Here is a 285,794-nt window from a genome sequence, read left to right on the forward strand (position 1 = left end):
TTTGAAATAACAATGCAGGGGCACATGGGTGGCTCAGTGGATTAAGCATCGGACTTCAGCTCTGGTCATGATCTCAGCATCCTGGGATCAAACCCCATGCCCCCAGGATCTGGCACTCAGTGGTAAGTCTGCTTCTCCCTTTCCCTCTGGCCCTCCCCGCTCTCTCTCTCAAATGGAAAAAATCTTTTTAAAAAGGATTTTATTTATTCATTTGACACAGAGAGAGAGAGAGATCACAAGTAGGCAGAGAGGCAGGCAGAGAGTGAAGGGGAAGCAGACTTCCTGCTGAGCAGAGAGCCTGATGCGGGGCTCGATCCCAGGACCCTGAGATCATGACCCCAAGGCAGAGGCTCAACCCACTGAGCCACCCAGATGCCCCATCAAATGAATAAAATTTTTAAAAAATTTAAAGTAAATAATATAGTCTAATCCTCTCCTAACCTAGGTCTCCCATGTGTTAATGTGCATACTTTCCAGATTTGACCCAGCCCCAACATGACTCCACCCACAAATGTTCCCTAAACCACACACCTTAGAAGGAGTTGAGCTTTGTTTATATCTAATTTTGCACAGGAAGTTTTGTACAGAAAACAGGACAAGCAGTTTCTTTTTTTTTATTTTATTGCTTTAAGAAATCAAAATCCTTCTGGTAATGGGCAATTTCCATAAAGTGGGGTTTACTTATCCCATTTTCCACTCACCAAAGCCCTCAAATTCAGAACTTATTTCCCAAACTTGGAAAAGGCAACTAAAACAACAACTTGAGAATGTCTAGAACTAAAGTGTGTTAACTCCTGAAGCAGGTTTTAGAATGGCTTCTCAGCTGAATCGTTTTTTTCAGGTTCACCGACGTCCATCACATCCATGGGTACGGCAAGCTCCTTTCTGAGGGAAGAAAGTTGCAAATATTTAGTATCTGGAGTTGTGGATGAAATGAGATATACATTCATGCTTGTTTTTAAATTTATATTTTCCCCCAATTCCCGGGCACACATTTCTTTAATACCCAAGGCCAAGCTTGCTTTAGGGATAATCTTCCTCTATGTACAAAATTTAAGATTAATAATTTTAATGTAGTCAAAATTCAAAATTCAAGATTAATAATTTTAATGTAGTATTTAACAGTCAAGACTAATGCACAAAAAATTGCAGAATGACCAAATTATCCAAACGTTAAATATAGGCAAGATCCACCCCTGTCGCACAACAGCGTCTGACTCTCCATCCTCATGGCACTCTTAATCCTGATTACAATCCTGATCCAACAGAATGTTATTTACAAAAACAGGACCCCGGCCCGAGTTTCCTGACGATTCGTTTATATACTGCATGAAAATATTTACCTTGATGCCCCCACCGGGCATCTCCCCGACCTTGGACGGAGCTCGAGACCCCACCCCCCGGGTAGCTCTGGCTCGGGAGGGGAGAGAGAGAGACCTAGGCGTCGCAGCCGGCTGGCAGAGATCGGGTGCCTCCCGAGCAAGCCACTCACCGCTCAAACACGTCGGGGTACTGACTGCGTTGGAAAATGCTCTCCAGCTCCTTCAGCTGCAACCCTGTAAAGGTGCTAAGTTGGGAGCATTGCTGCTTGCCCTGGGGCTGCGGCCCTTCAGAGGCCCCCAGTGCCTCATCCTGCTGCTGCTGCTGCGGGGGCTCCTTCCCATCACCGCCGCCACCCTTCTGGTTCTCGTCGTCTATGGGGCCGGCAGCTCCCGCGCCGCCGTGGCTTTCTTCGGCCTCTGCTTCCTGCTCAGATTCGGCCCAGAGCTCCTTCGCCAAGTCTCCTCCCATGACGGAGACCACGGTAGGGATCATATCTGGAAAAGAAAAGAGAGGGCAGGGCGCTAGAGCCCAGGGTGCGTGGGACGGCGACCTGAGAGCAGCGAAGTCGGCCGCGCCTCTGCGGCGTCGCGTCCCCTCGCCTCCCCCGCGGAAAGGCCGTTTCCGAGGCTTTGCCAAACCGCGCGTCCCGGTTCGGGCACTCACCCGACGGTTCTCCTTGAAGCTCATCGACTAGGCTGTGGTAAGCGGTGCCTTCTTGGCTGCCTTCGGGCGGAGGATCCATGTCCAGAGCGCCTCCACAGACTCTGCGCTTCGTCCCCCGGTGACTTCCGGGTGGGGTACTGTTCCTGTGCGGGGTCCGGGTTACCGCGCTTCCAGCTCCGCTCCAACGTCTGCTCGCTCCTACTCGGACGCCGGCGACCTCCTTACTTCCGACGGCCCAGCGTGTGGTGGGCGGGACTTGTCGGGGCGAGCACGAGGCCGGGGCGTGGCCACGAAGTAGGCGGAGCGTTTGCCGGAAGAGCGCTGCCGCTAGGGGGCGCACGCGGGACTTCTAACTCGCCGCTTAGTCGACTCCCCCCCCCCCCCCCCCGCTCCCGCCCGGCACCGCTTTGGGGAAGGGGCTTTGGTGGACAGTACCAGCCAGCTGGGGGCGGGGACGGGGCGGGGACGCGGTGGGGAATAAAACTTCCCACCACTCCCCCGAGCCCTGGGAGACGGGTTAGGAGAACGTCTCACCGCCTCCCCTCGCCGCACGCGGGTCGGTACAGGGCGTCGCCGCAAGACCCTCCAGGGCGAGATACCCAAAGATAGGGATGGAGAAGGCGCGGGGGGCCTGGCAGCCCCGGCACGGAAGCGACTGTATCCCCCTCGCCGTGTGGGCTCAGAGCATGCCTCTCTCCTCCAACAAGTCAGTAACTAATGGATGTGACTCTCTGGTTGGGTTCCGTTCGTCCCCAGAGTCCACGAGCCGGGCTAGTGATTCGGACGAAACGATTAGCTCGGGGGCTGCTTGCTTGCTCTGGGTTTTTGCCATAACGCTCTGAAAACAAAGCCCACCAAGCTCCCCCAGGGGTGTTTGGGAGTGGGAGCTTGAGGCTGGGTTTGCAGAGCACTGTGGGTGCTCGGATGCATGCTCTAAGAAACCCAAACCCCTCTCTTGGGAAAGGAACAAATACTTCAGATTCGTAGTAAGGAACTCCCATCGAGAGTACAAGTGTAGGACCCTGCCCACTGTTTCGTGCATCCAAAAATGCTTACGCTGTACGCTGCACGCGACTGTGGGGCTTAGGACCTCTGCACGCTGAGCTCGGCTACCGCGCCTCCCGCCGCAGGTTCTCTGCAAAAGCGCGCGTGTTTCTGGGCTGGGCGGGTGCTGGGGACTTGGGTTACTTCCCACTTTTTTATTTTCCTCCTGCTCGTCCTGTTCCTCCTCGTTGTCTTCGTCTTTGTCCATTTCCCTTTGTCTAGAACTATCTTCCAGGGTTTTTGCTTTCCACTGATAAATATCAAATAAAAAAGGGCCAGGGCAGATCGAGCACTGTGCTTCTCCCTTAAAGAAACGTTTTGCATAGTGGTCAATACCGCTAAATGACAGCCCGTGCGCTCCCTGCTACTTCCCTCTGGCTAGGGTTAGAAAAAATATAGATGTATATACCCAGTGCCCAATAACTTTCCTTGCTGTGAAGGAAAGCTAACTTAAACCCTGGTGAAAGATCAGCAGTCCCTCAAGGAACATATTAACTAATCAGTGCTGCCCTGTTGGATGATAAGATCCAGAGTCATCGACTTCTCATAAACACCTTTCATTCATAAAATCCAAATTTTAAGAAGTCCAATTATTTTGATGGTTTTCAGTTTTACCCATTTCTCAAGGATGGGCAAAGAATTCATAGAATTTTGAAAATGATAAAAAGTCATTATTTTAATTGTGTCCCTATGATTTCTCTTTAGTTTTCATCAAGCCCCAGCAATCAGACCTCTGTCTCTGGAATTAAACACCATCAAGCTCTCCTATGAATAAACTTAATTTAGATTCCTCTCCCCAAAAGAAATGTTTTGCAGGTGGGAACATGTTAGTATAGCTTCTAATAATGGGCCCCATGTTTGACAATGCACATGATTTATCCTACTTTTACCTTCAAGTCCTTTGGCATCAGACCCATTTAATAAAATAAGCCATTTTCGTAGGCCCCTAAAAGTATGGGCATGCCCTATTCACCTCATCTTATTATTATCATTACTAATAATTATCACCTACTGTGCATGACAAATACTGATACATTCTCAATGCCTTTTGTTCCTGGAGGGCGAGTAGAAAAACCAGTTATTTGGTGATAGCAAGTGGTTGAATTCACTTTGAAAAATCTGTCAAGCGATTTCATTCACACAGCCTCCCCCTAACTAATCCAGCCTCCTCAGGCTGGCTCTTGCTAGATTCTGCTGGCCTCCCCCTCTCTTGACTAGATAGCCTGTAATCAGTTTTGACTTGGGATCAGTTACAACGTGAGGGAGCTACCGTGGTTAGGATCGCGGTGTGCGTTAGCCTGGCTAGAAAGTTCATTATAATTTATTTGGGTGGTGTGGTCTCACATTTGAGATTTCCACAGTTTCCTCTAGTGCTTTCTAAACTTCATTTATGTGCCCCGTAGGTGGGCGTTGCCTGTCTAGGCATCGGCCAAGGTAGTATTTACTTAAACCTTTCGGTTAAGTTGATGGATTCCTGAAAACCTCCCGTGCTTAACTGAGCCTCATCTAAGTAAAGACAGGCAGGAATTGTGGGTTTGCTGTACCAGATTTACGAGGGCAGAGACTCTTGGAGTCAGACTGCTGGCATTTGTATACCAGCTTTGCTTTGCTTTTGCTAGCTAGCTAACCTGGTGGGTCTTTTTCTTCCTATGCTTCAGTTTCCTCATCTGTAAAGTTGAGTAATAATAGTACCTACCTTGCAGGGTTTTTGTGAGGATTATTGGAGTTCATAACAATAGCTCACACTTAGCTGGTTCTGACTGTGTTCCAGGAATAGTCTAAAAGATTTATCTGTGTTTAATTCTCTTAACCCTATGGACTTAGAGCTGCTCTTATCTTCACTTTACAGGTGATATTATTGGGCACAGAGATATTAAATAACCTGCTTACAGTTGCTCACTCAGGAAATGTCCCAGCTGGGATTGGAACCTAACTCTGAATACCATCCCTCACACAGAGGATAAGCTCCATGACATTCGCTATTATGCTGTATGCTATTGTACTTTGGTAGTTAATAAGAGATAATCAGGGATGGGATCATTTTTCAACTCAAAATTCTCTTTCCTTGATTAACTAATGAATTAGTACCATGGGTATCTAGTGGTACCTCAGTCATTAGTAATCAAGGCATAAATGGTGGTATCCAGAATAATGAGCTGAAACCAGGATACTGAAGAAAAGTGGTTGAATTCAGGAAGCCAGATAACCCTTCTCAACACTACATTCTTGTCTGTTATTGATACCCGGGAAACCAACTAGCTGGAGATAACTAGAGATCTGTAGGCAGAGAATGGACAACACATTCTTCTCAGAACTAACTTTAAAGGGCGCCTGGGTGGCTCAGTCGGTTAAGCGTCTGCCTTTGGTTCAGGTCATGATCCCAGGGTCCTGGGATTGAGCGCCATGTGGGGCTCCCTGCTCCGTGGGAAGCCTGCTTCTCCCTCTCCCTCTCCCCCTGCTTGTATTCCCTCTCTCGCTGTGTCTCTGTCAAATAAATAAAATCTTAAAAAAATTTTTTTTAAAAACCCTAACTTTAAAAAGAAAGATTTATTTACTTGTGAGAGAGAGAGAGAGCGTGCAGAAGCAGGAGGAGTGGCAGGCAGGGGGAGAAGCAGGCTCCCTGCTGAGCAAGGAGCCCCATGCAGGACTTAATCTCAGGACCCCAGGATCATGACCTGAGCCCAAGTCAGTTACTTAACCAACTGAGCCACCCAGGCATCCCCTTTTTCTTCTAAAGATTAATTTATTTATTTGAGCGGGAGAGCACACGTGAGTGGGGGTGGAGGGGCAGAGGTAGAGGGAGAGAATCTCAAGCAAACTCTTCCCATCCCCTCCCAAGCGTGGAGACTGACAGGATGTGACAGGACGCAGGACTTGGTCTCAACCCTGAGATCACGACCTGAGCTGAAATCAAGAGCCAGATGCTTAACCCGCTGCACCATCCAGCCGCTCCAGAACTAAGTTTTTATATCTTGTTAGCATAATAAACTAGTTCTGTATAACTAGTAGTATCTGAGTAACTACTGAACTAGAAACAATTGGAGAAAACAAAAACAAACAAACAAAAAAAACCCAGAGAAGACCAGAAGCTGAAAAGCCCATCTTTCACTACTCTAAATTCTTACATTTGTTCAAACAATGAATTTGTACTGTAGACATTAAGTGGTACCGAGGTCCATAGTAAGTAGAGTTAACATGAAATAACCAAGAAAATAAATATCTGAAGCTACGACGTTTAAAAATCATTCTTTGGGGGCACCTGGCTGAGCATGGTACCATTGGTACCATTGACAGAGCATGCAACTCTTTTTCTAAGATTTTATTTATTTGGTGCCTGGGGGGCACAGTTGGTTAAGCCTCTGCCTTTGGCTCAGGTCATGATCCTAGGGTTGCAGGATTGAATTCTGAATGGAGTCCTGCATGGAGTCCCTCATCGGGCTTCCTGCTCAGCAACAGGTCTGTTTCTGCTCTTCCCCCTGCTTATGCATTCCCTCTCTTGCAAATAAATAAAATATTTTTTTAAATAAAGAGAGAGAGACAGAGCATAAGCAGGGGGAGGGGCGGAGGGAGTGGAAGAGGGACAAGCAGACTCCTCACTGAGTGGAGAGCCCAGCAGAGGGCTCCATTCCAGGACCCCAAGATCATGACCTGAGCCGAAGTCAAATGCTTAACTGACGGAGCCACCCACATGCCCCAAGCATGCAACTCCTGATCTCAGAGTAGTGAGCTCAAGCCCCCTGTTGGACACAGAGCTTACTTAATTAAAAAAAAAAATCATTCTTCACCACTCCAACTTCTAATCTCTTCTTAAAAAAAGAAGTTAGTAGCATAGAGCATAGATCTCCAGTGATACCCATTTCATTAGTTCACTAGAATAAACATGAGGTAATTAGAACAAGTATTTGAAACCTGTAAGCTGAAAACTGGTCTTACAATACTGGGTTTTTATTCCTTGTTTGAATTTTCTTTGAAACTCTAGATAAGGGCTGATACCTAAAACAAAACAAAACAAAAAAACCCTAGATATCTAGAGAAAACTTAGAATATTGACCAGCATAAGCCAGGAAGTCAAAACTCATTCTTCTGAACTCTGAAATCATGTTTCTTGATGGCACAATGAGTTAATATCATAGATAATTCAGGATTCCTAAGGAATGAGTGAACTAAAGATGACTGTAGTAGGTAGAATAAATAGTTGAATCCACGAAGCTGAAAACTGTATTTTCCTCACCTCTACCTTCTTATTTCTTGTTGAAATGAACACGTAATACTGCAGTTATTAAGTGTTATAAGTTATAAGTGTTCCTAGGGCACGAGATATCTAGAAATAAGCAGAGATAAGGAAGAAAAACTTGTAGACATCCAGAACCTAGAAGCCCCATGTTGGGTGTAGAGATTATGTAAAGAAACAAAACAAAATTAAAAAAAAATTAAAATTACTTGTGGAAAAATTAGGGAATGATACGGTTATTTACCTAGGTAATAAAATGAAAGTGACTTGCAATAACTGGAATAAATACTTGAGACAAGGGTGTTGAGGAAAACACGATTCTCAAATGTAAATTTTATTTCTTGTGATAATACTGAGTTAGTATTGGGGCTGAATCTGTGAAGTGTGCGACTCTTAATCTTGGGATTGTGACTTTAAGCCCCATGTTGGGGGTAGAGTTTACTTTAAAAAAATCAGTTAGTATTATGCATAAATAGTGACATTTATTTACTTATTTATTTAATGTGGCACCTATTTATTTATTTAATTAAGGATAGCTAGATATTCCTAGAAGAATACTTTGAAGTCATGAAACTGAAAACCCATTGTTTCACACTAAGTATTAATTTCTGTTGCAATAATAAGTTAGACTATAGATAACTACTGCTGCCTAGGTAATTTGTTTACTATTAATAGCTAGAGAAACCAGGAATTTATATAAATCTAGAAGATGAAAAACCATTCTTCACCACACTAATTCTTATCTCTTGTGGGAATAAAGAAAGATTTAGTACTATGGTTAACCACTTGTCACCACATAACTAGCTAACTACAGACAACTGCAGATAAATAATGGTAGCCAGAATGTGGAAACCACTATCTTCTCCACCAAAAATTCTTAATTCTTATCAAACTCATGCATTAGTAATATAGATAACTAGTAGTACCAGGTAACAAGTTTACCAGGTATCTTATAACACTTTGAATCTAGGACACTGGAAAACACTCTTCTCAATTCTTATTTTTTAAGAAGAATTTACTTATTTATTTATGACAGAATGAGAGAGAGAGAGAGAGAGCACAAGCTGGGGGAGCAGCAGGCAGAGGGAGAAGCAGGCTCCCCGCTGAGCAGGGAGCCCCATGTGGGGCTCAATCATGACCTGATCTGAAGGCAGGCACCTAACAGGTTGAGCCACCCAGGTGCCCCTCAATTCTCATTTTTTGGATATTCAGTGAGTAATGTAGATGATGGTAGTTACGTGAAAAGATTTAAATAGAATTAATCATATAAAAGCAAAATAAATATTTGAAGCCAGAAGGCTAAAAAAGTATTTTTCTTACATATTAGTCTTTTTTTAAAGATTTTATTTATTTATTTGACAGAGAGAGATCACAAGTAGGCAGAGAGGCAGGCAGAGAGAGAGGAAGGGAAGCAGGCTCTCCGCTGAGCAGAGAGCCCGATGCGGGACTCGATCCCAGGACCCTGAGATCATGACCTGAGCCGAAGGCAGCGGCTTAACCCACTGAGCCACCCAGACGCCCTTACATATTAGTCTTAAGCAGAACCACAATGAGGGGCGCCTGGGTGGTTCAGTCGGTTGAGCATCGGACTCTTGATTTCAGCTCGGGTTGTAATCGCAGGGTCGTGGGTCAAGCCGTCTCTACGCTCCCGCTCAGCGTGGAGTCTTCTTGTCCCTCTCCCTCCCTCTGTTTGCACACACACGCGCCCTCTCTCTCTGAGATAAATAAATAAAATCTTAAACACACACACACACACACAATGAGATACCATTTCACACCCAGCAGGATGGCTATTATCAACAAAACAGAAAATAAGAAGAGTTGGTAAGGATGTGGAGAAATTGGAACCCCATGCATTACTGGTGGGGATGTAAATGGTGTCGTCACTGTGGAAAATGGTATGACGGTTCCTCAAAAACTTGGAATTAACTTATAAGCCAGCAATTCCACTTCTGGATATACACCCCAAAAAACTGAGAGCATGGACTTAAACAGATATGTATATACACACACGTTCAGAGCAGCATTATTCACAATAGCTAAAAGACGGAAACAACTCAAATGTCCGTTGATGGGTGAATGGGGAAATAAAATGTGGTATATACATACAATAAAATATTATTCCACCTTAAAGAGGAATGAAATTCTGACACACACTACAACATGGATGAAACTTGAAGGCATCTAGCTAAGTGAAATAAGCCAGACACAAAAAGACAAATATTGTATGATTCTATTCATTTGTCATACCTGGAGTAGTTCAATTTATAGAAACAGAAGATAGGGGCACCTGGGTGGCTCAGTGGGTTAGGAGTTGCCTTTAGCTCAGGTCATGACCCTGGAGTCCCAGGATCCAGCCCTGTTGAAGCAGGCTCCCTCCTCAGTGGGGAGTCTGCTTCTCCCTCTGTGCCCCCACCCTGGCTTGTGCTTGCACTCTCTCTCACTCCCTCAAGTAAGTAAATAAAATCTTTTTTAAAAAGGAGGGGTGTGCCTGGGTTGCTCAGTCATTAAGCGGCTGTCTTCAGCTCAGGTCATGATCTCAGGGTTCTGCGATCAGGCCCCGAATCAGGCTCCCTGCTCAGTGGATAGCCTGCTTCTCCCTCCCCCACTCCCCCTGCTTGTGTTCCTTCTCTTGCTGTATCTCTCTGTCAAATAAATAAATAAATAAATAAATAAATAAAATCTTGTAAAAAAGTCATTTACTTAAAAAGAAAGAAAGAGAGGAAGAAAGGAAGAAAGAAAATAGAATGGTAGTTCCCAGGGGCTTGGAGAAGTGTTACTGGGTAGGTATTGTTTAATGGCTGTGGAGTTTCAGTCTGAGAAGATGAAAAAGTTCTGGAGATGGATGCTGGTGATAGTTGGACAACAATGTGAACAGACTTAATATCTCTGAACTGCACGCATAAAAATGGTTAAGATGGGGGGCGCCTGGGTGGCTCAGTGGGCTAAAGCCTCTGCCTTCGGCTCAGGTCATGATCCCGGGATTCTGGGATCTAGCCCCACATCAGGCTCTCTGCTCAGCAGGGAGCCTGCTTCCCTTCCTCTCTCTCTGCCTGCCTCTCTGTCTACTTATGATCTCTGTGTGTCAAATAAATAATAAATAAAATCTTTTAAATAATGGTTAAGATGGTAAATTAGCTTTATCTGTATTATCTGTATTTTATACCAATAAAATAATACTAGTCTTTATTCTTTTTAAAAAGATTTTATTTGTTTACTTGAGAGAGAGAGAGAGAGAGAGCACAGGCAGGGGGAGCAGCAGGAGAGGGAGAAATAGACTCCCTGCTGAGCAGGAAGCCCCAGGCAGATGCTTAACTGACTGAGCCACCCAGGTGCCCCTATTAGTCTTAATTCTTGCTGGAATAATGATTCTGTACTATGGATATTGACACTATCTGTCTAGTTACTTAGAGATAGGGAGAGATATCTAGAATAAGTAGTTGAACTTAGGAGTTTTTATGTAGGATCTTCTGGACTTCATAGTTTTTATTTTTTAAATGTTTTATTTATTTATTTGACACAGAGAGAGAGAGAGAGAGCATGAGCAGGGAGAGGGAGAGGCAGGCTCCCACCAAGCAGGGAGCCAGATGCGGGACTCGATCCCAGGGCCCAGGGATCATGACCCAAGCCAAAGGCAGACATTCAACTGACAGAGTCACCCAGGCAGCCCTCCCCTAGACTTTAAATTCCTTTTTTTCTTGTGGGGGATTAATGAATTAATAATGCAGATGCATAATGGTACTTAGGTAACTGATTACCTAAAGAATATTAGTATAAAGAGTTGAAGCCTTGAATTGGAAAATATTTCCTTCTTACTCTAACCTTATATTTCTTGTTTTTCTAACTTTATATTTCATGTTGAAAGAAGAAGAGATAACTAGTGATAACTAGAATAATTGGTCCAAACCACAATCATTTCATGTCTAAAAACCACAATGCAGCACCTGGGTGGCTCAGTCAGTTAAGCATCTGACTTCAGCTTGGGTCATGATCCCTCCTGCTCTGCAGGGAGCCTCCTTCTCCTTCTCTCTCTCACTCCCCCTGCTTGTGTGCTCTGTCAAATAAATAAGTAAAGTCTTTAAAAAAATAACCACAATCATTTCATGTCTAAATTCTTTTTTTTTTTTTTAAGTAGGCCCCACACCCAACATGGGGCTTGAACTCACGACTCTGGGATCAGTCAGATAGTTGCTCCACCGACTGAGCCAGCCAGGTGCCCCTCATATCTAAATTCTTATTCCTTTTTCTAAAAATGAGTTAACTGGGGGCACCTGGCTGTCTCAGTCAGACGAGCATGGGCCACTTGATCTCAGGGTCGTGAGTTCGAGCTCCATGTTGAGTGTAGAGATTACTAAAAAAGAAAAAGAAAAAAAAACTTAGAAAAAATGAGTTGATTGTGTAGCATCCAGTGAGATCTAAGTAAACCAGAAAAAAATGGGTTATAAATGTTCAAGAGATTTCTGGGCTGATGAAAGAAAGCTCTATGACAACAAGATGGCAATAGGATACACAGGATTTATTGGGGTGAGGCGTTTTGTTCTGTTTTGTTCTGTTTTGACAGTCTTGTGTGTGGCGTTTTGTTTTGTTTTGTTCTGTTTTTTTTTTTTAAATTTGCATGCTGGGTTTTTATTATTTTTGTTTGTATTCTTTTGTTTTGTTTTGTTTTTCTCATTTTATTTTATTTTTTATTTTTTTAATTTTTTATTTTTTATAAACATATATTTTTATCCCCAGGGGTACAGGTCTGTGAATCACCAGGTTTACACACTTCACAGCACTCACCAAAGCACATACCCTTCCCAATGTCCATAATCCCACCCCCTTCTCCCAACCGCCCTCCCCCCAGCAACCCTCAGTTTGTTTTGTGAGATTAAGAGTCACTTATGGTTTGTCTCCCTCCCAATTCCATCTTGTTTCATTGAGTCTTCTTCTACCCACTTAAGCCCCCATGTTGCATCACCACTTCCTCATATCAGGGAGATCATATGAAAGAAATGAAATCTTGCCATTTGCGACAACATGGATGGAACTAGAGCGTATCATGCTTAGCGAAATAAGTCAAGCAGAGAAAGACAACTATCATATGTTTTGTTCTGTTTTGACAGTCTTGTGTGTGGCCAAGGTTTATGTCTGGAGGCTAAGGCTTCTGGTTGCCACCATTTGGAAGGGGGCTGTCAGGGAAAGGCAAGTTAACTCCTGCAGGAGAAGGGAGTCAGTGGAGAGGGACTTAATGTTATTTAGCAGCACCTTGGAGAGAGTCTGGGTCAAAAACCACCAAAGGACAGCAGTGACTTGTGGTCTTTATGGCCCAGGGCTTTCTCTATCTCTGTGTTGGGCCCAATGTCATGGGGTATGTAAAGCAGCCAGACTCTAAATGGCTAAAAACGTGGTTGTCGCGTGGAGGGGAGGGGGTGGGCTGGCTGGTTCAGTGAGTAGAGCGAGCGACTCTTGACATTAGGGTAATGAGTTTGAGCCCCACGTTGGGTATAGAGCTTATTTTTCTTTTAAAGATTTTATTTATTTATTTGACAGACAGAGATCACAAGGAGGCAGAGAGGCAGGCAGAGAGAGAGGGAGAAGCAGGCTCCCCGCTGAGCAGAGAGCCTGATGTGGGGCTCAATCCCAGGACCCTGGGATCATGACCTGAGTGGAAGGCAGAGGCTTTAACCCACTGAGCCACCCAGGTGCCCCTAGAGCTTATTTTAAACATATATATGGTCATGGTTATTTCAGATAGGTTTAAAGCAATTGGATGCGTAAAAATTTAAGTTTGGCTCCAGCAGGCTTTTGAGGTAATGGGTCTCTGCCGGCAGTAAAGAAATAAGACAACCTAGGGGTCAATAGACTGAAGCTATTTTTGGCTCATTTGTATAATATAAATTGAAGTCATCAAGCCAGAAAAACATCATCTTCTGAACCCAAATTCGTATTTTCTGTTGGAATAAAATATTAGTACTGGAGATAACTAGTAATGCTTCAGCACCTACTTTCCTAGAGTTAACCAGAGGTGACTAAAAAAACTTGGCAAATCCAGGAAATTGTAAAATCACTCTTCTCAACACTAGCTTCTTATCTCGTTTGAATGATGAATATTAATACAAGGGATAGTTAATGCTATCTAGGTAACAAGTTAAGCAGAGATATAAGGTGATTATGACAGGAGACTGAGAATTGGAAAACATTATCCTCACATCTAAATTCTTCTGTGTTATTGAATTAGTACATTAGTCCAATAGGAGATTAATCATACATAGGTATCTCTTTTATCAGAGGTATCTAGATATAACAAGATGCACTGGTATATTGATGATGTTGAAAGAAAATATTCTTCTCACATCTAAATTTTCATAACTTTTTAGAATGGGGAAGTAGTACTATAATTAACTAGAATTATCGTGTTGGGTTTATATAGAGAATTATACACTCTCTGAATGAGGATGTGAAGGCAGGGAGCTGAGAAACAGATATTTCTCAATTTCTCTTTTCTCATTGAAATGCAATAGTAATATAATTAGTGGTAATTGGATAACTTTATCTAAAGACAACTGGAAAAAAACTGGAAAAGTAATTGAAATCAGGATGCTGAAAAACAGATTTTTCTGAAGTGCAACTTATTTCTTCTTGAAATAAGATATTGGAAAGGTAGGTAAATTGTAAATAAGTGAGTAAGGCATGGAGTGTTAGATAAAATTTAACTAGAGATAACTAGATACAACTGGAAAACTTCTTGAAGCCCAAATGCTGAAAAACACATCTCATCTCTAAAATCTTTTTTTTTAAGGAAGAATGAGTTATTGCTAGTAATAATTAGTAAAATGTAACTATATAGTGTAAACCATGGGTATCTAGAGATAACAATAACTAGTTAAGGGGTGCCCATGTGGCTCAGTCGGTTAGGCGACCAAATCAATTTAAGCTCAGGTCATGATCTCAGGGTCCTGGGATCGAGCTCTGCATCAGGCTCCCGGATCAACAGGGAGTCTCCTTGAGGATTCTCTCTCTCTCCCTCTCTCTCTGCTCCTCCCTCCTGGTCTTGCTCTCGAGCACGTTCTCTCTCTCTCTCAATAAATAAATATTTATTTATTGAATGGCTGAATGGCTCACTGGGTTAAGCCACTGGCTTTGGCTCAGGTCATGATCCTAAGGTCCTGGGATGGAGTCCCGCATCAGGCTCCTTGCCTGATGGGGAACCTGCTTTTCTCTCTGCCTCTGCCTGCCACTCTGCCTGCTTCTGCGCACTCTCTCTCTCTCTCTGACAGCTAAATAAATAAAATCTTTAAAAAAATCGTTTTTTAAAAAAAGAATAATTAAATCTGTGGGTGTGCAAAACACAACATTACCAACTACAGATTCTCCTCTAGGAAAAATGTATTACTTCTGGAGATTTCCATTGTACTTTTGTAAATACTTAATTAGAGACAACCAGAGAGAATCAGAATAACTAGTTGAAGGTAGGAAGCTGAAAATCAAGTTCTTCACAACTCTAAACTCTCTTTACACGTCAGTACCCTATATTTCTAATGGTACCTTAATCTTTTGTAATCTAGGGATAAATGATGATATTCTGAATAATAAGTCAAAACCAGGATACTGAAGAAAAGTGATTGAATCTAAGAATTTGATAATAATTCTTCTCAATACTACGTTCTTATCTAGAGTGTGAATAATGAGTTAGTACTACACATCACTACTTGTACCCAGGAAAATAGTTAATTGGAGATAATTAGAGAGATATGTAGATGAAGCCAATGAGTGAAAACACATTCTTGTTAAAACTAACCTCTTTCTTGTTAGCATAATCAGTTAGTTCTATGTAAACTGTACCTAGGTAACTACGAAACTGGAGACAACTAAAGATAACTAGAAAACAGAGAAGCCCAGAAACAAGAAAACACCTCCTTCACAATTCTAAATCCCTACTTCTTAAAAAAGAAAATGAATGTGTACTCTAGATCAAATATCTATAGTGGTACCTAGGTAGGTGACAAAATAAAGTTAATGGGAAATTACCAAAGGAAAGATTTAAAACCAGAAATTGGGGGTGCCTGGCTGGCTCACTTGGTAGAGCATGCGATTCTTGATCTTCGGGTAGTGAGTTCAAGACCCATTTTGAGGGGCACCTGGGTGGCTCAGTGGGTTAAGCCTCTGCCTTCGGCTCAGGTCATGATGTCAGGGTCCTGGGATTGAGCGCCACATCGGGCTTTCTGCTCAGCGGGGAGCCTGCTTCCCCCCCAACCCCGCCTGCCTTTCTGCCTACTTGTGATCTCTTTCTCTCTCTCTCTGTGTCAAATAAATAAATACAATCTTTAAAAAAAGGAAGACCATGTTGAGGGTAGAGTGTACTTTTAAAAAATTATATTGGGGCACATAGATGGTTCAGTTGATTAAGTGTCTGCTTTTGACTTAGGTCATGATCCTAGGGTCCTGCATCGGGCTCCCTGCTCAGTGGGGAGTCTGCTTCTCCCTCTGCCCTTCACCCTAGTTGTGCTTGCTCTTGCTCACTGTCTCTCTCTCAAATAAAGAAATAAAACCTTTAAAAAACAAAAATTTAAAAAACTGTATTAAATTAAAATAAATAAATAAAATGAGAAATTGAAAATTCATGGCTTACTACTTGAAGTTCTTATCCTCGGTATAATAATGAGTTAGTACTATAGATAGCTGGTGTACTTATTTTATCAGTTACCGAGAGGTAACTGGATATAATTAGAACAAATATTTGAAGCCTGAGAGCTGAAAAACACAGCTCTATAATGCTTTGTTCTAATTCCTTGCTGGAACACTGTCTTAGAACTATAGAGCCTAGAACTGAGACTATAGGACTATCACCTAAAAAACTAGATAAACTAGATATCTAGGGATAACTGGAGATTACTAGAATGACTAGATTAAGCCAAGAAGCAAAAAAGCATTCTTCTCAACTCTAATCATATTTCTTGTTGGCATAATGCATTAGTACTTTGATAACTCATGACACCTATGGAATAAGTAAACTATAGTTTGTGGTAATTAATTAGTTTAGATTAGATTAGATTTAATTAGATTTAATTAGTTGAATCCAGCAATTTGAAAATGTATTCTACTCAACTGTTTCTTCTTATTTCTCTTCGGGATAATGAGTTACTACTACAGATAGCCAGATTATCAAGGCAACTAGTGAATTAGAAATAAGTGAAAATAAGTAGAAAAACTGGTAGAAGCCAATAACCTAAAAAACATTTTTCTTTAAATTTAAGTTTTTTTAAAAAAAGATTTTATTTATTTATTTGACAGAGATCACAAGTAGGCAGAGAGGCAGGCAGAGAGAAAGGAGGAAGCAGGCTCCCTGCTGAACAGAGAGCCCGACGACACGGGGCTCGATCCCAGGACCCTGGGATCATGACCTGAGCTGAAGGCAGAGGCTTTAACCCACTGAACCACCCAGGCACCCCCAAATTTAAGTTCTTATTACCAGTGGAATAATGAGTGAGTACAATGGTTGCCTAGTGATACCTAGGTAATTAGTCATATAGAGTTAAGTAAAAATAACCAGAATAAATATTTGAGACCAGGAAGTTAGTTAATCAAGACATTATTCTCAAATCTAATTTTTATTTCTTTTGATAACATTATGTTAGTATTATTAATAATAGTAGAAACTATTTACTAAGAGGTAGCTAGGTATATACTGAGAAAAATAACTGAAGCAGGAAGTTGAAAAACATTCTTTAAAAAAATGAGATTTTATTCATTTATTTGACAGAGAGAGAGAGAGAGAGAGAGAGAGCAAGAGAGGGAATATAAGCAGGGGAAGTAGGAGAGGGAGAAGCAGGGAACCTGATTTAGGGCTCGATCCCAGGACCTTGGGATCACGACCTGAGCCAAAGGCAGATGCCCAACAACTGAGGCACCCGGCTGCACCTGAAAAAAATTCTTATCACTATTATGTATTAATTCTTACTATTCTATTTTTAAAAAACATTTATTTATTTGGGGGGACACAAGCCAAGGGGAGGAGCAGAGGGAGAAGTAGACTCCCTGCTGAGTAAGGAGCCCAACTCTGGGCCACGATCCTACTACACCAGGATCATGACCTGAGCTGAAGGCAATCAATGACTGAGCCACCCAGGTGCCCCTAATTCTTACTATTTTTTTTTAAAAGACTGATTTATTTATTTTAGAGAGAGCATGAGCAGGAGGGACAGAGGGAGAGAATCTCAAGCAGATTCCACAATAAGTGCAGAGCCCAAGGTGGGGCTAGATCTCACCACCCCGAGATCGTGACCTGAGCAGAAACCAAGAGTCAGTAGCTTAACTGACTGTGCCACCCAGGCACCCCAATTCTTACTATTTTATTTATATTTATCTATCCATCCAGTTGCTCATTCTTGCTATTACTTATTCATTTATTCTTGCCATTGTTTATTTATTTAGCACTATAAATTGCTGTTGCACCTAGGTAACTAGTTTACTAGGGATAGTAAAGATACCAGGATATTTGTTTGAAAAACCGTTTCTCACAATCCTGATTCTTATCCTTATGGTCATAGTTTTAGTACTATAGATTACTTAGCACTGGGCAACTAGTTAAACTATAATAACTACAGATAAATAGTTGAAGCTAGAATGTAGAAACCACAGTAAACTCAGCCATATTCACCATTGAAATAATACATCAGTTCCTCAATTTTCCAAGACCGGTTAGGGAAAAAGTCATCAGGTAGCTGAATTTCTCAGCCCTCTATTGCAAAAAATGTCTTCACTTTTGCTGTCGAGCTATTCAGTAAGCCATAAGTTAAAAAGAAATAAAAACCAAGAAGCAAGGATCTAGCTACGAAGCCAAAATAATTCCGTGGAAGACCAGTATGATGAGAGGGCAATAAGCACAGTTCTTATGAAACATTACAAAATGCCTTAAGAAGCACATAAAGTCAGGGGCGCCTGGGTGGCTCAGTCGGTTAAGTGCCTGCCTTCAGCTCAGGTCATGATCCTAGGGTCCTGGGATGGAGTTCTGCATCGGTTTCCTTGCTCAGCAGGGAGCCTGCTTCTTCCTGTGCCTGCTGCTCCCTCTGCTTGTGTGCTATCTCTCTCTCTGACAAATAAATAAATAAATAAGATCTTTAAAAAAAAAAAAGCACATCAAGTGAAGTTTCAAACTAAATGCAAATATGAATTGAGCTATGTCCAAGTGTGTACTAACGCAGAAGAGAAGTAGAATTTGTTACAAAGGGCAGTTTACTTATTTTTTTGAAGATTTTATTTATTTATGACAGAGAGAGATAGCAAGAGAGGGAACACAAGCACAGGGGAGCTGGAGAAAGAGAAACAAGCTCCCTGCTGAGCAGGGAGCCCGATATGGGGCTCGATCCCAGGATGCTGGGATCATGATCTGAGCTGAAGGCAGACACTTAATGACAGAGGCACCCAGGTGCCCTTATTTATTTTTTTAAAAAGATTTTATTTTTTCAAGAGAGAGAGAGAGAGAGAGAGAGAGAGAGGGAGAGGGTTGGGGGAGGGACAGAGGGAGAAGGAAACTCCCTGCTCAGTAGAGACCCTGATACAGGACTTGATCCCAAGACCCTGGGATCATGACCTGACCGGAAGGCGAATGCTTAAACCAACTCATCCACCCAGGTGCCCCAAAGGGCAGTTTATTTAAAAATTCTGGTTCAAGGCTGCCTGGGTGGCTCAATAGGTTAAACGTCTGACTCTTGAATTTGGCTCAGGTCATGATCTCAGGGTTATGAGATGGAGCCTGCATGTGGCTCTAAGCTCAGTGGGGAGTCTGCTAGAGATTCTCTCTCTCCCTCTGCCCCTCTCCCCTGAGCACAGTTGTCCTACCTTTCTCTCTTTCTTTCAAACAAATAAATAAGTCTTAAAAAATCTTTTTAAAAATTCTGGTTCAGCGTGGGAGGTGTTAAGCTTTCTTTCATTTCAGCACAATTCCTCCATCAACCTAGGTTGCTGGAGTTGACATTAAAATTGTCTTTAGTCAAAGAAAGTAGGACTAGATAAAGGACTAGCTGGATGATAGGGCAGTAGCCAAGAAAAGTCACCTTGAAATGTAAACTGGATCACTCAGGAAAGGGACAGGGATTCTGGGTCATTCTCCTGAAACTATACCTCCATGTAGATGCTATATTCGGCTCAAAATCAATGGATTCCATTATTGATATGTATTAGGTGACCCATAAAACATACTTGGTATTAAAATTAGCAATATAAATGACCCTGAGAAAACAAAGTACAGGCAAAGCAGAAGCCCAAAATGTCCTGGTCCTTCTAGTCAGCCAGAGTAAACCCATGTCTCCACGAGAATTAGGCAGACATTAAAAACAGAAGGAATGTGATTAATATGGAGGCAATGGAATCTGGTTTTGAGAAAAAAGAATAAAACAATTCATAGCACTCCACCTTTCCATTATGGTTGTAAAGAGTACTCCCAGAGGATTCCAAAACAGATAGTTTTTTTTTTTAAAGATTTTATTTATTTATTTATTTGACACAGAGAGAGAGAGAGAGAGAGAGAGAGAGAGATCACAAGTAGGCAGAGAGGCAGGCAGAGAGAGGAGGAAGCAGTCTCCCTGTTGAGCAGAGAGCCAGAATCAGGGCTTGATCCCAGGACCCTGAGATCATGATCTGAGCTGAAGACAGAGGATTAACCCACTGAGCCACCTAGGTGCCCCTAGTTTTTTTTTTTTTTTAAAGATTTAATTTATTTATTTGAGAGAGAGAGAGAGAGGCTGCACACATGTATGCACGAGGTGGGGGGCAGATGGAGAGGGGCAAGTAGACTCCACCCTGAGCAGGGAGCCTGCCATGGGCTTGATCCCAGGACCTGGAGATTACCACTTGAGGTCAAGTCAGGCACTTCACTGACTGAGCCACCCAGACGCCCCCTAACACAGAGCGTTTTGACTTAATATCTTGAAATGTGGTATTGCTCAAAGACAGAAGGGACTGTAAATTTAACCCTAGACCCCCCTGCTTAAGTAAGACTTGGAAGGAAGAAATAAATATTGAGTATTTGACTTTTAGAGTCTGCGGAGTATGTCACAATAATTACTATTCTCTTGTGTTCAATTTCTAAATCTTATAATTTGTTCAATTTATATTCTGTTAAAATGTAATGTCAGAATACAAATGTTTTAAGCAGTAGGACCTAGTGAAAACATAAACCACATTCTTACACCTTCTTTATGGAAAGAGTGAGAAAATAGTGCTCTTAACTTTCCACAAGTTTATACTTTGTGTACTCTGCAAAAGATGAGGGAAAACCGTTTTATTTCCATATCTTGAGCAGCCAGGGTTAACTCAGTTTTAATATAAACTTTATATATAATATAATCCAGATGCTGTCAAGAACAGCTCGATGGGTTAAAGCCCCTGCCTTTGGCTCAGGTCATGATCTCAGGGTCCTGGGATCAAGCCCCGCATCAGGCTCTCTGCTCAGCAGGAAGCCTGCTTCCTCCTCTCTCTGTCTTCCTTTCTGCCTACTTGTGATCTCTGTCTGTCAAATAAATAAATAAAATCTTAAAAAAAAAGAACATAGGTACTTTGGAACACCCAGGAAGATCATACAACATGATGCATTTTTTTTTTTTACATCTAGACAAAATAGAGTATTGGACAAAATATTTGTCTGTAAAATTTTATCTGTAAAAAAATATTTGTAAAAATTTTTCACACCTAGGGGGTGCCTGGGTGGCTCAGTGCGTTAAGCCTCTGCCTTAGGCTCAGGTCATGATCTCAGGGTCCTGGGATCGGCCCCGCATCGGGCTCTCTGCTCGGCAGGGAGCCTGCTTCCTCCTCTCTCTCTGCCTGCCTCTCGGCCTACTTGTGATCTCTGTCTGTCAAATAAATAATATCTTTAAAAAAATTTTTTTTTACACCTAGACAAAATAGAGTTATAGACAAAATAGAGTAACTTCTTTCTCTAAAGCCCTACAGTCTCTCCTTTCCGGATGACTCCTCTGCATAGCTTTGTTTCTTTTCCACTCTACTACACTAATGTGAATCCAGCTTTGCTGTGTGTTAAGCTGGCCTGAAAGTTATTCAGAACAGCCCTTCTCAGATCCAGGCAACTCCTCTGGCTCGAGAAGGAGAGATTACAATGAGGGCAACGTCTCATAGATGATACCTGTTGTACACAGTGACTGCAGTGATGGGTCAGGGATATTAGTCAATTTAAGAGATGCTAAATTCAGGCTGTCTGGGTGGCTCAGTTGTTAAGTGTCCTCCTTTGGCTCAGGTCATGATGCCAGGGTTCTGGGATCTAAGCCCCACATCGGGCTCCCCAGTCAGCAAGGAGCCTGCCTCTCCTTCTCCCACTCCCTTGCTGTGTTCCCTCTCTCACTGTCTTTTTCTCCGTCAAATAAAAGAATAATATCTTTAAAAAAAAAAAAAGTTTGGGGGCGCCTGGGTGGCTCAGTGGGTTAAGCCGCTGCCTTCGGTTCGGGTCATGATCTCAGGGTCCTGGGATCGAGTCCCGCGTCGGGCTCTCTGCTCAGCTGGGAGCCTGCTTCCCTCTCTCTCTCTCTCTCTGCCTGCCTCTCTATCTACTTGTGATTTCTCTCTGTCAAATAAATAAATAAAATATTTAAAAAAAAATAAAATAAAAAAATAAAAAGATCGGCTTCCTATTATACTGCTTAAAAATGTATGCTGCCCCCCCACACTGGACTTCCAGGACTTCATGGCAGGGCTTGTTGGCTCACACTCTCTTATATCGTGCCCATCCCCCAACAGGTAATGTTGCAGAGGTTCCATACACACACACTGTTACTCCATACACATACTCCATACACTGTTAATACACCCAGTGTCACCAAAGCACGGCAGTTTGGAGCAGGGACTTGATGTCAGACAAACAGCCACGTGAAGATTCAGCTCTATCACTTTTCAGGTACAGGGACCTTGAGCAAATCTCAAAGGGACATTTGAGCAAACCTACTCTCTCTAACACACAGTTTTGTCATCTGTAGGCTGGGAATAATTACAGAATTTAGATAAGACGTTTAAAGAACAAGAGATGTCGTCCTTCCTCACCTCTCTGTCCCAAGAATGAGATGTAACATGGGCCAAATCACAATTCCTACCAAAATAAGCTACATACAGAAAGCTTATGAAATTATCTTAAGCGGTTTTCTCCAGGTTTCAGCCTTAAAATGGGAGCTGACTGTCATTTAAAAAAACAGGATTACTGATGTCTCTAGTACCTTCAAGATCTGGCACATGCCACATTGATTAGGTATTTTATTTACTGCCACTACTCTAAATCATAGATTTGGAACACATGGCCAAGGAAGCAAAAAGCTTGAGTGAGTGAAGAATAATTATGTTAAAATTGCAGTGCTGTAGGAGGCACTGTGTGATTTGGTTTCACATACCTTTGAACTAGGACTACTGGAGCGCCTGGCTGCCAAGGTCGCAAGACCATGCAAACTCTTGATCTCCGGGTGAGAGTCTGAGCCCCACATTGGGTATAAAGATTTAAAAAAAGAAACTTAAAACAATAAATACGAGTACTGACATGTTCTAAAATAATTTATTTCTGCCAAAATCTTGGTTTCAAGGTGCTATTTCTCATTAAGGAATCAGGGTTCCTTGGTAAAAGGGCTGATCTTAGGTCTGGGACAGGAAAAGTAAGAGTTGTTCAGGAAATCTTTGCTCCAGAAAACAAGTACCTGCTCAGAGACTAGTAAGGCCATGCCAGAAGGGATCACAAGTAGTTTAAAGGAACTTCTATTAACAAATATGGGACTCAGCCATCAGAAAGAATAATCAAAATAAAGAATATAAAATAATGGGGGCACCTGGGTGGCTCAGTTCATACCTTGGGGTCGTGAGATGGAGCCCCATGTTGGGCTCCATGTTGAACACAACAGTCTGCTTGAGATTCTCTCTTCTTCTCCCTCGGCCCCTCCCACCTGTGCTCTCTCTTTCTCTCAAATAAAGAAATAAATCCTTTTTAAAAAGATTTTATTTATTTATTTGACACAGAGAGAGATCACAGGTAGGCAGAGAGGCAGGCAGAGAGAGAGGAAGGGAAGCAGGCTCCCTGCTGAGCAGAGACGCGGGGCTCGATCTCAGGACTCTAGGATCATGACCTTAGCCGAAGGCAGAGGCTTTAACCCACTGAGCCACCCAGGCGCCCCAGAAATAAATCCTTTAAAAAAAAAGATTTAGAGAGAGAGAGAGATCGAGAGAAGCAGACCCCTGCCGAGCAGGAAGCCCAGGGGCTCCATCCCAGGACCTGCAGATCATGACCTGAGCTGATGGCAGATGCTTAACTTACTCAAAAATAAATAAATCTTTAAAAACTAATTTAATTTAAAAAATAGAAGAATACCAGCTGAGATGGTGACTGCTCTTACCGTGGTGAGCATTGCATAATGGATGGAATTGTGGAATCACTATGTTGTACACCTGAAACTAACATAGCATTGTCTGTCAACTATGCTTGATTTTTTAAAAAAAATTGATACGCTGGGAAAAAATTACATTACTGTTAATAAACTCTAGGTAGGCATTGTTGACTGTCACGGTCTCTAATCTTCAAAAAACAAAAAATATAAAAATATTTTTTAAACTACCAGTTTATAAAGGAGAAATTTTATACCAGTTTATAAAGGAGAAGTAATCTTGTCAAAATTTTTAACCTGAATTGATTCAATTACATTGATAGAGTACCCTGCAGTTGATGGGAAATACAGGAAATATGGGAACAAATTAAATGACACCATAATCAAACAGAGTAATCCGGAAGGTGGGACAATCTACAAGACAACTTTTCAAAAAGCCAATGTCATAAGGAAGAAAGGTGGGAGATAGATGTGTCATAGAGTAAAAGAATCTGAAGAGACATAATATCTAAATGCAACATAAGTGCAATGCATGACCGAGATACTTATTTTGAAAATAGCTATAAAAGACAGTTGAGACAACTGGGGAAATTTGAATACAGACTAGGTATACATGACATTGCTGTTAGTTGTTTTTAGATGTGGCAATAGCATTATGTTTATGAAGGAACATACCCTTTTTAAAAAAAGATTTTATTTATTTATTTGGCAGAGGTCACAAGCAGGCAGAGAGGCAGGCAGAGAGAGAGGAGGAAGCAGGCTTCCCACTGAGCAGAGAGCCTGACGCGGGGCTCAATCCCAAGACCCTGAGACCATGACCCAAGCCCAAGGCAGAGGCTTTAACCCACTGAGCCACCCAGCTGCCCTGGAACATACCCTTTTTGAAGGAGATGTCTAATGGAAATATTTAGAGTTACAAGTATTGAAACAACTGACTTATTTTCTCAAGGTTCAGGAGACACAGAGAGAAAACAAATATGACATTTAAGTTTCTAAAAAATGTGGGTGAAAGATATGCCAGTGTCATTATCCTAGTATTTCTTCCTTTTTCCTGAGTATCTGAAATGATTTGACAATAAAAATAAGCCAGGCAAGGAGCCCCTAGGTGGCTCAGTCTTTTAAGCGTCTGCCTTTGCCTCAGGTCATGATCTCAGGGTCCTGGGATCGAGCCCCACGTCGGGCTCCCTGCTCAGCGGGGAGCCTGCTTCTCCCTCTCCTCCCTACTTGTGCTCTCTCTCGAAATCTATGTCTCTCTCTCAAATAAATAAAATAAAGTAGAAATAAAATAAAATAAAACTGGGCAAAGAAAGGATATAAAAATAAGTATTTCTAGACATGGTATATGCTCCCTTCATAAAATTCATTTTCCAAGAAAATTATATAAAATATCACTAATACTTGTAACACATTTAAGGGGGTTTCTAAATAAATTTGAGGACTTAGTTAAGCACCAGATTTATGTTCTGCAAATTACACATCCTGAAAAAGTTACTCTTGTACCTGGGAAAGTCTGTAGACGATACTGGTTAAAACAGGCAGAGGCAGGATCACTAAAATGCTTCTGAGGGTTTGGTCTCGACAGAAAACCCAAGCAAATCCTGCAGAAATATCGCATATAGCTAGTACCTGTCATCTCATCTTGTTATACCCACCAATTTCTGGAGGGAAGAATAGAAATGAAAAACATTGGGACTATAAAACCAAAAAGAGGGGTGCCTCGGTGGCTCAGTGGGTTAAAGCCTCTGCCTTCGGCTCAAGTCATGATCTTAGGGTCCTGGGATTGAGTTCGGCATCGGGCTCTCTGCTCAGCAGGAAGCCTGCTTCTGCACCCCCCCCCCCCCCGCCTACTTGTGATCTCTGTCTGCCAAATAAATAAATAAATAAAAATCTTTTTAAAAAATAAATAAATTTAAAAAATAAAATAAAACCAAAGAAAAACTCACTTCTCCAAAGAGATTCAGTACAACCATTCCCTTTTTTCATGAACAACTGAGATAGACAGGAAGCATGACAAATACCTTTTTATTTCATGTTTAGTAGTGAGGCTAGTAAAACAAAATACTTAGCAGGTATTCCTCAGCTAAATAATTAGCAAACCATCTTTTTAAAAAACATTTATTTATTTGAGAGTGACAGAGAGTGAACAGAGGGAGAGTGAGAGGGAGAAGCAGACTCCCCGTGACAGAGAGCCTAATGTAGGGTTTGATCCCAGGACCTTGAGATCATGACCTGAGCGGAAGGCAGGCACTTAACCAACTGAGCCACTCACGCACCCCATAAATAACTAGCAAACCTTCTGATAAGTAATAGGTACAAACTAAACACAGATGCTCCAAGTGGAGTATAGTAGTTACATGTTCATGCCAAAATTGAAAAATTGCTGAGGCGCCTGGGTGGCTCAGTCATTAAGCATCTGCCTTTAGCTCAGGTCATGATCCCGGGGTCCTGGGGTCGGGCTCCCTGCTCAGCGGGAAGCCTGCTTCTCCCCTTCCCACTCCCCCTGCTTGTGTTCCCTCTCTCGCTATCTCTCTCTAATAAATAAGTAAATAAAATCTTTAAAAAATAAAAAAATTGAAAATTTTATTTTCAATGTGCAATTTAAACTAGTAAATGATTTTTTAAATTCCCAATCAACACCTGGTGCCATGCCCTGCACTCTATCACAAGGTCTGAGGCGTGTCATGAAATGATTAAGTATAATAAAAATTTCCTCAGTTAAGTGGTTAGGGACTTATCACTAGGTTAAATTGTCATAAACACAAGGGACAATAAAATCTGAAGCAAACATCATTGTCTCTCTATTGAAAATGTTAAGATTCTTCTTTTTTATTTTAAAGATTTTATTTGTTTATTTGGCAGAGAGAGAGGTGGGGGAAACATAAGCACAGAGGAGCTGGAAAGGGAGAAGGAGGCTTCCTGCTGAGCAAGAAGCCTGACTTGGGGCTTGATCCCAGAACCCTGGGATTATGACCCCAGTCGAAGGCAGCCGCTGAAGGATTGAGCCACCCAAGTGCCCCAAGATTCTTCTTTTATGCAGCAAAAGATTTACCTACTCAGGTTAGTAGAAAAATGTCTACATTTCCAGGGCTCCACATCACGGTGCTGCATCCCACGATAAACTGGTCTGAGGACAAAATTAGAAATGTGTGCGTGTGTGCGCGTGTGCGCATGTGCGCGCACGCGCACGCATGCGCTTCTGCGCAGTTTAGTCTTACAAGCCATTTGACTTTGAATGGGTATGATGTTAAGAACAATCAATATGAAATTAACAGTTATGAAAGCATTTTGAGGGACGTCCGGGTGGCTCAGTTGGTTAAATGGCTGCCTTCGGCTCAGGTCATGATCCCAGGATCCTGAGATTGAGTTCCGCATCAGGCTCCCGCTCAGTGGAGAGCCTGCTTCTCACTCTCCCTCTCCCTTCCGGTCTGCCACTCCACCTCCACTTGGTCTCTGTGCTCAGCAGGGAGTCTTCTTGAGATTCTCTCTCCTCTCCCCCTGCCATCCTCCTCCTCCCTCATGCTCTCTCTTAAATAAATAAATCATAAAAAAAATTTTTTTAAAGGACTTGGCAGATAAGGTTATGGACCTCAACAGAGGGAGATTATCCTGGGTGGGCTGGGTGGGGCCCGTCTAATCACAGCAGCTTTAAAAGCAGAGAACTTCACCTGCCTAGAGACAACAGACGTGAGGCCAAAGGAACAACTGGGAGAGATTCCGATTGTGAGAGGGACTCCGCCAGCTTTTGCGAAAGGAAGGGTACACAAAAAGCACGAGAAGGCAGTTTCTAGAAGCAAAAAACTGCCTCCCAGCTGACAGACAACAAGGAAATGAGGTCCGTGGTCCCCAAAAAACAAGGAATCGAATTTCACTAAAACCCTGAATGAGCCTAGTAGTGAATTCATCCCCAAAGCCTCCAGAAAGAAATACAGCCCTGCTTCTATCTAGATTTCAGCACTGCCGCATTGTAAACGGGCTCCAGCGAAGCTACCTATTACCTAGACTGCTGACCTACAGAACCAGGAGATGAGAAACTTGGGTTGAGGGACAAAGTCTATAGTCATTTGTTATGGCTGCAGTGGTCAATTCATCCATGCTAAGTTGGGGAGGCTTCTGAGTCTAGATCTGGGGACTGTGGGAAAGCGTTCATTGACTGATCAAAGATACACGCCATGGAAACAACACGGAGGTGGCTTATAGGGTTCATCATTTGTCACTCGTGATGGACATGCTGTGCTCAGGGGTTGAAATGACCTATCTCTTCCTTCTGCCAGGAAAGCCCTGCACAGCGCCCCCCCCCCCCCCCCAGAAACCTGTAAAGACTTGTTCTCTCACTTTCTTCTGGCCTAAACTCAAAAATTTCATCTTTTACCCTTCTCCCGGAAACATTTTACACCATGTCCCTGCTCCATTTTTTTTTTTTTTAAGCTTCGGCTGTTACCACCTCATCATACCTTATTTACTTGGCTTACCCCCTGCGTCCCCACCAGTAGAAGCAGGGTCCGTCCAGTTGGAGGTTTCTGTGCCTTCTGTTTGACGATATATTCCCAGAACCTAGAACAGTGCCCAGAGCCTAAATAGCTGTTGAAATGAACATTAAAATGAAGAAGCTTTTTTTTCTGGTTTGTCAAGGTCACACATCCCAGCACACAACGGTCACCTTATATGGAGGGACTGGAAGTGGGGGTCGGTCGGCACACAGTACAGAAGGCATAACCGTGGCGGACACGTGTTCCCGTGCTGGAGCTTGGCTCTTCCATCACAGCTGGCGGCCTGGATGGAGGCAAGTCAGCACACCCCCATCCCGTTCAAGGAGGCCTGGAGGAGAACGTGGTCACACTATGCAAATGATTCCTCTCGCACTCTTTCTTTCACCTGGAAGGAAGCAGAACACACATGACCAAGCTGGATGTCTTCCCATCCAGTCCTCCCCCTGATGCTATCACACAAGGAAATCCTTCAGCTTCTGGGCCAATTTCAGTGCTTTGATATGTAAAACTGGGTCACTTCAAGAGCCAACCAAGTGTGGCTGTCCTTTGCTTACCTGCTATAAAAAAAACCAAATTAACCCATCTCGAGGATGTGGGCTGCAGACAGCAAGCTTGTTGAATCTGATCCATGTAGTCTTGGATTTTGATCAGAATCAAAAAAAGTGCTTTAATGCAAGAGTGTACCCATGTCGTAGCAGTTTCTGGGTCAAGCTCAACAGCGAAGGCAGGTGTTTCTTGAACTGTACACATGGATGCTGCAGGGCCCATCTGAAAGGCTGCTTTGGAAGCCAGATCATGGATGACCAAGTTCACTGCCTCAATTGCCCCAAACCAGAGTGCCCTTCAGTGACCACCTGGAATCACGTAACCGCTTACCCGTCTGGACCACACTTCCCAATTCCGCTTCCCCTCAGGAACCTGTTTCTCAAGGACTTCATTTTAGCAGCTCACCAGGACATTCCCAGGCCTGGAGCCAGGCCTTAATCTCTTCTCTGTCCAGCAAGAATGCTGCTTGTGTCTCACTTTAGGGTTCAGCAAGTCAGAACCCATCTCTGCTGACCCTGAAATCAGCAGTCCTTGGCAGGGCAAGTGCTATTTTGTAATGCTGGCCATTTACTTACCTTGTAAACCTGCTAAAATCCCATCATCCTTAGGAATGTTCTAGCCTTTCTTTTTGCGAGCTTGCTTTTGGCTCGGGTCACGATCTCAGAGTCCTGGGATGGAGCCCTGCATCTTTGGGCTCTCTGCTCAGTGGGATATCTGCTTCTCCCTCTCCCTCTTACTCTGTGCTCTCTCTCTCTCTCTCAAATAAATAAATAAAATCTTTAAAAATAATAAATTAATTTTAAAAATAATAAAATGCATTTTTTAGGGAGGAGGAAGAACTGTGGATTGGTAATGAAGTGTTTCTGATTCTCTACAAGCCCATCCATGTAGATACTCCACAATAATTATTAGAAATAGAAAGGTACAAATACTGCTATCATGCTTATACCTGTTACAAGCCCCCAGAAGAGTTTGACTATCAGAGGGAAAGCTCACATTCCTCAAGTTTAAGCAATCAAAGCATGAAGAATTTGATCCTTGGGGCGCCTGGGTGACTAGTCAGTTTAGCCTCTGCCTTCCACTCAGGTCATGATCCTGGGGTCCTGGGGTCCTGGGGTGGAGCCTCACATGGGGCTTCCTGCTCAGAGCCTGGTTCTCCCCTCCTGCCGCTCTCCCTGCTTATGCTCTCTCTTTCTCAAGTAAATAAATAAAATCTTAAAAAAAAATAAAGCATTTGATCCTTTCTTCCTTTGAAGCAGTCTGATCAGTTTAATTTGAAAAGGAAATATGGAGGATTTTCCACTGAAGATTTATTTTTATTTTTTAAAGATTTTTAAAGTCATTTATTTGACACAGAGATAGAGACAGTGAGAGACAGAACACAAGCAGGGAGGGTGGGAGAGGGAGAACCAGGTCTCCTCCGACAGGGAGCCTGATGCGGGACTTGATCCCAGGACCCCGGGATCACGACCCGAGCCGAAGGCGGACGCCTAATGACTGAACCACCAGATGCCCCTCCACTGGAGATTTAAAATATTTTTCAGCAGAATAACTGTGATTAGAAAAATTTTTTAGGTAAATGTATAAAAAATATACCTCCCATAGGACAACTTCTTTTAAAATCTGATGATTTAAAATTAACAAGGAATAAAAAAAGAAAAAAGGGGATAATGGTGGACTAGGTTATATCCAACTAACCCGTTTGCCAAAATAAGTTATAGCCAACTAACCCATTTGCCAAAAACAATGATAAATTCTAGCAAAAATGAAAAACTGCAGGCCTTGACGAGTGACCTAAGAGAGGGAGAAACTGAAGGGGATCAGGCCATCGGAAGAAGGGAAACATTACCGGTCACATCCACATCTAGCAGGTTTGTCACCCTGCAGTAACCCCCAGGCTGTACGGCACATGGTCACAGAAAGTGAGCAGAAGCTGTAGCGTTCAGGGGTGCTAGATTGGCTGTAAATGTCGAGGATAAACTAGGAAAGGGAGATTCCACGGGAAGTCCTCAAATCTGCATATAAACTTCTCTCAGATTCTTGAAAGACTTTAAACTCTGAAATTGTAGGCGTGTGGGCTTCAAATCCAAAGAGCGCAGGGGCAAAGCGACAACTGGAAGGTTAAAAGATAGGCACCAAGAGTCCAATGGTGTCCACTGCTATGGAGACAGACACAGGAGTTTATTCAACCCAAGTTAGGGGCTCCAGACAAGACATCACGGTTCCCAGGGAAACCACAGGAAGGCCGCATTTTGGGATTAAAGAGTGCATACGTGGACCAAGAGATTCTTCCTAAAAAGAAAGGGAAAACTGAAACTGACAGGTACTAAAAAAGGATAAAATCTGTCAGTAATAAAACTACTTGCTAGAGGGGCGCCAGGGTGGCTCAGTGGGTTAAAGCGTGGGCCTTTGGCTCAGGTCATGATCTCAGGGTCCTGGGATGGAGCCCTGCATCAGGCTCTCTGCTCAGCAGGGAGCCTGCTTCCCCCTCTCTCTCTGCCTGCCTCTCTGCCTACTTGTGATCTCTGTCAAATAAATAAATAAAAATCTTAAAAAAAAAAAAAACCCAAAACTACTTGCTAGAACAACCTATAACATGGTTTAGAGGAAAATAATAGAAAACCCAGACTACCAAACACAGAGTTTCCACAATTGTCAGGGAATGAATGAAGGAATGAATAACTAATGAAAGTAAAACAGTAATCACCAAATTCCCTTAAGTTGATCTGTTTATTTAATGCAAATCCTATAAAAATCCCAGCAATGTTTGTTGCAGACATAGGCTAGCACATTCTAAAGTTTATATGGTGGGACACCCGGGTGGCTCAGTTGGTTAAGCGTCTGCCTTTGGCTCAGGTCATAATCTTGGGGTCCTGGAATTGAGTCCTTGTGGGGCTCCTTGCTCAGCGGGGAGCCTACTTCTCCCTCTGCCTGCTGCTCCCCCTGCTTTACTCTCTCCCCTCTCTCTGACAAATAAATAAAATCTTTAAAAGAATAAAATTTATGTGGAAAATCAATTGACCTAGAAGAGCTAAAAAAATTTCTTAAGTAGGCTCCTTGCCTAATGTGGGGCTTGAACTCATGACCCTGAGATCAAGAGTCACATATTCTACCAACTAAGCCAGCCAGGCACCCCAAAGCTAAAAGAATGTGGAGGGAAAAATGAAAAGGGGTGGAATTATTCTGTCAGATGTTAAGTTTTATTACATGCTGAATGAAATTTAGAAAGTGTGGTATTGGCAGAAGGAAAGAAACAGATCAATAGAACAGAACTGAGAGCCCAAACACAGACCCACACAAATATGCTCACATGTTTTTGTCAAAGCTGCAAAAGCAAGTCAGTAGAGGAAAGATAGACTTCTAAAAAAAATTTTTTTTAATTTTATTTATTTTTTTGACAGAGAGAGACACAGTGAGAGAGGAAACAGAAGCAGGGGGAGTGGGAGAGGGAGAAGCAGGCTTCCTGCTGAGCAGGGAGCCCAATGCGGGGCTTGATCCCAGGACCCTGGAATCATGACCTGAGCTGAAGGCAGACACTTAATGACTGAGCCACTCAGGCGCCCCAGAAAGATAGACTTAAAAAGTATATTTTAGGGCGCCTGGGAGGCTCAGTTGGTTGGGCAGCTGCCTTCGGCTCAGGTCATGATCCCAGAGCCCTGGGATTGAGTCCTGCATCAGACCCCGGCTCCACAGGGAGTCTGCTTCTCCCCTCTCATGCTCTCTCTCAAATAAATAAAATCTTAAAATATATATATATATATATATATATATATATATATATATATATATAATTCATTTATTTGTCAGAGAGAGAAAGAGTGAGCAGAAGAAAGGGGAGCGGCAGGCAGAGGGAGAAGCAGGCTCCCTGATGAGCAAGGAACCCCAGAACCCCAAGATCATGAACTGAGCCAAAGGCAGACACTTAACTGACTAAACCACCCAGGTATCCAGGAAAGATAGACTTTTAAGCAAATGATGCTGGAGCAATTGGACATCCATAGGTAAAAAACTGACCTTGAACTAGACCTCATATCTTAAGCAACAATCAACTCAAAAAGGATCATGGACTTAAATGTAAAATTTTAAAACTTTAGGAAAAAAACATAGAACAGAGTATTTGGAATTTAGAGCTGGGTAGGGGGGCAGGGGGGAAGACCTTCCCACTAACTGCGTAAAAGAATTTAGAGAACCAGATCCAGGAAGGGAGTGATCACCATAGACAATGACATTATAGTATGACCGAACTCCAGTCGATAGGGAGGAAGTTAGCAAAGTCTGTTAGAATTTTCTCTTTGAATAAAATCTTAAAAAAAAAAAAAAAGAATTTTCTCTTTGTTCCATTGTTTCTCTATGACCCTTAAAGATCTGTTACCAGACATTTACTCTTTCTAGTCTTCCTGTGAATTGTCCTCCTTCCCTTTGAAGACCCAGACTCCTACCTCCTCCTCCTTAGTGCAGAAAGACATTTATACCTCATTTCCCCTGACAGTCTTTGGAATCTCTCACGCTTATGTGGGTTCTCCCTGTATATGCAATTTTGATTCTCCTGTTAATCTGTTTCATGTCAATTTAATTCTTAAGACTGTGAAGAGTACCTTGAAGATTAGAAGAGACAGACTACAAAAACAATTTCCAAGTTCCACCCACCTCACAAAGGTGGAAATGTTAGGTGAGAATTAATTATGTCTCAGGGATATCACACACATTCAAAATTCTTTAACTACCAAATACTTTAGTCAATGTTCTATTGAGACATTTCTAACATCTCAGATTTTGATCTTCCTTTTTGTGGTCCTATTATGAAGACATTGTATGGAATTTATCACTAGCTGGAGATGACCCTAACCTCAGGCTGGATTCTTCCCTGTGGTCATTCGAAATACTTTTTCATAGGCTCAGTCAGTGATGGCTAACTTGTGCCTCCATAAGATCAAGGGGTGATTGACTGAGATCATAGAAAAGCCTCAATTATCCTAAAAAAGATAATTTGAAAATAACAAACGAAACAAAAAGAGTAAGAAAAGGGGTTCCTGGGTAGCTGAGTTAGTTAAGCAACCAACTCTTGATTTTGGCTCAGATGGTGATCTTGGGGTCCTGGGATGGAGCCCCACATGGGCCTCCTCCATCAGCGGGGAGCCTGCTCCAGACTTTTTCTCTCCCTCTGCTCACTCCCCAGTTTGCATGTGCGCTCTCTCTCTCTCTCTCTCTCTGTGTGTCTTGACAATAAATAAAAAAATCTTTTTAAAAAAATAGTAAGAAAAGAAAGAGAAAAAGAAAAGTCAGAGTGGGTGTATTCGCTTCGCTGCCCGCACAGAGCATCATCTGTGATGGAGAGGGGCTGCGGACCAGAGGTAGGGAGCTCACACAGGCAGCCTACAAAGCAGGCCCCCGGGACCAGGGGCTGGGCTCCCAGACAGCTGTGCCCAGATCTGGAGAGGCCCAGGCCTCTCTGCCCTGTGGAGCAGGCAAAGCAAGCTCAGAGGAACAGGTCCCCTTAAGTTTGGGTGAGTTGATGTTCCCCAGCTTGGGCTGGCACCCTGCTCTCTCAGTCGGGTCTGAAGGGAAAAGGAGTCAGAAGACGCAAGTGAGGAAAAACATATAAGGTTCTCCTCTGTTTCCAAACTCTACAGCGCTTTGAATTTCCTTTTTAAATTTTTAAAAAATTTTTTAAAAGATTTTATTTATTTATTTGACAGACAGAGATCACAAGTAGGCAGAGAGGCAGGCAGAGAGAGAGGAAGGGAAGCAGGCTCCCTGCCAAGCAGAAAGCCTGATGCAGGGCTTGATCCCAGGACCCCGGGTTATGACTTGAGCCGAAGGCAGAGGCCTTAAACCCCTGAGCCACCCAGGCACCCCTGAATTTGCTTTTTTTAAATATTTTATTTATTAGAGAGAAAGAGAGAGAGAGAGAGCACGGCAGAGCACGAGCAGGGGGAGCGGCAGGCAGAGGGAGAGGGAGAAGCAGGCCTCCCACTGAGGGGGGAGTTCCCTGTGGGGCTTCATCCCAGGACCCTGGGATCATGACCTGAGCTGAAGGCAGACACTTACCTGACTGAGCCACACAGGTGCCCTGAAGTTTTATTCTTTTATTTTATTTTTATTTATTTTTCACTTTTTTATACTGAAGTTTAAAAAAATGAATATGTATATTACAAAAATAGCTTAGAAAGTCACTAAATAGGCAAACCTGGATTGTATGGTATTTCTATTCTGTTTAACCAAATAGGAACAACACTTAGGAGAGGGGAGAAAATGTGATTTCCAAGTTGTCACATTCTAGCATTCAGAATGTCTGGTTTTCAACAAAAAAAATACAAGGAAAAAGAATTCTAAAAATCATATAGAATTACAAGGGAATCTAAATAGCCAAAACAATCTTTAAAAAGAAAATAAAAGTTGTAGGACCCAGGGTCCTGAGATTGAACCCCCCATCAGGCTCCCTGCTTGGCAGGAAGCCTGCTTCTCCCTCTCCCACTCCCCCTGCCTGTGTTCCCTCTCTCTCTGTGTCTCTCTGTGTCAAATAAATTTTTCTAAAAAATCTTTAAAAATAGATAAATAAATAAATAAACAAACAGACAAATAAATAAATAAGGCTGTAGTAATCAAAACAATATTGTACTAGCATAAGTACATCTTATGTATATAGACATCTTATGCCTATCGACATACAGATCAATGGAATAGAAGTGAGAATCCAGAAATCAACCCATAGATCTATGGTCAATTGATTTTGGATAAGGGTGCCAAGTCCATTCAATTGGGAAATAATTGTCTGTTCAGGAAATGATGGCCAACTAGATATCTATATGCAAAAGAATCAAGTTGGGAAAATACCTTACATCATATACAAAAATTAACTCAAATAGGAAAAAAATACTTAAATAAGAATTAAGATTAAGTAATAATTATACTTAATACTTAATTAAGTTATATATATACTTAATACTTAAATTAGTATTAAGATTATAAAATTCTCATAGTTACATAAAACTCATATATATATATATATATATAGAGAGAGAGAGAGTTATAAAATTATAAAACTTCTTCTCTTCAGGAGAAAAAAGGGACAAACTCATGATCTTGGATTTGGCAATGAATTCTTCAGTATGACACCAAAGCATAAGCAACAAAAGAAAATTTACATAAATCGGATTTCCTCAAAATCAAAAACTTCTTGTGCATCAAAGGACACTATTAAGAAACTAAAAAGATGGGCACCTGGGTGGCTCAGTTGGTTAAGCAACTGCCTTCAACTGGGGTCATTGTCATGGGGTCCCAGGATAAAGTCCCTGCTTCTCCCTTCGACCTTCTCCCCTCTCATGCTCTCGTGCTCTCTCACTCTCTCTCAAGTAAATAAATAAAATCTTTAAAACAATAAAAGAAACTGAAAAGACAACCGACACCGTGAGATAAAATATTTATAAATCATGTAATCTGGTAAGATGTTAGTTTCTAGAATACTTAAAGAACCCTTACAACTCAGCAATGAAAAGATAAACTACCAAATTAAAAATAGGCAAACGATTAGATTTTTTTCCCCCAAGAATATGTCCAAATGGTCAACAAGCATGTAAAGATACTCAGTATTTTTAGTTCTTAGGGAAATGCAAATCAAAACCACAAGATAATACCTCATACGCATTAGAATGGTTGTAAAAAAAAATGGAGGGGCTGGCTCATTTGCAGGAACTGGCAACTCTGATCTTGGGGTTTGAGCCACATGTTGGGTTAAGAGATTACTTTAAAAAATGGAATAAAATAAGTGTTGGTGATGATGCAAAGAGACTAGAACACTCACACATTACTAATGGGAATGTAGAATGATGCAGTTGCTGTATGTGGCAGTTCTTCAAAAAATTAAACAGAGAATTACCCTATGATCCAGGAGTTCTACTAATATGTATATACCTGAAAGAACTGAAAATGGGTATTCAGGGGCATGTGGCTGGCTCAGTCAGTTAGGAATCTGCCTCCAGCTCAGGTCGTTATCCCAGAGTCCTCCGATGGAACCCAGAGGCAGGCCCCCTGCTCAGCAGGGAGTCTGCTTCTCCCTCTCCCTCTCCCTCCTGCTCCCTACTGGTGCTCTGTCAAATAAATAAAATCTTTTTAAAAAATGGGTATTCAAACAAATAATTGTACATAAATGTAAATGGAAGCACTATTCAAAACAGCCAAAAGATAGAAATAACCTAAATTTCCATCAACTGAGAAATGGATCAACAAAATGTGGCATATTCACATAAGGGAATATTATTCAATTCAAAAAAGGAATGAAGTACCAATGGTTGTTACAAAGCGGATGAACCTGGAAAGCATGGTGCTAAGTGAAAGAAGACAGACACCAAAGGCCACATGTTGTATGATTCCATAAATATTAAAAATCCAGAAGAGGCAAACCCTTAAAGACAGAAAGCACATTAGTGGTTGCCAAGGGAGGGATGGGGAGTGACTGCTAAATGAATGAGGGGTTTCATTTTGAGGTGATGAATATGCTTTGAAAGTAGAGTGTGGTGATCATGGAGAACATTATGAATGTATTAAAGGTCACTGAATTGCATACATTAAAATGGATAATTTTATGATGCTTGAATTTTACCATAATTAAAAAAATGATATGAGGGAAAAACAATCAGTATCGAAAGACTGTGACAAAGGGCACAAGTGGATTAAGAATTGGGACAACACATCAGTTTGAGTGTCCTAAGACTCTTATAGGTACTGTGTTCCCCCAATCCAATCGCACTCCCACTAAATCTAGATTGTTTCAGTTTGGGTACATATTGATGAAGTTGGCAATAACAGAATAAATATTGAGACAAAAAGCCTTAGGGTATAAAGGAGCTAAATCTAAAAATTGATAATTAGTCCTTTTATACATTTCACTTTTCCTAAAATTTGTTTCAAATTTTGAATTGTGGAAGGCTTGTAGATATTTTTTTTTCCCCTGTAGAAAATTAGGATCTAATATCCAGATTCCAAGATCAGGTAGAGCCTAAAACCATATGTTATGTTTGGCCTTAAGCTTTTTATACCGAAATTAATGCAGATGATGTAAGTGAGGCTTTTAAATATTTTTTTAAAATTACTTGACTAAGAGAGAGAGAGATGGCAAGTAGGCAGAGAGGCAGGCAGAGACAGAGAGGGAAACAGGCTCCCCGCTGAGCAGAGAGCTGGATGCAGGGCTCAATCCCAGGACCCTGAGATCATGTCCTGAGCCGAAAGCAGAGGCTTAACCTACTGAGGCACCCAGGCGTCCCAAGATTTTTAATGAGCAATAAAAACATGACCTTATCAAGTCACCATTCCATCTGAGGTCATCTGGCAGTTAAATCTCTTAGGATAGTCATGACACAATAAGGGAAGAGGACCCATGAATAGAGATATTACAATTGAAAACAGCCAATTTCTCTGCACAGAATCTATAATTACCCAATCTCTATATTGTGCATGTGAAACTAATATAACATTGTATATCAACTATATTTTGAGAATAATTTTTAAAAATAAAATTAAATTTAAAATACCCAGTTCAGGGGTGCCTGGGTGGCTCAGTGGGTTGGGGCCTCTGCCTTTGGCTTGGGTCGTGGTCCCGGGGTCGTGGGATGGAGCCCTGAGTTGGGCTCACTGCTCCGTGGGGAGCCTGCTTCCTCCTCTCTCTCTGCCTACTTGTGATCTCTGTCTGTCACATAAATAAATAAAACCTTTAAAAAATAAATAAAATAAAATACCCAGTTTAACTCTAGCATCTGACACTATTAAAATACAGGAAGAAAAAGAATACGGTAATCTCTATCAACATACCAATAAGTGGTTTCAAAATAGCTATTTGGGGTACAGATCTAGAAAAAGCGTAGTGAGCCTGAAAACCTCCAATTTGAGAAGATGGCTAACCTTTGGCAGGAATGCAGGGATTCTGCTGTAACCTTAGCAAGGCAGGCTGGAAAGCTGGTTCTTGAAGCTATAAAAAAGGAAATGAATGTTATGGTTAAAAATTTTCAATTGATTTGCTAACTGAAACTGACCAAAAAGTAGAAAAAAGGTAATGCCTATCTGTTTCTTATCAAATTCCCTATTTAATTAATTACATAACCACTGGCTTATATCAGTTTCTCATTAATCCTCGATAGACTTCGGCTTATCAGCCTCAAAAAGGAAATTGTTCTGAATTGATATATTGAAAAATATTAATTCATGGCCTAGCCTTGTGCCTTGGCACATGACAGATTATTAAGTCTCATTATACTCTCATGCCAGACTTGTATTTGATTACATGAAAAGTGAATCCAAATTTTTTCAAGTTAGGGTATTATTTTATTGTGTATATTATATATAGATATGATAGAGAGATGTGGCTATTATAATTACTGATATGTACTACTAGTCAAGTTTAGTAAAAATATTTCATGCTGTTAAAAAAATTTGCTATTTACAGCAAAGGTCCTGGAAAAAGCGACAGGAAGATGATCTTCACCAACGAGAAGATGGTGCCGGACTGCTCCTGAGAACACACCTTGAGAGGGAGATGAAGGATACGGTCCAGGGCCCTCAGCTGAAAGCTGCGGCCACACAGGTCTCTGCCAGGAGGAAGGAGGTGAGTCACAGCGGTCGCTACCGAGAGCCCGCAGCGTCGCCGGCCGGGGGATGGGGACTTCGAAGAAACGCTACACTTTCCCTATCCCGAGGCAACACACCGGAATCACAGCTAGCACGGGAGTGGGGCCACGCGGGTGATGGCGGACGCCTGGGCTCACAGAAGCCGCAGCGGCGCCACAACGCAAAACTGGAGGACCGTGAGACACATTTTGGGTGCACTGTCAAAACTCGTCCCCAGGGCAGGGGTCGTCCTGGCAACAAGGAGGGTGGTGTTTGCCAATGTAAATAACCCGATCGGGCAACAGGTACACGCCCTCGGTTCCGCAGGAGCCCCTCTCCCTGCCCGAGTCCCGGCGGACAAAAAGCCCTGTCCTTGCATAGCCGCGGGCTTGCATCGCCCGCACCCAAGGACAGCGGGCCACAGGCAGCATCTCGCCGAAAGGGGCCGGGCGGCTGGGAGCTGGCGACCGAGCGATGCTTGCCCTCGGCCTCTGGGGAGTCGGGGGAAAGGCAGGACAGAGACCCCCGTGCTGGCCTTGGAGGGGACCCCTCTCGCGTTACCCTTGCGGACGCAGGACTCAGGACCCTCCCGCCCAGTGCCGTCGCCGCGTCCACTCCACCCGGAGGGGCGGCGGCGGACACCACTTGCGGAGCTCCAGCAGCACGCCCGGCTGCCGCTTCTCCGCGAGCCCCGTGAGTAGCCCCGTAGAAGTGTCCCTTCCAGATCCCGGGTGGGCCTCAGCTCCTCAACGCCACCGGGGCTCAGCACAGCCTGGAAGCACACTGTTCTCTCCCTTAGAAGCTGACGCCACCCGGTCTTGCAGGCGGCGCCATTCCGCTGGGGCTGGGGCGGGGGCGGGACGGTGTGGAGGGCGGGGGAAGACCGGGTGCTGGAGGAGCGGTGGGTCCTTGTAAGTCGGCCGAGGGCACTTGGGGGAACCTCAGATGGCCATGGCCTCCTGATGGTGGCTCAGGCACGCGGGTGCGTGAAAGCAGCCCACCCCATGCACTGACCGCACGGCGCACACAAAACAAATACACAAAGAGTGAATTCATAACTTTATTGAAAAGACAACAAGTGCCCCTGGATAGAGGGTCCGTGACTTTGCACTTCTCTCAAATACATTTAGCGGGCATTTAGTGAACTGCTCTTTCGGGTGAGCTCCACAGAACGGGAATCGGCTGCAAAAGTTGCCCCGTGGGAAAAAAACGGTCACGGAGGCCATTCCGTGGGAAAAGAGCTTACAAGAAAACCATGGACGGGGGATACCCGGGAGCGACCACGGGAGGGCAGCCGCAGGGCGGGTAAGGCGGAGGGCGCCAGGGCGGAGGAGGCAAGAAGACAACAGGAAAGGGTGGCATGGGCGGCTGGGGGGGGCCCAGCAGCACTGGCTCGCGAAGAACCCACATGTATTCCGGCTCCTGAATGAGGATGGCACGGCAGGGTCCACCCACGTTAACGACGACGGGGGGGGGCATGGCCACGGGGGGCATGTTTCTGAACCTCAGTGCCCTCTGATGTCTCCTCCACTTGGCCCTCCTATTCTTAAACCAAACCTTCAATCAGAGAGAAAAAGGGATCGTTTTAGTACAGTGAGCATTGAACGTCATCCATGAAAAAACACAGCAGGCTACTCTCTCTGCCCTTGAGCTTTGCAACTGCATGGGGGAAGCTATTTCCTCCTTGCTAAAACAGCTTAGGGAAGGAAGGTAGGGCCACGGGCCCCCCTGCAGCTCCCCCCACAGGGCACCCACCATGTGCCAGGCTCTGGCTCAGCTCCCTGCTTTGACTGGCCTCCCACCTTGCATGTGACTTCTCCCCGTTCTCAGCAGCAGGCGCAGCTGAGGAACTGCTCTCCGTCCCTGCTGTGACTTTTACCCCGGGGATGCCTGTGTCCTCCCAGCCGACCGACAGCTGTGCAGTGGCCACCACTCCCTAGTGACTAGGCAGGTGTCACCCTGCTTCTGGGGGAAGCTCAGAGCGTTCAAAGGCCCTGCTGAGGGGAACAACCCCCATTTTGAAAAGCCCATCTTCAACACAGACTAAGCAAATAATCCAGAGGCACGTGCTGGGTCTTGCAACAACAGCTTTCCTTTACGGGTGACAAAAGGGTCATTCCTCTTCTGAAACCTCTTCCCAGTGAAAAAGAGGGCATTGTGAGCGAGGCTTTGGGAATGGAGGGCCCAAGAGCCTGTGGCTGGTCTTGCTGGGACAGAAGGCAGCTGGACACTATCTGAATAATAGATGTTGGGGACAATGCCTGTTTACATGAACTAGGACCAGATTGATGAAATTCTTACACCATTGGCCAGCCAGCAGCCTGGGGACAGAGAGGCATGCCGCCCTCACTGTGCCCCATTCGGCCTCATCCAGCCTGCCCCACCCTCCAGGCTTTCCTGGGCTCAGCAGCTTGTCAGCTCCCTCTGCTCTGGCTGCGCTTCCAGCACCCTGGACAGGACCCCTGCTCTCTTGCTCTAGCTCACTCTCAATCAATCAATCAATCAATCAAATCTTAAAAAAAAAAAAAAAAAAGAAAAAAGAAATTCAAAGCGCTGTAGAGTTTGGAAACAGAGGAGAACCTTATGTGTTTTTCCTCACTTGCGTCTTCTGACTCCTTTTCCCTTCAGATCCAACTGAGAGAGCAGGGTGCCAGCCCAAGCTGGGGAACATCAACTCACCCAAACTTAAGGGGACCTGTTCCTCTGAGCTTGCTTTGCCTGCTCCACAGGGCAGAGAGGCCTGGGCCTCTCCAGATCTGGGCACAGCTGACTGGGAGCCCAGCCCCTGGTCCCGGGGGCCTGCTTTGTAGGCTGCCTGTGTGAGCTCCCTACCTCTGGTCCGCAGCCCCTCTCCATCACAGATGACGCTCTGTGCGGGCAGCGAAGTGAATACACCCACTCTGACTTTTCTATTCCATTTCCCCCTTCTTACTTCTCTTTTTTCTCCCCAAATTATCCTTCGATTCCACTCAGGCGAGAGATGACCTCAATCACCCCTTGATCCATGGACCCACAAATTAGCCATCACCCACTAAGCCAATGAAAAAGTCTTCCCAATCAGCACATGCCAGAATCCAGCCTAACTAAAAGCCGTCCCCACCAGGGACAAATGCCACACAATGTCTTCGTAAAAGGACCACAAAAGGAAGACCAAGATCTCAGGTGTCAGACATTCCTCTCTGGAATGTCCACTAACCTGCTTGGTGGTTTCAGAAATTAGAATGTGAGTCCTATCCCGAAGGCATCATCCTCGCCTGCCGCTTCCCCCTGTGCTCCCAACCCACGGCAGCCACCTGGCTGGACCGGCCTCCGCCTTTGCTAGCTTGCTGGGACCTTGCTGGAAAGTGTTGTTTCTGTCTATTTGCTCTATGAGACCGATTTCAAAGGTGGCACATCCCCCCTCCCATCTCCACCATAAGACACCATCTACTATTTAAGAAGGTTTTCAGGCTGACGGATCTTTCCTCTCTCAGGCTGAAGGAGTTCCAGAAAATGAAGACGTAGGCCCGCCACTCTCCACACCTGTTTGCCAAATACTTAAAAGCAACAGCTCTAAAGATAAATTAATGAAATTTAAGATTCTTTAAGTAAAACAAAATATTTTCTTCAGTTGAAAAGTGAAATTGCCTTCGTCTGAATCCTAGAGCAAGAAATCATGTTATATTAGGGCGCCTGAGTGGTTCACTGGGTTCAGCGTCTGCCTTCAGCTTGGGTCAAGATCCTAGAGTCCCAGGATCCAGCCCCATGAGGGGCAGCTCCCTGTTCAGCAGGAAGCCTGCTTCTCCCTCTGCCCCTCCAGGCTGGTGGGCTTGGGTTAGCTTGGTGGTGTGCTCACTCACTCTCTCAAATAAATAAAACCTTTAAACAACAACAAAAAAGTAATCATACATATTAAAAAAAAACAGCAACAGACCTAAGACACTTGCACTAAAAACAGTTAAGAGTAAAAATAAAGGTTTGAACTTTTAAATTAAAAAAAAATTTATACTGACAGAATAAAATTGTTTCGTCTGAATCCTAGAGAAATAAAATCATAATATTAAGAGGGAAAAGCATAGCAGGAGCCCCAGGCGGTTGTACTCGACACCCTACCCTCCGCATAAGTCTCAGCTTCACTGGACAGAAGGTGGTTGCTTATCTGCTGTGTCATATGTATGAAATCTTCCCTCAAGCCTACGCCAAAATATCTGTAAATTCGCTCCTTACGCAACGAGCTTATGCTTGTTTTCAAAAAATTAGTGTAATTCAGCTCCTTCGTGCTTTAATTTGAATGATTTCCACTTCAGACTCCCTCCCGATGTGACCCGATGATGAAGAGGGGCCCGCATGATAACCCTCTCAGGAATGGAGCTGTATGTGAGTAGGAGCGCTTGCGGCTCTCCTTTTCTTTCGATGTGTATAAAATGTCTATGTTTCTGGAGCTATTATTATAAAATAGCATGACATATTATATATATAAACATATATATTACAAAATAAAACCCATTATAAAATGGGGTACAGATAAATGTATTATATATATAATATATACAAGTCACATGAGTAATTATACAGGAATATATATGAAGTACATAAATATACCCTTATACTATAATACTTAAATAATACATGATGATGCTGTTGTAGAGAAACAGTACTACTATAGAATATTGCTGTATCAACGTATGACCATACCAATCAATAACGAGTAGCACTTATTAATAAATATTAATCTGTAATTGGCACAATAAAGAACACTCTACTGGCTCTAGTATATGGCAATTATATACTACATAAGACTATAATAATAGTATCATGGATAATACTTATATTAATTATCTGTGAATTACACAAATGTATTTTATATTAGCTACAACAATTAGGTCACACTGATATATATATATACATATATATATATATATATATATAAAAAACTCATCTGTTACTGAGAATACTTAAAAAATATACTTCTGATATTCTGCATATTCCTTGTATATATGTTCAACATATCAAATATATGTTCTGTCTTAGATAAAGATATACGCATCTATTCTATGAAATAATGTACTTCATCCAGTATGTAATTGATATGCATACTTACTCCATTCGATGTATTTCTATCTTACATATTGGTATTAGATATAAATACCTAGGTAGGTTTGTATACAGTTAACTTTACCTATAAAAATAGTGCGTATACTATATATATGCTCAGTTATTCTGGTTACATTTCTATTTACACTAAAATTTAAATTTAAAATTTATATAATTTTAAAATTTAATTTAAAATTTAAATTTAAAAATTTATATAAATACGAGTATTCTATGTCTAATTCAGTGACATCTAAAAGTACATATATGTACAGTTATACAAACATATATGTGTATTTTATACAAGGGATACTATACGATACTGATTTTTCCATTCCTTTAGGAAATCGCGTTCCCTCTGGAAATGTGCAATTTCCCTAGCCTGGGCTTTCTTTCTACCATTCCCTATCCCCCCCACCCCACCGAGACCCAGAAGTTCACTTATTTCCCAAACTAGCAAAGGCAACAAGAACCGGGAAGGTGAGGTCTAGGACAGAGGTGCCCAAGTCCTGAAGCCTGTTGTAGAACCGCTCCCAGCCAAATGGTTTTTTTCTGGTTTACTGACCTGCACTCTGGCTTCAGGCACGTTCATGAATCTTGCAAGCTCCTGGCTGAGGGGAGAAAATCCCAAGTACTCAGGATTGGGAGTTGGGGGTGAGTTAAAATAGAGGATTTTTCCTTCCTCTTCCTAAAATTTTTCCTCGGGGAGGCGTCCGTGACATCTGATGGAGCAATCTCTACATTAGAAAAAGTCACACCATTTCGGGATTTACAGTGAGATTCAGGTGACCAAGAATGGAAGGAAAGCTAGGGCTCCCGGTTGAAGGAGGAAAAGTCCCCAAGAGCAGGGGACATTCTAATTCAGTTTCTTCTCGTGTTACCAACTTCAAAATGAAGAAAAGTCTGAGGATCTCTCTCTACAGACTTTTGATCCTTGCTCTTACCCTCTCGTAAGGTGCTGCCCCTCCATCTCTCTCTCTCTCCCCGACTTTGCCCCCCAATCTCTCTCTCTCTCTCTATCCCCGACCCCCCCCATCTCTCTCTCTCTCTCTCTGTTATGATCAAGTTCGAGTACATTCCCACTGGGTGCTAAGGGACGACACCAACTGCTGTTCATTCCTTGGTGGTGTTATTTTCAAGTTTTGGTCTCACTGACATACCCCCACCTCCCCCCGCACCCCCCCACACACCAGCAGACCCCACACCCCCACCACTCTTCTGGACCCTCTAGGTTGAGCTTTCCCGCAAGCAACATTTAATTGTACTTTTTCTTACTTCAGATTTTCATTTTAAATAATCTCTACGACCAGCGTGGGGCTCAAATATAAGACCCCAAAGTCAAGAGTTGCAGGCTCCACCGACTGAGCCAGCCTTTTCTTTTGTTTTAACTTTTAAGGTTTTTCAAGACCTCCAGCATAATCTAAGGGAAGGCAGAACATTCAGGAATCCAGATAGTTTCCGACTGTATTTTTTTTTTTTTTTTATTATACAGGGGAAAGCGCGAACGCAGTCCCCCACTACCATAGTCTTAAAAATGTAAAAATGGGTGCAGGGGCCTCACGGTGGGTGTAGAGATTCCTTAAAATGAACAATTTGTACAAAAGTGACGACGAGTAGGTTTCTGACGACGTTAAACAGAGGTAGGCTCTTAAACCATTCGCTCCCGCGTCTCAGACCTGCGGCCCCCGTCCCCGCTAGCGTGCTTCCAGCAGGACCTTCCTCTACCAAGTGCGGCGGACACTTTGCGGGCCGGACGCGTTCCAATGGGCGTGAATGTCCGCCTTCAGCCCCCGCCCCCGCCCGCGTGCCCGGCAGCCTGGAGGCGGCTGGCCTTTCTGACCACGGTGAGGACCCACGCTGAGAGCCCGCCAGCACCACCCCCGCCCCCCGGGCCACACTGCCCGCCCCCCCCCCGTGGCCCGCACCCCCCCGGGGCCGGCGCCTCCCGGGGCCCGCGCACCCCCGGGGCCGCGCCTCCCGGGGCCCGCACCCCCCGGGGCCCGCGCCCAGCGCCCCAGTCCGCTTACCGCATCAGCGCGTTGGGATACTGAGTGCGCTGGAACAAGCTCTCCAGCTCGCGCAGCTGCAGCCGGCTGAACGGGACTCGATGGGCCCCCGGCTGCCCGGCTGCCGGTGCCTGGCCTGGGCCGGCGGCCTGGGCGGGCGGGCCCTCCGGCAGCGGCAGCCCTTCCGCCCCCTGTGGCCCCTCCGGCTCGGGCTGGCCCACCTGCCCCTCCTGCTTCTCCGGCTCCGGCTGCCCTGGAGCAGGCGGTGGAAATTCTGCGGCCTCGCGGCCGTCCGCCGGCTTGTCAACGCCGTCGCCATCGCTGTCACCGTCGCCATCGCTGTCACCGTAGCCATCGCTGTCGCCATCGCTGTCCACGTCGCCATCGCTGTCGCCGACGCCATCGCTGTAGCCGACGCCATCGCTGTCGCTGACGACATCGCTGTCCGCCTCCTCCTGGACTTCAGTGGCTCCAGGGCCCCGCTCAGGTGCGAACTCGGCCCCTGCTTCTGCCGCTCCCTCTCCGGCGTCTCCGGGAGCCTCGGGGTCTCCGGGCTCTCCGCTTAGCGACATCGCCTCAGGCTGGGGTTCTGCAAAGGACGAGATCCACACAGAAAGATCAGGGCGTCGAAGCCCGGGGCCGTGAGAAGGAGGGGGTGAGGGTCAACCTCTGCGGGGTGACCAGACCGCTCCCCTCGCCCGGGGACCTTGGTCTCTGGGGCTTGACGCCGGAGCCTGTCCCAACGGGCACGGACCTTGCGGCACTTCCTGCTCCTCGTCGACGCCCAGGCTGAGGAAGCCGGTGCCCTCGTCCTGGTCTGGGCCCGGAGGCTCCATATCCCTGGCGCCGTCAGGCGCACATTCCCCGTCAGACCCTGCGGGATCCATGGGTGACCCAGAGAGCGGTGGCCTGCCAACGGGCTTCCGCCAAACGGTCCTGGCGTTGTCAGGTTCCGGAAAGTCTGAGTAGCCGCCCTCCCTATATATACCCCCCACCCCCCCCGCTGCGGGGGGGTGGGGCCCGCCGAGGTGCGCATGCGGCTTGGGCCTGGGCCCCAAGCCTGCGTGTGCACTTGCGAGGGTACTCCGGGAGGGAGCACTTGGCCTAGGGCATCCGAGCCGTCGCGGCCTAGCTAGAGAGGCTGAGTCTTCCAGTCGACGCTGGGCTCACACGCCCCAGACTGGTGGTCTGTGTCCCCCAGGGGAAGGCGCCACGCTGGATCGTGCTAGCCCGTGTGGGCAGGGGAAGACGCAGAGCCCACCCTAGCTCTGGAGACGCCGCCGAGGGCTTGGGAGAAGGTCCCTGGCCAGCCCTGCGAATCCAGGAGCCGCCACTAGGCAGGGAATAGTCATCCGAGGAATGTGATGGGCTCTGAGGTGGCCCCCTCTGAGGCTTTTCGGGAGGCGGCCCAAGTCAGAGCCCGCCACACCCCCGGGTCCCCGGGGTCCTCTGAGCACGTCTGGTGCCCAGATGCACCGTGCAGATGAAACCACGCTTGCCCCTTCACAGGGGCCTGGGCCTCCGGGATTTTAGTCCCAAAGCCACACTTCAGGACAGGGCTGCGAACCTGCACGGGGCTTAGCGCCTTCCAAGTCGGCTCAGACTGGACAGCCCTCCCACGGCTTGGAGTTTTGTTCAGTTTTCCTCGTTCAAACTTTGCTCTTCTCATCGCCACCATGGATGCCGAAACCCCTTCGGGCACAGTGTCTATACCTCCGCCTTGAGACTCTCTCTACAAGCATGCGTGTTCCTTATGGTGGGACCCTTTGGATCTGGGTCATTACCCACTTTCTGGCCTTTGTCCCCCCCCCCGCCCCCACACACAGACACCCTCTCTCCTGGGTTTTCCAAGAAATATCTTCCTGAGCCCTTGCTGAGGAATAGCTGAATTTTCTTTCTTGTTTGTTGTTTTTCTTTTCCGTTCTTGTTTTTGTTTCTTCTAGCGAGGATACATCCTTATTGGTTGGAGAGTTGAGTTGAGCAAGTTTTTGGTTTCTCCAGGTGAGTCCAATAAAGGGACAGGGCCCAGAGGTTTGGGGTATGGAAGGAATCGATGACAGTGACTCTACAGTTTGTCCCAGTTCAGTAAATGCCAGGTGTCCTGCATTCTTTCAGAAGTGAATTTTACAACCAAAGAAGAAAACCCCAAGCAAATACTGAGCTCAGCCTGATGGTAGGCATGTTTTTTTGTTTTGTTTTTTTGTTTTGTTTTTTTTTTTTCCCAAATGAAAGGGAGCAGTCCCGATTGAGGGCTCTGTGGTTTTCCCTTCTGGAACTGTTTTATAGATGCTCCGACACCTGTTACTATCCTAACTATTGGAAATAGCTCCTAGGCCCGGGTCCCGTGGTGGACAATGTCCCTGAAGGACCCCGCGATCACCGCACAGCCAAGCTCACCACTCTAGTTGAAATCCGAAGCTTCAGCATTCCCACGGGCTCCCCAGGGCATCGTGTGCCCAAGGTGCCTCAGCCCCCGCGCCTGAGGGGGAGAAGTGCCCCTGCCTCGTGGTCCTGGAGGATGGCTCATAAACCCACCGAAGGTTTGGGGACCAGTCCCTTTTCACAGAGGTGGTAAGGGATGGAGACCGGACTGCCCCCTCCTGACTGGAACCAAATGTCTCCTCCTGGGCTTTGGTCTTGTTGAGTGCTGCCAGCCCCCGCCCGGCACCCCGTGGCCAGGTACCCCGGGCACAATTTTGACCTGAGGCTATTTATTGTGTGAGAGAGCTCAAGGGCTTCCGTCCTATGCCTGTTGGCCTCCCTGTGGTCTCCGCGTGCCCTTTCCTGTCTCCGTCTCCACGGCGTGGTCCTGTCTGCTGCCCTTCAGTCTCTCGTGGGACCCTCGGCCTCTCTCGCCCTACGTGGGCATCAGGTATGCTAGCATTTACTTACACCGTTTCCTTCAATCACTTCACCCTTGGCACACCTTAGGAAGCAAATGAAACCTCGCCCTTAGCAAAAATAGCCCCGAGTCACGATTCCTTGGGCCCCGCTCATTGGAGGGGGGCTCTGGAGCCATAGGGATGCAGGCGGCCTCCTGCTCGCTCATCCCTTGCGAGCTGGCGGAGCTGCCGATCTGCTTGGTCTCACTCTGCCCTGGTTTCCTCGTCTGTAAGAGGAGAGCAACAATCTCGGCAGCGTGCTGCCGGAGTGACTGAGATGACACACGGGAACTATGGCTGATGGCCCTGCCCTGCCCTCCCCAATCTGGACTGCAGCCCGTCTTCTGTTTCTTTACTCACAGGCGCCGTGAGAGCAGAGAGCCGCTGGTTCGTCACCAGAGGTCGGCAACGAGGACAGATCGTGATCTTGTGACCTAAGGTCTCTAGCCTTACCTGTCCCATGGGGCTCTGTTTCGGTTTCTTGTTTTTTTTTGTTTGTTTGTTTTATTTTTCTTAAGGAATCTGTCTACCCAGTGTGGGGCTGAGCCCCCTGACTCCAAGATCAAGAGCCACGGGCTTCCCCACCTGAGCCAGCCAGTCTTCCCCCACCGTGTCCCTTGGAACCTACACGGGCTTCAGGCAGTAAACCTGTGTTGGCCGCTGGGTTTCCAGGGCCCTTTGCCAGGCAGTGGGGGGAAGGAGTCTGGTGAGACCCAGCCAGCCTGGCACCCTGGTTCTCCCAGCGCACGGGAGAGACAGAAGCTGGAAGTGATGGAGTCCCAGCACCACTAACGGGCTCTGTGACCCAGGTAAATCAGTTGACCTGTTTGGGCCTCCCAGGCCCCCTCTGCGAGATGGAGATCAGGATGGCCCCTGCTCTCCCGAGGGGAGCTGTGGCTCTTAATCGAGGTGATGCAGGTAAGGCCGAGGGGGAAGGCTCAGTCCGCTGGAGCCCACGTTGGAGTGAAGGGGCGGGGACTGAGTGGGGTCAGGCTGGACGTGGGCCCTCCCTGTGGTCAAAGGAGCCAGACAGGGCGTCTCAGCCCTGCTCTGGAGCAGAGCGATCGGACCTGTGCTTGCTCGTGCTGGTGACCTCCCTGGAGTGCTCCCCGTGTACTGCAGCCTGGCTCGTGGGCCTTACCGCTGTCCCTTGAGGAGGGCTGGGCGCTGGGTGCCAGGGGTGGTAGAAGCATCGCGGGTTTTTCCTTTTCGCATTAACCAAGACAATGCAGGCTGAGAGAGGTTCGGTGACTTTGGCAAGGTGGAGGGGGCCCAGGAGCCAAACCTCTGCAGCGACTGGTCCTAGCAGCCCCTAGTCCAAGCCGATTTGGCTTCTGGGGAGTCGTGGGGCTTCCCTTCCACCTCAGAGGCCGTCAGAGGCCGGTCTGTGGCAAGCAGGCTGTGCCTTGAGCTTCGGGTCCAGGGGGTAGTGTGAGCGGCCCCAGCAGGGAGGAGAGGAGATGTCTGAACTTGTCTCGGGGCACCTGGACACGGCCGGCAGGCTCTAGATTGTGAGCTGGAGAGGAAGCTAGAGAGAAGTCTGCAGGGAACTCTGTATTAAGGCCAAAAGGTTGCAACGTCAGGTGGGGGCCGAGTTCGAGGAGGGCGTTGGAATGTGTACCTTTGGGATGATGGAAGCTGACAGTGGTCGGGCATGGGGGCGCCCTCATGAAAGCGCGGTTGTAGGATGAGTTTCCGGGGCAGGGGGAGCCTCCGCTGGCCCCCGGCTCCGTTCATTGCAGTTAGTGGGGGTGGGGATCAAGGTCCGGAGCCAGAGCCCTTACCTGGAGGCCACTGGTGTCCACCAGGTACGTCGGAGTCCCCTGGAATTGGAGTGGAAAATTCCGTGTGTGGTGGCATTGCAGTCATGTGTACCTTTCATCAGTTAGAGGGGGGACAGTGCCCCTAACCACCCCCTCCCACCTCAGGAAACATCCAAGGAAAGACCAGGGACTTGAGTAGAGTAAGCGGCTGTGGACTTGGGGCACACGCTTCTGGTTCAGGCACAACCTCGTTCATCTTCTTTCCTGTTCTCTCTCTGCTCACTGCATGGCAGGGGCAAGGCTGACTGTCCCCGTGCCTCCATTTCCCCAACGGGAAATAGGGCAACGATCCCTGTCACTACTACTACCACTAGAATAATGAGAATCCTCCCACGGACTTCTTATGAAGTCAGAATGACGTATGGCAAGATGGCTGCCTTGTCTCTCTCCTTCCTTCTCCTCTTCTCTTTCCTCCCTCCTTTTCCGCCTCCCTCCCTCCCTCTCTCCATTCTTTCCTTTTATCTCTCTTCTATCCATTCTTCTCTTCTAGCTGTGATTTTTTTTTTAAGATTTTTTAAAAAATTATTTGACAGAGAGAGACTGGGCAGGCGGTCAAGCAGTGGGGAGCCGGTTAGGGAAAAGCAGACTTCCTGCTGAGCAGAGATCCTGATGACAATATGGTGCTTGATCCCACGACCCTGGAATCATGACTTGAACTGAAGGCAGATGCTTAACCAACTGAGCCACCCAAGCACCCCATGGCTGTGAAAATTTAAAGGAAACTCAAGGCTGGGGTGCCTGGTAGGCTCAGTCGGCAGAGCCTGTGACTCTTGATCTCAGTGTTGTGAGTTTGAGCCCCCTGTTGGGTGTAGAGGTTACTTAAAAAAATGTTTTTTAAATCTTTTTAAAAAATGAAAGAAACTCAAGACAATATGTCTTTTCATTTCTACATCTTTATGTGTGTGGCATTTCCACAAAAGAGAGCCATTTCACCGACATAACCACAGTGTCATCCGAGCACCAAAATAGCAAAAATCATCTGTCGAAATCAGGCCCCCGGCAGCTACATCTTGACTTCCCTAATTGCCTCAACAATAACTTTTTATAGTTGTTAATTTTAGAACTTAAGGGGCACCCGGTGGCCCAGTTGTTGAAGCGTCTGCCTTCAGCTCAGGTCATGATCTTGGGGTCCTGGGACTGAGCCCTCTCTGGCTACACGCTCAGTGGAGAGTCTGTCTCTCCCTCCCCCTTCTGCCCCTCCCCCTGCTTGTGTGCATGTGCTCTCTCTCAAATGAATAAATGAAATCTTAGCAATAAATAATAAATAACATGTGAGAGTTCTGTATTTCCGTAATACGGTGTGTTCATACACCGCTTATCATTCATGTAGGGAAAGGGACATTGTGTTTTCTTTGAAACATAACAGCTTAATCCACCTATTTTTTAATCCCCTTTTTTAAAAACAACTTTTCCTTTTCTTTCCTCATTGTATTGTATGCATCTTATATACATTGCCTTAAATCATAAGGTAGAGAATAAGTGAATGAATGAATGAATAACAGAAAAGGTAGTTAAGGCACAGAAAAGCGAATCCTTCTAAGTGGTTCAAGTACAAGAAGAAATGAGAAATACCTGGCTTGTACCTAGTGATTTAATCTGCTTAATCTGAATCCAGAAATATTGCATAAACATACATTAATGTGAATCCTTAATTCAGCAGAATGTCCACGGTATGGGGTTATTTTGGCTAATGAAATCTTATGATGGGGACACCTGGGTGGCTCAGTCATTTAAGCATCTGCCTTTGGCTCAGGTCATGATCTCAGGTCCTGGGATCGAGCCCCACATTGAGCTCCCTGCTCAGCGGGGAGCCTGCTTCTTCCCCTCCCTCTGCCTGCTGCTCTGCCTACTTGTGCTCTTTCTATCTCTTTCAAGTAAATAATTTTTTTAAAAATGTAATGATGAACTGAGAATGAACACACAGCTTATGTTTTTTTCTTTCCACCTTTTCCATTGACGAGAAACGTGAAAACATGTACAGTACGTTTTTCTCTCAAATTCAAAAATTTATTGACGTGAATTGAATATTTAAGTCAATGAGTTTCATTATGGCCCCTTGTGAGTTGTGTGATCTTGGGCATGCTATTCAATCTCTGTCTGTGCTAGTTTCTTAGTCTGCAGAAGAGGTTCAGGGTGATTCGTGCATGTTGCTTGGCGAGGTAGTGGTTCACAGTGAGCCTTCGGAAAGCTGTGGCTCTTATTACTGTCCATTCATGTTACATGTGGAACACCATCCAACTGTGTTGGGGGTAATAAACAATGTGGAATACTCAATCTTGTGCAAAGGACCCTAGAATGCCAAATAAGTATTAAGAGTTATTCAAAATATCATTTGTCGGGGCATCTGCGGGGACTCAGTCGTTTGAGCGACCAACTCTTGGTTTCAGCTCAGGTGATGTTCTCAGGGTCTTGGGATCAAGCTCCACGTCAGGTTCTGCACTCAGGGGAGTCTGCTTGGAATTCTCTCTCTCTCTCCCCCTGTCCCTCCCCCTGCTTATATGCTGTCTTCCTCTCTCTCTCTAAAATAAATAAATCTTAAAAAATACACACACACACACACACACGTGTACACACACACGTGTGTGTGTGTGTGTGTGTGTGTGTGTGTGTGTGTGTAATTTGTCTATTGCCCGTGGGTTAAGCTCTTTTCCTGGTTCTCAGGGGAAGGTATGGTGAGAAGAAGCAGGGTGAGGCTAATGGACCTCGATCTCTGACCTTGAATTTGGTTGCTACTCTTCGACAGCTACCTCAAGACCGTGAGCTCTCTTTCCTTATCTTTTCACAGCCCATCTGAATCAGGATGGTGGCCAGCTTTCTTGTTTCTTGCTTAGAATGAAGATTTATTGTCTTTTTAGCTAAAGGTTACAGGGAGTTTTGAAACTATATAGAGTGCATTCATCTAACAGAATGTCAGGCTCTATGTGAAATAGATGGCAGAAGATCCAGGTGTTAAACTGAAATTGTTTTATTTTTTATTTTTTAATTTATTTTAGAGAGAGTCTACATGTGAGTGAGCATGAGTCGGGGCAGGTGCAAATAGAGTGGGAGAGGCAGCACATTTCAAGCAGACTCCACACTGAGTACGAGCCCCCGGTCAGTCTCCCTGCTCATCAGGAAGCCTGCTTCTCCTCCCTCTACCGCTCCCCCTGCTTGTGCTAGCTTGCTCTCTCTCTGTGTCACATAAATTAATAAAATCTTTTAAAAAAATATTAGAACCTAAGCTTTATTGTGTCCATACTGATAAAATACGGGAGAACTCTTGAGTCATTTGCATATAGAATTCTAGCCTTAGGAGGGGAGGAGGAAGTCAAAGGTAGCCCCAAGTTAACTGTCGCTGCTGATGGTTACAAGTCGTAATAAAACGGCACGGGTTTTGTGTTCTCTGCCCCATCTCAGCACACCGTGGACTCTTCAGGTTGTTCCAGGAAGCTGTATCATTTTCCATACTGACCCCCAGCCTGAAGCCTGGGACAGCAGGTTCCTCTCCTGTAATCCGGTGTTAAGGGTAAAATTCCATGATTTTTCTTTAAATTGTGTCTGATATACTAGACCATTAGGACCAGGAAACTTGTAAAATCACCACTGTTCATGGCTCCATGTGGTGAAATAGATTTAAATGTAAAGCTTGTGTTTAAATATTAAGTATATTTATATAATAATATATATTTGTATATATTATTAATTATTATTTATTATATATTATATAGAAAAAACATATTTATATATAATATATTTTGTTCTATATTATTTATAATTGTATACATAAACATTTATATAACAAAAATATGTTTATTTAATATTTAAATTAAATATATTTAAACATAATGGAATATCTTTTGGCCTTAAAAAATTAGAAAATGCTGTTTACAAAAACTTGGGTGATCCTGGAGGACATTATGTTGAAAGAAATAAGCCAGACACAGAAAACACAAATAGTGCATGATCTCACTTACATATGGAATCTAAAAGAATTCAACTCATAGAAGCAGAGAGCAGAAGGGTGGTTTTCAGGACCTGGGGTTTAGGGGAAACAGGGAGATGCTGGAGGAAGAGGACAGAATTTCATATATGCAAGATTAATATGTTCTGGAGTTTGTACACCATGGTGATTAGGTTAACAATAACAGCTTGATATTTGAAATTTGCTAAGAGAGTGGATCTTAATTGTTCTTACCAGAAATAAAAAGCAAACTAGTGAGGTGATAGGTAGGTGTGTTAATCACCTTGATTTGGGCAATCATTTCACAGTGTATACACATATTAAAATACCAAGTTGTACACCTTAAATATTTGCAATTTTTATTTGTTACACCGCCTTAAAGCTGAAAGAATTCAGATAAAATGACACGGAAATAGAGGAAGAAAATGATAAAGGTGATAAATAACGCCACGTGAGGACATTTAAAGGAATATCTACAACAATAATAAGAGGAGCAATAACTAACCATCATTTAGGAACAATAGCTAGGCTTCTAGAGCACTTAGGAAGGCCTTTTGGTTCTCCTCTGCACCTTAACCCTTATTCTCCACCCTCCCCAATTTCCAACAAAGAATTTGCATTTATAAATCGTGTTATTATTTCAAATGGGAGATGTCTGTTCAGCACCCAGGAAGTGGTGGTTGATTGCCTACTTAGTGTCCGGCACTCAGAATTCTTTGATGAATAAAGCTGGGCTCCTAGTCTGCCTTCAGCTCGGGTCATGATCTCAGGGTCCTGGGATCGAGCCCCGCATCAGGCTGTCTGCTCAGCAGGGAGCCTGCTACCCTCCCCCGCGCCTGCCTCTGCTTATTTGTGATCTCTCTCTCTGTATCAAATAAATAAATAAAATCTAAAAAAAAAAAGAAGCAGGGCTCCTAGAGCACACTTAGCATGATAAACACCGAGAAATGTACAGAATTGTTGAATCACTACATCGTACACCTAAAACTAATGTAACACTGTATGTTAACTACACTGGAATTGAAATAAAAAAACTTGAGAAAAAATCGGGTTCCTTCCTTCCATGAGCTTAATTTAGTGGCAGAAAAAAATGTGTTCTGGAAAGAGAATATAAAATGAGTAAATTCCTGATGGGAGGGAGATCTGGCTGTGACATCTGTCACCCCACTGATAGCCAGGGCTGGATCACCTGATCTGGCTGGGAAAAAAAGATAAAGTAAAATTAAATTAAAACAAGTAAATTCCAGAGGGCAGGAGGTGCTTGGCCAGGTCCTCTCCAAGTTGGGAGGTGGAAGGTTGAGTGGGAGACCAGGTCGCCTTACGAAGGGACCAGAGTAAGAGTGAGGATGTAAAGGAGTAGGATTTATAAGGGCTTGACGCAGATGGATGGAAGATAAGGCTGAAAATGGGTGCAAAGAAGGCAGAAGACTCTTAAATGGGATCATTCCCGATCTGGATGAACTGTGAAAGGGACGTTGAAACCAGGCAGGCTTCTCAAGGCGAAGGCGCATCCTTCTTACTCACCTCCTCCCTCTCCTAGCCCAGGAGGCCAGGGCTCTGCGCGGGGAACGGCCGCGACAGAAGGGAAGGGGGTGCCCCATGGCACAGAAAGCAGAAGTTGGCTGCGGGATCGGGAGCGGGATCAGTAGGACTGGTTTGGGGATCCTTGATCAAGGCCACTCCGCTGATGGCTCAGGCCGTTCCAGTTCCCATTCCAGTTCCCAGACCGAAGGCAAGAAGGCAGATTTGCTGTGCTCAGGACTCTTAGTGCCACGCTTCCCTGTTGCTGCCAGCCGTTCCTTGGCTTCCAGGATGCAACGCCACGCATCTGCCCAAAGCAGAGACTTGAAACTAGTGCCAGGGAAATCAACAAAGCCCTTCCCGTGCCTAGAGTGGGCTCCTGCTCGAGACGGGACCAGCTGTGTGCATCTAGGGAAATGAGCCACGGAGGCAACACGTTCCCTGCACCCTTCCGTTACCTCAGGACCCTCTTGGAGTCTAAGTTGAACAGGAGACTGGGTCTTTTCTCAGCCAGGTGCCTGAAATGACTGAAGGTAAGGGCGATGGGCCGCAAGACATTTCACAGACACAGTCATTTCCCCTTTGGACAATAGTCAATTCAGCTTGCATTAGGGTGTGTGAGGGTGTGTGTATCACATATTATATAGCATAGGGTGTGTACTGTATCATGTACATCTGCGTATATATGTGTGTGCATATAAAAATGGCTCTGGGCCGCTGGGGGAATCAGTTCCTTAAGCGTGGGACACTTGGTTTTGGCTTAGGTCATGATCTCAGGGTCCTGGTGAGGTTGAGCTCCTGCATCAGGCTGGGCGCTGGCTCAGAACAGTCGGCTTGAGAGACTTTTCCTCTTCCTCTTCCTCCTCCTCTGCTCCTACCCCGCTAGCACTCTCTCTAAAACAAACAAACAAATAAAAACTTATAAAAAAAGGAATGGTCAAGTCAGAGGAGGACAGAGGAAGAATGAGCAGGGGGAGAGGCAGAGGGAAAGGGAGAAGCAGACTCTCCACTGAGCTGTGAATCTGACATGGGGTTCAATCCTAGGATCCTGGGATCATGACCTGAGCCACAGGCAGCTGCTTAACTGACTGAGCCACCCAGGCACACTTTTTTTAAGATTTTGAATTACATTTTAATTATGGATAAACAAAAATATATTTTTCAATAAGAATGTTCCATGCAACATTTGGGAAATACTTATATGAAAACATTATTTGTCATTTGTTTGAAATTCATATATAAGGGAAAGTTTTACGCTTTATCTGCCAATCAAAGTTTATTTCCCAATCTTGAAAATCAAGAAGATTAAGGAGTGCCTGGGTGGCTCCACTGTTAAGTGTCTGCCTTTAGCATAGGTCCTGAACCCAGGGTCCTGGGATCAAGCCCCATATCTGGCTCCCTGCTCAGCAGAGCACTTGCTTCTCCCTCTCCCTCTGCTGCTCTGGTACTTGTGCTGTCTATCTCTATCTCTCTCTCTGTCAAATAAATAAATAAATAAATAAAATCTTTAGGAGCACCTGGGTTGCTCAGTGGGTTAAAGCATCTGCCTTCAGCTCAGGTCATGGTCTCAGGGTCCTGGGATCGAGGCCCATATCGGGTTCTCTGCTCTGCAGGGAGATTGCTTCCTCCTCTCTCTCTCTCTGCCTGCCTCTCTGCCTACTTGTGATCTCTCTCTCTCTCTCTGTCAAATAAATAAATAAAATCTTTTTTAAAAAATCAAGATGAAAATATTGATGCATTTAAAAATTTTTGAATTTCTGTTCTTCTGTTCTTTTATATAATACTTTTGATCATAAGTGATAACCGACATTATGAAAATTCAAGGAATTCATAGATGTCCAAAACAGAAAGAACAAATCTACTCACATCTCGGGAAGAAAAAAAATAATCATGGCTGATATTGGTGATATTCAATGTTGTTTGATATTCTCAAGGATATCCCTAGGCACACAAGGATGAAGAAGAAAGGGTGAATGGATGCATGTATGTAGAGAGAGAATCTAATAAGACTGGAATCATACTACATATGCTTTTTAAAAAGTATTAAATTCAAATTATACTTCATTTTATTTTGTTTTATTTTTAAATTTTAAAAAACTATATATTTATTTATTTGACAAACGCTTCTCGGCCTTTTGGCTAAGATCAAGTGTATTTATTTGACAGAGAGAGACACAGTGAGAGAGGGAACACGAGCAGGGGGAGTGGGAGAGGGAGAAGCAGGCTTCCTGCCTAGCAGGGAGGGCAATGTGGGGCTCGATCCCAGGACCCTGGGATCATGACCTGAGCCTGAGGCAGACGCTTAACTGACTGAGCCACTCCGGCACCCCAAATTTTACTTCATTTAATAGAAGAAAAAGAAACATAGGCGATCGAAAGAACTGCTGAACTTCAGGAAGTTGTTTCTTCACCACAAGAGATACTAGTTTCACAAAATCTCCCTTTTTTTCTTCTCCAGAGTACTCTGAACTTCTCAGTCTGTTACCTTGTCTCTAAGGCATAATATTTCTTTTTTTTAAGATTTTATTTTTTTATTTGACAGAGAGATAGAGAGAGAGCACAAGCAGGCAAAGTAGCAGGCAGAGGCAGAGGGAGAAGCAGGCTCTCTGAGGAACAGGGAGCCCAAAGCGGGGCTCGATCCCAGGATGATGGGATTGTGACCCAAGCCGAAGGCAGATGTTTAACCAACTGAGTCACCCAGGCACCCCGAGGCATAATATTTCTTAAGACTCTCCCAAAGATACCCCCTTATCCTTAAGAATAGCTACAGAATGTTCCAGCAAGTATGATCAGGTCATGTGAGGTCTGATTTACTACGTAGGACCTCCTGTCCTGGACACTCAGATGTCTTGGTCCTCAGGGGTCAGAAATTTGAGATCAGAACTAGATAAGCAGAGTGAAGAATGAAGTTAAAGATACTCACAGCCAGGGACAGAGAAGAGAGAGAACAAAGCTTATATGAGAGCAGGACTTAGAAACAGAAGGAAGAGGGTAGAACAACGGCATCCTAGGACGGCGAATTGAAGAGTTTGTTCTTTCTTACTTTCTTACTTTTCAGGGCTTTCAGTGACATTCTTCTGCTCCAGAGAATGAAATTGTTTAATGTTAGCTTCTCATGCAAAGGTTGCAAATTGGCAGCTGCTGCCGGCATCTATCCTGCAGGGTCCTGGGATCAAGCCCCACATGAGACTCCCTGCTCAGCGGGGACCTTGCTTCTCCTTCTCCCTTTTCCCTTTTCCATTCTCCCCACCTGTGCTCTCTGGCGCTATCTCTTTGTCAAATAAGTAAATAAAATCTTTTTTAGGGGTGCCTGGGTGGCTCAGTGGGTTAAAGCCTCTGCCTTCGGCTCAGGTCGTGATCTCAGGGTCCTGGGATCGAGCCCCTCGTCGGGCTCTCTGCTCGGCGGGAGGCCTGCTTCCTCCTCTTTCTCTGCCTGCCTCTCTGCCTACTTGTGATCTCTCTCTCTCCCTGTCTCAAGTAAATAAAATCTTTTTTAAAAAAAAGTTTTAAAAAAAGTTATTTCAGTTAGTCGTCAGTATTTTTTTAAAAAGATTTTATTTATTTATCTAACTGAGAACGAGATCATGAGTAGGCAGAGAGGCAGGCAGAGAGGTGGGGGAAAAGCAGACTCCCCGCTGAGCAGAGAGCCCAATGCAGGGGCCCGATCCCAGGACCCTGAGATCATGGCCTGAGCCCAAGGCAGAGGCTTAACCCACAGAGCCACCCAGGCGCCCCCAGTTGTCAACATTTAAAGAATGGAAGTTTTCATATAAATATTTGGATTCGGGACCAGTCTTGAAAAATCTGGAAAATAGGCAGTCTTGGCCCAACATTCGCTTTAAAAAAAAAAAAAAAAACAAGACATATTTTTTATTACGTGAAATGTCAGACATACACAAAAGCAGAGAGAATCACCATCTTATGTAGTCATCTCTCAGTTTCAACAACTATTCTTACCAGCCTTGTTTCATCCATACCTAACCAATTCAACATACTTGCATAAACTCCTGGATTATTTTGATGAGAATCAAGACATCACATAGTTTCATCTGGAGATATTTCAGTGTGCAATTCTAATCATGCCTCTTTGCGTTATGCCACATATACCACAGGTTATACTGTGGTGATAGGATATACTATGCAATAATAGTAGTGAACATTTTTTAAAGATTTATTTTATTTGAGGGGCACCTGGGTGGCTCTGTGGGTTAAAGCCTCTGCCTTTGGCTCAGGTCGTGATCTCAGTGTCCTGGGATCAAGCCCCACATCGGGCTCTCTGCTCAGCAGGGAGGAGTGGGGGGAAGAGCTGAGGGAGAGAATCTCAAGAAGACTCCTCAGCAAGCGCAGAGCCCAATTTAGGGCTCGATCCCAGGACGCTGAGATCATGACCTGAGCAGAAAACCAAGAATTGGCTCCTTGATGGACTGAGCCAGCCAGGCACTCCAGTAAAGAACATTTCTTTTCTTTCTTTCTTTCTTTTTTTTTTTTTGAAGATTTTATTTATTTATTTGACAGACAGAGATCACAAGTAGGCAGAGAGGCAGGCAGAGGGGAGGCGGGGAGCAGGCTCCCTGCTGAGCAGAAAGGCCGATGCAGGGCTCGATCCCAGAACCCTGGGATTATGACCCGAGCTGAAGGCAGAGGCTTCTTTAACCCACTGAGCCACCCAGGTGCCCCAGTACGGAACATTTCTGAGGACTTCTTCTGTGGCTAGACATTGGGCCAGGTACTTCTGTACGTTATGTCGTTTCTTTTCTAATTGATTCTATGGCAGATACTTCGCTATTATCCCCCTCTTCTAGAGAGTCTCCACACACAAGTCCTCTCTAATATAGATACACATACATATACATATGAAAATATATACTTATATATAAATATAACATTTATACATTACTAATATGTTATCCATATCATAGAAAAATTTAAATACGTACATAAATAATTTAATTTTATTTATTTATAAATTTATATTTATTTTACTTTTAATAAATTTATTTATTAAAAAAATATATATATATACAATTTTATACAGAGATTAGAAGAAGTAGTTTCATTGTTTTTGTTTTTTTGTTTTAAGGAAATCTTATTCGCCCTGGTAATATTAAATTCCCATAAACTGGGGTTCTCATATCTCATTTTCCACTCATGTTAGGGCCCATTATCAAATGGGATATGTGAACCCAAAGTTCAAAACTTATTTTCCAGGAGTGCCTGGCTGGCTCAGTCAGTGCTGCACGGCAACTCTTTATCTCAGGATTGTGGGTTGGAGCCCCGCAATGGCTACAGAGAACACTTAAAAATAAAATCTCTTTTTATTCTTCATTTTTAAAAAGATTTTATTTTATTTATTTGTCAGAGAGAGAAAGAGGAAGAATGAGCATAAGCAGGGGGAGCGGTAAGCAGAAGGAGAAGCAGATTCCCCTGAGCAGGGAGCCTGATGCAGGACTTGATCCCAAGACACTGGGATCATGACCTGAGCCAAAGGCAGACACTTTAACTGACTGAGCCATCCAGGCATCCCTAAAATCTTTTTTTTTTTTTTTTAATAGATTTCATCTGTGGCACCTGGGTGGCTCAGTGGTTTAAGCAGATGCCTTCTGCTTGGGTCATGATCTCAGGGTCCTGGGATTGAGCCCCACATTGGGCTCTCTGTTTGGCGGGGAGCCTGTTTCTCCCTCTCTCTCTGCCTGCCTCTCTGCCTACTTGTGATCTCTATCTCTCTGTCAAATAAATAAATAAAATCTTTAAAAAAAAAGAAAAAGAAAAAGAAAATAATAAAAAAAAAAGATTTCATTAATTTATTTGAGAGAAAGAGAGAGAGAGTACACACACAAGTCGGGGTAGAGGCAGAGAATGTCCGCAGACTTCTTGCTGAGGAGTCTGATTCAAGCTTGATCTCATGACCCAGAGACCTGTGACCTGAGCCGAAATCAAGTCAGATCTTAACTCACTGAGCCACCCAGGCACCCCTTAAAAATAAAATCTTTAAAAAAATTATTCTCCAAACATGACTAATTATTTCTCACCAAATAGTTTTTTTTTTCCCAGATATACTAGCCTGGGTGCTGCCTTCAGTCACATGCGTGCATCTCGGCAAGCTCTTTTCTGAGGGGCTCAAACCACAAATATTCTGCATTGGGAGCTGTAGAGGAAATTAAATACATCACCTTCAATTCCTGTGTGCTTTTAAATACCTATCCTTGGGAGGGGACAGGGCATCTGCGTGGCACACTCCTGATTTCAACTCAGGTCATGGTCCCCCAGTCCTGACATCAAGGCCTGGGTCAGGGTCAGGGTCAGGATGGATTCTGCTTGAAAGTCTTCCCTTCTGGCCCTCCTCTTGCTCTCTCTTTCTCTAAAATAAATGAATGAATTAATTAATACATACTCCAGGGGTGTCTGGCTGACTCAGTCAGTAGAGCATGTGACTCTTGATCTTGGGGTTCATGAGCTTGAGCCCCACATTGGGGGGTATAGTTTATTTTTTTTTAAAGCAAATCAAATCAATCAATCAATTCCTCTTGCATCACACTCTCCCACAGTACATTGCTAGGTAATACTCAGATTGAGGCCTTGCCGTAGAGATGTTTTTTCCTCCACACTAAATTTAAGGGGCTGGACACCTGTGTGGCTCAGTGGGTTAAGCCGCTGCCTTCGGCTCAGGTCATGATCCCAAGATCCTGGGATCGAGTCCAGCATCGGGCTCCTTGCTCAGTGGGGAGCCTGCTTCTCTCTCTGCCTCTGCCTGCCTCTCTGTCTGCTTGTGCTCTCTGTCTCTCCCTCTTTCTCTCAAATAAATAAATAAAATCTTTTAAAAAAATAAATTTAAGGGGCATCAAAACCTCAAGTTTCCTGATAAATGATACCTTTTGCACAATTAAAAAAAATCAAAATTAATTATCATGAACAAATTATCAAAATTTTAAAAGATTTTACTTATTTGAGGTACCTGGGTGGCTCAGTCATTAAGCGCCTGTCTTGGGCTCAGGTCATGGTCCAGGCGTCCTGGGATCAAGCCCTGCATCTGGCTCCCTGCTCAGCAGGAAGCCTGCTTCTCCCTCTTCTGCTGCCCTTGCTTGTGTTCCCTCTCTTGCTGTGTCTCTCTGTCAAATAAATACATAAAATCTTTGGGAAAAAAAGATTTTATGTATTTATTTGAGAGCGAGAGCGAGAGAGCAGGAGCAGAGGGAGAGGGAGAAGCAGGCTCTCTGTTGAGCAGGGAGTCTGATGCAGGGCTCATTTCTGGGACTCCGGGACCATGAGCTGGGCAGAACGCAGACGCTTAACCAACTGAGTCACCCAGGGGCCCCTTGTTTTGTTTCATTTTGTGTTCTTGGCACATTAGGCAGAGATATAGACCCACTGAGTTGTGGCCTCACAACAGGGACAGTACTGGAAACCATGGTCTTCATGGTTATTTTGAACACGGAGAGACCCTTAGCCGTTCCCAGCATCTAGGGTCCACAGGACAGGACTTGGTCACTTGCATCTTTAAGTAACTGACACTCATTGAGGTAACTGAGATCGTTGAGTTTTATCCTCAGTCAAGGAAGAGAGAGAAAGGAGAAAAAAGATAATGAAATAGCGTAAGAAAAAAATGAAATAGGGAAAGGGGTACATGGTGGGGAACTGGAAAAGGACACTAATAATGGGGAAGAAGCAAGACTCTTAACTCTAGGAAACAAACAGTGTTGCTGGAGGAGAGGTGAGTAGAGAGATGGGGTAACGGTGATGGGCATGAAAGAGGGCACTTGAAGTAATGAGCTCTGGGTGTGATATGCAACTAATAAATCACTAAATACCTCTGAAACTAATAATACAGTATAGTTTAATCAAATTGAATTTAAATTTTAAAAATGAGGAAGAGGCAGTTAACATGTGTGGGCTCGGGGGTGTCTGGGTGGATCAGATTGTTGAGTATCTGCCTTCAGCTCGGATTATGATCTCCAGGTCCTGGATCCAGCTCCATGTCAGGATCCCAGCTCATGGGGGAATCTGCCTCTTCCTCTCCCTCTGCCCTCCCTGCTTGCGCTTTCTTTGTCTCTCTCTCTCAAATGAATAAATAAAATCTTTAATAAAAAAGAGTGTGTGGGTCCAAAGTCTGACCCATTGTGTGTCCTGAGCCAGTAACATGAACTTGTGTCTCAACTTCCTCACCTGAAAAATGGGCATGATAACAGTGCTTGTATCCTTAGGCTTTCAGGAGGGTTCTGTGAATTAATGCCTGTAGTCTCTTCTGCTCCAAACATCCGATCCATCAGCAAATTCTCTTAACTCCACCTCAAAAACACATTCCCCAAAATTTTCACTTTTCCCGCAGGCCTTAAACCTCACCACTCTTATCTGAAAGTGCAATGTTGCATTACTTTTCTGTCTCTTTGCTTTCCCATTTTCCCTCCTCTGACCATTCTACCCCAGGAAGCCAGAACAATCTCATAGTAAAAATGTGAATTAGACTCTGTCGTGCTGGTGACTGTAACTTTTATAGTGCTTATTTCTCTGTTGGGCCTAGAATAGGCATTTAATACACAGCAACTATTATTGCATTATTATTTTCTGGATTCTAGGAAGAAAATGCATTAAGTCTAGAAAGAGAATCTATCTGTTGAGTGAAATGAACATGAACATGAAGCAGCCAGCTTAGGCTTATGGACTGAAGCACATACATGTGCAAAAAGACATGATACAGGTATTATTTTCACAAAAAAATGTCCTCTTTTCATCCCACACATGGCATGATCTCAATCTCTCTCTCTCTCCCCTCTTGGGCTCATATGGAAAAAAAGAGATGAAAAGGGCTGAAGTAGAAATGTGAGGCCACTCAGTGAATGGTCATTTGTGAAGTTTTGTTATTGTCACCTTGAGGAATCCTCACCGTACCCCATTACAATTGGTAGTTACAATTGTTATACCCATTTTTAAGACGATTAAACCAAAGCAAAGTAAGAATAAGCAGCTCCCCAAATTAGCCAGATAGCAGGTGGTGAGCAAAACCAGGATGTAGAACTCTATGGTCTGGCACCAGAGCTTTTGCTCTCAGAAGCCTGTCACATCAGACCATGATTCCTGGCTACATCTTTTTATTTTTATTTTTGTTTTTATTTTTATTTCTACTTTTAAAGTAGGCTCAATGCTCAGCATGGAGTTCAACACGGGGCTTAAACTCACGGCTCTGAGATCAAGACCTGAGCTGAGATCAAGAGTTGGACACTTAGGGACGCGTGGGTGACTCAATCGGTGAAGCGTTTGCCCTCTGCTCCAGTCATGATCCCAGAGTCCTGGGATCCAGTCTCGCATGGGGCTGCCTGCTCTGCCGGGAGTCTTCTTCTCCCTCTGCCTGCCCTCTGCCTGCTGCTGCCCTGATTTGTGTGCGAGCTCGCTCTCTTTCTAACAAATAAATAAAATCTTAAAAAAAAAAAAAAAAGAGAGAGAGAGAGGGAGAATGAGAGAGTCGGACACTTAATCAAGAGCCCGAGCCAGGCGCCCCAGTTTCCGGGCTACCTTTGCTTAGGATAGGACTCCATTTGAATTTTAAAATAAAAATAAAGAGCAAATTAAACTTAGCTTGAAAATTTTAAAGTAAATACTAGCATGGTTGGTATGGAGTTAGAGCAACACCGGGGTACGTGAGTGACGGGAGGTTAGATAACACTGAAGGACACGGTGGGGAGAAAAAAAAAAATGCCGAGCAAGAGATCAGGTTGATATATATTTTTTAAAGATTTTATTTATTTATTTGACAGAGATCACAAATAGGCAGAGAGAGAGAAGGGGAAGCAGGCTCCCTGCTGAGCAGAGAGCCCGATGCGGAGCTCGATCCCAGGACTCTGAGATCATGACCTGAGCCGAAGGCAGGGGCTTAACCCACTGAGCGACCTAGGCGCCCCCAGGTTAATATTTTTAAGAATGGGGGTGGAGAGGACGGGGGGGGGCGAGGAAAGAGGGACCAGCAGCAGGGAAAGGTGGAAAATCACAAGGGTTGATGAGGAGCCCAGCCCAGGAACCGGCAGAATTTGCGCTGGGGACCTGCTACCACAGACTGACATGGAACACTAGTGAAGATGCACCCCCCGCATTGTGGTATCCAAAGCTAGTAAAATGTACTAGGTTTTTTGGGTGCATTAAGCACTGGCGGGGAGGGCGGGGTCTACACTTGCACTCTGATGTGAATTCATCACCAAAAATCTGGAGTACTTGAACTTTTTCAAGGGGCATATTAGATTTCTTGTGAAGCGCATCTTACCCAGAATGCTTCAGAAACCCCGCCCCGAGATCCCACTCCGGGCGCCCCCGGAACATGGCAGGCTCTGCTTTCCGTGTTCTTGCCCAAACTCAGTTAATCATTTTAGCTTAACCTCTAACCTGTGGTGTGTGCAGGCTGCCAAAGAGAGAGGGTTCGACCACGAGATTTTTCCAAACTTTTCTACCAGCATTCCCGTAGGTAGTGTGAAGCCCCCCCTTTCCCCCCAATCACCCCCCCCATCCATTGCCCCCAGATCAGTTTGCATCATCCAGTACAGCCCCTTCCTCAGAGCCGACACTCTGGTCAAGTCGGGGACTGGTAAACTGAGCTGTAAATTAGAGCCCCCATTCTCCACACACCCCAGCCCCCTACCAACACCCATCTTTCCCATAGTGCATACATTTTGGCCACGCCCCGACCACTTGTGTGCCTAAGTAAGTCCCACCCACCGCAATTGGCGGGAAAGGGAAAGCCAATAGCAATCCTTTAAGGGGGGGTGCGCGGGCATTGAACCTGCCCCAAACCCTGAAGAATCCCAGGAGGCGCCAAAAGAGGACCAGCAACTCTGCAGCTCTGTCCTCAACCACCAGAGGGTTTGGGGAAGCGTTGGGCTTCCAGCTCACCGCAGTCATGGAGCCTCTGCCCAGAGGCAGCTACTATGACCCCGGTGACTACTACGACCCCAGCTACTGGCTGGGAATGTATGAATTGGAATCTGTGCAGGGCGCAGCACCAGAAGCCGAAAGAGGCCACATTCCTGAAGGAAATCCAGGCTTTGTGGGCAACATCAACCACGAAGGTGGCGTCAACTACGGAGGCGATCTCAACTTTGAAAGCGACCTCAACTTTCCAGGCGACCTCAATTTTCAAGGCGACCTCAACTTTCCAGGCGACCTCAACTTTCCAGGCGACCTCAATTTTCCAGGCGACCTCAACTTTCCAGGCGACCTCAACTTTCCAGGCGACTTCAATTTTCAAGGCGACCTCAACTTTCCAGGCGACCTCAATTTTCAAGGCGACCTCAACTTTCAAGGGGATCCCAACTTTCAAGGCGACCTCAACTTTCCAGGCGACCCCAACTTTCAAGGCGATCTCAACTTTCAAGGCGACCTCAACTCTGAAGGCAACATCAACTTTCAAGGCAACGTCAACCTTGAAAGCGACATCCACAATGAAGGAAACATCAACCATGAAGAGATCGTGAGCTGTGAGGGTGAAGGGAACCACGAGGTCAGCGGTGGCGTCCAGGAGCTGGGGCAGCAGCAGCCCGAAGAGCTACCACAAGCAGCGGCTGCTGAGGCTCCGCAGCCCCGGAGCAGGCGAGGAGTCCAGCGCAATAAGTTCACGGCGATGCAGGTTCAGGAGCTGGAAAGCGTTTTCCAGAACACCCAATACCCAGATGTGGTCGCAAGGTGAGAAGCTTGCCCCGGGAGGTATCTGGCTTTCCAGGGACCTTGGGCTTATTTCCAGGAATCTTTGTTTCCTACTCCTACCCCTACCCCTCAGCCTCCTCCTTTCCCTCTTAAAACAAAGGTAAAGGGCCGAGGGAAGGAGAATGCCTTCAGTGCATCAAGGGAAATACTTTTATATGGTAATTACGTGAAACAAGTCTGGAAAATGTGGTGGGTGGTCTTTGGTTTTGCTTTTTAATTTTTAAAAAAGATTTTGGTTCCTTATTGGACAGAGAGAGACAGCGAGAGAGGGAACACGAGTGGTGGGGGGGAGGGGCGGAGAGGAAAAAGCAAGCTTCCCGCGGAGTGGGGAACCTGATGTAGAACTGGACCTCAGGACCCTGGGTTCAGACTTGAGCAGAAGGCAGACGCTTAACTGAGCCACCCAGGCGCTTCTGGTTTAAAGATTTTATTTATTTGATAGACAGAGATTACAAGGGGGGGGTTAGTAGGCTCCCCGCTGAGCAGAGAGCCCAATGTGGGGCTCGATCCCAGGACCCCTGGTTTTGTTTTTTAAATTGTGGTAGGGCATCTGCCTGGCTCAGTTGAGAGAGCCCACGACTCTTGACTCCAATGCTTGTGAGTAGGAGCCCCACATTAGGGGTACAGAGTACTTGTGCTCGCTTCGGCAGCACAGATACTAAAAATGGGAGTACAGAGTACTTAAATAAACTTAAAGAAAAGAAAAGAAAAGAAAAAAAAGACTCGGGGCGCCTGGCTGGCTCAGTCGGTTAAGTGTGTGCTTTTGGCTCTGGTCATGATCCCGGGATCGTGGGATCGACCCAGGATCCGGCTCCCGGCTTCGTCGGGTGTTTGCTTCTCCCTCTCCCTCTGCCCGCTGCTCCCTCTGCTAGTGCTCTTTCTTCCTCTCTTGCTCTTGTCAAATAAATAAATAAAATCTTCTTTAAAAACTTGTGGCAAAATAGGGGCTCCTGACTGGCTCAATCGGAGGATGGTGCAGCTCTTGATCTCTGGGGTCCTGAGTTTGAGCCTCACTTGGGTGTTGAGATATTAAAAAAAAAATTTAACAAACTTTAAAAAACAATAAATTGTGGTAAAATATACATAAAGATAAAATTTATTATCTTAACCATTTTTAAGTGTACAGTTCAGTAGTAGTAATTACATTTATATTTTTGTACAACTAATCTCCAAAACTCTTTTTGTAATCATTTTTATTTATTTATTAAAAAAAGATTTGTATTTATTTATTTGACAGAGAGGGATAGTGAGAGAAGGAGCACAATCAGGGGGGAGTGGGAGAGGGAGAAACAAGTTTCCCGTGGAGAAGGGAGACTGATGTGGGGCTTAATCCCAGGACCCTGGGATCATGACCTGAGCCGAAGGCAGACACTTAATGATTGAGCCACCCAGGCACCCCCAGAACTCTTTTCACCTTGCAAAACTAAAAGAATACACAGGGAACACACTATTCCCCTATCTCCCCCAGCCCCTGGCAATCACCTTTTTACTTTGTGTTTTGATGAATTTGACTACTGTAGGTGCTTCCTTTAAGTGGAATTATACAGTGCTTTTCATTTTATGACTGGTGTATTTCACCTAGTGTGATGTCCTTAGGGTTTGTCCATGATGTAGCATGTCTCAGACTTTTCTTCCCTTTTAGGGCTGAGTAATATTCTGTTGTTTGTAAATACCGTATTTTATTTATCTGTTCATGTATTAATGGGCACTTGAGTTGCTTCTACCTTTCGGCTATCATGAGTAATGCTGTTATGAACATGGGTGCGCAATTAACAGTTGGCGTCACTATTTTCTATTATTTTGGGTATATACCCAGAAATGAATTGCTAGATCATATGGTAATCCTGTTTTTAATTTCTTGAGCAGCTGCTCTGCTGTGTTCTATAGTGGCAGCACCATTTTATATTCCTACTAGCAATGCACAAGGATTTCAATTTCTTCATATTCTTGTTAGCATTTGTTATTTTCTTTTTATTTTCTTTTCAGTGAGAGAGAGAGTGTGTGTGTGTGTGTGTGTAAGCAGTGGGAGGGGCAGAGGGAGACAGAGAACCTTAAGCAGGCTCCACACTCACCAGGAGCATGATGCAGGGCTTGATCTTAGGACCCTGAGATCATAACCTGAGCCCAAATCAAGAGTTGGATGCTAAACCGACTGAGCCACCCAGGTGCCCCAACACTTGTTATTTTCATCTTTTTTTAAGATTTTATTTTTAAGTAATCTCTATACCCAACGTGGGGCTTGAACCCACAGCCCCGAGATCAAGACTTGTATACTCAAGGTGCCTGGGTGTCTCAGCAGGTGGAATTGATTGAGTGCACTCCCTCCCCTGTTCCTGGTAATCTGGTAATCCTGGTAACCACCATTTTACTTTCTGTCTATGATTTTGATTACTCTAAGCACCTCATACAAGTGGGATTAGGCAGTATTTGTCTTTTTTTAAAGATTTTATTTATTTATTTGACAGAGAGAGAGAGAGAGAGGGCAAACATAAGCAGGGAGAGGGGCAGAGGGAGAAGGAGAAGCAGGCTCCCCGCTGAACACGGAGCCTGATGTGGGACTCCATCCCAGGACCCTGGGATCATGACCTGAGCCGAAGGTAGACACTTAGCCAACTGAGCCATCCAGGTGCCCCAGAAGTTTTAAATTTTGATGTACTCTAATTTATACATTTTCTTCCTTTTATTATCTGTATTGGTGGTTTTTTGTAAATAAGAGTTTATTGGAATAGGGTAAGGAGAATAAGGTAGTCTCCTGCAACTGCAGTGTTGGATGCTTTCATTTAAAATCTTGAGGACAGGGCTCCTGGGTGGCTTAGTGAGTTAATCCTCTGCCTTCAGCTTGGGTCATGATCTTAGGTTCCTGGGATCGAGTCCTACATCAGGATTCCTGCTCAGAGGGGAGTCTGTTTCTTCTTCCTGCTGTTCCCCCTGCTTGTGCTCTCTCTGTCAAATAAATAAATAAAATATTTTTAAAACATAGTAAAATAAAATCTTGAGGGAGGGGGTGCCTGGCTGGCTCAGTTGGAAGACCGTGTGACTCCTGATCTCGAGGTCATGAGTTTGAGCCCCACATAGGGCATAGAGCTTATTTAAAAAAGAAATAAATAAAATTTAGAGGGAGGGGCACCTGGGTGGCTAAGTCCAGTAGAGCACACAACTCTTGATTTCAAGGTAGCAAGTTCAAGCTCCATGTTGGGTATAGAGCCTACTTTAAAAATAATAGAAAAAAAATTGTGATAATTTGTTCACCATAGATTTTTTGCATCGATTCTTATTTTTTTTAAATAGTACATTAAAATTATTTATCTTGACGTCCAAGTTTTTGATGCCACCTCAAATTTTGAGGGGAAACCGTCTATAAAGCAAGCCTGGAGCTGGAAATAACAAAAGTTTGCTTGGGGAGGGTCTTGAGGGAGAGGGTACACATTTTAAAGCAAGCATAATATGTATCTCATACATTTTATTTTATCCACAACTCCAAACACTAAACGTGTGGTTTTCTCTCCTCAGACGGGAACTTGCAAGACGCATGGGTGTGACTGAAACCCGAGTGCAGGTCAGTAAACCTGGATGGTGGGGCAGCCATTTTAATACCGGCTTTAAGACTCAGATACTCTAGGGGCACCTGGGTGGCTCAGTGGGTTAAAGCCTCTGCCAGGGTCCTGGGATCAAGCCCTGCATCAGGCTCTCTGCTTACCAGGGAGCCTGCTTCTTCCTCTCTCTCTGCCTGCCTCTCAGCCTACTTGTGATCTCTGTCTGGCAAATAAATAAATAAAATCTTTTTTAAAAAAAGACTCAGACACTCTTGTCCTAGACATTCTCAAGTTGGTGCATTTCAGTTATCTTTTTTTAACACTGGCAAGTAAGTTGACTTTAGGAGTCTTTGTGGGTAGAAAATGGGATATGTGAATTCCAGCTTATGGATATTTGCCATTACCAGAGAGAACATGATTTCCTTTTTTTTTTTTTAAAGATTTTATTTATTTATTTGATAGAGATAGACACAGTGAGAGAGGGAACACAAGCAGAGGGAGAGGGAAGGGGAGAGGGAAAGGGAGAGGGAGAAGCAGGCTCCCCAGTGAGCAGGGAGCCTGATGCGGGGCTCGATCCCAAGACCCTGGGATTATGACCTGAGCTGAAGGCAGATGTTTAACCTACTAAGCCACCCAGGTGCCCCAGGGAACATGATTTCTCAAAGGAAAAGAAGAAATGAATTGCTTCTCTTTTTCATTGTGCAAAATTAAATACATATACATGTGTGCGTGTGTCCATTTTGCAAACATATAGATGGTATATCCTTGTGTCTCTATAGTGCATATATACATGTATATGTCTATATTTGATAGAGTTCGACTCCTTCAAACAGATACCCTTCAGAGAGTACTTCTGTGTGGAGTCATACTGGGGCTCAGGTTGACTGTGGAAGTGTTCAAATTAATGCAGAGAGGAGCCAGTTATGAGACGGTTCACTTGTACTAAATTAAAGGCAAACATAAACTCTTAGCTAAGTGGGTGAATTTATAAACATTGGGGTGAGGGAGAAAGGTATCCTCAGAACACATTGTATAAGTAACTAATGTCTGTTTAGTGGTGCTGAGACTGATCGGGGGAGACAGCTTCAAAGTCCAAGTACCTGGGCCTCCTACCATTGTTTTTAAGTGTTTGGTAAAGTGTTGTAGAGTGGCAGCTCTACATTTTAATTTTCTGGAATACTTCGATGTACCAACCTGAAAGCGTGGCTAGAATGTGAATACACGTTATGTGTGAGACTGGGGGGGGGCAGAGTTTGCAAGCTTTGGAAATTTGTCTAAAGAATGAGAGAAACAAGCCAAAAAACCAATATTGAATGCATAGTAATTGACCTAAGAAGGGCAAAAAGGTTAGAGAAGACTTACATATATCCAAAATAGACCTTACAGACACGACACAAATTCAGTGTTACGCATCTGCTAAATGTGTAAGAGATATTCTCTTGAGGACTTCTAAACTTCAAGGATTTTTTTTTTCATTTTGGCGATACTATTTTGAAAAGTTGAGTTTTGTGGAATTTGTTTGGGGTTTGGGTGGGCCTTTTTTCGGGGTAGATTCATTATGTTATCTTTTAAAAAATAATGTTATTTTTAAATACTTTTATTCCCTCAGGCTGTGTTGACTAATTTGTAGGTCATGGGATAAAAAGGTGACCAAAAAATCAAACAAACCCCCAAACCCATTTGAGTTATTTCAAAGTGGTATTTGCCCAAAACAGAAAGGAAAGGAAATGAGGATGGGCGTGTTGGCTTTGCTGCAGAGTGCATGTGAGGAGCTGGAAGGGCATTGGCTAGCTCGGTTGGAGGAGTAAGTATGTGACTCTTGATCTCAGGGTTGTGGGTTTGAGCCCCACGTTATGTGTAGAGATTACTAAAAAATAAATAAATAAACTTAATTTTTTTTTTTTTTTAAAGAGAAGGAGTTGCTGATCTGGTGGTAGGAGTATCTGAAAATCAGCCCCACAAAGCTGACCATTGAGTAATGACATCCCAATCCCAGAGACTGGGGTCCCAGGCCTGGCTCAGATTGGAAAAGTTGGGAGGAGGTTGGGAAGACTTTTTCAGCTGACTATGCATGTGCAGAGGAAAAGGAAAATGTAAGGTTTGGTGAACTAGCTTTTTCTTCTTGGGTTTATGTGCGCTCTCTCCATGGCATTCTGAAGGGAATGTAAGCCCCAAGAAACAAATCAGGGAAAAAACTGATGTTCCCATGTATTTCCCATGTATTTGTATAGTGTTCCCATGTATTTCCAAACCTTACAGCATGAATTTCCCCCAAGAAACTTAATACATGGTTTTCCTCCTTTGTCTTGTAAATAGAACTGTTTTTGTGAAACCAACATTGAGAGTACAGCTAGCTATGGGGCTTTATTTTATGTATATGGAGATCTGACCACTGGTACACTTGGATCCCCCCCAAACAAGCTCTATTACACTGGCCTTGTTGAAATTGTGTATTTCTGCCACAGAAATACCACCAATTTTTAAAAAAAGATTTTATTTATTTATTTGTCGAAGAGAGATGGAGAGAGCCACAAGCAGGGGGAGCAGTAGGCAGAGGGAGAAGCAAGCTCCTTGCTGAGGAGGGAACCTGATGCGGGACTCCATCCCAGGACCCTGGGATCATCACCTGAGCCGAAAGCAGACACTTAACCGACTGAGCCACCCAGGCCTCCCCAAATACTACCAATCTTAAAGTAGGAGAGCAAACATGAGGCCTCAGGCAAGGAACTTCTGAAAGGATTCAAATACAATGTTAACCCCGTCAACTAGGACACTGAGAAGACAGTGAAGTCTGACAGTTTTGTTTGTGTGTTTGTTTGCAAAAATAGTTGGCAGATATGTAGGAAGGAACCATTTTATGACCCCTTATGCACATTGTTGTCAACTGTCCTCCTAAAATGCGTGTTCCACCTTCTTGCCTAATAAGGGGTGGGGGGCACCTGGGTGGCTCAGTGGGTTAAAGCCTCTGCCTTTGGCTCAGGTCATGATCCCAGGGTCCTGGGATTGAGCCTCACGTCGGGCTCTCTGCTCGGCGGGGAGCCTGCTTCCTCCTCTCTCTCTGCCTGCCTCTCTGCCTACTTGAGATGTGTGTCTGTCAAATAAATAAATAAAATCTTTAAAAAAAAAAAAGGATAAGTGGTGGGATTGGGAACTCCTGGTTGAATAGCAGTACCTAGGATAAGCTGCCCACCAGACAGCAGTGCTTCCAGTCCAGGATCCCGGAACTGTAGCCAGAGTAGAGCAAGCTGACCTGGCCCTGAGCCCAGGAAGGTTTGTAGAGTGGGCCAGGTTGAAGTATGCAGAACTGACAGTGGCCACAGTGGTCTGCCTCTTTCCCCTCAACTCCTGGGTGGCCAGAGATCAGTGAGCATTTTAGTTAATTTCGCTCAAGTTGGTCTACACTTTCTTTAACACTACAGGCTAAATTCAAGGCAGTGTTCATGGTTTCAGCAACTCTCGTGTCCCAGCTAGACATGCCACAAACTCCATGGGACCCCAACACTAGGGTCTTCCTTTGCCAGACTACTTTGTAACTGTCAAGAGGTTTCAGAGGACTAATGACCTCTCAGACATCCTTGAAGGAAATCTGTCTAAAAAACCAACGCTTTTCCTTCTATTAGTAATTGACTTTGTGCTGCAGATAAGCCTTTCAAATAGGGACCGTTCTTGCCAATATAACTTTCAATAGGGCCACTATTTACAATGCTTATGTTGCACCCCAAAACACCCCAAAACTCTCTCTGTAGTGAGGAGGGGAGAGGAGGTAACTGGATGGCTGAGGATCTGCTGTCAGGATACAGACCTTTTTTTACCCTATTACCAAGTGTTGGGTCAACAACAAGGACCCAGGGCTAGACCAGGTCATAAGCTAGACCTGCGTCCAATACCTGAAAAAAACCATTTGAATATTAAAATTGAGAGGAGAGAGACAAAGCAGTAAGCCTATTCCATAACTTGGCACATAGCTGGTGCTCACTAAGGATGAGCTAAAGGGAGGGTGTCTTGTGTTAACTTTCCTAAGTAAATAGCTTCCCTTGGTGTGACGTGTAAAATCTCCATGACATGTACAGTTGCATGTAAGGTTTTTTCTATAATGACATTAAGCGTCCAGTATGTTAAACTGATCCCTTTTCCCCTCTGATTGCAGGTGTGGTTTAAGAACAGAAGAGCCAAGTGTAGGAGAGATGAGAGAGCTTCAATGCTCAGAAATGCACCACCGGCTAACCTGGACCACCTTTTCATCTTCATGCTGGATGGGTCCTAGAATGCCACCCTCGTTCAGAAGCCAAATTGGAGATAGGTTCTTCTTGTGTCACTGACACCCTACTACCCTATCTCCCTTATAGTTGCATTATCAATAAAGAGGCAAGTTCTGCATGCATTTGTCTTTATGAACCAAATGGGGGCAAGTAGGGTCTGTACGTAAATCGATGAGGAAATGCCATTGAAACAGAACGACAAGGTGTTATGCCCGAGTTTTCACGTCTGAGAGACCACCAAGGAGCCAACACTGATGTAGTCACACGAGGGTTTATTCAGCAAGCTTAAGCTTGGGCCCAAGTATACCCAACACAGCAGAGTAGGGACTTGGACCCCGAACCAGATTACAGTCAGAGTTTTTAAAGGCAGAGTAGGGGTGGACTCGGCAGTGGGTGAGGACAAAGGGGATATTCAGAAGGGCTATCAGGGTAAAGAAGACTGTCCGGATATTGGAGGCCTAGTTATTATCAAGCCAAGGCCGCTTTTCCCTCTAATGAGGCACAAACAGAAAGACAGCTGGGAGTTTCCTGGTGGAATGTCACATTCCTCCTATCAAGCGTCCTTGCTAGTGAGATTTAACACTGAGACATTTGTAAACCGAGGGAGACTCCTGTCTTGCAGGATCATGATCTCTGCAAGTTAACAATTTGTTCACACATACTACTGAGGGGAGGGGAGTGGGTGGAGAGGGGGGTGTAAGGTGCCAGCTTTGGCTTTGTCAAGATGGCTGACTTATGTCAGGGTTAGACTCGAGGTGGGTACAGCCTTGTTTTTCTTGGCCTCCACAAAGGTTTCCTTTCACGAGGCTACATCCCGGAATCTGCACGTCACAGAAGCTCACCAAGGACCCATGATGAGCTTGCCCTGACCCATATATTCTCTTCTATCCCTCGGCCCACGTTTATCCCCACGTTGCCCCTTTGGGACCACAGATATGTGCAAGATGGGGTGGGGTGAGTCCCTAGGGAGAGGACAGTGTCATTTCCGGATACTAGCTCCACTCATGTTGACATGTTCGGGCTGAACACTGGACTCTGGGGAAACCTCTTAAGAAGCTCCTCCCAGGGATTCAGGGGAAGATGGCTGCCAAACACCGAACCAGTAGGTTTCAAATTCTGTTCACGACCCTCCCTTTTTGTGGAGGAGACTGGGGAATAGAAGCCATTCTGGCACACGGGTTCTGTTGCTTCAGCAGAAAAATGAGAAGAGATTCCATCAAGGCCAGAAAGAGGCTCTTCTCCCTTTTCTTCCATCCCCACCACCCCCTTCCCCACCACACCAGCCCAGGACAGCATTTTATCGATCTTTCTCCAGCTCAGAAGCTGACCATCACGCCTTTAAAAGTATTTTGTCACCTTCCACATCCTTGAGAGGAACCCAATTCCTGTTGTTAAACACTGAAAGGGTACCAGTTGGTTTACTGCTGCTCAAAGCAAGAGTAAGGAGACGTCTCCTGAGCAGTGTTCTAGAATAATCACTCATTGAGAAGAAGCAGGCATACCTTTGTTATGTTCCTGCTGGCTTCTCTGTGTGCAAATGTCAGTATAGAGAAAAACAAGGAAAGGTTGGTGAAGTGAAGAAACCAGGCCTACTTTTTTTTTTCTTTTTTTTAAAATACAGAATGCTTCACGAATTTGCACCTCACCCTTATGCAGGGGCCGTGCTCACCGTCTCTGTATTGTTCCAATTTTAATGTACATGCCGCTGAAGCGAGCACAGGCCCACTTTTTTTTTTTTAAAGGATTACTTTTTTCTCAGTTCCACCTTTGTTTTTGAGGAATCTGTAGCAATGTGAGGCTTGTTTCATGGAGTTCTATGTGGAAAGCAATCAATTGTGGCCGCCACGGTCATGTGAAGTGATTGCAGAAACTACAGACCAGGTGTCCTGGTCACATCAGAGTTTCCCCTCATGGGAGTTGATCAGAGACCAGTTTCACAGTGCTTGTATGTTCCCAGTGTGGAAGGCTCTGTTTTCTTGGGAAAGCATATGCTCTTGGCCACGGTGGCCACGAATGTTTTATTCCTTCTTCCTATCTTTCTCACTCGTGAGTGACAGATGTCAGAGAAGTGGCTGCAATGTCAGGCTTCCACAAAGGGGATGTTACTGTTACCCAGAGACCCCAGGCCTTGCTGGGAGTGAGGGAAATTCAAGAATGTTCCTGTGCAGACATGCCCATTGCCATTCTCACCAGATGATCTTGAAACCAAAAATCATTTCCTAGTGTTGACTGATGAGGGAGCAGAAGGCTGGCTGAGGACAAAGCAAAAGCTGGCACCTTGCACCCTCTGTCTTCCTGCTCCCCTCGGTAATATGTGTGACATTCCTCAGGCACCCCTGGCTGCCCTAAAAGAAAAACAAATAGTTAACTTGCAGAGATCACAATCCTGCAAGACAAGAGTCTCCCTCAGTCTACAAATGTCCCAGTGATTTACAACAAAGAAGCTGTCTTATCAATAGCCCAATTTCCAGAGGCAAATAACTCAGTTCCTCAAGCCCTAATGTCGCCCTCCCCTCCATAAAAACTGAAGGAGGCTGAGGTAAAAGGAAATGTAAATAAAGTTAAATTTCTTCTAAACTTAACTCTCACTAACAAGGATGTTTGATAAACATGTGACATTCTACCAGGAAGCTCCCAATTGTCTTCAGGTGAGTGCCATTAGAGGGAAAAATGGCCTTGGCTTGAAAATAACCAGACCTCCAATATCCTGACAGTCTTCTTTACCGTGACAGCGCTTCTTAACACCCCCTTGTCTTCACCTACCCAACTCCTGTGTATATAATCAGCCACTCCTCAGGATAGCGGGGCAGCATCTCTCCTGCCCATGGATCCTGTCCCCATGGTGGGGACTTTAATAAACCACCTTTTTGCACCAGAGATGTCTTAAGAATTCTTTCTTAGCCTTCGGCTCTGGACCTCACCCCATTGAACCTCACCTAGGTTCTAGAACTTCATCATTGACCACTGTCTTTCTTTTTTATTTTTTTTAAGATTTTATTTATTTATTTGACAGACAGAGATCACAAGTAGACAAAGAGGCAGGCAGAGAGAGAGAAAGGGAAGCAGGCTCCACGCTGAGCAGAGAGCCCGATGCGGGGCTCGATCCCAGGACCCTGGGATCATGACCTGAACTGAAGGCAGAGGCTTTAACCCACTGAGTCACCCAGGCGCCCCATATCTTTCTTTTTTATTTTTTTAAAAGATTTTATTTATTTATTTGACAGAGAGAGAATCACAAGTAGGCAGAGAGTCAGGTGGAGAGAGGAGAGAAAGCAGGTTCCCTGCTGAGCAGAAAGCCCAACGCGGGGCTTGTTCCCAGGACCCCGAGATCATGACCTGGGTTGAAGGCAGAGGCTTTAACCCACTGAGCCACCCAGGTGCCCCGTCTTTCTTTTTTAAATATCGAGTTTCTCAATGCTTTAAGAGCCTTCAGAACTACGGGGTCTGTACCAGTATGCTCCAGGTACCATCAAACCCAGTCCTGATCCCTTCTCTGCTCTAGTCACAGCCGGAAAAACCATATGCAGCTTTCCCACCCTGAGACTGAAAGCAGGAGAACATTCAGCACAAATCCCTCAGTTAACCCTCACATCCAGTCTGACACACGCTAGCAAAGAACATTCTTTTTTGAAGCGCAGGCTGTCAGGAAGAAACAAACAACGACAAGAAAGGATACCTTTCCTGTACGTGCATGGCATTTTTGTCACACGTATTTTAAACTTGTCTTTCCTTTCAGATCCCAGATGTATTAAGGCAGAGTGGTGGCTTAAGCATAAGAAATACGCAGAGTTGGGCTGCAGATAAAAATTTACACTTAGTCTAGGTTTATAAAGAAAGGTCTTCATTAATTCCCCAAATTAATGAATGCCCTGAAGGTTATTCCCTTTTTTTTTTTTAAGGTTTTATTTACGTACTTGAGAGAGAAAGCAAGCTAAAGCAAGACCATGAGTGAGGGGGAGGGAGAAACAGACTATACACTGGGCATGGAGCCCACATGGGCCTCAATCCCAGGACCCCAGGATCACCACCCGAGCTGAAGGCAGATGCTTAACTGACTGAGCCACCCAGGAGCTCCAAGAAAATTTCTCTTAATGAACATTTCAAACATCCTGAAAGCATATCTCAGGAATTAGTTATTGTAATATAAGGAAATACCTTTGATTTATTAAAAAAAAAATCTTTAGAAACCGGTTACCGGTGGGGCGCGTGGTTGGCTCAGTTGGTGGAGCATTCAAGTCTTGATCTCAGAGTTGTAAGTTTGAGCCCATGTTGGGTGTAGAGATCACTTAAAAATAAAATATATTTTTAAAGATTTTATTTATTCCTTTGACAGAGAGAGAGAAAGCGAGAGCACAAGCAGAGGGAGCTGCAGGTAGAGAGAGAGGGAGCGACATGGGGCTGGACCCCAGGACCCTGGGATCGTGAACTGAGCTGAAGGCAGACGCGTAACGGACTTAGCCACCCAGGCACCCCAAAAATAAAATCTTTTTTCTTAAAAAAGGAAAAAGAAACTAGCAACCAATAACTTCATCGACTTGAAATGGGTTGTCTTTGTAGATGTTAGTTTTTTTAAAGCCTTTTTTTTTTTTAAAGTAATCTCTACACCCAACAAAGGGTTCAAACTTACAACCCCAAGATCAAGAGTTGCATGCCCTATCGACTGAGCCAGTCAGGTGCTCCTATAGGTGTTGGTTTTTGCTGAAAATTTGTAAGTACAATCTTTAAGGAGTCCAGCAGATTCAGCATTTTACAGTAATCTAATAGTTCTCGATGTAGTCCTGCTTTCTAGAGTTTTCCATAATAAACAACACATGCCAGCTAACTTTCAAATGGTAAAGCTAATGGTCAAATTAAGTAGGAAGAAGGCATGAACTATTTGGGGGGAAATGTTTTTTGACTAAAATTAGATTTATGTAACCTAGATCTTGATTTAAACAACTATGATCAGAACATTGGAGATTTCACTTGGAAGTCCCTGACGATCAAAATTCCAGACAACTATTTTAACTATAAGTACTTAGCAACAAAGGGCCAGGGGCAAAGGAAGGGACCAGAAACAATTCTTTATACCTCAGTACAAGAGTGTGGGGGTGCCTGACTGACTCAGTCAGTAGAGCATGCAACTCTTCCTCTCTGGGTCCTGAGTTCAAGCCCCATGTTGGACATAAAGATTACTTAAAACAACAACAACAAAAAATTCAGCACAAGAGGTGGTCTCTCAGGGACACCGGGCTGGCTCAGTTGGTAGAGCCTGTGACTCTCGATTAAAAAAAAAAAAAAAAAAGTGGTCCTTCCAAACAGATATGAGAAAAGACTTTTTAAACAAAAATAATATTACTATAAATGTATACAAAACAGAGGAATGGAATCTGTTCCGAGTTGTCTTCACAAGAACAGAAATACATTTGCCAGAGTTCTGATCGTGGGGCACTGTGCTTATCACTAGGCTTGCTCTGAGTACCCCATGCATAAACTGACCTACCATGTAGTTATTGGTGACGATGTGACATCTCTAGGAAGGGCTGGAGTCCTGGACGTGGAATAATGGAGTGAAAAGAGTCCTTCACAGCCTTTCCTGGTAGGTAAGGTGAACTTGGTCTCATATGACTTGCTGTAGCCCAGGATGGGGACTGGAGTTCTCAAAACCTTGAGTGGAGGGGCGCCTGGGTGGCTCAGTGGGTTGGGCCGCTGCCTTCGGCTCAGGTCGTGATCTCAGTGTCCTGAGATCGAGTCACTCATCGGGCTCTCTGCTCAGCGGGGAGCCTGCTTCCCCCTCCCTCTCTGCTTGCCTTTCTGTCTACTTGTGATCTCTCTCTGTCAAATAAATAAACAAAATCTTAAAAAAAAAAAAAGAAGTTCACCTTAAAAAAATAATTCTTAAAAAAAAAAAAAAAAAAACCTTGAGTGGACCCCTTGGAAGTCAGCTGCTATGGTAACACACCCCTGGTCCTAGGAATGTGGTCCTAGGAATTCTGCGTGCCATTACTTTTGTTTGGGGATTCTTCTGAGACTTCTGGCTGCTCCCATTAAGCCAAGGCAGCAAAGTGTCCCAGAGAGAGCCAGTCCTTGCCTCAGCCACCTCCTCTCGGCAAACTGGTACTCATTTTCCTTTGTGCGACTCTCACACAAGCTCACTTGCATGGGGCAAGTGCGACAAATGTTCACAGGCCCTGTAGGAAAAGGTTAGCAACAACAGAGAACCAGCCTCACCATCTCGTGCTGCTCTTCCAAACAAAGTACCTCTGTGTCTTCTGGGGAGACACCTGGGTTAAAGGAAGAAATCACCGTCATCACTGTTCCGAAAGGGACTTGTGCCGGCATCCTAGTCCCTTCTCTTCCTATGACAGAGGACGGAACACAAGCGCAGAACAGTGGGTGACCCATGAGAGAGAGCGTCCGGAGTTCATCCCACTGAGGTCCGGCCTCTAAGCAGCCATGTCCTGCCATGGGCCCGGAGCCACCCAGAAAGGAGCAGCGCTCACCCAGGTTGAAAACTTCAGCACTCACTCCACCTATGCGCATAGCTCTCTCCTTCAAAGGGCTCTCCAATCAAGGTTTCACCCTCTGTCCCAGCACGCAGCCACCCCTCACTTAAGGCATGGAGTCCTGGTGTGCCCTCTTGCTCACCAAACATCACCACCTTTCTCCCTCCACATAAAGATAGGATTTGGTAGTTACTCGGTTTCTCTGGAATCTGTGACACCAGGAGCCATCAGCTGTGCTCTGGGATCGGGGCTGCTGGCTTAGGTTTATAGCGTCCTCATTCTCAGACCTTTCCAGATCCTGAGGACCAGCTTCCCGGCACCAGCATGACTCCCTAGCATAGCCAGCCGACATCCCAGGGGCCTGGTGGGCAGTAGAAGACAAACAAACCAAAAACAGAAACAGAAACACACACCGGTGGTTGCCAGAGGGACAACCTCGCCGAGTTTATATGATACTGTCCCTACCTGTGCTGATAGCTCTCTTTCTGGAACAGGTGCTCAATCTAAATTCTTTCAGGCAGTTAGGGGTACTTGGCAGGTTGTCAGTGGAGGGTGCGACTCTAGATGTCAGCGTTGTGAGTTCGAGCCCCACTCTGGGACTAGAGATTACTTAAAATAAAATCTTTAAAAAATAAATTCTTTTGCGCAATGAGAGGGGAGGCCAAAAAAAATCTGAGTTTTCTATTTCTTAAAAATAATTACCAAGGGGTGCCTAGGTGGCTCAGTTAGTTAAGGCTGCCTTTGGCTGGGGTCGTGATATCAGGGTCCTGGGAAAGAGCTCCATGTCCCGTTCCCTGCTCAGCCAGGAGCCTGCTTCTCCCTCTCCCTCTTCCCCCCAGCTCCCTGCTTGTGCTATCTCTTTCCCTCTCAAATAAATAAATAAAATCTTTTTAAAAAGATTTTATTTATTTAACACACACACACACACAGGGAGGAAACACAAGCAGTGGGACCAGGAGAGACGGAAGCAGGCCCCCCCGCTGAGCAGGGAGACTGATGCGGGGCTTGATCCCAGAACCCTGGGATCATGACCTGAACTGAAGGCAGACACTTAACAACTGAGCCACCCAGGCGTCCCAATAAATAAATTTTTTTAAAAAATTACCAAAACGAATCTACGTACCAAGGAGACACATGGAGGGGGGTAAATATTGCTCCCCTGCACAGCCCAACCTAGAAGGTGAAGGGAAAGTTCTTTTTCCTCCACTATAGTACTTTGAGTCAAGAGCACGTCCTTTTGCCTGTGGGCCCCCGTGGCAGGTAAAGGAGCCACGAAGGCGGAGATGGCGGCTGAGGGCATAACCCAAGTGCTCCTGGAGCCGTCACCTCAGTAAACAGCAGGCTTGCCTCTGCTGCTGGCACACTGGAATCCACTGGGGAAGACGTCATTCTAGCCTTGTCCCAGAAGGCCATGGAGTCCCCAGCCCTTGGGTCGAGCTGGCTAGTGTCACTTGAAGTGACTAAAGGCAGGGAGGTTGACATTCCTGTCCCTCCCAGGAGGGAGGCGGCTGTCCTCCTGAACAGATGCTTCAAACCACCAGGTGCGCTGGGCTGGGCCCTTGGTCGCTTCTCTCCGGGCAGACTACCCAGCAAGGACACTGCCTGGAAATGCAGAAGCTTCGACCTCTGGGAGAGACAAATCAGAGAAGATCTGCGGAGGAGGAGGACCGGTGTGCTCCAGGGGAAGGCAGCACAATGACCCCGACAGTGAGGAGGACAAGCTCCGGTCTGTTTTGTAGGTAACCACCCGCACAATGCTAAAGGCACAGAAGGTGAAATGGCAGTGCCTAGGAGGGCCTGGCCATTCCCTCCCAATGCGCGTGCGCACACACGCAGGCCCAGGCCGTCCCTGAGGACCTCATCCAGGTGCCAAGTGGAAAGGGGGCTGCCTGGCTGCATGGAATGGGGAGTTAGCTCCACTTACTGGGGGCCGAACTGAGACAACTGGCGGGATCCCTCACAGTTAGCGTTGGAAGAGGGAATTCTCCCCAGACAAGGTTTTACCCTGGTCCCCACTGACCTTGGTGACAGGGATGTTCTGGTGTGCAAGGTGGCCCAACAGACAGCAGGCCTCATGCTGACCCAGACGGCCTCAATGGAGAGCCTTGGCGGAAGCCTCTCCCTATTTGTTGCCTCATTTCCCCTTCCCACCTTAGCATTTGCTCCTTCTGCTGCATGAGAATGTCGGCTAAAGAAGCCAGTGTCTTGGAGCTCTCCAAGGTCTACTGGAGGTCAAATCTGCATCAATACAGCCAAAGCACAAAGCAGGCCAACTAAGGTATAGGCTGACGCTAGTTGCCTATTTCCAATACTGGTTTCATAAAACAACTCTTACCATGTTTGCAAAGTAGACGGAGGGCTCCACTAATATTTTCTTTGGTCGAATACTGTATGATCTCATATACATGTGGAATCTTAAAAGAAAAAAACAAAACTCGTAGAAAAAGTAATGAGGGACACCTGGGTGGCTCAGGGGATTAAGCCTCTGCCTTCGGCTCAAGTCATGATCTCAAGCTCCTAGGAAGGAGCAGAGAGCCTGATGTGGGGCTCGATCCCAGGACCCCGAGACCATGACCTGAGCCACCCAGGCGCCCTGAGTCTCAGAACTTTTTAACCTCCTGGTACAGGAAGACACCTTTCACATGGGAATAGATAGTAATTAGTAGGTTTATTTCATTATTATTATTCTTATTTTAACTTTTTATTTAGAATTAGATTATGATGGGGCACCCCTGCGGCTAAGTCAGTTAATTAGCTGACTGTTGATTCAGGCTCAGATCCTGATCTGGGAAGGTGGGATCTGCCCATGGGGTGCCCTGCTCAGAGCACAGTCTGGTTAAGATTCTTTCCCTCTCTGGGGCACCTGGGTGGCTCAGTCTGTTAAGCCTCTGCCTTTGGCTCAGGTCACGATCCCAGAATCCTGGGATCCTGCTCAGCAAGGAGACTGCTTCTTCTCCCTCTCCCTCTCCAGCTCCCCCTGCTTGTGCTCACTCTCTTCCTCTTGCTCTCTAAATAAATAAATAAAATCCTTAAAAAAAAAAAAAAGAAAGAAAGAGCCCCAGGTTCTACTGACTGAGCCAGCCAGGCACTCCATGATATGTTACTTTTGTTATTGAGGAGGAAGAGTTTATGTAGGGAAGTCCAGTAAGACCTTCTATCCATGCTTCAAGAGTAATCTTAAAGTCTACCTCTTTAGACTATGTTTCCAGAATTGTACTGAATAGAAATTCTACCTTTACTGAACTCCCACATATTGCTTTGTTACATAGGTGTGGCATTTCCCTTGTTCTAGATGATATGTGATTTCAAATCATGTATTGTCTTTTTCTCGATGATTTCCTTATGTCTTTGAAGCTTTATGGTACAAAGACACAGACTGACACACTTAAATACACATGTGCACAAACACACATGATAGGGAAGAAAAAAGGAACAGAGGAAGGAAGGGAAGAGGCAGAAGGAAGGGTGAGGAGGAGAGCGGAAAGGCAGGGAGGGAAAGAAGGAGACGAAGATGGACGGAGGAAGAGGAGGGAGTGGGAAGACAGAAGAAGGAAGGAGGTAGGGAAAGGGAGGGAGAAGGCACAGGGAGGGAAGGAAGAAAGAAGGGAAGAAGAGATAAAGTGATGAGGGAGGAAAGGGGGGGCTGAAAGAGAGAGAGGGAGGAAAGAGAGAGACAAGGCAGCCATCTTGCCATACGTCATTCTGACTTCATAAGAAGTCCGTGGGAGGATACTCATTATTCCAGTGGCAGTGGTAGTGACAGGGATCGTTGCCCTATTTCCCATTGGGGAAATGGAGGCACGGGGACAGTCAGCCTTGCCCCTGCCATGCAGTGAGCAGAGAGAGAGCAGGAAAGAAGACGAATGAGGTTGTGCCTGAACCAGAAGCGTGTGCCCCAAGTCCACAGCGGCTTACGCTACTCAAGTCCCTGGTCTTTCCTCGGATGTTTCCTGAGGTGGGAGGGGGTGGTTAGGGGCACTGTCCCCCCTCTAACTGATGAAAGGTACACATGACTGCAATGCCACCACACAAGGAATTTTCCACTCCAATTCCAGGGGACTCCGACGTACCTGGTGGACACCAGTGGCCTCCAGGTAAGGGCTCTGGCTCCGGACCTTGATCCCCACCCCCACTAACTGCAATGAACGGAGCTGGGGGCCAGCAGAGGCTCCCCCTGCCCCGGAAACTCATCCTACAGCCGTGCTTTCATGAGGGCGCCCCCATGCCTGACCACTGTCAGCTTCCATCATCCCAAAGGTACACATTCCAACGCCCTCCTCGAACTCGGCCCCCACCTGACGTTGCAACCTTTTGGCCCCTAATACAGACTACTCCCTAGCTTCCTCTCCAGCTCACACTCCAGAGCCCACCGGCCGTGGCTGGGTGCCCCGAGACAAGTTCAGACGTCTCCTCTCCTCCCTGCTGGGGCCGCTCACACTACCCCCTTGCCCTGAAGCTCAAGGCACAGCCTGCTTGCCACAGACCGGCCTCTGATGGCCTCTGAGGTGGAAGGGAAGCCCCACGACTCCCCAGAAGCCAAATCGGCTTGGACTAGGGGCTGCTAGGACCAGTCGCTGCAGAGGTTTGGCTCCTGGGCCCCCTCCACCTTGCCAAAGTCACCGAACCTCTCTCAGCCTGCATTGTCTTGGTTAGGGCGAAAAGGAAAAACCCGCGATGCTTCTACCACCCCTGGCACCCAGCGCCCAGCCCTCCTCAAGGGACAGCGGTAAGGCCCACGAGCCAGGCTGCAGTACACGGGGAGCACTCCAGGGAGGTCACCAGCACGAGCAAGCACAGGTCCGATCGCTCTGCTCCAGAGCAGGGCTGAGACGCCCTGTCTGGCTCCTTTGACCACAGGGAGGGCCCACGTCCAGCCTGACCCCACTCAGTCCCCGCCCCTTCACTCCAACGTGGGCTCCAGCGGACTGAGCCTTCCCCCTCGGCCTTACCTGCATCACCTCGATTAAGAGCCACAGCTCCCCTCGGGAGAGCAGGGGCCATCCTGATCTCCATCTCGCAGAGGGGGCCTGGGAGGCCCAAACAGGTCAACTGATTTACCTGGGTCACAGAGCCCGTTAGTGGTGCTGAGACTCCATCACTTCCAGCTTCTGTCTCTCCCGTGCGCTGGGAGAACCAGGGTGCCAGGTTGGCTTGGTCTCACCAGACTCCTTCCCCCCACTGCCTGGCAAAGGGCCCTGGAAACCCAGCGGCCAACACAGGTTTACTGCCTGAAGCCTGTGTAGGTACCAAGGGACACGGTGGGGGAAGCCTGGCTGGCTCAGGTGGGGGAGCCCGTGGCTCTTGATCTTGGAGTCAGGGGGCCCAGCCCCACACTGGGTAGACAGATTCCTTAAGAAAAATAAAACAAAACAAAACAAAAAAAACAACAAGAAACCGAAACAGAGCCCCATGGGACAGGTAAGGCTAGAGACCTTAGGTCACAAGATCACGATCTGTCCTCGTTGCCGACCTCTGGTGACGAACCAGCGGCTCTCTGCTCTCACGGCGCCTGTGAGTAAAGAAACAGAAGACGGGCTGCAGTCCAGATTGGGGAGGTCAGGGCAGGGCCATCAGCCATAGTTCTGTGTGTCATCTCAGTCACTCCGGCAGCACACTGCCGAGATTGTTGCTCTCCTCTTACAGACGAGGAAACCAGGGCAGAGTGAGACCAAGCAGATCGGCAGCTCTGCCAGCTCGCAAGGGATGAGCGAGCAGGAGGCCGCCTGCATCCCTATGGCTCCAGAGCCCCCCTCCAATGAGCGGGGCCCAAGGAATCATGACTCGGGGCTATTTTTGCTAAGGGCGAGGTTTCATTTGCTTCCTAAGGTGTGCCAAGGGTGAAGTGATTGAAAGAAACGGTGTAAGTAAATGCTAGCATACTTGATGCCCACGTAGGGCGAGAGAGGCCGAGGGTCCCACGAGAGACTGAAGGGCAGCAGACAGGACCACGCCGTGGAGACGGAGACAGGAAAGGGCACGCGGAGACCACAGGGAGGCCAACAGGCATAGGACGGAAGCCCTTGAGCTCTCTCACACAATAAATAGCCTCAGGTCAAAATTGTGCCCGGGATACCTGGCCACGGGGTGCCGGGCGGGGGCTGGCAGCACTCAACAAGACCAAAGCCCAGGAGGAGACATTTGGTTCCAGTCAGGAGGGGGCAGTCCGGTCTCCATCCCTTACCACCTCTGTGAAAAGGGACTGGTCCCCAAACCTTCGGTGGGTTTATGAGCCATCCTCCAGGACCACGAGGCAGGGGCACTTCTCCCCCTCAGGCGCGGGGGCTGAGGCACCTTGGGCACACGATGCCCTGGGGAGCCCGTGGGAATGCTGAAGCTTCGGATTTCAACTAGAGTGGTGAGCTTGGCTGTGCGGTGATCGCGGGGTCCTTCAGGGACATTGTCCACCACGGGACCCGGGCCTAGGAGCTATTTCCAATAGTTAGGATAGTAACAGGTGTCGGAGCATCTATAAAACAGTTCCAGAAGGGAAAACCACAGAGCCCTCAATCGGGACTGCTCCCTTTCATTTGGGAAAAAAACAAAACAAAACAAAAAAACAAAACAAAAAAACATGCCTACCATCAGGCTGAGCTCAGTATTTGCTTGGGGTTTTCTTCTTTGGTTGTAAAATTCACTTCTGAAAGAATGCAGGACACCTGGCATTTACTGAACTGGGACAAACTGTAGAGTCACTGTCATCGATTCCTTCCATACCCCAAACCTCTGGGCCCTGTCCCTTTATTGGACTCACCTGGAGAAACCAAAAACTTGCTCAACTCAACTCTCCAACCAATAAGGATGTATCCTCGCTGGAAGAAACAAAAACAAGAACGGAAAAGAAAAACAACAAACAAGAAAGAAAATTCAGCTATTCCTCAGCAAGGGCTCAGGAAGATATTTCTTGGAAAACCCAGGAGAGAGGGTGTCTGTGTGTGGGGGCGGGGGGGGGGGGGGGGACAAAGGCCAGAAAGTGGGTAATGACCCAGATCCAAAGGGTCCCACCATAAGGAACACGCATGCTTGTAGAGAGAGTCTCAAGGCGGAGGTATAGACACTGTGCCCGAAGGGGTTTCGGCATCCATGGTGGCGATGAGAAGAGCAAAGTTTGAACGAGGAAAACTGAACAAAACTCCAAGCCGTGGGAGGGCTGTCCAGTCTGAGCCGACTTGGAAGGCGCTAAGCCCCGTGCAGGTTCGCAGCCCTGTCCTGAAGTGTGGCTTCGGGACTAAAATCCCGGAGGCCCAGGCCCCTGTGAAGGGGCAAGCGTGGTTTCATCTGCACGGTGCATCTGGGCACCAGACGTGCTCAGAGGACCCCGGGGACCCGGGGGTGTGGCGGGCTCTGACTTGGGCCGCCTCCCGAAAAGCCTCAGAGGGGGCCACCTCAGAGCCCATCACATTCCTCGGATGACTATTCCCTGCCTAGTGGCGGCTCCTGGATTCGCAGGGCTGGCCAGGGACCTTCTCCCAAGCCCTCGGCGGCGTCTCCAGAGCTAGGGTGGGCTCTGCGTCTTCCCCTGCCCACACGGGCTAGCACGATCCAGCGTGGCGCCTTCCCCTGGGGGACACAGACCACCAGTCTGGGGCGTGTGAGCCCAGCGTCGACTGGAAGACTCAGCCTCTCTAGCTAGGCCGCGACGGCTCGGATGCCCTAGGCCAAGTGCTCCCTCCCGGAGTACCCTCGCAAGTGCACACGCAGGCTTGGGGCCCAGGCCCAAGCCGCATGCGCACCTCGGCGGGCCCCACCCCCCCGCAGCCGGGGGGTGGGGGGTATATATAGGGAGGGCGGCTACTCAGACTTTCCGGAACCTGACAACGCCAGGACCGTTTGGCGGAAGCCCGTTGGCAGGCCACCGCTCTCTGGGTCACCCATGGATCCCGCAGGGTCTGACGGGGAATGTGCGCCTGACGGCACCAGGGATATGGAGCCTCAGGGCCCAGACCAGGACGAGGGCACCGGCTTCCTCAGCCTGGGCGTCGACGAGGAGCAGGAAGTGCCGCAAGGTCCGTGCCCGTTGGGACAGGCTCCGGCGTCAAGCCCCAGAGACCAAGGTCCCCGGGCGAGTGGAGCGGTCTGGTCACCCCGCAGAGGTTGACCCTCACCCCCTCCTTCTCACGGCCCCGGGCTTCGACGCCCTGATCTTTCTGTGTGGATCTCGTCCTTTGCAGAACCCCAGCCTGAGGCGATGTCGCTAAGCGGAGAGCCCGGAGACCCCGAGGCTCCCGGAGACGCCGGAGAGGGAGCGGCGGAAGCAGGGGCCGAGTTCGCACCTGAGCGGGGCCCTGGAGCCACTGAAGTCCAGGAGGAGGCGGACAGCGATGGCGTCAGCGACAGCGATGGCGTCGGCTACAGCGATGGCGTCGGCGACAGCGATGGCGACGGTGTCGAAGAGGCGGTGGACGGCCGCGAGGCCGCAGAATTTCTACTGCCTGCGCCAGGGCAGCTGGAGCTGGAGAAGCAGGAGGGCCAGCCCAAGCCGGAGGGGCCACAGGGGGCCGAAGGGCCGCCGCTGCCGCAGGGCCCGCCGGCCCAGGCCCCCGCCCCAGGCCGGGCACCAGCGCCCGGGCCGCCGGGGGCTCATAGAGTCCCGTTCAGCCGGCTGCAGCTGCGCGAGCTGGAGGGCTTGTTCCAGCGCACTCAGTATCCCAACGCGCTGATGCGGTAAGCGGACTGGGGCGCTGGGCGCGGGCCCCGGGGGGTGCGGGCCCCGGGAGGCGCGGGCCCCGGGGGTGCGCGGGCCCCGGGGGTGCGCGGGCCCCGGGAGGCGCCGGCCCCGGGGGGGCGCGGGCCCCGGGAGGCGCCGGCCCCGGGGGGGCGCGGGCGGAGGGAGGGGCGGGGCGGCCCGGGGGCTGGGGCGCGGGCGGGCTCTCAGCGTGGGTCCTCGCCGTGGTCAGAAAGGCCAGCCGCCTCCAGGCTGCCGGGCACGCGGGCGGGGGCGGGGGCTGAAGGCGGACATTCACGCCCATTGGAACGCGTCCTGCCCGCAAAGTGTCCGCCGCACTTGGTAGAGGAAGGTCCTGCTGGAAGCACGCTAGCGGGGACGGGGGCCGCAGGTCTGAGACGCGGGAGCGAATGGTTTAAGAGCCTACCTCTGTTTAACGTCGTCAGAAACCTACTCGTCGTCACTTTTGTACAAATTGTTCATTTTAAGGAATCTCTACACCCACCGTGAGGCCCCTGCACCCATTTTTACATTTTTAAGACTATGGTAGTGGGGGACTGCGTTCGCGCTTTCCCCTGTATAATAAAAAAAAAAAAAAAAAATACAGTCGGAAACTATCTGGATTCCTGAATGTTCTGCCTTCCCTTAGATTATGCTGGAGGTCTTGAAAAACCTTGAAAGTTAAAACAAAACAAAAGAAAAGCCTGGCTCAGTGGGTTGAGCCTGCAACTCTTGATTTTGGGGTCTTAAATTCGAGCCCCACGCTGGTCGTAGAGATTATTTAAAATGAAAATCTGAAGTTAAAAAAAGTATAATTAAATGTTGCTTGCGGGGGAAAAAAAAGTGTTGCTTGCGGGAAAGCTCAACCTAGAGGGTCCAGAAGAGTGGTGGGGGCATGGGGTCTGCTGGTGGGGTGGGGTGCGGGGGGATGTGGGGGGACGTCTGTGAGACCAAAACTTGAAAATAACACCACCAAGGAATGAACAGCAGTTGGTACCGTCCCTTAGCACCCAGTGGGAATGTACTCGAACTTGATCATCACAGAGAGAGAGAGAGAGAGATGGGGGGCAAAGTCGGGGAGAGAGAGAGACAGAAAGAGAGAGAGATGGGGGTTGGGGATAGAGAGAGAGAGAGATTGGGGGGCAAAGTCGGGGAGAGAGAGAGAGATGGAGGGACAGCACCTTATGAGAGGGCTCTAAATTAATCCATAAAATGGGTAAGAGCAAGGATTAAAAGTCTGTAGAGAGAGATCCTCAGACTTTTCTTCATTTTGAAGTTGGTAACACGAGAAGAAACTGAATTAGAATGTCCCCTGCTCTTGGGGACTTTGCCTCCTTCAGCCGGGCTCTCCTTCCATTCTTGGTCACCTGAATCTCACTGTAAATCCCGAAATGGTGTGACTTTTTCTAATGTAGAGATTGCTCCATCAGATGTCACGGACGCCTCCTTGAGGAAAAATTTTAGGAAGAGGAAGGAAAAATCCTCTATTTTAACTCACCCCCAACTCCCAATCCTGAGTACTTGGGATTTTCTCCCCTCAGCCAGGAGCTTGCAAGATTCATGAACGTGCCTGAAGCCAGAGTGCAGGTCAGTAAACCAGAAAAAAACCATTTGGCTGGGAGCGGTTCTACAACAGGCTTCAGGACTTGGGCACCGCTGTCCTAGACCTTCTCACCTTCCCGGGTCTTGTTGCCTTTGCTAGTTTTGGGAAATAAGTGTAGAACTTCTGGGTCTTGGTGAGCGGGGGGGTAGGAATGGGCAAAAGAAAGCCCAGGCTAGGGTAATTGCCCATTTCCAGAGGCAACGTGATTTCCTAAAGGAATGGAAAAATCAGTATCGTATAGTATCCCTTGTATAAAATACACATATGTTTGTATAAACTGTACATATATATACTTTTAGATGTCACTGAATTAGACATAGAATACTTGTATTTATATAAATTTTTAAATATAGTGTAAATAGAAATGTAACCAGAATTCCAGAGCATATATATAGTATACACACTATCTTTATAGGTAATAGTTATCTATATACAAACCTACCTACGTATTTATATCTAATACCAATATGTAAGATAGAAATACATCGAATGGAGTAAGTATGCATATCAATTATATACTGGATGAAGTACATTAATTCATAGAATAGATGCGTATATCTTCACCTAAGACAGAACATATATTTGATATGTTGAACGTATATATAAGGAATATGCAGAATATCAGAAGTATATTTTTTAAGTATTTTCAGCAACAGATGAGTACCATATATATATATATATATACATATATATGTGTGTATATATATATAATCACACATATATATATATATATCAGTGTGACCTAAGTGTTGTAGCTAATATAAAATATATGTATATAATTTACAGATAATTAATATAAGTATTATCCATGATACTATTATTATAGTCTTATGTAGTATATAATTGCCATATACTAGAGCCAGTAGAATGTTCTTTATTGTGCCAATTACAGATTAATATTTATTATTAAGTGATACTAGTTCTTGATTGGTATGGTCATATGTTGATACAGCAATATCATTCTATAGTAGTACTGTTTTTCTACAACAGCATCATCATGTATTGTTTAAGTATTATAGTATAAGGGTATATTTATTGTCGCCGCCGGCGCGACAAGAGGGAACAGGGTGGAAGCATAGGAGAATGAAGAAAGGGAGTGTGGGGACAGGAGGGACACAGGCGAACGTATCAAGCAAGTGCCAAAGTTTTTTTGCAGAGTTCTGATTTATACCACACAGTAAGAGAATCGCCTTCTGTACATCTAGTTTCTATTTTGGCCTGAGAGTAGCTGGCCAAGCAGAGATAGCAGATAGCGTTGACCTTCGTGGTTTGGACACTTAGGCCATAACTCAATATTCTCAAAACACAGGAGCCTTATTAACTTAGTCTTGAGACAGCAGCTGCAATGGCAACAAGCCAGACCTTACAATGTTCTCATAACAATCCAGGGAAACACGGTGGCACTCTAGCTCGCCACCCCTGAAAGTCCTCGGTTGAAGAGGTTCGCAAGAACTGTTGCTCTATTGGGTTAACCCCTTCTAGACACGAGGCTCCCAACAATTTCTGTACTTCATATATATTTCTATATAATTACTCATGTGATTTGTATATATTATATATATAATACATTTATCTGTACCCCATTTTATAATGGGTTTTATTTTGTAATATATATATGTTTATATATATAATATGTCATGCTATTTTATAATAATAGCTCCAGAAACATAGACATTTTATACACATCGAAAGAAAAGGAGAGCCGCAAGCGCACCTACTCACGTACAGCTCCACTCCTGAGAGGGTTATCATGCGGGCCCCTCTTCATCATCGGGTCACGTCGGGAGGGAGTCTGAAGTGGAAATCATTCAAATTAAAGCACGAAGGAGCTGAATTACACTAATTTTTTGAAAACAAGCATAAGCTCGTTGCGTAAGGAGCGAATTTACAGATATTTTGGCGTAGGCTTGAGGGAAGATTTCACACATATGACACAGCAGATAAGCAACCACCTTCTGTCCAGTGAAGCTGAGACTTATGCGGAGGGTAGGGTGTCGAGTACAACCGCCTGGGGCTCCTGCTATGCTTTTCCCTCTTAATATTATGATTTTATTTCTCTAGGATTCAGACGAAACAATTTTATTCTGTCAGTATAATTTTTTTTTAATTTAAAAGTTCAAACCTTTATTTTTACTCTTAACTGTTTTTAGTGCAAGTGTCTAGGTCTGTTGCTGTTTTTTTTTAATATGTATGATTACATTTTTGTTGTTGTTTAAAGGTTTTATTTATTTGAGAGAGTGAGTGAGCACACCACCAAGCTAACCCAAACCCACCAGCCTGGAGGGGCAGAGGGAGAAGCAGGCTTCCTGCTGAGCAGGGAGCTGCCCCTCATGGGGCTGGATCCTGGGACTCTAGGATCTTGACCCAAGCTGAAGGCAGACGCTGAACCCAGTGAACCACTCAGGCGCCCTAATATAACATGATTTCTTGCTCTAGGATTCAGACGAAGGCAATTTCACTTTTCAACTGAAGAAAATATTTTGTTTTACTTAAAGAATCTTAAATTTCATTAATTTATTTTAGAGCTGTTGCTTTTAAGTATTTGGCAAACAGGTGTGGAGAGTGGCGGGCCTACGTCTTCATTTTCTGGAACTCCTTCAGCCTGAGAGAGGAAAGATCCGTCAGCCTGAAAACCTTCTTAAATAGTAGATGGTGTCTTATGGTGGAGATGGGAGGGGGGATGTGCCACCTTTGAAATCGGTCTCATAGAGCAAATAAACAGAAATAACACTTTCCAGCAAGGTCCCAGCAAGCTAGCAAAGGCGGAGGCCGGTCCAGCCAGGTGGCTGCCGTGGGTTGGGAGCACAGGGGGAAGCGGCAGGCGAGGATGATGCCTTCGGGATAGGACTCACATTCTAATTTCTGGAACCACCACATTCCGGAGAGGAATGTCTGACACCTGAGATCTTGGTCTTCCTTTTGTGGTCCTTTTACGAAGACATTGTGTGGCATTTGTCCCTGGTGGGGACTGGCTCTTAGTTAGGCTGGATTCTGGCATGTGCTGATTGCAAAGACTTTTTCATTGGCTCAGTGGGTGATGGCTAATTTGTGGGTCCATGGATCAGGGGGTGATTGAGGCCATGAGTGGAATCTCTCGCTTGAGTGGAATCGAAGGATAATTTGGGGGGAAAAAAGAGATGTAAGAAGGGGGAAATGGAATAGAAAAGTCAGAGTGGGTGTATTCGCTTTGCTGCCTGCATAGAGCGTCATCTGTGATGGAGAGGGGCTGCGGACCAGAGGTAGGGAGCTCACACAGGCAGCCTACAAAGCAGGCCCCTGGGACCAGGGGCTGGGCTCCCAGTCAGCTGTACCCAGATCTGGAGAGTCCCAGGCCTCTCTGCCCTGTGGAGCAGGCAAAGCAAGCTCAGAGGAACAGGTCCCCTTAAGTTTGGGTGAGTTGATTTTCCACAGCTTGGGCTGGCACCCTGCTCTCTCAGTCGGGTCTGAAGGGAAAAGGAGTCAGAAGACGCAAGTGAGGAAAAACACATAAGGTTCTCGTCTGTTTCCAAACTCTACAGCGCTTTGAATTTTTTTTTTTTAAAGATTTGATTAATTGATTGATTGAGAGTGAGCTAGAGCAAGAGAGCAGGGGTCCTGTCCAGGGTGCTGGAAGCGCAGCCAGAGCAGAGAGAGCTGACAGGCTGCTGAGCCCAGGAAAGCCTGACGGGTGGGGCAGGCAGGATGAGGCCGAATGGGGCACAGTGAGGGTGGCATGCCTCTCTGCCCCCAGGCTGCTGGCTGGCCAAGGGTGTAAGACTTTCATCAATCTGGTCCTAATTCATGTAAACAGGCATTGTCCCCAACATCTATAATATTCAGATAGTGTCCAGCTGCCTTCTTTCCCAGCAAGACCAGGCACAGGCTCTTGGGCCCTCCATGCCCAAAGCCTCACTCACAATGCCCTCTTTTTCACTGGGAAGAGGTTTCAGAAGAGGAATAACCCTTTTTGTCATCCGTAAAGGAAAGCTGTTGTTGCAAGACCCAGCACGTGCCTCTGGATTATTTGCTTAGCCTGTGTTGAAGATGGGCTTTTCAAAATGGGGGTTGTTCCCCTCAGCAGAGCCTTTGAACGCTCTGAGCTTCTCCCAGAAGCAGGGTGACACCTGCCTAGTCACTAGGGAGTGGTGGCCACTGCACAGCTGTCGGTCGGCTGGGAGGACACAGGCATCCCCGGGGTAAAAGTCACAGCAGGGACGGAGAGCAGTTCCTCAGCTGCGCCTGCTGCTGAGAACGGGGAGAAGTCACATGCAAGGTGGGAGGCCAGTCAAAGCAGGGAGCTGAGCCAGAGCCTGGCACATGGTGGGTGCCCTGTGGGGGGAGCTGCAGGGGGGCCCGTGGCCCTACCTTCCTTCCCTAAGCTGTTTTAGCAAGGAGGAAATAGCTTCCCCCATGCAGTTGCAAAGCTCAAGGGCAGAGAGAGTAGCCTGCTGTGTTTTTTCATGGATGACGTTCAATGCTCACTGTACTAAAACGATCCCTTTTTCTCTCTGATTGAAGGTTTGGTTTAAGAATAGGAGGGCCAAGTGGAGGAGACATCAGAGGGCACTGAGGTTCAGAAACATGCCCCCCGTGGCCATGCCCCCCCCCGTCGTCGTTAACGTGGGTGGACCCTGCCGTGCCATCCTCATTCAGGAGCCGGAATACATGTGGGTTCTTCGCGAGCCAGTGCTGCTGGGCCCCCCCCAGCCGCCCATGCCACCCTTTCCTGTTGTCTTCTTGCCTCCTCCGCCCTGGCGCCCTCCGCCTTACCCGCCCTGCGGCTGCCCTCCCGTGGTCGCTCCCGGGTATCCCCCGTCCATGGTTTTCTTGTAAGCTCTTTTCCCACGGAATGGCCTCCGTGACCGTTTTTTTCCCACGGGGCAACTTTTGCAGCCGATTCCCGTTCTGTGGCGCTCACCCGAAAGAGCAGTTCACTAAATGCCCGCTAAATGTATTCGAGAGAAGTGCAAAGTCACGGACCCTCCATCCGGGGGCACTTGTTGTCTTTTCAATAAAGTTATGAATTCACTCTTTGTGTATTTGTTTTGTGTGCGCCGTGCGGTCAGTGCTTTCACGCACCCGCGTGCCTGAGCCACCATCAGGAGGCCATGGCCATCTGAGGTTCCCCCAAGTGCCCTCGGCCGACTTACAAGGACTCACCGCTCCTCCAGCACCCGGTCTTCCCCCGCCCTCCACACCGTCCCGCCCCCGCCCCAGCGGAACGGCGCCGCCTGCAAGACCGGGTGGCGTCAGCTTCTAAGGGAGAGAACAGTGTGCTTCCAGGCTGTGCTGAGCCCCGGTGGCGTTGAGGAGCTGAGGCCCACCCGGGATCTGGAAGGGACACTTCTACGGGGCTACTCACGGGGCTCGCGGAGAAGCGGCCGCCGGGCGTGCTGCTGGAGCTCCGCAAGTGGTGTCCGCCGCCGCCCCTCCGGGTAGAGTGGACGCGGCGACGGCACTGGGCGGGAGGGTCCTGAGTCCTGCGTCCGCAAGGGTAACGCGAGAGGGGTCCCCTCCAAGGCCAGCACGGGGCTCTCTGTCCTCCCTTTCCCCCGACTCCCCAGAGGCCGAGGGCAGGCATCGCTCGGTCGCCAGCTCCCAGCCGCCCGGCCCCTTTCGGCGAGATGCTGCCTGTGGCCCACGGTCCTTGTGTGCGGACGATGCAAGCCCGCGGCTATGCAAGGACAGGGCTTTTTGTCCGCCGGGACTCGGGCAGGGAGAGGGGCTCCTGCGGAACCGAGGGCGTGTACCTGTTGCCCGATCGGGTTATATACACTGGCACACACCGCCCTCCTTGTTGCCAGGACGACCCCTGCCCTGGGGACGAGTTTTGCCGGTGCACCCAAAATGTCTCCCCCGGTCCCCCAGGTCTGGGTTGTGGCGCCGCTGCGGCTTCTGTGAGTCGAGTTGTCCGCGATCTCCCGCGTGGCCCCCCTCCCGCGCTAGCTGTGGTTCCGGGGTGTTGCCTCGGGATGGGGAAAGCGTAGCGTTTCTTCGCAGCCCCCATCCCCCAAGCCGGCGACGTTGCGGGCTCTGCGTAGCTGCCGCTGTGACTCACCTCCTTCCTCCTGGCAGAGACCTGTGTGGCCGCAGCTTTCAGCTGAGGGCCCTGGACCGTATCCTTCATCTCCCTCTCAAGGTGTGTTCTCAGGAGCAGTCCGGCACCATCTTCGGGTTTGATTCCAGGATCCTCGTGTGTAAATAAGAATTTTTGAAACCACTTGTGGTATGTATCTTGATTGACACCGTGGTATTTCTTTTAATTGTGCATTTTAATAGTATCAGCGCTAGAGGGAAACTTGGTGTTTTTCTATTTTATCATTTCATTTCATATTTTATTTTACTCTTCACATTGGTTTTTATTTTCTTTCGTTATGTATTGTATTTTTCCTTTTTATTATTGTATATTTTATAGACTTATTTTATCGATTTTATTTTTTATTTTCTTCGAATTTTCCTGTGTATATCTTTTGTTTTTTACGTAAAGAATTTAAAAGAAATGTACTTCACATAAAATATCGTAATTTCAAATTTATGGCGTAATGATTCGGCAATAATGTATATTTGGAATTGTTCACCATGGCATTATAGTTCACCATATGTCACCGTAGAAGGTTATTATTATATCATTGATTATATTCCCTGTGCTTTACTTTTCATGTGGAGACTATTTATTTTGGACAGCAATTTCTCACCTCCTAATTCCCTTCAGCTATTTTGCCCATCCCCCAACCTCTCCTTTCGGGCAACCTCGTTTGTTCTCTACATTTTTTATTGTGTTTCTGTTTTGTTTGTTGATTTGGTTTTTAGATTCCATTTTTTAGCAAAATCATGTGGTATTTGTGTTTCTCTGTCTGATATTTTTCGTAGCATAATGCCGTCTGGATTCATCCACATTTCCACTAATGGTAAGGTTTCATTCTTCAGCATGGCTGAGTAAATATTCTATTGTGCATCTATACCACATCTTTTTTATCCAGTCATCCATGGATGGACGCGTAAATTGATTCCATTCCTTTGCTATTGTATATAATGCTGGAATAAATATTAGGGTGAATATGTTTTTTCATATTAGTATTTTTGTTCATGTTGGGGTAAATCCCCAGAAGTAGAATTACTGCATTGTATGATGCCTGTATTCTTAATTTTTTGAGGGATGTTAACACTGTTTCTCATAGGGGCTGCATCAGTTTACGTTCCCACCAATATTGCAGAAGGGTTCCCTCTTCTACACATTTCTGTGCAACACTTGTTTTTTTCTCTTTTCACCCTGGGCCTTCTTACTGGTTGGTGTTAGGTGATATCATGGTTTTGATTTGTATTTCTCTGATATTTAGTGATGTTGAGCATCTTTTCATGTGTCCATTGGCCATATGTAATTTTTTTAAAGAAAAATGTCTATTTAGGTACTTTGCCCTTTTTTGATTCGATTTTTGTTTTGGTGTTGAGTTGTATGCATTGATTATGAATTATGAATATTAACCCCTTATCAGATATGGTTTGTAAATATTTTCTCTATTCTGGAGGTTGCTTTTTTGTTTTCTTGATGATTTCCATTGCTGTGCAAAAGCTTTTTAGTTTGATGTAGTCCTATTTAATAATTTCTGCTTTTATTTCCCATGCCTGAGGAGATATATCCAGACAAATATTGTTATGGCTGGTGTTTGTAAATTTTCTGTGTTTTCTTTTAGGAGTTTTATGGTTTCAGATCTTAAATTTTGGTCTTTATTAGTTTCTTTTATTTTATTATTATTTTTTTAAGTAGGCTCCATGCCCAGCCTAGAGCCAGACATGGGGCTCGAACTCATGACACTGAGATCAAGACCTGAGCTGAGATGAAGAGTTAGATGCTTAACCACCCAGGCTCCCCATTTACATTTTGGTTTTTCATTTATTTTTGGTTTATTTTAGTGTATTGAGCCAGAAAGGGGTCCAGTTTCATTCTTTTGCAGGTAGCTATTCATTTTCTCAGCACCATTTATTGAAGAGACTGTTTTTTTCTCCTCATTGTATATTCTTGTCTCCTTTGTCATAGATTAATTGACCATATAAGCTTGGTTTTATTTCTGGGCTGTTATGTTATATATATATTTTTAAGGTTTTATTTGTTTATTTGAGAGAGCGAGAGCATGCGTTTGTGTGCGGAAGAGAGCATGAGCAGGGGAGAGGGACAAAGGGAGAGGAAGAAACAGACTCCTTGCTCAGGACTCTGGGATCACACCCTGAGTGGAAGTCAGCCGACTGCCTGAGGCACCCAGGCACCCCAGGCTGTTACGGGCTGTTATGTTTTATTGATCTCCCATACCTGTGTTTTTGCCAGTAGTACCATTCTGCTTTGATTACTATTGCTTTAAAGTATAGTTTGAAATCTGATACTGTGGTACCTCCAGATTTGTTCTTAAGGCTGCTTTGACTATTCTGGTTCTTTTGTGTTTCCAAGGAAATTTCAGGTTTATTTGTTCTAATTCTGTGAATCTATTTACAATGACACGGATGGAGCTAGGGAGTCTAATGCTATATACTTATATGTGGAATTTAAGAAACCAAACAAATGAGCAAAGGAAAAAAAGAGAGAAACCACAAAACATACTCTTAAGTATAAAGAACAAACTGATGGTTACCAGAGTGTGGGTGGAGGGATGGGTGAAATGGGGATTAAGTAAAGCATTTGTCTAGATGAGCACAGGGTGATGTATGGAATTGTTGAATTACTATATTGTATACCTGTAAGTAATATAACACTGTATGTTAACTATGCTGGAATTAAAATATAGCTTAACAGAAAACAACCACAAAACACCCACTATAGGTGTTTTCATAGGGATCTCATTAAACCTGGTGTTGTTTTGTGTATTGTAGACATTTTAACAATATTCATTCTTCCTATCTATGATCATAGTATATATATGTTTCTATTTATTTGTTTTATCTTCAGTTTCTTTTTTTAAGATTTTATTTATTTATTTGACAGAGATCACAAGTAGGCAGAGAGGCAGGCAGAGAAAGAGGAGGAAGCAGGCTCCCCGCTGAGCAGAGAGCCCGATGCGGGGCTAGATCCCAGGACCCTGGGATCATGACCTGAGCCGAAGGCGGAGGCTTTAACCCACTGAGCCACCCAGGCGCCCCTCAATTTTTTTTTTAATCAGTGGTTTATTGTTTTCAGATTACAGGCCTTTCAACTTGGTTAAGTTTACTCCCAAGCAATTTTTTCTGGTGCAGTTGTAAATGGGATTTTTGTCCTAACTTTCTTTCTGATATTTTGTCATTATTGTGTAGAAAACACAACAGATTTCTATATATTGATTTTGTATCTTATATGTTTACCAAATTTATTAATTCTCATAGTTTTTTGGTGGTCTTTAGGGTTGTTTATATATAGTATACTATATAGTATATAGTATTATGTCATCTGCAAATAGTGACAGTTTTACTTCTTCCTTACCAATTTGGATGCCATTTGCATATTCTTGTCTGATTTCTGTGGTTAGTACTTCCAGTACGATATTGAGATAAAAGAACCCTTGCCTTCCTGATCTTGGAAGAAAACCTCTCAGCTTTTTTACATTGAGTACGATGTTTGTTGGTTGTCATATGTGGCCTTTATTGTGTTGAGTTATGTTCCTTCTGTATCTACTTTATTGATAGTGCATCTCATAAATGGATGCTGAATTTTGTGAAATGTTTTTTCTGCATCTATTGAGATGATCACATGGTTTTTATCTTTCATTACTTAATGTATTGTATCTCAATGATTGATTTGGAGGTACTACATCATCCTTGCATCGCTGGAATAAATATCATTGGATCGTGGTGAATGGTCCTTTTAATGTACAGTTGAATTCATCTTGTGCATATTTTGTTGAGAATTTTTGCATGTATGTTCATCAGGATTATTGACTTGTAATTTTCTTTTATTGTAGGGTCTTTATCTGATTTTGGTATCAGGGTAATGCTATCAGGTATATCAGATAATCAGGTAAAATCAATTTGGAAGTATTTTTCCCTCTTCTGTATTTTTGGAACAGTTCAAGAAAGATAGGTATTAATTCTTATTTAAATGTTTGGTAGAATCTAAAGTGTTTCCTTCAGGGGTGTCTGATTGGCTCAGTTGGAAGAGTGTACAACTCTTGATATTGGAATCATTAGTTTAAGCTCCACATTGGGTATAGAGATTACTCAAATAGATAAATATATCCTCTGAAAAAATAAAATGTTGCCTTCTTAAACAAAAATTTAAAGCAAATCACTAAGAAAATATTTGCAACCTACATAATAAAGAATGATTTACATTCCTAATTTACAAAGAATCCTACAAATTGAAAGGAAAAAGATAACCTAATAGAAGAGTGGACAAAGGGGCGCCTGGGTGGCTCAGTGGGTTAAGCCGCTGCCTTCGGCTCCAGTCATGATCCCAGGGTCCTGGGATCGAGCCCCACATCTGGCTCTCTGCTCCATGGAGAGCCTATTTCCTCCTCTCTCTCTCTGCCTGCCTCTCTGCCTACTTGTGATCTGTCTGTCAAATAAATAAATAAAATCTTAAAAAAAAAAAAGAAGAATGGACAAAATAGAGGAATAGATATTACGCTGAAGAAACAAAAGTAGTCAATGAACATTTGAAACTGTATGTAGCTTCATTATGCATCAGGCAAATGCAAAGGAAAACAGATCACCTATCACGATTGGCAAGATTTTTGAAAATTAATAATATTTAGTGTCAGCATATTGAAGAAGAATACTTTCCTATACTGTTGGTACAACATTTTTGGAGAATAGTTTGTATATTTTTTTAATGGATGATTGTAGGTTTCTAATTACTGTGGTATTTATAGTCCATTGAGTACATTTTTAAAAAGATGTAATAATTTTATTTTAAAATGTCAGAATTTCTAATAAAGTTACATTCTTTGCAAAAAAAATGTTTGGTAGAATTCAGCTGTGAAGCTATCTGGTCCTGGATTTATGGGGGTTTATTATTAATTAATTAATCATTTATTTATTTATTATTTTAAGTAGGCTCCACGTACAACATGGGACTTGAACTCACTACCCCAAGACCAAGAGACACATGCTGTACTGACTGAAACAGTCAGGTGCCCCTGGTCCTGGATTTATGTTTGTTGGAGTTTTTTTTTTTAAGATTTTATTTATTTGAGAGAGAGAGAGAGAAGGAGCAGAGAGAAGGAGCAGAGGGAGAGGGAGAAGCAGTGAGCCTGACGTGGGGCTCAATCCCAGGATCCCGGGATCATGATCTGAGCCGAAGGCAGATGCTTAACCTACTGAGCTACCCAAGTGCCCCTTGTTGGGAGTTTTTTGACTACCAATTCAATCCCTTTTACTAATTGGTGTGTTAAGATTTTCTGTTTCTTTCTGGTTGATTCTCAGAATATTCTCTTTCTTTATTAATTTATGCATTTTTCCCTAGTTTGTCTAATTTATTGACAAATAATTTTTCATAGTAGTCTCATAATCTTTTGTATTCCTGTGGTATTAGTTGTAACTTCTTTTACATTTCTGATTTTATATATTTGGTCCTTTTTTTTTCTTGATGAGACTGGCTAAAGGTTTATCAATTTTGTTAATCTTTTCAAAGCATCAGTTCCTAATTTCCTTGATATCATGTTTTTGGTCTCAGTTTCAATTATTTCCACTCTTTATTATTTCATTCATTCTGCTAAATTTGGGCTTCATTTTCTCTTCTTTCTTAGCTCCTTTAGGTATAAGGTTAGACTGAGATTTTTCTTGTTTCTTGAGGTTGGCCTGTATTGCTATAATCTCCCATCTTAGAACCACTTTGCTCCATCCCATAGATTTTGAAATGTCCTGTTTTCAGTTTCATTTGTCTCCAGTTATTTTTTATATTTCCTCTTTGCTTTCTTCATTGACATATTTTTTTAAAGATTTTATTTGTTTATTTGACAGAAAGAGAGAGAGAGCACAAGCAGGGGGAGCAATAGGCAGAGGAAGAGGGAGAAGCAGGCTCCCCATGGAGCAGGGAGCCCGATGCGGGGCTCGATCCCAGGACTCTGGGAACATGATCTGAGCCAAAGGCAGACGCTTGAGGACTGAGTCACCCAGGGGTCCCTATTTTTAATTTTTTGAGGAACCTTCCTGCTATTTCCCACAGTGGCTGTACCAGTTTGCATTCCCGTCAGCAGTGTGCAGGAGTTCCTTTATCTCCACATCCTCACCAACACCTGTTGTTTTTTTTTTATTTTTGATTTCAGCCATTCTGACGTGTGTGAGGTGCTAACTCCTTGTGGTTTTGATTTTCATTTCCTTGATATTTAGTGATGTTGAGCTACAGTCTTTATTTTAACATCTAATTTGTCTGATATAATCATTGCTACTCAGGGTTCCTTTTTTTATTTTTTTGCTTCCATTTGCATGGAATATCTTTTCCTATCCCTTCGCTTTCAGCCTGTATGTGTCTTGAGGTCTGCAGTGAGTCTCTGTAAGGTATCAAATAGATAGGTCATTTTTTTTTAATCAGTTCAGTCACCCTGTCTTTTTTTTCACCATATGTCTTTTGATTGGAGCATTTATTTCATTTATGTTTAGCGTAATTGATTGATATGTATGCTATTTTGATCATTTTTTAATAATTTTTTATTTTTTATAAACATATATTTTTATCCCCAGGGGTACAGGTCTGTGAATTGCCAGGTTTACACACTTCACAGCACTCACCAAAGCACATACCCTCCCCAATGTCCATAACCCCACCCCCGTTCTCCCAAGCCCCCTCCCCCCCAGCAACCCTCAGTTTGTTTTGTGAGATTAAGAGTCACTTATGGTTTGTCTCCCTCAGAATAACTGATCATTGGTTTTTTTTTTTTTTTAAAGATTTTATTTATTTATTTGACAGAGAGAAATTACAAGTACACTGAGAGGCAGGCAGAGAGAGAGAGAGAAAGAAGGAAGCAGGCTCCCTGCTGAGCAGAGAGCCCGATGCGGGACTCGATCCCAGGACCCTGAGATCATGACCTGAGCCGAAGGCAGCGGCTTAACCCACTGAGCCACCCAGGCGCCCCCTGATCATTGTTTTTATAGTTGTCTTTCTGTTCTTGCTGTGTTGCCTTGATGCCTGATGACTTTCTTTAGTGTTATGCTTAGATTCCTTTGTCTTCATTGTGTATCGGTTACAGGTTTTTGGTTTGTGATTACCATGATGTTCATTTAGAACTTTCCATGTATGTGGCAATGTGTATTAAGTTGGTGGTCACTTAAGTCTGAACACATTCCAAAAGTACTTCATTTGTACTCCCTCTTGCATGTTTTATGGGAATGATGTCATATTTTATGTTTATATTTTGTGTATTCCTTGACTAAGTTTTTAGATATAATTGATTTTACTGCTCTTTTTTTTTTATCCTTCATACTACCTAAATAAATGATGGAGCTCATAACTTTACTGTGTGCTTGCTTTTACCAGTGAAATTTTTCCTTTGAAAATTTTCTTACTTAGAGTTATGGCCTTGCATTTTCTCCTTAAATATGTCCATTTAACATTTCTTGTATAGTTGGTTTAGTGGTGATGAACTGTTTTAAGTGTTGTTTGTCTGGGTGACTCTTTCTCCTTCAATTCTGAATAACCTTGCCAGTAGAGTATTTTTGGTTGTAGATTTTTTCCCTTTCAGCACTTTGAATATATCCTGCCATTCTCTTTTGGCCTACAGTTTTTGCTGAAAAATTAGCTAGTAGCCTTACTGTTTATCCCTTGCACATAACTGCTTTTCTTTTGCTGCTTTGAGATTCTCTCTTTATTTTTAATTTTTGACATTTTAATAATTATGTTTCTGGGTGTGGACCGCCTTGAGTTCATCTTGTTTCATGTCTGTGCTTCCTGAACCTTGATATCTCTTTTCTTCCCCCCAGATTAAGGAGGCTTTCAAGTATTTCTTCAAGTTAGTTTTCTGCCTTTCCCCCTTTTCCCTTTCTGAGACCCACATTTTGCAGATGTTATTATGCTTGATGTTGTCACAAAGGTACCTTAACCTGCTCTCATTTTTTTTAAAGATTTTATTTATTTACTTGACAGAGAGAGAGAGTGAGCTGGAGAGCATAAGCAGGGGAAGCAGCAGAGGGAGAGGAAGAAGCAGGCTCCTGACCGAACAGGGAGCCTGACGCCACTGGGATCAGGACCCGAGCCGGAGGCAGACACCTAACTGACTGAGCCACCCAGGTACCCCAACCTATTCTGATTTTTAAAAAATTGTTTTCTTTTTGCTGTTCCACGTGGTTGCTTTTACCTAGTCTTCCAGCTTACTGATCCATTCCTCTGCATCCTCCAATTTGCTGCTTATTCCCTCTATAGTACATTTTTCACTTCAGTTATTGCATTTTCAGCCCTGATTGGTTCTTTTTAAAAATTCTTTTAAATTTTATTTTTTAATTTTTAAGAAGATTTCATTTATTTATTTATTTGAGAGAGAGAATGAGAGAGGGAGAGAGAGTATGAGAGGGGAGAGGGTCAGAGGGAGAAGCAGACTCCCCACTGAGCAGGGAGCCCGATGCAAGGCTCGATCCTGGGACTCCAGGATCATGACCTGAGCCACTTAACCAACTGAGCCACCCAGGCACCCCTGATTGGGTCTTTTATATATTCTCTATCTCTCTGTTATATTTCTTAGTGAGTTCATCCATTGTTTTCTCAAATCCAGTGAGTGTCTTTATGGCCATTACTTTGAACTCCTTTGTCAGGTAGATTGCTTATCGTTGTTTGACTTAGGTCTTTTTCTGAATTTTTTTCATATTCATCCTTATAGAACATATTGTTCTGTCCTCTCATTTTGTCTTTACTCTTTGTGTTTGTTTCTATGTATTAAAGGCATCAGCTATGTATGTCTCCTGCTCTTGGAAGTAGTGGTCTTATGTGGAAGGCATCTTGCAATGCCCGTTAGTGTAATCACTCCTGGTCACCAGAATCGGTATGCTCCAGAGCTGTTCTGGTGTGGGCTTCATGCACTTTCTTGCTGTGGCTGAGCTACAGCGCTACATTTGGGCTGGAGGGTCAAGCTGGCCCTCAGCTTGGCTGGCTGCAATTTTTGTAGTCTCACTTTTATAAACTATTCCATTCTCTCCCACACTACAAGTCTTTTTTAAGGTAAGCTTTTTTTGTTGAGGTGGAGAATAACCCACCTCCAACTGTGTCACTTCGGCATGTGGAGCATTTGGAGCTGAAGACTTGGGGCCCGCCAGACAAAGGAAGAGCTTTCTTATTTGTTTTTCTTCTGTTAATCTGTGTTATGTCAATTTAATTATTAGAGCAGCTGAAAAACCTAGAAGGGAAGAAGAGAAAAGTTTCCTGCCCTTATGATACTTAGCTAAAATATGTTTGTTTTTGATCTGTAATTCAAATTTAACTCAGGTCATGTATTTCATTTTTTTTCTTTTTAAAAATCTGTTATGGAAGTATAGTTGACGTACAATGTTATATTAGATTCAGGTGTACCACATAGTGATTCAGCAATTCTGTACATTATTTGGCGCTCACTTTGATAAGTGTCTTCACGATCTGTCACCATACATTATTACAGTATGATTGACTATATTCCCTGTGCTGTACTTTTCATCTCTGTGACTATATTTATTTTATAACTGGAGGTTGGTAATTTTTAATCCCCTTCATGTATTTTGACCATCTCTCCTCCTTCCCCTCTGGCAGCCACCAATTAGTTCTCTGTATATATGAGTTTATTCCTTTCGTTTGTCCATTTGTTTTTTTATAGTCCACATGTAATGAAATCACATGGTATTCGTCTTTCTGTTAGACTTACTTCCCTTAACATAATGATACCCTCTAGGTCCATCCATGTTGTTGCAGATGTCAAGATTTCATTCTTTCTCATGGCTGAGTACTATTCCATTGTGTATACATACCACATCTTTATCCATTTATATATGGATGGGCAGTTGGGTTGTTCCCATATCTTGGCTGTGATAAATAATGCTGCAATACACATAGGGGTACATATATCTTTTCTGGTTAGTGTTTTTGTTTTCTTTGGGTAAATACCCCCTAATGGAATTATTGGATCATATGGTATTTGTATTTTTAATTTTTTTGAGGAATCTCCATACTGTTTTTCACAGTGATTGCATCAATTTACATTTTCATGAACAAAATACGAGGTTTTCCTTTTCGCCACATCCTCACAAACACTTGTTATTTCTTGCCTTTTTGATAGTAGTTGGGCTATATATTTCTGTTTGTTTGATCTTGTAAATGTAAGGATTCAAAATTTGCCACCCCAAAATATGTCTTTGGCATGGGAATTATTAAGTGTGATGATTTTTTAAAAATATTTTATTTATTTATTTATTTGACAGAGAGAGTGCGAGAGCATACACATGCACAAGCAGGGGGAGTGGCAGAGGCAGAGGGAGATGAAGGGTCCCCACTGAACAGGGAGCCCAATGCGGGGGTTGATCCCAGGACTCTGGGATCATGACCTGAGCTGAAGGCAGCTGCTTAACTAACTGAGCCACCCAGGTGCCCCTAGTCTGATTGTTTCTATGGAATATAAGCTCAAGAAGAACTTTTGACCTTCTTTTTAACTGCCTAAAAGAATTTAGGTAGAGGACCTGCTCCAGGCCAGAGATGTCACCATAGGTAACTATAGTATAATATGAACTAAGTATGATAGACAGGAATCTAGCAAGCCCTGTTTGTTTCAAGTCCTGGCATGTCCCATTATTTCTGTTTGGTTCAGCAAGCATTTCTTTCACAAGAATTTACTCTTTTTCATCCTCTAGTGAATTGCTTTCTTTTCCTTTGAAATTCCTAACCCATACCCATTTCTCCTTAGTCCAGAATGAAATACATATTTCATTTTGCCTGACTGTTTGGAAACTTTATGTGGATTCCTTGTAGGTCCATAGTTTTGGTTTTCTTCTGTTAATCTGTCTCATGTTAGTTTAATCCTTAGACCAGCCAGAAGAATCTTGAAGGATGTAGGAATTTTTTACTCCCCAACAGTTGTCGTGGGTGGCAGGATAAATTTTTAACTGGATGGACATTGCTCTCCCTAGGGCACTGGGCACAGCACAGCTGTGAGGTTCTGGGACTTCTGACAAGTTGGCCTAAGTTACCAGTTCTTACAACATTAATCTGCTGAGTCTCTGCCTGAAGGTATAGTGGAATCAAGAGTGGTAAGCATCCTTTTCTTTATCAAAATTGAGATTAGCAGGAAACAATATTTGTGGAACTCATTCCCTGGGTATAGGGACTTTGGTAATACTTCGTTTTGGAAAGCAAATTAATATTCAGAGATTGAGTTTGTCCTTGCTAATAATTTATTTAGAAGAGGTGCACTATGAGAATTTTACAAGCCAGTAGCATACAGCATAATGTCTCTTCATGAACCCATAAAGAAATGACATACTCCAAATTTATGATAGATTAACCACACTACTGTTCCAGGAAAGGAGAAGTGGAAGGGATAAAGTCCAGACTTAGTTGAGGTGTACCTTTGAAGGAGTTGGTACTCAGGAGAGAGTGCTTAGCCAACTGAAAGGTGAGGCCCATCCACCAATGCAAAAGTTAAGGTCCCCTGTTGCTAGAGTGCTTTGCTGGGGATTGATGGCACCATTCTGGACAAGAGGATTTTTATCTCAAAGTTGCTTGCTGCTCAGCTTTCACCACTGCTTGTAGAAGATTCCCTTTTACCAGCAACAGGAGCTAATTGCCCAGGTCTTCAGAGCTATCTTAGATCAGCAAAATCTTGCTTCTCCAAGACCAAACACTTGAATTGTCCTCATAAATTCAGTATTTGCTGTCAAAATGTCCCCTTGCCATATTTGCTTCCTTATATATTTTTTTGATATGCCCCCAGGGGGGCCCCCCAGCAGCTGAGCTATTGAGTTCTTAACAGTGAAAACAGATGACAGGACAACATCCTAACACAAATTACATCATTCTTATATCAAAACAACTTTATTTCTAAAAACTTTGTCTTTATCATAAACAAGTGGATTTGAAATTGCACCGTAAGAATGCACAACAATTCAAATTTGTAATTTCAAATCACTCACACACTAATTAATCCTAAGGGCCTAAATGCCCGGTACAAAGCTAAGTTCCCAAAAATATCAGTCCACCCTCTGATTCTACATCACTTACAACCTTAATCACGTGCAGTCATTTTGGGGAAGCATTTTTCCTTTGCTGCACATTCTTTTACACCATTGTTTAATGACCAATATAAGCAACCATATTCCTAATATTTGTAGCAGAAGCACAATAACTGCTTAATACGCTACCGTATCCAATTGCTAAATTAAAACAAATGAAGCTTTTTAACCCATTCAGTGAAACTTCCTTAAGAATTGTATTTCCATCGATAAGCCATTTTTTAAAAGATATTATTCATTTGGGAGAGAGTGCATGAGAGAGAGCACAAACGGGGGAATGGCAGAGGCAGAGGTAGAAGGTAGAAGCAGCTCCCCGCCGAGCTTGGAGCCTGAGCCGAAGGCAGACACTTAACCAACTGAGCCACCCAGGTACCCCTATAAGCCTTTTTTATAAGGATCCAGGGGTTATAAGCACGAATAGTACCTTGTATATACAATATCAGGCACAGGTATGGTTGCCATAATATCAGAATTCAAGACTGCCGTAACTTTGGGAATAGAATTTTTTTGTCCTCTTTTCAATTCCTGCTGCGTTATATTAAGTTTATTAGTCTTATCTACCATGTTTGTTTATTTAAGTTTCTGTTGTGTGATTTAAATTGCGTAAATTTATTTTATTTTTTTAATGCTAATAGCTTTTTTAAAAAAGACTTTATTTATTTATTTGACAGAGAGAGAGAGATCAGAAATAGGCAGAGAGGCAGGCGGCATGCTGTGGGGGGGAAGCAGGCTCCCTACTGAGCAGAGAGCCCGATGTGGGGCTCGATCCCAGGAACCTGAGATCATGACCTGAGCTGTAGGAAGAGGCTTAACCCACTGAGCCACCCAGGTGCCCCAAAATTGACTAAATTTATTTTAAAAGTTTCAATATGAAATATTTCTCTGGTTATTTTACTTTTCTCTTTTATTACTTTTTTTTTTTTTTAATTCCAGTTAGTTGGGCGCCTGGGTGGCTCATTGGGTTAAAGCCTCTGTCTTTGGCTCAGGTCATGTTCCCAGGGTCCTGGGATCGAGCCCCGCATCCGGCTCTCTGCTCAGCGGGGAGCCTGCTTCCTCCTCTCTCTCTCCCTGTCTTTCTGCCTACTTGAGATCTCTGTCTGTCAAATAAATAAATAAATAAATAATCTTTTTAAAAAATTCCAGTTAGTTAACATACAGTGTTCTATTAATTGCAGATGTACAGTGTAGTGATTCAGCAGTCCTATACATCCCCCAGGGCTCATCACAACAGGTGCATTCCTTAACCCCATCACCTGTTAACCCATTCCTCTCTCTCCCTACCTCCCCTCTGGTAGCCATCAGTTTATTCTCTATAGTTAAGACTGTTTCTTCATTTGGCTCTGTCTGGTTTTGTTTCCCCTTGCTCATTTGTTTTGTTTCTTAAATTTCACATGACTGAGATCACATGGTAGTTGTCATTCCCTGACTGTCTTATTTTGCTTAGTATTATATTCTCTAGTTCCATCCAAGATTTCATTCTTTTTATGGCGGAATAATATTGCATTGTATATTTATACCACATCTTCTTTATCCATTCATCAAACGATGGGCATTTGGGTTGGTTCCATAATTTGGCTATTGTAAATAATGCTCTATAAACATCGGGGTGCATTATCCCTTTGAATTAGCGTTTTAGTATTTTTGGGGTAAATACCCAATAGTGCAATTGCCGGGTGATAGGGCAGTTCTGTTTTTAATTTTTGAGGAACCTTTGTATTGTTTTCCACAGTGGCTACACAAGTTTGTGTTCATACCTACGGTACACAGGGGCTCCTTTTTCTCCACATCCTCACCAACACCTGTTGTTTCTTGTGTTGTTGATTTAAGCCATTCTGACAGGTGTGAGGTGATACCTCATTGTGCTTTTGATTGGCATTTCCCTGAGGATGAGTGATGTCTTTTCATGTGCCTGTTGATGGTCTGGATGTCTTCTTTGGAGAAAAATGTCTGTCTGTGTCTTCTGCCCATTTTTTTCATTGGATTATTTGTTTTTCAGATGTGAAGTTGTATCAGTTCTTTATATATTTTGGATATGAACCCTTTTTTGGATACATCATTTGCAAATTATCTTCTCCCATTCCATAGGTTTTCTTTTCGTTTTGTTGATTGTCTCCTTTGCTGTAGAGGATCTTTTTATTTTGACGTAGTCCCAATAGTTTAGTTTTCCTTTTGTTTCCCTTGCCTCGAGAAGCATAGCTAAAAAAAGGTGTTATGGCTCATGTCAGAGAAGTTACTGTCTATGTTCTCTTCTAGGATTGTTACGGTTTCAAGTCTCATATTTATGCATTTAATCCATTTTGAATTTATTTTTGTATGGTATAAGACAGTGATCCAGTTTCATTCTTTTCCATGTTGCTGTCCAATTTTACCAACACCATTTTGTGAAGAGATTGTCTTTCTCCCATTGTATATTCTTGCTTACTTTGTCACAAATTAATTGACCATAAAAGTATGGGTGTGTTTCTGGGTTTTCTAGTTGTTCCATTGATTTTGTGTTAGTTTTTGTGACAGTACCATGCTGTTTTGATGACTTTGTAATATAACTTGAAATCTGGAATTGTGATGCCTCTAGCTTTCCTTTTTCTTTTTCTTCTTTTTCTTTTTCTTTTTTTTTTAGGGAGGGAGCGGGGGAGAGTGAGGCTGTTAAGCAGGTTCCATGTCAAGTGTGGAGCCCAAGGCAGGTCTCAATCTTACAACCCTGAAATCATGACCTGAGCCGAAATCAAGAGTCAGACACTTAACTGAATGAACCACGCAGGTGCCCACAGATTTTACTTTTTTCTCAGTAATCTCTACACCTAACATGGGGCTTGAACTCACATCCTGAGATCAGGGGTCACATGCTCTATTGACTAAGGCAGCCAGACACCCCTTTGCTTTGCTGTTTTAAGATTGCTTTGGTTAGGGGCGCTTGGGTGACTCAGCTGGTTAAGTGTCTGCCTTCATTTGGCTCAAGTCACCATCTCCAGGTCCTGGGATGGAGCCACGCATCAGAGTCCCTGCTCAGAAGGGAGCCTGTTTCTCCCTCTGCCTCTGCTGCTCCCCCTGCTTATGCTCTCTCTCTCTGTCAAATAAATAAATAACCTTTTTTTTTTTTTAAGAGAAAAGATTGCTTTGGCTATCAGGATCTTTTGTGGTTTCATACAAATTTTAGGATTGTTCTAGTTTTGTAAAAAATGCTATTGGTGGGACGCCTGGGTGGCTCAGTTGGTTAAGCCGCTGCCTTCGGCTCAGGTCATGATCCCAGGGTCCTGGGATCGAGTCCCGCATCGGGCTCCTTGCTTGGCGGGGAGCCCACTTCTCTCGCTGCCTCTGCCAGACACTCTACCTGCTTGTGTGTGTTCTCTCTCTGTCTCTCTGACAGATAAATAAATTAAATCTTTTAAAAAATGCTATTGGTATTTTGGTAGGGATTGCATTAAATGTTTGGATTGCTTTAATTTTTTAATTTAAATTCAGTTAATCAATATATAATGTATTATAAGTTTCAGAGGTAGAGTTCAGTGTGTCGTCAGTCTTACATACTAATGTATAGTGCCCATTACATTATATGCCCTCCTTAACAGACGTTTTTAAAAAAGATTTTATTTATTTATTTGAGAGAGAGAAAGAGCATGAGTTGGGGGGAGGGGCAGAAGAAGAAGCCGACTCCTCGCCAAACAGGGAGACCGATGTGGGGCCCAATCCCAGAGCCCCAGGATCATGACTTGGGCTGAATGCAGACCAAGCCAGGTGCCTCCAGACATTTTTTTTAAGTATGCTATGTGTCCAACGTGGGGCTTTAACTTAGGATCCCAAGGTCCAGGGTTGCATGCTCTTTTGGCTGACCACCCCAGGGACCCCCTAGTATAGACATATAAACAATATTTGTTCTTCCAATCCATGAGCATCCAATGTCTTTCCATTCCTTTGTTGTCCTGAATTTCTTTCATCAGTGTTGTATAGCTTTTAGAGTACAGGTCGTTCACCTCTTTGGTTAGGTTTATTATTAGGTGTCTTATTATTTTTGGTGCAATTGTAAATCGGATTGCTTTCTTAATTTCTCTTTCTGCTGCTTCATTATTGGTGTATAGAAATGCAACAGATTTCTGTACATTGATTTTTTTTAATCCTGTGACTTTACTGAATTCGTTTATCACTTCTAATGGTTTCTTGGTGGAGTCTTCTGGGGTTTTTGTATATAGTGTCATCTGCAAGTAGCGAAAGTTTTACTTCTTCCTTACTGATCTGGTTGCCTTTTATTTATTATTCTTATCTGATTGCTGTCACTAGGACTTCCTGTATTATTTTGAATAAAAGTGGTGAGAGTGGATATGCATGTCTTGTTCCTAACCTTAGGTGAAAGCTCTCAGTTTTTCTTATTAGGGATGATGTTAGTGATGGCTTTTTCATGTATGGCCTTTATTATGTTAAGGTGTGTTCCCTGTGAACCTACTTTGTTGAGGGTTTTTATTAGGAATGGATGTTGTACTTTGTCCAGGACTTTTTCTGTGTCTATTTATTTATTTATTTAAAAGATTTTATTTATTTATTTGACAAAGAGAGAAATCACAAGTAGGCAGAAAGGCAGGCGGGGGTTGGTGGGGAAGCAGGCTCCCTGCTGAGCAGAGAGCCCGATGTGAGGCTCCATCCCAGGACCCTGAGATCATGACCTGAGCCGAAGGCAGTGAGTGGCTTAACCCACTGAGCAACCCCGGTGTCCCTTCTGTGTCTATTTAAATGAACAAATGGTTCATATCCTTTTTCCTATTGATGTGACGTATCATCTTGACTGAGTTTGTGTATATTGAACCATCCTTGCAACCCAGGAATAAATCCCACTGTACCATAGCAAATGATTTTTTTAAGGTACTGTTGGATTCGGTTTGGTAGTACTTTGTTGAAAATTTTTCTATCTATATTTATCAGAGGAATTGGCTTATAGTTCTCTTTTTAGTGGAGTCTTTACTTGTTTTGGTATTATCTGGGTAATGCTGGCCCCATAGTAGGAGTTTGGAAGTTTTCTTTCCTAAATTTTGGAATAGTTTAAGAATAGGTATGAACTCTTTAAATGTTTGGTAGAATTTGCATGTGAAGACATCTGGTCCTGGAATTTTGTTTGTTGGAAGTTTTTGAATTGGTGATTCAATTTCTTTGCTGGTCTGTTCATATTTTCTGTTTCTTTCTATTTCAGATTTGGTAGTTCATATGTTTCTAGGTATTTATTGATTTCTTCTAGAGTGTACAATATGTTGGCATATAGTCTTTCCTAATATTCTCTTATAATCCTTGGAATTTTTATGGTTTTTTTGTTATTTCTCCTTTTTCTTTTGTGATTTTCTTTACTTGGGTCCCTTTTTTTCTTGATAAGTCTGGCTAGAAGTTCATCAATTTTATTGATTCTTTTTTTTCAAAGAACTAGCTCCTGGGGGTGCCTGTGCTTCTCAGTCAGTTAAGCATCTGACTCTTGGTTTTGACTCAAGTCATGATCTCATGGGTCATGAGGTCAAGCCCTGTCTCAGACTCCACACTCAGTGGAGAATCTTAAAGATTCTCTTCTGCTCCTCCTCCTAGTCACCCTCTCTCTCTCTTTCTCCCAAAAAAAGGAATAAATCTTTTTAAAAAGAAAAGAACGAAAAGAACCAGCTCCTGGTTTCATTGATCTGTTTTTTTTTTTTTAAGATTTTATTTATTTATTTGACAGAGATCACAAGTAGGCAGAAAGGTGGGCAGAGAGAGAGAGAGGGGAGGAATCAGGCTTCCCACTAAGCAGAGAGCCCAATGTGGGCTTGATCCCAGGACTCTGGGATCATGACCTGAGCCGAAGGCAGAGGCTTTAACCCACTGAACACCCAGGCGGCCCTGATCTGTTTTATTTTTAATTTTTTAAATTTCTGTATCATTTATTTCTGCCCTAATGTTTATAACTTACTTCATTCTACTGGTTTCAGGTCTTGTATATTGTTCTTTTCTAGCTCCTTTAGGTGTAAGATTAGGCTGTTTTTGAAATTTCTTCTTCTTTTTTAAAAATACACATATTTTAAAAGATTTATTTATTTATTTTGGTGGGGGAGGAGTGCATGTGAACAGGGACAAGGTTAGGCAGAATCTCAAGCAGACTCCCCATTGAGCGCACAGAGCCCGATGGGGGGCTTTCTCCCACAGCCCTAAGATCATGACCTGAGCTGAAATCAAGAGTTAGATGCTTGGCGTGCCTGGGTGGCTCAGTGGTTTAAGCCTCTGCCTTCGGCTCGGGTCATGGTCTCAGGGTCCTGGGATCGAGCCCCGCATCGGGCTCTCTGCTCTGCAGGGAGTCTGCCTCCCCATCTCTCTCTGCCTGTCTCTCTGCCTACTTGTGATCTCTGTCAAATAAATAAATAAAATCTTTAAAAAAAAAAAAGAGTTAGATGCTTAACTGACTGAGCCATCCAGGCACTCCTGGGTCATGTTTTTTTATTCATTCTGTCTTAACCTTATGTCTTTTGATTGGAGCATTTAGTCCCTTTGCATTGAAAGTAAATACTGATAGTTAAGTACTTAATTGCAATTTTATTACTTGTTTTGTGGTTACTTCTGAAGATTTTCTCTGATCCTTTCTTGTCTTTTTTCATGGTTTACTGATTTTCTTTAGTGATATATTTGAATTTCTTTCTCTTTAGTCTTTTTTTCCTTTCTCTTTATTCTTAGCATATTTATTAGTGGTTTTTGACCTGTGGTTGCCATTATGTTTATATATAATATCTTCTCCATATAGCAGTGTGTATTAAATTAATGGTCATTTCAGTTTCAACCAGTTGTTTACTTCTCTCCTCCCCATGTTTTAGGTATATGATATCATATTTTAAATCCTTTTATTTTATGAGTTTCTTGACTGACATTTTTATAGAAATATTCATTTTTATTGCCTTTTTGTTTCCTACCTTCACAGTGTCATTTTTTGGTCTTTCCTTTCCACTTAGAGAGTTCCCTTTAATATTTCTTTCAGGGCTGGTTTATTGGTCATGAACTCCTTTAGTTTTTGTCTGGGAAACTATCTCTATTTCTTTTCTTTTCTTTTAAGATTTTATTTATTTATTTGACAGAGAGTGAGAGAGAGAGAGAGAGAGAGAGATCACAAGTAGGCAGAGAGGCAGGCAGAGAGAGGAGGAAGCAGGCTCCCTGCTGAGCAGAGAGCCTGATGCGGGGCTCGATCCCAGGGTCCTGGGATCATGACCTGAGCTGAAGGCAGAGGCTTTAACCCACTGAGCCACCCAGGCGCCCCAACTATCTCTATTTTTATTCTGAATGATTGTCTTAATAGTTAGAGTATTCTTGGCTGTAGATTTTTCCCATTTTCCCATTTTCAGCATTTTGACTGTATCATCCCACTCCCTTTTGGGGTTTTCCTTGTATGTTACTGTTTTCTTTTGTCTTGCTCCTTTTAACATGTTTTCTTTATCCCTGTATTTTCCAATTCAGTTATAATGTCTTGGTATGTATTTGCTTTTGTTGATTTTGTTGGGAGTTCTCTGTGCCTCTTGGATTTGAGTATCTGTTTCCCTTCTCAGATTACGGAAATTTTTAGCTATTATTTCTTTAAAAAGTTTCCTGCCCCATTGTATGTGTGTCTCTCTTTCTTTTTATTTTTATCATTTTTACTTATTTTTAAAACTATGTATTTGAGAGAGTGAGAGAACATGAGGGGGGAAGGGTCAGAGGGAGAAGCAGACTCCCCGCTGATCAAGGAGCTGAGTGTAGGGCTTGATCCTGGAACTCTGGGATCATGACCTGAGCCAAAGGCAGACGCTTAACTGACTGAGCCACCCAGGCACCCCCCTCTCTCTTTTTAAAGATTTTATTTTATTTTTTAAGTAATCTCAATATCCAATGTGGGGCTCAAACCTACACCTGCAAGATTGAGAGTTTCATGCTTCACCGAATGAGCCAGCCAGGTGCCACATGCCCCCTTTTCTCTTCTTCATTTGGGACTCCTATAATATGAATGTTAGTACATTTAATGGAGTCAGTGATTACCCCGTGTTCTTATTTTGCATAATACTTTTCTCCTTTATTTAGCTTGCTTACTTTCTATTATTCTGTCTTCTAATTCATTAATTTGTTCCCCTTCCAGTCTGCTGTTTATTGCACCCAGCATGTTTCTAATCTTGTTTATTGCACTCTTCATCTCTGCTGCTTTTTTATGTCTGTGTTAAGTGTCTCGCTCATGTCTTCTACTCTTTTCTCAGGTCTGGTGAGTATCCTTATTATCATTGCTTTAAATACTCCATCAGCCATGTTACTTATATCTGTTTCACTTAGATGTCCAGCTGTGGCCTTGTCCTGTTCTTTCAATTAGGACAGATTTCTCTGTCTTCTCTTTTTGTCTAAGTCTCTGTGCCTGTTTCTATGTTAGGAAAAGGAAAGTCAGCTCAATCTCCTGTGTTTGAGGATAATGACCTTATGGAGAACAGGTCCTGTAGTGCCCTGCTGTGTAGTGTCCCCTGTTCCCTAGGGCCTGGTGCTTCGGGAAATATCTCCAGTGTGTGCTGCGTGTGCTCTGCTGTTTCGTCTTGGCAGCCTCATCCCTCAGGCCAATCGTCTGCAGAGGCTCTATGCCTGTTGTGGGCAGTGTTTTGTCCTTGGCCTGAATGTGGTGCATTTTAACTAGGCGTGCTCTGGTCTGCTTGTGAAGTAAGACCAGTCACCACTGCTACTGGAACTGAAGCTCCACAGTACTCTGAGGTCAGCAGACATGGTGGTGGCAGGGGTTAAGGTCAGTCTTTTGGGGATGGAGTCCCACCGCACTGGCTCTGAGGAAACGTGTCTGGGAAGGCCGGTTCCACCATAGTGTTGGCGGCACGCTTGGTGGAAGCCAGTCAGATAGCAAGTGTCAGCACCGTGCTGGTTTTCGCAGGTGGCTCTGTTTACGCTGAGGGGCAGCAGAGGGAAAAGGCATGTGCTAGCTCCTTTGTTCCTGGAAGGGTCTCTCCATGAATGCTGCCTCTCTGTTGCCTCTCTGGGACTTGCCTCGAGAGGAGTAAATAACCTCCCCTGTGTGCCCCCGGGGCTCTTCAGACTGCCATTTCCACACTCTGCTTGTGTGGGCTCTTTGCCCAGCCTTCTCTCCAAGAGCAGCGCAGTGCCCTCTGTGCTCTCTCTGAGCCAAGCCCACTGACCTTTTAAAGTCTAGGCTTTGGGGCACCTGGGTGGCTCAGCCGGTTAAGTGTTTGCCTTCAGCTCAGGTCATGATCCCAAGGTCCTGCCTGGGATCAAGCCCCGGATCCGGTTCCCTGCTCAGCGGGGAGTCTGCTTCTCCCTCTCCCTCTGCCTGCTGCTCCCCCTGCTTGTGCACTCTCTCTCTGACAAATCAACAAATAAAATCTTAAATAAAATAAATAAAAGTCCAGGCTTTAAGCCCCGCCAGTTCCAAGAACCCAAGAAATTTCCCCCCTTTTGTTTTCTAGGCCAGTTGATGTGGGGATTCGTTTTCCCTTTGCACTCCCCTGTGTGCTAGTCTATCTCTCAGCCTTCTCTGCGACCCTGGCTCTTTCCCCACCACAGTGGCCATTGATCTGTTTGTCTCTCAAAACTCATCTCCTCGCTTCCTACCATCTTTGATGTGTCCTCTTCTCTACTTTTAGTTGTGGAGCTTTTTCTGCCAGTCTTCAGGTCAATTTCTGGGGTATTTAGGACAATTTGATAGTTATCTAGTCCTTGCCGCAGGTGTCCCTAGGGCTGGCCTTTACATAGCCATTTTCTCTCTGGTTATTTTTTTAAATTTAAATTTAATTTAATTTAAAGATTTTATTTATTTGACACAGAGAGAGAGAGAGAGAGAGCATGCACACAAGCAGGGGGAGTGGCAGGTAGCAGGAGAGGGAGGAGAAGCAGACTCCTGGGGAGAAGGGAAACCGATGCAGGGCTTGATCCCGGGATCCTGGGATCGTGACTTGAGCTGAAGGCAGACACTTAAAGCCACCCAGGCACCCCTGTTTTATTTTTTAAAAGATTTATTTATTTTAAAGAGAGAGTGGGTGGAGGGGCAGAGGGAGAGAGAATCTCAAGCGGACTCCCTGCTGAGTGCAGAGCATGATGCGGGGCTTGATTCTGCTACCCGGAGGTCATGTCCGGAACTGAAACCAAGAGAAGGACGCTTTACCAACTGAGCTACCCAGGTGCCCTTCTCTGGTTATTTTAATAGTTCATGTATCTTCTCTTGACCTTGGACAATATCTTTTTCCTTTTTTTTTTTTTAAAGATCTATTTATTTATTTGACAGAGAGAGATCACAGGTAGGCAGAGAGGCAGGTAGAGAGAAAGGGGGAAGCGGGCTCCCCGCTGAGCAGAGAGCCCGATGCAGGGCTTGATCCCAGGGCCCTGAGATCATGGCCTGAGCTGAAGGCAGAGGCTTAACCCGCTGAGCCACCCAGGTGCCCCTCTTTTGCCTTTTATTGTCATCTTCACTATCTTTTATTTTTACACATCACATCATGTTGTGTTCCTTACTTTTTTTTTTTTGACTGTGGTAGGTTAGGGTGCGGTTTGGCTTAGAGCATACTCTCACAGGCCAGTTTCCCGTATTACATATAACTGGTTGAGGAAGCATCAAGGCCACTGTACCTTGTACCAAGGTGCAAGGCTACTTGTACCACAGGTTCATGCAAACATCTAGCAGTAATAAGTGTAATTTGGGTCCATTCTACTAGCATATCCTTAAGAACATGTGTTTCTTTTATCATAAGGCGGCTCTCTGTAGCCTACGGGTTCCATTCTCCCTTTTGATATTGGGGAACTGCAAAAGTGTGGTAACCCAACATCATGTTCTTCTATAAGTGCCAATGTATTAAAGGTTCTGATAGCTTTTTTCAGGTAAGTCAAAGCTACCTCTTGAGTCTCCATCCATCTAACTTCCGTATTCTTACTAGTTATATCATAGATAGGTTTTCGTATCATCCTTATATGTGGTATGTGGTGTTTCCAATATCCAAACAGTCTTACCAGTTTATGAGCTTCTTTTGTGGTAGGAGATGTTTTGCAATCGATCTTGTTCACGACTGGATTGGGTATTTTTCTACCTTCAGAGAACTAAATTAGGTCTAGAAATTTTACTGTAGTATGGAGTATGTGGACCTTATGTGGGTTAATTGTCTATCCTCTGAGTGTAAGGAATTCAGTTCACCCTATGTTGACCTTAATCTGTTCTTCTATGTTATTACCGTAAGTAAGAATGTCATTAATAGAGGAAGTCATGTTGTGTTTATGTGTTGTGTTTTCCTGAAGGCCTGGATATCTTGTGTTAGAAGGTGGTGGGGTTTTGCTGGGCTGTTGAGGTATCCTTGTGGTAACATAATAAACCCGATATTGTCTGCCTTCCCATGTGAATGTGTTCATAGGTTGGTTTTCCTCATCAGTTGGAATAGCAAAGAAAATGTCAGGTAAGTCTATAACTGTATAGTAAGTTCCGGATCCCATGCTGCTGTTGTCTGTGACAGTGCCTGTGTTTGAGAGTGTTCCCTCAATTTTGGGAGTGTTTAAATTCCTATAACTTAATGTAAATCCATATGATCCATCTAGCTTTTTAACAGGCCAGACTGGGTGAAAATAGTAGGACCAGTAACTTGTTCCTATAATAGTTTCTGAATTTTTTTCTTAACTTGTGTATGTCCTCCCTTAAGATCATATTGGGGTATGTTTGTTATTTTAAATAGAGTGGGCAGGGTGCCTTGGTGGCTCGGTCAGCTAAGCGTCTGCCTTTGGCTCCGGTCATGATCCCAGGGTCCTGGGATCGAGCCCGCATCGGGCTCCCTACTCAGCGGGGAGCCTGCTTCTCCCTCTGCCTGCCGCTCCCCCTGCTTGTGTGCTCTCTCACTCTCCCTCTCTCTCAAATAAATAAATAAAATCTTTAAAAATTTTTTTTAAATTAAAAAAAATGGGGTGGGCAATTCAATTGCAATTCAGTTTGGTATAGCTAAGGTATTCTGTGGGATGGTTATATCTTTGTTGTTTACATCTTGTATTACTATATCTATTTAAATTGGGACCTACAAAGCATTTGTTCTTAATGGGTGGTATAGCATCAGTTAAGAGTGTATGTACCCATGTCCAGGGGTTAATTTTCCTCCTAATCCTTCAATTAGTCTCTTTTATTGGGAAAGTTTTCTAAATTAGTAGGATGTTCTTTGGGACCCTGTATCTAACAGCATAGTAGTATATGTAATATTTTTTTATTTACAGAAGGGGTTTCTATAGATATGGGCACTGTAACATGGCTAACTGTCCCTGACTTGGGCAAAGAGATGATGTCCCTGTATGAGGCTCATGGGGCTTTCTGCCTCTCACTTATCAGTGGCATGTCTATTTATGGGACTAAGTTTTATAATGGGATAGTATTTACAATAAATGAGTTAGTGGGTCTACATGTTGATTTATTTTCTGTTAGTCTATTTCCTATTTAAAAAAATGGGTGTTTTCATCTCTCTGCCACTGTAAATAGTTTCTGGGATTCTTACGTGGATTAAAGGTCTGTATTTCTGGCCCCTTCAAATACTCTGACTAGTGCTGTTCTATCCTGTGGAGGTGAAGCTGTTAGAATGACGTTTTAGGAGCGCCTGGGTGGCTCAGTCTGTTAAGTGGCTGTCTTCGGCTCAGGTCATGATCCCAGGGTCCCGGGATCAAGCCCCACATGGGGCTCCCTGCTCAGCAGAGAGCCTGCTTCTTCCTTTCCCTCTGCCTGCCACTCTGCCTACTTGTGCTCTCTCTCATTCAAAAAGAATGACCTTTTAAGTTAATTCTCTTGCTACCGTGTATAGTAGTGAGGGTGTCTGTCCCCTATTGTAAATTATAGTTAGCAGTCCTAATCTCATTACATTAGGAGCTTCCCTTGCTGTTTTTCATTGAGATGTTCTATGGGGTGGTGTCTTACATATAGGCCATATTAATCTCCAGGTTGCTGCTGTGCAGACATCTTTGTATATTAATGTTCTTTTTCCAAATGCTCTAAATTTTTCGTTAAATTTGGCATCAGTGGTAATGGGTCTGAGTTTCACAATTTCTGCTCCTGTGAGGATCAGGTTCTGTCTTCTTTTGGACTATAAATGTAATTGCCACTGGGGTTTCTGTGTCAGTCAGTTTGTTGGAATGCCATTCCAATTTTTGCCATTTCGTGTGTAGTATAAGCTCTCTTGTCAGTGATTCTGATTGGTTCCATATTATCATTTGTTGTAGTTTTGTCTATTTTCATGGGTAGTTTCTAATAAGTTAAAATTTACCGAGGTCAAAGGGGTTAAAGTAATCATCATTGTTGGTGTGGACTGGTGCTATGAGGAGCAAAAAGGTCTAGGTTTCTTCCTACTCTGGAGATTACATGCTAGTACTTTTCCTCCTAGTCTGTCAGTATCTGTGTTACTTAATATTCCTAATAAGAGTGATAGAATTTCTTCCTTATGTGCTTTTTTTGAAAGAAAGCAGTTATTTTATAAATCATAATTGATGTGTTATTTTGCTTATTAAAAGACAGATTGACAGGTTATAATTTAAAATGTCTAGTAATATGCTGGGTTTTGTTGACATTTTGGCTTCTTCATAGTCTTTTTTTGGATACATAATATTATATTAGTTTCAGGACTATAACCTAGTGATTCAGCAATTCCCTACATTACTAAGTGCTCACCATGGTAGTATAGTTACCATCTATCACCATACAAAGTTTTTACAATATTATTGACTATATTCCCTGTGCTGTACCTTTAATCCCTGTGACTTATCCATTTTACAAGTAGAAACTTATACCTCTTAATCTTCCTCAAACATTTTGCCCAATCCCCAAACCTCCTTCTTATGTGCTCTTCTATTTTACTTTAAAAAATACTGTTTATATTCGTGTATGAAAATAATTGCTGTACTACCATGTTTCTGTACATACCGATACTGGAAACAATTCAATAATGAATCTTTAAATCTTTTAAATAACATACAAACATTAAAACACTGATTGATTATAGAAAGTATGGTGGAGAGGGGCGCCTGGGTGGCTCAATTGGTTAAGCGTTTGCTTTCGGCTCAGGTCATGATCCCAGGATCCTAGGACCAAGTCCCGCTTCAGGCCCGCTGCTCATCAGAGAGCCTGCTGCTCCCTCCTCTGGTTGCTCCACTGCTTCTGCTCTCTCTGACAAATAAATAAATAAAATCTTTAAAAAAAAAAAAGAGGAGAATGTAGGAAAAAACCATTGGCTATATTTTCATCAAAGAGAAGCATTCTGAGAAGAATCAAATCAGTTAGTAATACTCATCTGTATTGCAAAATGGTGCATACACTAGAAAAGTTTGTGATCGTACTGATCTTATTACTTTTTCTAAGCCATTTTATCTTCCTCAAAGTCAATGCAAAGAAATAAAACAATATAAGGAAAAATATGTTCTCGTTATTATTCACAATAAAAAAATGTCTGCTTCATTCTACAGGCCTGGGCATATTGTATGATATGGAACACTTAATGGCTCAAGTGGGTCAGGTACCACTTTGATTCTGACTCACTGAAAGGAATTTCACATGTATTTGGTGACAGGACTAGCTCCATGGGAGCTGTGATATATTGAAGCATTTCGTTGGTGTCCCCAGATCTCACACTAAGTAAGAAAAGACCCGAGTCAAGAAACTATAATAATCAGGCTGTCCCTAAATTATATCCATAGGCTCCTTCTATTTATTTATGTATTTATTTAGAGAGTGTGTGTGAGCAGGGGAGGAGGGAATGGGACAGAGGGAGAGGGAGAGAATCCTCAAGCTGCCTCTGTGCTGAGCATGGAGCCCTCTGTGGGGTTTGATCCCAGGCCCCTGAGATCACGACCTGAGCTGAAGTCAGGAGTCAGTCACTGAACCAACTGAGCCACCCAGACACCCAGGCTCTTTCCTTAGTGTAAGGTGGGAAAAGGGACCCTTTCTCGAGTACATGCATACAGTATCGTTGTGGTCTAAATAAAGATTGCTCGATTGATATTTTGTCTGCTATAAGGAAAATGAGTTGTACAGCACGACGACGGCCAGATTAAGAAACTTCCACAGCGTGTCTCAGTTTTTCAAATAATTGAGCAGTTTCCTTTTCTAGGCTGATAGTCTGGTATTGGCGTTGCTGCTGGCTATGAAACCCTCACCTGAGGTAAAGGTTCCATTGAACCACCTGGTTGGTGTTATGGTAACAGATGATACTGTTCTAAAACATTTTTTTTAAATTTTTAATTTTTTTGAAAGAGAGAACATGCGTGAGCTGGGGGAGGGTCAGAGGGAGAGAGTGCGTCTCAAGCAGGCCCCACACTCAGCGCAGAACCTGATGGCAGGCTTGATGCCAGGACCCTTAGATCATGACCTGAGTCGAACTCAAGAGTCAGTTGCTTAACTGACAAATCACCCAGGTGCCCCATTAACAGATGACACTTTTTTTGAAAGTCCAAGTTTGCCCTCTTGGTCTGTTGGAAGAGCAAAGTAGGTAAGAAACCTGGTATCAAAGAATGCTTTGGAGCATGATCATTGGCTGCTTTAATAACAGGCACTCCGTCTCTAACAGACACAACAGTAGCATGGGGCCCTTCAACATGGAGTAAGTTTTTTATTTTATTTATTTTAAAGATTTTATTTATTTGTCAGAGAGAGAGAGAGCACACAAGCAAGAGGAGTGGCAAGCAGAGGGAGAAGCAGGCTCCCCACTGAGCAGGGAGCCCCATGTGGGGCTTGATCCCAGGATCATGACCTGAGCTGAAGGCAGACGTTTAACTGACTGAGCCACCCAGGCATCCCTATAGTAATTTTTTAAATTGTGTTTAATTCCAATTCCAATATAGTTAACGTACAGTGTCATATTAGTTTTAGGTGTACAGTATAGTGATTCCGCAACCCCAGACATCACCTAGTGCTCATCAGGACAAGCGCTCTCCATAATCCCCATCATCTGGTTCACCCATCACTTCTCCCCCACTTTGCCTCTAGTAACCATCAATTTGTTCTCTGTAGTTAATAGTCTCTTTCTTGGCTTGGCTTTCTCTTTTTTTTCCTTTCCTTGTTTTTGTTTCTTAAATTCCACATACAACTAAAATTATATATTCATATTCTTCTGACTGACTTATTTCATTTGTTATTATACTCTCTAGCTCCATCCATATTGTTGCAAATGGCACAATTTCATTCTTTTTATGAATGAGTAATATTCCAGTGTGTGTGTGTGTGTGTGTGTGTGTATGTGTATCACATTTTTATTCATTCATCTATCAGTGGACACTTGAGCTATTTCTGTCATTTGGCTATTGTAAATAATGCTACTATAAACTTAGGGGAGCGTGTATCCCTTTGAATTATTGTTTTTGTATTTTTCAGGTAAATACCCAGTAGTGCAACTGCTGGATTGTAGGCTAGTTCTATTTTTAACTTTCTGAGGAAACTCCATACTATTTTGCACACTGGCTGCACCAGTTTGCATTCCCACCAACAGAGCAAGAAGGATACTTTTTCTCTCAAGTCCTCACCAGTACCTATTGTTTCTTGTGTTTTTGATTTTAGCCATTCTGGCTGGTGCGAGGTGATATAGCATTGTGATTTTGATTTGCATTTTCCTGAAGGATGTTGTACTTTGATCCTTTTTTCTGTGTCTGTTGAGCTGGTCATATGGTATTTATCCTTTCTGGGTTTTTGTTTTTAATTTTACTGGGCATGTTCTGGTTTTTTAAAAGATTTTTTTTATTTATTTGACAGAGAGAGTGAGAAAGCACAAGCAGGGGGAGTAGCAGGCAGAGGGAGAGGGAGAAGCAGGCTCCCCACAGAGCAGGGAGCCCCATGTGGGTCTCAATCCCAGGGCCCTGGGATCATGACCTGAGCTAAAGGCAAATGTTTAACTGACTGAGCCCCCCAAGCACCCCTATCCTTTCTCTGCTTGATGTGATTTATTTGCAATCATTGAACGACCCTTGCATCCTGGCAATAAATCCCACTTGATCGTGCTGAATGATTTTCTTTAATATGTTTTTGGTTTTAGTTTTCTAGTTTTTCATTTAGTATTTTTTACATCTATGTAAATGTTTATCAAAGATTTTGACCCGTAGTTCTCTTTTTTTGTGGTGTATTTATCTAGTTTTGGTATCGGGGGGATACTGGCCTTATAGAATGTATTTGGAAATTGTCCTCGTCTTCTATTTTTTGTAGTAGTTTGAGAAGAATAGGTCTTAACTCTTCTTTTTAAAAAAATATATTTATTTTAGAGGGGAACAGGAAGGGTAGAGGGAGAGAGAGAGAATCTTAGGTGGACCCATGCTGAGTGTGGAGCCTGAGGTCTGGTCCTGGAATTTTGTTTGTTGGGAGTTTTTTGATTGCTGATTGAATTTCATTGCTGGCAATGACTCTGTTCAAATTTTCTAATTCGTCCGGCTTCAGTTTAGGTAGTTTATATGTTTCTAGAGATTTATTCATTTCTTCTAGGTTGTCCAATTTATTTGGCATCATATAATTTTTCACAATATTCTCTTAAAATTGTGTGTATTTCTGTGGTGTCAGTTGTTATTTCTCCTTTTTCTTTCTGATTTTTTTTAACTTGGGTCCTCTTTTTTTGATGAATATGGCTAGAAGTTTATAAATTTTGTTGCTCCTTCAAAGAAGTAGCTCTTGGTTTCATTGATCTGTCGTATTGTTTTCTTAGTTTCTGTATCATTTATCTCTGCTCTAATCTTTATTACTTCCTTCCTTCTGTTGGTTTTAGGTTTTGTTTGTTCTTCCTTAGCTCCTTTAGGTGTATGATTATGTTGTTTATTTGAGATTTTTCTTGCTTCTTGAGGTAGGCCTGTATTGGTATAAAGTTCCCTCTTAGAATTGCTTTTGCTTCATCCCAAAGATTTTTGGCTGTTCTGTTTTCATTTTCATTTATTCCCATGTTAATTTTTTAATTTCAAATTTGATTTGTTGGTTGACCCATTCCCTGTTTAGTAGCATGTTATTTAACCTCTGTGTATTTGTGCTCTTTCCAGATTTTTTCTTGTTGTTCATTTCTAGTTTGGTGGTACTATGGTCAGAAAAGATGCATGGTATGACTTTGATCTTTTTGAATTTGTTGACACCTTGTTTTGTGGCCTAATATGTGATCTGTTCTGGGGAATGTTTTGTGTGCCATTGAAAAGAAAGTGTAGGGGCTCCTGGGTGGTGGAGTCAGCTAAGTGTCTGAATCTTGATTTCGCCTCAGGTCCTGATCTCATGGGTCCTGAGATAGAGCCCTGTTTCTGGCTCCATGTTCAGCAGGGACTCTGCTTGAAGACTCTCTCCCTCTGGCTTTCACCCCACTTGGATGTGTGTATTCTCTCTAACAAAATAAATAATTTTTTAAAAGTAGACCAGTACTGGGCGCCTGGGTGGCTAAGTGGGTTAAGCCTCTGCCTTCGGCTCAGGTCATGATCTCAGGATCCTGGGATCGAGCCCCCGCATCGGACTCTCTGCTCGGCAGGGAGCCTGCTTCCTCCTCTCTCTCTGCCTACTTGTGTTCTCTGTCTGTCAAATAAATAAATAAATAAATAAAATCTTTTTTGAAAAAGTAGACCAGTACTATAAAAAAACATTGTTTTAACGGGAAAACCAAATCATAATTTTGTACCAGCGTACTTCTGATATTAACGCATTTTATTTTTTATTTCATTTTTTAAAGATTTTATTTATTTATTTATTTATTTGACAGAGAGAGAGACAGGGAGAGAGGGAATACAAGCAGAGGGAGTGGCAGAGGGAGAAGTAGGCTCCTGCTGAGCAGGGAGCCCTGTGAGGGACTCCATCCCAGGACCCTGGGATCATGACCTGAGCTGAAGGCAGATGCTTAACGATTGAGCCACCCAGGCACCCCAAAACTCATTTTATTTAATTAAATTTATTCTAATTTTAGCTAGTCCTGATCATGTATAAGATTACTTTCCAAAGATTCTTTTGTTTTTTTTTTAAAGTAGGCTCCACACCCAGAATGGAGCTCAACACAATGCTTGAACCCACAGCCCTGAGATTAAGGCCCAAGATGAGACCAAGAGTTGGGTGCTCAACTGACTAAGCCACCCAGGTGGCCTCTGCTTTCGGAAACATTTATTTATTTCCTTTGGTAATCTCTATACCCAACATGTGGCTTGAACTGATGACCCTGAAATCAAGAGTTGCTTGCTCTTCCAACTGAGCCAGTCAGGTGATCCCCAAAGATTCCTTTTTAATAAACCTTCTGCAAGTTTTTTTTTTATTTGACAAACAGAGATCACCAGCAGGCAGAGAGAGAGGAGGAAGCAGTTTCCCCGCTGAGCAAGGAGCCCCCACATGGGGCTCAATCCCAGGACCCAGGGATCATGACCAGAGCTGTAGGCAGACGCCCAACTGACTGAGTCACCCAGGTGCCCTGGATATATTAATAGTGACTTAAACCAATAAGCCTTTTTAAGGCTTAACTATGGACACAAGAGGCATACCTAAAGACAGTGTAAAAAAAAAAAAAAAAAAAAAAAAAAGAGGGCAGCCCAAACAGGGTACAGAAAGTTCACGTCTCACAGCTGGTCTAAGAAAGCAAAGGCCTTTGTTATACAGGTGGTTAATTTATCCCAATATAGGAGTCTTTCATGGTATCAGAATGGCAGAATGTTCTAAGGCACTAGACTCAAGCCCCACCTTCCCAATTTAGGAGTCTGGGTTAGGTAGGAAGTGCCGGAACAGCTTTTAAGTGCTTTACCCATGTGCACTAATTTTGTGGCTTTGGCTTTCAAGGTGTCCATTAGCAACAGCCTTTACGTCATGTGCACATTAGCCCACAGCAAAATTTGTCTAAAGTGACACTGGTCTGATGAGAAATGTGCACTCATCAGTCTGTGAGCTTGCCTTGAACAACAGGCTTATTAGAGTCTATGCCTGCATTCTTACCCTATGGTTTCTCTTCCTTATGACAAATGACCCAACAGACAAAGAGGAAAACAAAGACCATCTCTGCACGCAAAGACATGGATCACGGCTCTCCCAAGTTTACTGAATCCCTAAGCCTAAGGAACTAGTTCCACAGATATTCTTTCCTGTTCATTTAAATATATGTAACAGACTCTTACCACTCTTGCTTCTCCGGACTCCACAGACAGAGATTCCAGGAGGCTGACGGCGTGAGACATCTTACGTTCTCCTGGCTGTATATCAGATGCCCAAGAATCTGCAGGGTTTTTGGAGCAAATATCCAGTGAAAGTTTATCCTGCCAAGTATGTCAGTTGATGGGGAAGAAAAAATTTATTCTTCAGGAGCGCCTGGGTGGCTCAGTCAGTTAAGCAGCTGCCTTTGGCTCTGGTCATGATCCCAGGGTCCTGGGATTGAGCCCCGCATTGGGCTGCCTGCTCCGCAGGAAGCCTGCTTCTCTGTCTCCTATTCCCCCTGCTTGTGTTCCATCTCTTGCTCTCTCTCTCTCTCCCCGTCAAATAAATAAATATTATCTTTTGAAAAAAATTACTCTTCAAGGGTCTTCTAGCTGGTCTAACAATTAATTGACATGAGACATAGTAATGGGACAAAATCAGATTTAATTACAAGTGTACAGGGAATCCACACAGACATGAGATTCTAGATAGTTGGGACAACATGAGGTACATATGTCATTCGGAACTAAGAAAAAGGGAATGAGGTCTGAGACTTGAAAGGCAAGGAAAGCAACTCACAGGAAGATGAAAAAGAGTAAGTGTTTGGGAAATAACTATTTGCTGGGCCATCTAGAAATAATGGGTCACAGAGAGGACCTTGATCAAAAGGTCTTACTAGGTTCCTCCCTGTCTACCATATAATATTAAAATGTAGTTCTCTATATTGATCACTTTCTTTCTGGAAGAAGTCCTTTATCTATATTCTTTGAGACAGTTAGGGAGAAGATCAAACTGTCTTTCTGAGTCCTTTGGGCATTGATTATTTTCTGCTTAAAATAATCTTTCTGCCAAAGAGGCACATCTTGGGGTGGCCTGCCCTTGACCCCTACATGTGGAAAATAAAAAAACACATACTTAAACAATGGGTCAAATTTTAAAAAGTATATTAAAAAAAGTATAAAAAATATATAGAAAATATCTTGATACAAGTGAAAAAGTAAGTACAACATATGGAATATATGAGCTGCAGTAAAAGCAGTGTGGAGATCAACTTACGCTTGTAAACAGTGTGTTTATTTTTATTTTTAAAAGTTTTATTAGTATTTTTTAGGGGTGGGGAGGAGGAGGAGAGGGAGAGGGAGAGAGAGAAACCCAAGGCAACTCCATGCTGAGAGCAGAGCCTGATGCGCGGGGCTTGATCTCAAGACCCTGAGATCATGACCTGAGCCAAAATCAAGAGTTAGACACTTTATTACCTGAAGCAGCCAGGCTCCCCATCACTCTATTTATTTACTTTTAAGATTTTTATTTATTTATTTTATTTATTTTATTTCAGATTGAAGTGAGAGAGCACAATCAAGGAGAGTAACAGGCAGAGGGAGAAGCAGACTCCCCACTGAGCAGGGAGCCCTATGTAACTCCATCCTAGGACTCCAGGATCACAACCTGAGCCTAAGGCAGATGCTTAACCCACTGAGCCTCCCAGGCGTCCCCTACTCTCTTTATTTCTTATAGGTCTTTCAAATACTCTGTTTTCAAACACTCTGACTTCTTGAGTCAGTTTCACTAGTTTGTGTCATTTTAGGAATTTGCTCATTTCATCTCTTACCCAATTTGTTGGCATACAGTTGTTTGGAGTATTCCCTTATAATTCTTTTTAAATAAGATCATTATTAATTTCCCATTGTTTACTTCTGATTTTAGTAATTTCTGTTCTCACCTTTTTCTTTTTTGGAGGTCTAGCTAAATGTCAATTTTGTTGATATTTTCAAAGAACCAACTTTGGGTTTCATTGATTTTCTCTATTTTTAAATTTTCTATTTAGTTAATTTCTGCTCTAACGCTTACTTCCTATTCTACTTTGTTTGGGTTGAGTTTGCTGTTGTTATTCTAGTTTTTTAAGGAGATTGTTGATTTGGTATCTTTATTTTTTTAAAAACATTTATTTATTTATTTGACAGAGAGAGAGAGACACAGCGACAGAGGGAACACAAGCAAGGAGTAGGAGAGGGAGAAGCAGGCTCCCCGCCAAGCAGGGAGCCCCATGTGGGGCTCATCCCAGGACCCCAGGATCACGACCGAAGCTGAAGGCAGACACCCAACAACTGAGCCACCCAGACACCCTGATATCTTTCTTTTTTGGTGTAGGCATTTACAGCTATAAATTTCCCTCTAAGTACTGCATCTAATGTTTTCGTATGTTGTCATTTTCGTTCATCTCAAAGTGTTTTCTAATTACCATTGTGATTTTTTTCTTTGATCCATTGGTTATTTATACATTATTTAATTTTCACATATTTTTACATTGACCAAACTTCTTTCTGTTTTTAATTTCTGTTTCTATGCCATTGTGATCTCAGACATACTTTGTATGATTTTAATTCTTTAAAATACACTGAGTCCATACCAAGACACATAATTAAAATGTCAAAAATTAAAGATAGAATCTTAAAAGCAGCCAAAGGAAAACAGTTCCATACAAGAGAACACCCATACGACTCTTAGCTGACTTTTTAGCAGAAACTTTTGCAGGCCAGAAGTGAATGAGTGGAATGATATATTCGAAATGCAGAAAGAATAAATTTACAACCAGGAATACTCTACCCAGCAAGGTTATCATTCAGAATTAAAGGACAACCCCAGACAAACAGAAGTTAAATGAATCTATCTCTACTAAACCAGCCTTCCAAGAAATGTTAGAAGAACTTATCTAAGTAGAAAAGAAAAGGCCATAAGCAGAAGAAAATTATGAAAGGAAAAGATTGCAGTGGTAAAAACAAACCTATAGTAAGATTGTAAAGGTGGCAGATCAGTCATTTATAAATCTAGTGTGAAGGTTAAAACAAAAGTAGTAAAATCAATTATATCTACAAAAATAAGTCAAGAAATAGGAGTCATGGCTTTGAAAGTTATTTCCCATGATCTCCTTATTGACCACAAATAAACTTAAAAAAAGAAATTAGTTAAGGGATACACAAAATAAAATGATGTAAGATATGACATCACTTACATAAAATGTGGAGGGAGGTGAAAATGTAGATTGTGTTCAAACTTAGCTTAACAATCAACTTCATATAGACTGCCAGACGCACAGGATGTTATATACCAACCTCGTAGTAACCAGAAACCTATAACAGATACACAAAAGATAAAGAGAAAGGAATCCAAGCACAGCACTAAAGAAAGTCATCATACCACAAGACAAGAGAGCCAGAAAGGAACATAGAAGAACTATACAATAACCAGAAAACAATTAACAAAATCAAAGTAAGTACATACTTATCAATAACTAGTTTAAATGTAAATAGATGGGGCGCCTGGGTGGCTCAGTGGGTTAAGCCTCTGCCTTCGGCTCAGGTCATGATCTCAGGGTTCTGGGATCGAGGCCCACATCAGGCTCTCTGCTCAGCGGGGAGCCTGCTTCCCTCTCTCTACCTGCTGCTCTGCCTACTTGTGATCTATATCTCTCTGTCAAATAAATAAAATAAAATCTTTTTAAAAATGTGAATAGATTACAAGTTCTATCAAAAGGCATAGGGTGACTGAATGGGTAGAAAAAACAAGACCCATCTATATGCTGCCTACAGGTGACTAACTTCAGACCTAAAGACACCTAGAGAATGAAAGTGAAGGGATGTAAAAAAAATTTCATGAAAACAGAAACCAGCTGGGGTAGCAATACTTCTATCAGACAAAATAGGCTTTGAAAGAAGGAGTGTGTTAAGAGACAGGGTATTACGTAACGATAAACGGATCAGTTGAATAAGTAGATGTAACCATCTACTTATGTACCTAACATCTGTACACCTAACATAGGAATACCTAAATATATAAAGCAAACATTAACGACATAAAGGGAAAATTGGCAGTAATAATAGGGGACTTTAATGCCCCACTTATATCAGTGGACAGATCATCCAGACAGAAAATGAGTAAGAAAATAGTCACTTCAGATGACACATTAGACCAGGCAGACTTAACAGATACATACAGAACATTCCATCCAAAAGCAGCGGAATACACATTATTTTCAAGAACACCTGGAACATTTCCCAGGATAGATCACATTTTAGGCCACAAAACAAGTTTCATTAAATTTAAGGAGATGGAAATAATATCAAACAGATTTTTTAAAAAACAAACAGACTCATAAATACTGAGAACAAACTGATGCTTGCCAGAGAGGAGGTAGGGGGTGGGGGGAATGGGTGGAATGGGTAGAGGGGATTAAGAGGGGAAAATTCCAGTTATAAAATAAGTGTTGGGACACCTGGTTGGCTTAATCAGTTCAGTGTCTGCCTTCGGCTCATGGATCAAGTCCTGCATTGGGCTTCTTGCTCAGCGGGGAGTCTGCTTCATGCTCTGCCTGCTGTTCCCCCTGCTTATGCGCACTCTCTCTCTTCCTCTCCTCTGACAAATAAATAAAAATCTTTTGAAAAATAACAAATGTCATGGGGATGAAAAGTACGGCATTAGGAATATAGTTAATCATATTAATAACTTTGTATGGTGACCGATGGTTAATACACATATCATGGTGAACATTTTGTAATGTTTGGAAATGTTAGATCACTACGTTGTACATCTGAAGCTAATAGGATATTATTTGTCAATTGTATTTCAATTAAGAAACGTTTCAATAAGATGCTTCTCGCTGCACAGTGTTAAGTAGCGAGGTTGGTTTTGTGCCCAGAGTCCATCTGCCTCACACTCACGTGGCTGGCCCTTCCAGGATCTGTTTGCTGAGAGGCCCCTGGCTGGAAATCGATCAGCCTTATAAAGCTGTTCTGGGTGTTGGCAGCCTGCTGCTGCTAGGCCCTCCATAAGGATGGATGCTGGGAAGGAAACTCAACTTCTGAGTCCTGTGACTGCATTTCTCATACTGGATACCAGGCTGGGTCTGCATTCCTTTCCATCCCACACCATGCCCCCTGGTTGGTCCTGGTCTCCTGTCCCAGAAGCCAAGGACCTGGGCGTCCTTCTGCTTTTCCATCCGCAGAGGCTGCGAAGGCAGGCTGCAGGCTGAACACGTGATGACCCTCCCTCTTCACCGTTCTAGCTCTGCCTCCGCTCAGCGCTCTCCTCCTCCAAGCCAGCACCGTACCTTATAGGCAGAAGTGGTCATTCCCTGAATAGGGGGGAAATGGAAGCCAGTGGGCCAGGCTGGGGGGTGACTGCCGGGGACCTTTGGGGCCTGATGATTCAATGGGGCAGGACAGGGTCTGAGGGTGGCAGGAGTCAAGAGCCTAGGTCAGGACTCTTGTGCTCCCCTTCCAGAGGCCGCTGGTTGCCCACTGTGACAGAGAGAGGGTTGCCGGCACCCTGTACCGTGAGCTGCTGGAGTTGCGGGCTGAGCTTGGGGCGTGGTGCTCCTCGGAGCAAATAGATTTTCACAGGAAAAGTGGGGGGGATGGGAAGCACTGAGTATATGGAGCACTTCCTCGCAGGCCCCGCTTAGTGGTCGAAGCTTACGTGATACCAGCTAGCTGCTGACTGGGTGCCCCACTTTTAAGTACACCTGTGTTTCCATTATGCCCAGAGGAAGTGAGCTGGTTGCTTTCCTGGCCGTCCATAGGAAAGGGTTATGACAGTTTCAGAGACGGCCTTCTCCATGCCAGCCATCCCTTTAAAGGATGGGTTCTGATGTCAGAGCGTTACTACTCAACAGGCATTACAAGGCATCACAGAGGTAGTGAAATTGAAGCCCGGTTAGGGGAAATCCTTGGCCAAGGTCAAACAGTGAGTTAAAGACACAGCTACATACATTCATTCACTCATTCATTCATTTATGTATTCATCAGGCACTGTTTCCATAGCTGTTGTGTGCCAGGCACCGTGTTAGACACTGGCGGTGTAGCAGTGCTGAGACCAGCCAGGCCCTGCCCTCCTGGATTCCCTGGTCCCCAGTACAGAGAAGTGAATGTGCTGATGACCATTTAGATTTCGGGGATTGGGGGTCAAGGATCAAACAAGTCTCTATAGACCAGTTCTGCCTGTACTTCCAGCCTCTTCTCCCCACTCAGTCCCTGGGTTCTGGTCACTCGGGCCTTCAAAACACACCAGCCTCACCGCCACCGTGGGTCCTTTGCACTGGGCTCTCCTCTCTGCCCGGAATGCTGTTCCTGTACGGCTTTGCATGGCTGCCCCCTCCATAGCATTCGTGACTCTGCTTTGATGCCCCGCCTCAAAGCCCTCTCTGAGCCCCTGACTTAAAAGCCCCCACCCCCGCAGTGTTGGGTCCTTTGCGCTCTTGTTTCATTTCTGGCTCCCTCCTAGAGCCCAGCGCTCAGCACTTCAATGTGCCTGGCGCGTCGTAAGTGCTCGTGTCTGCCAGGGGTCTTAAAGGCTCAGGGACTCCTCTTCCGTGAGGCCTCTGAGCACCCCAGGTTTGAAATCTTTAAAGAGGGCAAACACTCTTCTTTTACAAATAGTACACGGAGTTGCAGCGAGAGACAGTAACTGCCGGAATCCCTAAAGTTGCTACCCGAGTCTTGGGGACATCGGAGCCAGTCCTTCGGACGTTTCTTCTCACTGCGCTGAGACCCGAAGAGGCTCTTCTGCCCCAAGGACTCTGAGTTCGAAAACAGCAGATTCTCCGTTTTTGTTAAACGGGGCGGATCTTTGCCTCTGTTTCTGAAAGATCGCTTTGCTGGATGGTTGATAGTTTCGTGCATTTTGAGCACCTTGAATGCTGTCCCCTTCCATCAGATGGACCGTTTGTGCACCAGCTCCCCACGGTCATCGTTTGCTGGCTGTTCCTGGGAACACTGAACTCCCGGCACTTCCAGCCTTCCCAGCACAGGCAGAGGGGCCTCAGTCCACAGAGGAAACAGGGGGCAGGTGGATGCCGGACCAAGTGCGTACGGCTGGGGAGATGTGCTAGGACACACACGTCCCCTGCTGTAGATGACCTGCCACGCTGACACAGCAGCAGGGCCACGCTCTGGGCCCAAATTCGTGTGAAGGCCAATTCCATGTTCTTAGCCTCTTCTTGATTCCGCGAGTGGAGAGATTGGCCAAGAATAGCAGAAGTTTGCTAGAGGATTTGTCCAGATTACTTACCTGCACTGTTTCTCATTTACATATTCCACAGATTGTTAGGGACATGGGCTCTGGTGCCTGTCCTATGGTCAGGCTTTCAGGTCACAAAGCTGAACCAGGCATGTTTCCTACCCTCAAGTTAAATGTGTTTGCTGCTTAGATGGCCGTCTAAGAGGATAAGCCCACACTTTGTTCCCCATCATATCTGTGCTAACTAGGGAGTCCTTCCTGGAGGAGGTGTTGGCCAAGCACTGGAGAGGACCTTTGGGGGCATCAAGCCTATTCATCGCACGTTATGGGTGAGGGAACACAGGACTGTAGCAGAGGAATGGCCTGCAGAAGAGGGCAGGGGCGTTCCAGAGGCCAGCCTCCGAGTGGCTGTGTCCTCCCTTGGGCTTTGGTCACTGTCCCCGGGTGCAGCCCCTTCACCCTGTCCGGGAGCTCTTTCCTTCAAAGGGCTGCTGACTCAAGCCTCTTCTCGGAGCCTCAGCACCGGGCCATTTTACCTTAAGCAATGTCAACAGCCTCTCCTGAGAGGACTGCATATCCTGCTGTGGGAGGAGGTGTGCGTGTACACCTCGGGCTGGGAGCGCGAGAGGGCATCTTAAGGTTTGCTGAGTTGCTTTTTCTCCTTTGGATTTACATAGTCCTCAGTTTAGTCCTGGAGGGGAAATGAGCCATAATGGAGAAAAGGTTTAGAAAAAAAAAAAGAATTTATTTTCTATTTCCAAACCCTACAGCCTGAATTTCTCCAAGAAACTATTTACAGATGCTTTCTACCCCCACACAGCTTTTGCAACTGTAACAGGTCTGTCTTGCGGGGATATGGACCTAATGACCTATAACACAACCCATTGTGGGTATTTGGCCAGTGGTACATTCGAACTCCCCTGAGAGGAGTTGTTACAGTGCCCTACCTGGTCTACTCGATCTGGCTCTGCAGGGGGCCTTCCCCCGTCATCCAGTCCATTCCCTTCATTCGCCAGATAAGGAGTGAGGCCCAGGGCCTCTGAGGGACCTACTCAAGGACTCAAGAGAGCTTCCAGAGGGGCTCCTGGGTGGCTCAGTGTGTTAAAGCCTCTGCCTTCGGCTCAGGTCATGGTCTCAGGGTCCTGGGATCCAGCCCGGCATCAGGCTCTCTGCTCAGCAGGGAGCCTGCTTCCTCCTCTCTCTCTCTCTCTCTCTCTCTCTCTCTCTGCCTGCCTCTCTGCCTACTTATGATTTCTGCCTGTCAAATAAATAAATAAATAGTCTTTTTTTAAAAAAGAGAGCAAGCGAGCTCCCAGAGCTCAACAGAGAGGCCAGCTTCTGGGCGGCCTTGTCCTCCTTTCTGTTTGTAAGGTCATTCCATTTTGGGCAACACGCTCAAGTTCACAGCCAAGTTCCTATCCTAAGCACTTACTACACTGTCCTACCCAGAACTCTTTCACTTAAAGGGGGGAAGACTCAAGGCCAGTCCCCCAGTCAGGTGCGAACCCTTTGGCCTCTCAGAAATGTAAACACCTCCCCTGCAGGGCTGCAGGGGCTCCAGGAGTTGGTTCTTGCCAGCCTTGAGAGCCTTGCAATCTGTACTCTCCCTGCAAAAGGCCGAACGTCCCACCACAGCTCTAGTTTCTCCCTGTCTTCTTGCGAATAAACCTGTTTGCCAACTGGTACTACACTTTTTTTTTTTTTTTAATTTATTTGTCATAGAGAGAGAAGCGAGAACAAGCACAGGCAGACAGAGTGGCAGGCAGAAGCAGAGGGAGAAGGAGAAGCAGGCTCCCTGCCAAGCAAGGAGCCCGATGTGGGACTCGATCCCAAGACGCTGGGATCATGACCTGAGCCGAAGGCAGCCGCTTAACCAACTGAGCCACCCAGGCGTCCCATGGTACTACACTTGACCAGCCACCAGCTATGCACTAAGGGTGAACCGACTTTCTTAGAAAATTGGGCCAATAGCTTGGAAACTGTTCTACCGATATCTTGGAACCCAGGAAACAAGCCTCCTGAAAGCGTGTTCTGTCTTGTTATATAAAGAGACATGAGAGATTTCAGATTCAGGCATAGATGGCATAATTAGTACCCCTGTCCCCCTCCAAAGCACAGCCCCCAGATAAAACTAGGGCTCTTATGAGAACTGCAGAGTTGGGGCATAATTTTCTATTTCAAGGCCAAGAATCTTGGTTTAGGAAAAATAATGGAGATAAGGCAGAGAATCAGGATTCTCTGTCCGGTACCCCTTGAATTAGGGAGACAATTAAAAAAAAAAAAAAAAGGATGTTTTGAAATCAGAAGTGGAAAAGAAGGTAGTAGAGACCTAGAGGAGAAAGAAATCCATGGCAATGGCTGAGCCCAGACCTGTTGGGGCTGGGGACATTGGTGGTTAGTGAGGGCTGACAGATATGTACTTCACCGGCAAGGAAGCCAGTGGGGCACTGGGAGGTAGCTCTAACCAGCTGGGCTTTACAAAAGAAAACCTAAAAGGGGAAACATTCATTTGTAAATTCGTCAATTCGTACGTAAATTAAGATTGATATGTAAATTAGCCCCTAACAGCTCCTTCCAAAGTCCCCGTCACATGGCCAAAAATCGAGTTACCTATATTTAACTCCACAGGTTGTCCTAAGAGGTTTCATTGTGATTAAAATATTCATGAAGAATGAGGGAAAATCGGGACCGAGAGGAAGTTTTGCAATGTGATTTTCCCAGCCTAGGTCACCAAGCCTAACACCCAAGAAACACAAAAAGATGCCTGTATTTCTTCACCTTAATCAGAAGGAATTCTCAAAGATGTCTCATGAATTCCATGGGCATCAAAATCTCATCTCCAATAAGGAGCCAGACAGAAATATTAAAAGGTGCTAAACTGGTTCTTCTGCTATTTATTTAATATAAAAACTTGGACTTTGGAATCTCACCATGGCCAAATTTGTTAGGTGAATAGACGCTATAGTCTTGAAACATTGCTTAACTCTCCCACTCTGGTGAGTGTTCCGGGTTTATTCATTCTGAGCTGGAAGCAAGGAGGTTAGCTACCCGCCCCCCCCCCAAGCCCCATGGATCCTGGCAACATGTGGGGTGTGAAGGGATGAGGAGGTCATCTTCACAGTCATTGAGTTGCTGTCCAAGAGTTGCAACCACAGCCAAGGCCATAAATCGTGGTCCGTTCACCTCACTGTGCTCTTCCTCACCCTGCGAAACATGGGAATGATGCAGTCCATAGGCAAAATAAAAACGATGCTTTGAATAACTCTGTTAACACCCTCCTGATATTTCAGGCACCCTGCACAAATTGGCGTATTCTCTCTCCTAACTGGTAGCCTTGTAATATTGTACATCAGTCTCTCAACTAGATAGAATCACATGGGCTCCTTGGTTGCTCAGTCAGGTAAGCATCTGACTCTTGATTTCAGCTCCGGTCATGGTCTCAGGGTCATGGCATGGAGCCCTGTGACTGGCTTTGTGCTGCGGGTGGAGCCTTCTTGGGATTTTCTCCCTTTACCTCTGCATCCCCCCCCCTCCCGCCATTAAAAAAAAAAAAAATAGAATCACACTAGAAGAGAACTTCCATTCACCATCATCATGCACTTATTGCAGGAAAAGGCAGATATCCAAGAAAATCATTTTTACTTTGCTAAGTCCTATTGTTTTTTAAGCTGTTGTTGGCATTGTGTTTTGTTTCGTATACTGTTTAAAGGAAATCACAGGAGTTGAGCACACAGTCTAATAGCTTTCATGTTTTCCAGCTACAGTCATGGCAATGAAGTTTGATCTCTGGAATGATGTCTCTCTCTTAGACACTACAACCTCACGGCAATTCCTCAGAACATGCCATACTCATTTCTGACCCCCCATCTTTGCTTATGCTGTTCCCATTCCAAACCCTTCCTCGTCTAGCTCAGTCATCTGGGTCTTGCCTATGTTCTCACACTTTCTGCCTCCTTTCACTCACCTCCTTCCTCTTCCTTCAATTTCTCAACCTTAACTGCCCAGTTGTCTCCCCTCCCTGAACCCTATAGGCCTGAAGCATAGATCACTCATTAAGAGACAACAGCTGTAACATGGTCTCCCACAGAAAACTGTTTTGTGGGTGTCATACTTATGTTCCCTACCTGCACAGTGAGCACTTGAATTTTCAGATGGGGTGACCTACTTTTTTTCTTTCCCCATTTGAAGCTGGGGTGGTGCTTTACCTGTAGTAAAAAAAAAAAAATGAGCAGGGATTAGAATAACAGCCGAAACTTCTGGCAGGCTTACTGTGTGCCAAGTGTCGTGCTGAGCAATATGCATGAATCAGGGTTATTGCTATTTTGCAGATGAGAAAGCAAAGACAGGAGAGGGTAATAATTTGCCCAGATCACGGAGCTGACGAGTGGCACAGTGGAATTTACCCATCACATATTCTCTTCGGTTTGCTAGACTCTGAGAAGAAAATGGCTTCATGAATATTTTCACATATCTTTTGTTTTTAAATATTTATTTATTTGTTTTAGAGAGAGAGCACACAGCCTTACGTTGAGGGTAGGGGCAGAGGGAGAGGGAGAAAGAGAATCTTCAGCAGACTCCCCACCGAGCACCGAGTCCAACATGGGACTTGATACCATATCAAGAGTTGGACGCTTCACCGACTGAGCCACCCAGGGGCCCCCAAAATTGTTTTTTTAAGAAGAGAGAGAAAGCCATCTCCCTTTCCTGAGTGGAAGTGAGTCTAGGAACACACAATGTCATTGCAGTTTGGAAATCAAACACATTAAAAAGCAAGATAAGATCAAAGCTTGAATATGACCAACATCTCTGCTCATTTGAATTTAACATTTCCAAGGTAGGCCTATTTTGATGACTCTTTCAGTTTATTGGTATGGCTTAACTAACAAAATATAAAAACTAACTCGTGGATTATTTCCTTTAATTTCATATACCTGTATTCAGAAGTTGAGTTCTTTCTAGAAACAACTAGAACAAAAAACATTTTCCCCATTGAACGCAAACTGGTGCAGCCACTGTGGAAAACAATGGAGATTCCTCAAAAAGTTAAAAGTAGAACTACCGTATATATGATCCAGTAATTGCACTACTGGATATTTACCCAAAGAAGAAAAGACACTAATTTGAAAGGCTATATGTACCCCTTTGTTTATTGCAGCATTATTTATAATAACCAAATTAACTCAAGTGTCAAGAAACAACTCAAGTGTCCATCAGAAGATGTGGTGTACACACCCACACACACACACACGCACAGTGGAGTATCATTCAGCCATAAATATGATGAAATCTTGCCATCTGTGACAACATGGATAGAACCAGGGGTATTATGATAAGTGAAATAAGTCTAATTCAGAGAAAGACAAATGCTATAGGATTTCACTCATATGTTGAATTTAGGAAACAAAATAAACAAAGGGAAAAAGAAGAGACAAACCAAAAATCAGGCTCTTTAACTCTAGAGAGCAGATGGTTACCAGAGGGGAGGTGGTTGGGCGGATGGGGGAAGCAAGTGAAAGGGATTAAGAGTACACTTACCATGATGAGCACTGAGTAATGTATAGAATTATTGAATCACTATATTGTGCACCTGAAACTAATATAACACTGTATGTTAATTATACTGGAATTTTAAAAATTAAACATAAATAAATAATTTTTTAAAAAAGCAAAAAAAAATCATTTTTTTCTCTCATTATCCTATGATACTTTTTTTTTAAAGATTTATTTATTTATTTATTTGACAGACAGAGATCACAAGTAAGCAGAGAGACAGGCAGAGAGAGGGGAGGAAGCAGGCTCCCCGCTGAGCAGAGAGCCCAATGTGGGGCCCGATCCCAGGACTCTGGGATCATGACCTGAGCCGAAGGCAGAGGCTTTAACCCACTGAGCCACCCAGGTGCCCCTATGATACATTTTGATGTTTGTTAATGTCATATATACCAGTAGCTACTCTGATATACCCTCTCTGTTCCACTGATAAGTAGTGCCCTTTTGAGCCAGCATTAGTCTTAACAATTAGTGTTTCATTGTTTGTTCTAATAAATATGTGGTCAGTTCAATCTCTTACATACTTACTATTATTTTGTTTTCTTGCTTATTTTTCCATTTTAATTGAAATTGTGTTAAAATCAGAAAATTATCTGGAGCAAATGGTCATACGTACATATATGCTGTCTTTCCATCCAAGAGCTTATCTGTAGTGAATCGTTTTGCAAATAACACCTCCAGCTTGGAGGGCTGGACCAGGATGGAGAGGAGTGATAAGCCTTGCCCCTGGTATGTATTACCGGTCCTTATTTGCCAGTCACTGGGTTAAGGGCTCAGTATCTGTTAGGCCATTTCCTTCTCACAACAGATACTAATATTTTCATATTAGATTTCAGAAAACAAGAGGCGAAGAGCATTAATCTGCCCCAGACTCAAACCCATATTCTGTCGGCATTGCTTAAATCTCTCAGTGGTCCCTAATCTCCCTTTAGCAACGGGGTCCAATTCTCTTTGTAACATTCAGTAGCTAAGTGAATGTTGTGCAGAAGCTTCTCTTTACACTGACCTAGTTAATTTATTTCTATTTATTTATTTACAGGTTTTATTTATTTAACTGAGAGGGAGAAAGAAAGCACAAGCAGGGGAGCAGCAGGCAGAGCAAGCAGAGGGAGAAGCAGGCTCCTTGCCGATCGAGGAGCCGGATGTGGGACTCGATCCCAGGATCCTAGGATTATGACCTGAGCTGAAGGCATCTGCCTAACCGACTGAGCCACCCAGGTGTCCCTACACTGACCTCATTTTGCTCAGACCTTAACCTCCTTTCTCTAGGAGGCCTGGTCTTGGTCCCTTTCTTTCTGACATCCAGAACATAGAAGACAGCCTTCTGGAACTCAGTTGCTTCCATTCGATAGAGTCTGTATCACTCTGTCCACTCCTGCCCACCCATTTTTGTCCTTCTGCCAGCATCTATCTGTAAAACACTTGGGGATCAGGAGATGTTCGGAAAACATCAAAAAGGGGGCGCCTGGGTGGCTCACTCGATTAAGCATCTGACTTTGGTTCAGGTTGTAATCTCAGGGTTCTGGATGGAGCTCACCCAGGAGCCTGCTTCTCCCTCTTCCTGTGTCACTCCCCACGCTCATGCTCTCTCTGTTTCTTGATTAATTAAATATTAAATCCTTAAAAAAAAAACTATTGTGGTGATGTTACCACAGGTATATGCATATGTCCAAAATTGAAATGTGTACTTTAAATATGTGCGTTTTTATGATTAAGTATACCTTAATGAGGCTGAAAGAAAGCAACCAAAGTTTTTAGTAAATTTGGTAAGCTTTGGTGAATTAAGTCATATGGTAACTCGATCCTTCAAAGAATGGCCCACTTGTTGACTTAGTCATTCTGTGACTCAGCTTTTGGTGACATGGCTCTCGATGAACTGACTTGGAGACCAATCTGTGCCTTCTAATAACAAGCAAATGATGTAGGATTTTTATCCACAGATAGATCCTCTTGAGAACTTCCTGGTGGAAACCAGTGCTCTATCATGAGAAGGAAAATTCTGGGATTTTATCTTCACATAACTGTGGGAACCAATCACTCTTGACTTTCCCTTTCCCTGGACTTTTCTAGTTCCTTTCTCCCCTTACCTTCCTAGTAACAGGCGAATTGGGCAGAAGGGGTGGGGTCTAGGGGTCTAGGAAGGTTTGGGGTCTGGGTGGTCATGGGGAGAATGACGCAGGGCCTCTGTGCATCCTGCTCTTCACAATCCCTGGTATGTGTTAGGAGCAGCGGCTGCTAGAGGAGCCCCCCCCCTCCTCCCGCCACAAGCCCCTGACGTCTTTGTCTTTCTGCATCTTTCTGCGTATGTTCCCCAGAGTTCCCAGAAGGAAAGCTAATGAGTGCTGCCATGGCAACCACTTTAGCCAGGCAGGAAGTAAAGCTGTGACATTTCTGCCTGCTTGGGCTCTGTCAGGGAGGGGGAAGTAGGAGACAGTTGAGGGGAGAGTGTGATTGGTCCTGGTAACTATCTGATCTCAGTAAGAGGACCGTTCTGTAATGTTCAGACCCTGTTTCTTTCCAGCAGGAGACTTGCAGAGCTTGGAGGGCTGGACCAGGATGGAGAGGAGTGATAAGCCTTGCCCCTGGTATGTATTACCGGTCCTTATTTGCCAGTCACTGGGTTAAGGGCTCAGTATCTGTTAGGCCATTTCCTTCTCACAACAGATACTAATATTTTCATATTAGATTTCAGAAAACAAGAGGCGAAGAGCATTAATCTGCCCGAGACTCAAACCCAGAGCTTCTGTGCTTTTTGCTTGGCTATTCCCAGATTCTGAGATCAGGGCCTCTGTTGTATGCTTGATGGTTTCCTTTAAAGGTACCTTTTACGGGGACACCTGGCTGGTTCAGTCAGTAGAACATGCAGCTCTTGGTCTCGGGGTGATGAGTTCAAGCCTCGTGTTGGGTTAAAAAAAAAAAAAGTCTATTCAAAAAAGCCTTAAAAATAAGGATCTCTTTTACGAAACACAGATGACAGAGAGTATACGATAATGGTTATCAACTCAGAATCAGGAACAATTTACGTAGCACTTTTTTTTTCCAAATTCCCTTGCCTAAAATGGGGATAACAATGATGCCTATTGAATAGGATTTTTATGACGATAAAATCAAGTGGTTTATTGAAAGATTAAGAACACCTGGTACATCATGGCCTTTCTCCTTAAGGTTTACATATTATTCCTGTTCATTAGTATTATTAGTAGGAGGAGTATAAATGCTATTCTTTTAAATGGTCTTAACTGGTGAAAGAAGAAGACCACAATCTGTGTCAGAACCCGGTTTTGTTATTTAGCCCGTGAAATCCGCAAGGCTGGGAGTCTCTGCCCTTAACCAGTGTGCTTTGTATGTGGAGTGGTTGATTTCTTGTGTTGAAACAACTGGTCTCCATCCCAACAAAGGCAAGTACTTTGCTAAGCGTTCTCTCTCTTCAGGAAGATCTGTTGAGCTCGCTGCCTGGAAGACAGGGCACGCGTCCAGGCCCGCCACACGCAGGTTGGCCTCCCCAGCTGGTACAGAGAGGTAAGTGCCTGGGAGTGCCAGGGCAGGGGTGGGGGGAGGAGTGCGGAAGGCGGGGTGGGAAGAAGGACCAACTGTGGACTTGGTCGCAAACCAGGGATCTGCCTCAACTTGGCCCTGTGACTTCGGGTGGGTGGTTCAGCTGTCCGAGCCTCCTCTGAGCAGTGGGATCATAATAGGGGTTGGCAAGGCTGGAAAGATGAAATGAAGGAATTCATACAGAGCACCTGGAACAGGGCCAGGCTTGCTGTAGGCCTTCAGTAAACATTAGCTACCCCACTAATGATGATTAAGAGCCTAACCAAAACAGACAGAATAAACAAGTAGGGGCCTTGGAAAGAGCCCACATGTTCCCTGAAGCTGGGAACATTTTCTCAGTACTCCAGGCACGGGTGTAGCTTGAGCTGTCACTGTTCAAGTCCGTGCCCAGCCTCCAGGGCCCGAGCGGGATACGTGTGGACGCCCGGCGCGGAGCCTGCTGTCGGTGATGGGGCCCAGCCTCAGCTCCGCTCACTTGTCCAGATCCCACAGAGCCCCTCGCACCAGTGGCTGTGAACCTGGCGGTGCCACAGTTGGCGCCCAGCCGTAGCCCTGCCCTCTCCCCGGGATCCCTGTGTACGCGTGTGGTGGAGGGGGCCCTGGGGACCTCTGCGACGGGAGCCCGAAACACCCAGCCCCGCAGCAAGGGTTTTCCTAAGGGGCAGAGCTCTGAGCTCCTCCGTGTCATGCTTTGAGGACAAGGACAGCAAGACCCCCTGGAACCCCTGGCAAGGGTAAGTGACCTGGCTCCTGGCCCAAAACCTTGGCATGATCTTTCAGGCATATACAAGGGATTTGGTGGGTGTCCTGGAAAAATGCTGGTTTCTCCACATGCCACTTGGTGCGCAGCCCTGTGCAGCGCATTCGCTGAGGGAGCTGCAGGCACGGACCACTGGTCAGCCACGAGCCCAGGTGCCTCTGTTCGGGGGCTTTTTATCAAGAGCCTATGGCAGAGGCCTTCCTCGGCCCCTCTGTCAAGGCCTCCTCATGTGGGGCCGTGGAGCACTTCCAGATGCATTTCCTCCACTCAGTACTCAGGACTTTTCCAGTCCTTGCCTTTTCTCTTCCCCTCCTCCTGCATGTGGGTCCCTAAAATGGCGGGAGCCTCCTGTTCAGGACTTCCTCCACAGGGAGACCATTCCTCGAGGCTGCGCTAAGCCACTCAACCCTTGCTGGAGCCGTTCCGTGGGAGAAAATGGGACAGTGGGGTCACTCTGCACCTTCTCTGGTTGACCCCCAGGTTATACTCTCAAAGGAAGTGACTCAAGCCTTGACTGTTAGTTCTCTCTTGACTTCCTGTTTCAATCGACTGCTCTGAAACCCGGCGACTCCGCTCTCTCTGGCTCAACTCAGCTCTTGACTAAGAGGTGCAGTAAGCAGGGTGGTTGGTGTTGAGGAGCCTGAAGCCTGAAAACCTCATGGGGCACTTCACCAGGGGGTGCCGGCGGAGTCAGCTGCAGGAGGCGGAGGCTCTCACGGGCCACTTGGCCAAGGGGTGTCAGGAAGTGGCAGTGGGAGCCACGGGGCGTTCATGGAGGATGGCAGCAAAGTGTCTGTCCACCCTTCCTTCCACCCTCCCTTCCTCCCTCCCCGTTTCTTTCTTTTAGATTTATTTATTAGAGAGCAGGAGCGGGAGGGGCAGAGGGACAGGGAGAGAGAATCTCCAGCAGATTCTGTGCTGAGCACGGAGCCCGACACGAGGTTCGATCTTAAACCCTGAGATCATGACCTGAGCCGAAATCGAGAGTCACCCCCCAGGTGCCCCGCAAATGGTTTATATACGCTTCTTGGTTCCAAGGTAGACCATTGGTCCTTCTCTTTAGCTCCCAACACCCTGGCTGAAATCGTTGGGTGGGTCACATTCGAAATCCAACAGCGAGGGCCTGTAAGAAGCCAGGGAAGCAGTCCCCTCACTATTGTTTCTGGTTCTCTGAGGACGGGACGGGGAGTCGTCAGAGAGCACGGAAACTGAGTTGCACCTAATGACTGTTCTTAGATCTAAGCCTGTCCCTGGTGCCCGTGGACAGCCTGCTGGACAGTGTGTTATTGAGACTCGTGCTTCTAATTAAAAATAAAAAAGAAATGTAGAGCTCTTTGAGATCGCTATGTCCAGTGGTCTGAGGAGACCTTAGTAACTTGACTAGTTTGCGTCTGTGATGAAAGAGGGGATCTTGGGGCGCCTGGGTGGCTCAGTGGGTTAAGCCTCTACCTTCGGCTCAGGTCATGATCCCAGGGGCCTGGGATCGAGTCCCGCATTGGGCTCTCTGCTCAGCAGGGAGCCTGCTTCTCCTCATCTCTCTCTCTGTCTGTCTCTCTGCCTATTTGTGATCTCTCTCTCTGTCAAATAAATAAATAAAATCTTAAAAAAAAAGTTTACAAAAAAAAAAAGAAAGAAAGAGGGGATCTTGTTCAACTTCATGAGGGAAAGTGGCTCCGAGTGAGGTGCGTCACCGTGGACCCCCTCCTCCAGAGCTTTGACGGTAGCCACCCTGCTTGAGGAGGAGGAAGGGAGAGAGTGGAGGGTGCGGTGACAGAGATCCTCTTCTCGGCTCTGGGCTCTGACAGATTTGGCCACACAGGGTGAGGCAGTCAAGAAACCTGGGTGGAGCGCCCTTACAGAGCTACGGAGGCCCCCCACCCTGCCTGGTGGTCTTTGGGGTCTACAGTGAGGGAGCGGGAGCTGTATTGGATGAGATTTTTTACCAGGCGAAGATTTTTAGGTTTGTTCATGCCGGTCCTGCTAGTTAACGAACCCAATTAAGCTTCAGAATGAGGTTAAGTCAGTCAGTCAGCCACACAATCTGGACTTCACTGAGAAATTTCTGGTTGCTGAGAAAGTGGCTACTGCAGAAATAGCAAATGGTGATCAGGAGCCCTCCAGTGGACTCTCTGGGCAAGAGCTTTTCCAGAGATGGCTCTGGGCCCAGTCACTCAGCAACAGGCCCTCAAAGGAGGAGATGGACGTACTCCCCACTAAGGCGCTCTGGGCCAGTACCAGCTCACGGGGGACTTGATACAGGGGCCTGCTAGGGTTTGCATGGCGATGGCCCTCTGCCCGTCCTGCTGAACTGGGGGATGCCTCCGAGAGCCCCCAGTGTCTTAGTGTCCTAGTTCAGGACAGAATTAGTGGCCCGCTGTTGGGCCCTGTTGGATACTGAACACATGCTCGATGGTTGTGAGGTAATCTTAAGACCAGAAATCCCCATTGTGTCCCGAATCCCAGCAGATGTCTCAAATCACCTGGTGGAAGTGATTCAAGAGTCTTCCATACTAAAATATAAATGGTACCTGCAGGGATGTACAGAACTCGGCCTCAAGGAGGTCTCTTCACTCCAAGAAAAGATCTCAGGAGTGTCCCTCTGACTCCCTGGCATATTTCCCAAGGAGGCACTGTCTCTACCAGACCAGTGAGGTCCCCGAGGTAAAGGCTTCCTGGACTGCAAACGGGGCTGTTCACTTGCCTGCTTCTCCTGGTTAATAACAAGCAGGAACGGTGTGCGCTGTCATCCACACAGAGACAGACCTTTCCCTTCCTGAGTGTGGCAAGGGATACTCGGTCTAACGGGCAGAGCTGCATGCAGGATGGCTGGCTGGCTGGCCTGGCCGTGTCCCTAAAGAAGGCTCGCTGTATTTTCGCAACCGGTACACTGTGGCGAGTGGCCTCGACATTTTTGGGGGCCTCTGGCAAGACTCAGATTGGCATGTAGAGCAAGCCTCCCTGTGGGGAATAGCCCCTGGGGTAGAAATGAGTTCTGCTCCTAATAAGCTTCTTGTTACCTGTGTGGGTGCTCACCAGAAAGGCCCCAGTGCTGACAAGGGGGTACATCACAAACAGGCAGACTGGGCTCGTCAACCACACAGGGAGACTGAAATGTCCTTTTATTTTATTTTTATTTTTATTTTTATTTTTATTTTATTTTATTTTTAAGAGTTTATTTATGACAGAGAGAGACAGCAAGAGAGGGAACACAAGCATGGGGAGCTGGAGAGGGAGAAGCAGGCTCCTTGCCAAGCAGAGAGCCCAATGTGGGCCTCGATCCCAGAGTTCTGAAATCATGACCAGAGCCAAAGGCAGAGGCTTAATGACTGAGCAACCCAGGTGCCCCTGAAGTGTGCCTTTACCCCAGAGCAAGCAGATCCGCTTCTAGGATCCACAGGAAGATGGCCATTGGGAATTCAGTGTAGGGAAGGAAAAATTCTTTCTCTACCCTTCAAGGTCTTCTACCTCGATTAAATTAAATTTAAATGAGACAGATTAATAAGAAAAAATAACAAACACTGTCATTATGTGGGCACAGAGGCCCAGTAATGAAATGGAGATCTCAGGAAATGACCAAAGTAGGCAGTTTTTATACTTTTTAGACCAAGAGACATTAAGCTTGTGAAGAATTGACAGGATAAAGAAAACAGGTGTTTGGGGGCATGACTAGGGGATTCTAAGCAGAATTTAGGCTGCAGTAGTAGATTAGGGGGAAAAAAATAACACAAGGTTTGTTTCTATGGTTTTCTCAGCTTTAAAGTCTCTGTCTCTGGTCGTAAAGATTTTTTTTCACTTCTTAGTACAAAGAGGGCATTTTTCACAGGGGGGATCAGTTTCCCTCTTTCTTGGAGGACAGGACAGTCTGAGTGTCCTTATATGAGCTACAACTTTTCTTTTAAAAAGTCAGTATGCCAGCGTGGCACATTTTGGGGTGGCCTGCCCTTGGCCCCACATTGGAAGCCATCCTAGATGGGTCCCACGTGCCTGGGCTGCGGCTGGTGTCTGAAGAAAACACGGGGCAAAGCTCCTTGGTGTGGGTCCTGCCGGTGATTGCTTGGATGGGACACAGAAACACATGCAGCAAAGCGGAAGTAAGCAAGGGAGGTAACCTCAGCCCAACAGTCTTCCGCACCACGATGGGAACCCTCAACAGAATGAAAAGGAGAAAATATTGGCAGCCCATGTGTCTGCTAAGAGGCTAATCTCTAAAATACACAAGGCACTGCTGTCATTTAAGAGGGGAAAAGCAAGTAATGGGTTAAAGAATGGGCAAAGGACCTGGGTGGACGATTTTCCAGAGAAGTTGTGCACACAGCACCACTCCTCAGCGGGAAAACGCAAATCAAAAGCACAATGAGATCTCACCTTCCTGGGGGAGCAACATTGCCACCCCAAAATGTGTCTCTTTGGCACCAGGATTAATTTAGGCTGATTCTTTTTAAGAAACAGAAGACTCAGGAAGTTTTTCTTTTTACCTCTTTTTGCCTTTTCCACACTGCCTGGGAGAATTTAGATAGAGGCCCTCTTCCCGGAGCCGAGCTACCATCCTACACAGTGACAGTGTAACGTGACAGTCGCTGTGGTAGACAGGGAGGAACCAAGCCAAGCCTCTGTTAAAATGCCTCCCTGCGTCTTGTTGTTTCTTTGTGGCCCAGCAAATATCTGTTTACCAGATATTTATTCTTTTTCATCTTCCTGTGAATGGCTTTCCTTCCCTTTGAAGCCTCAGACCCCTCCCCGCTTCTCCTCAGTTCAGGAGGATGTACCTAACTTCATTTTTGCCTGTCTTTGGAATGTCTTAGGTCTATGGGGATTCCCTGCAGGTATATAGTTAAATTTGTTTCTCTCCTATTATTCTGCCTTGTGTCATTTTGATCATTCAGCCAACCCACCAAAAGTACCAAGAGGGGTAGGGAGAAACTGTCCCTTCTCTGACAACCTTACACTTGGTGAGATGGCTACTGTCAAAAAGACAGGAGATAACAGGTGCTGGCCAGGAGATGGGGACGAGGGAAGCCTCGTGCACTGTTGGTGGGAATGTAAATTGGTGTAGCCACTATGGAAAAACGGCATGGAGGTTCCTCAGAACCTTAAAAATTGGATCACTATATGATCTGACAATCCCTCTTCTGGGTATGTTCATGGCAGCATTATTCAAATTATTCACAGTAGCCAAAACTTGGGAACAACCTGAGGGTGTATAGATGGATGAAGAGATAAAGATATATATATAAAGTGTGGGAGAGATATATAATGTGAGATTATATATATATATATATATATATATATATATATAAAATCTCTGCTGTCATTTGTGACATGGATAAAACCAGAGGGCATTCTGCTAAGTGAAACAAGCCAGACAGAGAAAGTAAATACTGTATGATCTTATGCATATGAGATGCATATGTGGAATCTAAAAAAAAAATTAGATTAAACTCATAGAAACAGAGAGTTGAACGGTGGTTGCTAAGGGCTGGGAGAAATCAGATGTTTGTCAAAAGATGAAAAAGTTCTAGGGAGCTAATGTTTGGTGTGGTGACCACAGTTGTTAATACTGTATTGTGTACTTGACATTTGCTAACCGAGTCTTTTTCTCTTTTTATCAAGTTTTAGGTATTTATTGATGATTTCGTGCATTTAGGGGAAAGTCTTTCCTGGATAAGTGGAAAATCGTGCAGGTGGCTTCTGGAAGCCCTGCATTTTAGGCAGGTTTAGAGTGAAACATTTCATTTAGAAGTCTGGACCTTTTTCTTCTTCTTTTTTTTTTTCTTTAGAAGTCTGGACCTTCTTCCGTTTGCTGTCATCTGTGTTTACTGAGTAGACTTTGTGTTGATTACTGGGACCCAGTGTGTCTGAGGGTTGTAGACTGAACGAATACCAGGCGCCAGACATACAGTGCTGCTCCCGTACATCTGACCCCACGACAAAGGAAGAGAGGCCCCGCGCTTGGCAGCTTCCTGGAACGTCTCAGAAGATCTGGAGTCCGGAAGGAGAGAACAGGTCTGCAAGGAAGAGATTCTGTTAAGAGAATAGATCTTCAGACTTCTTTTTATACACAGGAAAGGTAACTGTGTGAGGTGAGGAGTGTATTACAATTACCTTAATTGTGATCATCATTTCACAATGTGTATGTATATCAAATCGTATTACGCACTTTAATTCTATACAATTTTAACAATTAAAAAGAAAGCTGGGAAAAAATACAAATAAAATGTCAAGCAGATCCCTTGATGGGTGGTTCTGTTGAGTTCAGCTTTATCCTTGCTGACTGTCTGCCTACTGTGTCTGTCAGTTACTAATAGAGGGAGTGTGGAAATACCTCACGTTAATAGTGGGTAATCTATTTCTCTGCATTTTTGTCAGTTTTTGCCTCTTGTATTGTGACGCTTTGTTGTAAAGTGCATATATTTCAAAGATTATTGTGTCTTCTCAGAGAATCGACCCTCCCTTATTATGTAACACCCTCTTTATTCCTTGGAAGTTTCCTTGTTCAAATGCCTTTTTTGTCTGAAATTAGTATCGCTACTCCAGCTTTCATTTGATTAGTGCCCCTGGTACCCCTCTCCCCGCTCTTTTACTCTCAATATTTGTGTGTTTTTATATTTAAATTGGGTTTCTTATAGACACCATAGAGTCCGGTCTTGTTTTTCACCTACCCTTACAGTGTCTTCTTTTAACTGGCGTATTTAGAGCACACCCGTTTAAAGTGATTATTGATAGTTGGATTTATATCTACCATGTTTGTCAAAATTCTGTATTTGTTGCACTTGTTCTTTGTTTTTTTCTTAATCTTTCTGTTTCTGCCTTCTCTTCTAATTGAGCATTTTTTATTATTCCATTTTCTCTTCTCTCTCAGCGTATCAGTTATATTTCTTTTTAACTTTTTAGTGGTTTCCCTAGACCTAGACTGCGCAACATAAATTTACAACTAATCTAGGTCCGCCTTCAGACAACACTGCACCACTGTCTGGGCAGTGTGGGTGTAACAGAGAATCCCCAGCTCCCCACTCCCATCCCTTCATAACACTGCTACCGTCTCTTGCACTGACCTCCGCTATGATCACCCGTATGTTGTGGCTGTTATTCCTTTGAACAGTTGTCCTTTAGAGTAAATAAGAAAAACAAAATATTGTATTTTAGTCTTCACTTATGCCTTCTCTGATACCTTTCCTTTATTCATGTAGACTCAAATTTCTGACTAGTACCATGCTCCTTCTCTCTGAAGACCATCTTTATCGTTGACTGGTGACAAAAATTCTCTCAGTGCTGTAAGTCTGAGTGTTTCACATTGAATTATGTCTCCCTCCAGAAGTCATATGTCAAAGCCCGAGCTCCCAACATGACTGTATTTGGAGACGGGGCCTTTAGAAATGTCATTGATGTCACATGTGGTCATAAGGGTGGGGCCTTATGCAATTTGGCTGGTGTCCTTGTAGGAAGAGGAAGAGACTCAAGGATGTGCGCGCACACGCAGGGAGGTCAGGCCGCGAGGAGACGGCTGTCTCCAAGCCGAACAGGAGGCCTCTCGAAAGGCAACACTAAAGCACCTTGATCTTTGACTTTCAGTCTCCAAAACTGTAGAAAATCATTTTTGTGTCATTGTTTAAATCACCCAGTTTATGGTATTTTGTTATGGCAGCCCTAGCAAACGGCTATACCAAGAAAGTCATTATTTTCCCTTACTTCGGAAGAATGATTTTTCTGAATATATAGACTCCCTTGGTTGGTGGGTTTTTCTTTCACCACTTTAAATATTTCATTCTACTCTCTTCTTGCTTGCATGATTCTTGAAGCAAGTCTGATGTAATTCCTGCCTTTGTTCCTCTCTAGATAAGGTGTTTTTATCCTTTGACTTTTTAAAAGATTTTTTTTGTCTTTGGCTTTATGCAATTTGAATATGATATGCCTAGGGGTGTGTGTGTGTGTGTGTGTGTGTGTGTGTGTAGATATATCTTTGTATGTAGGTATGTATGTATATTGGCATTTATCCTGCTCAGTGTTCTCTGAGGTTTCTAGATTTGTGGTGTGGTTTCTGCCATTAATTTTAGAAAAATCCCAGTCATTATTATGTCAAATAGTTCTGTTTCTTTCTCTTTTCTTCTACTTTGGATAGTATCATGATACGTATGCTATACCTTTTGTAATTGCCCCACAGCTATTAGATATTCTGTTCCAATTTTTATTGTTTTTTATCTCTTTACAGTTCAGTTTGGGAAGCTTCTACTGACATATCTTCAAGTGCTCTGATTCTATCTCCAGCCCTTTCCAATCATCTGATGATCTATCAGATGATGTATACTTGATTTCTGTTTCTAGTCTTTCCTTTATATTCTCTCTTAGAGTTTCTCTCTTCATTTCCATTACCTGTCTGCTCTTGCATATTGTCTACTTCTCCCACTAAAGCCCTCAGCGTATTAATCATATGTATTTTTAATTTCCCTGTCTGATGATTTCAAAATCTCTGCCATATCTGAATCTGGTTCTGACACCTGCTTTGTCTCTTCAGGTTTTTTCTTCTTTCCTTTTATCATGCCATGTACTTTGTTGTTGTTGTTGTTGTTGTTGTTGAAAGCCAGTCGCGAATTATCAGGTATTAGGAAGTAAATAGGCCTTTGGTATGATGTTTATTTTTACGTGGTTAAGAGATAGGCTATATTTACTGTTTCCTGTCTCTGTAGCATCAGAGGATTCCGTTTCCACTAGTGTCTTTGTTTTTGTCCCCCAGCATCTTTCGTTTCCCTAGAAAACAGTTCTGCTGTAGAATTTGAGCCTTACAGTTCTTTTCAGCTGTAATCCACTATTATAAATCAAGAGCCCTGTTGATGTTTGGTCAGGTCTAGACTGAGGACACTCATTCTAGAATCCTGGGATTAGGTCTTAGTCTTTTAGTGTACCTGCCCCCCTGGGCTGGGACCTTCTCAGGTGTTTCTTTGCCCGCCCCCCGCCCCCCCCCCCCCCGTACCTTATGTGAAGAGGGAAGGCTCAACAGCCTTGAGTTGCTCACTTCCCTTACCCCCAGTCCCGTAAGGTTTCTCCCTCGCTGGGTAAGCCTTTGTTGTGGAGAATGCTCTTGGCATCTTTCAAGATAGTTCTTTCTTGCCTCTCCCTGGCCCAACAGGAAGCAGTTTTGCTCTGCTCCTTATCAAGAGGAGCTGCGGAGGATTCTCGGAGTAGGCACCATCATTGTGGAGGAGGTGGCTACCTTAGATGGGTCCCCCAGGAGTTTTCATCTCTCAAGCTAGTCCACAGCTCACTGAAGCTGCCGTTCAAGGCCAGCGCCTCCTGCCTCGGGGGTGCAGCATTATAGTCCGTGCAGTCTGTCATCTCTGTCATCGCCGGCTCCTCTAGGATTAGGGTGCAGTTGGTCCCATGACCTCAATTCTCTGATGTCCCCACCAAGACTCATTGATTTTTAATCTGTTCCTATTTTTTCTTGTTGTGAGGATGGGAGTAAAGACTTGCAAGCCCTTTAAGTGTTGGTGTAGAATCTTTCCTTTCGATTTTAGACAGTGTTTCTGTTAGCTCTTTGGACATATTAAAATAGCTGATGAAAGTCCTTATGTAGTAATTCCAGTGCCTGTGCTTCCTTGGGACAGTTCTAGTTCTATTGCCTGCTGTCCCCTCCATACGTGGGCCATCCTTTTTTGATTCTTCGTGTGCCTCGTAAAATTTTATTAAAAACTGGACATTTTGAGTATTGTAATGTGGCGACACTGGAAATGAGATTCCCTTCCTACCGGGCTTCCTTGTTGCCACCTGTTACAGTTCGTGTTTATTTAGGACTTCTCTGAATTAATTCTCTTCGTTTTTGTATATAGCCACTGAAGCCTTGGTTCAGTTAGCTCAGTGTCGGCTAATGGCGGACGGAGATTTCCTTGAGTGCCTGGAACAAATAAATCTTGCCATCATTTCTGAGAGGCTCAGAACATATTTCTAGGAACATGTGCAGTTACGACAATACAGACACTGGAAGATAAGGTTATGCTTTTCACCTTTAAAGACTATCACAGTTTGATTCTGGAAGTCAGATGGGGGGCACTGGCGGGCACTGTGTACTTACTCTAGCCATCGGTAGCATCTCTTAGGGTTTCTGTACTTCACACTCTTGATGAAGCTAGAGACATGTTGTTGCTCCGCACTCGAGTTGACCAAGCTGGAAAGGGAAGCTTCCTGCCCCATCCTCAGTTTGCCTGCAGCCCAGGTCCATGGCGCACCTACCACATGAGATCCACTCGATCTTTCTGCTGGGTAAGAATTTCCTTCTGGGGCTGAAGAATTTCCTGCTGGGGCTGAAGAGAATGTTCTGGAAATAGATAGTGAGGTTTGATGCAAGAATTTATAAATATACTAGAGACCTCTGAATCGTACATTTTAATAGGGTGAACATGATGGTATGTGCATTGTCTCTCAGTAACAATGTTATTTTACAAAAGAAGAAATAATACTGTGGAGAGCATAAATCCCTCCATGTACTCAAAAAATACCAATGGACCGGCCACTATTTGACATTTCTAGGGACTAGGGACCAACAATTGAACACAAATTCTTTCCCTTGTAGGCCATATATTCTGGTATTAGACGAAAAGCAGTGAGGTAGCTTTTCGTAATATCTCTGTATAATATCTTAAGAAGATAAGCATGCTCAAGAGTATCAAATAATTTGATTTACGGCTTTCTAACTGCCCTTCATATATGATCTAGTCTGTTGTTTCTGCTCATTAGGGTCCCAAAAGGCAACAAGTAAACTTTTCTCAAAACAAACACGATAGCGAAACTTTACGCAGAATTGCCAAAACATTGAAGGAACCAAGATGTCCTTCACTAGGTGAACGGCTGAATAAGCGGTGGTACATGCAGGCAGTGAAATATTATTTAGCATGAAAAAGAAATGAGCTATCAACCCATGAAACGACACGGAAGAACCTTAAATGCATTACTAAGTATTTGAAAAGGCTCCATCCTGTAGAATTCCAACCATAGGACATTCTAGAAAAGACAGAATCAGGGAGACACAAAAAGTTCAGTGGTTGCCAAGGGTTGGGGTCATTGGGATGGTGAGCAGGCGGAGCACAGGAGTTCCGGGGCCACGCGACCCTGTTACTGTCCTGGTGGCCATGCAGCGGTACTCGTTTCTTCACAGCCACAGACTACACAACATCAAGAGTCCTCTGGTTTCTTCTCCAGACTCCCGTGGAGTCTCTCTCCTCCTCACTCCTGATATTCAACCACATGGCATCTTCTACAAAATATGAAACTCTCCTAACTCAGGATCTTTGCCCAGAACCTTTCATCTGGCTTACTCGTATTTATCCTTCAAGTTCGGCTTTCATGTTCATCCATCTCTTGGAGTAGCCTTTTTTGACCTCTCAGCCTCTATCTGAATCCATTGTATTCTCTCCTTGTACCATGTCCCTTATTGGACGCACTGACCACCATCTGTGTATTTACTCGTTTACTGTCTGGGCCCCCAGCTGGGTGGCCCGTTTCATGAGCGTAAGGAAGGCGTCTGCCTTGTGCACTGATGTATTCCCAGCACATAGCCCGGGGCCCAGCTGGAGTAGGTGCTCAGTGCACCTGCTGACTGTGAACAAATGAATGGACTCGGTGAGGTTGGTGTTACTAGCTCAGAGTACTTTAGCCATTCACCCGCTGCCATGCAGCTAGCAAGTGGACAGAAATGGAGGAGGCCTCAGAAGTATAGTTCCTAGGTTACTATACCATCTGGGAAAGTATTTGCTAAGAAAAGAGGGATGGGACATGGAAAGGGCAGTGGAGAAGATTCCAGAACAGTGACTCTCAGGGAGATGGTCCCAGGTATGGTGGATGGGGTGAGAATGTGCAAGCTGCATATTCAGTATTTTACTTTTGTTGAGAAATATCTTCTGTTTTCATAAAACAGACTGCTGAGACTATCCTTTCCCCTGGCTTGGAAGGAGAATAGGAAATACAGCGCTTTTCCTCTAAAAGGGCAGATTTTTTTGGTTTTCCAGAAGGAAGCAGGTTTCAAAGTCGATAGGGAAACTGCCGCCCTAGGGCTTTCTAGCATTTCCTGAAGCAGAGCAGAGGTCTGCGGGGCATGGGACCCCTCGCAGAGGGGAAGGTGGGTCTTGGCGACACCCCTCAGGCTTCATGTTCCCGTCCCCCCCCCAGACTGCCTGCCCTCCACACCCTGCCTTCTGCCCATGGCTCAGAGGCCACACGCCCATCCAACCGCAGCCCTCCCTTTCACCCGCGTCACCTCCGTGGGCTTAGCCTCTGCCCTCCGCCTGGTCTAGGCTGCTTGTCATGCTCTCTGCTGGGCCGTGAGAACCCGTGTTTCTCGCTGAGATTAGTTTCAGTGGCCCTATGGCCGTCTGGGAAAGGAAGGCTGGGTAGTCCATGAATCAAATCCACGGTCGGACAGTTGATCTGAAGGGAGAAACCAACGTGGTACGACATAAGGGCAGTGGCGGGGACTGTGTTTGGGTAGAGGCTTCTGTTTCTTTCTCGGCTTGGATCGTGAGGTGTGTTGTTTTGGCATGTTGTGGTTTTTTTGTCTGTCCACTTGTTAATATATAGGTTAAAAATAGTCTTTCTGGGAGAGGACCCTTATTTTTCTAGAGTGATTTCACACATTTTTGGTGAGATGCAGTAGCATTCCCTTTTCAAAGGACTGATGGGAAGGGAAGAGTGAGACCAACTTCTTATGCCAAAGAAACCAGATACGGTGTGAGGAGACTGCTCATCGACATTTAAATCCCCACCTACCGTTTTTGTTTTTAAGAACTTCGCTAGGAAGGAAATTGACTAAGTCAGAGCTGGGAGGAACTTTTGAAAAGAACCCAGCTTCTCATTATTGTATATACGGAACAAGAGGCCCAGAGAGGGTACGTAACTTGTCCAAAGTCACAGAGCACTTCAGAGTGGCTGGGGCCGATTTCTAGTCTGGAGCTCAAGTGGGAAGCAGTATCTCTTAGTGAAAGGAAAGTCGTGTGATTTTTAAAGAGTTTCTTCTATTTTTTGTTATACGGTTATTGTAAGAGAAGTTGGAAGAACTTAGTGTTTAATTTCTCTGGAGTCCTAACCACTTCAAAATGATCATTGTTAGTATTTTTGCTGTGTAATTTTCCAGATCTTTCAATGTATATGTATCCTGGCAAAAATGCTGTATTTATTAAAATTGGATCACACTGTGCATACTTCTCTGTAATGTAATTCGTAACAGATGCTTAACTTATTGTATTGAGTGAATGTACCTTCGTTAATTTAATCAGTGCCCTATGATAGACATATAAGCTTTTTCAGATGTTAAGCTCTTACAAAAGATGCTGCATTAAAGATTCTTGTTTGTACCTTTGTTGCTGAAGTTGTGTCTCTTTATTGATCGGTGTGTATTTTTGTAGGAATGTAGTGCTGTGGTGTGGGGTGGCTGTGAGCTCCGGCTCTGGAATTTACTGTGTGTCTTTACACACATCACAACACTTCTGGGCTCCACTTTCTTCATCTGTAAGTGGGAGCGGTCATACTACAGCTCAGCTGGAGGTGCTGGGAGGATTAAATGAGATAATACATGTAAAATCATTAGTTAGTGCCTAGCACATAGCAAGTCCGGAATCTGTAATAGCTGGTGTTAGTGCCTCAAGAAGATTAGTTCGTCAACACAACCCCCTTCGTTTTCTTTCTTCCTTTTCTTGATTAAAGATTTATTTATTTTATTATTTATTTACTTGACAGAGAGCACAAGCAGGGAGAGTGGAAGAAGGAAAAGCGGGCTCCCTGCTGAGCAGCAAGCTGGTTGCGGGATTCGATCGCAGGATCCCGAGATCATAACCTGAGCCAAACACAGTCACTCAACCAACTGAGCCACCCAGGCGCTGCCCCCGCCCTTGCCTTCTATTACTCTGTAAAAGAGAGTAATCAGTTTCTTTTCATAAGGAGCTTTTTAGGTATAAAACTCCAGTAGCTAAATTAATATTTCCTATTTCTAACTCAGTTTCTCCAGAGGATAAATAATAAATTTCAGTGAATTGTGGGCAGTTGAGCTACTCACCATGTTCTGGTTACAGAGTTTAATGCTAGTCAAAATGGAAAAGCATAGCTTTTCATCGAAAGTTTTTCGTTTAAGATTTTATTTAAAACAACAACAAGAAGACTCTTTATTTGACAGAGAGAGAGCAGGAGAGCACACAAGCAGGGGGAGCAGCAGAGGGGGAGGGACAAGCGGACTCCCCGCGGAGCAGAGAACCCAAAGCGGGGCTCGATCTGAGGACTCCAAGATCATGACCTGAGCTGAAGGCAGACGCTTAACCTACTGAGCCACCCAGGCGTCCCTCAGCAAAGGCTCTTGAGTAAAACTCAGCCGTTTTGTGATGAAGAGAGCCGCCTTAGACTCTTGGTCCTTTGCAAAGTGCTCAAAGCCCCGCGTATCCCATAAAAGCAGTGGGATTTCTAGGCTGTCACCTGCAAGTGTCCCGGTGCCTCAAAGAAACGGGCAGGTTTGGGGAGGCGAAAGTGAAGCAGCAACAGCCACGAGGTTCTGGAGTTTGGTGTCAGGCCAGGGCTGGTGTCCCCTGCGCACAGCGGCGGGGACCCTCTGGCACACCCTGTTGGTGTTGGGCCGCCAGTAGGCCCAGACAGCTGGAGCTTCCACAGTATCTCTTCTAAGGCGCGCAGCTCCTTCTCCAGGCTGGAGGCGGGAAGGGGCGGATAGAGGTTCCACAGTGTCTTCCCAGGTTTTAGTCTGTCCTCATGGGTTCAAGGGAATCCTTGCGGGTTCCCTTGTACAAACTGAACCCCCACCCCCCGCCCTTGACTCCTTAACTCCAGGACCAGCTGCTGTTGGCTGCGTGCTCGCCATGGGCCTTTAGGATGTTAACCTGTGGCTAGGGGCAGGTACCGTTCTACAGATGTGGCCACTGAGGCACACAGGAAGTTCAGCCAACTTGCCCAGGGTCCCACAGGGAGTAGAGAGTGGGGCTGAGCAATCTGCCTCCGTAACTCGTGGCTTCTTTCTCTGGTCCCACGGCAGGGTGGCTGGCTCAGGCATCGTGACAGTCCCCACACATGGCCCCTGTCGCCCAGCAGCCGGCATAGGCTTATTGACTGAAGGTCCCAGGTACAAAAAGGTGTGGGAGAGACCTTATTTTCACAAGAAAACAGCCTGCCCTTGCGGCAGACCGCCAAAGATAGCAATCTCTCTCTCTGCTCTCATGGGCCCTCATAAATAAATAAATAATTAGAAAGTGGCCATAATCGTAAATATAAAGCCGTGTGGCACGGTCATCTGCAAAGCTTTGTTGGACATATTCAATCCGAGAGTGTTACTGCCCGTGATGTTAGCAACTACTGCTCTCAAGGACAAACCTCCAAAGAGCCCATCGAGGATGGGTGCACAGACCTCACACTATGCCCTCTCAGCCACACCAGCACCAGAGTGTCATGAAGAGTGAGAAACTGTGGGGCCCCTGCATGGCTCAGTGGGTTAAGCCACTGCCTTCGGCTCAGGTCATGATCTCAGGGTCCTGGGATCTAGCCCTGCATTGGGCTCTCAGCTCAGCGGGGAGCCTGCTTCCCTTCCTCTCTCTCTGCCTGCCTCTCTGCCTACTTGTGATCTCTGTCTGTCAAATAAATAAATAAAATCTTAAAAAAAAAAAAAAGAATGAGAAACTGAAGGGGTACCTGGGTGGCTCAGTTGAGCGTCTGACTCTTGGTTTCTGCTCAGGTCAGGGTCTAGGGGTCATGGTCTCGGGGTCGTGAGATGGAGCCCCCCTGCCCATAGGCTCTGCACTCAGCAGAGAATCTCAGCGCTATCCCGTGAGATTCTCTGTCTCCCTCTGCCTCTTAAAAAGAGAGAGAGAGAGAGAGCACAACTTGGAAGAATTTATAAATGGAATTAATTAATGGCCAGAAATGATTAATGGATACGTCCCAGGATAAAGGTACCCAAGTAGCTGTTTAATCGAATTCCCTTGAGCCCTCAAAGGCAGGTTTGCTGACACAGCAGGCTCAGCCTCCGTCTACCTGCCCTTCTTTTTCTCTTCCCGCTCGCTAGGGCTTGTCTGTGACTGAGCCAGTGTCCCTGCACACTGGAAGAAGAACAGCAACTGCACACATTTAAACACAATTTTTATTGAAAATCTTAACAGATTCATCAAAGAGCTTTAAAGCAGGGAGGGCTTAGAACAAAGGAGAGCTATTGCTTTTAAACATTAACTAGGAACTCATGCATAGGATATGTGCAGCTATGCAGAAAGTACGTGTAGAAGAAAGATCGGCTGTAATTATCCCTGGTCCCTAGAGCCTCCTAAGAGTCCTGAGAGCTTTGTCTCCAACACCATCACTTGCGAGGGGCTGAGGCAAAGCGGAGGCTGACGTTTCAGCAAATGCCTCCAGACTCATGCCTGCAGGTTCAAAGTATATTTTCTAAAATTAACTCCACCAGGTTGAGCCATGCCACCCCGGCTAAATTTCTTTTTAAAAGGGGGCGACGATAACAGTAGTTGTGCAGGGGAAAATAGGGGCAGTGACATTCGGGTTGTCACTCGCTGGCGCCGGGGGTTGGAAGCCGTTCTCAATATTCAGGATATTAACACATCCCAGGGTACCTGTAAACACCTCTCCGAGAACCATAAAGTCCTCAAACTGGCCTGGCTCTCATTTGACACTTTTCAGTGGGGAACGAGTGGAGGGGAATATGGAAACTCTCCCTGGTCCAGGACACAGGCCTGGCGAAGGGCAAACTTGGCGCGGAGCGGAGCCCGGCAAACGCTGCGTGCCCCACGGCTGTGTCCGAAGTCCCAGGAAGGGCCCCTTGGACTGTGAGCGTTCTTGAACGCACTAAGTACTGGGCAGGGGGTTACACTTGCACCTTGACGCCAGTTTATTCGTAAAAGCATGGAGAACTTGGGACTTTCTCAAGAGGCATGTGGGGTTTCTTGTAGGGTGCATCTGAGCACCCAGAGGGCTCCGCTTTCAGCGCGTTATGGCAAAAACCCAGAGCAAGCAAGCAGCCCCCGAGCTAATCGTTTCGTCCGAATCCCTAGCCCGTCCGTGGGCTCTGCGGGCGAACGGAACCCAACCGGAGAGTCGCATCCATTAGTTACTGACTTGTCAGAGGGGAGAGGCGTGTTCTGAGCCCAAGCGGCGAGGGGGATACCGTCGCTTTGGTGCCGGGGCTGCCAGGGCCTTCTCCAGTCCTGCCTCTGGGTCTCTCTCCCTGGAGGGTCTTGGGGCGACAGCCCTGTACCGACCCGCGTGCGGCGAGGGCAGGCGGTGAGAAGTTCTCCTAACCGGTCTCCCAGGGCTCGGGGGAGGGGTGGGAAGTTTCATTCCCCACCGCGTCCCCGCCCCGTCCCCGCCCCCGGCTGGCTGGCACCACCCACCAAAGCCCCTTCCCCAAAGCGGTGCGGGACGGGAGCGGGGAGGAGTCGACTAAGCGGCGAGTTAGAAGCCCCGCGCGCGCCCCCTAGCGGCATCTCTCCTCCGGCAAACGCTGGGACTACTTCGTGGCCACGCCCCGGCCGCGTGCTCGCCCCGGCCGCGTGCTCGCCCCGGCAAGTCCCGCCCACCACACCTGCTCTCCTGGCTCTCACCCGCCGGACTCCGGCGAGACCGAGGAGTGCCGCGCGGTCAGAGCCCGAGCTCAGACTGGTGCTTTGGCTAACGTCAGGGGAGCGTCCTTCCCCTGGAGACGCGGGATGCGGGACGCCGCCGCTGCTCGCAGGTCGCAGCCCTTCCCCGCGCTCTGCCCTCTTCCTTGGCTCCTCCCGGGATCTCAGTGTAGGTAGCAGAAGAGGAGGAAATATGGTCCGAAGTGGGCCGGGTGAAGGCGGGGTGGGGAGGGCGAAGAGGCGGAGGTGGCGGCGACCCGGAGCTGGAGTTGTCCTTCCGTTCCCGAGGGACGGCAGCCCGGGGACAGGCGGCAGCTCCTGTGCCGCACCCCGTTCACCCCCTGGCAGCTATGGACGGAAAGCATTTCACGCCGCTCCAAACACTCCCACGTGTCCCCCGCCATGCGGCTGCTTCTGGAGGTGCGAGTTCTCCAGGGCTGCGGTCCTCTCTGGATCTCCTCCGGAGTCCCTCTCCCCCCGCCCCTTCTTCAGAGCCAAAAGCCACCTAGCAGGCCCAGGGCCACCAGGCGCCCCCTCCCCCAACACCGCAAGACTCCGGGGTGGGGGCAGACCCACGCGGCATCAAGGTAAATATCTTCATGCGCTGTTTAAATCCAAGTAGGGAACCGTTGGCCAGAAGCCTGTTTTGTAAATTACCTTTTATCGGAGCACGGTGAAGCAAGTACAGGATCAGGTTCTACCTCAATTTACATTTTTATAATTTTAAAATCATGAGTTATTTTTTGCAATAACTTTGATGTTTATGTTAAGTACCGCACTAAAACATGTATCCTGGTTACAGATTTCTTTGGCCCCACATTATATTTTGCGTGGGAGGCAAAAACCATCCCCCTAAAGCAAGCCTCAAACTGAATATTACAGAAAAGTGTCCTGAGGGGAGTGGCATGAAGGGGATAGAAATTTTGAAACAAGCATGAAATAACCTCCGTGTATTTAATGCCATCCACGTCTCTAAAAAGGGGGCATTGGTGGTTTTCTCCTCTCAGAAAGGAGCTTGGGATCAGCATGGATGTAAGTGAAGCCACAGTGCAAGCCAGTCAACCTCAGAACCGGGTGGGCGGCCATTCTAAAACGTGCTTTAGGACTTTTGTCATGGACATTCTCGCACTGGGTTTTATGGCTTTTTCCATGATTGGAAAATAAGTTTTCAATTCGGAGGCTTTAAGGGATAGAAAATGGGATAAATTCCAGATTATGGAAATTGCCCATTGCCAGTGGCAACATGGGTTCATAGAGGGAAAAAAATGTACAGAACCATTTTCCTACACCCATACTGTATGTAAAAAAAAAAAATTTTTTTTTCTATGAAGCGCGACACCTAACATAGAAATCCTTTGGGGTAGATGGCAGCCCTCTGTAAAGGAGTATTTCTGTCTCCTGTGCAGTCATATTGAGACCCGGTCTGACCTAGAAGTATTTACATAAATGCACTAAGGAGCTGAGTTATGAGAGTTCAACTGTACTCAATTACTTAAAATATTTAAAACTAGGCAGAACCTCTGAGCTACAATGAGGGATTTTGTAAGTATGCGGACACTGGTGCCAGGGAGTCATTTGTCCACAGAATACAGGACAGGAGTGCCTAATGTCGGCCTCATCATGTTGAGACTGATGGAGGAAGAGGGCTTCAAGTCCAAGTTCTCCTACTGTTGCTTTTAAGCATCTGATAAAGCAGTGTAGGGAGTGGCATCCCTAAATTTTGTCTAAACCACAAAGCAAAAGACCAAAACAATGCATAAACTTCCACTGACCTAAAAAGGGTGAAAATAGGGACGCCTCGGTGCCTCAGTCATTAGGCATCTGCCTTCCGCTCAGGTCAGGATCCCAGAGTCCTGGGATCTGCCCTGCATCAGCTCCCTGCTGGGCAGTAAGCCTGCTTTTCCCTGCCCCACTCCTCCTGCTTATTATGTTCCCTCTCTCACTCCCCCTGCTTGTGTTCCCTCTCTTGCTGTGTCTCTCTCTGTCAAATAAATAAAATCTTAATAAAATAAAGGGTGAAAATGGAAGTTCTAATATAGAGGTTGCAGATACCACATCAATTCAATGTTGTAAGACTACTTAAGGCCTACGTGAGTATTCTCTTGAGGATTTTCTGATGTCTTGGGACTTTTTTCCCCTTTGGCAGTACAGTTACAAACAGGTGGGTTTTACGGAATTTGTGTGGTGGACAGATGCAAGGTAGATTTGTACCTGGGTTAATTTGAAGTACTTTTTCATTTTCTCAAGCAGTGTTGACTTATTTGTAGGTCATGGGATCAAAAGGTGATTACTTGAGATGATAAAAAAGTTGTATCTAAGTATTAGCAGGGGAAAATCAGGATGACAATTTATTAGCTTTGCTGCAGAGCGTGTGTGAACGCACCATAGGAAACAAGCTGCAGAACTAGTGGTGGGGTAGTAGAGCTGAAAAGCAGCTCGAGAGAGCAGCCCACCGAGGGCTGGCCCCCTACGGCCACAGCTGGGCTCATGAGTCACGTGTGGCCAGGACTTGGGAGGCCCAGGCCTCTCTGCTTTCTCAAACAGGCAAAGCAAACTCAGAGGAAAAGAAAAAGCCTGGTGACTTGCTTTTGCTGGGTTTACATAACGGTCTGTTCATGAAGTTCTGAAAGAAGAGCCACAAGAAACAAAAAGGAAAGAAAATGTGCTCATCTACTTTCAAACTCTACAGCATGAATTCCAAGAAACTCTATATGCTTTTCCCTCTCTCTTGCAAATATAATTGACCTTTTTATGAAGCAGTATTGGGAACAGGGACCTAATACTGGCCCAGATGACAGCCCACTGTGGGCTCTGGGTGTTGATGGAGGTTTGACCACTGGTACATTTGAATCTTCCACAGATGGGCTCTGTGAAACCAGCCTTCTTTAAGATTATGTATTCATGCAGAGGAAGGATCCTAGACCCTGAATCTGAGAGCAAATGTGAGGAGTCAGGTAGGGAGAGGAGGCCCACAACATCACAGTTTATAGTTTGAAAACTTCCGGAAGGATTAAACACAATGCAAATCCCATTAATTAGGATGACAGATGCTGGGTGGACAAGGAAATCAATAGACATTTTTTTAAATTGATTTTATTGAGGCATAACCAACATATAACATCAGTTTCCGGTGTACAACATCATGATCCATATACACTGCAAAATGACTGTAGGTCTAGTTAACATCAGTCATCAGTTACAATTTTTCTTCTTGTGCTGAGAGCTTTAAGATCTACTCTCTTAGCAACTTTCAGATATGCAGTACAGTATTAACTAGTCATCATGCTGTACTTTATATCCCCATGACTTATTTTATAACCAAAACTTTGTACCTTTTGACCCTCTTCACCCATATCTCCCACTTCCCCCCACCTCTAGCAAATGCCAATCCGTTTGTTATCTAAAGCTTGGTTTCTTGTTTTGTGGGTTTTTTTTGCAGATTTATCTGAGAGAGACAGCAAACAAGCATCAATGGGAGAGGGGCAGGAGAGGGAGACAGAATCCTCAAGCAGACTCCCCACTGAGTGCAGACCCTGATGCAGGGCTTGATCCCAGGAACTGGAGCCAAAATCAAGAGTCGTCCATAAGTGACTGAGCCACCCAAGCACCTCTTGGTATTTTAGATTCCACCCATAAGGTCAGACCATATTTGTTTCTCTGACTTAACTGAGCACAACGCTCTGGAGGTCCATCCAGGATGGGCAGGGCTGCGTAGGGAGAAAAAGGAAGGGGGCTACATAACTAGGTTCATAGAACTCCCAGACGTGGAGAAATGCTGAAGCATACAAAACCATGAGTATTGTTGTTGGGAGTGAGTCAAGAAGGCAGAGGAGTAGGGGACCCTCAGTTCATCTGGTCCCTGGAATTCAGCTAGGTAATTACCAAATCATTCTGAACACCTGCAAAAACCAACTGGAGATCTGAGAAAAGAAATGCAATTCTACAACTAGACAAGAACCGCTTTTCGGAAGGCAGGAGTTACTGAGCCGTGAACCTGGGGCAATATATCAGGGATAGGCAGAGGGGAGGAAGCCTACTTAAGGAGACTACTGCGAACTATCACAAGCAGTGGAGCACAAAACCAGAGCTTGCAGAAGTCTGCTATGGTGGGGGACGTCCCTGGCTTAAAGATGCATGGGTGGCAAAGCAGGGTAGAATCCCAGGTGGGACAGTGTGGTCTCAGGATCCCCAGGATCACAAGAACAAGGGTACACGAGTGCAGCAGAGTTCCCAGGCATCAGAGCGGGGAGCTGGCTGCAAACCTTGGTTCTAGGCACTGGCTTTCTGCCTGGTGCCACCATAAACTGAGAACGGCCGCACAGTCGAGTGACCGGTCTCTGGGCAGGGGCCCAGCAAAAAGCAGAAGCGCGGCAACACCCTTCCCGACCCTGAGAGGAACGGTGCAGGTCTGCGCCACACGAGTCTGTCAAGTTTGGAGACTTGAGACTGGGTCACGTGCCTCAGATAAAAATGCTCAGTCACAGGCTGGGTGACCAGAGTGCGGTGGGAAACCGGGGAGACAAGAGGGATCGACTGCTTTTCTCTGAGAGCACAGTGAGGAATGGGGGTGCGGGCTCTCAGCTCCAGGGCTAGAGAGCGGGACGCTGCCATATTCCCCCTCCACCCGTGCCTGCTGAAAGCCTGCAGGAAGCCAAACAGCAGCACACAGTGCCGTCCGGAGCCACTTACACTGAGCGGGGCCGCTGGCGAGGGGGACGCAGTTCCACCCAGGCAAGGACACCCGAGCATCAGCGCAACAGGCCCCTCCCCCAGAACACCAGCAGGAACTTCCGGCTAACACCGGGTTTACTGATCCCAGAGACCGCAGAACTTCAGCTGTCAGGGAAAGCAGTATATAGCATTCGTGGTTTTTTCTTATTATTCTTTAGTCTTTCAATTTTTTTTTCTTTTAAGCTATTATTTTTTCAATTCTTTATTATTTTTTAATTTATATATATGTATTATAATATATGTGTCTGTGTGTGTGTGTGTGTGTGTGTATTTTGGGGGGGGAATTCCTTTCATTGTATTTTATTTTTGTACATTTATTAGTTTTTCTTTTTTTCCCATTTTGGGATCTACTTTCCCTTAACAAACAGATCAAAATACACCCAGGACCTAGTTTATTGTTTTGCTCTGTTCTACTTCTTGTTTGCTTTTTCTTATTTTGTTTTGTTTGTGTTTTCTTCTGGTTTGTTTTTTTCTGGTAGTGTTATTCTTTTTGTCTTTTCTCTCTTCCTTCTGTTCTTTTCTGGACATGATGACAAGTCAGAGAAACTCACCCTAAAGAACAGGAGGAAATACTCACTGCCAGGGATTTAATCAATATAAATACAAGTAAGACGTCAGAACTAGAATTCAAAACAACAATTATAAAGGTACTAGCGGGGCTTGAAAACAGCACAGAAGACACTAGAGAATCCCTTATGGTAGAAATAAAATAACTAAAATCTAATCAGGCTGAAATTTAAAAAGCCCTTACTGAGATGCAGTCAAAAAGGGAGGCTCTGGGGCACCTGGGTGGCTCAGTGGGTTGAGCCTCTGCCTTTGGCTCAGGTCGTGATCTCAGGATCCTGGGATCGAGCCCCGCATCGGGCTCTCTGCTCAGTGGGGAGACTGCTTCCCTCTCTCTCTGCCTGCCTCTCTGCCTACTTGTGATCTCTCTCTGTGTGTCAAATAAATAAATAAAATCTTTTAAAAAAAAAAAGGAGGGGGGAGGCTCTAACACCAAGGAAATATGGGGCAAAAGAGAGAGTGATACGGAAGACAAAATGATGGAAAATAAAGTAGGTGAGAAAAAAAGAGAAAAGCACCTACTGGATCATGAAGGGAGACTTCAAGAAATCAGCGATAGCCTAAACGCAAAATAAGATCTGGATAATAGGGGTCCCAGAAAATGAAGACTGGGGCAGAAGGTTTATTTGAACAAATTATAGTTGAGAACTTCCCTAATCTGGGGAAGGAAACAGGCATTCAAGTCCAGGAGGCACATAGAAACCCCCTCAAAATCAATAAAAATAGGTCAACACCCCAACATATAACAGTGCAAATTTCAGAGATAGAAAGTCCTGATCTCTCTCTCTCTGCCTGCCTCTCTGCCTACTTGTGATCTCTCTCTGTCAAATATAAAAAAAAAAAAAAAATCTTAAAAAAAAAAAAAATCTTAAAAAAAATAAGAAAGTCCTGAAAGCAACTAGGGACAAGAGGTCTATAACTGACAAGGGTAAGAGCATTAGACAGGCAGCAAACCTGTACACAGAGACCTGGCAGGCCAGAAAGGACTGGCAGGATATATTCAGGGTGCTGAGTGGAAAAAATATGCAGCCAAGAAGACTTTGTCCAGCAAGCCTGTCATTCAAAAGAGAGTTCCCAGGACACACAATAACTAAAGGAATTCATGAACACTAAATAAGCCCTGTAATAAATATTAAAGGGGATCCTTTGAGTGAAGAGAGAGCCCAAAAGTAACAAAGACCAGAAAGGAACAGAGAAAATCTACAGAAACAGCCACTTCGCAGTAATACAATGGAACTAAATTCCTATCTTTCAATAATTACTCTGAATGTAAATCAGCTAAATGCTCCAATCAAAACATAAAGCGTGGGCGCCTGGGTGGCTCAGTGGGTTACGCCGCTGCCTTCGGCTCAGGTCATGATCTCAGGGTCCTGGGATCGAGTCCCGCATCGGGTTCTCTGCTCCGCGGGGAGCCTGCTTCCTCCTCTCTCTCTCTCTCTGCCTGCCTCTCTGCCTACTTGTGATCTCTCTGTGTCAAATGAATAAATAAAATCTTTAAAAAAAAAAACATAAAGGGTATCAGATTGGATTAAAAAAAAAAAAAAACAAGACCCAGGGGTACCTAGGTGGCTCAGTTATTTAAACATCTGCCTTTGACTCAGGTCATGATCTCTGGGTCCTGGGATCGAGCCCTGCATTGGGCTCCCTGCTCAGCGGGGAGCCTGCTTCTCCCTCTTGCTCTGGCCCTTCCCCCTCACCCTGCTCTCTCTCTCAAATAAATAAATAAAATCTTAAAAAAATAAGACCCATCAGTCCACAAGAGACTCATTTTAAACCCAAAGACACCTCCAGATTAAAAGTGTGGGGTGAAGAACCATTTACCATGCTAATGGATATCAAAAGAAAGCTGGGGTGGCAATTCTAACAAACCAGATTTTAAATCAAAGACTGTTAAAAAGAGATGCAGGAGGACACTATATCATAATAAAAAGGTCTATTCAATAAGAAGATCTCATTTCTGCCCCTAACTTGAGAGTAGCCAAATATATAAACTAATAGATAACAAAATTAAAGAAACACATTGATAATAATACAATAATAGTAAGGGACTTTCACACTCCACTGAGCAATGGAGAGATGATCTAAACAGAAGATCCTTGCTAAACAGCAAGGAAGCAACAGCTTTAAATGACACTGGACCAGATGGACTTTACAGATATATCAGCACATTCCATCCTAAAACAAGAGAATACTCATTCGTCTCGAGTGCACATGGAACATTCTCCAAAACGGATCACATTCTGGGTCACAAATCAGGTCTCAACCAGTACAAAAAGACTAAGATTATACCATGCATATTTTCAGGCCACAAGGTGGCTTTAAGTTCAAGGTGCTTTAAACCTTGAACTCAATCACAAGAGGAAATTTGGAAGGAACACAAATACATGGAGGCTAAAGAGCCTCCTACTAAAGAATGAATGGGTCAACTAGGAAATTAAAGAAGAATTGAAAAAATACATGGAAACAAATGAAGATGAAAACACGATAGTTCAGAACCTCTGGGAAGCAGCACAAGAGGTATTAGGAGGGGAAGTATATAGCAATGCAGGCCTTTCTCAAGAAGCAAGAAAAGGCTCAAATGTGTAAGCTAAAGGTGTAAGCTAAACTTACCTCTAAACGAGCTAAAAAAGAACAGCAAATAAAGCCTAAATCCAGCAGAAGAGAAATAATAAAAATTAGATCAGAAATCAATGATAGAGAAACGAAAAAAAATAGATCAACAAAACTAGAAGCTGGTTGTTTGAATTAGCATGATAAATCCCTAGCCAGACTTATCAAAAAGAAAAGAGAAAGGACCCAAATAAATAAAACCATGAATGAGGGGCACCTGGGTGGCTCAGTCTGTTAAACATCTGCCTTCGGCTCAGATCATGATCCCAGGGTCCTGGATCTTGTGCGACTTGATCCCCACATCCGGCTCTCTGCTCAGTGGGGAGGCTGCTTCTTCCTCTACCTCTGCCTGCTGCTCTGCCTACTTGTGCTCTCTCTCTCTGTCAAATAAAATAAAATAAAATAAAATCTTTAAAAAAAATAAAATCATGAATGAGAGAGAAGAGATGACAATCAACACCTAAGAAATACAAATATAAGACAATATGATGAGCAATTGTATGCCAACAAATTAGGCAATCTGGAAGAAACAGATGCATTCCTAGAAACACATAAACTACCAAAACTGAAACAGAAAACCCGAACACACCCATAACCAGCCAAGGAATTGAAATCTGCAATCAAAAATCTCCTAACAAAGAGTCCAGAGCTGGATGGCCTCCCAGTGGAATTCTACCAAACATTTAAAGAAAATTAATACTGGGGTGCCGGGGTAGCTCAGTCAGTTAAGCATCTGCCTTCAGCTCAGGTTATGATCCCAGGGGCCTGGGACTGAGCCCTGCATTGGGCTCCCTGCTCAGTGGGAAGTCTGCTTCTGCTTCTCCCTCTCACCCTCCACCCCTGTGCTCAATGCTCACTCTCTCTCATTCTCTTTCTCTCAAACAAATAAAGTCCTAAAAAAAAAAAAGAACTAATACCTATTCTTCTGAAACTGTTTCAAAAAATAGAAATGAGGGGCAAGTGAGTGGCTCAATTGGTTAAACGTCTGTCTTCAGCTCAGGTCATGATCTCAGGGTCCTGGGATCAAGCCCCACACTGGGCTCTCTGCTCAGCGGGACATATGCTTCTCCCTCTCCCTGCCACTCCCCCTGCTTGTGCCCTTTCTCTCACTCTCAAATAAATAAAATTTTTAAAAAAAGGAAATGGAAGGAAAACTTCCAAACTTGTTCTATGAGGCCAATATAACCTTGATCCCAAAACCAGAGACCCCACCAAAAAGGAGAATTACAAACCAATATCCCTGATGAACATGGATGCAAAAATTCTCATCAAGATACGAACTAATTGAATACAGCAGTACATTAAAAGGATTAGTCACCATGACCAAGTGGGCTGCAAGGGTGGTTCAACATCTGCAAACCATTCCATGTGACACACTACATTAATAAAATAAAGGACAAGAACCATATGATCCTCTCAATAGAAGCAGAAAAAGCACTTGACAAAGTACAGTGTCCTTTCTTGATCAAAACTCTTCACAGTGTAGGGATAGAGGGTACTCTATCTACATACTCAATATCATCACAGCCATCTATGAAAAACCCAGAGCAAATACCATTCTCTATGGAGAAAACTGAGAGCTTTTCTCCTAAGATCAGGAACATGACAGGGATGTCCATTCTCACCACTGTTGTTCAACATAGTACTGAAAATCCTAGCCTCAGTAAACAGACCAAAAAAAAGAAAAAAGAAATAAGAGGCATCTAAAATTGGCAAAGAAGTCAAACTTACACTTATTGCAGATGTCACGATACTCTATGTTGTAACCCCAAAAGACTCACCCCAAAATTGCTAGAACTGATATAGGAATTCAGCAAATTTGCAGGATATAAAATCAATGCACATAAAATAATGTGCACATCAACGCACATAAAATTAATGCTGCATTTCTCTACACTAACAATGTAGCAAAGGAAAGAGAAATCAAAGAATCGATCCCATTTACAACTGCACCAAAAACCATAAAATGCCTAGGAATAAACCTAACCAAAGAGGTAAAAAATCCGTACTCTAGAAACTATAGAACACTTGTGAAAGAAATTGAGGAAGACACAAAGAAGTGGAAAAACATTCCATGCTCATGGATTGGAAGAACAAACATCATTAAAATGTCTCTACTACCCAAAGCAATGTACACATTCAACGCAATCCCTATCAAAATACCATCAGCATTTTTCAGAGCTGGAACAAGCAATCCTTAAATCTGTATGGAACCAGAAAGACCCTGAATAGCCAGAGGAATGTTCAGAAAGAAAACCAAAGCCGGAGGCATCACAATTCCGGGGTTCAAGCTCTATTACAAATCTGTAATCATCAAGATCTCACGGTACTGGCACAAAGCAGACACACAGATCAATGGAACAGAACAGAGAACCCAGGAATGGACCCTGAACTCTTTGGTCAACTGATCTTTGACAAAGCAGGGAAGAATGTCCGATGGAAAAAAGACAGCCTCTTCAACAAATGGTGCTGGGAAAATTGGACAGCCACATGCAGAAGAATGAAAGTGGACCATTTCCTTATACCACACACAAAAATAGACTCAAAATGGATGAAAGACCTAAATGTGAGACAGGAATCCACAAAACCCCTGAGGAGAACACAGGCAGCAACCTCTTCGATCTCAGCCACAGCAACTTCTTGCTTGACATTGTCTCCAAAGGCAAGAGAAACAAAAGCAAAAATGACTACTGGGACTTCATCAAGATAAAAAGATTCTGGGGGCGCTTGGGTGGCTCAGTGCATTAAAGCCTCTGCCTTCGGCTCAGGTCATGATCCCAGGGTCCTGGGATCAGGCCCGGCATCGGGCTCTCTGCTCAGTGGGGAGCCTGCTTCGTCCTCTCTCTCTGCCTGCTTCTCTGCCTACTTGTGATATCCATCTGTCAAATAAATAAATAAAAATCTTTAAAAAAAAGATTCTGCACAGCAAAGGAAACAGTCAACAAAACTAAAAGGCAACCTACAGGATGGTAGAAGATATTGACAAATGCCTTATCAGATAAAGGGCTAGTACCCCAAATCTATAAAGAACATATCAAACTCAACACCCAAAGAATAAAGAATCCCATCAAGAAATGGGCAGGGATGCCTGGGTGGCTCCGTGGGTTAAAGCCTCTGCCTTCGGCTCAGGTCATGATCCCGGGTTCCTGGGATAGAGCCCCGAGTCAGGCTCTCTGCTCAGCAGGGAGCCTGCTTCCCCCTCTCTCTCTGCCTGCCTCTCTGCCTACTTGTGATCTCTGTCAAATAAACAAATAAAATCCTTAAAAAAAAGAAATGGGCAGAAGACATCCAAATGACCAACAGACACATGGAAAAATGCTCAACATCATTTGGCATCAGGGAAATACAAATCAAACCCACAATGAGATACCACCTCACACCAGTCAGAATGGCTAAAATTAACAAGCCAGGAAACAACAGATGTTGGCGAGGATGTGGAGAGGGGAACCCTCCTACACTGTTGGTGGGAATGCAAGCTGGTGCAGCCACTCTGGAAAACAGCATGGAGGCTCCTCACAAAGTTAAAAATAGAGCTACCTTACAATTCAGCAATCGCACTACTGGGTATTTTCCCCAAAGATACAAATGCAGTGATCCGAAGGGGCACCTGCACCCCAATGTTTATAGCAGCAATGTCCGTAATAGCCACAATATGAAAAGAGCCCAGATGTCCACTGACAAATGAATGGAGAAAGAAAATGTGGCATACACATACAACAGAGTATGACTTCAGCCATCAAGAAGAATGAAATCTTGCCATTTCAAGTGACATGGATGAAACTAGAGGGTATTATGCTAATTAAAATAAGTCAATCAGAAAAAGACAAATACCATATGATTTCACTCTTATGTGTAATTTAAAGAACAAAACAGATGAACATTGGGGAAGGGAAGGAAAAATAAAAATAAGTATAGGAGTAAAACAGAGAGGGAGACAAATCACAAGAGACTCTTAACCATAGAATAAACTGAGGGTTGCCGGCAGGGGAGATGGAGTGCAACGGGGTAACTGGGTGAGGGGCATTAAGGAGGACACTTGATGTAATGAACACTGGGTGTTGTGTGTAAGTGATGAATCACTAAACCTACCTCTGAAACTAGCAATACACTGTATGTTAATTAAATTGAATTTAAATTTTAAAAAGATAGGGAAACATCTTTTCCTAATATAGGAAACCTAAGATAGGAAAACATCTCATCCTTAATGATGTTCAAAAGGGAACATCTCATTCTCCCACTCCCCCTGCTTGTGTTCCCTCTCTCTCTCTCTCTGTCAAATGAATAAATAAAACCTTTAAAAAAATAGAACATTAAAAGTGGGAGAATAAAAGCAAAGCAATAGGCCTAGACCAGAGCTTGGCACATAGTTCACGCTCACTAAGTGTGAGCTGAATGGAGGGAGTGCAGTATGAACTTTCCTAAGATATTTCAGCAACAATGAAAAAGCTTCTCCTCCATTGTGGTTTAAAATCTCAATAGCATACAAATTGGTATGCTGTGTTTTTCTATTAAGACATTAACTATTCAATATACCAAACAAATCCCTCTTTTCTAACTGAAGGTTTGGTTTAAGAATAGGAGGGCCAAGTGTTGGAGACATCAGAAAGTCTTAATTCTCAGAAATACGACTCCCATCGCCGTGGGTCATGCTGTCATCATAATCTCAGATGGACCCTATAATGTCATTTGTGTCCTGGAACCCAAATGGAGATGGGTTATTCTGGTGTCCCTGTGGCCCAGAACACCCAGGGCTAATCTACTGGGTGAGATAATGGTATTGTAGTTAAGTAGGAAAATGTCTTTTTTTTTTAAAGACCTGCATATAGAGATATTTAGCATCAAAGTATATTTATAATTTACTTTGGCTACCTTAGCAAAAAACTCATATTTGAAACAACTATGTCAAAATGCTAACAAATGTCTAACCTGAGTGGTAAGTATATGGTATTACTTATACTATCCCCTTTGCTTTCCCGAGTATTTTCATAATGAAAAGAAAAATACCTTATGTGTTTGGGGTCAGGAACATTCAGTCTAAAAGAGGAGACAGAGGTAAAGAAATAATCGGAATCTGGAGTGATACAGGGAAGCATGGGGGTGCTCTGGGCGTACAGAGAAGTCTCATAAGCAGGCCAGCTTGCTTGGGAAGGGTGCTTCAGGAATGGTGACTCTTAAGCTAGTTCTTTTACAAATCAATCTTACTGGGGCACCTAGGTGACTCAGTCGGTCGGTTAAGTGTCTGCCTTCAGCTCAGGTCATGATCCTGGGGTCCTGGGATTGAGCCCTACATCGGGTTCCCTGCTTAGTTGGGAGCCTGCTTCTCCCTCTGCCTCTGCCTGCTGCTCCCCCTGCTCATGCTCACTCACTCTCTCTGTCAAATAACTAAAATCTTTAAAAAAAAAATCATTTCTTTTGGGGCACCTGGGTCGCTCAGTTTGTTAAGTGTCAGCCTTTGGCTCAGGTCCTGATCCCAGAGTTCTGGAATTGAGCTCCATGTTGGGCTCCCCTGCTCAGCGAGGAGCCTGCTTCTCCCTCTGCCTGCTGCTCCCCCTGTTTGCATGCTCTCTCAATCAAATAAATAAATAAAATTTTTTTTAAAAAGTAAAAATAAAACAAAATCAGTTTTATTACGAAAGTACTGCATGCCCACTGTTGAGGAGAGTAAGCCAAGCCGTATGCAGGGAGAGACTGGCACTGCAGGCAGATGGACTCTGTATCAAGTCACAGAAGCAAGAGAAAGAACATGGAAGACTGAGGAGACAGTCGTTCTCGGGCTAAGAGGATGCTGCAAGAGGGAGACGGCATGTGCGATCAGAGAGGGATCAATCAGGGTCCGAACTTCACCCTGAACACGACAGAGAGCTGCCGAAGGACTTTTAAGTAGGAGACAGATGTGCTCACATCTGTGCTCTCAGAAAGTTCATCAGGGGCACCTGGGTGGCCCCGTCGGCTAAGCGGCTGCCTCTTCATTTCAGCTCAGGTCACGATTTCATGGGCTGCGGGATCCAGCCCTGTTGTCAGGCTCCATGGTCAGTGGGGAGGTCAGCTCCAGATTCTCTCCGTCTGCCCCTCCCTCCCACCTGCACACCTGCACACGCTCTCTAAAATAAATAAATCTTTATTTTAAAAAAAAGGTAGTTTACTCTTCCAGCAGTGAGGAAGAAAAGCAACAACAGGAGCCAGGAAACCCCAGTGACATGAGGGGAAAAGACACCTTTATGCAATGTCCCCAGAGGCAGGGGGGTCAATCATCCTGTCAATCATCAGCCAGGAGAAGGCACAAAAGGTGGCTTTCTGTGAGGCACCACGCCACTGGGGGGCGGGGGGTGTCCTCCATAAATCAGCTGCCAGCCGGCAGGGGGTCCTCTGCAGTGTGACTTTTGGAAAATGGCACAGAGGTGCCTGCTGAGTGTGAGGACGACACAAGAGAGCTGCTCCCCAGGCCTGAAGCAGCCCCATGGGGCTGGCTCTGCTGCCGCACGTCTCCCGGCCCGACCCCTCCTCGGTTCGGTTTGCCGCCACAACGTGCCCTGTACAGCTGGACAACACCCATCTGGGGTCACAGCGCTCGGGTCTGGATCTCAGCTGTGTGAGCCTGAGTGCAGTGTCACAACCTGCTCTGCGCCCTGTTTCCCCATCTCTAAGCCACGTGTGGATTGAACAGCACTGAGAACACCCAGCGCTTAGCGGGGCTCCTGGCACCGAGACAGCCAGCGCTCAGCACCTCTCGGCTACTGTCCTTAACCTTCCTCTGAAATCAGCTCTACGAAGTAAAACGAGTTTTGAAGCCAGGCTTGCAGAGCGATGCCGGCCTTCTTACCACTGGAGTCTGAGTCAGAGTCAGAGTCACTGTCGCTGTCACCAGAGTACTTCTTGTGTTTTCTTTTAGAGGATTTCTTCTTTCTCTTTTTCTTGGACCTCTCTTTTGAATGATTAGACTTCTTCTTCTTCTTTTCTTCTACATGAAGTACAAATACAAAATTAACTTCTAGGCAAATATTATGATTATCAATTTTACTGTATCTGAAATACTGAAAAAGAACAGATGACAGGCAACTTGATTTGTAAAAGCAAAGTCTACTGTTTGACTATTTATAAACATTTTTTTCAACTTCTCAATACAGCAGCTCTGTAGTAGTTAAAAAAGTACCTTCTGAAGTAGAAGCTGAACTGGTGCTTTTCTTTGGCTCATCGTCCTCCACTGGTGTGTGTTCATAAGAGCTGAATTTGAAGAAGACGGTTGTAAGAATCAGAAAACTGATAAACCGTGAATCATGGAGTATAAAAATACAGAATCAAAAAATTTCAGTAATGACCCCGGTTGTCCAAGAACATTAAAAGCAAACACTGGAATAACTTTGTAAAGGTACAGTTCAAGAGTGTACCACCTTCAAAATAACATAATAATCATTTACATTTGCATGCTTTAGCATTTACAAAACACTATTCAAACTGAAAGCAACATGTAAGATTTATATTTTCTTTTAAGACTTAGTTTATTGGGGCGCCTGGGTGGCTCAGGGGGTTAAGCCTCTACTTTCAGCTCAGGTCATAATCTCAGGGTCTTGGGATCAAGTCCCGTGTCAGGCTCTCTGCTCAGCAGGGAGCCTGTGCCCCCCCCCAACCCTGTGCCTGCCTCTCTGCCTACTTTTGATCTCTGTCTGTCAAATAAATAAATAAATCTTTTTTAAAAAGACTTAGTTTATTATTTGAGACACAGAGAGAAGGGGGGAAGGGGCAGAGAGAGAGAGAGAGAGAATCCCAAGCAGATTTTCTGCCTAATGCAGAGCACAATGCAGGGCTCGATCCTAAACCCCGAGATCATTACCTGAGTCAAAATCAAGAGTCGGACACTTAACCAACTGAGCTACCCAGGAGCCCTGTAAGATTGATATTTTCAATGCTGCCTACAAGATACTCACTTCAGACCTAATGGCATGCACACTGAAAGTGAAGGAATGGAAAAACATTTAGTGTGGAAATGGAGGTGGAAAGAAAGCTGAGGTAACAATACTTATATCAGACAAAATAGACTTTATTTTAAAAAATTTTTAAATTTTGAGTAATCTATATGCCCAACATAGGGCTTGAACTCATCACCTCAAGATCAAGAGTTGCACATCCTACCAACTGAGCCAGCAGGGGCCCCAGACAAAATAGACTTTAAAACAACAACTAACAGGGGTGCCTATTTTCCATTTTTTTGGTTTAAAAAAATATTTTTATTGTTACATTCCAAAGAGGACATAAGAACAAAAAGCCAGTTATCCAATAACTGCTATACCTTTCAGAAGGAGGCACCCAGAAAGGAACTCAGTCTTAGTTCAAAGCTGTACACAACAGAACTCAAACACCTGCCTCTCCACCTACTGGAAATGTTGACAAATATGTGTATGTCACCAATCCAGAGACACCTGGGGTTAAAAGAAAATTCCTTTATTACAAGCGTCCAAGTCTTAGGATTCATCCTTAAAGATACTGGAAGAAGATGAGAAAGACCACACACACCAGACCATGTTTAGTCATTAGAGTAAACTAGCGAATTGCTAGTTTGTTCAGGATACGTTGCATCAGACACCACAGTACACAAGGAAAATCTGCCTTTTATGAATAAATGAATTCAATAAGAACTCACACAACAGGAATCCAGTGCATTTACACAGTAATAATGAAGTGGCAGAATGAGAAATTAAGAAAACAATTCTATTTATAATTGCACTAAAAATAATAAAATACCTAGGAATAAACTTTTTTAAAATTTTTATTTATTTATACGACAGACAGAGATCACAAGTAGGCAGAGAGGCAGGCAGAGAGAGGAAGGGAAGCAGGCTCCGTGCTGAGCAGAGAGCCCAATATGGGGCTCAATCCCAGAAACCTGGGATCATGACCTGAGCCAAAGGCAGAGGCGTTAACTGAGCCACCCAGGCGCCCCTCCTAGGAATAAACTTAAGTAAGGAGGTGAAAGACCTGAACTCTGAAAACTATAAAACATTGATGAAGAAACTGAATATGACACAAACAAATGGAAAGGCAGCCCATGCTCATGGATTGGAAGAATAAATACTGTTAAAAAGAGCATTCAACCTAAAGCAATCTATAGATTTAACGCAACCCCTAGCAAAATACCAACAGCATTTCTCACAGAACTGGAACAGATAATCCTAAAATTTGTAGGGAACCACAAAAGAATTCCAACCAGCCAAAGCAATCTTGAAAAAGAACAAAGCTGGAGGTATCACAGTCCCAGATTTCAAGATCTACTACAAAGCTATAGTAACCAAAATAATATGGTAGTGGCATAAAAACAGACACATGGATCAGGTGAACAGAGTAGAGAGTCCAGACATAAACCCACACTTTTATGGTCAATTAATCTATGACAAAGTAGGCAAGAATATACAATGGAGAAATGACAATCACCTCAACAAATGCTGTTGGGAAAACTGATTGGCTACATGCAAAACAATGAAATTAGACCACTTTCTTACATCATCCACAAAAATAAACTCAAAATAGATAAAGGACTTAAATGTGAGACCTGACACCATAAAAATCCTAGAAGATAACACAGGCAGTAACCTCTCTGACACTGGCAAATGATCTGATAATGGGTTAATATTCCAAAATATATAAAGAACTCACAGAACTTGGGGTGCCCGGTTGGCTAAGTCAGTAGAGCATGTGACCTTTCATCTAGGGGTTCTAAGTTCAAGTCCCACACTGGGTATAGAGATTACTTAAAAATAAAATCTTAAAAAAAAAAGAACTCAAGCAATTCAACACCAAAAAAATGAGTATCCAATTAAAAAATGGGCAGAGGACCTGAACAGATATTTTTCCAAAGAAGACATCCAGATGGTTAACAGACACATGAAAAAATGTCCACATCACTCATCATCAGGAAGTGCAAATTAAAACCACAATGAGGTATCACTTTATACCTATCAGATGGCTAGAATAAAAACACAAGAAATAACAACTTCAGGTGAGGATGTGGAGAAAAAAGAACCCTCATGCTCTGTTGGTGGGAATGCAAACTGGTACAGCCAGTATGGAAAAGAGTATGGAGGTTCATAAAAAAAATTAAAAATAGAGGAGCGCCTGGGTGGCTGAGTCAGTTTAGTGTCTGACTCCCGGTCTCAGCTCAGGTCTTGATCTCAGGGTAATGAGTGCACTGAGTGGAGCCTACTTAAAAGAAAAAAATTTAAAATAGAATCACCAAATGATCCAGTAATTCCACCATTTTTATCCAGAGAAAACAAAAACACTAACTAGAAAACATATGTGCACCCTTGTGTTTATTGCAGCATTATTTCCAATAGTTAAGCTATGGAAACAGCCCAAGTGTCCAATGACAAATGGATAAAGATGTCGTGCATGTAAGTTTGTGTGTGTGTATATACACACACACATACATATACATACACATACACTATGGAGTATTACTCAAACATAAAAGAGAATGAAATCTTGCCATTTGCAACATGGACAGACCTAGAGGGTATAATGCTAAGTGAAATAAGTCAGAGAGAAACAAATGCCATATGATTCCACTCATACGTGCAGTTTAAGAAATTAAACAGAGTGAACAAAGAAAAAAAGAGGCAGACAAAAAACCAGACTCTTAAATACAGAGAGCAGGGGCTCCTGGCTGGCTCAGTTAGTGCAGCATGCAACTCTGGACCTTGGGGCTTTAAGTCTGGGCCCCACACTGGATGTTGAGATTACTTAAAAATAAAATCTTAAAAAAGAAATACAGAAAACAAACTAATTGCCATAGAGAAGGTGGGTAGGGGAGTGGATGAAATAGATAAAGGGGATTAAGAGTGCACTCACCAGGGCGTCTGGGTGGCTCAGTCTGTTACGCATCTGCCTTCAGCTCAGGTCACGATCCTGGGGTCCTGGGATCGAGTCCCTCATCGGGCTCCCTGCTCGGCACGAAGCCTGCTTCTCCCACTTCCACTCCCCCTGCTTGTGTTCCCTGTCTTGCTGTGTCTCTCTCTGTCAAATAAATAAATAAAATCTTTTAAAAATAAAAAAAAGAGTACACCCACTGAGATGAGTGATAAGTAAAATCGCTGAGTCATTATATGGTACACCTAAAACTAACATAATACAATATGTTAATTATACTTGAGCAACAACAACAACAAAAAAATCCATGGAGGAATCGTAAATGCATATTGCTAAGTGAAAGAAGCCAATGTGAAAAGCCTACATACTATATGGTTCCAACTATACGGCATTCTACTAAAGGCAAAACTGTGAAGACAGTAAAAAGGTCAGTGGTTGGAGGGTAGAGAGAGATGAATAGGCAGAGCAGAAAATTTTTTAAGGTAGTCAGACTCTTGTGTATGATAGTATAATGGTGAGTACATGTCATTATACAGCTGTTCCAAACCCACAGAATGTATAATACCAAGAACGATTCCTAACGTAAACTATGGGCTTTGGGTGATTATGACGTGTTGGTGAAGGTTTCGCCGACTGTAACGGAAGTACCACTCTGGTGAAGGATGCTGACAGTTAAGGGGGCTGTCCATGTTTGGGGCAGGGAGTATGTGGGATTTCGCTGTATTTTGTGCTCAGTTTTGCTGTGGACCTACACTGCTCAAGAAAAAAAAAAAAGTGATTTATCTTTTCAGAATGAAACCACAGGGCAAATACAGGAAACTATAAGGAAAGATGGAGAAAAAACTAGAGATGGGAAGACTGAAGGAAGACCTCATGATTGCAAGGACATAGGGTAGAGCAGCAACCATTCTCTCCCCAGAGCAAGAAGCTAACACACTACAGGAAAAAGAGATTTCATTCTGTTGTAGAGAATTCTGAAAATGAGTATTATTAAAATTCTACAATAGTTAAAAAGGGAATTTCCATATCATATAATCTTTTCTTCTGGAGATCATATCTGGAATAATTTAGGTATTGCCTATAACATTATTTTTAGGGTTTCTTCCAACTCAAATTCTATGATTTCAGGGTTTTTTTTTTTAAGATTTTATTTATTTATTTGACAGAGAGAGATCACAAGTAGGCAGAGAGGCAGGCAGAGAGAGAGGAGGCAGCAGGCTCCCTGCTGAGCAGAGAGCCCGATATGGGACTCGATTCCAGGACCCCGAGATCATGACCTGAGCCGAAGGCAGCGGCTTAACCCACTGAGCCACCCAGGCGCCCCTGATTTCAGGTTCTTAAAATCATTTCTTTTAAGAAAAAGTTTTCTGGTTTGTTATTTTTATTTTTTAAAAGATTTTATTTATTTATTTGACAGAGAGCTAGAAAGCACAAGTAGGCAGAGTGGCAGGCAGAGGGAGAGGGAGAAGCAGGCTCCCCACTGAGCAGGAAGCCCGATGTGCGGCTCAATGCCAGGACCCTGGGATCATGGCCTGAGCCAAAGGCAGATGCTTAACAACTTAGCCACCCAGGAGCCCCCAGTTTGTTTTTAGAAGATTTTATTTTTAAGTTTGCTCTATGCCCAACATGGGGCTTGAATTTACAATCCTGAGATCAAGAGTTGCATGCTCCACCAGCTGAGCTGGTCAGGTGCCCTGTAAGAACAAGTTTCTGGGGCGCCTGGGTGGCTCAGTGGGTTAAGCCTTTGCCTTCAGCTCAGATCATGGTCTCAGGGTCCTGGGATGGAGGCCTATATCGGGCTCTCTGCTCAGAAGGGAGCCTGCTTCCCTGTCTCTGCCTGCTTCTCTGCCTACTTGTGATTTCTATCTCTGTCAAATAAATAAATAAATACATCTTTAAAAAAAAAAAAAAGAAAGAAAAAAGTTTTTGATAATCCTTTATCACCCTGTCACAAATTACAAATTCTGTCAAATCACATTGTTTCAACTCAACCTAAAGTAGACCCAGAAATAGATGAGAGGTAGGGGGTCTGGCTGGCTCAGTCAGTACAGCACACAACCTTTGATCTCAGGGTGGTGAGTTCGAAGCCCATGTTAGACATAAAGATCACTGAGGGGGGATAAAAATAGAGGAGAGGGAAAAAAATGCTTATGAATAGCATCAAGGAAGAAAGAAATAAGGAAAAAGCAGCAGCATTAAGCCTTCAGAGACTACTGATGTTAGGAAAATTAACTAAACCAAGCCATACTGGTATATTCATTTTAAGAAATCCCTTTGTAATGCTAAAATATGACAAGCAATCTGCTACTGAGTTAGCTGAGAAATTCAAAATAATAGATATGTATCATTAACACTGAACCCTTCTATGAAGAAGAAATTAGCACCCCATGAATTATAATTTAAAGAAAACATTTAGCTAAAATCCACTGGCAACATGTTTTAATTCTTACATATGTTCCACGTTTTTTTTTAAATGATTTTTTTGCTATTTTGTAAAGTAAAAGAATATCATAACAAAATATCACATACTGGGTGGCCTTTATTTTCTCACCATTCTGGAGGTTAGTAGATGAAGATCAAGGTGCCATCAGAACTGAATTCTGGTAGACCTCTTCTCTTGGCCTGTAGATTGGCAACTTTTCCCTGTGTCCTTACATGGCCTTTCCTCTGTGCACACACAAGAAGGTGGGGGGTAGATATCTGGTATCACTTCCTGTTCTAAGGATATCAGTCCTACTGAATTCAGGCTCCAGCCTTATGACCTTGTTTAACCTGAATTACCTCTTTTAATTCTTTTTTTTAAAGACTTTATTTATTTATTTGATAGAGACAGAGAGATCACAAGTAGTCAGAGAAGCAGGGAGAGAGAGAGAGGAGGAAGCAGACTCCCTGCTGAGCAGAGAGCCCGATGTGATGCTCCAACCCAGGACCCTGAGATCATGACCTGAGCTGAAGGCAGAGGCTTTAACCCACTGAGCCACCCAGGTGCCCCTAATTCTTTTTTTAAAGATTCATTTTTAAGATGTTATTTATTCATATGATAGAGAGAAAAAGAGAGCAAGTGTGCGCACATGTAAAAAAGGGAGAAGCAGACTCCCAGCTGAGCAGGGAGGCTGATGCTGGCCTCAATCCCAGGACCCCAGGATCAAGACCTGAGCGGAAGGCAGATGCTTAACCAACTGAGCCACCCAGGTGCCCCTAAAGGCTTTAGTGCTAAATATAGTCACTTTGAAAATTAGGGCTTCAAATTTGAATCTGGGTGGGGGGGGGACACAATTCAGTCTACAACAAGGATTCTCTGGAAATAGTCTTCATACTTCAGGAGCTCCCAAATCTTCAATCCTCTCTCACTTTAATCTCCTAGAAGATATTGGCATGCAAATTGTTAACTCAGTGGCTAGACTGTAAGGTGCTTGCATATATGTCTCTAATCTGATAGGTCCCTTTAAGTTCTATTTTCCCTTTACATTTTAAACTTTAAATTAATAAAAACTTGGCATAAATGTAAACTTAACACTTAGGATCTGATGTTCTGATAGTGCAAATGATACAGACTGCAGTCAGCCCAAGCAACCAGGCTAGAAATGCAACCTGGGAAGCTGTCAGGTGCATTTCTTCTGCCTCACACATTACATAGCTCCTAGTTGCTTATTTTGTCTTCTGCAATATGTGACACAAACAGTTTTACACCTGGAAATAACTTCATTTGTTTATACATAGTTATGAGAGGAAGAAGAAGTCTATTTCAATTTGGTTAACACTTTAGTTTTCAGAAACCCAAGAATCAGTAAAGACAATTAAAAAAAAAATGAAGCACTAGAAGGAGACAACAATAAAGGGAGTTCTGAAAAGAAAAGTTCTAGGTCACGAAAGTTATATTCATTGAGATTCAAGGTTGTTCCCGCTCTATGCTTTCCCTTTAGTTCCTTTTTGGAAAAGTATATTGTCTATAGCTCTTTGGAGGACACCAAAGTAATTTTCTTTGTTTGTAGTTCCTTCTGTTTCAATTTTTGTTGTTATGCATAAACTAAGAAGAAAAAAAGGGGGGCATAATTCTCCAAAATTTAGCTGCTTGTGTCTCTATTTGGCTTTTCAAAAAATCCTTACAAATAAATGTATTTTGTTTCATTGTTTGAATAAATCTATCTATCTTTCTTTCTTTCTTTCTTTCTTCAGGAGAAAAGGTATTAGAACTATGCAGAGTGGGACTCAGAAGGTCTCCGACTTTGAGGAGCAATCTAAAAATAAACATACAAGTAACAGTTCTTGGAATACATGAGGAGTACAAGGGCCAATGATGCCTGCCAGCCTGTAAAGGCACGCAGCTCTTGTGGCAGCTCTTGTGGCGTAAGGCTTAAAATTAAAGCCCACTACTATGTACTGCTTTGACATCTCGGAAAACCAGTAGCGAGGCCTCCACTGACCTAACTGCAAATTTCTCTCCCCACTCTGCCTCTGTACGTGAGGTCCCCTAGCCAAACAACCCTCTTCATCATAGGGAACAGGCACAGTTCCAGATTATCCCTGAGTGGTGGGTCTTAGTACTCTGCCAGCATACGGATCTCATCTGCCCAGTGTCAGGTGTCCTGTGTTCGGCCTCCCTATAACCTAGGAGGGAAAGCCCTCCCTGACCAACAAGGTGAATAGGAGACCATTAAAATAGTCCCTGTTGCTACCTGGTTTCATCTGCACTAGTAAGATAAGTCATGCCCAAACGCAAATCTCACCCAAGCTGTTATTGCATCTTTTAGAATTCTAAAATAAGAAACTATTTGGTTGGGGTGCTTAGGCGGCTCAGTTGGTTAAGTGGCTGATTTCAGCTCGGGTCATGATCTTGGGGTCCTGGGATTGAGCTCTGTGTCGAGCTCCCAGCTCAGCAGAGAGTCTACTTCTCCCTCTCCTTCTGTGCCACCCCCGGACCATGCTCTCTCTCAAATAAATAAATAACATCTTTTAAAAAAAGAAAGAAAAATCACAGCTTCATAGGTGCAACTTTATATATATATATATATACACACACACATATATAAAGATATATACACACACATATATATAAAGATATACACATATCTTTATATATATCTATATATAAAGTTGCACCTATGAAGCTGTGATTTTTCTTTTTGTGTGTGTGTGTGTGTGTGTGTGTGTGTATGAATAAAAGAAGCTATTTGGTTTGGCACACACATTTGAGAGTACCCTTATGAAACATAGAACTGGAAGAGGTATGTCTTCAGTATACTCAGAGCTCTTTTTACTCTCTCTGCTCCCAGCCATGAAACCCTAGTAGCTAACAGGAATGTATATTCTGTTCCAGGTACTAACTCATTGCAACAACTCTAAAAATATCAGCACTATTTTTATCCCCTTTCTATAGATGAATAAATGAAGCTAGAGAGGTGAAGTAATTTGTCTGATGTTTTGACTCTGAATTCAAATAACATTTGTTAAGTAGGGCACAGGGTGCTGGATGGTGAGCCCAAGTTCAACAACAGACCACAAGAGAAATTAAAATAGAGCAGTTAATTACTCACAAGACATGGAGGAAGTACAGGGAATGCCTCCAGAGGCCACACAAGGAGGTCAAAGCAGAGTGCAGATGGAGACAGGGCCTAAGGTATGCGCTTTCATTAGGGTCTGCGGGTGTGGTGCTTCCGAGTTCCCAGTTTAGGGTGAGATCAGTCAATCTAAAGCAAAAGAGAAGTGCAGCGACCCACAGGGACCTTATCTTAGGGACCATACAAGCACTGGGAGGCAGGGGAGACTGTTGATCACAAGGGCTACTGGGGAAATCCTATCAGGAACTTAACATTTGCTTGTGACTCTGCGGGCTGCTATCTAGGGCACGTGCTTGCATGGGTCGGGAGTGGCTAGTGTTAAGCTTAAGGTCTCTGCAGGCCACTTGGCCAAACAAAATGGATGCCCAGGCAGCAGCACCATGGAGTAGCTTGGAGAAACTCTCCACACTCAAGGCCACACAGGGATTAAGTGGCAAAATACGGCTTCAAACTCGGGCAGTCTGAATCCAGGGACTAGCCTCCTATGCCTTATTATCTCCACTGCTGGAAGAAAAAGAATCAAGACATCGCCCAGCTGTTGTAATTTCAACCTACCTCTCAATGCCTGTAATGTTTTTTAAATTTTTAATTTTTTAAAAGATTTTATTTATTAATTTGACAGAGAAAAATCACAAGTAGATGGAGAGGCAGGCAGAGAGAGAGAGATAGGGAAGCAGGCTCCCTGCTGAGCAGAGAGCCCGATGCGGGACTCGATCCCAGGACCCTGAGATCATGACCTGAGCTGAAGACAGCGGCTTAACCCACTGAGCCACCCAGGCACCCCTAAATTTTTTAATACATTCAAGGAAGGCCCTTAGTATAGTACACAACACACTCAATGAACACTCACATAACCATAATGTTCTCTTTTCCTTCTTCTTAAATTACTTTTCCACTCCAATACTCACTTACATTAGAGGAAAACTGAATCTCACCCTCCCTTCATTTCTCAAGATCAAGATTGAGACCCCTTTTAACAAGACCTTTCTAGGTAGACTCATCTCCATTAGGGCACATCACTTTTTCTACATTCACCCAATCACTCTAAAGGAATGTTCTTTTAGAGAACATTCTTGGAGGTTCTTCTAACTTTACAATTTAAACCCGTTTCCAGGCGCCTGGCTCGCTCAGTGGGTAAAGCATACAGCCCTTGATCATGGGGGTTGTCAGCTGGAGCATAGAAAGTACTTAAAAAAAAAAAATCACCATAATCTCAACCCTTCCCGAGTACCTACAAAGAATTTCCGTTTACATATCCTGTTATCATCTCAAACCGATCTGCTCATTCAATCAACCCACCGTGGTTGAGCTCTTCACTAAGTGCTAGACGCTGTGTATTCTGTAATGAATAAAATCCTCATTTCCACGAACTCAGTCCAGTAGAGAATAATGCTCATGAATGAGACATAACGCGAATAAATGCTACACATAAATCTGCGACCCCTGCTCACCGCCGCTACGATGCTGGGGACCGGAGTTGGGGTGGAAGGTGATGGGACACCAGGGGCACTGGAGGACGGCGCCCAAGGATGAGCGAGCATTAAAGGTTGGAAAGAGGCAAATAAGCGACTGCGGTGCGCAGACTGAAGAAAAAGATGAAAATGGGCGCAAGGAAGGGAGAAGGGGGACAAGTGCTAGCGGGATGGACGATGAAGGCAGGCGGGCTCCTCGGGGCGAAGGTGCGTCCGTCTCACTCACCTCCTCCCTCTCCTCGTCCCGGAGGTCAGGCCGCGCGGATGGGCGCTCCCGGAGGGGCGCGGGGAGCGGACCAGGAGGCAGAAGCGAAGTTGGCGGCGGCGGGGGGGGGGGGGGGGGAAGGGCGTGTGTGCAGATCGCCTCTCTGGAGAGCGAGAAAACGAACGGGATCTGCAGGGCTGGTGTGGGGGATCCTCGGTCGGGGCCACTCCCCTGACGGCGCTGGCCATTCCGGGGCCCGCGCAGCCATCAAGAGTGGGAGCGAGAGCCGCGGCCCCACGGCGCACGGGCGGATTTGCCCGGCTCTGCGCTCTTTCACGAACAACCGCGACGCTTCCCCTCGGATCCCGACGTCTCCGTTTCCGGACCGCAGAGCGGGACACTGGAACCATCGTTGCCACCGAAGTAGGGAACACGCTCAGGAGCCTGGGAAAATCTCTGTTGCCTTGGCTCCCAGAAGCCACCTGCGCAACCGCCCGAAGCTGAGAAAAACGTGGAAAGCGTTCCGGGTACGTCGGCAAAACCCTTCCCCGGGGCTACGTGGCGTCCAGCCCATGTGAAACGGGTGGTGTATCCGTGTAAATAAGCCGCCGCTGCTGCCATGGGCTCGGAGCGACCGTCCTTCCAGTTCCGCAGGAGACTCTGCGGGTCTCGTTCGGATCAGAGCTTGTCTTAGCCTTACACTTGAAATGCCCGAGGGGAAGGATGACTGGCCACAAGGTACATTTCACAGAATGGCCATATCAACAACACAGTCAGTTCCGTTGTGTTTCAGGTGCTTTCTGTGAGTCTCTGTATGTGTAACATATTCTATAATATTGGGCACTTAGTGTGTCTCATGGATATGTGTATATATGTATGTATGCATAATATATGCAGATATACGTGTATATATGTACATATATGATATATAGGAATGGCTGAAGTCGAATCACATCTTTTTTTCTGAGTCTACCCTGAATTAAAAATCCAAATGGGGAATGGGAGGAAAAAGCACAAAGTAGTCAAGGTACTTCTACTCAGCTTACAGCGTATTTATTATAGTGTTGTCATATTTAGCAAAAAGAAAAAATACAGTAGACCAACTTACATTTGAATTTCTGATAAACAAGGAACAATGTTTTAGTATAAGTTGTAAGATTTCACAGGTGAGATACACACAACACCAGGGGAGATAGGTGCAAGGCAAGGTTTATCAAAGGTGCCCTCGGGGAGGTTCCGCACTCAGGAGAGAAGAGTGGGAGAAGTCGCACAGGGGAAGGGGTTGAGTGAGCTTTTATTAGGCCAGGGTAGGGCAGGGGCATATAACCATATTTGGTAAGGTTAATGGTTGGGGTTTAGGGAGTCCCAAAGTGGCTGGTTTCTGTTTCTCGCATAGGTTTTGGTTTACTCAGGGTGATGTGTCCTTGACAGATGTCCTTCTGGCGGGAAAGTCCTGGGTAGGGGAAGATGGCGGCCTGGAGGCCATTTTATTGTTCCTCCTGCATTCCCAGGGTCGCCGACCCAACATTCTGACCTTTTTGGTGTAATAGGGGCAGCGACTCAGATCTGGCTACTTCCTGCTGGCAGGGGGGCATTGCCATAGGGTTCCTCAGATGTGGGCAGGCGGGAGTAGGGATGCAGGATGACAGTGACCCTGGAAACCTCACGTATGCGAGCCTGAATGAAGCCAAGAACACAGGGGATGATTAGTAATAAGAGGCAAAAGAGAATAAGAGGACTTAGGATCGGGAGGAGCCAGGTCGTCAAGGGGAAGAGCCACCATTAAGAGAGGGTTGCTCTGGGGCAGGGCTGGCTATGGAGGGAGTCACGGACTTTTGCCAAGGTGTCAATATTGCTTTCGACTATACCGGATTCACTGATATAGTAACAGCACTCTTCATTGAGGAACATGCAGGTTCCTCCGTTGTTCGCGGTGAGAAGGTCCAGGGCTCCTCGATTCTGTAGAGCTACCTGGGCCGCTGAGTTAATCTGCCACTGTAGGGATGCCAAGGACTCGGCTGAGGCCTCGACAGCTGTCCAGAGCTGTTCAGATAAATCTTGGGTAGCGTCTATGGAGTGGGCTAGGGCCGCAGTGCCCAGTCTGGTGGCCACTAAGGAAGATGCTAAGGAGACCCTGATGACCAGGGGAAGTAATTCAGCCCTTTTCTATTGGGGGAGGGGGGTAGTGAGGATGGCCATTTCCGCTAGGGCTGGCACCCTCCAGGCTGGCAATCTGTGGTGACCAGCTGACTAGACCGTGTAGTATTCCCATGAGTCCAAGTTTCCACTAGGAAGAAGCACCACCTGAAACCAGGGTCACCAGAGGGGTGGCTATGAGGGGGTAGAAGGAGGAGTGTGAGGAAAAGTGGTGTAGGAAATCTGCAACCGTGTAAGCCGTAGGGTCTGGGAAGTCCAGCCATCCTGTGGTGGAGCTCACTTTAGGCTGGAAATGTGTACCCACGGGTGGTGTCCCGGACGTTTTGCCATGGTGGGGGTTGTAAGAATAACAGTATGGGGGCCAGTCCACCTGGGCTGTAAAGATTTGGGGTGAAATTCTGGTAGAAGAACCTGGTCCCCCGGGGTTTAGGGACTGGGGGAAGTCTCCACCCAGGCTGTTGGAGGCGGGGATGGTCGCATCACAATGGGGCCCTAAAAGGGCTCCTAGGAGGGTCAGATGGGGAAGATAGGATAGGAGGGGTGGAGGAGAAGCAGGGAGGTTGTGATTGAGCAGGAAGGGCCTGCCGTTCAAGAGTTCAAAGGGGCTGAGTCCTGACGGTCGGCGAGGAGAGGCCCTGAGTTGGGTGAATGCTAGTGGGAGAAGGGTTGCCTAAGAGAGGCAAGTTTCGAGTGTGAATTTGGTGAGTTGCTCCTTGAGGAGGCCATTGGCCCTCTCGACCTTACCTGAGGACTGGGGATGATAGGGGATATGGAGTTTCCAGGTAATGCTGAGGCTCGCAGAGACTTGTTGTATGTTGCTGGAAATGAAGGCTGGTCCGTTGTCCAATTGTAGGGTTCCAGGGAGCCCAAATCTTGGGATAATGTGTTTGATGAGAATTGTGGTGACCTTGTCTGCTGTTTCCCTAGTGGTGGGGAATGCCTTGATCCAGCCTGTGAAGGTGTCCAGGGAGCTGATGGGTGGGTCCCAGTCTGCGGAGGCCACCCTGGGCATTGACCACAGAACAGGTTTTGGGGGCCTGGTGTACATCCTTAATGGTCTTTTGGAGGAGGGGGTGGTGAAAGAGAGGTTGGAGAAATTGGTATAAGGCCTTTGGACCGATGTGAAGGGACTGGTGGATGTCAGTAATGAGGGTGTGGATTAGGCCAATCGGGAGGGCAATTTTGTCCTGGACATAATACCATCCCTTGTCGCCTAACCTGCCACCTAATGTCTCAAGGGCCCGAATCTCCTCATCAGTGTACGAGGGACTGTAGGGAGTGTTGAGAAATAGGAGGGGGCCTGGTGAGGAGTTTAAGGCCGTTTACCGGGCAGTAGGGTTGGCCTTGTTGCTCCCTAAAGAGATGGGGTCCTTGGAGGTCTGATGGCCATGGCAGTGGACGATAGCCACCTCAGTAGGGTGATTGAAGGCCTCAAGAAGTTTGGGAATGAGAGGCCCATTGATTATGGGGGTTGCCTTGGTCGTGAGGAATCCCCTTTCTCGCCAAAGGACAGAGTGGGTGTGGATAATAAGGAAGGTATATTTGGAGTCAGTACAGATGGTGACCCATTGGCCCTTAGATAAGTGAAGGGCCCTGGTGAGAGCCACAAGTTCTGCCTTTTGAGAGGTAGTCCCAATGGGAAGAGGGGCTGCCTCTATGACAGCGTCTAGAGTGACCACTGCATAGGCAGCGTGTTGCTGTCCATCCGACGCTATACGGGAGCTCCCATCCACGAACAGTGTGATCAGGGTCAGGCAGTGGCCGATCCGAAAGTCCTGGATGGGAGTGAGTAAGTTCTTCCAGGAGTTGAGAGCAGGAGTGGGAAGGAGTGAGGGTAGACAAGGGTGTCAGCAAGAGAGTGGTGGGATCTATGTGAGGGGAGACAGAGTGTGACCTGGGGGTTTTCTATGAACAACAGGTGGTAGAGTTGAAGACGGGAAGGAGTGAGTTGTGTCAAGGACTTGTGGCTGACTAAGTCTCCCAGTCGATGGGGAGAGAAGACCGTGAGGGGCTGTCCTAAGGTAAGTTTGAGGGCCTCCTTTGTAAGAGAAGCGGCTGCCACTAGGGCCCTGAGGCAGGACTGCCATCCCTGGGCAGTGACATCTAGTTGTTTGGAGAGATAGGCCACTGCCCCGTAGGTGGGACCAGCTGGTTGGGCCAGGAGGCTGGTGGCCAGCCCAGACCATTCGTCTGTGAAAAGATGAAAAGGCTTTGAAGGGTTGGGCAAGGCCAGACTTGGTCCCGAAATGAGGTGGTTCCTGAGCTGGTAGAACAGGCGTCTGACAGAGCCTGGGTCGGTTAGAGGTCCCTGTGGTGTGTCTTTGGCGACCCGGTATAAGGGCCGGGCCAGAATAGCAAAATTGGGAATCCAATGTCTAAAAAAGCCCCCCAGTCCTAGGAATGACAGTACATCTTCCACGTTCTGAGGGGGTTGTAGGTCTTGTAGGAGGCGGATACGATCTCCTGTGAGGGATTTGGAAGTGGGAGTTAGTAATATTCCCAAGTAGGTGACTGAGGGAGTACAGAGTTGGGCCTTGGAAGGTGTCACTCGGTATCCCTTGGTGCCCAGGATATTGAGCAGAGTGGCGGTATCCTCCCGGGAGGAAAGGAGGGAGGGGCTACAGAGGAGGAGAGCATCTACATATTGGAGGAGAGTGCTGGCCGTGAAGGTCCACTGTTGGAGGGGAAGGTGCACTTGTTGGAGGTCTGTGGCCAGGGCCTGACCAAAGATATGGGGGCTATCTCAGAAGCCCTGGGGCAGGACCGTCCAGGTTAATTGTCCAGAGATATGTATTTCAGGGTCCTCCCAGGTGAAAGCGAAGAGAAAATAGGAGTCTGGATAGAGGGGGATAGTAAAGAATGTGTCTTTGAGACCCAGGGCCGAGAAGTGGGTAGTGCGTGGGGGGACACTGGAAAGGAGGGTGTAGGGATTGGGAACCACCGGATGGAGTGGGACTACTGCCTCATTGATGAGTCTTAGGTCCTGTACCAGGCGATAGGCTCCTGAGGGTTTTTTTAATGGGAAGGATGGGGGTGTTGCATGGAGAGTTAATGGGGATAAGGAGACCCTGCTGCTGGAGGCGGTCGATAATAGGCTTAAGTCCTCGCGGGTGAGTCATCAAGACAGGGAACTGTGAGCGGGATGGAAATGTAGACTCTTCCTTGAGTCCTGTCTTAACTGGGGTGTGGTGGGTTGCTACTACAGGTCTGGAAATATCCCATACCTGCAGGCCTACAGAGGGGAGGCAGTCCGGGATAGAGGGTGAGTCAGAGGTGAGTAGGGGAAGGATGAGGTGAGAAGTCAAAGGAGAGGGAGAGAGACATATGGTGGCCTGAAGCTTGTGGAGGATGGCCCTGCCTAGTAGGGGAACAGGACAGGAAGGGATGATGAGGAAGGAGTGTGAGAAGGGGAATCTATCCAGGCTGCATGCGAGGGGGAGGGTGGCCTTTGGAGTGGAGGAAGTACCGTCAATTCCAATGACTGCAACCGGGGAGGAACGAGTAGGACCCGAATAGGAAGGCAGGACGGAATACGTAGCCGCCATGTCCAAGAGAAAGGAAATGGACTTACCCGCTACCTGGAGTGTGACCCTGGGCTTGGTGTGGGTGAGAGGGATTTCCGAGTCTGCGCCTCATCAATCATCCTCCCATCGAGTAGTTGGAAGGCGGGACTTACCGTCTCAGGGTCACCCCCGTGTGGAGGCACCGGGGATCCCCCGAGGCTGGGGAGGTCCGATTTCCAGTGGCCCATCATGCAGCATTGAGGGCACAGCCTAGTAGGTGCTTTGGGATTGGGGCAGTGACGGGCCCAGTATCCCTCGGCTCCGCATTTGAAGCAGGCCCCTGGAGGGGCACAGTTAGGTGCTCCCTTCTGTTGACCCCCAGAACCCGCTGGCCTCAGGGCTGCTACCAGGGCTTGGGTCTGCAGTTGGACCTTCTGTTGGAGCCTGGCTTGGCGCTTAAGTTCCGCTGCCTCCTCTCAGGAGTTAAAGACTTTAAATGCCATTTTCACCAGATCAGAAATGGGATTTTGAGGGCCCTCCTCTGCTTTCTTTAATTTTTTCGAATGTTGGTGGCTGACTGAGAAATAAAGTGGGTAGCTAAAACAGTCGCCCCTGCCAGGGAGGCCAGGTCTAGGCGAGTGTATTGAGTCAGCGCCTAAGTAAGTCTGTTTAGAAATATGACTGGGTTTTCATTTGGTTCCTGAATGATTTCCCTAATTTTATCATAATTGATGGCCTTGTTGGAGGCTGCCCGCATGCAGTGAGGCACTGGACCATGCGGTCGTGGCACCAGCAGCCACCTTGGCCATTCTGATAGTCCCATCCGGGTTCTACAGCTGGGACCGCCTGAGTGCCAATGGGCATGGTGGCATCAGGGAGATGGACCTGATCAGCATGTTCTCAGGCAGCAGCCTGAATGTGCTCCCTCTCCTCTGTGGTGAGGGTGGTGGTTTGGACCACATGTAGGTCATGCCAGGTGAGGTCATAGGCCTGGGCCAGATATTGGAATCCCTTTATGTAGTTATTGGGGTTGGCCTCAAAGGAGATGAAAGGGGAGAGTCGGTGGGGGCAATACCAGGATGGGAAGGGCTAAGTTTTTTCCAGGAGTTGGGGTAGGAGTGGGGAGGGGTAGGAGTAGACGAGGGCACTGGTTCAGAAAGCCTGAACATAAGGGACCTCTGCCCATCTGCCTTGGTGTCTGCCAAGGTTATTTAGGTCCATGAGAATCTGATAATCAAACGTGCCTTCCAAAGGCCATTGGGACTAATTGTCTAATCGGTATTGTGGCCAAGCAACAGTACCGTAATGTATGAGACGTCATTTTCGCAGGTCCTGGTCCAGTTCCAGGGTCTTAAGTTTAGCCAGTAGACACCCTAGGGGTGTTTTGGAGTTGAATTTGGATTGGGAGGTCCCCATGATTCGTTGCCGGGCAATCCAAGGGCTGGAGGAAGGCGTCCCCTCGTCCAACACTGGGTTGCGGAAAGACTGTGTCGACTGCCGTGGAGGTTAGGACGTCTCCCAACTCCCGGAGTCACGGGGGTCACCTGGTGACAGGCGGGGTCAGCCCTGATGCAGCCGCGATTTGGACAGGGCTTTCCGGAGAGACTCGGAATCAGGGGAAACTCACCACAGTCTCGGAAGTGGTGCTCGGAGAGGCAGGTCCAGGTCCAGATAGGGACAGGAGAGAGCATCCTCACCGAAGTGGGGGCTCAATCTCCTCCTGGGTTTTGGCACCAAAAGTAAGGTTTCACAGGCGAGATACACACGACACCAGGCGAGATAGGCGCAAGGCAAGGTTTATTAAAGGCGCCCTTGGGCGAGGTTCCGCGACTCAGGAAAAGAGAGTCAGGGAAGTCGGGCGGGGGAAGGGGTTGAGTGAGCTTTTATTAGGCCAGGGCAGGGCAGGGGCTCATGACCATATTTGGTAAGGTTAGAGGCTGGGGGTTGGAAAGTCCCAAAGTGGCTAGTTTCTGATTCTCGCATAGGGTTTGGTTTACTCAGGGTGATGTGTCCTTGACAGATGTTCTTCTGGCAGGAAAGTCCTGGGTAGGGGAAGATGGCGGCCTGGAGGCCATTTTATTGTTCCTCCTGCATTCTCAGGGCCGCCAACCCAATATAAGTATGTCATGCACAATAAAAATGCAGTATTAAATGACTATTTTTGGTTGAAGATGAGAAGAACACTGTTGTACCTCCTCCATGTCCTCTAAATTTTATTCCTTATAGCTTTTTACTTGCTGTTTGAGAATGGGGAAGGGGAGGCAGCCCTGATATCTGGAAGCTAGCAGGGCATTCAGGCCATGTTCTTCTGTTGGACATAACAATAACCTAAGACAAAGTCACTAGGAGACTGAACTAAGGCAAAACAAGACCAATTTGTAATTTTTTCTAATCATAGACTTTTTTAAAAAAGGTCACTGTGTCACGCAGAAAACACCAGACATCCCCTCTCTTGGCCAAAATGGGTTACTGCTACTTTATCAATTACAGCTTTATTCCTGCTCTCTTCTACCCTCCCTAGAAATAAGATTTATTGAGATGCCCAATCATACAGTGCTGCTTTCTGACAGCATTTGATCTAGAAGGAGCTCCCCTTTCCTTAGATCATCCCCTATATTGCCCAAATACTACAATAGGTTCTTTCTAATGTCTTCTTACTGAAACAACCCCACAGTTCCCTATGGTGAGCCTTCTCCCTCCCTGCAAAGAATACTAAACCCAACTTGTCAACTATGGGCATGTTCCTGGTGATCTTTGGTTGAGGGGAATTGACATGTTCCACTGCCTAGAATGTCCTTTCCCAGATATATGCATAGCTCTTTCCCTTATTCTGTTCTTTGCTCATACATTATCTTTTCAGAGAGGTCTTCCATGACCACACTGTTTACAGTGGCACCTGGTAGTTCTCTATCCCTTAACACTGTTTATTTTCTTCACAACATTCATTATTATCTGATATTATACATTTAGATAATATATGCATATATGTTTATCATATGTCTCTCCCATTAGAATCTAAGTTTTACAAAGACTGAGACTTTATCTTTTTGACTGTATCCACACTGCCTACAACATTGCCTGGCACAGAGCAGGTATTAAATGATATGTATTTAATGAACATATGAACAAATGGGTTTTTATTGTGTCAGGGTTTATAATGGTTTCATTCTGTCACATAGTCATTGTTTGGTCTTAGTCCTCCATTTAAATAGATTGGCTCAGTGAAAAATGTCAGTTCTTAATTTTTTATTTTGACTCATTTATTATTTGAGTTTGTTTCACATTGCCAAGTAATTTTTCACAAAGAACTCATGGGTAGTATTTTCCCTCGATTTTTTTCCTATTTGAAATAAGCTACCTGGTTGTTGTTGCTGTTGTTCTGTAGATTCTATTATTGTTAGCAATTGTCCACTCCCTGTTTCCCATTTGGAGTGTTATCTGTCCCTATCTAATTGAGTTTGGAAGGCTTTAAGAAGAAAAAGAGAAGCAGCTATATCAAGTCACTTAAAGAGCAAATTGTTAGGATTAAGTAGAAAAGGGGATAGAGATGAACAAGCAAATGTATATCCAGCTCTCATTACGTACCAGATGCTCCTTCATTCAACATTAAGTAGCCATATTTATCTACCATTGATTGAGTGGATCAAGTCAGGCTTCACGAGTAAGTTAGTGAGGAATTGCATCTTTCTGGAAGACCAGGCACCTGCCAACCAACAGGAGACAAACTGTGGATGTGAAATGAATGGTTATTCCAGACTCAGGGTTCCAGGCACAGATATGGAAGCAGTCAACAGCATGTCATGGTTTGGAAACTGAAACTCAAAACAATTCTGTAGGAAGGTATTATTTCTATTATGCATGAACCGAATGAATGCCATTTTTAAAATCTTTTATCATCATCCATTGAATATATATTAAGCACCCACAAGATTCTTTGCATATTAATACAGGAGAGGACAGTTGCTGCCCTCAAAAAATTCATAATCAAGTTGAAACAAGGCAAGCAAACACTGACAATGTGGTTATAAAACCTAACTGATTCCATTATCAGCCAATCAAAAACCTTCCCAAGAATGTGAAATGCTTGATACCTTTGAAATCTACTGGGTTATTTGAAGTAGGCTTAAGCCTACAGATAAAAAGAAAGTGAAAGATGAAATGACTGGTCAAGAAACAGAAAATTGATGAAACTCTTCAGTGATCTTGTCCAAGAGGCAATCGTGAAGGTCACTCAAATTTCTTGGTGTCCTTTGCTTTCCTACCATAAAATTCCTTTCCTGATCATTGAATCCCCTTTGGGTATAGGTAGCTTTTAAATTTTAATTTAGTTTTTGCTGGGCTGGGGGGGGGGTGAGGGACATGACTAGAAGGGAAGAGAAGGTTTCCTGCCTTTAAATATCAGGTTTTCATTATACCTTAGTTGGGGCTCCACATTTTAAAAATTTTTTCAAAAGATTTTGTTTATTTATTTGACAGAGAGAGAGAGAGAGAGAGAGATCACAAGTAGGCAGAGAGGCAGGCAGAGAGAGAGAGGAGGAAGCAGGCTCCCTTCTGAGCAGAGAGCCCAATGTGGGCCTCGATTCCAGGACCCTGAGACCATGACCTGAGCTGAAGGCAGAGGCTTAGCCCACTGAGGCACCCAAGCGCCCAGGGCTCCACATTTTTAAAGCCCTTTCAGGGAAGGGGAAAAGGCAAGGCAATTCTCTTGGCCACCTTGGTGCTGGTAATGCTGGTGTAAAAGAAATGACATCATGTCTTCCAGTTTACTGAGAGATAACCAACAAACATCTTATATCAAGAGTGCAGCTACTACCACTGTGACCTGTATTTCAAAGATACATCTCATTTTAGTTTTAGTCAACTAAGCTACTGAAAGGCAAAGAGTTTCTACATTTTCAAGATGTACTTTGTCCTGGTTCCTAAAAACGTCTTTTTTTTTTTTTTTTTTTTTGCTCCTAAATTTTGGGTGAGGATGACTCTGGAAAATGGTCATTAATGGTCATTAATCTCCTAACTAGTTTTGTTAAATCTGCTAATTCATTTTGTTAAGTGCTCAGTTCCAGGAAAATACTAACCACCTGCTTTAGTTTCCTTTAACAACAGTGGACTCCTATTTCCTGTGAAATGTCTTTATATTAAACAATGAAACTCATAATTTTAAGTCCTAATTTTTAAAAAGCCCAATAATGCAGTAACTCGCACACTGTTTTCTCACAATACAAAATCTTGAAGAGCCTAAGGAATTTCATGTGGATTTCTTATTTCCGCATGAAAATACAACTGTATTACACCACTTTGGTATTTTTCTATGTGGCTTTACTTTATTGACAATGTAGAATAGATTAGGGATGGATCAATGGTGACATTCTTGTCTGATTTCATGTTGAAGAAAATTAGATACAGTAAGATTTGTTTTCATTCTGGAATATCCTGATGGACATTTTCAGCAAGGTTTTTGTACGAAGGAGGCACAGGGATTCCGACTGAAAGATAAACGAGCAAATTCAAGTATTGGGAAATAGAGGACATATCCTATACGTATTTTTTTAAAAAGAGAATGAAGGTAGTGAAAGGCCTTAACTGTTGAAGACAAAATCTAATATTCTGGCTCCTTAGTTGGATATGATCAATAATCAGCCTAAAGGGAGAGATTTTGCTCTCCAAACACCCATTCTGTTGCTCAGTTCATCACGGTACTCAGTCAGAAGTGTATTACCAGGGGCACCTGGGTGGCTCAGTGGGTTAAAGCCTCTGCTTTCGGCTCAGGTCATGGTCCCAGGGTCCTGGGATCGAGCCCCGCATCGGGCTCTCTGCTCAGCAGGGGGCCTGCTTCCCTTCCTCTCTCTGCCTGCCTCTCTGCCTACTTGTGATCTATCAAATAAATAAATAAAATCTTAAAAAAAAAAGAAGTGTATTACCAGAGGGTTTTCAAAAATTACCAGGGCATGGCTCAGTGGGTTAAAGTCTCTGCCTTCCACTCAGGTCATGATCTCAGAGTCCTGGGATCCAGCCCCCCACTGGGCTCTTTGCTCAGCAGGGAGCCTGCTTCCTCCCTCTCTCTGCCTGCCTCTCTGCCTACATGTGATCTCTTTCTCTGCCAAATAAAGAAATAAAATTTATTTATTTATTTATTTTTAAAAAGATTTTATTTATTTATTTGACAGACAGAGATCACAAGTAGGCAGAGAGGCAGGCAGAGAGAGAGAGAGAGAAAGAGGGAAGCAGGCTTCCTGCGGAGCAGAGAGCCCGATGCGGGGCTCGATCCCAGGACCCTGAGATCATGACCCGAGCCGAAGGCAGCAGCCCAAACCACTGAGCCACCCAGGCACCCCAAAGAAATAAAATTTAAAAAATTACCAGGACTCATTCATTTATTCATTCATTAAACAATTATTGAACACCGATTATGTGTCAGACACCAAAACCACCTGAGAAGGAAATGCTATGTAAATAAAAATAATAAATTAACAATGAAGTATTAATTTAGGGGTGCCTGGGTGGTTCAATGGCTGGGCTCAGGTTGAGATCCTTCCATCCTGGGATCCAGCCCCTGTGTGGTCCCTGCTCAGTGGGGGCGTCTGTTTTTCCCTTTCTCTGCCCCTCCCCTCACTCGAGCACGCTCACTCTCTCTCTAATAAATGTGTAAAATCTTAAAAAAAAAAAAAAAAAAAAAACCAGGGGCGCCTGGGTGGCTCAGTGGGTTAAAGCCTCTGCCTTCGGCCCAGGTCATGATCCTAGGGTCTTGAGATAGAGCCCCGCATCGGGCTCTCTGCTTGACAGGGAGCCTGCTTCCTCCTCTCTCTCTGCCTGCCTCTCTGCCTACTTGTGATCTCTCTCTGTCAAATAAAGAAAATATTTTTTAAATGCTTTAAAAAAAAAAGAAACAAACCAGTGCAAGTGTTGATTTATTCCTCTTTCAAGATACAGCTCAAATGGGAACATTTAGTTTGCTATTTCCTTCTCTGTGTTCTATAACCTTGCACAGGTACTTTTGTCGACGTTGGTGTAACCATCTACTGAGCTCTTTGGAAAGGAGACCTTGGCTTACTCATTTTTGTATTCCACGGCACCTAACGGGAGATTTGGAATAGCTCAAACAGGTGGTCAGTAAACGATAGTTGAAACGAAGGGATTAAGATAGTACTGCATCATTTAGTATTCAACTTAGAAGGCAGTCTGGTGTCCAAACCCTAGACTGAGTTCTTAAAAACAGTGGGATGCCGCTGTTAACTTGTCATCCTAGAACTTGAGTCATCCTGAGTCCATCGATTCGACTTGGTGATATTTATTCAGATTCTATTTCAAGGTGGTTTTTCGTCTAAGAGACGGGCTAACGGAGCCGTTTCAAACTTGTAAAAGAAATGAAAGTCGTACGGTCTCCAAAAGTTTTCATGCCCTAGAAGGTTGTGCCGACTTTAGGATCCCAGCCGCGGGACACCGACCGCATAACACCATCTTTCCCTTCCCTTTTTCCCACCCTTTCGCCCTCCGGAAAGGGCCGAACGTTCCCAGAGCTTCCCAGTCTCACTCCGCCCCCCGCGGAAGGAGCCGAAGGCAGCGCCGGGCGCCGAAACGCGGCCGCCTAGAGCTCGGGCCGTTCCGGAAAGAGCCGAACTGCGCTCGGAGGAGGAGGGCGCCTCCGGCTTCCGCGCTGCGCCCCCGCGCTGTGCCCTCTGTCGGCGGCGTGGGGCAGCTGTAGCAGCGGTGGCGGCAGCCGCGTCGACGTCGACCAAGACTGGAGCGACGTTTAAAGAAGGAGCCGAATCGCCGCGGAGTCCGGCTTCTGGTCGTTGGAGGGCTCCCACCCGTCCGCGCGGCCCGACGAGGAGAAGCGGCGGCGCCGGGAAGCAGGTGAGGACCCGGCCCGGGGCCGGGAGCGGCGAGGGAGCGCGCCCGCTGCCTCCGTCGCTGGGCCGCGCCTGCGTTTGCATTCTCCTCACTTGAACCAGGAAGCCGCGGAGTCGGAGGCTCCGCTGCTCCGGCCCTTTCTTTGTGTGGGCCCGGGAGCGAAGGAGGGGACGAGCCCGAGGGCCGCGGCGCGGTCCCCTCCGCCGTCAGGGACCGAGGGGCTGCCGGTGCCCTGGGTAGGCCCGGCGCATGGGGAGCCCACCGCGGGGACCCACTTGGCTTTTTCCTCGCCTTCCGCCTGCCTTTTTGTGCCTCCTTTTCTCCTCCTAGCCCCTACTTTGATTTAGAGCTTTTCTGCCCGGCCCATCCTCCCCTTGCGTCCCCTTCTCTGGGCACAACAATGCCGCCTGCTTGGCCTCATCCCCTCCCAACACCCCACCCTCCCGTTCGCCACCTTCTACTTTCCCCGGCTCGTCGGCGGACCCCCGCCCTGGCGGTGCGTTCCTACCTCCATCTGGATTTGCAGGAAGCTGCCTTTTCGTGTGAATTGGGGTGAAAAAAAAAAAAAAGAAAAAAAAACACCTCGGTTGCAGCCGGCTGGGTGCAAATGAGGAAGAGGGGGGTGGAGTAAGGAAGATGGGGTTCAGCTGCCGCAGGGAGCCGCGTGTCGGTTGGCTTTACTCGCTCGCGGATGGCGTTTCTCTCTTTTCCACCTTCACCTGCCTTCCGTCAAGGGTTTGTCTCCCAGCGCTGCGGAATGGCTTTTCCGGAGGCAGGTCGCAGATCTCGGGGTGGGTTCAGAGCGATCTGTGCGGTTCCTGGGCCCACCCTGACGGGGAAAAGCTGGAGGAAATCTAAACAAAATGAAACCAATTCCCAGTGTCACCTGGACCCGTACGTTTGATGCATTGCCTCCTTCCAAGAGCGCATTTGCAAACGACAAAAATTGTATTCGGAAAACCTGTCTACCTACTTAAAAGCGACTTCTGTCGAAATCCCCGTCTTTCGGAAGCCTTGGTGGCTGGCTCGCTGTCCAAAGGTCACCCTTGCCGATGAGTGCCTTTAGGGTAACCTGGAATTCCTTGGTACTGTTAAACGAGCAATGCCTTATAACAAATGATCTTTCAAATCCTCATTTCTAGACTTTTTGCTTACTTTTTGTTTTTAAGCTGCAGTTTTGAAAATTTCGAAGATGCTTGAGACGCCCCGCCTTCCACGTGTATATAACTTAAGCACTGTGACGACAGTGCTACTATTTTGGTAACATTAAAGGGAAAGAATATTAGCAATAAAAGTGTTTCTCTACCTAAAGTACTTATCAGCCAATTGTGTGTGTGTGTGCGTGTGTATAGATATTCTATAGAAGTTAAATACATAAAAATTAAATATATAATATATGTATGTATTTTAAGCTACTAGGCACCCTTGTTACTGCAAATGTATTCTGTGACGTGCAAAAAAAGAATGTTTTGGAGTGGTACACAGCATTGCTCTTTACTGACCCCCACCCCCTTTTCTAGAGTGAGGAACTGCTCTGCCTCATTAAGTTTATGTTTTCATTTTCACTAACACATCTGGTATAAAAAAAGTTTTCATACCAGTATGTGTGATTCTTTACATAATTCTTTACCAACAAATTGAAATGTTTCGTGTTTTCATGCAAATAAGCATTAAGAAATGGTGACCTTTCCTTTGTCTTATTTTTTTCACAGTACCATCTGTTGACTTCGCTTGGCACTCTAACATTTCACCTCTGGAGATTGTTAAGAGTAGAGAGGTGAGGGGAAGGGGCAAGGAGATGATGAAAGGGGAGAGGGCAAAAAAGGTGTTTCATAGTTTATCTAGGTGAGGCACCCCGATTTAAATAAGAACAGAAAACTGACCAGCAGTCTGGAGGTAATAATTGTCAGTGTTTATAAACAGTTTGGTCATTGGCTGTAGGGAGTAACTTTGTGATGTGTTCTTAGGATCAGTTAAAATTTAGGAAGAGTATAGGATGGCTGTTGCACACAGTAAGCTTTTCTGACACTTAAATCATTCGTTTACAGGTGAAATAACTTCTGTGTGTTCACGATGAAGGCTTTTTCCCTAAATTTTTAAGATCGTTAAAAATGAACCCTTGAGTCTTCTTGGGGACAGAACCCAAAAGTGGAACTAAGAAAATTAATTCTAATCTTAAAAAATTGCTTAGTGGTGACACATGTATCTGAGATTCAGAGGAAAAGATTACCGCTCAGATCTGTAGATCAATTAAAAACTCACTTGTCTCTTCTCAGGGGGAAGTCATGAGATATGACACATGGTACAAAAGCCAGCCTGTATGAACAGTTTATATGCAAGCCAGAAATTTATGCCAAACTTCAGTTAAAATTTGAATACACCTTCGAATGGTGCTGCAGCTTACATTCTGAAATGATAAAGTACTTCTTGTTTTTCTTTTCTAATCTTCTCCTACCCCTTCCTCCTCCCTTTCTCTTATAGGCATGGAGAGTAGAAAACTGATTTCTGCTACAGACATTCAATATTCTGGCAGTCTGCTGAACTCCCTGAATGAGCAGCGTGGCCATGGACTCTTCTGTGACGTTACCGTTATCGTGGAGGACCGAAAATTCCGGGCCCACAGGAATATTCTTTCAGCTTCTAGTACTTACTTCCATCAGCTCTTCTCAGTTGCCGGGCAAGTTGTTGAACTGAGCTTTATAAGAGCAGAGATCTTTGCCGAAATTCTCAATTATATCTATAGTTCTAAAATTGTTCGTGTTAGATCGGATTTACTTGATGAGTTGATTAAATCAGGGCAGCTGTTAGGGGTTAAGTTTATAGCAGAACTTGGTGTCCCATTGTCACAGGTTAAAAGCATCTCAGGTACTTCTCAGGACGGTAATGCAGAAACCGTACCTCCTGGTTCTGGTGACAAGAACCTTGAAATACAAAAGTCAAAAGATGAAGCCCAAGATAACGGGGCCACTATAATGCCTATTATAACCGAGTCTTTTTCCTTATCTGCTGAAGATTACGAGACAAAAAAGATCATTGTTACCGATTCAGATGATGATGACGATGATGTCATTTTCTGCTCTGAGATTCTGCCTGCAAAGGAGACTTTGCCGAGTACCAATGCAGTGGCTCAGGTCCAGCCTAACCCAGGTTCCGTTGCCATTTCAGATGTTGCACCTGGTGCTAGTAATAACTCTCCCCCTTTACCAAATCTCACACCTACTCAGAAACTTCCTACATCTGTGAATCAGGCAACTCTGAGCCAGACGCAAGGAAGTGAAAAATTGCTGGTATCTTCAGCCCCGACACATCTGACTCCCAACATTATTTTGCTAAATCAGACACCACTTACTACACCACCAAATGTCACTTCATCACTTCCAAATCATATGTCTCCTTCAATCAATTTGCTTGTGCAGAATCAGCAGACACCAAACAGTGCTGTTATAACAGGAAACAAGGCCAATGAAGAGGAGGAGGAGGAAATTATAGACGATGATGATGACACTATTAGCTCCAGTCCAGATTCGGCGGTCAGTAATACATCTTTGGTCCCCCAGGCTGAGATCCCCCAGAATGCCACTTTTGATGGATCGTTGGTACAGAAGATGCAGATTCCTACACTTCTGCAAGAGCCACTTTCCAATTCTTTAAAAATTTCAGATATAATTACTAGAAACACTAATGATACAGGTTTAGGATCAAAGCATCTAATGGAGGGTCAGAAGATCATTACCTTAGACACAGCTACTGAGATTGAAGGCTTGTCGACGGGTTGCAAGGTTTATGCAAATATCGGAGAAGATACTTATGACATAGTGATCCCCGTCAAAGATGACCCTGACGAAGGGGAGGCCAGACTTGAGAATGAGATACCAAAAACATCTAGCGGTGAGACGCCCAACAAACGTATGAAAGTAAAACATGATGATCACTATGAGTTAATAGTAGATGGGAGGGTCTATTATATCTGTATTGTGTGCAAAAGGTCCTATGTCTGTCTGACAAGCTTGCGGAGACATTTTAACATTCATTCCTGGGAGAAGAAGTACCCTTGCCGTTACTGTGAGAAGGTATTTCCTCTTGCAGAATATCGCACAAAACACGAAATTCATCACACAGGGGAGCGAAGGTACCAGTGTTTGGCCTGTGGCAAATCTTTCATCAACTATCAGTTTATGTCTTCGCACATAAAGTCAGTTCATAGTCAAGATCCTTCTGGAGACTCAAAGCTTTATCGTTTACATCCATGCAGGTCCCTGCAGATCAGACAATATGCGTATCTTTCTGATAGGTCAGGCACTATGCCTGTAATGAAGGATGATGCTGTTGGCTATAAGGTCGATGCTGGGAAAGACCCTGCAGCAGGGACCGCATCTACTCCTCAGAACAAGCCGATGACCTGGGAAGATATTTTTATTCAGCAGGAAAATGATTCAATTTTTAAACAGAATGTAACAGATGGCAGTACCGAGTTTGAATTTATAATACCAGAATCTTACTGAACTTTGAAAACTCCAAAAGTTGGGTTTGCATTCAGGGGCAGGGGTTTCAAAAGATCTGTAAAACAAATTAAGGTGAAAATGAGTTTATTTGATCTGCCACATCATCTGAAGGCAGTCTAGTTGGATTATTTGTTGATAATTTTTAGAAGCAAAATATTCTGAAAGTTTGAGTAGAGATTGAGATACCCCCGCCCGAGTATCTGTTTGTATAGTTTAGCTTTCAGCTCGTTTTAAAGAGGCAAGAAGAAAAAAAAGCTTGGAGAGATAGTTTCCTGAATAGAATTTGAAGCAGTCTGAATGTTTTTTGAAAATAACTGGAGTTCTTAGCATACCCTAGTTTATCTTACAACGTTCCCCTTCCGTGTTAGCACTTTACTGCTGAATTCTCAATTCTCTTCATATTGAGACTATAAATGCGTGTTGTGTTTTGGATGTGGCATAAAAAGTAAACAAGAACTTCTAAAGTTGTTCTGGAAAATTGCAGAATAAGTCTGCTTGGTTGTGTATTCTGCTAGTCCAAATGGATAGCAACCTCCTGCCTCCCTCCCGCCATGAAAATGGCCGCACAGACAAGTGTCTCATCTGAAGAAAGAGTTTTAGCTAATTAGAATTGAGTTTTGCTTTTATTGCCATTGTCTGGAAAAAACTTTGGTGGCTGGACTACTGTATATATACCTTCGCAGTTGTGGCCTCTGTGGGCAGAGATGTTAATGGAAAACACATCTCTGTATTGCAGACAGGAGGAGAGGAAAAGTTCTGTTGTGTTTGTTTTGAATTCTGTGTTCTTACGTGATAGAGAGTGGAAGTGAATGGAGAGTTCCCTTTTTGTTCATCTGGTTAAAAATGGTCCCCTTCCGAAATTTCAAAGTTTGAATCCGAAAGCCACCAAATAAATATTTCATTATGTATAAATCTTTATAAATGATAGATTCCATAAATGAGACTCCTACATATTTTAGGCAGGAGGCTACCGGTATATATTTTTAAATGTTCATATTACTTAGAATTTCTAATAGAAAGTTTTCATTCAAAATAGTTGAATTCATGATCTAGGATTTTCCTTTCACAAGACCTTTTAGGTTTTTACCCCTTCTAAAGTAAGTTCCATTCCATCTGCAAAGTGCTGCAATATTATAGCAATCAGAAACTATATATGTAATGTTATATAGGCTTGTTGATTCCCGTTTATCTTGCGAACAATACGTGTACCTTTCTTCCTTTTCAGGTGACACATATTTAAAACACTTAGAGAATAAAGTCAAAACTCACTGAAGTGATAGTACTAAAAGGAAGCAGGTTGGAACAAATATATAGCCTAGCCTTTATAACAGGATTAATGTGTTGAACTTCTGTAAATTACTTTTTGCAAAGGAAAGAAATTAATAGATACTGAAAAAGATTGTTGTGAATAGTTGTTAGTCCTTTGTAACCTTGCTTAAATATTTCTTAACTCAACATAGATATTTTCTTTCTCTTTAACTATGTATTTTTAAAAATAGTCTATTTCTTGACTTTGAACTTAAAGCTTTAATCATAATTCACGTATACATCATTCTTCTGACGGTAAGCTAGATTCAAAGATAATGGTTTCAGTGTTTCAGTTGGTAGCGGAGGGTATCAGGCCTCAGTATTTGCAATAACACGAGAAAGAAAAATGCTATAATATTCTGCTTACCGAGGGCTAGAATGATGTGCATCTGTCTGTTTTCTGTTCTGAGTCTTAACATTCAAACCATTTTGCGAACTAATCCTTGGAAAAGTTTAAGTTACCTTAGAACTTAAGACTCGGATCTCTGGAATCACAGTATCTGTTTCCTTTCTGTGCAGATACTGACAACGTTACTCTGACTATAAGGTGCACTCAGAAATATTTCCGGTGGAAATCTGTATTTCATTAATGCTCTTTCACCAGTTAGACATAATTACTTCTGTGAGTGTGAATGATACTGACAGCCAGCAGAGCTTCCAGACCTTTCAAATTTACCTGCTAGGAAAATTAGTTGATCATAATAAAACTTAAAGAGTTTCTAACAAGGCTATTAGGACAAACCAGGTATTGAGTCTGTAAGGGAAAACTGTCCATTCTGAAGAATAAGAACAGAATTATGCCCTGCTGCTGTGCTCTGTGTCAGTTTTGAGTATAAAATTTAAACTCTGTGCCTAATGAAGGAGTCTTCTAGAGTTTTCTGGGGAGAAGGAAAACTGGAAAGTTAACTTGTATTTTTGCCAGAAGACTCTTCCTTGCATGTATGTCAAGGTCTTCAGTTTTTTCAGAAGTTTCTATATCCAAAGTTCAGAATTTGTGTGAACTACTCCCTTGGGGCTGAAACCATTCACTCCCCGTGTTTATTGGGTTGGAGATCTGTAGCAAGATTCTGTTTAAAACTTACCATGGTGTTTTCCTGTTTTATACTTTGCTTTCTGGCTACTAAATTCCTTTTTTATTTCAAGTTGGCTGCAAATTTGCTCCTACACTAAAATACCTGTAAACCTTCTGGATAGGAACCGTTTGAAAATACCAATGTGCTGAAAGAGATGACAAAATGAAAATGCCCAAACTAAGTAAAGATTTTAAAATGCCATAGCAATCCTGCAAGATTTACTTTAAAATAGATTTTAAATGACCATTATCATCTCGGTACTGATCCCCCAGATGCAACTACTATGAGGAATTGATGTTGTCTTTTTCCCATTGTACCAAAAAGATAAATGGTTAAAAATGGTCAGGGTATTTCGTATTGTCAAGGCATGCCTAATCTAAAGGATTAAATGTTAATTCAACAGCACTGGCTTCCTCACCTCTGTCAATCATACGAAACCGTGTTCATTTCCACCCAGTACTGTAATGTTCATACTTGTACAATCTTTCCTATCATATGACTTTAAGTTCTACTTTTCATTAACCATTTCCTGGTATTAGTTCGTAGAGCTTCTTATGGCAAAAATAAAATGTTATAATTCTGATTTTTGAGTGTATTTTTTACAAGGTTATCTTTCAGAAATGATACAGACTTGGAGGACTTGGCTGGCTCAGTTGGTGGAGCATACGGGGGGGTGGGGGTCATGAGTTCAGGCCCCACATTAGCCATAGAGCTCACTTTAAAAAAAGGAAAGAAATGACATAGACTCTACTATTTTGTTTTTCAGTTCAGAGGGCATTTCTGATGGCAGCACAACAAAGTCCCCCACTAGGTTTCTTGGGGTGCTGACAGTACTGACTCCATCTTTGGCTCTCCGTCTTCTTCATGTCTGCGCAGTGACCTCCCTGAGGGCTACACGTTACAGGGCCCTTGGAGGTTAACGTATGCCCCGACCAGAACGTAGGAAGGCTTGTTTTGGTCTTTCCTAAAGTTGTCGAAACAGCTAGGAGAGCTAACAATTCCTTCCCCTCCCCTCTGGCACACAGATGGCATATGCCACTTTATTTTTTTATTTTTATTTTAAAAGATTTTATTTGAGAGAGAGAGAGAGACAGTGAGAGAAGGAACAGAAGCAGGGGGAGAGGGAGAAACAGGCTTCCGGCTGAGCAGGGAGCCCAATGCGGGACTCGATCCCAGGACTCTGGGATCATGACCTGAATCGAAGGCAGACGCTTAACCAGCTCAGCCACCGACGCCCCAGATGGTACCACTTTAGATAACTATACTTTGGCCTCACCACAGTGCTCTGTAAAATCTCTGGGTTGAGGGGTGCCTGGGTGGCTCAGTGGGTTAAGCCACTGCCTTTGGCTCAGGTCATGATCTCAGGGTCCTGGGATGGAGCCCCGCATCGGGTTCTCTGCTCAGCAGGGAGCCTGCTTCCCTCTCTCTGCCTGCCTCTCCATCTACTTGTGATTTCTCTCTGTCAAATAAATACATAAAATCTTTTTTTTTTAAAGATTTTATTTATTTTTCAGAGACGGAGACAGCGCGAGCGAGCACAGGCAGACAGAGAGGCAGGCAGAGGCAGAGGGAGAAGCAGGATCCCTGCTGAGCAAGGAGCCCAATGTGGGACTCGATCCCAGGACTCGGGGATCATAACCTGAGCCTAAGGCAGCTGCTTAACCAACTGAGCCACCCAGGCGTCCCTAAATACATAAAATCTTAAAAAAAAAAAAATCTCTGAGTTGAGGTCTGGACTTTGGAGAGCAGCTGTGCAGTGCCTGGATTGTGGCCCACACCACAGTGACCACCCCCCCCGCCCCCAACCACCCGCCTCAGTGAATTACCCTGAATCAGACTGTCCACGATATGGAGTGGCTTGCTTCGCTGGCTTGCTGCTTTGTTTGGTCTCAAAATGCCTTCTCAGTCTGGAGGATACTTCACTGTCCCTCTTCTACCTTCTAAAAGGTTTTACATGTTGGGTCATCGCATTCCCATTGTTCCTTGAACCATAATAGTCAAAAGTGAGTGGGCTGTTGTCAGTTGCTTGGAGTGTTTGTGATACTTTTGTGGGTTCTATGAAGACGCGTGTAAGTGGATACGGAGGAGGATAGTTTTATTAATTTGAAACATCACAAAAGCAGTCTGGGTTTCCAACATGGCAGTGATACAGATTTTAAGCAACATCCAGTTTGTAGAGGTTCTGGATTAATATTTTAATGTTTCATGCCCAGTTCAATACTTTAAAGCAGAATTAGGAATAAAGCAGTAAATATTACAAAATGCAGTCAAGGTACATATCGGAAATACAAATTCCTTCATTACAGCAAATGTTCTGCAAAAGAGTAAAGCAGCAAATATTAATTTTCCTAAGGTAACATGCACTTTATATAATTCAATGTAATAAAAAAAGAAGCTGCTCAAATTAAGTGTTACAAAATCTATTCTGTTTCAAGTTATTTTGTAAAGTAAGAAAAATACATAGAAATGAGTCAGAGTCTCAACACTTTAAGAAATGTGATAAATGTAGGATATACTGTGTAATGGTGCCTTTTAAAAAATTAAATACTCATACACGTTCACTAAAGCAAAAGGTAGTGTAAATGGCAAGAAATTTCATTGAGTATTACAAGTTGGTATTTGTATAGTAAGTCAATTGGTCGTTAGTCCCTTTTTGAAATCCAATAGAATTTAATATGCTCAGAACTGTAGAAAATAATAGTAATTTTATATAACGCAAAAGGATTCTAGTTTTCCTGATTTGAACTCTGGATGAGACATCATTCATAATGCCGGAAGTTAAACCGAATGCTTTGCAAACATTTACTGTGAACAATGAGGGCACTTGTGCCTTGATAATTCTTGATGGCTGGGTGTCTACAAGGTAGATGGGAGCACCAGCATTTGCCTGCTACCTCTAATCCGTCAAGTCGGGAGGTAGCGAAATCGGCCGGAAAATTTTCCAGTATGCGTTCTGTGTTTGCAGAACTAATTAGGTACCCTCCTGTAGCCCCTGTATTTTTACATCATACAAGTGTAGGATTATCCATCTTCCTTTAAATCACTCAAGTCTCAGGTTTACATAAGATCGCAGTGAAAGTGTTCCTTCTGAAGTGAAGGCATGGGTGCCGAAGTGTTCAATTCGTCAGGTGGATGGTTTAAAGCTATGCATAATTAAAAGAACCATACAAACGCCTACCACAATGTGCCAGATGGATGTGAAATCTACGGTAACACCTAAGAATTTGTCAAGTTGGCTACTTTTGAGGTTTTGCAGACTTAAAGCGGCATTGTAACACTTTCATAATCTTGAACACTGTTGTGATTGGTCTCAACAGAAAAAAGGGCCAGTAAGAGCAGTGGCATTAAAATACAGATGATTCTCTCGGGGTGGGGTGCGGGATACGTGCGGTTTGCTGGGACTGAAGCACAATATTTGAAGATTAAATAGTCACAAAGATTAGTAACAATTCATCATCACTACCCAAGAACCTAGCCTAGCGTTTTAAACTCTGAATTTTAACCATAAGATCTCCCAGAGCCAATGTCTTCTGTAACACTGCACCACGCAGCAGAACCTCTGTCTCTTAAGTTATCGAATGTGTCACTGAGATCGACTCAGAACACCCCACATGTTGGTCTTTGTATTTCAGCGCATCCTAAACAATCAGTCCTGTTCCCACTACTCGAGGGAATATTGCACTTTTCCCTTTGGGAGGTACTGATAACGAAAGCTGAGCTGAACGATCACAACAGCCATTTTTACAATACTCACAGAGAAGAAAGGAGTACAAGATACAGGCAGCGTTTTTTGACATCCAGACACAAGCAAACAAAATCTTAGCCAAAACTCTCTGCATTGGAACCACTGGGTAGCTCCAGCTGGGAAATTTTCCTTAGGGACTGACTTCAGTGGTAGGGAAAGATAGGGCCTATAGATAAGCCGGGTGCTTAACCCAAGGTGCTAGGGTGGCGGTCTGTCGAGGGTTTGAGGACGACATTGCATTTACACAAAGTGGAACAGGTGGCAAGCCCCGCTGCCGCTGCCGCAGAGGACCGAGGCGGAGCCATAGGGAAACGCAGGTCCAGGTCCCAACGGGACAAGCTTCTTGCTGGGATGGCTCCCCAGTCTTGCTTAGAGTGCGCGCTGCCCTTTTTGGAAGCGCTGGGTTCAGCCTAGCCACCCCTGCTCTGCACTGATAAATGAGTAAGCTTCATCCCTATCTTTCCCTAGCTTGGCAGGCCTTCATAAAACTTTATGCATAAGAATCACACTTTAAATTTTGTACCCTACACACTTCCACTAAAGCAGAAATACAAAAGCCACGATAATCTCAATAGCCAGCAGGCATTCCTCTTTAGGGGCTGTAAGGTGGTGGTTTTTCAAAAGGCGGGTAGTAGGGGGGAGAGTAGCGGGGCGGTGCGCTCGAGGACCACATGTAGCTGGGCGAAGGCGAGGCGGACTGGGGCTCATCAGAAAGTCCGGAGGGCGGGGAGGATGGGAAGACACCGGAATGCTGTGTAATAAAAACGAAATATCAGTTAAAGCAGCTGGGTCGCAATCCACCCCCACCCAGCCCATTGTTACTTAAAAAACGAATGTGGACCAGGTGTGCTTCTGTTTGGAACAACAGAGCGCTACGAAGCCTCGCAGAGTTCATGCGGGGCATCAGCAGGGGGGTCCCGCTGTCGCAGTCACTCGGGCTGCACAGCGCCTGCGCGGAGAGCATGGGGTCCTCCTTCCCAGCCCCTTGAGCCCTGCATCCAGTCACCTGGTCACTCCTACTTCTGTGTTGTCCCTTCAGTCCACCACTTGCCTGTCCATGTTTACAGCCCAAGCCTTCAGTGCCTCTCCCTCGAGCTATGGCAACAGCATCCCCGCTAGTCTTCGGAAAGCTACTTTGGGCCTTAAGAACTTCAGAGGTTAAGCCAGTAATGCCTGGGAAAGTCTTGGCCGCCAGAATAGGTCCCAGAGCCCATCTCACAGACCAAAACACCAAACAAAAACAAAAGTCAGAGAGGTTAATTGGGCTTTCTTGGATCTGGGCTTTTCCAAGTCTGACAATTTCTGTTTCATCTGAACTGCGGCCCACCCGCCCGAGCGTGGGGTAGGTCGGAGAGCAGAGAGGAGCATGGGTGCAGAGAAAAGAACACCAATGGTAAGAACAAGGAACAACCAGCCAGGTTGCAGTGACGTAGGATTCAGTATTACTTCGTGTTGTCTGACTTTGGTAGTCTTTGGGAAGAGAGAGGATAGAGATTTTTTTTTTCTTTTTTAAAAAGAGTGACTTGAGGGACGCCTGGGTGGCTCAGTTGGTTGAGCAGCTGCCTTCGGCTCAGGTCATGATCCCAGCGTCCTGGGATCGAGTCCCACATCGGGCTCCTTGCTCGGCAGGGTGTCTGCTTCTCCCTCTGCGTCTGCCTGTGTTCACTCTCTCTCCCTCTCTCTCTCTGACAAATAAATAAAATCTTTAAAAAAAAAAAAGAGTGACTTGACACATCAGGAGTCATTGCTACTTCTCTTTCCCTGGCTCATGTGTACCCTTGACCCTGATGACTTTCTGCTCAAGGAGAGTTGGCCTGTTTTCATTTTGTTCATTGATATATCCCCCAGAGCTCAGATCAGTGCTTGGCAAGTAGTAGGTACTCAATAAATGTTGAATGAGTGACCCTAACCTCAGGAGTATATCAGATGAACTTGGTATGTTTTTTTAAAAAAAGATTTTATTTGCTTATTTGAGAGAGAGAGAGAGAGAGAGAGAGAAGCAGACTCCCCGCTGAGCAGAGACCCTGACGTGGGACTGGATCCTAGGACCCCAGGATCATGACCAGGGCTGAGGGCAGACAGTTAACCAACTGAGCGACCCACGTGCCCCAACTTGGCATGTTTTTTCAAAGTAAAACACATTTTCAAAGAATACGGTCACATCTGGTGGGTACCTCTCCTTGCTCTGGCGGTGGAGCATGGCTGAGGCCTGGAGACCGGAGGGGACTACGGCAGGGGGCCAGAGGCTGGTTTTAGGCTCTCAGGAAGGGTGAACATAATAAGCCAATGAACAGGGTTGGAGAACTGCAATTTTCTGGTGTGTCTTAGTTCTAGGAGGAACTGGTACATGAGAAGAAAAACAAAAAGGAGCGCCCGGGTGGCTCAGTCGCTTAAGCACTGACTCTTGGTTTCAGCTCAGGTTCTGATCTCGGGGAGCCCAGGGTTGGATTCCAGGTCCAGCAGGAAGTCTGCTTGATCTGTTCCCTCCGCTCCCCTCCCCCACTCCCTCTCCCTCTCTCTCTCTCTCTCATAACTAAATAATTTTTAAGATATGGCTTTTAAAAGAAAAACAAAGAGACCCACTTAACACCACAATTTCTCAACAGTTCGAGTGCTGTTTGCCGGAGGTTATGCCTTTACTTTGGCTGGCCAGTCTGAGTCAATCATGTTATTTTTAAAGGTCTGGGGCTACCGAGAGTTGGCCTTGATAATGAGATTTCTGGAGCCTGAGACCACCTGGCTGAGTTTCCTAATCCCCAGTCCTCACGCCTGCACTCCTTAGAAAGGGCTGTCCAGGTATCTAGGTCTTGCCCATGGCACTAAAATATCCCTCCACATTGTGCGGGGACGACAAGGGATGAGGCTCCCGTCACTCCCTCCTCCTCCCCCACCCCATTCATTCTTCCAGCCCTGAGTGAAGGAATGGACAGAGTCAAAGGACCTGCAGAACCCTTAAAGACAAAACAACTTGAGTCTGAACTTAAGACAAGCCCGATTCCTTGCTAAAATCCCAATTTGTCTCTCCACTCTGGGAGGACTTCCTAGTTTTCCATCCTGCACTACAGGACTCCCTCCTCCCCTGTTGCTTTCAAGGGAGAGCACTGTCCTCTCAGCCCAGTGGGGACAAGAGTCTCCATGCCAGGGACTGGAGACGTGGCACTGGGCCCTCCTAAAGGCGCCACGGGAGGGTGAGAACGAGGAGGCCGGGTTTAGGTGCTCCCAGACAGGAGGCGCAAGCTTCCAACAGCGCAGCAAGAGGCAGTTCTGTCCCGGGAGGTGCTGCGAGAAGCTTCTGTGGGCAGCAGCCACCGAGGGTGGCAGTTGCACACTTTGATAGTAAAAGGGGTGTGTGTGTGTGTGTGTGACACAATGGCCTTTGGTTCTCACTTCTTGCTTTCATGTTTGGGAAGAATTCAAGCGGCCGGGAGTGGTATGATTCTCACTTCCCTTTGAGGACGCTGGGAGTCTTAAGGATAAACTTGAAGGACTCCTGGCAGAGCTAGGGAGCTAACTGGCTGCAGTCCACACACCCTTGGGGCCCGGGGTTGGGGGGGACGGGGGCGGGGAGGGCAAGGCCCACAGGACCCGCACGTAGTTTCCTAGCAACCAGCAGGCACCTTGGGAAGGATCTGGCTTTGTTACAGCTGGGGAGCTGGCCTGGTGCTTTTTGGTTCCTGCCTGGGAGTGGGAGTCGACTTTACTAATGGGACAGGCAGCTCAGCAGAACAGAGCTTTGAATTCTCGCACACCACAAAGCATGAAAAGCATCTAAATAGCCTACTGCTGGGCCACCATGATCACTTCGAGCTTGCCGCCTGCCCAGTCGCTCCTTGGAGGCGGGGGTGAGAAGGGGGGTGAGCCACAGGCTGAGGGTGCTACCAGAGGATGACCCCCCAGCCCGCCCCTCCACCACCTGGTGGAACACACTTGGTAGGCGAGGGGGAAATAGAGAGAAACTGGGGCAGCACAGCCTTCTAAGGCTTTCGGTAGCCCGTGCCATGCACCCCCTCCCCCAGGACTAAAGCGATCCTCCCATTAAATGAGTCCAATCTCTAGTGGGTCATTTTTGGTGGCTACGGTACCTTCACAGGCTTTGATAACGAGCATAAACACAGGCGCCTGCATTTTGCGTAGGCTGAGACTTTTGCTTACTAGGCGGACGGGAGAGGAGGCAGCTCACTGTGAGTGAAGGGGGGGACCCACCTGGTGGGCCAGACTGGGAAGCACAGCTGGAACCCTTGAGTTGTTACATAAAGCTCCCTTGGGTTGAATTTCCCAGCGCAAGTAGAACCCGATGCCTTATACCCTGCGGAATTTGGGCTACTTGGCTAAAACCAATGTACAGGTAGGAGGGAAATGAGCGTCGTCGGGGCAACGGAAGTGAGTGGGGAGGTTAGTGAGGAGGCCAAGGTAGCCTCAGTTTCGATCCTTCCTGTCTTGGGGGATGGGGAGCTCATGAAGCGAGGACACCGTGGAGTCCAATGTTTGCTAGAGTCCCGTTTCTCCCTGCTCAGCCCTCACAGCCTCCTCAGGGCCATCTGGCCAGAGCGAAGCCCTCGTCGTGTCTGACCACAAGGAATATTTCCTAAGCTTCCTAACTGGACAGCTACCCAATGAGGGCACAACTTGGAGGGATTAAAATAAAATCCTATCCCTCTTTTTCCTCTCTCTTCTATCAGCCTTGGAGTAAAAAGGAGCAACATCTTTCAAACACAAAGTTACATATATAGTCCTATTTAGAAATGACCCGAATGGGGAAGTCATTTAGAAGAAAGTCTAGAAAAGTCATCTGCGATGTGGGCCCTTTTTCAATCTGAGAAGATCCTAAGGAAGCTCTGGCTCTTTTTTGGTGGCGGGGAAGAGTGGGGTAGGTCTGTCCTTCTGGAAGATTTATCGTCAGAGCTGGTGTGCAGTTTTGCTGATTGCTTTCTGTTTATCTAGGAATGCAAGCAAGGTGTTCCCTCATCCTCTTGGCTTTCCTGGGTAAAGACTGGTATTTCCTCCTATGAAACTAGAAGGGCAGGGTGCCTGGGTGGCTCAGTGGGTTAAAGCCTCTGTCTTCAGCTCAGGTCATGATCCTAGTATCCTGGGATCGAGCCCAGGGTCCTGGGACTGAGCACCGCATTGGGCTCTCTGCTCAGCAAGGATCCTGCTCCCCTCCACCACCCCCCTGCCCCGCCTGCCTCTCTGTCTACTTGTGATCTCTGTCTGTCAAATAAATAAATAAATAAAATCTTTAAAAAAAAAAAAAGAAACTAGAAGGGAATGAAAGTTGGTGAACAAAAGAAAGCTCAATTCAAGCACACCACTGAAGTTCCAGAAGGAAACAGTTTACCTAAAAACACATCACTTGGGGCGCCTGGGTGGCTCAGTTGGTTGAGTGTCTGACTCTTGGTCATGATCTTAGGATCCTGGGACTGAGCCCCACATGGGCTCTGCTCTCAGTGCGGAATCTGCTGGAGATTCTCTCTCTTCCTCTCCCTCCCCTTCTGCTCTTCCCCCTGCCCAGGTGCCCTCTCTCTCTTTCTCTCTCTCTCTAAAATATATAAAGTCTTTAAAAGAAATTTAAAAACCCACATCACTCAAAACCCACACCACCCGACTCTGAAGTCTCCAATGAGAAAACACAGAGACCGCTCAAATCTAGAAAAAGAACCAGGAGAGGTATGAGAAGTGTCCCAGCAGCTCCTGGAGTGGGGAGCAATTTAATAATTAAATTATTAGAGAGTTTACTCTCTAGAGACTCCTTCTGAGTCATGATTAAGAAGCCCGTAATTTAAATTGGTAAAAAAAATAAGTGTCCTGAAATAACTAGGGGAAAAGATCTATGCTGGGGTCAGATTTATAACTTCCCCCAAAGAATTCTTCAAGCCAATCTAGAGTCAGACAGACTCCAAAGACAAGGGACGGGCAATGGCAAGACTCTTTCCCCCAAAGGATGATGTTTGTATTGGATATATAAATCGGATGACATATGTGAAGACCTTAGCACCACAGCTGGTGCGGAACAAGGGCTCAAGGAATGGGAGCTGTTATTAAAAAGAGGAGGCTTCCACAAATCCCTGCCGGTAGTGTAGGTTTGGGTTAGGGACCCTGTTTCTGGGTTTCCACAGCACTCTGGGTAATTGTCTATTTATTTTTTGTCTCCACTGCTGTCCCCTGACCACTCCCCATTCAAGTCCCTGATTTCTTTTTTTTTTTTTTACAGTTTTATTTATCTATATTTGTGAGAGAGGAAAGAGAGAGCAAGAGTACGAGCAGGGGGAGAGGCAAAGGCAGGGGGTGAGCTGAGCAGGGAGCCCGATGTGGGACTCGATCCCAGGACCCCGGGATCATGACCCAAGCCAAAGGCAGACACTTAACCAACTGAGCCACCCGGATGCCCCTCAAGTCCCTGATTTCTTAATGCAATCAATCTTTATATCCACAGCTCTTAGCACAGTGCCTGGCACATGGGAGCAGAGTAAACAGTGACGGGACTGAAGCCAACAGCCCAAGTCACCATTGGCATTGTCAATCTTGTTTTCATCCCTGGGGTAGTGTCTGAATGAGGAACAATGGACAGAGAAATGTCTCCATACCCTATAGACAGGCTTCCTATCTTAGAGTGTACAAGGACCATCACCAGGGGGATGATTGTTCCTACTTCGGAGTTCATTAGAAAGTGAAAATTCCTAAAATCTGACAGCTTCTGGGGCTGGACCTATGTATCTGTGGCCCTTCCATCCCAGGATGACCTTTTCTTTCCTAAAGTAAGCTCTATGCCCAACGTGGGACTTGAACTCAGATCCTGAGATCAAGAGTTGTGTGCTCCACCAACTAAGCCAGCCAGGTACCCCCTGGGGATGACTTTTTAATTACTTTTTACTCCTGTGTTAATTTCAGCATCCCTGCATCCTCTCTCTATCTTTTAAAGATTTTCTTTATTTGAGAGAGAGAGCACACACAAGAGAGAGCATGAGGGGGTTGCAGAGGGAAAAGGAGAAGCAGATCCCCTGCTGAGCTGGGAGTCCAACCCCAGGACCCTGGGATCACGACCTGAGCTGAAGGCAGATGCTTAACTGACTGAGCCACCCAGGGGTCCCATCCCTACAGTCTCTTAAAGGACTCCTTTTGCCTCTGTCACTGCTGAAATTATCTATGGCTTTTTTGAACAGATTTGTGTTTCCCAGTCTATACCTATTTGGGGAATGAGTTCCCTCTGTTGTCTACCTGTAAATATCGTAGGCTTTAGAATAAGTTCCAGCACTATTTGTTCCCAAGCTTTGATGGACACCTCCTTGTTCTGGTTCTGCATTTTATAAGAGTGAACAAGTCCATGGTCACATGTATTACTGTTGCAATATACCGGCCTAGACCTCCATGCACAGCATCGGAGCTGAACAAAAGGGCACTGTCTTCAACAAAACGGGGCTTTCCAGGTTCAATTATTTTGTGAATCTAAAGCTGAAATTAGGTTGCCCAAGAGCTTTGTGTTTGTAAACTGGCTGGCTAATTGGAAGTATCCCCAAACAGTCGTGCCTTTATGTCCCCTTGGAGCACCCAGGGGCCCTTCGGAGAAGCAAATTCATTATGGGCTCCTCTCCTTTCAAAGGTATTTCCTTTGGTTCTCAAATTTTCAATTAACCAGATTTCCGTGTAATCCCGCTCTTCTATGGTCAAGGGTTGACGATCACTGTAAATGTTGAAAAGACCATTTTGCTTGTTTCCTTGAAGTGCCTAGCCCAGTGCTCGGCACACAATGAAGGCCTTTTAATTAAGTGTCTTTCTTGGTTCTATTTCTCTGTGCTTTGTCTCAGCTCAAAAGGAAAAGGGAAAGTGCAAATTTGGTAACTCTATTTCGGATCTCTGAGATAATAAGGCAAAAAAGGGGAGGGGGTTTTGTTATTTAAAAAAAAAAAAAAAAAACCTTTCTCGGTATAGTCCTAGTTAAGGAAGTCTGGAGGAAAACCAGGGAATTGTTCCTTATTACAGATGCTATTCAATCCATTGGCCAGAGTCTGTTGTGTTAAAGAGCAGGACTAGGCCTCTCTCAGTGGCAGAAGAATGGGAAAAGCCACAGTTGGGCAGGGGTCCCTACTGATGTGCTAGTGAGTGATGTCCTCTCCTGGGTGCCGATCAAGGCACTCTGGGACACCTCGATCCTTGCTCCTTCTCTCCCATCTCTCTGTTTCCTGTGTTTTTCCCACCCTCCCCATCTCTCCTATCTTGCCTTGCTGTTGTCTGTAAGCTGATCACTAGTCCCCACAGGCTGCTGATGGCCGTCGGGCTGAGGGCCTAGCTACTTTGTCCATGGTAGGGAGGTTCCGTAATCAGGGAGAGAACAAGGCAGCACGAACAGCAGCAAGAGTCACGGAGAGTTCTTTTTCTCTCAAAGCATACCTGAAAGTCATAAGCAGAATATGGCGGCAGGTGGGGAGGGCTGTGGTAGTAGGTATTGTACGACGCGACTTGAGGACGAGCATAGTAAGAAACCGTCGGATGGGCATTTTCAACGGAACAGTTCAGCGCCGGCAGAGTAGGGTTCTGTAGAAGAACACAGATGCGAAACAACATAAACGTTCATCACCGGGAGACAGTGTTAAATAATAAGAAGAATAGAAAGCCACCTGCAAAACCAAGGAGGCAATAAAGAGATCAGTGGTGGCCAGGGGGTGTGTTGGGGGGGGGCGGAGCGTGTGGAGGGCTTTTAGGGCAGTGAAACTACTCTATGATAGTATAATGATGGATATGTGTCATTATACTTTTGTCCAAACCCGCAGAATTACAACATCAAGAGTGACCCCTAAAGTAAACTATGGCCTTTGGAGGATAATGACTTGTCGATGTAGGTTCATCCTTGATAATAAATGTACCACTCTGTTGGGGATGTGGTTAATGGGTGAGGCTACGTGTGGGGTGGCAGCACCGAGGCCATGGGAAATCTCCATACCTTCCTCTTAATTTTGCTGTGAACCTAAAAGAAGTCTTTAAAAAAACCGCAGTGAGGGCACCTGGGTGGCTCAGTGGGTTAAGCACCTGTCTTCGGCTCAGGTCATGATCCCAGGGTCCTGAAAGCAAGCCCCGTGCAGGGCTCCCTGCTCAGCGGGGAGTCTGCTTCTCTCTCTTCCTTACCCCCTACTCATGCTCTCTGTCTCTCTCAAATAAATAAATAAAATCTTGGGGGAAAAAAATCCCACTATGTCACATAACAGGATTCCTGACTTACATAAAAGCTAAGGCCCAAATAACTATGTATGTATGTACATTTGTAAATGAAAAGAAATCACCTGGGAGGATTCACAACAGACTGTCAACTGTGGTTATCTCTACAGAGGGGAGCAGTATGGGGAGGTAAATGGGGACCACTCACTTTCTTTTTTTTTTAAGATTTTATTTATTTATTTGACAGAGAGAGATCACAAGTAGGCAGAGAGGCAGGCAGAGAGAGAGAGAGGAGGAAGCAGGCTCCCTGCTGAGCAGAGAGCCCGATGCGGGGCTCGATCCCAGGACCCTGAGATCATGACCTGAGCTAAAGGCAGAGGCTTAACCCACTGAGCCACCTAGGCGCCTCATTTTTTTTAAGTAAGCTCCACAATGGGCATGGAGCCTCACTTGGGGCTTGAAGTCATGACCCTGAGATCCAGACCTGAGTTGAGATAAGAGTTCGACCATTAAATGACTAAGCCATGTAGGTGGTCCTCTTTTTTTTTTTTTTTAATATGTATTACTGGCGTCATTTTCCCCAAAAATTATTATTTTGAAAAATTCAAACCTATAGAAAAGTTGAAATCAATTAAAAAAAAAAAACCAAAAAGACAAAGAAAAGAACAAGACCCAAAATACACGCTAAAGGAAGTGACCACTGACTATTAGTTCCCAAACACAGCTGTCCCAAGCAGGCCCTTATGAGTGCCACATAGGTCAAGGTGTAGGGTCCATGTTTTTCTGATTTTCCGTGTTGTTAATACTGCTGCCATATGTGTGGGTAACCAAGAGCTGTCTGCAAAACTAATGGGTCTCGATTCTCGGTACATATCTACTGCACATTAGCGGAGAGCAGAAGCTTCCTCCGGAGTGATGAAAACGTGTGGGCAGGTTTGGCAATGGCTCCAGGCAGCCACGTTGGGAGTGCTGGCAGAGGAAGCTTCCTTATAGCAAGTTTCAACACAGTTCTGCTGCTCTCTTCCTTGGAGTGGGTTACTGTTTACATCTCCCGGAGGCTTGAAGAGCTACAAACGTCAGGCATTACAATGCAGCTCCCAGACAAGAAGAGAAATGTTTGTCAGCCCCTCCCACATGTGGGAGAGGGCTGAGATTCTTGACCATTCCAAGGGCTGGCTCGCTTTATAGAGAAAGAGTGCTCAGAAACACCCTTACCTCTCCACCAGAAGGCTAAGAAGAAATTTCATCCCCAAAGAAGTCCCAGAAAGCATGTTCCCTTGGCCTTCTGTCAATTAAAAGCACACCCTCCAGCTCTTGCCAAATGAAACCAGTTCTTCTATGCAAATAAACTAAACCTAGCCAGAGAGAAACAATCATGCAATGTAAACTCTATCTATAAAAATGTCTGTGTGTTCAGCGAGGCCAGGGACGAGGGGTGGCAAGAGGGAGGCGAGATCATCTTTGGAAGGAAGATGACCGTTACAGAGACAGCAGCACAAGGGGAAGACTGAGTGAGCACAGGAAAGGCACAAGAGAGAGGAGAGTCAAGGGTAGAGAGTGTAGACAGAAAGGACAGGGCAAGAGAGGCCCGGGGAGCAAAGACAGGTACACGGTTGGGCAGGGAAGGAGCCAAAGAGATGGCTCCAAGTAAGTGTCTCGTGAGGCCTTACACTGCTAACTGTGATTTTACAATAGATCTGGTCTCTGTGTCTATTTGTGTATGCGTACAGCAGTGTGTGTATTTCTGTTAGAACTCGGGGGTCCTGGGGGGTGGGGGGCTGGGTCGCTCAGTCGGTGAAGCAGCTGCCTTCGGCTCAGGTCATGACCCTGGAGTCCCTGGCTCAAGCCCCACATCAGGCTCTCCACTCACCAGCCAGTCTGCTTCTCCCTCTGACCCTCCTCCGCCTCGTGCTCGCTCTCTCTCACTTTTGCTCTCTCAAATAAATAAATAAATAAAATCTGAAAGAAAAATCTCTGGGGCTCCAAGGTTATGAGACTCCCCATTACTGATCAGTCGCATTCTGAGCTTCAGGGAAACAAGAGGTTACGAGGCGGCCCAGGAAATGGTGAACGCGCGGTCTTGCCTGGACGAGACATTGCGGACTTTGCAAAGCGTGCCACTTTTATGCCTCCCACTTTCCTCCAAACCAGAGACACCGATGAGGAGAAAACGGCAAGATACAGTCCTTTTAAAGACCCATCTCAACTTCTATCTTGGGTCAAAAGACACTTCATCAAATATTTCTCCAAGATCCTCTTCCCCAAGCCTCCTCTGGTAAGGGAATGAGGACACCCATCTGCGTCCCTCTCAGGAGGGCACATTCTGGAAGCGGCAGCTCCTAGCTGATCCTCCTGACAGCTGCCAGCTCCCAGCCCTTGGCTCCCGTCCTCACTCCCTAGGAATGGCTTTCACCCGCCAGCCCCCAGTGGGCCTCCCTGCAGATCCCTGGGCCTGCTGCTCAGTGGGGAGGCACACCGCAAGTCCCCAACCGTGTTTGGACCCAGGCCAAGGACTGTATTTAGGCTCACCTGGTTGATGTTCCAGGATGGCCTACACCACGTCTCATTTTAGTAAAGCCATCGAACGAAGGGCTCCGTCTTGGCCCCCACCTTTCACTCCCAAGAAGGAGCCCTTCGTTTGATTGAGCCCTCTCCCATCTCAGGAATTGAATTCTTTGCCCCTGATCTTTGCTCTGGTCTTTCGTTTTCCCCACTGGTCCTTGACCAAGTTCCCAGGCCTGATATTTGTACTTCCCTGGCCCTCTGCCCCCTTCCCTCCTAAGGAAGCTCCGGACAGCTGGAAACAACTCGCTTTCAACTGTTCTAAATTAAAGCAGCTAAACAAAGGAGGTAATGTGTGTTAAAACACTTGTAGAACCGGAAAGGGATGTCCAAACGTTGGCCTGGGCAGCTGGGGTACAGTAGAAAAAGCAAAGGCTCTGGCATCGGACAAAGCTGGGCTCCATTCCCAGCTCTGCTGTTTAGTTCTGGGTAAGTCACTTGACCTCTGTTGGCCTATTTCCTCATCTGTTAAATGGGGGCAGAAATACTTACCTCATCAGGTAGTAAGAGTGAGGAGGAGTGAAGAAAGTAATCGTGCAAAAACTCTTTGTATCGAGTAAAGGACCATCACTGCTACCTCTCAGGACAGACCCTCAACAAATCCCTTTTCCCCCTAAAGATCAAAAGTCACAGTGAAATGAAGATTCCAGAAATAAACCTGTACATTGATGGTCAACCGACTCCTTGCAGGAGCCCCATGGAGACTGCTGAGTAGCCGCCACCCACTGCATTTGAGCCTCAGGGCAATTCGGCTGCCCAGGTCCGAAAGCACTAGGAACCTTCCAGAGAACCCTTAACACCCATCACGCTGTCTTATCTCCCCAACTCGCCAACCCCAGTGCTTCTCCTCCAGCCAGACTGGCTCACATTCTACATGGCACCTCAGCTTTCACCCATCCCCTTGGGGAAAGTCTCCAAGAACATGGGGTATTCTTTGCTCAACCCAGAAACAGCTTTCCTGAAAGCCCTCTCACCCCAAAGCTCCCTCAGGCCCAGACCTACAAGACCTCCTCCCTCCGAGGGTCCCACCTATGCTGATGTGTCCCCCACCCCTTAATGCTTCAGCTTGCCCTGGAGTGGGGAGGGGTGTAGGAATGAGAAATGTGTGTTATGAGGGGTGCCTAGGTGGTTCAATCAGTTGAGGGCCTGTCTCTGGGTTTCAGCTCAGGTTGTGATAGGGTCATGAGATCGAGCCCTGCATCGGGCTCTGCGCTGGGCGTGGAGTCTGCTTGAGATTCTCTGTCTCCCTCTCCCTCCTCCCCACCACAACCCCCACTCTCTCTCTCTCTCTCCCTAAAAAAATAAAAAGTGGGAAAAAAAGGGGAAATGCGTGTGTGAGAGAGGGAGAGGAAAAAAAGACAGACAGACAGACAGACTGGATGTGAGCAAGGAAGGAATTCTCCTGACTTGGAGTCAGGAGCAGGAACATTCAACTTCCTGACAACCTGGTCCAGCTCTAGAGTGTTTTCTTTCCCTTTGTCTTACCCAGCCTTTCACTTTCCATTGCTGAGCCTTTGACCGTCCAAGGTGACCGTCCAAGGTCAAATTACAAACTGCCTTTCAGGTTCCTATTCCTCAGGGAGCCCAAAATGGGACAGAAACAGCCCAGGGCTTAGGGGCTAACTGCCTCATTTCCGGGGTCAAAGGAAAACCTCTTTGAGGTACAAAATAATTCCCTAAACACAAGTGGGACCCCTCTAGAGCGGTGGTGCTCAGTCCTGGCTACAGAACAGAACCACCTGGGGGAACTTTTAAAAATATTGATGACAGGTCCTCAATTTAGACCCATTAAATTAGAAGCTCTGGAGGAGGGGTCCAGGCATCTGGGCTCTTTTAAGCACCTCAGGGAATTCTATTCTAATAGGAAGCCAGGTTGACAACTGTAGCACTAAAGCTATTATCCCCATAATCAGAGGTCAAGGTTTGTTAAATGAGCAAAGAAATGCTTTAAAATGCTTTAAAAGCAAAGGAAGGAAGAAGCCCATTATTATAGGGCACTTACTTCCCGGGGGCTGAGTCCTCCCACACTTCTGTATGGTGTATGCGTGTGCATGCACGCGCACACACACGCACGCATAAATATGGCGAGAGGTTGAGAGGGAAGATCAGGATCTCAGGGAGGTTGAGGCTGAGGGCAAGACTGTGCAAGCAGCTTAGCCCAGGGCTGGCACACATGATCTTTCTGGAGAAACTCCAGGGTGAAATTCCTGGGGAGGGGGAGACTAGCATTACTCTTACCTGAGCTAAAAAAAAAAAAAAAAAAAAAAAAAAAAAAAAAAAACCTCTTTTCTTCCATCTCTCCCCAGTCTGTTAAGGGAAAAACTACCCAGAAAGGTTTCCTGCTAACAGTGTGTATTTGTGTGTGGCGGGGCGGGGCAGCACGAAAGGCTATGTTTACATAACCAGCGTGAACGGGAGAATTGAGGCCACCAGCTCCTCAACCCCGCCCCCAGAACGTGCCTCAAGAACACGGGCAACTCATGTTAACAAAAAATGTTTGCACACTAACGACATTGCCTGGCTCCTTCAACTTGAGTTGTTTGAAGGCGTCTATATTCTTAAAGCAACTGCCTCTGATTCCTCCCTTCAAAACATGAGTTCCCCATCGCCTCCAGCCTCCTAGCTTCTACCTTGGCCCCCACCAGGGGCCTCTGGAACAGGAAGGCACTTCCTTCCTTACCATGTCCTTAAAGCCTCCAAGGACCGCAGCCGTGATGATGCCCAGGAACAGGCCGACGATGTTGAGGATGGTGGCAGACCAGAGCAGATGGTAGAGGTGAATGATGTCTTGGCAGCTGCTGACGTCAATGTACTCGTAGTACCCACCGGTGATCTCCACGCGGCTGGACGGGGAGAGGCACACACCAGTCAGTCCCAGGGGAGCAGGCTGTCTCTCTCTCTCTCTCTCTCTCTCTCTCTCTCTCTCTCTCTCCCACACACAACCCCCCCGCCCCAGGGCTCTGGCTATCAAGCAGCTCAGCAAAAAGACAGGTGAGCAGGTGGGGAGCTCTGGTGAGGGACAGCACAGCCATGAATGTGCTGGGGCAGCGAGGCGCTATGATAAAATGTGACTGCTGTTTATCCAAAAGATAAACGAAAAACAAAACAAAACCTCCTACTGACCAGAGAAACCCTTGTCACCATCACTAACAGAACATGTATGCATATCTATTATCACAGATGTCGATCGGATCCATGATTTTGAAAAATAATACAATTATAATAGCAAAAAGGGCTACAGTGCTCAGTCTTAGATAGCGTAAGTGGGCACTTGGTCCGTGCCAGGCCCAGTGCTAAGCATTTTACGTATGTGAATTCATGAAATCTGTGCTGTTGAATATGGTAGCTACTGCTCATGGCACCGTTTAATTAAATTAATTAAAATGAAGTAAAACAAAAAATTCCGTTTTCAGGCTCACCAGCCGCATTTCAAGTGCTCAAAAGCCGCACTCCTAAGAGCCACACTGGAGCAGACATTCCCATCACTGCAGAAAGTTCTAATAGCACGGCAAATCCTTACGCTAGTCTATGAGGTGGGTCCTATCACCATTCCCATTTTCCAGATGAAGAAACTGAATCACAGAGAGGTTAGGGGCTTGCCCAAGTCATAAGTAGAAAAGCTGGCATCTGAATTCAGGCTTCAAAGGTTTCCCCATTTCCTCTTTCAAAATAAAACAGCAACAAATACAAAAACATCGTCCCAGGAAAAAACTGAAGACAAGCTGCTGCCCCAAACCTGAATCTCACCCCCAGGTCCTCCCCGCCCGGCCACCATCTCTTACGTGACTTGCTGTGAACTGAATTGTGTCCCCTTCCAACATTGGCAAGTCGAAGCCCTAGCTCCCACTATGATTGCAATCCGACACAGACAGGGTTTTTAGGAAGTAATTGAGGTTAAATGAGGTCAGAAGGGTGGAGCCCTAATCCGATAGGATTGATGGCTTTATAGAAAGTGGAAGAGAGAGAAAGAGAGAGAGGAAGAGCTCTCCATCTGTACCCACCGAGGAAAAGCCAGGTGAGGACACGATGGGGGATGGGGAAGGTAGGTGTCTGCAAGCCAGGAAGAGAGACTTCCCCAGGCCCCGCCATGTGGGCACCCTGATCTCAGACTTGCAACCTCCAGAACTCCGAGCAAATGAATGTCTCTTGTTGAAGCCACCCCGACTATGGTATTTACCACGGCAGCCCAGCCCGAGCTGCCTGACAGGTTTACCCTCCTTGGATTGCTAGTCTCCAGCACTTACTCGTTCCTGTCTATCTCTTGGACCTGAATGGAAGCTCTAGGGCAGGGACTCCCGGTTTGTTTTGCTCGGTTTTGTTCACTAACGTTCCTGACATGTAGCTGGTGCTACATAAACACTTGCTGAGCTGATTGACTGAAAGTTCCTGTCTTCTTGGATGTTGCAAACTAGCTTACAACTTGGCCTGGGAATCGTTAACGAATCTCCAGTATTGTGCCTCTTAAAAAAATTGAAGGTTAACCTCCAAAGGGAGGGATTGTTCATGCCAGAAAAGACTTTTCAGCATCACAGATGATTTTATCTTAGGATTCTTTACTATCAGTGTTTTCAGTGTTTTTTCTGAGGACTTGCCATCTGCGCGGTTACAGGACAGACTGCATCAGAACCATCTGCGTTTATGGGTGTGTGTGCGCGCGCGCGCGCCTGCCTGTGTGTGTCAGTGCATTATTTGTGTGTCTGTGCGCGCATATGTCTTGGAGAAAGAGATGCTTCAACATGCAGATTCCCAGGCCTGGCTCCAGTCCCACAGAATTGGGCAGAATGTCTTAGGGTGAGTCTCAGGGATCTGTGTTAACGAGCTCAAGGATGTTTGAAACCCACTGTTTTATTTGTTGCTTTTTTTTTTTTAAAGGAAACTCTACTCCCTACCTGGGTTCCAACTCTCAACCCAGAGAACAAGAGCCACACACTTCCCCGGACAAGAGCCTGCCAGGTGCCCTGAAACCCACTGTTTTAAATCGTAAGCTTCTATAGTAAGATTTTAAAGGTGTCTTCATTCATCAGAATTTGAACTGGATTTCAGTATGTTCAAGGGCAAAGCTGGAGCCCACCCATAAGCAGGAAGAGATACACAGAAATCTTATTGCCTGAAGCTTAAAGACCTGTGACTCCCTGCGTACATCCATGAACACAGTAACTCCAAAGTGATTATTACTCGTACATCCATGAACACAGTAACTCCAAAGTGATTATTACTCGTGGCAGGTAGGATATTTTGTTTCTGAGAGTATCAAATAAGAATACATATATCTAGCTATCATCAGAGATGTCGATCAAATCTACAATTCTGAAGAATAATGCAATTATAATATCAAAAAGTGCTATAGTCCTTACTATTACCTGGTTCTACTCTAAGCAGTTTGCAAACACTAACTCAGTCAATCTCTGTAGTAACTCTATGTGGTAGGGGCTATTTTTTATCCCTGTTACATACAGATGAGAAAAATCAAGGCAGAGACAGAAATTAAGAGGTAGAGGTGAGATTTGAACTCGGACACTCTGGCCTTGAGTTTGTACTTAACCATGACATTTTGCTGCCTCTCAAAATCAAAACTGAGTGCCACTGACATAGAACACTGTGGAATTCTGTTACTCTATCATTATGAATTACAATCAAGCAAATCAGATTTATATTTCATGCTACATTTTTTGGATATTACTTGCACGTATCTTTTTTCATTGAACCTAATACAAAACCACAAGCCATAACATTGGAAAGAAGACCTATTTCATTATCTTCTTGAAAAATTCTTGCTTCTGATATAAAATATGAACATATCCCGTATTTATTGGGATTTTAAGGCATTACTCTCAAGAGTATCACTTATTAATAGATTTATGCAGTGAAAAGAAAGATAGCTTACTGCCAAAAAGAGGCACAGATAGGACTGCCGAAAAGGCAGGTCGGTGGGTAAGGGTGAGTGTGGGGTTGTCGGGGCCCAGGAGAGGCTGAAGAGTCAGCTTCTGACTTCCCCCAGGTTATCTTTGTCTACTTCCTAACACACAAAGGGCAGGCTGGGAGTACACACAGACAGGCAGTACTGCACAGAAGGCTCTAGAGTGGGACCACGTTTGGATCCAAGCTCTTGTCGTTTATTGTCTGACCCTCAGCAACTTTCTTAACCTCTCCGAGCTTGGGGGATTTAATGAGAGAATGCACGAAAGCACCACTCCAGCACCTAATAAGAGCCCCTGGCAAAATATGTAGCTGTTTTTCTTCCCCCCCTTCTAAGAGCCAGCCTCTGGCAATAAACCTTAGACTCTTGTTCTTAGAAGCACTGACACTTGAAAGGCGCAGACCACACCACCGTGATAGGTTAGTGGTTTGTTTAAAAATATTTAATAATTTTAGATACTATATGTTTGGTTCCAATTTGAGCAGGTTCAGCAGCTATTGAAGTATTTTTTACTTAACCATGAAGCGAAAGAACATTAATGCTTAGATCTGGTTCAGGGTTTAGCAAATGAATGTGGTTTGTTTCTCTGTGAGATTCCGGATTCCACTTGGTTCAGTCTCTAGACTGTAAGGCCCTCTCACCAGACCCTACCACTGCCCGATTAAGCTTCTTTGAACATTTTGAAAACTAAATCATTCATTTAATCATAATCCTCTGTGGCTCTCCATTCATTACCTTCCTGATAAAGAGTTCCAATTCCTCAGGCTGCCATAATCTGACTCTAGAAGGGAGTCCACCCTCCAGCTAGCCTGAGCCCCCAGGAGCCCCAGCCTGGCCATGCTGGCTACTTACTCCAAACCTATGCTCAGATTTCTGTCCCTGCATGGAGGGTGCTGCCTTCTGTTCTCTGCCTGTCCTAACCTCTCCCACTACTCGAAGCTTCCGTACCATCTCTCTAGTGTCTTCTACAAGGACTCCAGTGCCCCATTCATTGGCTTTTTCCCTGGACTCCCACAGCCTCAGACAGCACGTTCCTCTCAGTCTGGCACTTCGCAAATGTAATTCAGTTAGTCATTGAATCCAATGTTTATTGAGGGCCTACTCAGTGCCAAGAGCTAGGCTGGGTGCAGAGGTTACAGTCAAGTTGGACATAACGTCTCCACCTAAATTGTAACCTCTCGAGGGTGAGGGTCTTCTCTTACACTTCTGTTGTGTCTCCCTCACTGCCTAGCACAGTAGTGGAAACATTCTAAGTCATCAATAAACACCTGGTGAATGAGTAACTGAGTTCAAAGACTGATTGTGGCATTGATCATGAGCTTGACTGCCCAATATAGGCTTTCACCCTCTTGCTCTCAACTTGCTGGGTGCACGTGGAGAAACAGATAGCCTCTCTGTGTTTCAGTCATCATTTAACAAAGGAGGAGGCAATAGACCTTGGATAAGGCAGCAGGACATCCTTCTACCCTTCCATAGGGACCTGGAACCCTGGGAATCTGCATGCGGGACTAAGCTGCCCTCCCCACAACCCCCACTGGTAAACTGAGTTCCAAAAGGGTCAAATTATGCTTTCTCCATACCTATTCTTCTCAAACAGTCCCTGGCACATATTTTAGGAGCTCTGTAAAAGTTTGTTGAAGGGAGGAATGAATGAAAGTAAGCTATCTCTTTCTGTTTTATTACCAGTGGAGACAGCTGACAGACTACCCCGTATCCCTCCATTTCCTTTAGGTGACGCATTGGCAACCAGTGATATTGACCTGACCTCTCCGAAGCTGAGCGAAGGGCTTTGAGGAGCTGCGTCCTAGAGAAAGCCACCTTCCTGCACAAGGCTAAATGGAATAATCTATGTTTGGTATTAAAACCTCACTGCCTTGACGTCAGAGAAGGTCTGTGGGTTTGAGGGGACAGTAGAAACTCTGTTTCCATAGCACTATACAAATGACTGCCTGATGTTTTTGTTCCCACTTTTTTTTTTTCTTTCTTGGCCTCCTTTCCAGGAAATGGACTGGAGGAGCTGGCAATTGATTAAAAATAGGTTTCGTGTGAGGAAAACAAATACACACTCGGCAAAATTAAAGTCCCCACATCTCTCAGAATGCTTGTTGTTAGCTCTGTTTAGGCCTGGAGTTCAGGTCTCTTTGGCACTGACTGGAAAAAGCCTATGGACAAGGAAAAACTTTCCCCTCTATTGTAGGATCGTTGCCTCTTCAAATCTCGTGGCCCTAGTTTATGACCCCACTGAGACTGTTTCCCGATGGAAAGTTCAGGAAGTCTTTTCCTAGTGGCTTTGCCTTTGGAAACTTAGCACTGCCGACAGGGCCTTGACTGATGCCTGGGGTTGGTCTCCGGGCATCAGGTAGGTAAAAACCATTTCCAGGCTTGAAGATCTTTAGGGACAATATCCCTTGACCGCTCTTAGTTGCCTAAGCCAATATTTTATTTTACTAGTGAGGAAGGTGTTCTTCTTTTTGGTACTTTCCCAAAAATGTCACTCCTGTTTCATTAGGTCTTTACTCATGCCTGGTCCCGTGCTGGGGCCTGGGGATATAGATAAGATGAAGTCATGTTCCCTGCCTCTAGAGAGCCCAGAGTTTAGCACCGCTCCTCATAAAATTCCTTCAGAGAATTTAAAGACCATCCTGGCCTACGTTGCTCTAAGAAAGTAAGAAAGTCAGTTATTATCAAGCTCAGATTGACAGGAAGATATACAGGGGCTCCACTTTCGGAAAAAAATTTCACCTGAGGACTCAGTTAAATGTAATTTAAAGTAGGGTGTAGTTTGTGCAAAGCTTTTCCAGCAACACACCTAATTGCAAAGAGAAAGGTGTGTGCGCAAGGAGTCACTTTGCAGCCCTCCCCGAGCTGGCCTCCCCTCTTTTCCGTCTCAGACCTGTGGTGCTGGCCAGCTCCCAAACCCTGCCCCGCCCCGCCCCCCAACCCCAACCAGGAAGTGGGAAAAGAGGGGGAGCGGACCAGAGGGGGGGGGAGCAGGGAGACCGTGAGAGAGAGAGGGAAGAAGGGGAGAGAAGGACAGCAGTGGGACAAGGGAGGCAAGGGGAGGAAAAGGAAAGATAGCAAAATAACCCCAATTCCCGTGGGACCTATTTTACATTCCTTTGATCATTTTTGGAAGGATGAGCTCAGGAAGTACAATTATAGCCAGCCTCTCCATCACCGCTGTGAAGGACGGAAGTCCTTTGCAAGTGTTAGTTATTATTACAACATGAATAATTGAACCTCCCAGATAATCCCCAAACCTCATTTGAGTCTTTAAGTTTCTCTTCCTCCACCCGCCAAACCTTTTAACGAAATGAGGCTCGTACACGGGAAGGGGGGAGAGGGCTTGTGTGAGTCCCGCATGTCTCCTCCGTGCCTCTAGTCCGCCAGGTCTTGATTCTCAAACCAGAGTGACACCCCCGCCCCCGCCAATACCCAGAGGAGGGAGTGGGAGTGAGGAGGGGGCTGCATCTATCTGATCCTTCTGGATCTAGCTCCAGCCAGGCCCTCTCTGCCAACTCCCTTCCTCTCTTCCCTTTCCAGGCCCTCAGAGCCCCATATTCCACATTCTAGCATTTGGTGGCTTATGGGGTCTGGCGTTGAGTCTAAATTGCTTACAGGGTCAAGTCCAAAGTCACTCCCATGGCCTGTGAGCTCTCTGTGGTCGCTTCCTACCCCTGCCAAACAGGGGGTCACAACTGCTGGGAATGCCCTCCCCACCTCTACCCCGTTTTGGTTTGTTTCCTAACTCCCTACTCATCCTTTAAACTTCAGTGCCCACATCACCTCCTCCTTGACACTGTCCCCCAGCAACTCTTAGTTCAGTCATTTGGGTAACCAGGGTCCCCAATGTGCCTACTAATCCCCACTCTACTTATCACACTCTGGCATATGTAATCAGTCGTCCACACATCCCCACTAGTCTGTGAGCTCCTCAGTGGTAGACTCTGTATTCCTACCCCCTAAATGTGTTTTGAAAGAAGGAATAAGTGATGTTTTTGCAATTAGAGGGCAGAGGCCAGGGTGGTTGTGACAAGATTAGCACCGAGTCTGCTCCTGCCACAGGGCCTTTGCACTTGCTGTTCCTGCTGTTTGAAATACTCTTTCCTCAGGTATCTACTTGGGTTGCCCTCTGCCTTCCTTCAGGTGTCTGCACAAATGTCCCCTTCTCAAAGAGACCTTGCCTGGCTACTCTGTCTCACATAGCACACAGGTTCGTCACCTTGTCACTATCTATCTACCACCCCTGGCTCATTTTTTTCTCAGAACCCTGATCAACCCTTGACATATATATTCACATGCTATCGGCTGTCTTCCCTAGTAAAATATCAGCTTCATCAGGGTAAGGACTTTTATTCTGTTTGCTACTGAATCAGCAGGGGCTAGAATAGGGCCAGCCCCAGAGAAGGGGCTCAGTAACTATTTGTTGAGGGCTGTTGAACTTGGACTTAAGACAGAACTGGATTTGAACCCCATCTCTACCATTTCGAGTTCTGTGTGACCTTGGGCCAGGTGTCTGCTTCCTCTGAGCCTCACTCCTCACTCCCCACATCTGTAAAATGGAGATGATCATCCTACATGCATCAGAGATCATCCTACATGCATCAGGACTAAATGAGATCAAATATCCCAAAGCACTTTGCACGGCGCCTGGCACAGGGGAGGCAAGTAACGCTTATTAGCCAAAATCTGTTGACGGATCAACATCTTGCATTTCTCTGATCTGGACAGCGGCATGCCCTTGCACTCTGTCCTCCCGCCCCCACCCCCGCCTCCCTGCCCCTTAGAGTCCCCACTGGGGTCAGACTGTCATTCCCGGAGCCTGGCCGCTCAGTACATACTTGCCACAGTTGTAGAGGTCGCAGCAGAAGCAGGTGTTGCCCCGGATACGAGGCGTGCAGAATCCTCGGCTGAGGTGAGGGCAGTTCACCTGAGGGCACACACAACAGTGAGGGGGCGGGCTGGTGGGGATGAGGACATGACCCTCCGGGACTGGAAATATGAGTTAGTGACTGATGGAGACGGCAAGGACGGTATGGACAGCTGTCCGATGAACACCCCCGCTCGGGAGAGGGATGGGGCTGGGCCCTGGGCTGTCTGAACTTGTGCCTGAGACAAGCCACCGAGGAGCCGGGGTCGATTCCAACCCCGGCCACCGCCCTCAGTGCCCCATCCCTAAGGTCAGAGATGCAGAGGAAGGAAGGGTGGATGGAAGGACAGATGGAAGAACAAATGACAGTAGGAAACAGGACAGGTGTGACGGGGAGCCAGGGGATGGGGGCGGGGAGAAGGGGAGCACATGCAGGCTGAAGTACAATAGTACCTCTCTAGCTGCCTGGGTAAGGTTCCTCATAACCCTCGCGGAAGGAGAATTTTTGGTTGAGGAACTTATGACCTTATATAGGAAAAATAGGATTAGGGGGAGCAGGGTTACAAGCAAACCTATGGAAGTCATTATTAATATTTTCACAGTCACCAAGTTAACATAAGAAAGCAATCAGCACGAAATCGAGAGAACATCAATGACATTTTTACACATCTCGAGTTTGCAAACAATTTAAAAGATCAATTTTTCCATTTACCATCTTTCAAGAACCTTTCCAGACTCCCTTCCCCATATGGATACAATGAAGTGCTTGTAAGCGGACACTTATTTATTTTTTTTTTAATATCTGGTCCTTCATGTAAATGCTCACTGCCTTTTTGGTAAGCTGTCAGCACACGCGCCTTTCTACTCCTCCCTTCGAACCCGAGGATAGTTAGAAAAAATGGTGAATTTGCAATGGGGGGGAAGGGCCGGGGAGGAGCAGGTGAAAGGCAGGGCCATAAGAGAAGTATTTGCCCTGGTGCCTTGGGAGGAGGGCACCATTCCTTGGGCTCCATTCAGGTACTTTATGTCGAATGGCAGTTTCATGTTTGAGGGCTCTCTGGGTTGGGGGGCAATTATTATGTGTTCTCTGAGCAGGCAGTGGGTTGGGTCACTTTCTGAAAATGACCCGGAGCTGAGCTTCCCCTCACTGCCCACTGCCTCTGGTTCTGCGTGAGGCATGGAAGAAGGGAGAAGTTGCCATGCAAAGTGACCCAGACTTCTCAATGGCCCTCATTTGGCTTCCTGACTTGTCTTGTGTGTGGGACTCAGGCTCTGCCTCCCTAGTCCAGACGCTGGGCTTTGGTGGGGCTCCTGCTTTTCTTCCAGCTGGCCACCTAATCCAAGCGACAAAACCATCATCTGCAGAGCGGGGGGTGGGGCCTGCCTTGGGGCCTGAACTCAGCTGTCCCTCTTGGGATGGAAGCCACACACTGAGAAGCTGCCTGCTGGGGTCACGGGGGCAGCCTGTGGCCACAAAGCAAAGTAAATCTGATTAGGTCTCAGGAGGCTCCAACCTATGACCGTGGCCTCATTAGCACTTGTGCTCTGACCCACTGAGCAAATCAACTACAGACACCTAGTGGCAAGCCTTAGGCCTGTGAAAAGGAGTAAAAGAAAGGGGGGTTCCGGCAGAACAGAAGACCCTCCCAAAAGGTAAGGCACACAGCCTCATTCGGGCTCACCTCCTCAGCCTCCTTCTGGGATGTCTTGGGGACATAGTGGCACCGGTTAGCGTAGAGTGGTTTCAGATCCTGGAAAGGGAAACAGCAAACCAAAGAGTTTGGGTTTTGGAAAACAAAGCAGCAAGTGCTCTGAGTGGTAATAAAACATCTGAAAATGCGCACACACGCGTGCACGCACACACGCACATGCACACAAGCAGGCAGCGGGTCGGGTTAGTTTCTGAGAGCGGCTCATCTATGGAGCCCAAGAATCTGAGGATTAGAGACAAATGTTCTCGTAACTGCTTTCCACCAGGCCACTTGGTTAATGAGAAGTTAGGAAATTGAGTGAGAAATCAGTTCCTTGAAATTTTCTCTCTGGTTTTCTTTTATTTCTAGTCTCTATCTTCCTGCCCAGAGTCCCCAGGGAACAAGATGCAGCACTCCTGCAACATGGTATTCCCAAAAGGAGGGAGCCCGGCTCCCAAGATGAGGTCTCATTATCACCTGAGCTCAGGAAGCAAGCCCCAAGGGGCTGAGCAGCTGCTGAGACTGCTGTAGATTCTAACTCAGCTGAACTATGAGCCATTTTCACTCAACTACACAGATTAGATGAAGACTGTGACCTCTGAAAATACCACGAAAGCCCAGAAGACTGACATGGGGCTCAAGGACAGTTGACTCCTGGCTTGGCCAGCTTCCTGGTGAGAGAGCTCTCCGGCATGGGGGTTGGGGTTGATCAGATAGACACGATCCAGCGCTGCCTGGGAACTTGCAGGCAGGGGATGCTGTTCACTTTTGGGGTGATGCTAAACATCCCCCAAGCTTTGGCCACAAGCAGGCTAGGATGGGACAAGCAGTTTCTGCAAAGTGACCTGCAGAGTTTGGCCAAAGCACCCTCCCTCCTGTCCCCACTTCTCTCACCAATTTTAATAACCCTGGCGGTTGCTTTTCCCCACACATGATTTGCCATCTCCTGTTCGTGGTACCCGAGGGCCTCCAGCCTCCCAGCCTCCCAGCCTGCAGCCCCACCGAGGACCCAGGACTTTCCATCAGCAGCTTCTATGTGAACCCTCCTGTCTGTCCAGCATTGGCTTAGGCTGGAGTCAGGCTGGAAAGGAATGAAGGTTCTCGTGCTCGTACACAGCAAGGTTTATGTTCCATGCTTGGGAAGTAGCAGAGGCCCTTATTATCTTGGGAAAGGGGAAGCTTGATGTGCTGGTCACAGCCCTCCTGACCTTCCGGTTCTGCAGAAAGTGTTCAGCCACCAACTAAATGAAGACAGACACGTTCACATGTGATGGTTGCCCACGTGCCGCACTGGGACCCCCATCGGGAGGTAGGAAAAAGTCACTCAGCTCAGGCTCGGCAACCTTTTTAATCTGAAGGGCTACCAATCCCTGAGTGAAGAGACAGAAATGAAAATTGCTTCATGAGCAATAGTGAGTGGCTACTCTGTGCCAGGCCCCCTCAGGGCGGTTCCCACCCATCGTTTCGTTTGGCACTCAGACGAAGCCTGAGAGGGAGGTTACTGTGACACAAAAAGGTAAAGTAACTTTCCCAGCTGGCTAATGGCCGTGTTATCGGGAGGGCAAGGGAAGGAAAACAGGAGACGAGAAAGAGAGAAGGAACAAGACACATTTAGAGGGGTGTGTAAGAAGGGTAGGTCTTGAGAGGAAATGCACACGCCCCCCCCCCCAAGCCAAAGAACAGGGCAAGATGGCACTGAAGGACTCCAACAACTGAAAAAGCTGGCTTAGGGGCGCCTTGGCCATCACAGCAGCCAGAGCATGCAACTCTTGAACTCGGGTTGTAAGTTCGAGCCCTATGTTGGATGTAGAGATTACTTTAAAATAAAATCTTTAAAAAAATACATTATTTATTAAAAAAAAAAAAAAGAAAAGAAAAAGAAAAAGAAAAGGCTGGCTTTCGCCCACTCAAGCAGTGCTAGGGTCCAAAAGTGCCTTTCATTAAACTGGCCAATAGATATCGCCATCTGTCAATCAAAACCTTCTTCCTCAAAACTCCCTGGGTGTCCGTGAGGACTGGCAGATATCAAAGGACAGATACAGCATAAGCAGGAAGGTTCATCCAGCCTTACCCCAAATCTCTGAGTCCAAAGCCCTACTGCAGGCCACTAACTCTAGGAAGTACTGAGGGCCTGGAGTCAGAGACAGGTAGGCGGTCATTAGAGGAAACTTCCAGTAAATATAACTGGAATTTTCCCCATTGCCTCGGACGGAGGCCAGTGATCAAAAATACATGAGGAGGATCAAGGACATGGAAGTCAAAACCACAAGGAGGTACCACGTCCTTCCCACCAGGATGGCTAGAATTAAACAGTCAGATAGTAAGAGTTGGCAAGGATGAGCAGAAATTGGAACTCTTGTACATATGCTTCTGGCAGGAATGCAAAATGGTGCGGCTATTTTGGAAAACTGTCTGGTAGGTCCTCAAAAGGGTAAACATAGTTAGCCTATGACCCAGCAATTCCATTCCCAGGCATATACCCAAGGAAAATGAAAACATGAGACCACACAGTACGTGAATGCTTACAGCAGCACTATTGGTAAAAGCCACAAGTCAGAAACAACCTAAATGTCCACCAGTGAATGGACAAACCAAGTGTGGTATATCCATACAGTGGAATATTACCCAGCCATAAAAAGAAACGAATCACATGGCACAGTGCAATGAGCCTCGAGAATATCACACTCCGTGAAAAGAATTCAGGTCTCAAAAGACCATAACATATATGATTCCATTAATATGAAAGGCTAATTAATGTAGGGAAATCTATAGAGAAGAAACAGTAGCCTAGTGGCTGCCTAGGGATGAGAGGAATGGGGCATAGGGAGGTAAGAGCCCAGACTACGGGGTGTTGAAAACCTAAAATTGATGTGGTGATGGTTTGCTTGTAACAGTGAAGATACTGAAACCTGTTGAATTGTACACTTTAAATGAGCAAATTATATGGGATGTGAACTATATCTCGATAAAGCTGTTTATTTTTTAAGATTTTATTTATTTGACAGGGAGATAGAGAGCACAAGCAGGAAGAGCAGCAGGCAGAGGGAGAAGGAGAAGCAGACTCCCCGCTGAGTGGGGCTCGATCCCAGGACCCTGGGATCATGACCTGAGCTGAAGGCAGATGCCTAACTGTCTGAGCCACCCAGGCACCCCAATAAAGCTGTTTAAAAAAAATACACATCAGGAGTGGGAGGAGGACGGAAAAGGAGGAAGCCATTTTAGCACATGATGCCATCAAAATCTACTGCAGGCTTCTTGGCCACTAGGCCTCTGTTACCATGGAGACTGCCTCGGAGTGAATACTTCTTGTCAAATGGGGATAATAATGTCTGCCCTACATATCTCACAGGATTGCTGTGGGTCTCAAATGAGATAATAGATGGGAAGGCACACTGAAAAGCTAAATGCGCTCCACAAAAACAAGGCATTATTGTTACGAAAATGGCTCCTGTTGAATGCAACATAGCACCCACGCTGGGATTGGCTGTGAGCTCACTAAACGAATAGGTGTGTACTCAGAGGGTAAGATGCAGAAATGCTAAGACTTGTTATATGAAGGTGGTAGGCTTGTGGATGTCACAAGTTCCCCACGTGTCATTTTTCTTCTTTCTAAGAAGAAAAAGACGAAGAAGATGGCTGCCCTCAGCTAAGATCAGAAGGATTGGGTCTGATATCAGGGCCTACATTTAAATTCTTGACCCCGAAAAGAAAACTGGGCCAAGAGCCTCTCTCTCCCACCCCTGACTCTGCCCCCTGCCCAGAAATGACCTCCTGAGTCACCAGTTCAGAAACTCTTTGTGGGACAGCACTGACCGCATGAGTTCCTCTAATCCTGGCCAACGACGGCCATACGTTCATACGACCATACTCAGGCCACTGCTTCAGGACGACCGGCACTATTTGCCAATATCATTAATCCAGAGAAGCTTCGGGTAATATAGGTTTGACCTAAATTGGCTGTTTCGGAAAACAAAACATTTCCAACTAGCTCATGAGATGTTTTCATTTTCTGAACAGGAGTATCTGTGTTTGTCATGGGGACCCAGTAAGTTGCCGTGGCTTGCGTTTGATTTTGGTTTGTGAGCAATCAGGGCTATGCTATGACTGCCCTGGGACGTAGGCACTTTGCTTTTGTGGGCCCCTCTCTCCATTAAAAGATAGTGAAAATTCTATTTTCTTTATTTTAATTATATCTAATGACTGCTTTGGTATAAAGACAAATATATTTATACGTGAAAACTTCTCCTTGACCTAAAAACTCATCCCTTTTCTACTGATTTGAAAAGAAATGATAATATTTATATGAAACCCTGGAAGTACCATGGGTCATAAGCACTGTGCCCATTGTGCCCAATGGAGAAGTCAGCCCTGGCAGAATAGTCTGGAATAGTGTGGAATGGCAAGTACGAAAAGAGGGGCAAGGGCTCCTGTGGAGAGCCACTAGGAATGCCCTGTACCCCAGGCTTCCTCAGAGAAGAGCCCGAGTTTGGGTTTCAGGAGTCAAATGGCCTTTCTCAAGGCACAGCTTTGAGGATTTGGCCCTCAACTCCAGGACTGGGCTCTGAGTGGAAGCTTCTAGCCCTAGGGTTTTCTCTGGACCCCAGTCACATCACTAAACACCAACCCCTGTTATAGGGACAGCAACGTTCAGGAATCTGGGAAGAGGTGACTCTGTGCTCAGGGTCTGTTCCTGCTGCTACTGAAACCTCCAAGGCGCTCAGAACTCATATGCCTTCCCGCTTCTCCCTACCTCTTTGCCCCCAGCATCCCTTCCAAGCCATTCCCCAGCCCCAGTGCCCTTGCCTCTGCCTTTCCAAATCACACTTTCATGTCAAAGGCGATTCAGGGAAGCCTGTCCTGGCTACTGGAGTCCAAGAGAAATGGCTCTGGCGCTTAGAGTTCATACCCCCAGCTTCGCCCCAGTTCTCTAGATGACTGGGGGTTGAGCGGCATCCTCAGCTTGACGCTCAGCGACTTGAGACAGGGATCCCATTTCCCCCCTCCTCTGGACCCGGCACAGCCCTTAGCACACACACCCCGCACACGTTCAGTGAAGTCTTGCTCTATGGCACGCTTCCTCTGACCCAGGGCTGAAAGTACTCACAATGTGTCTGGCAGCGAAGACCCCGTCGACGATGGCACAACAAAAGGCCGCAATCACACCGAAGCTGATAAAGACGATAGAAGCCACCAGCTGCGGGGCGGGGGGGGGGGGGGGGGGGGGGGGGGGACACAACACAGGTGTCTGTTAGCCTTCCACTCTTGCTGCTCCCGGATACTACAGGACCCCCAAGAGAAAGCTAGCCAAAGGCGAACTGTGGCCGGTAGCCCCACAGGGGTGCTTTCTTTTCAATCTCTCAGGATGAGTGGGAGCTGGGGGAGGCTGGGTTAGGGGCCGCTGAAGGCATTTTTTACATCTTTGGGGCAAGCTAAGAAATCCACTCTGTGAGTCTGTGAGCACCGGATCAAGAGGAAGCTTTGCTGATACCGAGCATACTGTCTGCGGAGGAATATTCTCTCCCTGTGGAGGAATTTGACTGTGTGTCCCTCCCTCCTCAGACGCAGAACGATGTTGCACCTTTGACATTCTCGTAGCCAAAACCCCTGCTTTATTTACTGTGGGGTTGGAGGCTCAAAGAGCGGAAGTGGTGCACCCGGGGTCCCCATCCAGTCTACAGAAGAGCCCGGTGCCCACCAACCCCCAGGCCAGCGTTCCTCTCAACCCCTCACTGTGGGTAGCAATGGAGATGGGGACGATTCTGAGTTCCCACACAACCCCACCTGGCCTTCTGCGTGGTTGAGGAAGGCACATTCAACTTATTAAGATTTAAATATCGAAGACGTCTCCTAAGGATGGAAGTCTCTGGAACCGATCAACTGTGTAGTACTTACGAAAATTTTTAAGAAAAAGGTCTGCTTGCACCAGACGGCTCTATACTCTGATGATGTCAGATAACAAATTTCCCTAATAATCTGGCTTCTGATACAAGGGAGATAGCAGAAGCTGATGTGGGGGAAGGTGCTTCCAGGGCTGGGGGTGGGGGGTGGGGGTGGGGATAGGTGTCCCCTAAACCCACCATCTGCCCAGGGTCGATCCTCAGAAGGACACAGAATCAGTCCTTTTCTTCCTCGAGGTGTTTGTTGGGGGAAAAGGGGAAAAGAGCATGGCATTAAACTGCTCTCCAGGGCAAAATCAAATCAAAGTCAAAGCTACCCTAAGGTTCTCCTTCTCAGCAGGCTGGGAGGAAATACTTCTCTCCTTCAGGATTGTTCAGAAGCCTCTGCCCATCAATCTCACTTCACAGCGCTACAGAGAATTGGTAAATAATGGATGAACGCTGTAGTGAAATTGGCATTATTAGCTATGCGATGATCAGCCCTGCAATTAAAACTCCCCCGTTATTTTGAATAATGTAAGCCCAGAGAGCAAACAGGACTGGCACTGGCGGGAGAGGCGGGGAGTCCAGGTGAAATGGAAGAAGAGAACGCGGAGCGCTCCCCTGAGGGAATTCCCCACATTGCTGGGGGAGAACAGATGGTTGGAGTTCTCGTCCCTGGAGCTATTACATTATCTGATTAAACTTGCCGTTAAATAGACCCCATTATCAAAGTCTAGATGCCACAGAGGCTTGTGCTGGGGGAGCCTAATCAGTGCACCATCTGACCACTGTCCAGGCATCCTCATTTACAAGCGTCTAAAACTCTAATATGCTTGTAATTCGGTCAGTGCCAGGAAATCCAGCAGCTTGCCCTTGTGGGCCCCCATTAGGACATAGAACCTCCTGTTATCTGCTCATTCTGCCTTCGAACCTTACAACACACTTCACTTTGAGCTCTGGGTAATGGGAATACGTTCGGTTGGCTCGCTGTTTTGTCTTTGGCGGGCCCATTTGTTGTAACTGAAGTCTCCTAGAGGGTAATATCCTAAAAGGCAGGAATCCTCTGCAAAAACTTCCCACAGATTTATGCATCAGAGAGGGAGGAGGAAAGCAAAGGGCAAGATCCAGAATATTCTATAACTTTCACCTAAGGAGACTAACCAGGGCACCAAGGGAGTGTCAGGCAAGACGGGAACAAGTCCCATACCACAGGGTCACTTTAGAGTAAGTTCCTTGGTGGCTGACGAGAAAAGGCAAAAGGGCATTTTCTTCTGTGGCCTGACCTGGGAAACCTTAAGAAGCATGTTAGTTACCCATATGAATATTGAGCTTTTCCAGATGAAGAGTACGATTCCATAGCGATGAAAACTTACCATCTGCCGTTTGTTCTCAACAAGGTTTGATCCGATGATTCCAAGGAATGATCCAAAGCCGAGCTGCAAGGCAACATGGCAAACATATGGGAAGGTGATCAGCCTGCCCACGCAATGGATGGGATTCAGGACAACAAACAAGGTCTGATACGACACATGCAGCTGTTACACAGATACGATGTGTTCAATAAGAGTATTTCTCCCACCATTTGTCCATCTTTCCTTGTAGAAACGAATCAGACCTAAGAAGAAACTCATGTGCCCAAAAACTCAAAGCAAAGGTCAACCAGAGCTTTTCAGAGTCTGCCTATTTCAATGTCAATATTTATTACCTAGCGCGTGACTGTAAGACTCAGTAAGAGACATATAATGGTGAAAAGCACACTTTATAGTCTGATATATAGATATAGATATAGATATAGATATAGATATAGATATAGGAAAGGAGATCATCTACTCTGATACATGGATTACAAAGTAAAGATTTGAAATAGCAATTTTTGATGCATCCGGCCCACTAATCAAACCCAGGAAGTGCTTTAGAAATCAGCAAGCACCTTAACCTAGACTTAAAAAAAAAAAAACCTATTTTTTGAAAGCCTGTATTTGTGGCTGACCCACTGCAATTTATGTTAGCACTTATTCACCTCTTCTTCCATCTCTGCTTCATTTATGGACAGAAAGCATTCATTAGAGGGTGAACAGAAATGGCCGTGTAAAGCCCTAAAAAAAACAATCTCCCTGTCTAAGTGGCTGGAATGATGGCTCACTGTAGCAGGTCCCGCTTTCCTCTCCCTTCTGCCATTAGTGGACTGAGTCAGCCAGGCTCAGCTGCACACAATCCCTAACCGATGGCTGTAGGTAGGGATAAAAATGGAATAAGTAAAAAGTGGTGAGCACGGACCAATAAATCTTAACACAAGCTCGGTGATGTAGTTACAGGTCTCTTTAGCCTCCCTGATGGGCCAGGTTTCCAGCTTTACCGTGGCTCACAGGGGCATCTATTTCCATCTGAGGCCCCCCATGCCTTACAGCTGAACTTGGAAATCTAATGGACCGAGGGCAGGGCAGAAATGTGGTGGGGCAACGTGGGGGCACTGAGTGCTGGTCTCAGAAACCCAAGAATGAAAGGGAATGAACAGAAGGGATGAATACAAATTTCCAAGGACTCATTTGGCCACTCAGCCAGCAACACTTCTTGGGAAATAGACGCCGATGTGCACGAGAGTATATCCCACGCCCCCCAAGACTCTACTGAGAACATCCACACTCAACAGTTAAACTCCGCCCACCTCGCTGCTGGCTCTTATTTTAAATGTAATTTAAATGTCTTGTCGTAAAGTATGTGATTAAAACCTGGTTCTCGAACCAGCCTGGGTTCCTACCCCAGCTCTTCCACCTTTGTCTGTGGGATTTTGAACAGACGGATTGGCCTCCTTCAACCTCAGTTTCCTGATCTGGGAAATGGGGACTCTAGCAGGGGCTACCTCATTGGACTTGTGCAAGCATGAACCAGGAAGATACATCCCAAGAACTTAGCACAGTGCTTGGCACACAGTAAGTACTCAGTACATATTGTTCCCGTGGTTTTTACTATTTTTGAAGACATTTACCTTTTGAGCAGCTCTAACCTAATTTGAGCTGGAAAATCCTATCATTGTTTGCTCAATTTCATAAGAGAGCTTCATGTTTGCTCTTTCCCCTGCCTGCAGTATATTCCACAGCTTTTAGTTTTCAGGAAGAATTCTGTGACTAGTCTGTGCTTGTGCCATTCTGGACCACTTGGGAAGATGGAGAGAAGGTCGGAACTGAGTGGTTAAGTCTGAGTGGTTTATCAGTATCCGCAGCTGCTTCGCTTAATGTCTCCTGAACCCCAACAGCAGGCTTGGCCTTCAGATGGGAAGCAAAACGCCCGACATTCCAGGTGCTCTCAAGTAACTCCCTGATGGTAGTGGCCAGAAGAGGTGGCTGAAGCCTCTTGGAATTGACTGGAAAGACAAGGCACCCAGGACTTGAAGTCTCAGGTCAGCCAGTGACTTTATCCAGCTCCCCCCCCTTTCTCTCCGTTCCATTCAAATCCACTCTGATTCATTTGGTTTTTTAATATTCACTAAATACTTGTGTCAGATAGTAAGACATGACCTCTGCCCTCCAGCAGTTTGTAGTACAGTGAAGGAGAGACGGACCGTGGGTTAAGGACCACAAGAAAGGGATAAAATAGTGCTATAGGAGAAGATGATCATTCATTTTGTATTACATCCCTGGCCCCACTATCCATGAACTGCACGACCTTGGACTAGTCCTACCCACTCTGCGCGTCAGTTTCCCCATCTATACAATGGGAATCACAACTAACTACCACACGGGGCTGCCAGGAAGAGGAAAGGAGATAAAATATGTAGTGTGACTTCTACTGGGTATTTACCCCTCCAAGACAAAAATACTAATTCAAAAAGATCTATGCACCCCTACATTTATTGCAGCATGATTTAGAATAGCCAAGATATAGAAGTAACCTAGGTGTCCACTGATAGACAAATAAATAAGGAAGACAAGGTGTATATACATGCAAGGGAATGTTGCTCAGCCATAAAAGGATGAGCTCTTGCCATTTGTGGCAACATGCACGGACCTAGAGGGTACGATGCTAAGTGAAATAAGTCAGACTGAGAAAGACAAATACCATATGATTTCACTTATATGTGAAATCTGAAAAAAACCTAAACAAATGAGTGAACAAGCAAACAAAAAGTAGCATCAGACCTATAAATACAGAGCACAAATGGATAGTTGCCAGAGGGGAAGGCGGTGAGCGAAGGGGAGTGGGAGATACAGGTTCCCAGTTATGGAAAAATAAGTCATGGGAATGAAAAGCACAGAGTGGGGTCTATAGACAATGGTATTGTCCTAGCATTGTATGGGGACAAATGGGAGCGACAGTCGTAGTGAGCAGAACATAATGTACAGAGAAGTCGAATCACTATGTTGTACACCTGAAATTAGTTTAACATTGTGTGTCAACTATATCCAAATTAAAAAAAAAATTTTTAATTAAGTGTGTGGTGGGGGGGTACCTGGGTGGTTCAGTCAGTTAAGCGTCTGCCTTTGGCTCAGGTCATGATCAGGGGGTCCTGGGATGGAGCCCCACATGGGGCTCCCTGCTCAGAGGGGAGTCTGCTTCTCCCTCTCCTTCCTGCTCCTGCTCTCTCTTGCTATCTCTGTCTCTCTCTCTTTATTTAAAAAAAAAATGAAGTATGAGGTGTGAGTCGCATAAGGTAGGATGCTAAATAAATGGTAGTTCTAAGACTCCACAAAGGAGGAGGCATTTTAAATGGGGTCAAAGATAGGTAGAGTTCACCAGGCAGGGAACTATAACATCTTTTGAGTCATGGCTGGAAGAACTCACTCACCTGGATGGCAGGTTGATGAACTCACCAGTGTTGCTAAAACTACCGTACATTTGAAACACATCGAATTTAAAGAAGCATGTGTCCTCCATTTTGGTCACAGTAACGCTATGGAAGTTTACTGGAGCTGATGCCATTCCCATTTGATGGACAGGAAAATGGCGGCCGAGAGAACTGTATGGACTTATCCCCGCTTACAGCAAGTTAATGACAGGGCCAGGACTAGTCCACAGGTGCCCTGACCAACAGCTGGTGTTCTTTCAGCCGCACTGTGCTGCATTTGTGGTGCGTTAGTAGAATAGTGCCCTTCGTCACTGCCCCTCCCTCTCCAGGAAAGAAGTTCCCTGCAAGGAGGGAGTGAAAAGTCCTATTTGAGGAAGAGCCGAGGGGTTGAAAATTAAAAAGGACAAATCAACAGGACCTCCAGAAAGTGGGCAGTTGCTTCTAGTCAACTGTTTACTCTCCTGAGGCCTTGGAAAGGAAAGCTCTGTGGTCACCCCTTAAGAACTGCATGGAATCATGGGAAATGCAGACCTTTGGACCTCCATCTTAATTCCCCGTTACCTGAATAAATAACCAATTTGCTTTGTTTTGGCTGCCCTCCACTCATTGAAGAAAAAGTCAAACCATTAGAAATCAAAGTCAGATTTAAGGGCTCTTTTTGGACTGGGCCCTGTAACTTAGGCTGATTCCCAGTCATTGCGGCAGACACCCAGCTCTGACGCTCAGAAGGATTAGTCATTTAATACATGTTAATTGGACATCTACTATGCAGCCTGGCACTGTGCTAGATCTGTGATTTGGAGGCCAGAAGTTGGGGGGGGGGTTATGATACCATGATCAAAGAGACCCAACGTCAAGAAGCTGTAATTAAGTAAACTGGTCCACAATTTCTTCCCATAATCCTGAAATCCACAAAGCTGTTAAAACCAAAAGGTTGTTTTGTTTTGTTTTTTGGTAACTAACTTGGTGGCAAAACCTTGGACTGATGTGAGATTATTTTATAATCTTTATCTACTTAGTATAAAAATTCATAGTTTATTAGAGAAATATGAAGGAGCTGCTTATGGGGGGGTTCTTAAGACCTCACCGGGATGTTAGATAACATAATATATGCACTGTATTATCTTTCTAAAATTAAAAAAAGTCTACATTTTCAAACACATTTGGCCCAAGGATTCAGATAAGGGATGATGGACCTGAATAAATAAAGCCAAAGAATATGGTGCAACAGATGCCATAAAGGGGGATGTAGGTATTTTCTGGAACCATGAGTAGGAGAACTCTATGGTAGGGAGTTCAAAGATGGTAGACACCACTGTGGACGCCTGGGGTTGAAAAAAACGTCCCAGCCATGTCTTGAAGTTGGGATAGAACAGAACGTCTGGATCAATAGAGAGAGAGAGCTGAGGGAGAACATTCCAGACCAGGGCAAACAATGAAAACCACAGCAACAAGGCAGAAAAACCCAAGTTGTGTTCAGGGCCAGGAACTGACAATTTTGGCAAAAGAAGGGGAATGGGAGAGCAGGCCAAGGGCACCTTCAGTGAACCCTGAATGACAATGGTAAGGAGGCAACAGGGAGCCAATGACAGAACTTGCCGGCATTAGACATCTGATTGAGCAAATCCAGATTTGAGTCTCATCTTTGAAATGGACTTCTAAGGTAGGAACTTTATTTTAGAATGATCTTATATTTTAGAAATATTTTTAACAAGAGGTAGACAAAATTTCTGCCCAGTCCACAACAAACCACAAAATCCCCCTATCCAGAGCTTTGTACATTTCCTTAGCAGTCAATTCTTTTAATCTACACTTTGTTGGATTTACAAGGGTTCTCACATGTGAAGCTCAAGCCGCACTTGCCGAAAGAAAGTTTCTGGGCTATTGCCTCAAATGATGCCTGTTGTCTCAGTCTCCTACTCTCCCATGGTAACTCTGATACAATTTTTCAATTCACACACACACACACACACACACACACACACACACACCTTGGAAACGGGGCTGAAACTCTTATTTTTTATTTTATTTTTTCCTGAAAGGAACCCCAGGCTGGTATGGGCCTTAACAGTACGAACAACAGCTGGGGAGAGGGTACAAGAATGAAAGGATTTCCACGCTAATCAGGTGGCCAACCCCATCTTGTGGGTTGCTGGGGAAACACATTTCAAGGCCTCATTCTCCTGGATCTAAGGTTAAAGCGTTACAGAGAAGGAGCAGGCTCTCTCCCTCTGGCCTTTTTCAGCTTTACACAACAACAACCGAGCCCCCTGTTTTTTTAGGCCTCCGCTGCAGAAAGCTCACGGAAAACTCTTCAGGAATGGAATACGTCTCGAACATTCGAGGACAGTAAAAACCATAAGCCAGTTTGTCTTTATCGGTTTTCATTTTTTAAAAAAATAGCAAAGTTCAGCTTGTACAGATCCACACGTCTTTAAAGATGCGTGTGTGTACGTGTGTCTTAGGATGATGGTACCACATTCTAGCTCAGAGAGAGTGGGTTAGGCTCGATTTTAACTCACCTCACTGTACAAAGGCATCTCGCTTGGCAAAATACGTATGCCCTAGAAAAGTTTCACCTGAGTTTAAGCTGTGCAAATATCATTACATTTTAAAATGCCCGAGATCTCAATATTTAAATGGATTGCATGTAAGGTAACTCTTCTTTTAATCTAATAACAGCTCCCTGATTTGTCTGTTTCAAAAATTTAAATTCTTGTGTACTGTTAACACATTTAACCAGCAAATTAATTGGAGAGAGCAGAAAGGAAGTTTAGGATGATAGTTAACCTCAAAACAGCAGAGTTCCAAGTAGCCTGATATTTTTCACATTTCTATACAAGAATCATTTATATTTCAAGTGACCAATCTTAAAATACTCTACTACGTTCATTCAGGTTTTATGGCTTAACATATTTTAGTTCTTAGGTTTTAGTTCTCCCGTTGTTGCCGGTTGACTCAAATTAGGTTCTCCTGGGGCTATTATTAAAATGCAGATTCAATGTGTATTACTTTCTCAATCAAAAGTTAGCTCATCAAAAGGAAACTCAGGTTCCCCACCCCTACCTGAACCTCCTGGATCAGATTCTCTGGGGGGCAGGGAGCTGAGGTCTGCATTTTCCCCAGCTTCCCCTGCTCATTCTTATGCACACAAAGGTGGGGAAACCATTGGCTTAGAGTTTATATAGTACCTACCTCTCTGATAACCAAAAGATTCGATTAGTAAAAGCACTCCATTTCTGGATAAATCTGGATTTCTCAGGCCTGGGTGGTTACTGTATTTGTTACCACGGGATCTGACCTCAAATGCATTTTTCCGTTTTTCAATCTGCAATCTTCCCCATTCATTTTCGATAATTAAAACCCATTTTAAAAGAAACAATCTACAGGAACTCCGAGAGCACCTTTTTTAAAGGTTAAACCGTGGGGGCACAATGTCCTTTAGGGATGGTTCTTCTCTTAACATTTCTATGTTAGCTTTTAGTGAAACACACACACACACCCACCACTGCTTCAACTTCCTGGCTAGCTGAACATCGGGTACCCGAATAACAACAATCACAACAATCACTCGTCCTCCTTCGTTAATGTACTCTAACCTAGCCACCCATGGGCCCATATTCTACAAAGAAGGTTCACAGTCACCATTCTAGAATAGGAGTTCCTACTTTTTTTTTAATTTTTTTATTTATTTATCAGAGAGAGGGGGAGAGCGAGCACAGGCAGACAGAATGGCAGGCAGAGGCAGAGGGAGAAGCAGGCTCCCTGCTGAGCAAGGAGCCCGATGTGGGACTCGATCCCAGGACGCTGGGATCATGACCTGAGCCGAAGGCAGCTGCTTAACCAACTGAGCCACCCAGGCGTCCCAGGAGTTCCTACTCTTAAACGACACAGAAAGCACCTTTTCCTCACCCATGAATCTTGGCCCGAGCATTTGCTCCTCCATCAGAAATATTCTACAAAGCGCAGCTACCTGAGGCACGCAAAGTCATACAGACCCTATATAAATTGCCTTTCCAAGCCACCAAAGTGCAATCTTACCTCCCCTTCCCTCCTCACTGCCCACCCCCCTGCTTGTGTTTAAAAATAAAACCCAATTCTGCTGACAACTGGCTTTCTTGCCTCACCACAGGAAGTGGACTGGGTGAGTTCTCATATCACATGTTTAACAGAGGGCACTGAATGGTGTCTGCGGGACACCTGCCGTTGGCCGGCGGGGAGCCCTGCCGGCCCAAGGGCCAAGAGTGGGGAAGGAACTTACTGGGCAGCCTTCAGCTCCTGGGAGGTGGGAGGCGCAGCCTGAGTCTGGCTAACCTGGGCTATTGAGGAGGCTGACTGTGGAACCCGTGGCCTAGGCAACCCGCGTCAGGCTTGGTCACTCACAGTGCGGGCTTGTCAAAGGCATCCATCTTTAATCCTTTCCTCTCCCTTGACTTCCCTCTCCAACCCCACCTCTCCAAAAAAATAAAAAGGAAAAGAAAAGAAAAAAGAAAAAACCCAACAACACAAATACATCTGACCTCTTTGCTGTACTTAAAAAATTGTTCTAAACTTCCTTCCCGCTCTCTACAATTAATTGCAAATTATAATTGGGAAGTCATATGATTGCTAGTGAAATATGACCCAACCTCTAGAGTTAGGCTTTTGGGTTCAACAAGCAGTATGTGCCGATCTGAACGACGTTCATGTTTGTTTTTGTTTTTCTTTTCTTTTCCCCAGATTTATTGAGGTATAAATGGCAAATGAAAGTGTCTATGTTTAAAGTACACAACACAACGATCTGGCATAATATGAGGTTTTTGTATATTAAGAGTCCAGGGGTTTCCAGAGCGGATTGCGTGCGCCCCAGAGATGGATGGATAAAGCAGTTCACTGATCTATGGAAGAAACTACCTGAACTCTCGTTTCCCATTTATTGTTTATCTAAAATGGTAAAAAAGAAATTAAGCCTTGCAAATTTTCAAGAAACACTGTCACTGGCACCCCTCCCCCACCCCGCCCTTGTGAGATGCCAAGGTGGGCTACCTTGCCAGGAGGAAAGCAAGATCCTAGCAGCGACCAGTTGTTGTTGATGGCGGAGCATTTAATGTGTACTCGGATCGTGTGATCTAGTTTTAACTAAACCAGTCCCTACAAAATGGGCAAGTGCTTTGGAAAGGCTCCTGCTAAGAAAGCACAAATTAAAGATGACCCTAATAATGTAAGCAGAAGCGAGCCGCAAGAAAATGGCAGAGCTGACACTTCTTTCAGGATGAGCTTTTTGTCAGCCACATTGTGGGACTGACGTTAAAAAACAAGGATGCCACCTTATACGGGGACAGATGGCAGCGACACTTGTGGTGTGAGCAGCAGCATAATGTCTAGAAATGTTGAATCACTATGCTGTACGCCTGAAAGTAACGCAACATGGTGTGTCAACTCTACTCAAATTAACAAAAAAATCTTTAACCAATGCCAATGATAATCTAGTCATATCTGATATGTAGGCCCAAAACATTCAAAATCATCTAGTAGGGTATTTCAAATAAGGATTTATAGTCACTATCTTTCACGTTCATCCTTTGAAATTTTAGTGTTAGTATGAAGGTATTAAAAATTGTTTTTAATCTAATCTTTGGATTTCCATTTTTGTATGTTTTAGGAACATGCCTAAAACTTACAAATGAATAAATACATACATTTTAGAAGTAAATATTCCGCATATCTTTTCTGATAGCAGTGTAGGAGTACTTTGGAGACCAGTGCTGTCAGTCACAGAGCACCAAGCTGTCCTCAGATTTCAGGAAGATCCGGGGAGCCCCATTATATATAGGAGAGCAGATGCCCCGAGAGAAAAGGACCTTAGGGTAAGGTTAACACTGCTAGTTAGTAACCTCTCCTAGACCGGAAAACCAAGGTCCTAAGGAATGAGGAGCCTTGCTTGGGATCAACCACTATTCTGGACAGAGCCCCAATTCTTCTGATTCTCAGTCTAGTGCTCTTTTTTTTTTTTTTTTAAAGATTTTATTTATTTATTTGAGAGGCAGTGATCACAAGTAGGCAAAGAGGCAGGCAGAGAGAGAGAGAGGTGGAAGTAGGCTCCCTGCCGAGCAGAGAACCCTATCCTAGGACCCTGGGATCATGACCTGAGCCGAAGGCAGAGGCTTTAACCCACTGAGCCACCCAGGTGCCCCTCTAGTGCTCTTCTTAATGGGCCCAGAGTTGCCTCTCTAAACACATATAGGGAAACCTCAAGGAGGAAAAACTGAGCAAACACTAGAAACTCAAGCAGAATTGAAAACCGTCAGAGTAGAACCTGAAAGATGAGCCAGAAAGCCACCAAGACCTACCTATGCCTTTTATACTTACAATAACTCCCGGGTAATAACCTCCGACGGTCACATTCTGGGTTCTGGTGGTGGCGGCAAGGCCCACCGTGAGAATTAACACAGACACAATGAGCAAGGTCACGGTGACGTAGATGGAGTTTCGTTTCCTTCGATTGAAGGCTCCTGAAAGCACACAGAGAAGCTGAAATTGCTCATTTCGGCCGGAGAAGGAATGGACTTAAAGGAAAAATCATTAGGAAGGTCTTCCTTTCCTACTTCAGCTGGTCACTGGGGTTATCTCTAGGGAGAGGAATGACTGGGAAAGGATGGCATTTCAGGTTTTTTGCCATGGTCACGTGCCACGTTTATAATTTAAAAAAAAAAACAAACAACCATATTTCCATTTGGAAAATGAACAACAGAAGAAATGTTACCAGTTCCATAGAAATGAAACAAAAACAAATTTGGGGGCTTTCAGCATTCTGTAAAAGATGTGTCATACGTACTTAGTAGAGTGTTTTTTTAGGCTAAATTATGAGGTGTATGATAAATGGGAAGTGTGCGTGTGGAGATATTAAATAAAAATATCTTAAAGCCAATATGTGACCAAGGAGGGTTTTTTCATAAGCTGGAGATAGGAAATTTCATTTTCAGTGTAAATATCACAACCAAGCCAGGTACTGGGATTTTTTTTTCATTTATTTCTGACATTTGCCACCTCATGTATAAACTTTAAAATGGTGTGTTGGCAAGATCTGTCACATAATAAATGTGTGTAATAAAGTAAGTGTTTGGAGGCCATTAGTCCACAAAGATATGTATCAGGGGAGGTAGATGGGGAAGATTATAACTTATACACATTTAGGCTTATGTGAGGGTGACATAAATATAAATGACAAGAAACCCGTTCCACTCAGTGCTTATCAGACACGATAGCGCAAACCAATATTTTTTTTTGAAAACAGGCTTATTAAGTCAGATAGAAAAATGGTATCTAGACTCACTTTTGAATTTAATTAAAAAAAAAAAGGAATCGAGCACCGCCCCACACTCTGCCTGCATTTCTGTGGCTTGGGGAAAGGGACTCACAGCGGGAAGTACCAGGCATGAGTTCCCACCTAGGAGTTCTGTAAACAGAAGCAAAGGGGGGGGGGGTTGGTGGTGGGAGAGTCCAGTTCTCTAGCGAGAAGGATGAAGCAGCGGGGAGCCTTATGATGGGGTCGCCCACCCAGGCAGCTTGAGTGGCATTTATGGGCCTAAAGAGGCCACTAGAATCTGCTCCCAGGACCTCGTCATTCTGAAAGGCCTCACTGCAGCCTCAAGGCAGCAGCCGCCTTTGAAGCCGCCCAGACTGCACCATTGGGAGGGAGGGGAGAGGGGAAGAAGAAAGGGGGAGGGAGGCGAGACAGCGAGCGAGACCCAGGCCAGGTGGGGGAGGGAAGGGCTGTGGCCCGGCCCGCACAGCCCACAGCCGCTCTGCCCTCCTGGTGTGGACGCAGAGTGCCAGGAGTGCCAACCCTGGGTTCGAGCCACCATCCATCTTGTCTTCCCCAGTGCGGGGCCCCGCCGAGGGCTCCAAGGGAGGTGGGAGGGGCTGGCGGTCTCCTCTGACGTCAGCCTGGAAAGTGAGGGACATGACTCATCAGGGTCATTTCTAATGCGATCCCGTTCTGAGACTATTTCACATTGAAATGTAGACGTAGCCGGAGCCGTTATAGGTACCCACAGACTATAAAGAGCCAGACCTCGACCTGGGAGCAGAGGTGGGGAGAGATGGGAGATGAGGCTCCCCTCCAGTGGGGCCTGAGTCCAGCCTCCATAAAGGACCACTAGTGACACCTGTGACATCAGGGCCCTTGGTGAAAGATGGCTGTTTGGGATGCAAATGGCAAGCTGACTGGTCGAAACGCTGGGAGCAGGGCTGGGAGAGGCGGTCTGGAGGGGTGGGGCAGGGGAAGGGGGGCCCAAGATTTATTTCCTGTTCACCTGAAGCTTAGTTATCCTTTGTCGGCATCTGCGGGGAGGGGGGCGGGCTAAATGAATGTCTAAACCAGGGGCCCCGAGTCTGTTTGATGATGGGTGCTTCTCGGTGAATCTGCGAGTTGGTTTCGCAGAGGGGCTCTAACCTAAACCTATCAACATCGCCTCCGCATTCCACCTGCCTTCTCCTCTGTCTCTCACCCCATCTTAGTGCTCCCCTGCCTCGAACGAACAAAAGACAGTGAGGGAACATCTGGAGACAACAAGGGTATCTCTGTGACACCAAAAGTGTCTCAACACCTCACACGGAAAACACACAACTTTAGAGACTAAAGGGCGGGCGGGGGAGCGTGTGTATGGTCTTTCTAATATTTTTCAGTATCACTCACCTGCTCTTTCCCTGCCAAGTGGCTTTAAATCCTATTCACAGCTCTTAGGTCTCCTTTGCAAATATCACTCTAGCTCTTAAAAGCACAGGAGCCAGGTCAGAAAAGTGACTCAGCAAACCACATGGTGTCATTTGAAAATCTATTTTTTCCCCCCTGCTTTAGAACCTGAATTGAAAATCCAGTCAGTTGAGAAACTCGGGCAAAGATCCTACAGATTGACAGGGGCCTTGCCTCCGGATAGGATTTGCTTTGAAAATTCCAAAGAAAACTCTCTCATCACTAGGTTGAACAGCTTTTCCCTGTCTCCTTCGCACCCTCCCCCAAGTCACTAGAAGGAGTATAATTGTGTAAGATAAAATTATTTCTAGTGGCACGTGGGGAGCTGACCATCATAAGGAATCCTGGAGAGGGGGCCAAATGCTTTTAAAAAGTGAAGAATCACCTCTCCATTTACCTTTAGTGTCAATTCGACTTAAAAGTCACATCTACTTAGAATAAGACACACCTGTTCTCTGAACGTGTGGCTCAGGCTTCTAGAAGGTAGCTCGTTGTGTCTGTTTAGGACATTTTCCTGGTGGTTGTTTCATTTTAGAAGGGAGCCCTATTATTAGGGCACAATGTGGGACCTGCCTTAGATGTTCCCGTGAACACAGGAACATCTGATTCTGATTTTGTCTAGTCAACCCACCAAAAACCTCTAGCCGATACCGTAAGGTGCTTAAACAAAGCTGGAGGTACTTGAAAAGGGTGCCTATCGCAGTGTTTGATACCTAGCGAGCAGTCAATACTTGTTGACTAAACAAGAGGCAACATATCAGAATTGTTTCCCTTCTAATCAAAAAGACGGTGGGGGTTGTATGAATAAATATAAGCTGTGTTCGTAGAGATGATTTTTTAAAATAGGGCACACCTGACGGGGTCCCCAGAACTAAAAGGCTTCTGGTCACCTGGTACCACACACCCCCAGTGTCTCTCAACTGGCCTGCCTACTTGGCGCCCAGGACATTTCTGTTTAAAGGACAACAGCCACCCCTGCAACCAACAGCAGTGGGAGAGTCTGAAATCCCGTCACTGGCATCGCCTGGCCCCCTCCGCCCCCAGCAGCCTCCCTGCAGAGCTACTGCAGCCCTCCCTCTCTGCAGTGCCCCACCCCCACCCCAGATTCCCCGTGACGCTCTAGAAGCACCCAATTATTTGCTGTCTCCACCCTTCCAGATACAGCCTGGTCCCCCCCTTGGTCAGAGTCCCCACCCGCACTGCAGTCTTTGAATGTGAGTCCCTCCCTTCCTCTAAAACCTGCTCAAAACTCACCTCCTCCAAAAGTTTTTCTTCCCAAGCCTACTGTATTATAATCGCTCCTTATTTCATGTTCCAGAGTCCCTATATACTTTGCTCAGTACACATGTTAACTGTAACCGCTATGATCACCGTTGTAATTGTGGGTCTGGTACACAGCCCATATGATAAATCCAGCTCCAGGATGATGTAGCTGACAAGAAGGAAGGTGTGGGCTGCCAGAAGGTGGGATGACTGTCTCTGCTTACTCATGTTTTACCTTGTGCATGTTCTTGATTACCCCCTTGATTATAGGGTGTAATGGCTATCAGAGTGCAGCCAGGACAAGGGCCCAGTAGCCTGTCCTGTACACTATGTTGTTGATGACTGGCTAATTTGGGGGGCTCCTCTTTTGAACCAATTAGGCTTTGCTTACCTGAGTCAGCTTTGCCACACAAGGAGGGTCCTGGGAAGTCCCAGCCTCAAGCAGCTGGAAACAGGTGGCTGCCCACACAAGAGCCTCAAGACTCTGCCAATCTCCCAAACATTTCCTTAAAGGTGCTGATATCCCGCACCGCCCCCGCCCCTCCCCCCTCTTGCAGTTCTTTAACCAGAGGCGTCCAAGGCCGCTGGTGAATTGTTATTGGGAGGAAAAGAGGGCCCCGCTGTAGCAGAGGTGCCTCAGAGCCTGGGGGCGGTGTTGCAAAAAGGGAGGCGGGGGTTGCTGGGAGGGGGATGTAGGGGCGCTGTTCAAATGACCATCTTCATATTGCCAAGTGCCCCTCTGCTCCCAGCCTTGTACTAACTGCTCATCCCCAGGCAGCCAGCTAACGTAGTGTGCAGGCACCCTGGTGCAGTGTGTGTCTGTGTGTTTTAAATGTTATTGTTTGGGCTGCGGTTGTGTCTTGCCTATAGGGGGGAATCCCCTCAGAAATGCCGTCCCTTGGGGGCTGAAACCCTAACCCCCACCTCCACTTCTCCTCCCCCGCCATGCAAGGGAAGGTGGCGTTGCCAGAGCTAAGTGGGAGTCGCTCCTAAACAGCCTAGACGCTGATTCAGGCCTGGGTTGTGCGGGCTCCGAGCCAGGGAACTCCGGGGAGACTCCCCTGTCCAAACTGTGGAAACCCAGTGTTACCACTCGACTCAGGAATTTGCTAGTGCCCTCGGTCTGCGGACTTTACAAAGCGGGAGGCGTGGAGCAGCCTCGCGCGTCTGTAAGGGCTCTATGACCCTCCTCCCGCAGTATCGAGTCTGGGCTGGGCGAAGCCCACTCAGCTTCTTGTTGCGTAGACTTTTCGAGAAAACGCAAGACTAGCCCAGGGCCCCTAGGAACCCAAGAAAGAACTCTCTTCGTCTTGCTCCCCAACCCACAGAGCCGTGTGTCAAGCAGCCACATTTAAAGCCCTGGACCCCTAACCCGCCCGCTCCCCTACAGGCAGACGGCCCCGCGCGGGAGGTCCGCTTTGCAGGTGGTTGTGGCCCGCCGCGGGATTGCGCGCCGCGGGCGCTCGCACTCTCCCCACCTTCCCCGGCGCAACAGTCTGGCGTCGGGGAGCCAGGGGCTGCGCTGGCGCCACAGCTGGCCAAGGTGAGGAGTGCATTCCGTGTTCCTGTGTGCGCGCGCGTGCGTGTGTGTTTGTGTGAGTGAGTGTGTGTGTGTGTGTGTGTGTGTGCCTGCGCGCTTGTGTTAGACAGCTGGAGAGAATCTGGTACTGCTGGGTTCTGGATTCGGACCCAAGTCCTTGGCCTCATTTGGAGCACGTTGCAAATAACTAGACCTTAAAAATAATAATAATTTAAAAAAATTCTTATGCTGAATATGCAAAAGCGTTGAATATACGGATCTTCCCACCACCGGAGAGATGACACTTTCTGGGGGCCCTCCGGTGAACGAATTCTGTTGAGATCCAGTCTTACGCAGGCAATAGGGAGCTCACATAGGGGGTTCAACCCTCCTCCCGCCCCCTCCTCTTGAGATGTTCCCGCAAATTCATCGGAGACCTAAGCAGATTGGATAGCAGGAATTCTGGACGGAGGAAATTTGCAGAATGTTAAGTATGTTGGCAAGAGATAATCCGATTTGGTTAGAGTGTGTCCGAGGCGAATTTTAAGATTAGGTGGGATCATGGTTTGACAATCCCCTCCCGCTCTCCCGGGCTCCAAATTAATTTCTCCGCCCAGTGAAATCATAGGGTTTGGGAAGGTGCCTAACAGCTGAGGGGGACTGGGTTTGTGTTTTGTCTCTAACTACCAAAAAGCAGCTTCGAGGGGCAGCCAAGTTGATGCCTAGAGGTAGCTGTCCCCAGATGTGATGAGGAAAAGTGTTGAACCAAATCAGGCTAGTGGGTCCCCCCTCCCCCTCCATTCCACCCCGAGAGAGAAAGCGCGACTTCAGAAGATGCGCGGGCTCGCTCTGGCTCTTTCTTTCTCGCGCTCTCACTCGTCCCCCCCCCCTTTTTTTTCCACACTCACGCATTTTTATTCCATGCATTTGGAGCAGAATAGGAATCAAATTCAAGGAATGTTGATCCTGCTGCTGCAGATGGCAGGGCTGGGCTGTCTTGAGTGATTCCTTAGGAATTCCCCTCCCGCCAGCCCCCCTCCTTTCTTCTCCCCCCACCCCCTCCCATCCCCCAGGGTTGCGCAAACCCCCCCTTCAGCGAGGTGCAAGTCCGCCCCCCCCACCACCACTGCAGCTCTGAATTTCTGGGCACCTTCTACAGAACTGGGAGGGGGCAAGGACTCTGCTTCTTCTAATGTCGTTAGTCGTGAGCTCTTAGAAGTGACAGGGACTTTGCAAAGAGGGAGCGTCGGATGGAAAGCGAAGGCGCAGGTTGCAGGGGAAGTGTTTTGATTCCCAGACAGCTGGAATTTACCACTGGCTGCAAGTCTGTCGGCACACGCACACAAACACGCACACACCCGCACTCCGGGGCAGGGATACTCCGACGCAAGCTTGGCGCTCGCATCTCCGCGCGTCGCCCCCGCCCCCCGCCGGGCCGCTCCCCTGGGGCTCTGGTAGGCGACCCAGACGCTGGGGTGCGCGGACCCCTACCTAGCCCCGCTTCCCGGCTCCCGGGGCGGCCCGGCGCTCATAGTCCAGAAGGCAGTGCACTCACCCCTAGCTGCCGCCGCCCCTAGGAAGGGCGGCTGGACTTACCCATGGAATCGGGCAGGGACATGTCGCTGGACCGCTGCTGAGTCAGGGACTGATGCATGGTGAAAGCTGCCCTGTGGCCCCGGCCCCCGAAGCTGCTTCACGCGCCCCCGGCTCAGGGCGCCCCGCAGAGCATCCTACTCCGCGGCTGCCGCTCCCCGTCCCTCCGAGAGCTGAGAGAGACTGCCTCTGGTTGCGAGCTGCAGCCCAAGTGCCGCCTCCCCCTCCCTTCCCCTCTTCTCCCTCCCTCCTCTTCTGCCTCCCTCTGCTCCGGGAGGCAGCAGCATTGGCGGTCCGAGCAGCGGCGTGCGCTTGCGCAAGACCCCCCCTCCCTCCCCCCCTCGGCCCCCCCATCCTAGTTATCCACCTCCCAGCCTCCCAAGCCAGACAGGGAGCCGTTTTAGCCCCTTGGGGCTCAGGGCTGCGCAGAGAGAGAGAGGGAGGCTACAGCCTGGGGCCAATCGGCCTTCTCTGTAGTTTGGAGAGAGGGTCTTGGGCAAACGTCCTGTTCTAGGATTTATAATTGGGGTAGGGGGCAGAGTCAGAGGTTCAGAGCTGATGAATACACACACACACACACACACACACACACGAACGAGCGCACGCGCGGGGGCACACACACACACACACACACACACACACACATTTGTGCAGGTTTGGTCTTAGTGCTTCCAGAATGACATAATGGAGCTGGAGATGATCCAGAGAAGGGCCACTCTATAATCAAGGGGATGGGGGAGGGGAGAGGGGGCTGCCATATGAAGACAGATTAAACAAACGCAGACTCTTTAGTCTAGAAAGATGAAGGCTGGGAAGGGATGTGACCAGAGTGTATAAAATTATGCAGAGATGGAGAGAGGGAACACAGCCTTATTCACCAGATCTGAGAATTCTAGAACCAACAACCCCCTAAGAGCTAGAAGGAGATTCAGCTAAAGCAAATACGACTTTGCATCAGCACCATTCCAGTCTGTGCTTTGCTCAAGATGCTTTTAGGTCAGGGGTCTCGTTTTCTCATCGCAGCAGCCATGCAAGGCAGGAAGAGGAAGTATCCATAATCCCATTTTACAGATGATGAGACTCAATCGCAGAGAAGGCACGGAAATTTTCCTGTAACCACTCAGCCTGTAAGTGGCAGAGGTGGGATTTGAACCTAGATCTGTTGGACTCCCAGGTCAGTGCTCTTGCTGCTATGGCAGCTGAAAAGCAAGATTACTCTATATGGCATATTGAAAACTCAAGGTACTCTAGCCCCAAGAGGGACAACAGGATGAAAACGCCAGTAGCTTTGGAAAAAGTGAAACAGTCATGGCTGCCAGTATCCACTGTGGATTGCTAAGGGAAACTGAGGGTGAAGGGGGACTGTCCTTGATCTTGGAGGACAGCAAAGCCCCTCCTAACCGATCCTTCCGGGCCCTATTAGGATATTGAGCTGTAATCACTATGTTGTCTGGCCAGAGGGTGGCTTTGAGTCCTCAAAACAGCAGCAGAACAGAATGAGGCGGAAGGTGAAGAAGAGATTAATAGCGGGCTGGCGGTTCCCTCTGGCAACTCAGCCCTGTGAGCCCCGCATCCCACGGAATTTACCTGTTTGAAGGCATCCATTCTCTTTCAGTGAGAGCTCCCAGGTCCTCACTGCCAGGTCTCTTCCCAACCACCTCCCCTGATGACTGGGGCAACGCTCTCTCCGTGTCTTCCCAGAAAAAAGAAAGAAAGAAAGAAATCAAGTACAAAACTCTCCTGAGAGTCAGTGGAATGGAAGAGAACTCAGGTTCTTTCCAGCTCTTACTGATCTACTGGGAGGCTTTGTTTCCTTATCCACAAAAGGAACCAAGAGCCCTTGCCCTTTCCCGTCTTCTGAAGGAAGAAGATGCTTCCTAAAGGTTAAAAAGGAAGCCCTTTGTAAAACACTTGGGCCCCCGGGGGTCCTGCTGAATGTCCCGTGAGGGTTTTATCAGCAGCCTTACACTGTAGATGTGGTTCAGAAATCTGCGATATATGTCTTAGATAGAGACAGGATGCCCACTGGTGTACACATGTGTGTCTTAAGCATGCTTGGCTTGAGTGTTAGTCTCCGTAAGCCCCACAAGGGCAGACAACAGTCCTGTACTTATATTTTTGCCACGTTTGTCTTCAGTCCTGTTTACTTACCTCTCCCCACCCTCTTCACTCTAAGTATCTCATGTACCTAATGTGAAGATCTCCTGCAACCAGCGCTGATTTCTCAGGAGTACTTCATAGCTAACTGGTTTTGTTTCTGTGGAATTAGTCTTGAAGAAACGAGGGTTTAGGGGTGCCTGGGTGGCTCAGTCCTTAAGCATTCGCCTTTAGCTCAGATAATGGTCCCAGGGTCCTGGGATCAAGTCCCTCATCGGGCTCCCCGCTCAGCAGGAAGTCTGCTTCTCCCTCTCCCACTCCCCCTGCTTGTGTTCCCTCTCTCGCTGTGTATCTCTCTGTCAAGTAAATACATCTTTAAAAAAAAGAAAGAAAGAAAGAAAGAAAGAAACGAGGGTTTACACAGGCTGGGAAAGACAGTTTTCCACATTCTTTGGAGATTTTGGCTCCCCTCTAGCAACCAGAGAGCTAGAGATCCCCAAAGAAGCCAAATAGAAACTTGTTACTGTGCTGGTGTCGGTGGACAGAGGCCTTTTCAACTTTAGCACACTGCCCATTAAATGACACAGAGGGCCCATGTAATTTGAAGCCATAATCAAAGCCATAAACGAGTGAGGTACCCTTAAGGGGGGGGGGCTTGCTTTATGCAACATCTGTATTCCCAAATCCTGCATGAAAATTAAAAGGTATTTTTTAAAAAGTATGAGAGGAGCTGGCTATTTAGAAGAACTGCCTACTTATATTTCCTTCATCCTGTCTCTTGGGGTACCTTATGGGACTTGGAACACAGCAGGCTCTCAGTCAAGTTAAAAATGACTTTGAGACCAGGAGCAGTGACCGTAGCGGCAGCTGCAGCCGCAGCCGCTCAGTGAGTAGTGGCAGTCCTCTCTCCAGAGATGGTGTGCTTATTTGAACAGAGGATCTGAGATAAGGGGAGGGACTAGAATGGGAGCTTGGAAAAGAAAAGGAGGAAAAAAAAAAAAACCAACCCACATTTCAACCAAGCCTGGTACAAAGACCCCCTTTCCTCAAAAAAAAAAAAAAAAAAAAAAAAAGTGTATTTTACTCTGAATGATCTGGACACTTAGAAAGCAAGAGGCAATTTTTTCATGGGCTCCACCCTGATTTTTTTTTCATAGTTTTTTTTTTCATAGTCAGAACGCATGTAGATTTTATACGGTAATAGGCTCATGGTAAAATCTACCAATAGGAGAGCCACCTAGATGAAGGAACAGGTCTTTCATGCCACAAGGCTACTATTAAAACTGCTTGGTTAGCTTCTGATAAAGAAGAAATTATTAAAATGGCTTAAAATAAATCCTTTTCATTGCAAGCTTAATCAAGCATATGATGTTGCCCTAGGTTGCAAACTGTTTTATAGCACAAGGAAATGTGCCTGCTTCTCTCCATCTTCTTCAGATGATGAGAGCATTCCCCGGAAGCCTTTGGACCACTAGAAAAATGCCAGAGGGCGCTCTGTCTCTCACACATTCACCCTGGGTGTAGCCGCAGCGCTCCATCACTGCCTTATTTTGAAGATCAGTTTGACCAAATCACTGTAGAGCCTTCCTGATTCCAAATTTGAGAGATGTGGGCTGGAGGAGTCCTGTCCACATGGATACATGCACGTCAGGGCGTTCATGCGTGTTTGGAATGGTGGCCACACAAGTATTCCCAAAAGCACGCACGCAGATGCATGGAAACGCCCCAGCCATTGTCCGTCCACTCTGGTTAGCACCACCCACCTTTCTGCTTGTAGGCTTGAGTCGAGTAAGAATAGAAGGGAGCTTCAGAATCCTTTAGAACCTCAAAGAGTCCAAACATCCCTAATTGAGGTTGGAGTTGTACTTTAGGTCAATGCCTGGTCCTCAGTGCCTATGCCACAAACAGCGGAATCGTCACCGAGAAGAGCCTGCTTGAGGGTCTGATTTCCCCCTCGAGGCTTGACTGGTTCCCCTTGTCAGCTGCTCATTTACAATTTATTATTTACTTATTTATTTGAGAGAGAGCATGCGCAGGCGGAGGGGCAGTGGGAGAAGTAGTCTCGATCCCAGGACCCTGAGATCATGATCTAAGCCGAAGGCAGTTGCCCAACCCACTGAGCCACCCAGGTGCTGAACGTTTTTAAGGCTTTTCATCCATATTCCCAAACTGTCCTCCAAAGTATTTTGTAGCAAAGGGTCTTCCCACCCTCAGCATGTCCAGCACGTGTGTGGATCCTCACAGTCTCTTGGCTTTGGCTTTGCCTTGTGCAGGAGATGTTTGTACACTTAAGACACACCTGGTTACAGCCAGCGATGGGAGGGGCGAGCCGGGAAGCTCGGTGGGAGCTCAGCGGCCCGGTACACTGGGTGGGAACCACAGGTCGAGGAGGCAGAGGCTGAGAGCAGTCCCAGTAGGGAGAAAACACAGTGTCACCCTCCGCAAGAACCTTAGAAACCTCCAACTGCTTAGTTGTCTTCCCTGTTGTGTTCATCACTGTGCTGTGTAGCACACACCCCAAAGTCTTCTTTTTCCGTAGCTTTCAGAATTTCTGTAATGGTCACTTAGTCATGCCTAGTCTGTAGTAGGGACTTAAATACCTGCTGAATACAGGGCACTTTAAATCATTGTGTTTTTTTTTTTTCTGCTTCCTGGATTAAAACATGACACTGTAAAAATTCTCCAACCTGCAGAGGCACATGAAGCAGCAAATTACCCTCTTCCCCTCAATTCTACTCTCCAGAGATAACAATTTAGGGGCTGAGATGCATTTCCCTGATTTTTTTTCTCCACGCATGCCTTTGTCAGTTTGAGAATGAAATACTCCATTTTTAAAAGCAAGCTTTTCAATAATAAAAGAAAATATTTTTTTGTTAAGCGTTATAAGTTCCATTTAATAGTGCTCAAATACACTGCATTCATCTTCAGTCCATCAAACCCAACAGTAGTGATGCTTGCACAACAAAACTCTCTTCAATTTATGTTACAATAACTACTTAGCTCTTATGAGCGAGGAATGGAAATTACAACTCGTATCTGATCACTAATGTGTGATGAAGAGCATCAAGTGAAGTCTATGAAGATGAATATAAAGAAATGGTTGTGGGCGCCTGGGTGGCTCAGTGGGTTAAGTGCCTACCTTTGGCTCGGGTCATGATCCCAGGGTCCTGGGATCGAGTCCCGCCTAGGGCTCCCTGCTTAGGGGGAAGTCTGTTTCTCCCTCCCATTCCCCCCGCTTGTGTTCCTGCTCTCACTGTGTCTCTCTCTGTCAAATAAATAAATAAAATCTTAAAAAAAAAAAAAGAAATGATTGTGATTTCAAAGCACATTGCTTGGAAAATTAACAAAAACGTCCAAATACGAGAGGTATACATGCTTCCAGTGTATTCTTGATAGGAAAGTTCAGAAAAACATCTGTTTCTTACTACCAAAGGGAGGGTTTCTTTTTAAGATCAAAGTCTGTTTTTTCACAGAATTTCACACTTCCCTAATTTGAAGGCATAAACCAGCAACACAGAACAATAACGCAAGCATCAATGAATACTCTAGGGAAATCTTGATATTCGAAAAGGCTAAATAATGCTTTTGTGAATTTTCGAATAAATTTAACAGAGGTTAATAGTCACCGAATGTTAAGGTTAGAGCGAGACTGGTCAGTGGGTAAACATTATTACCATATTTTATACAGTAAACTATTTATCGAAGGAAAATCCATACAGAAAAATTCACCACACATATTACTTTTTAATCAGGGGGAAAAGGGCAGGGGATGAGAGTGAGTGGCCTTAAGGCCACGGGACTGGGTTGGAGGATCAGTTGGTGGGTCTCACAGTTTGGATGTTCTGGTTTACCTGCTAGAAATGGCGGTTGCTGGGGACGGCGGAATAGCGTTCAGTTGAGCTGTAACTGCCCTGTTTCCTTCCTCTAATTAATTACAGAGCTGAGTACATCCTTTCCCTGTATCCCCATCAAAAAATATCCATTAAACATCTAATTAGATGTGGCATTGTCACAGGGAGGGTGGGGGAGGGGGCATCCAACTGCTTGGTTCAGGTTTGAACTGGAGAGGATTTTTGTGTTCAGTAGTTTCTGGGAATCAATAGATCTGCTCCCAATTCAAACTGCCCCACAGAGCCTTTAAAAATGTTTACACTCCGTGACCCATTAATTCCACTTCTGGGAATCTGCACTAAGGAAGGAGAAGTCTGAACTGAGATTTATGTGCAAGAATGTCCATGGCAGTGTTCTTTATAATAAGGGAAAAAATTGGAAAAAAAACCTGAAATGCCCCAAGTTAGTGATATGATTAACCAGATAACACAGCCATATGGTGCATATGTTATATAGCTATTAATATTGTGTTTTCCAATTTTAAGGGCATAGAAATATCCCCAGTAATGAGTGAAAAAGTGGGTTGTATATTTTGAACTCAATTTTGTTTAAAATTGCATATATCTGCAGAGACTGACCAGAAAGAAAGTCATGAAGATATTTACTGTAGTTAACTCTGGGGAGTGGAATTATAGATGACTACCTTCTTTTTTAGACTTTTCTGTGTTTTCCAAATATGTTCAGTGAGCATGTATTATCAACATGAGCCCCCCCCCAACCCTGCAAATTCTAGTTTATGAACAAATTAAATAGACCTGTGAATGTTTCATAAATTACACTCTGTCCTCCCTGCAGTATGGGCTTGGGGCTGCTCAGGACTCCCCTGATTTGGTTCCCTCTCTCTCTGTCTCTCTCTCTCTCTGTCTCTCACACAGACAGACAGACAGACACACAAACACACGGCTCTGCTTTCAGTTGTCCTTGCCCGAGTGCAAGTTTCAGACAATGTGCAAGTTTCAGACAATACCTGTCACCTCTTTCAAAGAAATTTGTATTTCTCTTTCATCGCATGATTATTAAGGCTTGTTGGTGCTGGCAGGGGCCAAGTACTTTTTCTGGTCCAGCTCTTTCTATGCCCCTGAAATTACGCCGGTAGGGGGCTATCTACTCTGTGGATTGCCTGAAAGGAAGAGCTTTTCTGAGAGACTGACCTGTCTGGGAAGATAAAAGGAACTCTGCCTGGGTTGGGGTGGGTGGGTGGAATTTGAGGCAAAGGCAGAACAGAGAGAGGGAGAAAAGAAGCAGCTTTGTTTATTAGCGAGGGCGCCTTTGGTAAGGTTGCATTTTAGCGTCCGACTGCTCAGAAGAAACACAGCTTTGCAGTTCAGTTGGAACCGTCAGAAGTTCCCTTGAAGATGGAATGCCCCTCACTCCAGACCGGGCCCTCGGCTCTGCCCAGGAGCCCAGAGACCCTCTATAACGAGGAGGGGTTGTTCAAAAAAGCCTGCTTTCCTTGAGCAAACAGCCGACACCTCCATGCCGAACAGCCCAGAAGTGTATAAACTACAGGGGGAAAGTCCTTCCCTTCCCCATCTCGCTTTTAAGAGGCAACCTCTGTTCAAAGTCTGGTGTGTATTTCCCCAGACTTTTCCATTTTTCCTATGCATATACAGGTGTGCACCTGCACACACACACACATTTACATGCGTAGGTATTGAACAAGAATAGAGCCAAACTGTAACTCTTATGCAGCAACTAACTTTAAAAAAAAAAAAAATTGTTTCATGGGCAGTTTTCCACATCAGTTTGTATAGATGTACCTCATTTTTTTTCCCCCAGCAGCTGCCTAGCATTCCACCGTGTGAACGTCTCAGACTTATTTAACCAACCCCCCGTGGTTGGACATTTAATTTAGTTCCAGTTTTTCATAGTTACAAGCAGTACTGCAGTAAATATCCCTGTACATATACCATGGAATCAATTTAAGGGGAAATCTTCTTTCCATCAGCTGTGCATTACCTAACCATTTGCAATTAGTTTCCTGGGCTCTGGAGAACAGTTTTTAATGGCTATGCCAAATGTTCTGTAGCGTCCCGGATGGTTCAAGGCATCCTTGCCAATTAAGTTGCAGTCTGCTACCCTCTGCATTTTAAGCGACATTCCGCGCTGAGGACCCTGCGCAGTCTTACATTACTCATGCAGGGTTACTTGAATGCGCACAGGCTGAAGAGAGTGGGCGGACCCGGCACCATCACCCAGGGCAGCCCAGCCCAGGGACCAAAATATGTGACCTTCCCTCCGTTCACTTCCAGTCTCTCTCCACGACTTCTGGCAGGAAAGCCCAGCTAGAGAGCAAGGCACCTTATTTGCCTACCTACTGGCTTGAGGGAAAGAAATAGGGGAGCACAAATGCCAACACCCACATGGTAAGAGATCAGGCTGCTTGCCGCCCCCTCTTGCCACCCCGCTCCTACCTCCCCCCATCTGCCTCCTCTTACCCAGGTGCTGATGGTCTCCGCCATGCCTTCTGGCTATGTAAAAGGCTTTTTCTTTGCCCCCCTATTTGGGGGTGATCTCGATCATTGCCTGCACCCCCAGCAAAGCCCATCTCTCTTTTTTTTTTAGCATTCTCAGTTGCCAGGATTCATTTGTGTTAGCATGACAGTGCTGAAGGTTTGGCATCAGGAGACCATTTTCTAGCCCTTGGCCTTGGACCACTTCGATCTCTCAGAGCCTCCATTTTGACATCTGCAAAATGGGGCTAATACAAGTACCTTCTTCACAAGGTTGATGCGCGATGATATGAGAGAGCATACAGCAAAGCACACTGAAAGCAAGGAACAGTGTTCCGTGATGGTATAAGGTGCCGTTATTATTTATGGATTCTTCCTCCAGCTAAGCCAGCTTTATTTTGTGTTTGTTTGAAGAGGGGATTTCTGGAGACTATAGTGCTTTAACAGGGAGGAGTGCCTATTATAGCGAAAATGTCAGGCCATGGAGCAGGCCAGGGGGGAAGCTATTTTGAGATGGGGAAACCCTTCCAGACTTCAAATCCACATACGCAGGGGGTTGCTGGCACCACCAGGACAGAAGACTGACCAGAGTCCCCAGGCAAAAATGTCAGAAAGGTCTCTGTTACCCTTTTCTGTCACCAGGGAAGAGGAAGGGGGGTGAGGACAGCATGGATTTCTGAGAGCTGGCCCGAGGACCAGTCCTCCCCTGGGAGATGTGTTCTAGCAACTGTTGGGTGTATTTTTAAAGGTCAGGGAGGCTTTGGCTCTATAGGATGGAGGGGCTGTGACACCTGATTAATGTCTGTGCAGTACTTTCCAGAATGAAATTTAATCAGCAGAATGATTGCAGCAAGCAGCTGCCTGCAGGAAAATGATCCTGTTCTAATGGTGGCTTGTTTGATATGTTGGCATTGTAGTGGGGCACGTACATTATTAGTCCAGCCCAGGGGGCCCCAACTAGGACACTGGATCAACTAGTAAGGAAATGCAGCAAGCACCGGCAGCCCCCCTCTGGCTCTTGAGTGGGTCATCACTGTCAGATTGTCAGTTCCTGCCCGCTCCGAGGACCTTGGCTGTCAGCCTCCCTCTCACCCCCGGGGTCTTTCCTGTCTGCTCCTTTAACCCCCTCCTATCATTATTACCCATTCCCCGGGTCCCTCAGATCCGTCATTTGTCGTGCTACCCCTCCCCAGCTTCAAGGCCTTCCCTGACAGCCTCCTCCGACACGCTCGCCCATACACACAGGCGTCCCTCCCCCGCTCCGCCCACCCCAGAGGTGTTCTCAAGGCTTCAGTGGAATGAAAAATGGCCTCTCCTCATAAAATGGCCAGAGTCCCCTGGTCTAATTAACCCTTCTTGGCCTACTTTTCCATCAGAAGCACAGAGGCTATTATACTGACTCGCAGAAATTCTGTCATCAGTATTACATTCTCTAACAGGTAGAAAATGCAGCAGGGAGCCAGGTGACTGCTATGTCCCACCATTCAAATGACACAGTATGCTTTACATCCAAACTGACTCTGTTGCACTGTCCTCAACAGTATCTGTGGTGTGATTTGAGGTTGAATGACCTAGGCACAAATTCTTGCTGATCTTTGGTTCCTAGTTTGGAAAAATGGCCATACCACCCCTCCAGAGCGTACTCTCATATCACCACGGGGATCCGATCCGGGATGAGGCCAGTGATTGGAATTATTAAGGACCCAGTTTACATTGGAAAGGGTAGCCTTTTGGAAGCAAGAAGATTAAAATGGGTAGCATCTCCCAAACCCTCTCTAAGCTCAAAGAAAGCGTTGAGCAGTATCTTCTCCACGTGTAGCTGAGAGTACTTTATGACTCCTAGCCTTGAGGGAGGAATGAGACATGGAAAAGGTCAAGGGAGAAGCAACAGGAAAAATACAGCCTCCACCAGCACCACCTTCCTGCTACCATGCATGGGGGAGAAAGCTTCCCTCGCTGGAGGTGGGTGCAGCTGCTATCTTGCCTTCTATTGTCTTGGCGGTAGGGAAGGATTTCCCCGGTGGGACAATGCACAGGTTGGGGAGTGGGAATTCCCACTGTGCCAGTGATTAAAGGAGAGAGCGACAGAGAAATCGTTATTTTGAAGAAGAAAGGGGGAAGCCAAAGAATAAAACAAGGATTTCAAAAGAAAGAAAGAAAGAGAGAGAGAGAGAGAAAGCAAGACTCACTTCTAGGCTTTGCTGGAGGCAACACCCTGGGACCCTATATGTGAAAGGAATCTGGAATCCAGGAAAAACAAAAAATTGACGAGTGTTCCCAGCCGCATTAAGTTGTGTATGCTTTTGGGGAGGCCTAGAGGTGGAGCTGGACCAGAGTGGGCAGAGATGGTATCCAAAGTTAGAAGACACTTTCACTAGCACACAATAAACCATCGTTGCATACTTGCTATGTGCCAGATGCTAGAAATAGATAAGATTCAGATCCTGCCCTCAAGGAGTAAACAAGTAGGGGAGAGAGATTTGTAAATAAATTTTAAAAAAAAAGATAATTTCAGCACAGAAAACTAGATGATATTTTAGGGTAATAGGTGCTATGACCATGGGAATTTAGATAAAATAATAATTCTAATCTTTAAGGTGAGTCATACCTATTTGTCCTTTCTTTTATATTCAGTAACTCCCTGAAGATTATAGAGAGTACCTTGTTTAAATTTAATGGGTCCCCAGGTATAACTGTAATTTGAGTCTCAGTATTGATCAAGTCCATGTAGGTTTGCCAATTGGTGCCTTTCAGCAAATGCTGACATTAATTCAGAGCCTATATTATGGGGGCGCAAAACCAATCAGTGCCCTTTTGTCTTTTTGCTATATAATTCTTTTAGTAAATTTTGGATTTCCAATAGTGTCAAATTGTGTACCTTTGTTTCAATTTAGTTTTTTTTCTTGTAGCCCTGAGGAGTGAGCTCTTGGTTGCCATCGAGCCATAAGCAACAGAATGGTGTAGCAGAAGAGCTTTGGGTACACAATTCCACCATGATCCTACTCTTTTCCCCACAAGGGCTTCCCTTTGTTCTCCTATTTTTCTCTCTGTAAAAAGTCCCTAGTAAGAATTTAGATTTTGGGATACCTGGGTGGCTAAGTTGGTTAAGCATCTACCTTTGACTCAGGTCATGATCCTGAGGTCCTGGGATTGAGCTCCGCCTTGGGGGGTCCCTGCTCCACAGGGAGCCTGCTTCTCCCTCTCCCTCTGCTCCTCCTCCTTATTGTGTGCTCTCTCCCTCTCTATTAAATAAATAAAATCTTTTAAAAAATTTTTAGATTTCTAGCCAAGTAAAGCCTCAACTTTTAGTTTGTTTCTGCCCACTCATCTGTGATGTGGACCTTCTTGGTGGTTTGGGGAAATGTTCAGGGACCCCGAGACCTGCCCCATAGGAAGCTCTCTCTTCCTCCAGAGAATGCCAGTGAATCTTCCCTGGGTTGAGGTACACATAGAGTAAAATCATTTTGTCTGTGACCTGCATGGGATCCAGTAAGTCCCATGATCACAAGTTTAGCCCTCTGGCGCACTGGTGAGCAGCAGTGTTAGGCAAAGTCCAGGCACTCTGGGGGCTTATGCATTGGGAAAGCAATTAAGTACCAACATACTCCTTCCCTTTTTATTTTTTTTTAAATTTTTTTAAAAGATTTTTTTTTAACAGACAGAAATCACAAGTAGACAGAGAGAGAGAGGAAGAGAAGCAGGCTCCCTGCTGAGCAGAGAGCCCAATGCGGAGCTCCATCCCAGAACCCTGGGACCATGACCCAAGCTGAAAGCAGAGGCTTTAACCCACTGAGCCACCCAGGCGCCCCACCCCTTCCCTTTTTAAAAATCAGTACCCGGGCCATGGGTTACCACTGGATGTGCACCTCAATATCTCTGGGGGGGTCAGGAGATCATACATGACAACAGCAAGGGAAGTAGCACCTCCTGAAAGAAACAAAGATACTCGTCTGAACAACAATGATGGTTAGGCAACTGAGGTGCCATGTTTCATTCTCCCAGGATGGTGGCCTCCTTCCTTTCCAGAAATTTTACGAAGAGGTGACCCCAGGCCCATCTTGGCAGTGCACAATCACAGACAAGTTTGACATGACTGCCCAAGCAGCCAGTGACAATAACCAGGCTACACACAGTCACGAGAGTGCTATAGCCTCATCCTTGGTAGTTGGGACTCAAGTGCCAAATGATTAGGATACTGCGTGTGCTGCTTTTACAGTCAGAAGTCTCAGGTACCAGCTGCCAACCCCAGACCAAACCCAATGGTATGTCATACTAGGGTAAAGTCAATTAGCAGCAATGCTTGTCATGAGGATTGGAGCATTTCGAGTGAGAAGAGGCACCAATACCTGGCAAAGAGCATAGAGTGTCCCACAAGCTGAAGCGCAAGTTCATCAGCAATTGGCATCTCTGTCCCAGACAGCATTTGCCATATCATGGAAGCAGTTAATTAGCCATGACCCCTTAATTGAAACTAACCAGGTGTCTATGGTCATGGTTGGTCTATCCTCTTCAGGATGCCAATTGTTTTGATCACCTCTTCTTTACCTCATTGATGAGGGAGAGATTCTTCCCTAGAATTATGGGGATGACTGAACACACAACACCCAACACTGGCCACATGAGATTGACCCTGTTTATTAGTCATAGACACTTATAGCCTGAGCGAGGAGGGCACTGTATGTCACATAGAGCCATACGAAGTTTGCACGTGGGATCAGAATGAACAACCAAGCATTGTGGGAAGGAAGCAGGCTTGGTGGTATCAAGAGGATGGGTTGTCCCCTGATTCCCATGGGAGAATGTGATTGGCTTGTTGAAATCATTCTATGGGCTGGCAGGGAATGAAAGCCCACTACTCGGGGATAAGTAGGCACCCTGCCTGGTCTCCGTGATAAGGAGGGTTGTTTGGCCAGAGGTCCTTAGCTGTGGAAGCAGAGTGGGGACAGAAATTTGCCATTAGGCCATTGGAGGCATTCCGAAGTTTCCCAGATGTCAAAGCAACATGCAATATTAATTTTAGACTATGTATCACATTCCTTTTTCCCCTTTCTGATTTAAAAGACAACTGCACAAAACAATCATGATTAACCTGTATTGATGGGCATCTAGTGTACAAAGGAGGCAGGAGGCAATGGAGCTCTCTTGGAGCAAAGTTCTTGAATTTTGACTCAATTTTTATAGGTCAATGTGTTCATTTCAGTACCCGGGGAGGCCACTAAGAAAATAACTGAAAATATAGTTAAAAAAAAAAAAGAAGAAAACCAATAAGGTAATCAAAATGGTAGACCAGAAAATAATCCATTTAACACAAAATTAGGCAGTAATGGAGGGACTGATGAGCACAAAAGACATGAAATAGAAAAAACAAATAGCAAAAGAGCAGACGTGAATTTCACCTTTTTGATAATTACATTAAATCCAAATAGATTAAACACTACTATCAAAGGGCAGAGATTGGAAGAAGGGATAAAAAAGCATGATCTAATTATTTGCTGTCTACAGGAGACGTGCTTTGGATTCACAGACACAATTAAGTTCAGACTAAAAGGCTGGAAAAGATGTATCATGAAAACAGTATCCAAAAGAGAATTGGAATGGAGATTCTAATATCAGGCAAAATAGACTTTAAGACGAAAATTGTTAGTAGAGGCGAGGAAGGAGATTTTATAATAATAATAATAAGGTCAATAATTCAAGGCGATTCAACAATTATAAATATATACACACCTAAAAACAGGCCACCTCCATATATGTGAAGTAAACACCATCAGAATTGCAGGAAGAGGGGTGCCTGGGTGGCTCAGTGGGTTAAGCCTCGGCCTTCAGCTGAGGTCATGATCTCAGGGTCCTGGCATCGAGCCCCATATAGGGCTTTCTGCTCAGCAGGGAGCCTGCTTCCCCCCCACACCCTCGCCTGTCTCTCTGCCTACTTCTGATCTCTGTCAAATAAATAAATAAAATCTTTTAAAAAAAGAATTGCAGGGAGAAATAAACAATTCAATAATAACAGTTGGGGACATTACCTCCAAACATATAGAAATGTTTTTAAAGATTTTATTTATTTATTTGACAGAAACAGAGGAAGTGAGAGAGGGAACACAAGCAGGAGGAGTGGGAGAGGGAGAAGCAGGCTTCCTGCCAAGCAAGGAGCCCGATCTGGGGCTCGATCCCAGAACCCTGGGATCACGACCTGAACTGAAGGCAGCTGCTTAAAGACTGAGCCACCCAGGCACCCCTAGAAATTTTTTTTAAAAGAAATGCTATAAACAGTTGTATGCTAACAAATTAGATAACCAGATGAAATGGAGAAATTTATAGAAAGATGCAAGTTACCAAAGCTGACTTTCAGAGAAATCGAAAGTCTGAGTAGACCTGTGCAAGTGAAGACATTAAACCGGTGGTCAAAATTCCTAACAAAACAAAGCCTAGGACCAGAAAGTATCACTGGTGAATGCTACCAGAAGTTTAAAGAAGACTTAACACAATCCTTTTGCGCAAGCCAGAAACCTAGAAATCTTTCTTGGTTCTTCCCTTTCCATCACCCCTTCCCCAAGTCTCCCAAGCACTTGGCACTTAGTAGGCATGTATTCATTTCTTCCGTGAATATTGAGCTCCTACCACATTCTGGGTACGGATCTAGGCATTAGACTTACAACAGTAAACAAAACAAGTCCCTGAGCTCATGGGACTTACATCCTAGAATATGGATGAATGAGTCAGTCTTAAGTCAATATTTAAATCAGGCACCACTTCTCTCATCTCTTTTGCCTGGGTTGGAAACCCCTTCTCAGTCCTTTCTCGGTATCCAGCATACACCTTTACCACTGCATCTAGTTTTCTGTGCTGAAATTATCTTTTTTTTAGAATTTATTTACAAATCTCTCTCCCCTACTTGTTTACTCCTTGAGGGCAGGATCTGAATCTTATCTATTTCTAGCATCTGGCACATAGCAAGTATGCAACGATGGTTTATTGTGTGCTAGTGAAAGTGTCTTCTAACTTTGGATACCATCTCTGCCCACTCTGGTCCAGCTCCACAAAAGGGGCAACTCTTAGGCAGTGGCCTAAGGGTTTTTAAAAACAGACATTCTGACCAATTGAGTAAAGTGAAAATTATATAAAATCTCTGGCCCTTATCAGTTGGCTTGGCTAAGTGAGATGCCATGGATTCCCCAGTTTAAAAAGTTAAGATGGCCCATTGCAACTTAAAACAGGGCCCTGAAGGAGTAAAAGTTATTATAGAAGACCTAATTAGTGAAGGGGTGATTATCCCCACTGCTTCTTCATTTAACATCTCAGTTTGGCCTGTTCTTAAACCTGGAAAGAATGAATGGAATGAATTCATCAGTGCTCTGGCCCCATCCATCAAGACCCCCGTAGCCAATACTGATTATTGGAATGACTGACTCCATCCACTAGGAAATATTTTGCTAGTTAGATTTGAATAATATATTCTGTACAGTGTCTATTTCAACAGGCTCTCAGCTGCTGTTTGCCTTCACCTCTGAAAGGACACACTTTACCAGGCTACCCATGGGGTACTTCAGCAGCCTTGCCATTACACACGGTCTTTGCTAGCGAGATCCTAACTGCAACCACCTTTCTCTAGAAACACAGACATGATGTTACCCTGATGACCACCTCTTCCAGGGAGATTCATTTAACACATTTGCTAACAACATACAAATACTCATAAAGGACCTCACAAAAAGGGGACAGACCATTGCCACACATAGTGCAAGGCCCCGCCATCTCTGTTGCATTCCCGAAAATTCTTTAGTAAACTGAGGGTTTTTCCATCTCTGACACCTAAGAAAATACCTGTTGACCCTTTAGCACCCGCAATGTTAATACAAGTCCAATATCTTCTAGGATTTTGGGGGGGGGGGTGGTTCTGGAGATACCATATTCTTCATTTACAAATTTTACTTTATTTCATTCATGCTGTTGCTTGCAAACTGGAGCCACCTTGTTGGTTCCAACAAAAAGCTCCAGAATCTGTCCAAATTAAAATCAACAAGCACTCCTATTAGTGTCCTCAGACACTCTTTCATGCCTCCTTTCATGCCTTCTGGAATCTCTAGACAACCTGTGATGACAGTAAGTGGTCCATAGGCTTCTAATATAAGAAACTGCCCTTCATAGCCCTGCACTATACTATATGGGCAGCAATTTGCTGGCCACAAACAGAGATCTCCTGAAAGTCAAGGCTCTCACAGTCCCTTAGCCTGTAACATTCTACACCCAGCTGCCCATTATGTTTTGTGTCATGGAAGCAGTACTCCACAAGCAGATCACAGCTACTGAGACTTCCTCGCTACTAGGTGGAGCCAAACCTGGACCCTCTGGTAGATCCCACGTACAAGGAGGCTGGCCTTCTCTATCCTCAGTCACTTGCCAGAGGCCATGATGCTAGAGGAGGTCAAACTTCTCCCAGACCCTTGGCTACCTAGGGACTCTTTTAGGATCAACTGAGTGACCAGGAATGGGAGTCCAGACACTTTATGGATGGTATTGCACCATCATACATGATGCAGTTCAGTAGAATGTTGATCGTTTTCATTCCATAACGGAGAGTCCCTGAAAAGGATGGCAACACCAAGAGTCAGTACAACTGGCCATACTTCAGGTAGTCATTTTAACATTGGATGCTTGACCGGCAAATAGTACCATTTGCACATTTTAAAAAAGATTTTATTTATTTATTTGACAGAGAGCGAGAACACAAACAGGAGGTGGGAGCAGAAGGAGAGGGAGGAACAGACTCCTCACTGAGCAGGGAGCCCAATGCGGGGCTCGATCCCAGGGCCCTGCAGGGGCTGAATCCCAGGACCCTGGGATCATGACCCAAGCCAAAGGCAAAAGCTTAACCAACTTGAGCCACCCAGGTGCCCCTCATTTGCACATTTTTAAAAACCCTTGGGCCACTGCTTAAGAGTTGCCCCTTTTGGAGGCATCTGGATGGCTCAGTGGGTTGAAGCCTCTGTCTTCCGCTCAGGTCATGATTTCAGGGTCCTGGGATCAAGCCCCACATCGGGCTCTCTGCTCAGCAGGGAGCCTGCTTCCCCTTCTCTCTTTGCCTGCCTCTCTGTCTACTTGTGATCTCTGTCAAATAAATAAATAAAAATCTTTTAAATAAATAAATAAACAAATATGACTCTCCTTAAAAAAAAAAAAAAGAGTTGCCCCCTTTGGAGTAAAGAACTCTGGAAATCTCTTCCCTCACAGATATCCAAAATGTAAATGAAGCTCACGTGTCTCTACATATGCTAAGGCCACACACAATGCAAGGCTTTACCAGGATGTTCCTTATCACCTTTGGAGTTACATTACTGTTAGTGACAAGGGCACTCATTTCGTTTCTCAGAATATACAATGCTGGCTCTTAAAGAAGGCATTCAGTGCAATTTCCCCTATAGGGCGCAGGAAGTTGATTTAATTGAAAGGCATTATGGGCTCCTCAGATAACTTTTATTTAAGTTACAGAGCGGCAAATGGAGCCCCCCCCCCACTGGGTGTCACTATATCCATAGACATTGATTAGTCTAAATTCATGGCTTCTGGGGACACGCACTCCCTGTACCAATGCCACACAGGTCCTTCAAATGCCTTTTTGGGACATAAAGGGGAACCCCTCTAAAGTTCATGTTTTTTGACCATCATTTCATCACATGGCCCTCTTCCTCCTGGTCAAGTACTTAGTTCACTTCCTAGGGAGGCTCTTCTACTCCCTAAAAACTTCAGTCATAACCAAGATTGAAATTGATAAGACATTCATGGGGTCAGGTGTGATGTCAGTCCTAAAATTAATATTCTGTGCTGCCCTGACAGCTGGTAAAATCAGGAGAGCCTCAAATAGACTAACCACAAATTCACCTCTCCACTCTGCTCCCATGGATAAGGTCCCCTAGCCAAAGAAACAAAACAAAACAAAACAAAAAACTTCTTATCATCATGGGGAAGCTGGCACAGTTCTTGTTTATCCCTGAGTACCTGGGCTCAGTTCCCTGCCGGCCCATGGAATTATTCAAACAAGCCAATCACATCCTTTGTGGGAAACAAGGGTCACCTCACCCTCTTGATACTAGAAAGTCTGCCTCCCACCAACCCTGTTTGTTCACTGTGTTCTCAAGTGCAAACCCCATATGTCCGTCCATGGCAAGTGGTGTCCTCTTCCCCTGGACTGTGAGTATATGTGACTTAGAAACTACTGTTAGTCTCATCTACATACAGTCTGGTGTCATGTGTTTGGCCATCCTCATAATTCCACACTGGGGAATCCATTCTTCACTGATGGGGTGAAGAAGAGGTGATTAAAACAAGGCATTATAAAGAAAAAAACCCACTTGTATTGTCTTTATATTTACCTATATAATGAAGTTTATCAGTTTTTTAAATGTGGATTCAAGTTACTATCTACTATTCTTTCACTCGAGCTTGAGAACCACCGTTTAGTATTGCTTGTAGGTCAGGGCTACCAGCAATCCAGCAATAAATTCTGTTAGTTTTCATCTGGGAATGTCTTGGTTTCTCCCTTATTTTTCAAGAAAGCTTTTGCTGGATATAGAATTCTTAGTTGACAGTCTTTTTCTTTCAGCACTTAAAAAAAATATTATTTATTTATTTGACAGACAGAGATCACAAATAGGCAGAGAGGCAGGCAGATAGAGAGAGGGAAGCAGGCTCCCTGATGAACAGAGAGCCCAGTGCAGGGCTCGATCCCAGGACCCTGAGACCATGACCCAAGCCGAAGGCAGAGGCTTTAACCCACTGAACCACCCAGGCACCCCTCTTTCAGCACTTTTAATGAGTCATCTTACTATGCCCAGCTGGCCCAGTCAGTAGAGCATGCAACTCTGGATCTTGAGGTCATGAGTTCAAGCCCCACATTGGGCATGGAGCCTACTTAAAAAATACATATATTTGTCTAGTAATTCCAACGTCTGGGCTTTCTCAGGGACAGTTTCTGTTGACTACCTTATTTCCCCTTTGTATGAGTCAATCTTTCTTTTTTCTTTGCATGTCTCTCTGCAGGGCAGAAACCCCAAATGGAATACAAAAAGAAACAAATGAATATGACATATTTCAAACAGATAACATAAATGCTTTAGGGTTTGGGGTGGAGAAAAAACTAACCCAAGAAACGTTTGAACACATTTTTTTGACTATATACCCTCAAACAAAATAATTGTAAACAATAGTATACTCTAGTTAGTATGTATGGCTTTTTTCAGTTGTATAGGTTAAAAATTCTCAAGCTACAATATGGAAGGGAAGAAAGCTAGAATGAACTCTGTGGTGTTGGATTTCAATCCGAGCTATCAGTATGAACTCATGGTTTGTAATAAGTTTCACTTGCATATTTTCTGGCTCTGTCAACTGGTAAGACCAAGTACTGATAATGCTCTAATGACTTTGGGCACATCTAATGCCCAGAATCTGAGATCTACTCTTCCTTAGTGAAAAGAACCAGGGCTACATGGAGAAATGGCTGATTCCAAGGTTGGGACAGCAGAAATATCTTGTGGTGCCAGAAAATAAGGAGCTACTCAAAGAATGAAGTTAGCTTGAAATGACTTCTGATATGGGATAATTTGATGAACAGAATAATGATAGTAGTGAAATGTAACCCATAGAATATGCACAAAAAATTTTTTTTTATTGTAGGAACAAGTCTTTTTTAAGTAAGAACAATCTTGTAGGCATTATTTTAATGTAGTCTTTAATGTGTTTGTTACAAATGAGAATTAAAGGACTAGAATTTACTTTCCAAACTAAGGCAAGGGTAAATTTCTGAAGCTAAAGGAAGGTAAACCAGTATGTAAAGCTTACTTCTGTCATGTACATTACGAACCTACTGAGTGACTTCCCACTGAGGCTCAAAATTAGTCCAGGGGAGTGTCAAGGAGAAGATAAAGCCATATCTTGTTTGCTTCTTTCAATTCATCAGACAATACTGTGGCCCAGGAAGCATACAGTACTGCTCTAGACACTGTGACAACAGCCTTTTCGAGAATGCTAAGCTACCTCTAATGTCTGCAGACTGCTCCAACCAGATGTAAACTACCCATGAAATATAAACTCTTAGTCGTGTATTCGAAATGCGTACATTCAAAAGTACTATTTTTAAATAAATTGGAAAGTAGGGAAACCTTTAAAAAAAAGATACATTCTGCTATCGCACTATTATAAACATTGTAAGTGTGTGTAGGGTATATATATAGAGAGAGAGAGCGCAGATAGTAAGATTTAGGTAAGACAGTAAAAAAGAAAAAAAAAAAAAAAGAAAGGAAATATAGATTTTACCAAAGGAACTACAATAACCGCCCCAAGCTACAACCATAAACAAATTTGCTACAATGCTAATTTGCCTAGGTTCTGGGGGGAAAAAAACCTAAAACAAAGAACAAAAACAAACAAACAAAAAACCCCATAAGAACAAAAACAAAAACAAAAAAAATCAAAACAAAACAGAAACAAACAAAAACAAACTCACAATAAAACCCACCATGGAATATAACAAACGTTGATGAGTCTAACTGATACAAACAGAAAGGGGAAGCCTTTCTTACAGTAGCATTCCAACTAATAAATGTAGAAGGAATGATGGAACTAGAAAATCACCATTTGGTGGCCGCCGTAATAATACTTGTTTCAGGCAAGAATCACCAGTGGATGCTAAGACTGGAGGGTGAGAATATAACCAGAAAAAGGATATCTACACAGTACTGAAGCATATTTCCATAAGATATGTATTAATTATCAAGAGTAAAATGTAACTTTACAGTGCAGAAGTCTGTTAGGGACCACCTTAACCAAATGGTTGTGGTTAATAAACATCGTGAGCAAAAGCACAAAGCACTATCATGTATCTCTAATTTGATGTTCTATAAAAGACACAGCATCACTCTCTGCTACTCCTGGCAAAAATGCACAACTTCAATCTAATAATGAGGGATCAGCAGAAGAATCCAAATTGGGGGATATTCTATAAGATAACTGGCCTGTACTCTCTAAAAAGTCAAGGTCCAGACAAAGAATGAGGAACTAAGCAAGATTAAAAGGAGTCTGAAAAGACAATTAAATGCAGTGTGATTCTAGATTATATCCTGGACCAGATGTTTTTCCTTTTGCCCTAAAAAAGACCAGGGTGACAATTGGTGAAATTTAAATTTAAGATTAGTACATGTGATAAAACTATATCAGTGCTAGTTTTTTTTATTTTGATCATTGTTCTGTAGTTATATATGAGAAGTTCTGTTTATAAGAAATACTTATTTAGAGGAGAAGGAACATCAAGTCTGCAACAACATTTTAAATGTTTCAGAAAAATATATGGGGGAAGAGAAAGCAAATGTTGTATATTGGTAATTTGGGCAGTCTGTGTATGTGAAGGGTATAGAATACACTCTTGCACATTATCTGTAAGTCTGGTATTATTTCAAAATAAAAAGTTTTTAAAATTTCTAGGAATAGGGACACCTGGGTGGCTCAGTGGGTTAAGCCTCTGTCTTCGGCTCAGGTCATGATCTCAGGGTCCTGGGATGGAGCCCCATGTTGGGCTCCCTGCTCAGTCGGGAGTCTGCTTCTCCCTCTATTCGTGCTCTCTCTCTTTCTCTCTCAAATAAATAAAACCTTTTTAAAAATCCTAGGAATAAACTCAATAAAATTTGTGTAGGACCTCTATATGGAAAGCTATAATTCTTTACTGAGAGACACTGAAGATCTACATAGAAGAGATATAAGAAGACTCAATTGTAAAGATGTCAGTTCCCCCAAATACAGATTCAATGAAATTACAGTCACCACCCCTCATGATTTGTGTGTGTGTGTGTGTGTGTGTGTGTGTGTGTGTGTGTGTGAGATAGAGATAGAGAGAGAGAGAGAGAGAGAGACAGAACACAGAGAAAGGAGAGAGATACTTAAAAGCTAAAA

General features: G+C 45.2%; 6 protein-coding genes, 5 long non-coding RNA genes and 1 other non-coding gene across 18 annotated transcripts; 5 read left to right on the forward strand and 7 right to left on the reverse strand.

Annotated features, from left to right (window-relative positions):
• Positions 1-617: 617 nt before the first annotated feature.
• Positions 618-2,238, reverse strand: LOC116582533 (rhox homeobox family member 1-like). Its single transcript, XM_032330032.1, has 3 exons — positions 1,987-2,238; positions 1,493-1,817; positions 618-885 (listed from the first exon to the last, which is right to left on the reverse strand). Exons 1-3 carry the CDS (start codon positions 2,063-2,065, stop codon positions 807-809), a joined length of 483 nt encoding a protein of 160 aa, XP_032185923.1. The 5' UTR covers positions 2,066-2,238; the 3' UTR covers positions 618-806.
• A 38,086-nt stretch (positions 2,239-40,324) lies between these two features.
• LOC116582530 (rhox homeobox family member 2-like) lies at positions 40,325-47,275 on the reverse strand. Its single transcript, XM_032330029.1, has 4 exons — positions 47,064-47,275; positions 46,331-46,898; positions 44,869-44,914; positions 40,325-40,790 (listed from the first exon to the last, which is right to left on the reverse strand). Exons 1-4 carry the CDS (start codon positions 47,194-47,196, stop codon positions 40,476-40,478), a joined length of 1,062 nt encoding a protein of 353 aa, XP_032185920.1. The 5' UTR covers positions 47,197-47,275; the 3' UTR covers positions 40,325-40,475.
• LOC116582531 (collagen alpha-1(XXVII) chain B-like) lies at positions 47,246-76,058 on the forward strand. Of its 3 annotated transcripts, none has more exons than XR_004282450.1 (6): positions 47,246-48,310; positions 48,636-49,630; positions 54,411-54,519; positions 56,495-57,008; positions 71,665-71,710; positions 75,835-75,862. XR_004282450.1 is itself a non-coding variant. In XM_032330030.1 (3 exons), the coding sequence occupies exons 1-3, from the start codon at positions 67,352-67,354 to the stop codon at positions 75,949-75,951; spliced, it is 945 nt and encodes a 314-aa protein (XP_032185921.1). In that variant the 5' UTR covers positions 66,976-67,351; the 3' UTR covers positions 75,952-76,058. The 3 variants fall into 3 exon arrangements, 1 of the variants encoding a protein (XP_032185921.1); XR_004282451.1 differs by lacking the exons at positions 71,665-71,710; positions 75,835-75,862 and adding an exon at positions 67,445-67,521 and having other exon boundaries at positions 48,636-48,849; positions 49,554-49,630; XM_032330030.1 differs by lacking the exons at positions 47,246-48,310; positions 48,636-49,630; positions 54,411-54,519; positions 56,495-57,008 and adding an exon at positions 66,976-68,133 and having other exon boundaries at positions 75,835-76,058.
• Positions 76,059-77,557: 1,499 nt separating this feature from the next.
• LOC116583775 lies at positions 77,558-77,664 on the reverse strand. Its single transcript, XR_004282886.1, has one exon. It is a non-coding gene; the product is annotated as a U6 spliceosomal RNA (small nuclear RNA).
• Positions 77,665-78,257: 593 nt separating this feature from the next.
• On the reverse strand, positions 78,258-90,811 carry LOC116582775. Its single transcript, XR_004282513.1, has 8 exons — positions 90,702-90,811; positions 89,183-89,240; positions 88,644-88,857; positions 87,864-87,940; positions 84,767-84,845; positions 82,157-82,792; positions 79,623-79,740; positions 78,258-78,291 (listed from the first exon to the last, which is right to left on the reverse strand). It is a non-coding gene; the product is annotated as an uncharacterized LOC116582775 (long non-coding RNA).
• On the forward strand, positions 90,223-97,698 carry LOC116582773 (rhox homeobox family member 2-like). Its single transcript, XM_032330501.1, has 4 exons — positions 90,223-90,434; positions 90,600-91,092; positions 92,635-92,680; positions 97,194-97,698. The coding sequence occupies exons 1-4, from the start codon at positions 90,302-90,304 to the stop codon at positions 97,506-97,508; spliced, it is 987 nt and encodes a 328-aa protein (XP_032186392.1). The 5' UTR covers positions 90,223-90,301; the 3' UTR covers positions 97,509-97,698.
• An 802-nt stretch (positions 97,699-98,500) lies between these two features.
• On the forward strand, positions 98,501-154,855 carry LOC116582774. 2 transcript variants are annotated; one of them, XR_004282511.1, is made up of 4 exons: positions 98,501-98,901; positions 145,946-146,009; positions 146,856-146,943; positions 153,517-154,855. It is a non-coding gene; the product is annotated as an uncharacterized LOC116582774 (long non-coding RNA). The 2 variants fall into 2 exon arrangements; XR_004282512.1 differs by having other exon boundaries at positions 145,949-146,009.
• Positions 106,818-132,862, forward strand: LOC116582777. The gene is made up of 3 exons (XR_004282514.1): positions 106,818-106,857; positions 130,877-130,995; positions 132,828-132,862. It is a non-coding gene; the product is annotated as an uncharacterized LOC116582777 (long non-coding RNA).
• Positions 154,856-180,011: 25,156 nt separating the features above from the next.
• On the reverse strand, positions 180,012-184,111 carry LOC116583395. 2 transcript variants are annotated; one of them, XR_004282711.1, is made up of 3 exons: positions 184,075-184,111; positions 180,386-180,456; positions 180,012-180,193 (listed from the first exon to the last, which is right to left on the reverse strand). It is a non-coding gene; the product is annotated as an uncharacterized LOC116583395 (long non-coding RNA). The 2 variants fall into 2 exon arrangements; XR_004282712.1 differs by lacking the exon at positions 184,075-184,111 and adding an exon at positions 181,520-181,961.
• An 86-nt stretch (positions 184,112-184,197) lies between these two features.
• On the reverse strand, positions 184,198-191,850 carry LOC116583394. Of its 2 annotated transcripts, none has more exons than XR_004282710.1 (4): positions 191,349-191,850; positions 189,627-189,779; positions 186,644-186,759; positions 184,198-184,239 (listed from the first exon to the last, which is right to left on the reverse strand). It is a non-coding gene; the product is annotated as an uncharacterized LOC116583394 (long non-coding RNA). The 2 variants fall into 2 exon arrangements; XR_004282709.1 differs by having other exon boundaries at positions 184,204-184,239; positions 186,622-186,759.
• Positions 191,851-204,594: 12,744 nt separating this feature from the next.
• ZBTB33 (zinc finger and BTB domain containing 33) lies at positions 204,595-212,301 on the forward strand. The gene is made up of 2 exons (XM_032330685.1): positions 204,595-204,838; positions 207,317-212,301. Exon 2 carries the CDS (start codon positions 207,319-207,321, stop codon positions 209,335-209,337), a length of 2,019 nt encoding a protein of 672 aa, XP_032186576.1. The 5' UTR covers positions 204,595-204,838; positions 207,317-207,318; the 3' UTR covers positions 209,338-212,301.
• Positions 212,302-213,798: 1,497 nt separating this feature from the next.
• TMEM255A (transmembrane protein 255A) lies at positions 213,799-263,694 on the reverse strand. 2 transcript variants are annotated; one of them, XM_032331314.1, is made up of 10 exons: positions 263,422-263,694; positions 256,658-256,800; positions 246,900-246,962; positions 244,752-244,841; positions 239,639-239,707; positions 238,410-238,481; positions 237,928-238,016; positions 229,850-230,012; positions 223,846-223,989; positions 213,799-216,214 (listed from the first exon to the last, which is right to left on the reverse strand). In XM_032331314.1, the coding sequence occupies exons 1-10, from the start codon at positions 263,477-263,479 to the stop codon at positions 216,056-216,058; spliced, it is 1,050 nt and encodes a 349-aa protein (XP_032187205.1). In that variant the 5' UTR covers positions 263,480-263,694; the 3' UTR covers positions 213,799-216,055. The 2 variants fall into 2 exon arrangements, with proteins under 2 accessions (XP_032187205.1, XP_032187206.1); XM_032331315.1 differs by lacking the exon at positions 238,410-238,481 and having other exon boundaries at positions 263,422-263,693.
• Positions 263,695-285,794: the final 22,100 nt, after the last annotated feature.

This window comes from Mustela erminea, chromosome X (genome assembly GCF_009829155.1).
Source record: "Mustela erminea isolate mMusErm1 chromosome X, mMusErm1.Pri, whole genome shotgun sequence".
NCBI lineage: Eukaryota > Metazoa > Chordata > Mammalia > Carnivora > Mustelidae > Mustela > Mustela erminea.

Bases quoted from the DNA above. Each gene is read 5' to 3' on its own strand.
- LOC116582531 (XM_032330030.1), top strand. From the start codon at position 67,352: ATGGAGCCTCTGCCCAGAGGCAGCTACTATGACCCCGGTGACTACTAC. The intron at 68,134-71,664 runs GTGAGAAGCTTG...TTCTCTCCTCAG, and splicing joins TACCCAGATGTGGTCGCAAG to ACGGGAACTTGCAAGACGCA. The intron at 71,711-75,834 runs GTCAGTAAACCT...CTCTGATTGCAG, and splicing joins TGACTGAAACCCGAGTGCAG to GTGTGGTTTAAGAACAGAAG.
- LOC116582530 (XM_032330029.1), bottom strand. From the start codon at position 47,196: ATGGATCCCGCAGGGTCTGACGGGGAATGTGCGCCTGACGGCGCCAGG. The intron at 44,915-46,330 runs GTAAGCGGACTG...TTCTCCCCTCAG, and splicing joins TATCCCAACGCGCTGATGCG to CCAGGAGCTTGCAAGATTCA. The intron at 40,791-44,868 runs GTCAGTAAACCA...CTCTGATTGAAG, and splicing joins TGCCTGAAGCCAGAGTGCAG to GTTTGGTTTAAGAATAGGAG.
- TMEM255A (XM_032331314.1), bottom strand. From the start codon at position 263,479: ATGCATCAGTCCCTGACTCAGCAGCGGTCCAGCGACATGTCCCTGCCC. The intron at 244,842-246,899 runs GTAAGTTTTCAT...CCCGCCCCGCAG, and splicing joins TTGAGAACAAACGGCAGATG to CTGGTGGCTTCTATCGTCTT. The intron at 238,017-238,409 runs GTACTATTGTAC...GTGTGCCCTCAG, and splicing joins TTACCCAGGCAGCTAGAGAG to GTGAACTGCCCTCACCTCAG.
- LOC116582773 (XM_032330501.1), top strand. From the start codon at position 90,302: ATGGATCCCGCAGGGTCTGACGGGGAATGTGCGCCTGACGGCACCAGG. The intron at 90,435-90,599 runs GTCCGTGCCCGT...CGTCCTTTGCAG, and splicing joins GGAGCAGGAAGTGCCGCAAG to AACCCCAGCCTGAGGCGATG. The intron at 92,681-97,193 runs GTCAGTAAACCA...CTCTGATTGAAG, and splicing joins TGCCTGAAGCCAGAGTGCAG to GTTTGGTTTAAGAATAGGAG.
- ZBTB33 (XM_032330685.1), top strand. From the start codon at position 207,319: ATGGAGAGTAGAAAACTGATTTCTGCTACAGACATTCAATATTCTGGC.
- LOC116582533 (XM_032330032.1), bottom strand. From the start codon at position 2,065: ATGGATCCTCCGCCCGAAGGCAGCCAAGAAGGCACCGCTTACCACAGC. The intron at 1,818-1,986 runs GTGAGTGCCCGA...TTTCTTTTCCAG, and splicing joins GCTTCAAGGAGAACCGTCGG to ATATGATCCCTACCGTGGTC. The intron at 886-1,492 runs GTGAGTGGCTTG...TTCTTCCCTCAG, and splicing joins TACCCCGACGTGTTTGAGCG to AAAGGAGCTTGCCGTACCCA.